The sequence below is a fragment of the Pantherophis guttatus genome, chromosome 5 (genome assembly GCF_059756535.1).
Source record: "Pantherophis guttatus breed Tessera chromosome 5, ASM5975653v1, whole genome shotgun sequence".
NCBI classification, from domain to species: Eukaryota; Metazoa; Chordata; class Lepidosauria; order Squamata; family Colubridae; genus Pantherophis; species Pantherophis guttatus.
In genome coordinates, this window is record NC_142067.1 from 105,564,054 (window position 1) to 105,799,588 (window position 235,535).

At 38.1% G+C, this 235,535-nt stretch overlaps 1 protein-coding gene across 2 annotated transcripts; it reads right to left on the bottom strand.

Moving 5' to 3' along the window:
* Window positions 1-4,362: 4,362 nt before the first annotated feature.
* On the bottom strand, window positions 4,363-234,124 carry NALCN (sodium leak channel, non-selective). Of its 2 annotated transcripts, XM_087871523.1 has the most exons (45): window positions 233,932-234,122; window positions 216,241-216,387; window positions 214,116-214,298; window positions 186,047-186,103; window positions 174,520-174,603; window positions 169,800-169,939; window positions 169,018-169,146; window positions 165,174-165,328; window positions 113,354-113,496; window positions 106,591-106,695; window positions 103,156-103,242; window positions 78,135-78,266; window positions 76,666-76,833; window positions 72,226-72,417; window positions 64,830-64,967; window positions 61,956-62,030; window positions 48,763-48,899; window positions 45,647-45,785; window positions 42,278-42,351; window positions 41,613-41,714; window positions 40,761-40,830; window positions 39,059-39,150; window positions 37,181-37,303; window positions 36,036-36,092; window positions 35,705-35,825; window positions 35,049-35,180; window positions 31,617-31,784; window positions 30,618-30,722; window positions 29,793-29,899; window positions 28,765-28,885; window positions 28,569-28,667; window positions 27,483-27,576; window positions 25,312-25,418; window positions 25,084-25,158; window positions 22,972-23,091; window positions 20,993-21,061; window positions 20,208-20,356; window positions 19,446-19,539; window positions 18,234-18,366; window positions 16,816-16,931; window positions 15,568-15,725; window positions 14,540-14,690; window positions 11,575-11,724; window positions 10,351-10,468; window positions 4,363-4,687 (listed from the first exon to the last, which is right to left on the bottom strand). In XM_087871523.1, the coding sequence occupies exons 2-45, from the start codon at window positions 216,346-216,348 to the stop codon at window positions 4,494-4,496; spliced, it is 5,271 nt and encodes a 1,756-aa protein (XP_087727649.1). In that variant the 5' UTR covers window positions 216,349-216,387; window positions 233,932-234,122; the 3' UTR covers window positions 4,363-4,493. The 2 variants fall into 2 exon arrangements, with proteins under 2 accessions (XP_087727649.1, XP_087727650.1); XM_087871524.1 differs by lacking the exon at window positions 186,047-186,103 and having other exon boundaries at window positions 233,932-234,124.
* Window positions 234,125-235,535: the final 1,411 nt, after the last annotated feature.

Sequence of the window (235,535 nt, forward strand, 5' to 3'; positions counted from 1 at the left end):
CAGAACGCTGTTACCTTCCCACCAAAGGTGGTCCCTATTTTTCTACTTGCATTTTTTATGTGCTTTTGAACTGCTAGGTTGGCAGAAGCTGGGACAAGTAACAGGAGCTCACCCCATTATGCTGCACTAGGGATCCGAACCACTTCCATATAGCCAATGACAATTGTGAGAACTATGCAAAGCTTTTCCGCCTTTTCCTGAAACTCACATGGGTCAAATCACTTGGAACAAAATCACAACCTCTGATCTATAGGGGTTTTTTTAGTAGAAAACCTTAGGGAATCAAATTATATAAAGACTTTTGCCTTCAACTAAGTGAACATTCACAACTTTTCCTGTTACAGAAACAGGAATTTGATTTGTTTTAGTTTCTGCTAGGGTTTTTTTTGCACATTTTAAAATTAAATAAATTGCAATTATTACTATAGTATATATAATAATAGGGTTGGAAGAGACCTTGGACGTCTTCTAATCCAACCTCCCATTCAGGCAGCAAATCCTATGCCATTCCAGACAAATGGCTCTTCTTGAAAATCTCCAGTGACGGAGCACCAACTTCTGGAAGTAAGCTGTTCTACTGATTAATTGTTCTCACTTTCAGGAAATTTCTTAGTTCTAAATTGGATCTCTCTTTAATGATCTTTCATCTGTTTCTAATTGTCCTGCCCTCAGTTGCTTTGGAGAATAGTCTGACCTCCTCTTCTCTGTTACAATCCCTCAATTACTGGAAGACTGCTATCGTATCATCCCTGGTCCTTCCCTTCGCTAGACCAGACATATTCTAGTTCCCTCAATCATTCTTCCTATGGTTTAGCCTCCAGACCCGTTATCATCTTTGTGGGTCTTTTCTGCACTCTTTTTAGAATCTGAACATCTTTTTTGTATTATGGTGACCAGAATTGGATGCAGTATTTCAAGTGTAGTCTCACCAGTGCAGTATAAAATGGTATTATTTCTTCATGTGATCTTGAAATGTCTCTCTCTTGATGCAATCTAAAATCTACTGTTTATCTATTAAGCTATTCTGAGTTACTACTGTTATTTGGTTGAGAAGTTTCCCAAATGTTTAAAATAAATGAGATGAAATATAGACATTGCATCAAATAAGGTAGCAAAACCACTGAGAATGAAATCCTAAGCAGGTAACCGCTGAAAGCAACTGCCTTTTATTGACATTATATGTCAAAGGATATTTGCTAGAGGTTTAAAAAGAATACTTGTAGTAATAACTAGGAAAGTTTCTGTAATTCAGCACAGTATTGAAAGTCCAAGAAAACGTATTTTATAAATCTGAATATCGCTCCTGTTTTTTATTTTTTTTCTAAAAAAATATTAAGTTAAAGTAGACATAAAAGAAAAGACAAATAACTATTTTTGACAATAGTAGGAATGATATTTTCTGATGGTTTTTGATGTAATCTAGTTTAAACAACAAAATGCACAGGTTTAGTAAACAGATTGTAGGAAGTTTCCATGTAAATGTTAACTCTAAACAGCAAAATGTACACATAGACAACTACATAAAGACAGTAATCTGTGACCAAAAATAATCAAATGCAATACAAGTCTGTGGATACATATCTTTTGGTTAAAATAAAACCTGCATTAAGAACAAAAGCGTGCATCAACCTAACACAAGATTGTTAGTTTTGCTGGGACTTTTATGTCCATAAGGCTCTTGGAGAACATGGACAATTTACAGTTTTTAGGTTTTTTTAAGGTGAACTCTTATGTTTCTGGTGCTTTCAAGCTGGACTTGTCATAGTAGTGCAACGTATTTTCCATAGGAAATGATGGTAGTGGCAAAGATCTCACCCCAAAGATGCCACTGTTGGAAAGCAGATACAAAACCCTACAAACACTATTGTTTATGTGTAGGCATCAGAATCCTTTCTCTTCCTCCCCATACATTTAATTGTTTGATAGAAATAGTAAGATGGCTGTCGTTTGGTCATACTACATATGACGTTCATCTATGGTTTGGAAACAAACATTCAAAATACTCAGAATGCCTCTGTTTATAGCTCAAAGAAAATTCCAAAATGCTCAGAACAGATTGTTTCGTATTTGAAACAGCAGTTTTACACCCAGAACAGGACATTTTGTGAAATTTCATACATTAAAGCTTCAAATATAAAATATTTTGCACACCATTAAAGCACAATGCAAAGACATAAAAAAAAAAGGTCACACTTTCTGGAGGAACCATTGCCTGATCTCATATTCTGATCAGTTATGATGCCTGCCAAACTTTATCCTTCACAGGCAAATTGAAGAAAATCTTAACTCTTCCATTTTTGTATTTAAAAACCACCTGGTTCAAGTTTTGAACGAGTGATTGTGGTGAAGGTAAAAGCACTTCAGAGGTAGTAAAGACATACTCTTCATTACTGTGGCCAATACAAAACTAAAATTAGGAGGATGGTCTATTTGTCCTTACTCTTGAGATGAGAGATAATGATCCCTGTCAGTTGCTGGATTTTCATTTCTATAGCCTATAATTGAGTAGTTGAAACAGAGCAGTGATTAGAGCCAAGTTTTTCTCCAGCCTTCATAATCTTTAATTTCTCCCAATGCTCATGTGTCTGGCTCATTTTTCTATGATACTTAGATGCATAATGAAGGTTCATAATTGTGTGCTCCTAAAACGTTCATTTGCTGTCATTCATTAAATATCTGGAATTCAGAATCTTTATAAGTAGAATCTTAGAATTGTCAACTATTTTCTTTTCTTAATGCATTATTTCATACTTACTTTAATAGTGATTGGTATCAAAGTATTGTTTTTTTAAAAAAGACATTTCAAGCATGACTAGAAAATAGATTACTTACAAGAGCATACTTTAGTTAATCTCACATAATATACTTAATGACTAAGTATATAATTACTTATATATAATAATATAATAATTTTTAAATACTGAGTTAGAAATAATCTCTGAGAAAAACAATTTCTAACAAGGAGAATGAAGCACAAAATCAGATTTCTTTCTAGGCCTGCCATGAGTCTTATACCCAATATCAAGTATGAACCTGTATGTATGTATGCATGTATGTATGTATGTATGTATGTATGGATGGATGGATATACATATGTATGTATGTACAGAATGTAGTTAAGTAGTTACATCTACATTGGTTATTTTTGTTTCATTTCTAATAGATGATAAGATATTAACAGAGATGAAAAAGCAGGGAACTTATTAAACAGGTGCACTGATAAAAATCAGTGAACTTCAATTAAGCACATTATAAATATGAACAATGAAACCCTAATTTTAAACCAACCACATTATGCTTGCATATTAAAATATAGATATTGTAAAAACAGAAAATAAATAATCACCTCTTTCTAATTCCAGATCATTAAACAACACTGATATTGATGGGTAGAATACTATAGGAAAAAAAAAATCAACGTTGTTGCCGTTTTGTTTAAATTATTATTTTAGGGCAAAGGGAATCCTGACAATATCAGAGAAAGTATTGTCACACTATCTCTGTATGTAAACTTTAACACAAATCAAATACATGAAATATTATTTGTTTTCAATGATCGAGTGATATACATAGACAAGGATACCTGTGAATTAACCTAGGAATACTATTTATCTCAATAAGAGAAGCACAACCTGAGGTCAGTGTATTGCATGGTATCCTCCGAAATTTTCAAAAAATTGCTACTAAAACTGCAATATTTAATTTGAAAAAAGGGAAAATTATAAAATACACACAGAGTAATCCTATTAACCATATGTAATAGGAAATAATTTAATTAAAATAAATATAATCAAATTAAAAGTATCTTAGTTTTTATCTTGGTTTATCTGTTTTTTTGGGATTACAGTCCAACCCAACCATTCAACATGTATCTTAGCTTGAAAGAAGTCACCTACCCTGACCTAAACAAAAATATTCAGTGATGTGAAACACTAGCAGCATGTCCATACCAATATTTTCTTTGGGGTGCTTTTACTTCCACAACAATTGTGTCCCAGTGTCTCTAAATAAAAATGTTGTGTCCTCATAACTTACCTATACTATTAAAATAGAATATCAACCTGGTACACATCATGACATGTTGTATTTTACTATTAGCCCTGTGTTGCTGTTTCCCAAATTTTAGCAAGCAACAATAATATACTTTCAGACAAACCTGACATTTCAAATATTCGCTGAGAAACAATATTGAAAGTCTGCTGGAAAGTAGGAAGTCCTGCCTGAGAGCCTGAGGCGTTTCTCATGATGTATGGGAACAAGGCCAAAACTTGTCTATTTTTTCTGAACATTTATGTTGCTCATTAATAATCATGGATGTTCAAAATAAACATTAAGTAGTAAATCTTGCCAAGTTGAAGGACAGTGAGTTCCAAAGCTTATCTTGATATAAACAATCAATTAGAACTGCTTATTAAAAAGCAGCAATGTCCAGAGATGCTATTCCTTCACAGTTATGTTGCATAAGTGTGTCTTTGACAGGAACTGTTTCCCAATCAGATCTCAAGCAGGTCTTCTCCACTCTCGTCACTCTCTACAGTAAGTTGCCTTGTCCACCACTTCTTAACTTCTGATCCACACGAAGCCACATCTGACATAGGATTCATTTTGCACACAACAGATTTCATAGTTGTCCGACCACCAATTCTTATGTTGACTGAAGACACTGAATGGCTTATTGGTTTTGGGGCTAGGAAATGAAAGAGAAAAATATTCACTGCAAACAAAGCGTCATCATGCTAAGCAATTCTGGTATGATGGAAAGTGGATTTGTGGCAAAATATTTGCCATCTCTAAAGCCTAATGAATTTTTTTTTAAAAAAAATAATTACTCAGTAACACCAACAAGAGGAAACACAATGTTAACTCCATGGATTATTTTCTTTGGTGAGAGAAATTAGAAACGTTTGATTCTATGAATGTAAGGCTTCCATTATGTATCCCTTGTTACCACACTTTCTCCTCTATTAAAGGCAAAACATTTCTCAGGATAAATCTACACAGAGTTCTCCAAGGACATAATTCCACCTCTCTGTGTTGTTCTGTACTGATAGGTGCTATATCTTGTTACTAGGTGCTGGATGTAAGCCGATAAACTATAGAACTTTATTGTATTTTCACATTTTTTTCTACAATAGTGAAACTGTTTTTATATATAACTGAAAATTTTCATATATTAAAACAACATTATTAACAATTGGAAACAAAATTTTAATAAGCCCATGCCCAGTCTATTTAGGGCAGTAGTGATTAAAGTATTGAACTAGGACAGGAAAGGCTGAATTCAAGTCCCATGTGGCTAAATTGGGCCACTTACTTTTTCTCAGACCATCATATTTCACACTCCTTTACTTGGAGAAAAAAAATTACCAGAGAAAGCTGAGAGTCCACAGGATACAATGTAAGAATAGTACAGGAGCAACTCAGTAATGATGGCAGTTGAGACTGGAATTTCCATTGCTAAGCAACGTGGTCATAAAGCATGACATCATGCGACAACGTTACTTAGTGATGGTAGTTTTGGCACTTTTGGTTGCTGTTGTTAAGTGATACTCGCAGTCTCGTTAACTGCAATGTTGACCTCAATGTCAGCTTGCCCACTGACTCTGCTTGTGGGAAGCCACCAGTGAAAGTCACAAATGGCAATCATATGACCATGGGATGGTGTGACCTTGTAATTATGAGTGTCTGGATCGTGATCATGTGATAGTGAAGAACTGTGACAGCTGCAAGTATGAGAACCAGCTGTAAGTACCACTTGTTCAATGGGGTTGTAAGTTTGAATGGTTGCTGAACATCATTAAACGAGGACTACATTTATTGGTAACAATAATGAGAATGCTAACAATGTAGACTTTTACCAATATATATTATAAATGTATACTGATACTAAAAAGATCTTATATAAAAATGGCATATTACAAGCTGGTTTTTCTTTAATCATTCCAAGTTTGAAGTTCTGCTCTTTTTAATTATAAGTTTACAGAAGTTATTTTTATGCATTTAAATCAGTACATAAAAACATAAGCAGTGCCTTACTGGATCAGACTCTGCAATCTATAACAACAGTAGCCAACCTACCTGAGAAGGAAGCCAATTAGACTCCAAGCAGACGGCCTTCATAAGTCTTGCCATCAAGGCTAATAGCCATTGATCCCCATGACTTCTATAAATTTGTCCAACTCTTTGTTGAAACCAATCAAGCTGGTACCCAACACTGCATCTCATGGTAGCCGTGGATCTTCAAGGTGAGACTTTTATGATATTAACTCTCTGAATCTATAAAGCTTAGTTTTTTGATAGCCCCAAGATCTTATAGCTGTTTTCACCTATTGCCATGTTATTCTGTGTAGGAATAATAATTATTCATTGTAGCCATTATTTGACTGTTGAACAGTTTGAGTGGCAGACATTCTGCCATAAACCCAGTTCAACAGAACATTCCCCATATTCTGTATTTAAAACATACAGTGTTTATTGATAGATTTCTATCCAGGCACTTAGAGCTAGGATTTTCCTCATTCCTTCTGGTGTCACCAAAGGCCTAACTGAATTAAAATTATAGATTCTACACAAATGCTATAATGTAAGAACTGCCATTCTGAGCTGCAGCTTTACTTTGCTAGATTACTTGGCATACCACATCTCCCATAAAGGGGTAGAGATGGGCACAGAGAAGGTATGAGATGTGCTTGAATGGGGAGTCCCCTACACCCAGAAGCAGCTGAAAAGCTTCCTGGGGTTCGTTAACTTCTACCGGCAGATCATTCTGGTGTTTCTGCAAATCATGCTGTCAATCACCAATCTACTCAAAACCAAAAGAGAGAGAAAATCCAGGCTGGGTCAACCACTCAAATGATCCATGGAATGCCAGGCAGCATTCGATAAACTGAAGCAACTGTTTGCGGCTGAGCCCATCCTTAAACACCTCAATCCTGACGAATCGTTCATTATCCAAGCAAACGCCAGTGATGTCACTGTTGTACCATCCTCCTCCGAAGAACCAACAAGGACTCCTACAATCATGTGGCTATACCTCCAAGAAACTCTCTAACACAGAAGTGCAGGTGGGCAATATGGGAAAAGGAAGCCTGTGTGATGCGATGGGCGTTACTCACCTGGAGACACTTCTTGCAGGGGAGTAAGGCTCCTTTAGAGATCTGGACAGATCACAAGAATCTGGAAGCACTGAAGACTCCTTAAAAACTGTCTCCTAAAGAAGTGAGGTGGGTGCAATACTTCAGTCAGTTCAATTTCACCCTGTGTTACTTCGCCGGAGGAAAAATTTCCTGGCACATGCGCTCTCAAGACTACCTCAGTATAACAGCATCAGAGAGGAGATTCTAAATTCCATCCTCCCTTCTAGTGAAATAGCAGCTCCTGTCATCACCAGGGCAACAAAGCAAAACTGAGTGCAAGGTAACCAACAATCTTGTTCAACCGCTAAGAGCAGCCCTGACCATGGTTGATTGGTTTGCATGTCACAAAGCCGATTTCACTCTACATGATGGCCTTGCCTGGATTGGGTCTAAATTCGATGTACCTGAAAGCCAGAGGACTTTAGTGCTGTAGCATAGCTATGATTCCAAACTGGCTGGACACTTTGGATTTGTCAAAACCTTACACCTGGTGAGGCACCAATTCTGGTGGCCAACATGAAATTAGAGTATTGAACTGGGATTGGGAAGGTCGAATTCAAGTACTATTTCGATAAATCTGGGCCACCTACTTTCTCTCAGACCATCCTATTTTACACTGCTTTATTTGGAGAAAAGCTACGTCACCAGTTGCCCTGTATGTTCATCCGTGAAGGGTCACCCCAGAAAGCCACCAGGTTTATTGCAACACGTAGCTAACCCTATGTCTCCTTGGAAGGAGATTTCTATGGAATTTATTGTGGAACTACTTGATAGCTACAGGAACATAGTAATATGTTGTGACATAGTAATATACTGACCACTTCTCCAAACAGGATCACTTCATGGCTTGTCCCAAAATCCCTTCAGCATGGATCCTAGCAAAACTCTTTGTGCAACATATCTACCAGCTCCATGGAGCTCTGACCAGAATAATTTTAGACCGGGGTGTGTACAATTCACTTTTCTATTTTGGCAAGAATTTTTAAACCTCTTGGGGACCTCCCAAGGTCTCAGTTTCTCTTATCATCCCCAAAGCAATGGAGCCTGTGAACACATGAATGGTGTGCTGGCGCAATACCTTCATTGTTAAGTCAATTACCACCAGGACAATTGGTCAGACTTTCTCCCCTTTGCAGAGGTCGCTTATAACAATTCTATGAACAGCAATACCGGTTTCATGCAATTCTGTGTGGCCACCGGCAAGGACTTTGTCGTTGTGCCGGAGCTTCCCTAACAATCTCCCCAAAGCATGTCGCTAGCTGAATGGGTAAAATCCCTGCAACTCACATGGCCAGTCATACACTGGGCACTCAAACATCTGAAAGACACCCAGAAAAAGTACACTCACAAAAAGAGATCACAGCAAAAGGAATTTAAAGTTAGAGACGAAGTATTTCTACAAAATTCCTGCAATCCAGACAACCCTTGAAGAAACTGAGACCAAAATACGCTGGACCTTTCCCCATCATTAGAATCATCAACCCAGCGACCATGGAAGTAAAGCTATCAAAAAACTTTCAACACATCCATCCTGTTTTCCACAGTAGCCTTTTAAAACCTGCAAACACATTGCCCTTGTGTCCCACAACAAAGCTGCCCCCACCCCCTATACTTATTGAAGGAGAACAATTTGATGTCAAGGAGATCCTTAACTCACAGACACACAGATACAAATTTCAGTAATTAATCCTCTGGAAAGATTTCCCACCTTCTGAAACTGGGTGGGTTGACACCAAACATGTGCGGTCCCCACACCTGCTCCGTAAATTTCATAACTGATACCCTGATAAACCCCACTAAAATCCTAATCTTTCATTTCTTTTCTTTCCCTAGGTTTAGCCCTTTTTCAAGGTAGAAAAGGTAGAATGTCAGAATTGCCATCCTGAGCTTTGCTTTGCTAAATGTCAGTCTGCCATAGACTATGAGAGGAGGAAGCTGCTGGGGAAATCGAAACTACCTGTCATGCCTTCCCGAGACATCTGCTCATCGTCTCACCACCTAGCCTGCCGATGCAGGGAACATTACCAAAACAATTCCTTTGAATGGGACTGGACAATAGGGAGATAATAAGGGGGAGGAATGGGAAAGGGAATGTTAACTAGGGAACCTTTGTGTGAAAACTTTTTACAGCTGCTTTACTATAATCCATTTGGCTTTTAGTAAAAGTATATCTTTCACTACATATGGAGTCAGGGGTCTTTCTTTGCTAAGGGACCGAGTCAGGATAGGCCTGACAATGAATTTAGGGGTCCATTTCTTATGGATAGGTAGATTTCAAACTATGGCTGTAAGAATAAGGTATTGATTCATTACTGATGATCTGAGAGGAGAGGTTATGGTGAGATACTTTTTCTGTCTGCATAAAGTAGACTAATATTAGAATAGTTTGGTGTACCAAGTAGATGGAAATGTGCCCCAAGTGATTCAGAATTCATTTTACTTTACTTTACTTTACTTTTATTAGATTTCTATACCGCCCTTCTCCCGAAGGACTCAGGGTGGTGTACAGCCATATTAAAACACATATAATTTACAAAATTTAAAAAACCATTAAAATCGGATATACAAAAATTTGGCCCGCAAGTTAAAACTAACATACACCAATTTAAAATTCATATTCATGTTAGGCCAGCCCGGCTTGTTGAAATAAAAGGTTCTTCAGGGCGCGGCGAAAGGTGCGCAGGTAGGGGATCATACGTACATCTAGGGGCAGCTCATTCCAGAGTGCTGGTGCCCCCACAGAGAAGGCTCTCCCCCTGGATGTCGCCAGTCGACATTGTTTGGCCGACGGCACCCTGAGGAGCCCCTCTCTGTGGGCTTTTTGTGCTTTTGTGCTCTCTATGTGCTTTTTTAAGCACATAGTTTCTTTTGAGGCATAGAAAGTTTAAAATTGGCTCATGTTAGGCTAGAATATGAATCAGAAATTTCATTTCCTTTCATTTCCTTTCCTTTTCTCTTGAGAATATATTTGACACATGTTGCCATAAAATGCCTAGGATTATCATGCATAAAATAGGTAGTCATGTAACTTTTCTAAATATAACTAAACATTCTTTTGATGATTTTCAGAGCTGTATCCGATAGATCTCCAAATTTAATTTTGTACTCTCTTTAATATATTTATTTTGTACTCTCTTTCACATGGAAAACTGCTATATCTATATTCTGAAACTGTATCAGTTTGGGAATGTGCTTTATACCTTTCTTCACTTACCAGATGGCAAACGCCATTGTCCAAACTTTCGCTGAGGTCTACCAGAATCACCAGAATCTTGTCGATATCCACCTCTGTCAGAAAGGGTGGGGCTAAGCAGCTGCTGTTCACTACTTGTCTGAATAGAAATGAGAGAGAAAAGGAATTAAAACCTGAAAAAAACAAAAAGGAACTTTGATTTCTGGCGCTTATTTCACAAATTATGTAGTTGAAATTTTGTATAGATCTTTCTGTTCAGCCCCCATGCTTTTTGTTAATTTTTTTTAAAAAAACATTTATTATTATTGGCAAATTTGAATGCAGATTTCTCAAATGTGTGTGTGTGTGTGTGTGTTAATGTTTTCTATACATGTTTTTTCATATGTAATTTTCCCAATCCATTTTGACAGATTCCATGCAATATAAACATCCATATTTTGACTCTAAATGTTGCTGTCTCATTTGGATACTAATAGAATCTGTTGTGGTAGATCAAGCCATTTCGTTCCCATTAATATGTGTATCAAATTTCTTTTACATCCCTAGGTACAACTTATCGATACTATTATTTATTGCAACATTTATTGCTAGAAACATTTTAGGAAAATGTATTCCACAGAATAAGGGTTGTTTATATCTGAGGGTTATAATATTCCCTTAGGCATAATGAATCACAGAAATTATGTTTTTTTAGGCCTCATAAAATTGAACATAAAAATTATATTAAGCACAGAAGAATGGAGAAGTAAAAGAAAGAAAAAGAAAAAGAAAGAAAGAAAAGCAAGTTTCCATGGCCTGCAAACAGTATGTGTCCTTTACACATATTTTTGGGGCAGGAATGAATGGAAAGGTCTGCTCTTTTACCAAAGTGCTTTAGATCTGGTGTGTATCTATCAAATAGGTCGTGGTCAGATGCAGTTGAATGTTTTCTCATATGTTGTGTTCTATTGCACAGACTCATGCTTTTTCCTAATGCTTCTAGGCCGTTTTTGGGTGGTGGCTTCAAAGTCAATGTTGACTCCAAGTTTCTGGACAAGTCCCTGCAGTTTTCTTGGCAATATTTCGGAAGTGTTTTACTTTGTGAGAGTGAGGTTTGAGAGAGAAATCATCCAGTGGGCTTCATGTGGGACTAGAATTCATGGCCTCTCAGTTTCTAGACTGATGCCTTAATCATACACCAAATTGGCTCTCTTTCTAGGCCACTGGCTGAGAATTTTGAGAACAACAATAGGGATGAACCCATACCTCAGGCTGTGCATTGTTATCCTGGTTATTAGCATTCATATCTTCACTTGGCTGTGTTGTCTCAATGCTTGGTGGATTTAGGAAACGGCTTAATTCCTGCTGTTGACTCTCTCGGAGGCTGTGGATGATACTGCATGATTGCTGTTGTTTCTAGGAAAATACGACACACATGATATATTTTGTTTTCTTTAAAATTTCTTTCCAAAAAGAAATATAGAAGGGTAATTAATGGTGATGGTAGATGAATGGGAGCTATGGCTTATCACTGGTGACAGACTGAGATGATAAGCATTTTCTTCACACAATCGCTAGGGACTGAACCTGAGTTGATGGTATAAAATCAACCAAAGTACTTTTCAAAAATTAGGATTCTCTTTAAAATGAAGTTTTTCTATAAGATACGTATACTTTAACTTTATTTCTGTTTTCAAGAGACTATCCAAAAAAGTTATTTAAATTAAAATAATAAAAAAAATGTTTTCCAAACATCATCTAGAACCATGATGGCGAACCTGTGGCACGTGTGCCACAGGTGGCATGCGGAGCCATATATGTGGGCACGCAAGCGTTGCCCTACCTGAGCTCCAGCACGCATGCGTGCACCGGCCATCTGATTTTCAGGCCTTCCAGGCCCACCGGAAGTTGGGAAACATGCTGTTTCCGGCCTCCAGAGGGCCTCCAGAGGGATGGGAAAGGCCGTTTTCACCCTCCCCAGGCTCCAAGAAAGCCTCTGGAGCCTGGGGAGGGCAAAGAACGGGCCTACCGGGCCCACCGGCCCTTCATGTTCCAAAAGCGGAGGGAGGACACGCACATGCGTGGGGGGGGGCATTGAATTATGGGTGTGGGCACATGCCCACGCAACCCCCCCACGCTCCCCCTGCTTTTGGCATGCGACGGCAAAAAGGTTAGCTATCACTGATCTAGAGGCTATTGAAGTATATTAGCTTCAATAATTTTTAAATTAGACAATGGATTAACAAAATAGCAATGGGAACTCTTACAAAATGATCTGTGAGGAGTGGAAATGGATCAAACACAGGAGACATTGCCTACAGACATCTCCTTTTGTGCTTGCTTGCTCTTCTCATAGAGAAAGAGATTGGAAATATTACTTCCAATAGAACATAGAGTAACAGAGTTGAAAGGGACCTTAGAGGTCTTCTAGTCCAATCCCCTGCTCAAGCATGAGACCCTATACTATTTCAGACAAATGGCTTTCCAGTCCCTTCTTAAAAGCCTCTAGCCACGGGAGATTCACAACTCCTGAAGGCAATGTAAAAGTATATTTTTTTTCTTACATTCTAGGAATCCAGAGGTTTATAGGAGCAAAATAAATTCCTGTGTGCAAAGTGCTCTATAATCATCATCAACATTGTCATCCTCTGTTTTTTTTTGTTATTTTTCTAAATTATTTCAATTGTCCAGGCAAAGCTGAGGGAAGAAATTGGCAAGAAAAGCTGGCAAGGCTCATATCATGTTTTCATATGGTTTGCACTGAAGATTCCATAGAATCTTATTGGTTATTAAGGCAAGTTTCCTGCAAAACGCAGCTGCTGGAGTAATAATAAGATTAATAAATATCTCATATTTATTTGAAATGTACATCAGCCATTTCCACTCACTTGTTCAAGCCCTAACTTCTGGAGTCATGGGAAACAGTTGTTTTATTTTGTATGATGCTACAATATATTCTCCTGACTTTCCCATCTCCAAGCTCAAAATAAAAACTTGGGAATTTTTGACTCGCTGGTTACACTGCATAATGGAATTTAATGTTCATAATCTGTATTACAGGTATGTTCAAAGATGTGATATTGCAACCCTTAAAATAATAAATGAATTTGTGTGCCTCTTTCATGAATAGAACTGATGATTTCATTGGGTTTAGGGTTGGGCAAGAAAAGACAAAAATAAACTTATTGTGTTTTTCATTATTATATTTAATTTATGTATCCCAAAGATTCTTAATTTTTGCAGTATTGTAACTGCCAGTTCCAAGGGACTTCCTCTCAAGATGGCACTGCATGATAAGGACTTTTTTCCCTTACCGATGATCTGCTGATTTCACTGCCAAAGTAGTTTTTTGGCTGTGCTGTTCCCTGATTTTGAATGGGAGCACTCAGGAATGACCAAGATGACTTTTGGATGATCGTGGACCTAATTGGAAAAGAGGGTTTTGAAGATTCCCATTCTCTTTGGAAGAGATTGCAGTCACTGGCCATATAAATCTTCCTGTTAGCAATTTCATTATCTTATGGAGGCCTGAGTTTTAATTTTCACTTTTGAATTTACTGTTTCATTTTGCTTCTGGCTTTAAAAGTCAACTAATGGCTGAATGTTGATTTATTTCAACCTCTTGTTGAATTGTTTTTTTTTGTGTGTGGTTTTTTTTGGGGGGGAGGATATATGTTGTTCTCAATAATCTGTTCCTTTTCCATATGGAAGCATGGCTGGTGTTGGGATGGTGGTAGAGTATTTTTAGTCTCTTACCATTGGAGTTCTGTGCTTTTTGAATCAGCAAAATATTTGGAGTTTATATCTATTGAATTTTTCTTATAACCCTGGATTGAAATATAGAGGAAAACATCTCTTCTTCATTCTTTATTCCCTGATTAAGCTTCATGGATTAAAATGGCTGAACAGTGGTTAAAACATAAATATGGAGGGTGGGGGGACGTGCAGCTCCTAGCTGAATTTCTTTTTAGAAAGCTTGATGAGACGATATTGATTTTCCAAAATAAGTTGGGGCAGGAAACTTTGGATGAAAACCTACAAAAGGACTCTGACCGAATTCCAAATAAAAAAAATAATAATGCTGGTTTTCTGAAATGAATGACAACTCTGTGGAATGAAAACCAAAAAGTTAAACCCCAAGCTATGAAAAACAGTCAACCCATGTTATTTCTGTTAGACTTTTAAAATAGCATTTAAAAGCATATTAATGACACAATAATGTTAAACTTACTGCTCTAATGCGCTTCAAGCATTTTTTCAACCACATGCGTATCGTCTGCTTGGCAACCTCTTCCTCTATGGTGTATTCCAGTTGTTCCCTCGCAAGGAGTTCTTCCAGCTGAAGACTTTTTCTGATGTCAACCGATCTATATGAGAGCATGCTAGAAGAAATGTATATTAATAAATATTCATTTTTTAAAAAGGAAAATGACTCTGTGTCAAAACTATACACTGTAGTTTTTTTAGAATGTTTATTTGGCTTGGAAAACAATGCTTAATGTCTCTGTGTCCACTGATAATTGCATAGTGAAAGGGTGAAGTAATTATACATTACAAGGAAATAGGTGATCAGAGCAGCTAAAGTTTGGTTGGTGAAGATGCACTTATGTCAACTGTTTAACTTTAACGATGAGTGCACTGACAAAAACTTTACTTCTGTTGAAGTTTTCATTCTTACCTCTATTGATAATATGAAAGTTGCACTTTTTACAGCATAGTAAAAAAAAACAGAGTAATAAGAAAAAACAATTTAGATATGTGTTTTATTAATAACTAAACAAATTTAGTTTTAGTTATTTAGAGCCCTGGTAGCGCAGCAGACTAAAGCAGACTAAATCACTGTTATTAACATCAGCTGCCTGCAATTACTGCAAGTTCAAATCTCACCAGGCTCAAGGTTGACTCAGCCTTCCATCCTTTCTAAGGTAGGTAAAATGAGGACCCAGATTGTGGGGGCAATAAGCTGACTTTGTATAAAATATACAAAAGTATGAAGGCTATTGCTTAACGCATTGTAAGCCGCCCTGAGTCTCCGGAGAAGGGCGGCATATAAATAAACAAATAAATTTTTTTTTTAACAGATTCCCTAAATGAAAAAAATGTAATTTTTATAAACTGTACTTATATCTTTAGTCTGTTTAGATGCAATAAAACCCTAACAGATATAGCCCTATGTCCTTGGTTAAGCTTTCCTGACCTGAAGCTTGTGAGTTAATTCTGAGATTCAGGTTTGCAGGCCAACTGTGCTGCTCAATATACCTCAGTACATCATGGAATGTTACATCTCCACCATTATGCAACCTCTCCATTTCATAGCACATATGCTTGAACAGAAGTTTGTCCTTATCCAGATCTACCTCCAGTCTTCCACGCAATAGCCTCAACAAAAACTTGACTCGGAAAGTAGGAATTACTCCCTGGGAAGAAAGTCACAATTAGAAAATACTCATACCAGTAAAGAGCTTTATATTTGTCTTTTATTATTTTCCAAATAAACGATTTAGTAACATTTTTGCCAGTCTTTTTGCTATTGTAATAGCAATATGAGGTGTTTTTGAGTTTCTGGGCAACAGGGTGGCTGAGCAGAGTTGCAGCAGGAGCAAGTCAGATGTTGAAGTAGATGCCAAGCTGAATTCTGCAGCTGTCATAGGGCCTGTCACTTGGGCAATTCTCTCCCTAAGGTAAAAGGTGTCTGGTTTCCTGGATGAGAGATAGAAGGGGCAGGAGTGACATTCAGAGTGGCTCAGTCTGTAGATGGGAGTTAGGGTGCTGTTTATGTTAGTGCAGGAGTTATGGTCTTCGTATACATGCTGAGGTAGAGTAGTGGCATCTGGCTGTCTAAAATTAAGCAGTGTGATATGCTATTGCAGAAGTGACCTGAAAGAGGCAGTTCAGGCAACTGGTTAAAAATTTATATTGTGACCTGGCTGTCAGATGGAGCTCTCTAAGCTGGGATAGTGATGGGCCAGGGAAAATAGGACTGTTGTGGGGGAGAGAGAAGGGGTAGCAATAACAGCATGTTGGTGATAGGCAGCAGGAGTGGGATGGGTTGTTCTCAAGGAAGACTGCCTTGATGTATCATATTGTGTTGTATTTCATATTATGGACCTGATCTGGATGGGTGGCAAGGGTGAAATGCAGCAGGTTCTAACAGATTCTAGAGAACCGGTAGCAGAAATTTTGAGTAGTTCGGAGAACCGGCAAATACCACCTCTGGCTGGCCCCAGAGTGGGGTGGGAATGGAGATTTTGCAATACCCTTCCCCTGCCATGCCCACCAAGCCACACTCACAGAACCGGTAGGGGAAAATTTTGAATTTCACCCCTGATGGGTGGGCTAACCTGGCATGAATAACAGAACTGGATGGGGAAGCAACAAAAGTTGACATCGATTTCTCCCAAGGATTTAACATTCCAATTTTACTTTAATAAATTGCTAGCAGTTTAGCAGTTGATTCACAGAACAATAAGCCAATGAAATTTACAGTATTCCAGAGAAATGTCTTACCTCCCTTTTGTCATCAACCATATTCCATATAATCTGAAAATGCCTAAGATCATTATAACTTAAGAGCTGGTCTTCTTCAGTAGAATAAAATAAAGAGAAGTTTTCCACAATTATAGCTGTATAAGACAGAAACATAAGAAAGTAAGAGCTTCCCAAGTTCATAAATCTTTATAATTGTAAATAACTTAGATTTGTAAAATCATGAAAGGATTTTGCTATGTGTAGGAGGAGAGAGGCAAAGCCTAGGACCAGAATCAAGAAAGGAATCAGGCTGGAGTCATTAGGTTCCCACAAGTGATACATGTCCATCCCCTCTTAATTCCATCCACTCTTATCTAGCACCAGTACAATACACAAGCAGGCAATACACAAACTTGATTCTTCAAATTTTTGCACATCTGATGTACAAATGTATCATTTTAATATCATAATAGACCCCCACTTTTAGCTGTACATATAAGATGTTTACATAAAGGAAATTACAAACCTTGAGCATAACAAAGGCAGCAAAAATAAATAAATAAATCCTACAATATTTTGAAAAATCTGACATTTATTAAAGCAAACATAGAAAAATTGTTTTTCCTCTGCTGGGTTGTATTTTCTCAAAATTAATCTGATCACCATGGAATATGAATGGGACTAAAGAAAGCAGTAAAAACAGAGCTAAAAATTGGTGAGAACACTTAATTTCTCTCTGGTAATTGCCTTTCTGGTCCACATTTAATTCATAAATAGGATTTTTTTGAGAAATCTGAACCAAACTTCTACATAGAATATTTGAGATTAGACGGATGGCAGCATGAAAAACTCAAAGACCATATATAGTCTGAAGTTGTTCATGCCGCTTTAAACATTCGTCTGAGCATTTTAGGTAACGTAGAGTATGGTAAAAGCCAGAAGTGAGACTCTGTTCCACTTGCTTCTTAGGTGAAGTAAGCGGTTCTGTGATAGCATCTTTCATTATGTTTCCTGAGATTCATCAGAACAGACACAAAATCTCAGATGTAGAACTCATTTATGTTTTGAAGGCTTTTGAAACTCTAGCAAGCCTTATGGGATATTTACTGATTTTATTTTGGATGGCATAATTGATTGCATTTATTAAGCCACAAGTAATAGTTTTTATGTTACAGTTTATAATCAGGTTATTTAATTATTGTTTCATTTTTTCACTAATAATTATGAGGGTTGACAGGATTGAACAGTGAATTATAAATATATAAAATTAATGCATGTGGGGGTTTGATCATACATAGAGAAGAACCAGTTAAATCAGCAGTATTTGTTAATTCTGACTGATTGAAACACTGATGTTAATGGCTATTTTAAAGTATGATTTGGTCTTGATCAAGTCCACAATATAATTAAAACACAGAGTGAAAACGTTATTGCTGTGTTTCATGAGTAAAACTTACCCACGAGCAAATTCAGCATTATGTATGCAATGATGACATAAAATGAACAGAAATACATAAGAGCACCGGCATAATTCCCACAATCTGTTTTCCAGTACGTTCTGTTATCTGGAGTACAAAAAGGAGGTTGAACCTGCATGAAACAAAAAGCTATATTACATGTAACAGGGGTACAAAAGTAGATAGGCCCCTCCCTCCCTCTCTCACACAGACATATTATGAACTTCATGTTTAACAGCAGAATGGATCAACTTCCTCCCTTCCCTGATGCTGTCCATTCCACATGTTTTTCTTCCAACCAAGCATTCTCTCAACATCTGAATCAAAAATATTGTGTGTGTGTGTGTGTGTGTGTGTGTGTGTGTGTGAGAGAGAGAGAGAGAGAGAGAGAGAGAGAGAGAGAGAGAGAGAGAGAGAGAGAGAGAGAGAGAGAGAGAGAGAGAGTCACCATGAAATGTAGCAAGTCAATCATTGTACAGCTTATACAACACATCCTCTCCTTTCTTTTGCTAAAGGACTACATCATTTCCCCCTATGACCAAAGACAAATATTATTCTGAATTGACAAGAGAGGAAGATGGATCATATCAATCAAAATGTTATTTCCAATAATGACCAAATATTCCTACAGAACTGCCAACTTGAATTGTTTGGACTGCATATTTCCATTTATATTTTTAGTTCTATTCAGCTAACCTTCATAAATAGATATATTCTTCCTAAACAGATATATTCTTTTGATGCAGAATGTAACATATTATTCTTTTTATACAACACCCACTGAAAATGCCTCCTAACTTAGAGTCCATTACCACATCATGGCAATATGATAATTTGGGGGACGAGAAGGGAGAATTATTTCACAGTATTTCTCACTAACTGCTTCAAAGATTTGGCAAAAAAGGAACAATTTTTTATCATTGTTAATACATTCCACCGAACAGAATTGTTAATATATTCTCTGGAACAGAAAACCTGTCACTTTTCATTTTAATAAATGCAATAAAGCTGCATGAACCTTGTTGGGCATATAGCACAAAATTTGCTAATAAAATTTGTCAAGTAGTTATGCATTTTTTTACAGTATTTTCAAAAGTCAATAAATCAAAATTTGGGTGAAAGATAACATTTTAAAAATAAAATGTAAGGTATTTTTAAGATGCAAAGCTTCTGCTGGCTAAAAAGATACATGATTTTAATCAGTCAATTTACCATGCAATCGTGCATTATCTTGTTCCAGTCTTCTCCAGTGACTATTCTGAAGAGTACCGTAATGGCCTTGCCAGCTGATGAAAAGTTGGCATGTCTGTTTTTAACAAATAAAAATTATTATTCAATATTTCATAACTAAAAACATGTGCAAACAATCCTTTAGGGTATTTGGGTAATTCCCCCCCCCCATACCCAGGCTAGCTTATACAAGTCTAGTCTGCTACCTGAGATGAATGGTAAAATAGTATATTTTCCCCAATCGGCACAGAAAAGAACTGGTTTGGTATCTGAATGAGACTCCCTAGTTGGAAGTAAGGTAGTGTTTACGACATTATTTTGAGTAGCAGGATAGCTTAGATTGTTCAGAACTAGCTGTGTTACATACACCTTTCTGTCACCTGACAGCGTAACCAGCACTGCCCTGAAAATTGCTTGAATATGTCTCTTTGTGGGGCTGTTTTGGATCTTAAGCTTGAACCTGGACTAGCTATTATTCATAATAAGAAGCCAAATGAAACCCCCTGTTGTTCCCCTGGCTTGCAGGTTCTGCAAATACTCAAGCAATCATTGCTGAGCTGATTCATGTATACCTGAAATGCTATATAAGCATTCCTTTGATATTTGATGCTGGATTTTCTGAGTCACAGATCAATAGGGCTGCCTCTCTAGTAATGTAACAATAGAGGCATCCATCAAAGCAAGGATGCTCTAAAACAAGATCATAGTATCAAATATTTTCAGATGAAGTGACAGAAATCATACCTGTTAATGTTCTCTCCATATTTCACAGTTCCAAACAAAACTACTCCAGCAAAAGCATAGCAAAGCAATAGTAGGAACATTCCTACAATGATGAAAAAACTTTTGTACATGCTGACAACTACTGTCAGCAGCAGCATCTTCAAAGTCACCTGGAAATCAGTGGGAAAAATAGGCTTGGTATAAGACATGGGTCAAAAGGGAAATGTGCTGAAGTTGAAGTGGACTGTGTTCCAACCTCATTGGGATTGTTCCAAGAATGCTCTAACTTTGCTAGAACCTCTGCAGAGAATCCAACACTGTTTCAAGCCAGCAAAATTGACACAGATTCAGAATGTTGTTTTGTGAATTTGGAACTGTTCATTTTAAACTGAAAACATTTTAAATTCAACAAAATAATTACTCCGAGGTGGATCTAGTGAAGTGGATTAGAATTTATTTGTGTCAGAACGTCATTGGTAAAGGTTTTGTTAATTTATTGCTGAAGATGTTTAAAAGTCTTGTGTTGATGTATATTTTTTAAGCTCTTACTATTGTGTGCAAACATTTATATACTCATTCATGCTATGGATGTTTTTTGTTGTAAGCTTCCATCTGTATGAAGTTAGCCACATGAAAACTAAACAATTTTGCATATTTCTAATTCTGATTCAGCTGTTCCTTTTCCATTATTCTTTACTTCTAGGTTATATAATAGAGTAATGGTTTAAACTAATAAAAGCCTAAATTCAGCAAAATAAATGTGTAATTACTGTAAGCATGGGGTAAAAACCCTCCTGTATACTTACGTGCTTTCCGCAGATTGAAAAAAACCTGAACACAATTACACATGCTCCCATCATATATGTATAGGCATTCTGAAACACAAAGTTATCGGCATTAGAAGAGTTACTGATTATTAATTACTCAGAGTTACTTAGGATTTACTGTTGCGACAACCAATATAGCTTTAATATAATATATTGAATGATTGAGTGCATAGTTCTTGATGTAAAAAGACCTCAACATTGCATTATTCAGGTGTTATTACACGGAAGTTTTAGAAAGAAATAGCTTCATATCATAAATGTGACCTCATATATATACTCATAAAATGAATGTACTAACAGTTCAATAGATCATCTGTTGAACCACAGATTCCTTATCCCAAGAGAACTATTTCAGTCAAAATCATGGAAACCTCTGACCCTGAGGCTGAAGAGAACTTGGCAAAGCCTCAGCCTGTGGCTGGAGATAATAAGCTGTCAGCTAACTGAGAATAATGACTCACTCAGAATGACTCAAAATCAGCACAGGTGGCTCCTGATTCAGAGTACAAGAAGTCAGTTCCTGAACTTAGGAGAAAACTAACCAAAGAAGGTTAGAGATACGGAAATCAACACTCCTTCTTAAGAGTGAAGGACACTGAATCCTCTAATTAGATAAGGATTCAAACTCCAATTATTTAAGAGTATCCTCCTTTTTGGAAACACTTCTCAATTGCTAGACCTTGTACTTGTGGCCCCTCATTCCTGACTCATTCCCAAAATTGATCTTTGGCTTACAATTCTGGACTGGGTATTGTAGACTGTAATGGGTCTGACTACTGGACTGCACCAAGACCTGTTGTTCTTGGGCATGACTAAGCCACAGCTATGTGCTTCAGGTAAGATATACTTAGTCTGCAAGTCTTCCTCTGCCTAATTTACAGCCTGCAGTTCTAGCTTTGTCTGTTACCTGATTTACAATTAAGCTAATAAAACCAAATGTGTCAATTACTGATCACATTCAGCCTAGTGTGGAGATGTAGGGTGACAACTAATTCTAAAAAGCAGAGAAATTAAGATAATAGCTCTCTCCCATTCTTTGTTCCCATTCTCTGGTATCCATATCCAAAAGCATATTGCTTCTGACTTATAGGTTCCATAGAAATTGACTGATTTGTTTTCCTGTAATTTAAGACAATTATTCTATGGGATGATAGGAAACATGTCTTGGCCTTCTTCTGATGAATAACTCTTCAGATACTTGAATAGTTCTATTGTATATTCCTCTTAGTTATCTTTGCTTTAACATAATCGAAACATAAATTAGACTTAATTTTCAGACTGCCAATAATCCTCCTTGATCTTCTTTGCCCTTTTTCTAATTTTTCTGAGTCTTTGATACCACTAAGTAGCTCTAGATACTTAGATAGTTGAGTGCAACTAGCATTCAGCACTAGTTGACCAATAGAAAATATAATGGCACTATTTCTAAAGTCATAATTTATCTTCTATGAATTTCTCAACATTACTTTTAAAATCATGTAAGCAGCCTTTGTAGGAATACATTTCATCAAGTTTATTTTTTTCCTTACCATTGCTAACATATAATATACATAGGACTAACAAACTTTTTTATAGCATTGTTAATAGACAGGAATACTTTAGCATGAAGGAATATTTAGTCAAGTAACATTCCATTCCATGTCTGACATGCTACAGTTTATAAACAGATGTACTACCACAATAACAACTAAGCCCAATGCAAATATTTAGTGAACTGTGTTTACTTTCTGGAAGAATTCTTTGAAAACTACATTCCACTAATTCTAGTTTAAATCATTTGTGGCTGCCTGAATGAGCTCAGTTATAATATTAATTGTAATTACAAAAAAATAGTCTTTTCAGGAATGACCATAACAAGGCAAGATCAAGCCTCAATTAATTGTACATTTTGCAGATTTGCAAAAAGAGGAAAAATATCCTGCATTCGTTGAATAGACAATAAGGTTCTTGAAACTTACCGTTATTGCAAAGTGGAGAATCACCCATATGACCCCTAATGATGTCACCAAAAGATCATAACGATTTCTTCTGCTCTGCCAAAATCCAGCAGGTGACATAGCAATAATTTTCATCGTAACCTTGCAAAAATAAATGTATATGTAATAGCTTCTCTTTGTATAATCATGAATGATTCCTCCAAGTTATGTTTCAATAATATTCAAATGGATAAGTACTGAAAATTAATTTGACTATTGAGATTAAAATATATATGAGCAAAAACAAACAAGAAAATGTTACAAGATATATATTTTACTAAACTTTGCTTACAATTGCTAGTGCAGAAAAAGATCAACCACTTTCTAAGGACAAAACAAATCTAAGGATAAATCAAATATTTCACAAGAACACAAGAAATTGACAAAACCTCTCCTCTTGCTGTTCATTATGACTTTAATTAACTTAACCCTATGGTGTTTTTGTCACCACCCATTAACATGGACCAAGCTGATACAGGAGCAGTGATGAGATCCCCATTTCTAGGTATTGTAGATAAACCTTATGAGTAAGGGACTAATACTTCTAAAATCCTTCATTCAAATCCAAAAACGTAGCCTTCATATGCTTCTAAAAGCACCTCCTTTTTCCTTGGATTGTGTGTCATGTGACAGCAGAATGATTATAGCTTCAGACAGACAATCCTGAAAATTATAGCTAACCTGTATACCTTTCAGATCTTCTGACAACCTAGCAGTTTGAAAGCACGTAAAAAATTCAAGTAGAAAAATAGGGACCCCCTTTGGTGGGAAGGTAACAGCGTTCTGTGCACCTTTGGCATTTAGTCATGCCGGCCACATGACCATGGAGACGTCTTCGGACAGCGCTGGCTCTTCAGTTTTGAAACGGAGATGAGCACCACCCCCTAGAGTCAGGAATGACTAGCACATATGTGCGAGGGGAACCTTTACCTTTGCCTTTTATACCTTTCAGATTAAGACATGGTATTGAGATGGTATTGGTGATGCTCGCAGGTGACCTCTGGTGGAGCTGGGATGGGGGTAGTGCATCTCCTTGATGTTAATGAGTTTTGATTCTCAAAGGTCAATGGCATCTTTTTGTACCACTCACAGGGATTATAGAGTGGGAGATATGGTGTTAAGGTGATGATTCTCCTTTCCCTGTGATCAGAAACAGCTTAAATTCAACTTTGACAAGCTGAATGCTATGGGTATTTGGACAACCTAGTCCAAAAATGCTCCATTTTTAGTTCTGAATGGGGTTGCACTTCTTTGAGAATTGGTGTGCAGTTTGAAAACTACTTGGATTCACAACTCTTGCTTGAGGAGCAGGTGGCAACTGTGGATAGGACCACTTTCATATATATTCTTCTAGGTAAGTTATCAATTGCACAAAAATGCCTTACAGTAACTTATCTGGATTACTGCAATGCACTCTACACGGGACTGCCCTTGAAGACTATTTAGAAGCTGTAGCTGGCCCTAGTAGGATCAGAAGCATGGGCAGTTATGGGAGTGCCACAGTATGGTCATATAACATAATGTGTCTGCTAAGAACATTACTAGTAGGCTCTGGTTAATCAATAGATTTCCGGATATAATTCAGGATGCTAATTATCACTTATAGAACTTTTCATGAGGTAGGGTTTGTTATCTGAGGGCCTGCTTGTCTTCTCTCCAGTGTGATCTGGCAGAGTGGACAGTGCCATTTGATGGGATCAAGGAATTGAGCCTTCCTTATTATAGTGCCTATCCTCTAGAATGATATTCCCTCAGAAATTCATACTGCATAACCCTCACTCTTACCTTATTTAAGACAGCCCCTAAAACCTGGCTTTTCCCTGGCCATGGGTTAGAGTAAAGGTTGATTCTTATGAAGACAACTGGATTAATCAAATCAGTGTTATGCTTCCAGATTTCTGCTTGTTTAAACTTTTTGCACTGTATTTTTTTAAATTTATATATGCCACTTGGAGTAATGATGGACTCAAGTGACTTATAAATGTAATTAATAAATAGTATCTATATTATCTTCTAATATTGTAATGTATAATAAGTGACACAAGACAAATCTAATCCGAACTTATTTATAGAAACATGATCAAAATGTATTACCTCTAGAACAAATATGAAGGTGAAGACCACTGACATTGCAGCTAATGGACCAGTTACTGGATCTTGATCATCCCACTTATGCAAAAGAGAAAAAATAGTTGATGAAAAAAAAATCCCATTTTCTTTTCTGTTTAAAATTCTTCCACAATTGTTCCTATTTATTATAAACAGTGATTTTCTCCTATTTATGCTTGTTTGTAAGTAGTTAATAAAGCTACTTAAAAGTACCTTAACAGATAATAGCACAGATTGGGCCAGTACAAGAACTGCAATGGTTCTCTTGAAAAATGGGTGTTGGGTTATGTCATACATTTTAGCTCGGAATCCATCATTATCTGAAAAAACAAAAACAAAATAAAAGCAAACGTTTATTTAGGGCACAATTTGCAATGGCTTCTAAGAATTTTTCCCCCTCAGTGTAACTGTTAGTTGTGGGCACATATTAGTCAACACACTATAATAGCCTTACTTTCACGTGTTAGCAAAGTAGACAGATTTGAGCCCTACAAAGCTGGCTTCAGAAAAAGTTGAGGAACATGAGACATTATTTCTGATGAATACTGGGTAATTAATAAAAAATACACCCCAAAAAAGAATTAATTGATCATAAAAAGCATTTGATTGTGTTGGCCATGCCAAGATGTGGAACATCCTTAGGAAAATAGGAATCTCAGAATAACTTTGTCATCATGAACAACTTACACACATGATGGGAAGTCACAGTCCAGGCAGAAAATGGCAAAACAGATTAGCTTCAGGATGACAACGGAGTGAGACAAGGCTGTATACTCTCTTATTTATTCCATCTATATGCTGAATATATATTGAAGCAGGCTTGAATGGAAGAAGATGAGTGTAGTTTTAAAACTGAAGGAAACCACATCCATAACTTGAGCTATACTGATAAAACTACTATGATACTTGAAAATGCAAAGAATCTGCAAGTTCTAGTTATGAAAGTCAAGGAGCACAATGAAAAAAGAGAAAGTAGGTTTCAGTGAAAAGAAAAATGATAATGATAACATATACCATTCTCAACCTTAAAACTGACAATGAAGATACTGAAGTGGTAGTAGATAATTTCTGCCTTTTAGGATTGACTATCAGTAAAACAACCAGCAGTCCAGAAATACTCTGCAGACTACCACTTGGTAGGATAGTAATGAAGGCCTTGGAAAAGATATTCAGATACTGTGATATGTCTATAGCTTTAAAGATCTGAAGTATGCAAGCAATAATTTTCTCTATGACATTCTATGGAAACGAAAGCTGGACCTGAAGAAGCAGGATAGAAAGAATATGGATGTTTTTGAACTCTGGAGTTAGAGAAGACTCCTGAGAATATCACAGAACATAGAACATAGAATAATAGGATGGAAGGGACCTTGGAGGTCTTCTAGTCCAACCTCCTTCCCATGGCAGGAGATCCTATACCATTCCAGACTTCCTTTGGGCTTAATGAGATGCATACACATGATCATAGAAAGAATAACAAACAAATAGAACAGAATGTCTATGGAGATGACAACCCAGGTCATGGTTGTCCCAAAGGTGCTTTTTCAAAAGGCAAATGGACATTTCCTTGAAGACATTTCACTTCTCATCAGTTCTGAAGAAGCTTCTTGGATGAGAAGTGAAATGTGTTCAAGGAAAAACGAAGTCCAGTTGCCTTTTGAAAAAGCATCTTTGGGAAACAGAACAGAATAATACAGTTGGAAGGGACCCCAGAAGTCCTCCAGTCCAACCCCCTGCTAAAACAGGAGATCCTATACCATTTCAGACAAATGGCTATCCAATTTCTTTCTTAAAAACCTCCAGTGATGGAGCACCCACAACTTCTGGAGGCCAGCCGTTCCAATGGTTAACTGTTCTCACAGTTAGGAAATTTCTCCTTAGTTCTAGGTTGCTTCTCTCCTTCAATAGCTTTCATCCATTGCTTCTTGTCCTGCCTTCAGGTGCTTTGGAGAATAGGTTGACCACCCTCTTCTTCGTAGCAGCCCCTCAAATATTGGAACAGTGATATCATGTCAACAAAAATGGATCATAGAACAAATTAATCTCACTCCTGACACAAATGATAAAACTCGAATTATAATATTTGGACATGTTACGTGAAGACCCAATTCCCTTGAAAAGTGTATTAATGGTGGGAAAGATGGAAGGAAAGAGAATAGGATGGCCAGCAACAATATGAATGACTCAGTTATAATGGTGATGAGTGCGCTGCTGGAAACGTGAAGGATCATTTTGGAGATGGATAATCCCGGAGGTCTATCTATATGGTTGCTAAGACTCAACTTTAAGTTGATGGCACATAATGACTCAAGCATTTGATCAGTATGCATTATCGCTTAGTGGTTTCATTATCTCTTGAATCTGAATTTTAAAAATCTAGATACCTGGGCGTGGTGGGAGGTGAAGAGGCTGTGCTATCTTTAATCTGCTCTTCAGATCTTCCCATCGCCTCTGGTCAACGGTTAGTAGAGCTGTTCCCTAAAAGAACAGGAACAATTATCACCAAAACATATTTGCTTCTTTCTTATCGTATTCATTATTGGAATGAATAATCATTAGGGAGTCTTTCACTAGGAACAGTGCTCTGTTTTACATCTGCTTTAGGGGTTGTTTTCTAATTCCAGTGTGTGTGTGTGTGTGTGTGTATGTGTGTGTGTGTGTTTTGTCCATTTTTTAAAATTAAGAATCTTACTGAAAATTTGTTAAATCAAATCCAGGTTGCCTTCCTGGTAAAAACAACCAGAGGAAAAAAAATGCTTACAGCAAGATTCAGAAATGTTATACTGAACTCCATTACTATAAATTAATCCTGGAAATACTTATGTATACTTAGGTATTCGCTATATTACATGTGATGCAAAAATATTTTCATAATTAAAACAATTTCTGGTGTTTAATATAAACACAACTACCAGTATATGTTAGCTCAACAATATTGTTTGATTACACATGAAAATAAAAGTAACACAATATAAACATGATATTTATGGGACCGCCTACTACCACCAATAGCCTCCCACCGGCCAGTACGCTCTCATAGAGAGGGACTCCTCCGGGTGCCGTCAGCCAAACAGTGTCGACTGGCGGCCCCTAGGGGGAGAGCCTTCTCTGTGGGGGCACCTACCATCTGGAATGAGCTCCCCCCGGAGATACGGAGGATCCCGGATCTGCGTTCCTTCCGCCGTGCTGTGAAGACCTTTTTATTCCATCAAGCGGGCTTGGCCTGATCTCTTCCCTTTTTAAAATATGTAAATTTTAATCTGTTTTTAAATTATTGGGGTATTTTAATTTGTCTGGGCCAAAAAGTTTAATTTGATTTTATCGGGTTTTTAAATTTTGTGTATTTATGTATTTTATTGTTGGCTGTTCACCGCCCTGAGTCCTTCGGGAGTAGGGCGGTATACAAATCAAATAAAACCTAAACCTAAACCTAAACCTACTACAGAAAAATAGAAAATCTGAAGTGTTACCTTATTTTCATTGAAATTAGCAATGACAACTCCAACAAAAAGGGTGAGTCCAATCATGCAGCCCAGGAATACAAAAACATGAATGTAGATGCCATGAATCTGCAACATAAAATTTGTATCAATGTTACAATTGTCTTATTAATAAGAAGTCATGGGAAAAATCTGACAAGTCTGACAAATTGAGGAATATACATACCGGACCCACACGATGAATGATAACATCTCTGACTTCTACCCACCCCTTTAATGACAGAACTTCAAATAATGCCAGCATTGCATTACCAACATTGTCAAAGTTAAAGTTTCGAGGATTAGCCCTGCAATACAACACAGAAATGAGGAGTAAAAACAATGTTGTTTGCCGACAATATATCCTAAAACATTGCCAGGTTAGTAACCTGTTACTCCCTGACATAAGTGACTCTCTTGTTCTAGCCCAGTGATGGCGAACCTTTTCGGCACCGAGTGCTGAAAAGGTTGCGTGGAAATGTCATGCGTGTGTGCGTGCACACTTGTTGGGACCGCACTCCAGAAAAGTTGAACTTCCAGGTTCTAGGGTGCATGTGCGCCCGACAATCAGCTGGCTGGTGCGCACGTGCAGGCCAGTTTTCAGCGCTGCCACGCGCGCGAAGGAATCGCGCTCCATAAAAGCCAAACTTCCGGGTTCTGGTGTGCATGCGCACCTGACAATCAGCTAGCCGGTGTACCCACCGGTTTTTGGCACTGCCATGGGCGCGAAGGACAGTTGATTGTCACGTGTGCATGTGCGCCAGAAACCCATAAGACAAACAGGTAAGGCCACGCATGCCGGGCGACATGTCTTTGTATGCCACTTTGGGCACACGTTCCGTAGGTTTGCCATCACAGTTTTAGCCTCTCCTGAAATTTCCTCTGTGCCATTGATCTTCTGTACTACTTAATTTTGAAAAAGAGTCCTTTTTCGGGGGGGGAGGGGAAGGGGGGTGTTTGATGGGAAGAAACTGACAAACGGCAACTCAAGAGAATTAAGCAATATGACTAATCTATTATTCTTTTGTTATTTACCCTACAATAATAATCTCTAGATATACTGTCTTTTGGATGATAGGCACATTCCAATGCGGTTGTTGAATTTAAAGAATTAGGATTGGAAATTATCATTCCATTGGATTAATCTATTGGAGTAATTCTATTCATCAACTCTAACAATAAATCTATATTTAAGGCCAAAAACACATTACTTACCAGACCCGAGGCACCCAAAATCCAGGCTTTTTTTCACCAGGTCTTAGCTTCAAATTCAAATTTTTGGAAACACTTACATTTATTCGAAATATACCATGACAATCTTCCTGTCAGAAATATAACATCACGTTTTGTATAGAAACCAAAATTTTAATATATCACAAAAGCATACTGTATACAGACAAGAGTTCATTTAGTTAAAATAACATAAACATGCTATTTATGTTCAGGAATGCAGAGAAGCTAATCTATGCATGAAGAAGACAGAACGTATGGTGAGAAACTCTTTGCCAGACTTTTAGCAATATTTTCTTTGACTGAGACCATATATGTATTGTGAGCAACAACAGTCCCAGTCATCTGCTTGGAGAGTTGGAAGAATAAGTCTGGACTCTGGAACTCTTTCAGCTAAACTGTTCCCTCTCAATGCTCGAATTCTTACATGCTGGGAAAGGCACAATTATTGGATTTTACTGTTCTCACTAAGTTAAATACTAAACCTCATCAGTTACATAGCTGATCCTTGCTTGTATTTATTGCATTTTGTGATAATTTATTATTATTTGAAAGTTGCATTGATGTATATATGTTTATGTTTAGATAAACCATTGTGTGAGGTTTCTCTAAAAGGGAGTCCAGAAATATTTTTAAACAAATGAAACAGAGAGAAGTGACTTGACTTTATAGAACATATACTTTCACTTCTATGCCTTTTTTTTTTTTTTGGTGTTTCTACATATCACCATAAATTAAACCTCATTGGTTGATGAAAATGTGCAAAAGAAGAAAGAGGAATTTATCTAAGTACATAAAAGTTGTTCTTACTCTTGCAATTATATGAGGATCATTGCACTTAGCCAGTTTCCCAGCAAAAAGTTGAACTCCAAAGCTTGCAAAAACAAGCATTAACGTCAATAAAAGGATTGAAACCTGGAAAAGAAAAACATGAAAAGGAATCAAACCTTCTCCAGCACACCTGTATTTTTCTCTTACATTTTCTATAACAACAATCGCTATGCAATGGATTTTATTACAGAACTGCAAGGAAGGAGAATGGGTTACTATAACAGTGTTTTGAGGATGGCAGCTAAGTGGTTTCCTTTACATGTTTTCTCATCCTTCTTTTCATAGGAAGTAAGCTTACTATAATCAAATTTACTCCTCATCCTGTTCAAATAACAAACTACTTGTTATATATTTCATGCATTCATACGATCTTCTCTTGAAGCATGTGCACAACCAAAAATGTCCTATTCTGCCAGCCGTAGGAATCAGATTGAACTATAATTCTTTAAAAGCAAGCCATATGCTTATATGAAACCATGTCCCCCATGCATAGCAAAGTGCAAAGTTTACTTTTAACACTTGCTAAAATTTAGTATTCAGAACTTGGGAGAACATGGAGCATAGCACCACAGCATTTCTTATTTCTTTGTGTAAACATGATAAAACAATGCATTCTCAAAGAAATGCAGCGTTTTTCCCAGTACAAAATATCACCTATTATTTTTTTTAAGAAAATGTAATACCTACACAGTAGTAATACTGCATTCTTAAAGAAACAAACTGCCTGCTTTAAATACATAGCTAAATAAATGATATGCTCAACACTAGAGCCAGCTGATGTATATTTCTACTAATCTATGGATGTGATCAGAGCTTATAACTGGATGGATTTAGAGGCAATTACAAGAGACAAGAACCAAAGAGATTTAATTCGTTAAATGTATTTGGAGAGTTATGAAATATATGTTTTGATGGTTTCCCTTCTAATATATATATATATATATATATTTGGAAAGAGAAACCATACATAGTACTCACTAGAAAGATTTCTTTGAAGCCACTAAATAGTTCCCGAACAACTTTTCTCATCTGAGGCACCAGTTTAAAAATCCGGAGGGGCCGAAGACACCGTAGAACCATTAGCAGCTGAGCTCCTGATTTAGCAGGAACATTTTGAGGCATCCAGCAAAGAAATATCAGGCTTACCTTTGGAAAGGGGGAAAATAACCTGAAATATAATGTGAGTTTTAAAATGTGTTTCATACATACACTACAGATAGTCCTTGACTTACGACCACAATTAAGCCCAACATTTTTGTTGTTAAGTGAGGCATTTGTTAAGTGAATTATGCCGCATTTTATGACTTTTCTTGCCTCAGTTGTTAAGTGAATCTCTGCAGTTGATCGGTTAGTAACTCAGATGTTAAGTGAATCTGGTTTCCCCATTGACTTTGCTTGTCAGAAGGTCACAAAAGTGGATCACATGACCTTGGGACACAGCAATGGTCATAAATATGAACTAGTTGCTAAGCATCTAAATTTTGATCACATGATCATGGGGATGCTGGAAAGGTCGTAACTGTGAAAAACGGTCATAAGTCACATTTTTCAGGGATGTTGTAACTTTGAACAGTCACTAAATGAACTGTTGTAAATTGAGGACTACCTGTATAGGAACTGACCCAATTTATTTCATTAAGACTTGAATAAAACCTATTCTTAGCAAAGGGTATACTATACGGATTAAAATATGTACAAATATACAGTATGTAAGTCAGTGGTGGGTTTCAAACTTTTTACTACCGGTTCTGTGGGTGTGGCTTGGTGGGCGTGGTATGGCTTGGTGGGCGTGGCTTGGTGGGTGTGGCAGGGGAAGGATACTGTAAAGTCTCCATTCTCACACCACTCCAGGGGAAGGATACTGTAAAATCTCCATTCCATCCCAATCCAGGGGAAGGTTACTTCAAAATCCCCATTGCCTCCTGATCAGCTGGGACTTGGGAGGCAGAGAATAGATGGGGGAGGGGCCAGTCAGAATTTTTACTACCGGTTCTCCGAACTACTCAAATTTTCCGCTACCGGTTCTCCAGAACTGGTCAGAACCTGCTGAAACCCACCTCTGATGTAAGTATGATATATTAATGTATGAGTATTATGATATATTAATGTATGAGTAAAGTCAAGAAATCCACCAATCTTGACAGCGCGTAAGTTGATGGCTGATCATCAGAACACCACACAAAAGTGGATGGAGGCGTGGAATAGCTGTTCCCCCCAAGATGTCTCCGAGCATATCAGTCCTAGTAGTATACCTCCAGGATTTAGCCTACCCCGACACATATGGGTGACATATAATAGAATTAGAACAACTCATGGGGTGTGTGCTGACTCCCTGTATAAATGGGGAAAGACACCTTCAGCACAATGTGATTGCAGGGCCCCCCGACAGACTATCCAGCATATAGTGAGGGAATGCCCTAACAGAAGATATCCAGGAGATTCTAGGGACTTCCTCTGCATAACAACAGCAGCTACTGACTGGATCTCCAAACTCGACATTAAACTTTGAAATGTTATTTCTGTTTTCCTTGTAGGTTTTCTTACTGTTTTTTTATTGTTTTAATTGTTTTTAACTTGTAAAAACTAAGTGTTTTATACTATGTGTGACCAGCCATACGCTAAATAAATGAGTATTAACATTACTGGTTCTAAAGGAGAGAAACACAAAATTATTGTGTATGCTGTATTTCCTTCTATTTTACTTTTTCTGGGGGATCATCTTAAATTCAGAGGTTACTTCCCTTTGAGTACGCCTAGTAATTTAACACAACCTGTTTTATTTAATAATATATGCATGCATTATATTTTATTTAAAATATTTATATAGTTCTCCCAATTTGGAAAAAAAACCCAATCAAAGCCAATTCAAAATATAATACAATACTCTAAAGCATGAAAGAAATTAGAAAATTGAACTCTTGGATCAAATGGATTGTCTTGGTCTGTTTCAGATCTAAATTTAGAGGGAAAACAACCTTAGAAATCCTGCTGGGTCATTTACATTGGAGAGAGAAAGATGGAGGATTGCCAGTCTGTATATTTTCCTAGAATATACTCACTCATAGCAATTTGTGACCTTTTTGATTATGTATGCTGCTGGAGCACTTGAATGAGTTGACAGTTGGAAATACTTCTTTGTAATGGCAACTCATCTACTCATTGGGTGCGATTCAATGCTTTGGGATATTGGGAAACCTCTGCTTGACTTTCTTGGAACTATCTTAAAGGATCTGCAAACTTCTATATAGTTTTCAATATTAGAAATATGCAATGATGTGTTACTCATATGCGAATGTTTCTCAGCCATGTTTCTTCTTTCGAATGAATTCAAGGTTGTCTTCGGGGCCTTAGGAATGCCTCCAGACCACAAAACTGTAATGTGGGAGAATAAGCTGAAACTCCATTTAGACAAAATGGAGTTTTTATTGATGCTCAGGGCTCAGAAGATATGTCTGTTTTAGGTGGAGAACAGGAACTTTTTTTTTTTTCAGGAGCAGAGTTGTAGCCTGGGAATCCTCCTGGATCCAGACAATAGAATAACAAGAGTTGGAAGGGACCTTGGAGACTATCTAGTCCAACCCCTTGCTTGAGCAGGAGAGTCTGTCATTTCAGACAAGTAACTGTCCAGTCTCTTCTTGAAAGTCCCCAGTGATGGGGCACCCATAACCTCCGAAGGCAAGCCGTTCCACTGGTTGATTGTTCTCACCATTAGGAAATTTCTCCTTAGTTCTAGGTTGCTTCTCTCCTTGATTACTTTCCATCCATTGCTTTTTGTCTTGCCTTCTAGTGCTTTGGAAAATAGTTTCTCCCCCTCATCTTTGTGGCAGCTCCTCAAATACTGTCCTTCTTTTCACTAGACTAGATATACCCAATTCCTGCACCTTTTGTGCCCTTCCGACGAGCAGTTAATAGGGAAACCAGATTCACTTAACAACCATTTTTCTAATTTAGAACTGTAGGATTCACTTAACAAATGTGGCAAGAAAAGTCGTAAAATGGGGCAAAACTCACGTAACAAATTTCTCACTTAGCAACATAAATTTTGGGCTCAATTGTGGTCATAAATTGAGGACTACCTGCACTTACTTCCCTCCATGTTGATTTAGTTCTGTTGAGGACTACATGTTGAGTACGATTTGTCAGCTGTAAAATAAAACCTTTAGCACCATGATGAAAATAACGTATTAATAAAACAATGGAACTTCTTTGTTTATTTTAAATATTCATAGTCTCCAGACAGTATATTTTTGCAAATATGTTAAGTCTAATTGTTTATATATTATAAATATTCAATTAAAGATACTCGGAATTGTATGAAACTGATGTCAATATGGATATAAATTATTTTTAACTCTTATCATAGGTCCTGCTTTTTATTGGTTTGAATTAACTTTAAGAACAAAAACTTACAAGGTATATAAAAATATCCATGACACCTCCAAAATCTCTGATGACTGCCGTTGGTGTAAAAAATAATCCATCAGCCATAATCTTCAAGTTAAGTTCAATACTCATAAATATTACAAAAACATATTCAGCAATCTGAAAAACAAAGAAAAAACATTGACAGAATAACTGTAAGGCAGTGTCAAACTCAAGATCTGTGGTCAGGGTGCTTAAATCCGGCCTGCGGGGCCAGCCTGGGAATATCAAAGGACCAGCCCATGGTGCCTCTGCCGCCAAAAATGGACTGAAAATGCACGTGCCCCCCTCACACCTCGTTTTCGTCCTCCACAGCCTCCAGCAATACTTTGCTGGCTGAAAAGGAGCCGCATGGGGGCCTCGGGAGGCCCATTTTTGGCCCATTTTCGGACGGCAGAGTGCTGCAGGAGGCCATGGAGGCTGAAAATGAGGCACAGGGGGGAGTTCAGCCCCCCCACCCCATTTTGGTTGGTAAAGTGCTGCAGTCCATCTCATCTCTCCACCCCCCCGCTCCCTGCCATCCCACTGCTAGCCCACGAAGGAGAACTACAATGCTGATCTAGCCCTTGAAGAAATCCAATTTGACACCCTGCAATAAAGTTTCCAAAATACTATATCCAAACCAATTATTTTGAGAAAATTACCTGTAAAGTAGGTGCATGCATTACTCTTCGAAAAGGGGATTCAAACATCATTGAAATACAGGAACAGATGGTGACAATGATCATTACCCAGTCTAGATAAGTAACCAATCCCAGCAAATCACTGCAAAATAAAATGGAACACACTTAGGGGCAATGAGACTTCAGAAATTATAAATATCAGTCAAATATAAGTTGGATAGAGAAAATAGAGAATCTTTCAAAATGTTGACATCTTAGAAATAATTATTCTAGAAAACATTTTCCAGAGAAATTTAAGTTTGGAAAAAAGTGTACATCAATATATAAAATGCATAAATTCATTTTTGCTTACTAAAGTTGATGATATTTTGTGTTTTTAACTGCTCCAGTAACAGGATCTGTTTTAGAGCTGTAACAGAGGGGAAAAAATGTTTAGAATATCATTTGATTTTTATTATACAAAGCTGTATTACAAATATACAAGACAATCTGCATTTGAAATGAAGCGTATTTTTTAAAAAATAAACAAGAACAAAACTACAAATTCATAGCCATTTGGGGATTGAGCATTTTCATTTATGACTCCACAATTCACAGAAATTGGCTAAAATATCATACTAGTTTCTTAAATCTAATGTTAATAGCTATAGTTTAGACTGAGACTTAATTTTAAAACAGACTTAATTTTAGGCACTGGGACCATATAAGGACAATTTTTATCTCTTTAATTAACAGCTACATTGGCTATTTGGCTATCCATTAATGGAAACAGAATTTGTGACTTAATATATCTTCTGAAATATCAAGACAATTTATATTGTATTTTATACTTGTAATTCAAATCCAAGTCCCTAAATAATTCCTCAACCTGGTGCTGTCCAATATATTGTTTTGTATCTCTGGGAATTGATATTCCAGTTCACCTGGAGAGGACTGGATGGCAGCAGGTACTCTCTCACAGTTCCAAAATATGTATGACTCTGGATTTGCACCACACCACTTCTGTTTAAATTGTCATGACTATCCCCAAAATAATCTTTGTTTTAGCCGAGCACATGCAGTTTCCTCCTTCAGGAATTTCTCAGGGAGGGCTTTGAAGTCCAGGCATACTGCTGGCTGACTTTTGGGAGAACTATAAAGTACAAACTGAGGTAATGTTCTCCTCTATCAGCTCTCACATTTGAAATCTTGCACAATATTCAAATGGGTATCAAGGGCAATCATGACATTCATATCCCTGAATTCATTTGCAAACTTTGAAAGAATTATTTTGTCACTTTATGTTTCAAAAGCAGTGCACACAGATCTCCCAGTTTCTGTTTATGGTTGAAAGAATAAAATAAATAATAAAACCAAGAAACATTTGCAAAATACATAATTGCTGGATAAGTTAAAATGTCTCTGATGACATTGATGTTATTTTGCAGAAGCTTTTTAATAACAGAATATAGTGAATCAAAACAAGGGAATCAAATCATAAGCTACACATATACTTACGCATTAAAGCGAGCTCTCACGACAACTCGGCAGAAATTCCTAAATCTGTGTTCCCGACCCACTATGAAAAGAGGCTTGTCAAAATAGGGGTGATTCTCCCGCAACTCTTCTTCCTGAACTTTTCTTTCAAGAACAACATGATTACAGAGTCAGCAATCAATATATACATTTTTTTTTCTAATTTCTTTTGGATAGCAGCAATATCACAGTATAGTATAATTGAGACCGTGTTAAATGAGGGCTTCAGAAAGCCTCTGGTCAGTTATGATTGATTATTCAACGGTTACTATCAAGTAGCTGGGAATTAAACAAACACAAAGAGCCCTATATGAAAGACTCAGAGGGTGAACCTACAAGATTTCAATGCATTTGAAATTTTTCTATGTGAAAAATTCACAGAATGATTGAGAAGCTGTAGCTGCTTCTCAATGAAAGGGCCACCTTGAAGGAAACATGGAGCAATATTAGAAAGTGCTCTTGAACAAGAAATGGATCTCTCTTGAGAAATGTTGAACAAGAGTTCTAAGAATCTCTCAAACCAGAACTTGTTTGTTTGCTTGCTAGTATCACACTGATGATGTTACCTAATGAAACGTCTGCAAGTGAACAACGAAGCTCAGAGAGCACCAAGACTCTGTATGTGGACTCAGTTACAGTGGTTATGGCTGCACTATTGGACCAGGTTTGTTTTGGGGACAATCTAGCAATGTGGTTACTAAGAGTTGATACTAACTGATGGTACATAATCAGTCAACTAACATTTGTGAGGCACATTGGAAAAGTACTGGAAAAGCAGCTATAAATATAGAAAAAGCAAACCCTTGTTTATTAAACTATTTGCTTGCTGTTTTTCCCCCCATTCAGATTCTCATAGCTTTCAGCCACCAGTTCAAAATCAAAACCAACAACAACCATCTTTTATCTTGAGATGGAGATTATACAATTGAGTATCATTCGGATATTAGTGATACCTCCATGCAGTGCTGACACATAACCTTTCCAAATAGTGGCTTCATGTAGACCACGGATCCCCAACCTTTGGATTCTGCAGAGTGGCAGCGGTGGTGGCTTTGCGATTTTGATGGCGGGGGGAATGTTTCACGTGCGCAACCTAAATCCTGTGCATGCACAAATGAAGCTTTGTGCACTTGCCCACCACTTTGGTGGCCCGGTGCCCAATGGTCAGCGGGATGGTAGCAGTCTGTGGCCTGGGGGGTTGGGAACCCCTGATATATACCTTAAGCGTTAGGGAGGGAAAGCATGGTTGTACTCCCACCGCCAGCTCTCTACTTTGGAGTTCTTGTAAAGTTGACCTATTTCCCAATCGCTGACTGAAACCAGTCCTCAAGGAGGAGAAGACAGTAAGACAGGCAACTTTCATGGTTCAGAAGGATACCGTGTTCAGTTGAACTGAAGGTTGTTGATAGATTCAGTAAGACTGGAAAAGCTGCACTCCCCCATTGTGGTTCCACCACAGATCATCTCTTGAAATGAGCAATGCAACTTCCATCCTGTAACTAGGCCTGAATCCTGACCAACAAACATCCAGATAATCTTTAGGATTTTCTGTGGCTAAGTACTATCCCAACCTCTTCTTCCCATAGAGAAGGTTGGACCCTTGATTAAAATGTCCTAAATATGCTACTAACTGTTATGATTGCAAGAAAATGTATGTCCAGCAAAGAATGTCCCTTTTAAAATGATGCTGGCCTTTGAGATTTATGCATTTATATAAAGAAAATATGCTTGATTCCACTCATAAGCAATTGGTTCAGATTTAATCAATCTATCAATGGAGTAACCATTTAAAATTCACTAAGTAATGACCGGGATTCAGATCAGTCTTATATACTGGCATAAAAGTTACATTTAAAATACCTTTTCATTTCTGCTTGTTCTTTCTTTTCTTGGATCATTTTTATTTCACTGTCTTCCCTTTGTGCATTTCTGTACCTCACTGTATTAGAATGCTGGAAGAAAAATGTTTTTTTTAATCTGTTTTCTATTTTTTACTGTAAAAATTAACAGTATGCAATTGCATAAAATGTTTAAAAGAGAAAAATAAAGTTTTTAATCTGGATTGGGAGAAAATAATAACTATCAGTAATCATGTTCAGCTATTTATTGTTAAACATTTTCTCTACCATTCTGCATTTTAATTATTGCATTGGTCCAGTTAAATTTAAACGTTTGAAGATATTACTGAGTTTAATATTAATTCAGCACTGAAATAGTTATTAGTGAGTTAGAAATTACATTTAATTTCTATGATTGATAATAATGGGTCTTAAGCAACAATTTATTATGATTAATGAGCAACAGTCAATCCAATAAAACAGAACAAATGGCCCTGACTTGGTAGAAACAAGAATGTAGCCATTCTGAATATTACAGAAAGCTGAATGTTTAGCTGGGATAGTAAAAAGGCATAGCAGTTTTCTGAAGTGAAATCACCGAAAAAGTAAGAAGCAGGACAATGATTTTGATAATATTTCCAATTGCACAACATCAGGCTATTTTATCCATGTCCCAAATACATTGTTTAAGAGATTATTTAACTTAAATGCCATAAAAGATGGTGAAAAGCCAGATATCCTAAGTTTCCAAAGTTGATCCACTTGGAAGGATGTTGATTATAGAAGGCTAAGGGAGCATTAGAATAGCTTCAGGCATGGCAAGTCTATTTTGTCACAATTGGGGTTCTAGAGAAATAAGGTTGGCTTCACTATGAAGCAGCACTTGGGATCCAATAGAGAGATCCAAAGATCACCCTCAAAAACTTGCATTGGTGTTTTCTCAAAATATATAAATATTTATAAGCACAGGACTTAACTATTTTGTCCTGATATCACCAAAGGGTTGAGGATATGAGGGCCAACAGTTAGATAGAAAAAAACCCACACACATTGTAGATAATTACCTTGGCTTTTTGTGTGTGTAACATAAAGGATTTGAGTGTTGTGAAATATGCCCAGACGATCTTATTTGTTCTGAACATGCTCACTAATGTTCCATTTACCATTAATATTTTTGACAGGAACTTAAGTTCAAGCTTTGATTTAACTTTTGGTATATCTTTCTTTCTCACAATTAGTTGTGAAGGACAATAACACTCATCTTAATCCCACCATTGGGAAGGAAAGAGTAGGCAGTATCATCTGCATAAAGTAAGACAAGGATTTGTCTGCTGGCCAAACATGATGACTGTCTGTATGCTATATGCAATTTTGCTAATGAGAAACAGCTGTCATCTTGCCCAAGTACCGTAGTATACCAGGAAAGATGTGATGGATTATTATGAATTCTGAACCAGCTGGAGATGTCTTTTATCCCAAATTATAATTCCCAGGAACAATTTACTTTGCTCATTTGTGAACTGAGATTCAGTAATTGTGTAATTTGAAATTACTGTGAATGCTGTTTTTGTACTTGAAAGAATCATTTCACAAAAGAATGCACTCAAATGTAATACCAGCATTACAGGGTTTAAAGAAATCTGTGTTAAAATAACCAAGGTATTTTGAATTTCATTGTTTTTAGTTTTACTTAGGTATGACTCAGACTATTCACTTAAACTTACATCTTGAGTTAATGTTTCAAGAGACTTTCCTCTGCTGATTCGCTGACTGTTGGAGCCATGCCTTAGTGACCTGAAATAATGACATTCATTTGGTGAAAAAACTGAGATCACTGAGTATGCATCAGTAGGACAACAGACTTCACAATTATGGATTTAATTTTGCATTACACTCAGCTGCATTTTGCTTTCTACAATTGGTGATTCACATCGGCTGGGAATCATGACAGCTGAAGGTCAACAGATATTAAAGGTGCTAAGTTAGGGAAGTAAGACGTTGTACCTGCAGTGCAGAATTCCTAGTTCTACTAATCCAGGAGTGTCAAACTCACATCGTCACGGCGGCTTCACGTGACGTATTGGGACTTTTTTCTCTTTCGCTAAACTGGGCATGGGCGTGGCCAGTGCATGATGCATCTGACCCATGGGCCCGGAGTTTGACAGCCCTGAACTAATCCAAAGAGATGGCGGAGCAGTTCATTTTTTTTCCTTTTTAATGGATTTTCTCAAAAGAGACAAATTATTTAAAAAGTGATGATGTGAAAGGTTAACTAAAAAAGTACATCACTGAACTAATTGATAAATCTGTGAGGGCAATTGAACAATAAAGGTCATGATTGGATCGCCCTGTTTACATAATTTTTTTCCTGACTGTTTACAACCAGAACTTGGATATTTTAAAAACAATTATATTTAAAATATAAGAGTTTTCTATTAAGATAATGTCATTATTATTGCAATAAAAATACAGCTGTCATTTGTTATGAACTAATTCTAATTTACTCATGTCTGCTGTGTAACTTACAAAGAATTTTATCTTCTATTTCTTAAAAGGCTTTATTGAGTTCTGCTTACCTGCGTTCTTGACGTATATGATGCTGAACACTAAGAATAGATCGTTCTTTTGCAGGCTGTCCCTCCAAAGATCCACTAAGCATACGCTGACGAGTACAGGCTCTAGGTAAACAGATACTATGATAAGTAATAATTAGGGATATACAGCATTTAGGAAATAACTTCGAACGTTTGAATGTAACATTGGTGTGCAACTTTTTAAAGAACCTACATAATTTTCTGGGATCATGGAAATGACACAGTTGTCTTAAAGAATTCCAGACTTACATCTGTACCATCATGATCCAAAGCATTGTTTTAAAATTGAACTTGAAACATGCATAGCCAGGAAACTGCAGATACTGTTATGCAGCTCTCGGGAAGGATAAGAGACAGCTTTCTCAAACATTGTCTATGCAAGGGATGGAAAGGTTTGAATAATAAATGCCATTTTTCAAGCTAGGATGAAAAGAGCTAGCTCAAGACTAATTCACTAAGTCAGCTGTCAGTAAGTCTCATCACTAAAATGGCAACCTTCTCTATTTGTCTCACTCTTGATTTAGACTTAGCCATTGTGTGGAACTTGGATCTCAAGCTGCAAATCGTCATGCATTGCATTTTAAATTGCTTTCATTTTACATGAAACCTACTCATAATGAAAGGACCCACAAATCCCTCTTTAATACCTAAGAATTTTATTGATTGCAGACTCCTTCTCCAGAAGATTTCTTGCCCTAATGCTGAAAACAGATTTGCGAAGCTGTAAAAGAAAAGGAAACCAACTTTATTGACAGTCTTAGTACTTAGAGCATGTTGCTTAAAACCTTAGCTATTGAAATCAAATGGAAGCAGACAAACACTATTATGGTGAACCAAGAATTATTTTTGTTTGTTTTGAATTTGGACTTCATCTGAAGATGATTTGGTGTACATGGTACCATATTTTCTACCATATACCTTAGTATACTGGCATACTATGCTCATCATTAGTGAAAAGGCAGGAAATAAAGACCATGTATAAATAAGTACAATTATTAATGGCCATCTATAAATTATCCAGGCAGTTTAATAACAAATTAATAAGATTTTTCTTTCAAAAATGAAAAGGACAGTCCTGAAATTATAAAATATGATATCAAAATCTCCCTCTGGTTTCCAATCTCTATATTCAATAATATGAAATCTCAACATGTGTGGCAAATTGTACGAGCTGCAGGCAATGAGTGGTAGGGGAGGATTAGCAGGGGAAGGGCAGATGGGGAGGAAGTGGGTGGGTTGGCTGGGGGAGAGGAGCTGAGGTGAAGTGGGCGGGACCAGGCAGCTGTGGCCAGTTGTCCCATTCCGGTCCCAGTGGTGGGGATTTGGCAGGGTTGTGGAAATTTTGTATCTAAAGAATTCAGAGCCTTATCTCCCACCATGTTCTTCAGTAAGAAAGACTCTGACATCTACTATCCTGGTATGTTGTGAATATGATGCTGGAGTTCTCCAATGAAACTTGGCCCATGGAATTATATTGCAGGCTCCTTTGAAAGAAAGATTCCATCTAGTTTATATGCATACTCTGAACATTCTGGGGATTTAGTATGTTAACATGTATATTGAAAGATACTTGAAAAATCTTCACAAAAATTACACCAGAAACTTTTATTGAAATGTAGATCAGCGGTTTAAAGTTCTTTTTTTTGTAATACACTAAATCCAGTTTTATGGATATAGAACATACCTGCCTTTAAAAAAAAATGCTGATTAAGAGAGAAAATCTGCCAGACCTTATAAGGATTATAAAATTGCTTCAAGGAAGACAGATGGTTTCAAAAGAAAGAAAAAGATAACTATACATTCGATATATGAATGGGAAGCTATCATATTTGACAACAACCCAGATGTCATAGAAAACAACAACAACAAAAAATTCTATATGAAAACATGAATGTAAAAAGCAGTGTTGTTGATAATGAGGATAATAATAATGCTACAAAGATGGTTTGCAAGAAAAATGCTTCAGAGAATGACAGGCCACACAAAGGCTGCTTGATTATCAAGCATGATTTAGCTTGATAAATCAATTTATCATCTAATATAAATTAAAGGATGGTTACCAAACTGAACGAAATGATACTTGGTGACCAGCAAGCACAATCAAAATATTAGGTGAGTTATCAGAACTGTCTGGACTGTATGGATTAGAATTTCTGTATGGAAATATTGTGCAAAGCCTCCTGAACAAGACTTCTCTCATTAACTGAGGTATTTACCATGGTATTTAGAGCTACGTCACTTCAATCTTGGAGGAGGAGGAGGAGGAGGAGGAGGAGGAGGAGGAGGAGGAGGAGGAGGAGGAGGAGGAAAGGTAGAATGTAATCTTTCCTATGCTTTAAAGATATATTCTCTTCTTACAGGAGAAAGTTAACCATATAGAGCAGGGGTCCCCAACTCCTGGGCCACTACCAGGCCATGGGCCATTTGGAACTGCTCCACAGAAGTGGTGGGTGCACGGTTCCACATATGTGAGTAGCAGGTGAGCATGTGTCTGCACAAAGCTCTATTTGTGCAAACGAGGTGTGCCCACCACTCATGCAAATGAAGCTGCGCATGCCTGCGGCTCATGCAGAACCAATCCCTTTCTTTTCCCTGCTGGTCCACAAGGCTGGAAAGGTAGCGGACCACTGATATCGAGCAGTATTTCTCAACACTGATAACTTTAAGCTGTGTGAACAGAATGATGGGAGTTGAAGCCACATAACTTAAAACTGCCAAGGTTGAGAAATATTGATACAGATTTTTATTTTCTATTTACTTGATTATGATTCCGTGTTCCCTGGGTTATTATTACACCTAGCTTCTTCCTTATGGAAAATCTTGCATTATTTTAGTATGTATTCTAAATAATCTCATTCTATCTCAGTTATGCCGAGTTGGTTGGTAAAACCTTCAGAGGTTTCAGTCAGATTCCTTTTAATAAAGGTCTTTTACCTAACAGGTGATAAATATTCTTAAAAATAGCTTACAGTAGAATTAAGTCTAACAATAAAGCTGAGATGAGTCAACATCCATTTTATTCGTTTTACAAAGAGAGGTGCCAGAATAAAGAGAGATTCTCAGAACGACTTCTGCAAGCCACAGTTGAAATCTGATTTCTGTTAAATGTTGTGATCTAATTCTCATAATTTTATCATTCTCATAATATCATTCAGTATTCTGAGTTATTTGATTCACACTACATGAACTACAGATAGCATACACACAAAGGAATCTGATAGCTGTCAGCAGATCATTTCTTTTGTTTTTGTTTTCACTGTTGTATGTTTAATTAACATTTTCTATAGGTTGTACTTTCTTTCTGTTCTGCTGTGCACACAGACAAATGTTCATTTTTAAAAATTGTTATTTCAAATGAATATTAGAGAGAAGACACTTTGGAGGATATACTTAAATGTCAGGTTGCTATGGTAATTGCCTCTGTAGAAAGCTATAATCATCTAACAAAATGCAACCTAATGTTCCAGTCACATAGATAAAATTCCTGCTGAGTACAGGAAACTAAGTCAATCCGTAAAGCCCAACATTATCTCACAGTAGCGTTCAAGACCTCAGAAAAGATCCTTCATAGATGACTGACATTTATTTTTATATCTTTCTGATCTTTAAAAAAAACCCAGATTCTAGAAGTTATGACTTTGTGTACAGAGCATTCATTGTTGGTTGACTGATATTGACTATTATAGAGCTTGGGTAAACAGAATAATATCGTCCCTCTTTGCCCTTCAACATTAGAGGTATCAATACTCAGAAAGACCATGAAATGTTAAAAAAATACATATACACACAAACTCACTTTCTGAAGACCTTTTCTATTATTCATAGCATCAATCATAAACCTTTCCAAGAAACTCTGTCTTCCACCAACCCCACACTGGTTAGTTTATATCCATTCCTGGCTAGAAAAATGATGAGTTCAATGTAATCACAACCACAGTGACATCCCACATACATTTAAGACGTCAGATCACAATATGAGTAGAGATCTTTATATACTGCTGTATCTAGTGACTTGCCTTCTGGTCAATGTATTTGTCTTCAGTTGCCAGCCTTTTAGAGTGATCGCAGGAGGAAGAAGAAGCTGATGGAAGCCTTCTCAATAAACAAGTTGTATCTTGCTGCTGTCGATCAATAAATTGCTTCATAAAGCTTTCCCTTTTGAGAGAGAGAGAGACAGACAGAGAAACTGCCTCTTATTTATATTTCCTTTATATATGTATAACGAATAAATGACAACCAAATTTGAATAAATATATCCTTTATATCATATATCATCCAAAGCTCTTTATTATATTATCTAATAGAACAATTTCCACACTTTGAAATACCAATAAAATGTATTTTATTTTTTCAATAGTTTATTATAATAAATGGGGCAGCAAGCAATAGGAACTGAATCAGTTTTTGCATGTTCTATCAATTGGGCTTTTGGAAAATAGTAGACCTGTGTAGGATTCATTGTAAAAGACTAATGAGATATTATTACCAGACAAGTATTTATAATCCCTCCAATATAATCCAGAAAAATTACTATTTAGTAAGTTTATTTTTAATAGAGTCAAATGCAATCTATGGATTATCATGGTCAATACTTCATAACTTATCAATTGATAAACCCATTTAAAAAGAATTTGATATAATAGTTCCAAGGATGGTTACCAAGTTCTAATACCAAATCATTCTCCGATATTTTTTTCAGACTTTCAAGATAAATTGACTAAAGAGATTCTCTTGTTTTCAACTAAAGAAAATGCATTTGAAGGTAATGTTCTAATTGTGAAGCAATCAATAATTGAGAATCAGTGACTGAACTCAATGTACTTGAATCCAAACTGGGATTTGTGACCATTTTTTGCAAATATATTCAGCAATAGTAGTGTTTCGATCAATACTTCTCTAACATATTTCTCACGTTTCTAGTTTGCCAAGAAGTCAATAGTGATCTACTTTATCAAATCTTCTTCTTCCTAGCGTATTCCCGCAGGTGCAGGGTCTGCTTTTCAGATCACTGAACGCTACTTTGCATGGTCAGCTGCGTTTCCAGGGCGCAGGCCCGTGGCTTGCATATCTTTGTTGATGGTACTTTACTGCTTTACTGAAATCTAAGTACTGTATACTACATCCACAGCATTTTGCTGATCCACTAATTTAGTCACTTTGTCAAAGAATGAAATAAGATTTGTTTGGCATGATCTGTCTTTTGACAAACTCAGGATGGCTATTGGTTATAACTTTGTTAACTTCTAGGTGTTCACAGATTTGTTGCTTGATTATCTTTTCCAAGTCCTTCTAGGTATTGATGTCAAGCTGATTGGTCTGTAATTTTCTGGATCTTTATTTTTTCTTTTTGGAAGATGTGGACTACATCAGCTCTTTTCCAGTCCTCAGGTAGTTCCTTGATGCTCCAAGAACTTTGAAATATATGTTTCAATGGTTCTGAGATGATGTCTCAAGACCAGTTCCTTCAGAACTCTGGGATGTAATCCATCAGGACCTAGTGATATGAATCCTAGAGCTGACAAGTGTTCTCTTACCTTATTTTTGCATATCTTAATTTGCATTTCTAACCTGTCATTTATGGTTCTGTTTCTGTTAAGTTGAGTACTGTTTTCTTTTTACTTGAAGACAGATGCAAAGTATGAATTAAGCAGTTCTGCTTTCTCTCTACTGCCCATTACTTCTTTGCCATTTCTCCCATGAGTGGACTGATTGTTTCTTTTTTTTTCTTGGTTTTTTTTTGTCAAAATAAACTTTTTAAAAATTGTTTTTGATATTTGACATTTGACTTATTTCATTCAAAGCCTTAGCTTTCCCAACTTCATCTTTGCAGGTTTGGGCTATTTGTTGGTATTCTGCCTTAGTTATGTGTCCCTGATTCCATTTTTTGTACTTATCCTTTTTTTCCTCTGTTGGTCTGAGAGTTCTTTGTGCAACCATGCTAGTTTTTTCTTGTTTTTCTTGTTTTTCTTTTTAGTGGTACTGAACTGGACTGGGCTTTTATAATAAGAAATTATGTTTTCCATAATTGGAATAATTGGAATTCCATAATTGGAATCTTCCATATTCTGTTCTTACAGTGGCTGCCTGATCAGAGAAGAATGACTGAATGAGCTAGATGGAGTATAGTGATAATTTCAGTTCTTTGAGGCCGTTCCAGAGTTTGTCATGGTCAACACAGTCAAAGGCTTTTGTGTAGTTAATGAAACACATGTAGCGGTCTTTTTGGAATTCCTTTGCTTTTTCTATCATACAATATAGATTGGTAATTTGATTTCCTATCCAAAATCCTGCTTGTACATCAGGCAGTTGGATTCAAATGTTGCTAGATTATCTTCAAGAGAATTTTACACACGTGTGGTATCAAGGCTATGGCTCGTGATTGGAGCAGTCTTTCTATCATCTTTCTTTGGTATTGGGATAAATATTGATCTTTTCCATTCTTTTGGCCACTGACCAGACTTCCATACACTTGGCAAAGTGCTGGTAATGCTTTTGTTGGCAGTGGTCTCAGCAATTTAAAATGAATTCCATCCACTCCTGGGGCTTTGTGGTTAAGCAATTGGCTTTCAACAGTGGAGAGACATGTTTTCACTAAGAGCTATGTCAATGGCTGCAAGAGCCATTAGGATTTACCCCATCTGCATCATGGATGCTCTTGTTACTATGATAGACTCTTTGCTCTTCCCATGAGCTTTATTGGTACTTCCCAGCCACGGGGGCTCTCTGCTCAGTACCATATCTTCCACATCTTTGAGTTGACCCATAAAGTTTTTAGTGGGGAAAATTGAAGTAGGTCACCAGGTTTTTCTCCTATATATGATAGTGTTAATTACCAAACTTATTTAATTTAAAGACAGACCCTATGAACACAGTTGGGGCTTATTTTTAAGAACATATTACTATGAGAACATTACTTTTAACAACAACAACAACAACAACAACAACAACTGCTGCCCAAGTGGCTCAGTGAGTTGTAAATTTTGGCACCGGAGACAGGAAAAAGAACTCTCCTGCACATTTAAAAACAAACTATTATAGACCCAAAAATATAAAAATTAAAAACAAAAAACCCTCTGCCTATGAAGTTCAAAAGAGTCAGCTTTGCAGTAAGGAGGCAGAAAAAGTTTACTACCTTATTTTGGGAACTGTGAAATCTGAAGGGAGCTTGGAGATTTTTACCATTTGAGGCCTGTTAGGGAATTTTTCAAATATCCGTAGGCGTAATGGGAGCTTTTCCTTGGTATCTGCATTTGCTTCACTTTGTTTCAGCTGAAAATTAAAAGAAAAAATAAAAATAAAAATGGGATAATCTAACATCTTGGGGATCAGGTTTTTGTTTTTGTTTGTCAGAACAAAATGTTTTCAGAACATTTTTTCAGAACAAATGCAAGCAGTTGAAAAGCCACTAGATGGCAGGAAAGAACTACAGAAGATTCTGACATCATTCTAATATCAGTTTCTCACTATTTTAAGAATACTGTTACAGTTGAAACTCAAGCAGTCTATTTCTTGAAATATATTAAATGCAAAGGGTGTTGTATAAATATTTGTTTTTTTCACAGTTCTCTAAATGCTATAAGAAAAATAAAGTCAATTTAAATTCATCTGTTATTAATTAATAGAATTATGTTTGGGACTTGGATTGCAAACAGAATCCCTGTTGACTTAGAAGTTATTAAATTCTTAGTAAACCAAGGAATCTTGTTTTGGAATGTATTGATAGGGAGTGGCACTGTAAGAAACTTGAAGGCTACATAACTTGGTTCAAGATTTTATTTTCTGTCCCTCAAAGACAAGCTAATTTCTCTTCTAGCTACTTTCAAAGAATAGCTAGATGCTGTCTTTTGAATGTTTGGTTTTTAAATTGTTTTTCATGCTGCATGTTTTAATTGTTGTTGCTGTGAACTGCCAAAATCTGGGTATATAAAATGGGCAGCCATGTAAGAATCCTAAAAAAATAAATAAATGGTCAACAGAAAGAAAATAGGAAGAAGAAAGCAGTAGAAAGAATATATGCAAAGGACTAAGGGAAAACATATTTCCCAGATAGTTAACAAGCTTAATGCTAGACATGCATTAGCCAATACTGCCTAGATATTCTTAGCCAAAGGAATGAACAAATTGTAATGAGAATTATATCCTCATTTCAATAGCTAATAGGCAAAGGTATTTCTTTTGCAGCAGTAATGGGAAGAAGATATTTTCTTAAATGAGAACAGCTACTAACACACCCATTAACTTGTACAAAAATTTGAAAGAAATAGTGTGGCAGACACAGAATGTAACCAATAAAGGAAAAAGGAACTTAAATTCTGACACCTTATTTCCTCAGAATAGAGGAACAATAATTTAAAACATAGACAACCAGATGCACTGCAGAGACCACCCCACCCATCCACATTCAACATAGATATTTGTTTATATCACAGAATCTGCATACTCCAGGTTGCCTACCTCATAAAGACTGACCAAATGAAGTGTCTCACTAAAGCAAACCAAGCATATAACTGAATTTAGCATGCTCTCTAGGAAATCTCGTGAAAAATAAATAATCATAGATAATTTGAAGGCAGATTCTCCTTTGGGCCTTTCATGTGGAAGGATAACTGCCTCCAAATAGCTCTTGCTGTAAGAAACTGCACGTACTTAGAAACACCTTGAGCTGAAGGATAAACAAGAGGTACAGATTTAATGATAGTATAGTGAAGGATAAGGAGATCTTTAAGGGCATTGGAAGGGCCACAATTATCTTCAATCTTATCGTTAATGAATTCTTAGGATGAAAGTACTAGTATACTAATTAACACAGTTTCAGAACAGATCAGGAGATGCGACAAGCATTTCAGAGAAACAAAGCTTCCTGGAAGGGATAGAAGTGCTTTTCCTTCCAGGTTGCTGACAGGGAATCTAGCCTGTGACGTGACCTCTTTTCCTTGGCCCTTCTTGGGACTTCGAGGGGGATGGGAGGTAATAAGGAGATCATTTCAGGTACAAATGCAGGGTTAACTGATGTGTATCTGCTTACACTTCTATAAAAAGAGACAGACTCCTCCACACAACCCCATTGTGAATCTGAAATATTGCACGTGAATTTGTTCTGATGGATTCAGAAACTGCTGATCACAGACTCAAAAGTCCATTAAGAACATGTTGTGACATGGTCCTAAATATTCTTTTTTTGGTGTCCTTTTTAAAAATTAAAGCCTGTCTGTTGTCCTTTAAAAAAAAAAGAGAGAGACAAATAAATCAATGACAAAGACTCTTCACCCAAATGGTAAACTAGTATTTCAGAAGGAAAGGAAAGGGGAAAACTGGCATCAGTGAAATATGGGAAAATAAAAGATAAATGGAGCTTAGAATCCACACCCCCAATGAAGAGTACAAAGTGAAGGAGAAAGGGAGGAGAGCAGAGGGCTTTTAATAAAACCGCACTGCCAAAAAAGCAAGAATGGCAGATAACTGTTCTACAGCATTCATGTTTTAAAAGAGCCCCTGGGCAACAGAAAAGAAATTAAGAGACATTTTCAGTCATAGCAACCTATCTACAGAATTTATCAAATTTATATCTCAAGTGGCACCCTTTGAGTTGAGGGCCATTTCTACTGTTTTCATGTAGTTTTCTTTGCAGCAATGCAGAATGGGTTTACTATTGTTTTCTTCTTGAAGTTTTTAGTTAGCCTATATCCCAGTAATTCTTGGTGATCTGTCATCCAAGTGCCCTGTTTAGCTTTTCCAGATCAGTTGGTTTTTCAAAGGGAAGGAATGAAATATCTCATCCATAATAAAGCCTTTAGGTACATATAAAGAAGCTTTTTGGGTGTATGGCATGACTAGTGTATGGAAGGTCACTTTATTTTAAAATACCAAAAACATGAAAAAAATTTATAGGACTAAAGTTACTTTTCATGTTGAACCAGAACTGTATTTTTGGGGTGTATGTCAGGGGTGGGTTTCAAATTTTTTTACTACTGGTTCTATGGGCGTGGCTTGGTGGGCGTGGCATGGTTTGGTGGGCATGGCAGGAGAAGGATACTGTAAAATCCCCATTTCCTCCCAATCAGCTGGGACTTGGGAGGCAGAGAATAGATGGGGGTGGGGGCCAGTCAGAATTTTTACTACTGGTTCTCCAAACTACTCAAAATTTCCTCTACCGGTTCTCCAGAACTGGTCAGAACCTGCTGAAACCCACCTCTGGGATGTGTATGTGTGTGTGTGAGTGTGTGTATCTGTGTGTGTGTTTGTGTGTGTGTGTGTTTGTTGACAGGGGGTCACAATTTTAATTCAAAGTTTGAGGGGGATGGCTTATGTAGAATTGCAGTGAATATGTTGGAGCCAATATCTGTTGCTGTTTTGATTCAAAGCTGCAAACATTTTGACATGCATTTCACTCATTAAAAACCTCATGACAAGTCCCTTCCCCCAAAATAGGCTAAAAACATTGGTCTGCCAACCAGGAGTTTGGAAATTCCTTCTACACTAAGCCATAGTAATGCAAACCTATCCTTTTAACCCATGCCACCTTTCTTGTGGCAGGTTCACATGTTTTGTTTTGGATACGTTTTGGATAAGCAAGTAAAGTAATTATCTTTGTACAAGGCAACACAAAGTGTGACCAATTTTAATATAGGCAAAACTGAGGAACAATAAAAATATTGATTTGTTGGGAAGTCTAGCAAAAGAGTATATAAGCAGTGGTAGGAAAAAAGGATCGTGCTGAAACAATATAATGATTAATAATATGCTTTAAAAATAATCTAAACTCAAAATCATTCTGCAGTGCCTCATAACATCTGTCGTGCTGAGATAATACTACCTATTGGGAAGTATAAGGCATTTAACTTCACTTAGTGCCTTTGAACACTTTTGGGTGTAATATTTGCTCAGCATGATGCATATCTTGTTCTTCCTCTGCATTGTTCAATTTATAGAAAGTGCTTGCATTATTTTAACCTCCTCCACCCAATGGCTTACAGCTCTATCCCAAAGGTTCAAAATCTGTAAAAGCTCTTGACAATAACTTTCCTAGCTTCAAATCCTGTATCTAAAGTTCATAGCTGAGTTTGTTTTTTTTAGCTTTAGTGCACTTTAGTTTAATCTGTAAGCGTTTGGTAAAAGTGTCTTGGAATTTTCAAGTAACATGTATTTATCAGTGATGCTCACTAAGTAAGTGGGGCTTTGAGAGAGCAGGTTCCATCAAACTTTAAACCTCCGTGTAAGATAAAAATGAAATATTAATGTGGGATGCCTAACATTAGCTGACAAAAATAAACTTTTCCATTCTCCTTCCCTCTGCAGTAACACATATGCCCCCAAATCTCTTTGGAGGATCAGACAGAAAATTTCGAAAATACACAGAGACAAAATATTTACTTTCCTACATTTTTTAAAGGCTACAATTCTACACTGAATTTCCAGAAACAGGACAAAAGGTTTTCTGACATATGTCAGATTGCATTATAAAATGAATTAGTTACCAATCCTTTTTCTGGAAACACAAAAAATTACAAGATGGAGAAGGAGGAGGAGGAGAAACAAAGTTTAGTCAATCAGTAAAGCTGGAGTGAACACTGCTTTTTAAAAAAATCCCAGCATTTTAAATAATATTTTGATATGACTAGAAAAAATTGTGGATTACATTTGAACAACTGAAAAATAATAATTTTACTAATAATCCTTATTGGAGTCTATTTAAGTCCAATCCAATGTTAATATTCTAAATTAATTTTGTACTAACTTTGTCAGGATTGTATATAACAATATCAACCAGAAATAAGCTAAGCCTGGAAAGTTTTTAACAAATTTGAATAGCCAACTAAATAATGGGTAACTTTTTTCACCGTCATCTTTTCTCCGATTTTATTTATGAGTCACTATCATGGGTTGAGGAGTTACATTTACACATTTCAAAGATGTATTTGTCATTTTGTTAAACAGCCAAATATATGAAAAAGGCACAAACATATTTGACAAATAAAATGTTCACAGGAACTCATGAATATGTTCTATTTTAATCCACATGATACAGTCTTTGAAAAGGTCAGATCTGTCTGAAATCAATGGTACATTTAGAATGAAGAGCTCTTACTAAGAGGTACAGTTTTCCTAAAACTGGCTAGCTACGCTGAGTGACTTCATGGTGCGGATGCCCAACACTTTGGAAACTTGTATCTTTTTTTGTTGAGAATCTTTCTGGCTGTGGTATGAGGTATAAACACAACAAAAATGAATCAGTAAACACACAAGCAGATAAAGAAATAAAACGTTTAGGAAATGAGAGGGCATTTCAAATGAATAGGGTTTGATGATGAAAGATGATGTATTTCAACAACTTAACATTAATTGGATTGCCACTTTCCAAAAGAGCGTTGGAATCAGGGTAGGACTTGAATTGATTTTGTAAACATATCAGTTGGGTACATTTCAATGCTGGAACACTGTTTAACATACAAACAGTACAGTGGGAGTTAATTTTCAGTTGTTCTCTTTCCTCCTATCTGTTTCATTGCCAGGTTCATAGAAATGTATTTCTAAAAACTCACAAAATGCTTGCAGCAATGGCTAATCCAACAATGAACGATTATGGGAACTGCAGCTAAATCACTAGAAAGCACAACATAACACGCAAGATCAGAATAGGCATAACACTCATACAATCTTCTCTTTTATGTTACAAACACATTGTGATTAAAAGCTTCCACAGCTACTTTTCAACTAGTTTAGAGGTTTTTTTTTCCTGATTACTGATAAGTGTTTCATGAAATCAGTATGGAATAATGTTAACATCATAAATTTATTCTTTACTGATCTTATATTAATTGGGAAACTGAGCCGTTCATATGCAAGTTGAAGAAAATACTATAGTTAGCCAAGGCTACAGAATCTAGCATCTGAAGTTTCTAGCATCTAGTATAATATTGGATAATCAAGAAATATGAACAACATATCCACAGTCAGGGTATTCTATATATTGTGAAAAGATGGCACGTGGGGGGAAAAGATACAATAGCAATAGCTATGCCAAGGACAAATTCATTCTTTGGGAAAGATCAATAAAAAGTTTCTCCTTTTCTAAATTTATCTTTAGTTGCAAGAAAAAGCAAATGGGTTGTTTGCATCTTCTTTGCTGATTGTTGTTTGCAACATCAGATACTTAAAAATGTAATAGTGTGGAAGAGAACTATCATAACCATGACACTGAATATGGAGTGATAGAGGAAGAAGAATTAGAAAAATTATTCAGAGAACCCTTCATAATGTTCTCAAGGCCTTTCCATTTTGATTGTTTACATACTTTTGACAGCATATACTCATAATTTGCTGAACTCAGTTGTTTCTTTGTTTAATCAGAACTTAAGAAGGTTATAGCACAAATCTTTCCTACAGTATTTATTTATATGATATTGACAGCATAAATAGAACGACAATCTTTCTTGGGACTGCCACTCAGTATGGGGAAATTACATATTATCATAATCTCACACCACCACAAACCTCCATGTCAGTTTCTTAAACAGTCTGCAGTCCAAGTGGTGGATTGTGTAGAAAAAAATAGCTTTTCTGCTTTAACTGGAAAATAATCTGGACTAAGCTTAGTATTAGGTAAAATAATAATATATTTATAATGCATCGAATGTTCATGGTAGAAAAAAAACAAAGTTCTGTAGTGCCTTGAAAAATGGTATCTGTTGTCAGCTCCTGTCTTATCAAATATCAGAATTAAATTGGACAGGAAAGGGGGAATAAAGAGTTACTTCTTGTGATATTTTCATTGGTGGTGTTTTGTCTGAAATATACTGTTTATGTTATAGCCTAGAGAGTATTTCGTTCTGTCAGGATCTACATATTATTTTTAGGACATAATAGAATGCAGAACCTTTCAGGAATTTTAAATTAACTTCTATGCAGTGCTAGAATTTCAAAGAAAGCTCATTTCCTTAAGTCAAGAACAATCAACAATAAAATAACTTCCCTGAGGTGGAAGTAAGTTTGCATTACATTATATATTAAGTTTTTAGCATGAGAGTTTTTAGGCTCACCTAACTATCAAAATGCTGTGATTTTTTAAAAGTCTATTCCCAACTCAAGAAACTGTTTTTGGCTTCCTTCTCTATAGTGTATTACATGAAACTAAGAATAATATTTCACTCAGTCTGAGTATTCAGGAAATATTCAGTTCAAACTTTGCAGTCTTGCATTCACACAGACAGGCAAGACATAAGAATATAAACTGAAAGCAAACAGCACTCCTTACTAGCACTGAGGATGTTACCTAGTTAGGGTAATAAAACATTTGTAGGATAACAAGCAAGCTCAGAGAGCACCAAGAACCCCTCAAAAAGACATCTGCTGGGTGAGACTAAGACTACCACAGATCTATACAAAATAGTAAAATGCAGACACATCAACCTGCCAACTAAATTAGTATTTTCAAAGGATGGCGTTTTCAAATTGTAATATACGAACTGGGAAAGCTCGACCATCAGAAAGATTGAATTAAAAGCTAAGGCCTTGAATTATGCTAATGGAAAGATTTTTTGAGAATACCGAACAGCTAAAAAATCAGGAGTATTGTAGAACCTTTGAATTAACGAAGTTTATAAACTTTCTATAGGCATATTTTCATAACTGGCCTCTATATAACCAACCTATCCTCTTCAGAATTTCTCAAAAGCTTATGCCTGTTAATGTGTTTGAAAAGCGATTACCAGGCTCAACTAGTCTGCCACCATATGCTAATATATTTCTCCTCCTACAATATCTTGAATGACAAGAAGAATAAATAATTCATACAATTTGAAGTAAAATCAGTCTGCTCAAGCATTAATAATGCACCCAACATTTAAATATTTTCTATGCACAATGATAAAAGACATTGAACAACACAATGACAGGAGACATTGGAAAGAGCCCAACCCATTTTATTAATTTTTTTGTCCTGAAAGTAATAGAAAAAAAAGCTGACCAAAGACAAGTGGCTAAATAGTATCCTGGAACACACAAGCATGGACTTACAAGAATGTAATGAAGCTATTATGGACAGGCAAACCTTGCTAAGTATTTCCATTGGTTAACAAAGGGTCAGAAGTGACTGAATGTCTGAGCCAAAACAATATCATTCATTTGATTTTGCCATGTAAATATAAATATATACTCACAAAATTGATTAATTTGAGATAAAGTGCCTTGCTAAGACTTGGAAAGTTTTAAAACTCTTTATGATAACTGGAGACACCAAATACATCCTGCACATACTCTGGTTTCTCTTCAAATTGTATAAATCTTTCACCTTTTTTCTTCCAATACTTGAGCTTGGCTATTGTATAACTAAAGTGACATTCATGCTTTGAAGCAATAAGATATTTCAACAGAAAAGAGAAATGCTGTTAGCATTAGAAAGTTTTTGTAGAAAATAGACAATGAATAAAAAATAAAAATGGAGAACAAGATGCCTGCTTTATCCAGTTATTCCTGGTTATTGGCTAAGCAAGAAAGTTCTACACTAAGAACTTGGAACATAGATATAGAACAGTGATGGCTAACCTTTTTGCTGTTGTGTGCCAAAAGCGGGAGCATGGGGGGGGGTGCATGTGTGTGCCCACACCCATAATTCAATGCCCCCCTACACCATGCCCCCCACATACATGTGCACGCGACACCCCCCCGTGCTTCCCCCGCTTTTGGCATGTGACGGCAAAAAGATTACCAGTGGGCCCGGTACATCCGTTTTTTGCCCTCTCCAGGTTCCAGAGGCTTTCTTGTAGCCTGGGGAGGGCGAAAATAGCTTCCCCCACACCCGAGGCCCTCCGGAGGCCAGAAATGGCCAGTTTCCCGACTTCCGGTGGGCTGGAAGACCTGAAAATCAGCTGGCTGGCGCGTGTATGCGTGCTGGAGCTGAGCTAGGGCAACGCTCACGTGCCCACAGATATGGCTCCACATGCCACCTCTGGCACGCGTGCCATAGGTTCGCCATCAGGGATATAGAATATTAGGGTTGGAAGGGTTTTGGAGATCTTCTAGTCCAAGCCCCTGCCCATGGCAGAAGATCCTATACCATTATGGATTTTCTTTGGGCTTGATGGGATGGATAGACATGATCACAGAAAGAATAACAAAATAGAATAATAGAGTTGGAAGGGACACCAAAGATCCTCCAGCCCAACCCCCCACCCAAGCAAGAGATGCTATACCATTTCAGTCAAATGGCTGTTTAATCTCTTCTTAAAAATCTCCAGTGATGGTGCAGATGCAACTTCTGGAGCCAAGTCATTCCAGTGGTTTATTATTCTAACTGTCAGGAAATTTCTCCTTAGTTCTAGGTTGCTTCTCTCCTTGATTAGTTCCCATCCATTGCTTCTTGTCTTTTCTTCAGGTGCTTTAGAGAATAGGTTCTTTGTTTCCATTTCAGTGTAATCATTCTTACTAAAAGTATTGGCTTGATTTTCATTACAAAACTATTTTGATACATGAAAGATCTAGGAGTTCACAAGGAAATATTCAAGGGGGGGGAAAAATCCCCAAAATTATGAACTCCTGGAGAATATTCATCTAAATTGTAGACAATCAAGTAAAAAATCCAGTGGCAGCAGTAGTGTCTGGCAGTATTTATAAAAATAGCATGTTCTTTCACTAGCTTTTTAAAAAAAAATCTGAGCTGAATGCTGTAACACTTTTACCTAAAGATATTAAAGCTTTTTTCTTTTTCTTTTCTTTTCTTGCAATGCCATCAGAAACACTAACCATCTTAACATATAGCAACATTTTAAAAAAACAAAGCAACAATAATCTACTTTTCATGCTGATCACTTTTATATATAAATGGAAATTAAATAATTTTTGTTAATACTGAAATAGGTAGTAGATTGATATTTGTGAAATTTTTAATGGATTTTTACAAAATGACAGTATTGCTGGAAGACTATTTACAACATCCTAAGTGATTAAAATAATTTAATTTGAAATTTATCCTTTATCAAACCATGAATTTCCCTTTTAAGTATGCACTTGAATTTAATTTCTGAAGGTTTATGTCAGGAATCAGGATATGTTCAGCACCCTTAAGTGATAAACTGTACTTCATAAAATTGTTTGTTTTTCTATTCATAAGCAAGAAAAGATTCCCCAAAGAAATACGTTAAGAATTCTGCTCCATGAGAATGAAATTATAATGTTCTAAAACCCATTAGGATGATGCTGGGAGCCTTTATTTTTTGCTGAAGAAAAAAAAAAAAACAGCAAAGCATCCTACAATCTCAGGTTTGCCACTGAAGTTAGCTATTCACTAAATAACTATTATCTAAAGCTCTCTTCCTTTTATCCCTGGAGATAGTGGAGAGGATGAGAGTTCTGCAAGGAGATACACTTACCACGCACTCAATTATTTTCTGAATCATTTAAGTTGCTTCAGTGATTTCACATTCTGGCAGCGTCTTTACACGCAGTAAGTGTTATTCAGTCCAATAGGACTGAAAATAATACAAAATCATATAACAGAGAAATATTATGGAATGTCCCTAAATTCTGGAAGGTTTGAGAATGGGGAAAAAAGTGAGTCTCTTCAGTATTTGTTAACAGAAGGAGACCATAAAAAGATCATAAAAATCTATCTATGTCACATCTGCTAATAAAACTTGAAAAGCTATGGTGATGGTATATTCTTTATTGCGCTTTCTCCCCATTCACTCAAAAGTATTTGGCATCTCCTTCAACAAAACCGTCACACACACACATCCTGACCAGCAGCCACCAACAGATAACCTTTCCTGTCACTTTATTTCCTTGTTCAGAGAGCGCTGCTTATTGATACCTATCTGTCATGACATAGCTGTGGCCTATTTGTTTATACAGGAAAGCTTCTGCATACCTGCAGTAGGCTAAAAGTCTACTTTTATTCTTAACTGACAATCAGACCCTGAATACATATAGGACACATCCCTGTTTGCATATAGGAATCAAAGCGAAGGAAACTTGACACTTTCTATGCTAACGGTATATAAATTCCAAAGGTGGCACTTATGTGTGATTAGCTAATTTTTGAACAAGAGATAGCTAAGACTTAAATTGTATTGGTTATATTTATATTCACCCACAGAGAAAGGAAGCGCAATAGAAAAACATAATATAACTGCCCCCCACTAGAAGTGAGGCTAGACCCCTCTATAAAGGACGTTGGAAGTTTTTATGGACCAAACTTCAGCTCAATTGTTTCCTAACTCTAATATCTAGAATACTTTAAGAAATGATGTCAAGTAGCATCATTGGGGAATTTATTCATGCAAACAATGTATTCTTGTACTGGCAGCTGTGCCTATGATCTGTTTCACTTTATTCTGAGCCATGTAGGGTGGAAGGAGTATTGGGTGTAATTTTACAAATTGTTGGGTATCAGGCAGAATCACTAAACAACTTGTGCATGTGTGTGTGTGTAGAAAATGATAACTATAAAACATGGAAAAGCTTAAAAGACAACGATACTGGGAAATATAAGATTACTGTATGTCAAATCTGTGCCCACTGTTATAAAAAGTTGAAAAAAATTATTTTGAAAAAAAAATATTGACTAAAATTACACACACACACACACACACAAATGATGGTGAAGTTGTTACACGTGATTGTAGGTACTGCAGCATAAAAATTGCAAAAATGTAGAAAAAAAATGTATTTGAGTCGTCCATATATAATACTAATAGGAAGAGAGGTATGAGAGGGTGTGTAAGAGGACAGATGTTTCCAAAAAGAATGTGAACTGCAGTGGTGGATTGCCCCCAGTTCGCATGGTTCTATAGAACTGGTAGTAAAACCGGCGGGAAGTTCCACCCACCGACCCCAACATCATCAAATCGCTTTTGTGCATGCGCAGAAGTTTCTGTGCTTGCGCAGAAGAGCATGCGCACGCGGCCACACTGTGAACCAGTAGTAAAGGTAAGTAGAACCCACCCCTGGTGAACTGGATATAAAAAAGTGGGTAAAGACTTCGACATAGGTGTCTTCAGGAGAGGGGTAAAGAGGGCAAATCTTGAAACATGCATTGTGACATCATGAAAAGATAAACTTGTGTCATGATGTTATAACGCACTTTGAACTTTGAAGATCATAAACCTTCAGAAAGCACTGAATAATGCTGTATGAAACAATGAATAACCACTGACATTTTTCTAGCCATACTGTTTGCTTTTTCATGTGGTATTACTTGAAAGTTATTTCACCAATAAAGATCAGCTATAAAAACTCACACTCTATGAAAAAAAGTATCATCTGATTGATCCTAGGATTTAAATATGGAATGGGAATTGGGGCCAGTCAAAAGAAAAAGCATGCAAACTTCAGATTTATTCTTACCATTCAATTTCTAAAAAGGCTCAACGCTGCTTAATGTCTGATATAAAATGTGGATGGAATGACTAAAAGTTCCAGTCTCATATCTATCTCACTATAAATATGTTAGGCATAACATAAAAATATCTGTTACTCTGGGATCATAATTGTCAGGGACAAGATAAGGCCAAAGTATAGATATGAAGATTTTTTTTTGTAGTATGCTATATTTTAGAGTGATTTGCTCAGTTGAAGCAAATTTCAACTAATTTATTTTCCTTAATGTTTAGGAAACTGCTCTTTCTTTAGTTTTTTGTTTTATTTTTATTCCTGGGCCTTGACTCTGCTCAAGCGATTCCTCATGCATCCGGTAGCTCTAGAGCTCCCAGGCAGCCATCTTGTCTTCTTCCCGCTTGCTGCACAGTGTTGCTGTTTGATTGGCAGTGTTGCATCATCAGTATCCTGATGATGAGGGAGGACCAAGAAGCGAGGGGGAGGAAGGAGTACCAGTATTTGCAATCTGTTCGGGCAGGTCTGTAGTCTATCTTTCCATATGCACCGTGCTTAATGTTCTCAGGAAATATGAGATGATACTCTCGCCTGGATTCTCAAGTAATTATTTTGATAAATATGATACAATATTGTGTTAAACCAGGGGTGTCAAACTTGTGTCATCACGGCATCATCATGTGACGTATCGGGACTTTTTTTCCTTTTGCTAAACTGGGCGTGGCGTGGCCAGTATGTGACACATCTGGCCCATGGGTTGTGAGTTTGACAGCCCTGTGCTAAACACTACTGAAAATGAGTTCCTGAATGCTCAACAAATATAATCATAGGATATCCTTTCCCTGCCTCTTCAATTGATCTTTAATATTTAGACATATCAAGTTTTAGTACACTATACACAGCTCTTTACTTTCTAAAGATGGCATCTACATTTTCAAGAGAGAAGTGAATGCATCACAGTACAGCTTTGGTATAAGTAACCTCCAACATGAACAACCTTACTTGTTTAAGTTTCTTTAGATCTTCATCAAGTTCCAGGTTGTCTAGAATAACTGCAACAAACAAGCTCAGCAGAATCTACAAAATTAAAAAAAAATGGAATTTAATATTTTTTTAAATAAATTAATATACTTTTAGTGAAGTAAATATGAAGAAAAAGTCCAAAATAGAAGAGAAATATAGTTGTAGTCTACCTGGATTTTTAGATAGGGATTTTATGGATTGCATATGTATAAAGAAACATTTGGAACACACAGTACATAAATACATGCATATATGTTGCTCAATAATAGTTCAACCCTCCTTCAGCCACTGCTCCAGCTAAAAACCTAATGAAAAGCTGTTCGAAGATTTGATCAAAGAATTCTACCTTGGGTGCAAAATACAGTGCAGTTTAGGGTGATTGTTTCCCATTTCTATGGCTGAGAATGACAGGCATAGAAGGAAGATTTTTACTGAATGTCAAAAACAAATCTAGAGCATTATCACAAAAGAACAGTTAAACCTCAGCTTATTATTTAACTTCACCATCCCCTTTTGAGTTTTAATAATAGACTTCACTCCTAACACAGTTTTTGCTTTTCAAATGTAACTTCTATCTTAGCCTCTGCTGTGAAAACTATTCATTTCTCTCAGTTGTCTACAGAATCTGTTTCCAAGTGCATACAATTAGCACTTTTGAACTTTACCCGCCTTCTCATTCTGAGTTCTGAAAGTTATCATTTGCTGCAATGTTTTCCTGCTGTTTTATTGCTTATGTCTCTGTCACTATTTCCTAGAGCTTTTTTTTGTCATGGTTACTGAAGTTATACAGGACTCCTAAATAACCATTAATCATGACAGGTGCAGCCTCAGGTTCTAGGGCTTTTGTTAAAAGGATAACAACATTGTCGGGCCATCTTGATGCAAGTTCTGTCCCTTTCACATGTACTTGTGATGGTAAAGGTAAAGGTAAAGGTTCCCCTCGCACATATGTGCTACTCGTTCCTGACTCTAGGGGGCAGTGCTCATCTCCGTTTCAAAGCCGAAGAGCCAGCGCTGTCCAAAAATGTCTCCATGGTCATGTGGCCGGTGTGACTAAACGCCAAAGGCGCATGGAACACTGTTACCTTCCCACCAAAGGTGGTCCCTATTTTTCTACTTGCATTTTTTACGTGCTTTCGAACTGCTAGGTTGGCAGAAGCTGGGACAAGTAACCGGAGCTCACCCTGTTATGCAGCACTAGGGATTCGAACCACTGAACACCTGACATTGCGATCGACAAGCTCGAGCGACCGCGTCCCATGTGATGTCACAATGTGCATGTAAATGGTTGAAGCTTGCATTAAGGTAGTTTTCAGCATTTGTTCCCTCTGATCCCCGGGCCAACAACCTCTGAATAGTGGTATTATTAAAGTATGCACAGACATTAATGTATGAATCTGAACATCCTGGGATAACATGTATGTTGGAAAGGGATGCAGGAAAATCTGCACTCCTTAGAAGTGTATGGATCTCAAAGATAGATGAGAATATAAACTCTAGAAAACTCAATTTCTGCCTAGTTCACGAATAACTATACATTAGGTCAAAAGGGAATAATCCTTCCCTTAATGAATTGGATAGTTGCTTGAATAGAAGTCGTTGCTGTAATTGCCAAATTTGCACCAGATAACACCATCAGTCCTTATGTTTCGTCTATTTAATGAGTTTGTTTTCACAGATGTTCCATTGGACACTTCCTTTCTTATAAAAAGCACCTGTTCCACATCCCAGAAGCGTAAAGCAATGAAGATCTGCTAAAATTGCATCCCTTCATTGTGTTCTATCTATATATGAAATTAATTGTTGGTTTGCTCTTATGTTAGAATGCCATACCATGACAATTCTTGTGTGCTTATTCGGACATCATAAAATAGGGAAGCACTGTATTAACTTCTAATTATCAGCTGTTGCCCCAAGTCTTTTATTAGTTTTCTGTTTAATTACAGCTATGGGAAGATTGCAATGCAATGAAACTATAGAAAACTTTGCTTAATAAACATACGTTCTTGCTTCATTATGATCCCTGTTTTGCTGTGTTTCAGGATGTTAATAAATACTCTATTAGGTTAAAGATCTTGTTTAAAAACACCTTGTATTTTTTGTAAACACGGGTCACCATATGTTACAGATCTGAACTCCAGATTCTTTCCAAGAATTAACATAGTTGCCTTTATTGACAAGTGAAAATCCATCAGTTAAAAAGCTAAATTGTTTCTGCTAAACAATTCTGCACAGATATTTGCCTCAATGGATATCCATTCCTGGGATCTAAGTAGCAATCTCTATTCAAAGTGAAAACAATCCTATTGAATAGTATTCAAATGCAAAACATTCATATAATAAAATTAAAAGTGATGACCAGACCCTAACTCAACAGCTGAGTATCTCTAAGCAGGCAAGGAAGAAGGATTCTGGCAATGCCCAAAAGTTGTAGGAAGGCAACACAAGGCAAAGCTAGAAGTTATCTTGGGAAATACTGACTTCCAATCTGTGATTCGTATAATATTCAAGAAATAGAGAAAAGCAAGTATCAATAAAAAGGAAGTTCCTCTTGTTCCTGGCAGTTCTCTCCCTGACAAATTTTTCTTCTGTAAAAGTAAACTTAAAATGCCCAGAAGCAATTGAATGGGAGAACTGATCAGTAGAGGAGTAGAGAAAAGAGCCATTCTTCCTTTGAATTGTTTCTGCCCTGCAAGTCCACCTACTTAGCGTGTAACCTAGTGATAGAACACATATTTGGTGTCCTTGGATGTCTGCTGACAATGTTACACTAGATGAGCTAGTTTTGCACTGATGAGTCAGCATGAAATATGTTTCAAAAATTGATATATGCAAATAGTGCATGCAACTTACCAGGGTAGCAAAAAGATGATATAAAATAAAGTAAATAGCAACGACTGGTGCCCACATGTGACCCACAGCATTGAGAGTCTGATCCATGACATCCACCCATCCTTCCTGTGTCAGAATTTGAAACATTGACATGAAAGCCTAAATCAAAACATAAACAAACAAGCCAGTTAGATATCCTTTACTGAAATAAGCAAATACTGTAAGCTCCATAATAACACCAGGCTTGTGATTGTAGGGACAATCTGGTTAATAACAAGTATTTGTACACTGCTCTGATGGTATTATTGGTAGAAACTGCATGCTTCTGTTTATTAGCAGGAGTTCCTCCAAATAACTCCCATCGTATCTTTAGCATGTTTTTAAATCCAAACCACATCACAGCAATAAACCTTTGTAAAATCACAGCAATAAACCTTTGTAAAATCCAAGGAGCACCACTGAATTTCAGTAGTACAGTTGTAAAAGCACAGTTTAGTGTCGTTCCTAAAGGTATCTATAGCTAGCAGACTATATTTCACCAGTGGGTTCCATGTACTATTTCTCAGATAGGGAAGTTTCTATTCTCCAGTTTCTATTCTCAGATTTATAGCTTCTAATATGTCACAGATACCATTTCCAGATGATCGTAAAACCTCCATTCAGATGTTAAACACTAAGTCTGAATTCAACTCTGCATCAACATTTGAATGCAGATCTTAATGTGATTCCTGGTCAAACCAACATACGATAGTCTGAACTCTTCTACAGATCTCAATATGTCACACAGTAAAACACAGAAAAGAAGACTAATATCGTTTACATTGTTTCTTGGTAGTAACTATCTGGTTCTGGTATTAAATGGAGCTGCATTTATTTTTGAAGTTTTTTTTTTAAAAGTATCTTTTTGTCTAAGAAAATCAAAACCACCATTTATAATATGATTCATTCTAACTGTGTTCCAAGACGTTTCCTGTAAGTGACAACCTCTGCATTGGGAAAACATTAGTTTTAAGATAATACGGCTGTATACAGTGATTTTAACTTTGGAAAGTAGCAATCTTTCTTTCAGAGCAAGATATTTTTAGTTGAAAGATATACTTCCCACCAGTTATGCTAAAAGGAATCAGAAATGTAGCTATCTTGCTGTCAGAACAACTAACAGCTGTGAAAATGAGACCTGGAGATTTATGCAAATAGAGGGTTTTTAAAAATTAAATTGTGTGTGTACAGTATATGTGTGTGAAGAACCCTTCAGATTTTTTCTAATTGTTTTTAAGTTTAATTCATGCTAACCTGTTTTCCCCAAAATAAGACATCCCCTGATAATAAGCCCAATCGGGCTTTTGAGCGCATGGCAATAAGGCCAAGCACTTATTTCAGGGTTCAAAAAAATATAAGACAGGGTCTTATTTTCGGGGAAACACAGTATTCATCCTGGCGGTTCAGCAGCAACTTTCTTTACTTTTAGCTGCAATGTATGACTTGTCAAATATCAGATCATGGAAAAGCTGGAACAGAATTTATTTCATGTCCTGGTATCTTCAGACTTCTTTCCTCAGTCTTTGGATCACTGTCTGAAGAATGGGGTCAAAAAAGTCAAGGATGTGGCCACAGCTATGTTATCAAATATGTTGTTTCTTGTAATGCATGCACAAAAGGGCCAGGCTTTGATTATATGGTTGTGACTACCACCTTGATGTTTTGACGTTCGTATTTGATCACATCGAACAGATTGAGAAAACATTAATATACAGGAAAGAAAAAAGGGGGAGAACAGAAAGAATACATTCCCATTATATTAAATATTATGCTGGTCTACAAGGAAAAAATAGCTTAATTTTACCATAATTGTGTCGCTAATAAAGAAAAATTAAGTCCTGAGTATTAATTGCCTCCAATTTCCAAGATAACAGCTTCAGGTCAAAATTGCATCAAAATAACTTACAAATTATAAGGGGGATCTGTGATTATGCTCCATAACATTTCTGCAAAATGTGATATAGCAACGAGAATGGTGCCACATGAATCACTATAAATTTATCTTTCTATTGATACCAATAACATAACTTTCCATTCATTTATTAGTTTTTCGTGTAACATTTTCATGCTTTTTGCATGAAAAACTGACAAGCTCTTAACATCAGATTAAACGACAAGGTTCCATCTTTATTCAGTATCCAAACTGCGCTTTTGGGCTTTTATCTTCTGAACTGCAGTAGGATCATCCCTGGGGAGATTCCAGCAGTAATTGGCAAGCATGAACAGACTCCATTTCCCTTGTTATCTTTTCTCCATGCCTGTGATATCCTGGTGGAATCTCTCCCCATGCTCGTCACACACTGGCCCACAGTTCAAAGGGAAATAGTCTAAATGTGATTGTAAGAAGTGAATTTTCAGTGACATATTTGCACCAAGTACTTTATAGGATCTAAACAAAATTTCCACCAGTTTTTCATAGTCATCTGCCTTGCTGGTCTCAAAGCAAAGATAAATTTATACACTTCCATATGGCACCATTTTCATTGTTCTACCATACTTTGTCAAGAAGTTACAAGGCATCATGATTATTAAATACCTCCCTCCTTTGTAGGCAAATATATTTACCTGTGTATGAATCTTTATTGTGAAATATCTTGAAAAGTTTACCAACCAGCCTTTATCACCTATTTCCTAATTCATCTGACCAAAATATGTAAAATTAACACATTTTATCTCGAAGGTCAATAATTTCCCAAATTTGTAGACCAGTCTAGTCAGTCTCATTTTTTGAATCTAAAGCACTGTCAAAAATTTCAATCTTGGATCCTGCATTTTTTATAATATTTTATAATTTTCATGAATTTCTGAAGAATGGATATTCTTGATCTCTGTGGTCTTTTTATATTTTGTATATATTTCGCACCTTTGTTTCATATTTTAATTTCTCATGTTTAAAGCAAGGATGTTAAAAATAGCTCTTTTTAACTATATTACTTCCATTTTCTAAAAAAAAAAAATGCCTCTGGAAAAAAATTCTCATTTTTTTAGTTTTTCACTCATCTTTGAGTGTGATATTAATCAGAATATTAACCTCTATTTCCTGAAGTAACTATGCCTCATAAAAAAATTCTTCCCCAACACAGAAAGCACAATGCACAAAAATATTAAGTTTCTAAGACAGTTTAAAAATGCAAGGCATGTTCCACATTTTTAGTTCAACCATAATTTCAAAAATTAAAAAACAAGGAAAAAGGAAAAGAAGAAATACTACCCATTACAAAATTGGATCTTAAAAGCCCCCATTCACCTGAAAACAAAATATAAGAGACCTTGCAATCTGAGAAAAATGGGCTAGAGAATGCTGTAGATGGTAGCCATGGCAACCATAAGCTTCTATTTATGTCGTGTTTGTCAGGATACCATGTGAAAGCATGGAATTTAGAGGCATTAGGAAATAAAAGTGGTCTGCCTTTTCTCTTTTTCTCCTAAAAACATATAATGTTCCTACAGGGCTTGTACTTCAGCAACATTAATGGATGTGATAATCAATTCTTCTTTCTGCTAAGTCTTTTGGCATCTAGAGCAAAAGATTTCATGTCAGAACATGCTGACCATTTTAAGTTTGCTTTTACTGTACTTAGAAGGGAATGGTACTGTGCCCAGCTAAAATGCCTATCTTTCTTTACACCAAAGAACCCAAAACATTTGTCCATAATGAGTGTTTGGATATGCAGTCTTCTGCTGCCATTGGTTTGATATGTCAAGACCCATAGGAACTTGCATTATTTGATTTAATATGGCTACCCATTCCAGAAGATTCTAGGTGGCAATTTTCTATTTCTACATTCCTGTGTTTCTCAATCTGGGTAATTTTAAGATGTGTGGACTTCAACTCGCTGAATTCCCCAGCCAGCCAAATTCTCCATGTTGGCTGGGAAATTCTGGGAGTTGAAATCCATACATCTTAAAGTTGTCCAGGCTGAAAAACAGTGCTGTAATCTGTTAAACAAGGAGGATGTTACTCTGAGCCGGGCCCAGAACTGAACTCAAAAGAAAAATCTGGAAAACCATTTTCCTGAGTTCTATTCCCAGCAGCTTTTTGGAAAAGTAAGGAAAGGCAGAAGGCATAGTGATACAGTATTGGCATTAGAATAATGTGATAGCCTGGAGGATATCAATAAAACACCACCATTTTAAAGTAATGATGGGATATATCATTTCTGAATTATTTCATATTTTGTTTTAGTATTCTGCTGGTAAAAAATGCAAAGTTCTGCCACACCTCATAGTTATTATGTTAATTTTCTATTCATTACATGGTTTAAATGTAATCCTCCTTATATTGCAAAAGGGGAAGGTGTGAATGAGATTAAAAAACAAACAAAAACTATACTCCAGCACATTTGCCAATCTGCCGCTGAAATACAAGCAAGGAAAGAAATTCTCATGTGACAATTTTCCAAACTAAAAGAAACATTAAGAAGTAAGAGACTTAAGAGTAAGTAGGAAATTCTAATCAGTAGGAATTTGTGACCTACAATGTTAGCCTCAAAAGCCTCAAATGTTAATTATTTTACCTTTCATATATGTAATGTATGTCAGGTCAATTGGGTTGCAAATAGATGTACAAGCTTATAAATTCTGGACTTGCTTTGCAAGGAGAGAAGCTATTATTCATGCAATAGATTTTTCAGAGCTCAACTAGAGGAGATAATATATGATTTTGTCTTCTGTGGCGTTTTTTTTTATTCACATTTTTTCAACATTTTTGTTTAGTTTTGTTCTGTTTCTGTTCAATTCTTTTCTTTTGGATTTTGGTTCTTAATCTTTTGAATAAAATAAAATAAAATAAAATAAAATAATTTTAAAAACCCTCAAATGTGATTTAAAAGTCTAAAGAATTTCCTAATTGATATATCAATATTAGGGACAATTCTGCAATGACAAAATTGTGTTCACATGGTTTATATCTTTAGGGGGAAAATGCTGTATTAATTATTTTGAAATTATCATTTGGAAGTTTCTTTGGTACGACCTTTCTTTCTATTTATATTTAGCTAGTAATTTGACTTGTACATTGATTTTAATAAATAATAAATTTTAATAAAGTTAGGTAATTTGTTGAAAACAATTAAACTTTTCAATCTAGAACTGATCATTTTCCTAGGGCAATAAAAGGGCAAACTTGCATTTTTAGGTTCAATTATACCAATATATTAGTTTTTAAATTGGAAAAGAAATTCTTTTTTATTCAGAAGTGTAAGAATTATAGACTTTGCTTATCTTTCTGCTCTAATTAAAAATAGGTACTATCAATTCTTACATGTATCTATCACATGCTTTTATTTATTCCAATTTAATTGACTTAATCAACAGTGTAGGAATAAGAAACAGCAATAATAGGAAGCTGACTTTGGCTCACTAAAACTATTACATTATTTGTGCCTTTAATTTACATAAATTTAGACTAGCAGATTAAGAAAATGGCATCATTTTCATTCAAACAAGTACATCAAATCAATTACCAAGTGATTTCCCATTTTTATTCTGCTGTGCACACATTATCTATTCTAAACCATATTTAGGCTCAGAGTCATCATTTTAAACAATGAAAGATATCAGCCTTACATTATCAACGAATGACCTTTTTTACATATTTATCAAATGACTTATGGAATATTAGTGGTTAGCATTTAGCATTGATATTGTTTGATTGAGATCTTTATGTGATTAGACACTACAAGTTTTAGCAGAAACAACATATCCATACTGTTTCCAACCAAGAAATCACAGATCTAAAAGGGAAAATCAATTATGTGCAATATAGGTATTCTCCTATAGGTATGAGGAAAATATGAAGCCCAGAGCACTCAATATGTGATAACAAAACTATTAATTTTTGGTGGCATAATTTTTTTTACGACATTTTTTTGTAGGCACAAAGAACAAAATTGGTGAACTATTTCCACAGGGCAACACAGCTACATAAAAACCAAAAACCAAAAACCAAAAACAAAAAAAAAACAACCCACCATAATAACGAAAACCTCCAGAAATAAAAAAGAAAAACAGGCAATGTTTAGTGTCTATGGAGATACTCAGTCATCCAGGTCATGGTTGTCCCAAAGGTGCTTTTTCAAGCGGCAACTGGACTTTCAGTTTTGTTTTTTTTAAGAACTGAAGAAGCTTCTTGGATGAGAAGTGAAATGTCTTCAAAGAAAAACCAGAAAGCCCAGCTGCCTCTTGAAAAAGCACCTTTGGGACAGGCAAGGTTTAGCTATGCCATATTCATAGCTCAATACTCTAGGAATGTAAAACATTACAAATGGTAAACCAAATGTAAAACCTATCTGGGCCACAGAAAAGCTATAGTGATCTGTTGCTACATTATGAATAAAGGCAAATATACATGTCCCAGGACAATGTTGCAAGATCAAATCTGAATTGGTCACCGGGACCAGATGTTTATTCTTCCGAGACTTGTGATGGAGCCCATCTTCAGGGAATTTCTCTTTACTGGAATATGTCCTTTTGGCTATTCTATCAGTTGTATTTATGTGGTACCTTCTTATTGGTTGATTGATGTGTTGATGACTGATGATTGGCTGTTGTTTCCTTGTACTGCCAAGCCCTTGGCTCCTAAACACCTGAATGATGGTAAAACAGCACTCCTGCTGACTGACAAAGACTTGTTTCCCAGGCTTCAATCATTTCCCTGGCTGTCTTTGTACCTGCATGGCCAACAATCTTAGTAGTTGCAAAACTGAATGTATGTCTTTGTTCATTGCAATATGAGGCTACCAATAAGTTCAGATCTCCTTGTCTGACCGCTCGCTCGTGTTCTTGCAGTCTGGTGGTTAACTTCCTCCCCATCTACATAATCACAGGGGCAATCCATGCAGGGGATCTGGTAGATTACATTAGAAGTATCTCCTACCTCCAAGAGATCTTTGCAATGCATGATTTGTCCTCGTATGGTAGCCTCTGGACGGTATGTGATGCCCACTTGCAGATCTTGAAAGCTACGTTCTATTGCTTCTGAAATGTTTTTGATGTATGCAAGGGTGTGCCATATAGTTGGTCTTTTACCTTCTTTCTTCCTTTCTCTCCTTTGTGTGTTGCTCAGGCATCTTGTAATAAATGCTTGTGGGTACCCATTCTGCCTGAGTTGTTCATGTAGGTACCTTCTCTCCAGTTGTTGTTTAGCTTGCTGGGCATTACAGTGGGTTTTCACCTTGCCATAATATATAGTGTTCTGATGCAGCTCTTTTTGTGTGACAATGGAGGGTTACTGTCGAAACTAATAATTCAGGCAGAATGATCTTGCAACAAAATCTTTTCTCACAGAAACCAGGGAACTGGCTTTAATAAGATTACAGTATAAAGCCATTTCTAAACAGCCACAATCTGATCGGTTGCAATGGAATTTTTAACTTACCCTTGGAAATGTGGTAAATCTGTCTAGTTCTTCCACGAAACAGAACATTTGCAAACTAATGGCTGACATTACAATTAATAGACTGGCAGTAAATACAACTAAACTCCCAAGCTTTTTTCCAGGTCCAAAAATCTTGTATACAAAATCTTCCAGGGCAGGAGAAATCTTGATAAGTCGAACAACTCTAAGCACCTGCAGAGAGAAAGGAAACGTTTTTTTTAATTGATGTAGCTGTAGGTTGACAAATGAAACAAATAGGTTCTTTTTCTAGTGACACCTATGGCATATAACTTGAAAAATATACAGTCGATGGAATGGTTACTACGGTGTTAGGGATGTCCAAAGAAGTTTGCTCTGCTGTTTTTCATTTCACTGGAATTCTTGAGAGTGACAACTGGACTTTGAAACAATTTTACGACGCTTCCAAAGATTGTGGCTGCTTTATTGCTTGGGGAAGGGATATTCTGTTCATACTATTAGGCTTTCCAAATCACCTAATTTAAACACTTTCCTAAGTCATAAGATATACATCCATTAAATGTATTATTTTATATAATTTCAAGCTGATGGCCAAACTTTCAGCATTTCCATATTCATAAAACTGAAATTTATGGTGAATTATAGTTCATTTCTCTCTTTCTTTGAGTTGTGTCTAAATATTATAGCTTAAAATCAATACAAACATGAAAGAAGGAACACCAAATTAAATAGCCAATAGTAATTTCCAGAAACAGACAGCAATTTCTACAAAAATCTAGGTCAGAGCTGTATATTAAACTGAAATATTTCAAGAGTTATTGTTACAAGAGGACTCTTAGTTTTTTCTGCAATTCCATCTTGATTCTAACTTGAAAGCTAAAGAGTTTGCAGGGTGGGACAATTTAATGTTTTCATCTTAAATTCCCTTCAGCCTTACTCAGCATAACCAAAAAAAAAAAAAAAAAAGAAAAAAGAAAAAAAGAAAAAAGAAAATAAAAGTCTAACATTCAGAGGACATCAGGTTGTCTATCCCTGAATATCAGTCATACTGAAATCTCTTCTAATTCCCGTATGTCTGTCTGTCTGTCTGTCTTTTGTGACTGGATCACTTACATTATCATTGGCTTTGAAGGAGTAGAGGGTATCCCTACAATATATCTGGCGATATCAGAGTAAGTAGAGCAGGTGGGGCCAAACATTCACTTTTTTTTCTTTAAAAAGAAACTAATAGAAAAATACATTACATATAGGAGATTCGGGAAAGGTTTACAATAGGAATGAAAAAATTCCTCTTAAAACATTCCTAAATCCCAACCCTTACCAAAGAAAGGAAGCTCTGTTGTTCCCCACTCTGAGAAAGTGAGGTATATAAAGGGATAATCTGCAGCCTGAAAATAATATCTCCACTTCACACTAAGTATCATGCCTCCTAAGCTAATTGACTTTTAATCAGTCACTCACTCAATATATGTGTATATATTTTAATCAAAATAGATGAAACTATCCAGTTTTTATTTAAATGTTAAAAACAAGTTACTTGTTTCATGCTTGACTAATGTTCTGCTAAATGTTTTATTGTGGGTGCTTCCATCCATACTTACATTACCTTAATTGACATTTAAGTATCCAATTAATCTTTCCAGAAACCAGCTTACAAGCCCATTTGTTTTCATCAAGAGAGAAACAGGACAGACTTCAAACAGTATCCTTTACAAGTCCATATTTTTATTTGAGCATGGTTTGAATTTTTTTTGAGGTTTAGAAGCAGGAAACTATAACCATTTCCGGAGATTTCTCCCTCTCCAACATATGATAAATGTTTCTTATTCCATATATAAGATCGTATATGAGTGCATCAGAGAAAAGCTACACACTTATATTATCATCAGTAATGTGAGATGATTGGCTCCTTCAATTTATACCGCATTATATAGAAAAAATGATTTTGTTTTGTTTTTGTGGTGTGTGTGTGTATGAATATATGAATATATGTACACACACACACACACACACACATTTTATTAGGAAGGATAATCCCAACATTATTCAAAACATTGATGATGATCATTGTGAAGGGAAACAGTTGTTTCAACTACTTTATTTTGTGATTTTGGCTGCAATACAGGTAGTTCTCCACTTAAGACCACAATCAGAACTGGAACCTCGATTGCTAAATGATGTGGTCATTAAGCGAGTTGCATGACCGTGTCTGATTTTATGACCTTTTTTTGCCATGGCCATTAAGCAAATCACTATGGTTTGTTAAGTGGCTTCACCCACTGATTTTCCTTGTCAGGAGTCATCTGGAAAAATGGCAATCACATGAACCAAGGACTTGTCTTCCATTGTAAATAAATGCCAGTTACCAAGCAACCAGATTGCAATCATGTGACTGTGGAGCCTTGTAATGTTTGTTAAGTGTGAAGCCTGTTCATAAGTCACTTTTTTCAGAATCACCATAAATTTGAATGGCTACTAAACAACTGTTTGTAAATTGAGGACTTTCTGTAATTATTTCTGATGTATTTATATTTCCATTTCCCTTGTTCTTCTATCATCCATAGACTTTTGAATATCCATAGGCTACTAGATAGCCTATCCATTGAATTAATTTGGCTCTTCTGTTCATCTTTAAAATTATCTCTTTCCAATAAGCCTTCAATTTTCTATAATTAAAATGTTAAAATTTTAATCAAAGCTAGATCTAACAGTCATCCATCACGGACAAGCTTGGATCTTCATTTGCATTTGCAGGGAAGATTTATGGCTATTTATTTGCTTGTGTGTGTGTGTAATTACAGTTTAAAATCTATCTGTGGGCTTTTGGGAAATGATGTTGGCCACAATGGACAGAAGGGGATAACTCATGTAGCACAGGCAATGCATTTTTCAAAGTCCTCCATCTATCATTTGAGGATAGAAAGCCTAGACTGCAGAAGGTAACTTAAAATTGTCAACGTGCTTAAAATATACTTTAAATATACTTTGCTTAAAAATCCTATGTAACTTTACACAGGAGAATTTAATAAAGATGACTGTGAAGCAAGTATTAGAAGATATGCGCTCTTCATTTTGTAGTGTCCTAAAATTTATATTTTGGCTGGTTTGAGAATACAGCACTTTCAGCCACTGATTTATGAAAAGTTCTTGATTTTCAAATCTTAAACAGTCATTTTAAAGATTGGTGAAGCTTAAAATAAAATACTGAATGGATTATAAATTATTTAAAAACCTATGTCTTAAATCAGAATATCTATTTAAATCTAAGGATCGTAATAGATGATTATGTTCCTGATCCAGTTGTGGTTTTTTGATTCATCACCCCTGGCTAGAAAGGTGAGCCCCTCTGCAGAGGGCCCACCAGAAGGAAATCAGCAAGATAGGGCAATTATCTTGATTAAAGCCTTACAAATCCCACAAGGCCGGTTGGTCATCTGAGAAGTGGGACCGAAAGAACTGATCATCATCAGCTCCTTCAGAAGTGAGTGCTACAAATGTGGGGTCATCTGGGACTGCTTCTGGTCCTTTTGCAATAGGGAAGTCCATGTCCAGAGAAATGACCCAGATGAACAAAATGGACCCTGCCACCGACACCAAGTGGTACAAGGAACAAAATGGCCGAGGGGAGTTGAACATAATGATTGATATTCCCAGAGACACCTGGACAAAACAACAAATCCTTCAACCAGTGATGGCGCTAATGTAGTTCTAGATCAGCAAGGGTTAGGAAAGAAATTACAGCCTGCTTCTGGATTGGCAGCCTTCAGCTGACAGGAGATGTCAAAGTGTGGTGGGTAACCCATCCAAACCATCCAGCCAGTAACCCAGAGAGCATGAGCCAGGCCACGCCTCCTGATAGAACTTCAGTTCCATGAGAAGAAACATCTGCACCTTCAACCTAAGTGTGGGGTCAGAGTACTTTTCCACCCTGAGGGACTTCATGGACTCTGTGCACTCAGGTCAGCACCTCCCATTCGGGAACCAGTTACAGAAAGCCTGAGAATCTTTTCTGGGAAGCAGCCTGTAACACCTTGGGAAGAAGAATACGAAACTTGGATGGAACAAGACATGCAAGCAGTGGAAGAATGAGAAGTTTCAGAAGCTCAAGAGGAACAGAAAAAAAAATGTTATTTAATGATTGTAATTATTGGCTTTTAGGTTAGATTATATTTTTGCTTAGCTATCTGAAAAGCTATGGTTGAAGTTTCAAGTGAGATTGAAAAGTGGCATATAAATTTTACAGTGCTTTGGATTAAATTATAAAAAAGTGTATTGCCACAACAAATACAATAATTCAATAAGAAATATCTACTCGACAGGTGACAGGTGAGCATCATGCTGAAAATGAAAATAATAAAGCCACAAAATAAATTAATAAACATCAATGATATCTGACACTTTTTGGAGTGATTTCAAATAATATTTTCCTCTGGTATACTGAAGTGGAAATTAGCATTCTACCTGAAAGTATGTAAACTGTGAATGGTAGAGGACTGGATAAATGTGAAGAGTAGTTCCAATAACCAGCAGCAGTTCAAATTTATGAAGAGATGAACTGATGTATCCAGTAAATCCCAGGCACCAGATCTTTAGGAGAGCTTCCAGATCAAAGAGGACTGTAAAGGCCACCTGTGAGAACAGAAAAGGACAAAAAGAGCCTAAGCAGAATTTCTTAGAATTACTATATGTCAGTAATCATGAAGCATGAGAAATTTCATGCTCATGGGCATACTAACTTTCCCAAGAAAAAGACCTCAGATTCAGATCAAATCTCTGAAACAAGGAAAAAGAAATATCTGCAAAGACTGTGCTTTGCATTGCAGCAAGCGGTAAATTGGCTAGGATGTATCTGCTTATCAAAAGCTGAGTAGTTGCAGCAAGAGAGTATTTCCCTTATTCCTGAAAATATTCATGCCTAGCTGTCAATTGCTCAGAATTTCAGAGCAGAAGAAAAATACCTGCTACATAGTTACCAATATCTGTCTTAAAACAAGGCATATTGTAAGTGAAATTTCTTTGTCCTGCGTACTTTCCCTTTTTGAAAGTTGCTTGACAGATTTTTGTCAATAGTAACATAAACATATATACCTAATGCAAAACATTTTCTTGAATGAAATATCAACATCTAAACAACACAAACCAATGTTGACCCTCCCTACACTCTTAAATACATATAATGTGGTGTATCCATATATGTGGCATTTGATGTTAATGGATATGCTTTGAACATTAATATTGAAGAAGATTAATGAGAATACTGTGGACAGCTAAGAAAACAAATTGATAGATTATCCAACAAATCAACCCAAAGTTATCAGTCAAGACACAAATGACCAGGTTTAAATTATCCTATTTTAGATACATTATGCAAAAACCAGGAGAACGCGCTAATGTTGGAAAAGGTAGAAGGAAAGAGAAGAAAAGGATAACCAGCAGCAAGGAGTCTTGAAAGGTTAGGGATAGATCATCATTCTATGTGGCCATTAGAAGTCAAAAATAACTTGATGGCAAATAATCAAATCAATATCAATTAAAAAGGTTTCTGGTTGCATATAAAGTTAAAAAGTAACTTGAAACAACCATCCCAGCCCCATCATCATTGTCCATCATCATTTAAATCATATTAAATCAGTCTTATCTTGGTCAAGGCATCTGCAATAATGTTGATTTGTTTTCACAGAACATAGAATAATAGAGTTGGAAGAGGCCTCAGAGGTCTTCTAGTCCAGCCCCTTGCTTGAACAGGAGACCCTGTATCATTTCAGACAAATGGGTGTCCAGTCTTTTTTAAAAGCCTCCAGTGATGGAGCACCCACAACTTCTGAAGGCAACTTGGTTAATTCCAATTAACCAATTCCATTGGTTAATTGCTCCCACAGTTAGGAAATTTCTTTGGTTCAATAAGAATCAATAATGAAAGGAAAACTCACCTCTGCAAGGTAGAACTCGTCATATTGGCTCTTGAAAGTTTCTCCCTTGTAATAATTGCTAGCAGCAACAATGACATCCACGGCTACCATGCTCAGGATGAACATATGGAAAATTGAGGACCTCATCATTCTCTGCAGAGTTAAAATATAGATGTGCTGAGAAATGTTTATCTTGGGGAAAAAAAGAGATGATTTTATTCTCTGAAAACTGTAGCAGCCAGAAGCATTGTATCTGATTTTTTTTAAAAAAATGCCGTTTATTCATAAGTTATAAATAGAATGTTTAATATTTACAAATGTATAAAAACAATTAAATATACAGATACATAGTATCTTTAGTCTCGGTGCATTGCTTTCCACACACACACAGAAACCTGGGTGTTATTCTGATTTTCTTCGTTGTAGTTTTCATCTACTTTTGCTTACCACTAAATATATTGTGTCTTTCTAATATATTTCAGGTTTTTCTGCTTCTGCCCTTTTTGTAGGTAGGAATTATGAATTAATGAACCAGAAACGGATTATATGACATAGTAAAGTAAAAGATCTCTTTCAAGACAAGCTCAGCTCTTAATGAGTTCATCAATATATCCATGCTGCTTTCTTGGAAACAATACCAAAATGATTTTCTACTGCCTTTACCTGAGATTTTACATATATACTGAGATTTTGCATATCTATCTATATCTGTACCTATATATATAGATATAAATACACACACACACACACACACACACACACACACACACACCCCTCCAACTGTAGCTTACAGTCTTCCACCCAAATATTAATACTAATAAGGGAAACAAACAAGCCACTCAGAATCGTTTGCTGAGATGGGCAGCTATAGAAATCAATATCAAATAAACAAACAAAAAACCCAAAACTGTTTTTATTTATGCAGGTTTTGACAAAAGATTTAAAAAAATCTATAAACTTTAAGATTTGAAAATACCGATAATACAAATATTAATCCTACAGCTGTTAATTGACCTGAATCAATGCACTGCAGGATGAAAGTCTCTTCACTGAAGGTTAAAGACTGTAACTGGAGATACTCAGTCATCCAGGTTGGGGTTGTCCCAAAAGTGTTTTTTCAAGAGGCAATTGGACTTTCTGGTTTTTCTTTGAAGATGTCTCACTTCTCCTTCAAGAAGCTTCTTCAGCTTCTTAATTCTTCAATTAAGAACAAGGCTGGAGGTGCTAATAGCAAACTAGAGGACCCTCATCATGTAAATACTGTGACTATATATTTATATCCCAATATCTGTAACTATATATCGAGGATCTACATAAATGATGCCATTGTGAATATTTTGTCATTTGCCTGCTCTGGTTCTTTAATCATTTTGGGACATTAAAAAAAGATGTCATTAGCTTCAACTTTTCAGACATCCTAAATTTAATGAATTCCTGCCCTTCCTGCTTTACACCACTTGCCAAATCAGTATTCCCCTGCTTTGTTGAATTGGGACAGTAACTCCAGATTTCAGAGTAAACAAACAAACAAACAACCTCCCCCCCAAGTAGACATCAAAGTTTAATTTTCTTTGTGGCCAGATTGGACTAATAAGGTGGCATTTCCCCTCCCACCCCCATGATAGAACCTTTGACTGAAATTGTCAAGGCCTTCAAATAACTTCTTTAACACCATAAGGGATAAGATGAAAGCAATATTAAAATGTAAATGCCAGGGAACTGTATGAAAAAAAAAATATTCAGCATAATAAAACTGAGCCCAATATCAGCTGCACTAATTTCCAGTATTTATTTTGGCTTTGCTAATCACCTAGAGAAAAAAAAAAGTTGCAATCATTGACATACTTACATCAAATAAATCGTTAATGCAATCAGTGTGGACTTACCCACATGCAGTTTCTTTATATTAGGAGAAATCATTTATTGAAAGCAGGGTGGGATTGTTTCCTGCCCAAAGGATATTTGGACAGCTGATTAAATATGCTGCATCCTTAAAAGTAAACTTCAAATTATAAAAAGCTATTTTTAATCATTAAAATGCTTTTGGAAATAAATAAAGGCATATGCAGTGTGATCAGACTAAAAATTCATTAATATTCAAGTTTTAATTTAAGCAGAAAGTGCAGGTAAAGCAACACATAAATGTGTGGGAACCATGATTTCAATTTTAAGCACAGCTGGAAAGAATGAAAGCGCTGGATCTAAAACATGGCCTGAATAATTTCTCTACGAAATAAATGAGAAACAGTGCTGGATTATTAGGGGAAATATATCTACTGTCTTCCGGTATCAATACTAGATGTAGATGATGATAACGAATAACAGCTTTTAAATACATTTGATGACCGAGTTCATCGGTCTTCCTGAGGCTTCCTGAGTCATTAAAACACACGAGTAGTCCCAGAAACCTCTTTTATTGCAACAGCTGTAAATTATGTTCATTCACAGCTGAGTCCCAATTACTTGCAAAAAGTCCTTTGGGAGAAGTCATTTGGGATAATCACCAACCTTTATCTCCCTTGACACTCTGCTAAAGACTTACTTGGCAAAGCCACACAGATTCCAGAATCAAACAGAGATGCCGACTGGGAATAGAATTAACAACATTGCTTCCCTGCAAAGTGCACACATGCCTTTGTTCCTCTTTTAAGCCTTATGGGAGGGGCCAATCATCTCCAGACCTTAATCCTGAGTCGTCCCTTTTGTTTTAATTGTTCGTGCCTTCTGGCAGTTCTGCGTATGCACGCACTAGGAACAGGTCCTCCTGTTCCTCTGCCTCTCTGGTGTCCGACTCTGGAGGGTCTGGAGTCCATGCATCATTCCCAGATGGCCCTGTCCCCATCTCTGCCTCTGACGCAGAGCCCTGGTCCGGGCCTTCCCCAGACTCCAGGACTGGCCCAAATTCCTCCCCAGCCTCCTCACTGTCCAACTCCACTGCCAGCTCCGCAGGCTGCTGGCGGACCACAACAGCTTGCACAAGTTCTGTTGAGAAGCATGACAGCAATGGCTGCATCAGAGTCTATTAATTAGACTCTGATTAAATAATTAAATAGCTCACTAATTAAATAGCAGGTTCCATTTTGTTAAAAAAAAGGTAAAATGCTACAAAAAGTACTACAATTAATAATAGAAATGTTGGATACAGCATAGTAAAGGAATTCACTGGTTCCTAACAATCATTTTTTTGTGTGATTATTGTGTGTTTCAAAAAACAATGGACATGGAATGAGTGTAAATGCTGGTTGCACACACAACCAATATGACTGCAAATAAGAAAATGGCAACTTCTGGAGCAATCTAATTCAGTTTTGTTTGTAAGTGTGGTGAAGTTCATGGCTTCATGAAAGCATCATAAATTAGATTCAGCATAGACTAATTTGCCTTCATGAACCCATTTTCTACGCATTTATTTTAAAGCAAACAAACCACAAACAAGCATGGATAACGTTGGACAAGTTTGGTTAAAGCTGAAAAAAGTATCAGTGAGAATCTAAAAAAAATTTTTTTTTTAATATAGGTAGTCCTTGATTTATAACAGTTCATTGAGTGATCATTTGAAGTTACAACAGCATTGAAAAAAAAATGACTTACGACTATTTTTCACACTTACCATCGCTGCAGCACCTCCATAGTCACATGATCAAAATTCAAATGCTTGGCAACTGGCTCATATTTATGACAGTTGCAGTGTTCTGGGGTCATGTGATCACCTTTTGTGACCTTCTGACAAGCAAAGCCAATGGGGAAACTGTGTTATTAACTTTTGCAATGATACTCTTAACTGTAGTGATGGGCTGTCTGCTAAAATAAAGCAAGGTCATGCACACACTTGAAAGTAAATCAGGAAGCTTGTAATTGTGGAGTCTGTCTGACAAGAACAAAGACTGCTTATTCACCAGCAATATGCATGTGTAAAACTTGTAACAATTCTAGGTAGTTAGAAAGCTGATAAAAGTAACCAAGAGTTAGGCAACTTGCAGACCTCAGCTGAAAGTTAGGAATAGAGATGGCCTGCAGCAAATAAAATGTGTATTAGATAACTCCTGGGGCATTCATTAGCCAAGGCCTGGGAATGCAGACAGCTAGAGACCAATAGAACAAATTGTAGAATTATTACTAAAAATTTTATTAGATATTTCTTATTATCCCGCCTTGTCCCACCTTCTTCTTTAGTGAAAATGTATAAAGCTTTCTTAATCCTTGGTTCTTGGCATTTTGGCCAGAAGCCCTTTTCCTTGGAGTACTCCAATAAAAAGCAATAAAAAAAACCTGCACCTGGCAAAACTATACTCGAGATGCCTTTTCTTGAGACGTTCTTGAGAAGAATGAACGTATTGGTTGGAAACATACAGAAGAGGCCTTCATCCTGCAGTGGATAGACAAATGACTAGAATGATGATGATAGAATAATATTGTTTCAATTCTGAAGTAATCCCTAGAACTTGCTGTCTCTTCATCTCCTTCAAAAAGTTATTTGTCAGCAATAACATGTTGTAGAAGAAAATACCCGAAGGCTGTTGATGTGAATTTTCCTTTCTTATGGATTACGCCTCTGGGATTTTAGGAGAGCAAAAGTCCACATCTGCATTGTAGGGAGATTTTTTAAAAAAGGAATGCTGAAGGCAATGTTGGTGTTTGTGGGAGAAAGAAGTGTGTGATGGAAGGCTACAGCAGCAAGTTGTATGTGGGCGAAGTGGAGTGAACGAAGAGATATGGAAGCTACTACAGTTGAGAAGGGAGTGGCAGAGTCTTCAAGCCTCCAAAGGCTTAGCCAGCAGGCCACAAGTAATTATCTTCTCTCTCCTATGAACTGAATAGGTCTTAGAGCCAGAGGAGTAACTCAGTAAAAAGGGAACAATTACCAGGTGACTTCAGCTGCATCTACTGAAGTGTAAGGGCTGGAAAGTACGGGGTCATACAGGGCTAAGTGTAAAGTAAAATGACATTAAAGCCTGAGTAAAAGGAATAAAGTTTCCAGTCCTTAAGCATGAGGGCTAGGAAAAGAATTGTGGTTATACTGCTTTATTGTTAAAAAAAGATGGGGAGTTCAGAAAAAAATACAGAATAAAAGGGAAACTTGTACAGTTGTTAAGTAAGTACTGTTACTTTTCACTTATAGTTGCAAGTGTCATATATTCTCACATATTCTTAAGCATACATTAGCTGTATGCTAGGTTTAACAAAAAAATATAATTGTGTGTGTATGTATGTATGATAAACTGACATTATGTAAATAAGAAAGCATTCAGCCTCCTGGATTGTGCTGGGTACCATATTTAACTGAAACCCTCAAATGAAGGAGGATAAATTACTCCCGTGGTGAAAATGTATATACAATGAAACGATTAACCATCAAAGCATCCACCATTGTGGGTGAGGGGTCCTTGGCGCTCTCTCTCTCTCTTGCTTGTTTTCTTGCAGATGTTTCATTACTCAAATGATCAGTGGCATTGATGATATACACCTACAGTAGTTTGAGTAATGAAATATCTGCAAGAAAACAACCAAGCTCGGAGAGCACCAAAGACCCTCATTTCAACTGTAAATTACAAATATTCTCCTTTGTTGGAATCATTGTGGGTCTTGCCTAGTAAACATTCTTCTTTAATCCACAATATTTACATGGATGACATCAAAGTGCTCAAAAAACTAGAAAATTTACACTTGACAGCCATCTATTACTAGAAGCCATTTACTGAACTCCATAACCCATAACAAAGAACCAGGAGCAGTAGCCATCCCCAATGATTCATATCCCAGGCAGATCTGGCCATTAGCACTGTGTGGCAACTAAATTTTGGCTTCCATAGAGAGATGAATAATATCAAGAGTTCGCTAAAGGAGATGCTGTTTTTGTATGTCCTGAGGAGAAGAAGTTGAACAATGCGCTTCCCTGTGCTTCAGAAAACAAAAAGGACCCAGATTGTGGGGGCAATAAGATGACTTTGTATAAATATACAAAAGTATGAAAGCTATTGCTCAGCGCATTGTAGGCCACCCTGAGTCTCTGGAGAAGGGCAGCATATAAATTAAAAAAGAAAAAAAAAAAGAAAAAAGAAAAAGTGGTACTGGACTCAGCTATCCTGCTGGGAGCGTCTTTTGGATATCAATTGCTTATGATTTTAAGAATTTTATAAGAACTAGTCAATTTCAGAGATCTTTTCTGTGGAGGGAACACAGAGGTAAGATTATTGCTAGGGATAATAATCCTGGTTCAAATATTTGCACTGCCTTTGGCAATTGGATCTCTTGTGGCCAAACGTTTAATATAATGCTAATCTTATATTTTATTTTATACCTCTATCCATTATTTACACAACACACTGCTAACTTTATGCAGCTTAGTTCATTGCTTGCAACTGAAACAAAAAGATGGCATTAGATGAGGCAAGCAAAATTACGCTGTTCTCTAATCCATTTTCCCACTCTACTATTCCAGAATACGTAAACGATCAGCTGAACTAATGAAACATTTAGGCACAAGAATGATGATGAGAGCACTAAGAGTCAATAGTGCTGAGAATGAAGACCAGTTGAGAAGATAAATACCTAGAGAAAGTAACACATCAATAGCAACTTTATTTAAAAAATATAGCCTTTGTCTAACTTAAGGGGCCATTGTCTTGGCCACTTCACCTTATACTTATCACATGTTATAACCAGTCAATCATGGTATGTATTCAATGGTGTATGTACATTCTAATTTGCATAGTTCCATCTAGAGGGCTTGGCGCATCCCTATCTCATTTTAGGCTTTTGCTTTGGTCATTTCCAGTTTGCTGTAATAAACAATGTGTGCTTCAGTAAAAGAGTGTATTCTGATCCATGTTATTGTAAGGAGAAATTTAGGGGGGAAATTCTATAACACAACCTCAGTTACCAAAGTCTGTATCTCTCCTCTATGATCCCAGCTGGATAATGGAAGAAACTATTGTTCAATCCTATGTTACTCAAGAATAGGTAAGTACTTTGATGGTTTGAAAATCAATAGTTCATATTTGCATTAAACAAAGTGAATCATTGGCCTGGTAAGACTGTTTCCCAAATTTTGCCATTTTATCACTTTAAAAAAAATGCTTAATTACTCTAACATTTTGTAAAAATCAGGACAAACTCTGCATATGAAACAGGGAATACTTTGAGATAATCAAATGCAACAACGGTAGAAAGAAAATGATTAATTTGTATTAGAAGATTCTGTGAAGTGAGATTCACAGTCTATCTCAAGCAGAACAGCTGCTGTGCAAATAAATAAGCAGAATATGATAGATATTCTGATCTCCACATCACTGACAGAATCTAAAATAAACAGAAGGTGGCTGCCTGGGAGAGTGCGGCCACCGGGGCTTTGTGGCCTCTGACCCGATGCCAACCTCAATTGGCTCCTTGGTTCTCCGAGGAGCTGAGAGAGATGAAGCGTCGGAAAAGACGCCTAGAGAGCATTTGGAGGACTAGTCAATCCGATTCCGACCAGACACTGGTGAGGTCTTATATCAAAACCTACCTAGTGGTGATAAAAGCGGCAAAATCTAACTATTTTTCAGCTCTTATCGTATCTGAAGAGAACCGCCCAGCTGCTCTGTTTAGGGTGGCCCACTCCCTTCTTCGGGGGGGAGGGAGTGTGGGAAGATCCCTTGCAGGGTCGAGCTGAGGATTTTGTGCAATTCCTGCATGATTCGGGAAGGCTTGGACTCCGACTGGGTGAGTCCGGGGGAGGAGACGAGGGTAGGTCTTGAGAACATTATCTGGGAGGAGTTTGATCCTGTGGCTCCCAAGGATGTGGACAGGGTTCTGGGTAAGATTAGTGCCAACACATGTTTATTGGACCTGTGTTCCTCCTGGCTGGTACTGGCCTCCCGGGAGGTTACACGAGGCTGGCTCCAGGGGATTATAAGTGCTTCTCTGAGTGAAGGTGCCTTTCCCGCAGCCTTGAAAGAGGCGGTGGTGAGGCCCCTCCTCAAGAAGCCTTCCCTGACCCAGCTGAATTAGCCAACTACCGTCCGGTCTCCAACCTTCGTTTTGTGGCGAAGGTTGTTGAGAGTGTGGTGGCATGACAACTGCCCAGGCACCTGGATGAAGCTATCTATCTGGACCCATACCAGTCAGGCTTCAGGCAGGGGTACAGCACAGAAACGGCATTGTTCGTGTTGGTGGATGATCTCTAGAGGGCTCGGGACAGGGGTTGTTCCTCTGTCCTGGTCTTGTTAGATCTCTCAGCGGCTTTTGATACCATCGACCATGGTATCATGCTGCAGCGGTTGAGGGGGTTAGGAATAGAGGGCACCGTTTTACAGTGGTTCTCCTCCTTCCTCTCCGACCGCTCGCAGTTCGTGTTGACAGGGGGCAGAGGTCGACTTCAAGGCGCCTCGCATGGGGAGTGCCACAAGGGTCGGTCCTCTCGCCCCTTCTGTTCAACATTTATGTGAAGCTGCTGGGTGAGATCATCTGTGGTTTTGGGGTGAGAGTCCACTTGTACGCTGATGATACTCAGCTGTACATCTTCACTCCAGACCACCCCAATGATGCCCTTGATGTGATGTCTCGCTGCCTGGAGGTCATGCGGGTCTGGATGGGGAGAAATAGGCTCAGACTCAACCCTTCCAAGACTGAGTGGCTGTGGTTCCCGGCGTCACGATATAATCAGCTGGTGCCATCGCTGACTATTGGGGGTGAGTCTTTACCCCCCACAGAGAGGGCTCGCAATCTGGGCGTCCTCCTGGACACACGGCTGTCTTTAGAAGAACATATGACGGCTGTGGCCAGGGAGGCTTTTTATCAGGTTCACCTGATTCACCAGTTGCAGCCCTTCCTGGATCGTGATGCCTTGCGCACAGTCACTCACACCCTTGTCACCTCCCAACTGGACTACTGTAATGCTCTCTACATGGCGCTCCCCTTGAAAAGCACTTGGAAGCTCCAACTGGTCCAGAATGCAGCTGCGCGGGTGGTTATGGGTGCAACTCGTTGTGCCCACGTGACACCCCTCCTGCGCAAGCTGCACTGGCTCCCAGTGGTCTTCCGGGTGCGATTCAAGGTGTTGGTTACCACCTTTAAAGCGCTCCATGGCATTGGACCTGGGTACCTTCGAGACCGTCTTCTGCCACCAGTAGCCTCCCACCGGCCAGTCTGCTCCCACAGAGAGGGTCTCCTCAGGGTACCATCAGCCAAATTATGTTGGCTGGTGACACCCAGGGGGAGGGCCTTCTCTGTGGGAGCCCTTGCCCTTTGGAATGAACTGCCCCCAGAAATGCGTAGGATCTCCGATCTCTGTGTATTTCGCTGTGCCCTCAAAACCTTGTTGTTCTGCCAGGCCGGGCTATCAATGTAAAGATTTTAATTGGTTTTAAATATGGGATTTTAAATTTGGAGGTTTTATAATTGAGCCAATTATTTAATAATTTTAATTATTTTTAAATTTTGTCTGTCTTTGTGTTTTTAATCAGGCTGTACACCGCCCTGAGTCCTTCGGGAGAAGGGCGGTATAGAAATAAAATAAATAAATAAATAAATAAATAAATAAATAAATAAAATCCCTTGCTAATTGTAACTACTTTCTTTTGAAATATAGAATAATAGGAGATTTCCTCCCTAGATGGCTGCTGTAAGGTAAGGGTTTGGTTTTTTCCTCTTACCAATGATCTCCTGATTTTACTGCTAAAGCTGCTTCTTTGGCAATGTTGCTCTCTGGTTTTGAATGGAAGCACTTCGGAGTGATCCAAGACAACTTTCGGATGATTGTAGACCCAGGAAGGATCTTGAGGATTCCAATACCCTCTGGAAGCAATTGAAAAGTCACTGGGCATATCCACCTTCCTATCAAGCAGTTTCGTTTTCTAAGCACATCGGAGAATTTTTTTTTTTATTTGATTTATATGCCTCCCTTCTCTGGAGACTCAGGGCGGCTTACAATGCTCTAAGCATTGTAAGTATTAAGTTCACTTTCTGAATTTATTGCTTTGATTTTTTGCTTTAAAAGTTGACTCTCAGTTGAAAGGGAAAGGGAAGAGAAATATTCCAGAATAAATCCTGTCCTGATCCCAGCATAAAATAGATTTAAATCACTTTCACACTAAGAGATGTTATACTTAATGCTATTTAGGTTGAGTTGAATGAGCTAATGCTATGATACAATTGTCATGGCATGAGGTCTAAATCTATGTCACTGTAGCATTATAAAATATAATTCCACAGAGTAATACTAGAAAAAGATACAATTATTTGGATACAGTTGACCTATCCACAAAATCCGTAATCGGTGAGTTACTGCAGTATTGAATTTCAATTCTGCAGTCTGCCATCAGCATTCTGATTGGAAAGGGACTGAATATTTATATAGTAAGCTACTATTTTCTCTTCTGCGAAGGCAACTGTCTGTGACTCTTCCTTCACCAATTCATTGACCTCTTGATAGCAATTATTACATTAACCACTAAAGCATATTAGTCAATTACCAAGAAACTGTTGTGATAGGAAGAATGGATGGATTTATTTTACCATAATCTCCCAAGTATTTCCTGCTTATATTCATCAAGAGGGGCAGCTGAATGTCCAGGAAGCCACTACCAGTATAGCAGAAGGAAACAGGAGAGATTTTGACTACAGGGTATTAACTGGTTGCCTTAAGTAACAAAAGCCACTTCCCATCAGATTATCAAGGAGGGCAGGGAAGAATCCTTCTCATCTCCCTTGGCTTTCTGAGTGCTGTAGTTAGGAAGATAAGAACAGGAAAAATTTCTACTAACCTTACTAGGGCATTGCTGTCAAACAGATTTGGAAGAAAACGGAAAGTTTTAGAAATTCCAATTTTGTTAATCAAAAGTTCAAAACTGCTACAAAGAACATTAACTGTGAATTGTAAAACAAAGATTTAGAAGCTAAATGTATTCTCCATTTAATATTAAATGCCTGCTTTTATTTATTTAGGATATACCACTTTAGGAAATGATGTTTCCAGCAAATTTTTAAAGTTAATCTTATATTTTAAAAAAAGATGAAGGAGGCTCATGAATCCTCACAGAATTCAAAGAAAGCAGGCGATGTTGTGGTATGGAGGCCAGAAATGGCAGATCAGAAGACAATGATTTCATCATTGTACTTACCTTTCTGCTATAATAATTCTCATTTCTGTTCTGCAGTTCCTTTGGGTCTGAATATAACAGGGTTGGAAGGGACATTGGAGGTCTGCTAGTCCAATCTCTTGCACAAGCAGAAGACTCTATATCAGTGAGTGTAAACCTATGGCACGTGTGCCAAAGGTGGCACACAGAGTCCTCTCTGTGGGCACGCGTGGCATTGCCAGTTGCTCTTCTGCTCTTCTCAGCTGCTCTTTGTGGGTGCTAGAGTGCCAGAAAATGGCCTGAAAATGGCTTGAAAACAGCCTGAAAAACAGCCAAAAAACAGGCATGCGCACCAGCCAGCTGGTGTTTGAGTTTCTAGCTCTCCGGCACGCACACATGCACCTGCATGCACACACGTTCCAGTTTGGTGCCGAAAAGGTTCGCCATCACTGTTTTATATCATTCTGAACAAATGGCTGTCCAATCTCTTCTTAAAAATCTCCAGTAATGAAGTAGCCTGACTAGATGGCTCAGTGGCTAAGACACTGAGCTTGTCGATCAGAAAGGTCGGCGGTTCGAATCCCTAATACAGGTCTCCTGCGTGAGCCTAGGGGGTTGGACTAGATGACCTCCAAGGTCCCTTCCAACTCTGTTACTGTTACAACTTCTGAAGGCAAACCATTTCACTGGTTATTATTCTGTCAGTAAATTTCTCCTAATTCTAGGTTGAATTGCATTTTGTTAGATAGAGACCAGTATTCAAGTCTGTCAAGATCCTTCTGGAGTTTGAAACCATCTTCTGAGGTGTTCGCTGTTCCTGCCAGCTTGGTATCATCTCCAAATTTGATGAGCTCCCTTTCTATTCCCTCATCTAAATTGTTTATGAAGATATTGAAGAGTATTGGGCCTAAGACAGAACCTTGGGGTAACCCATTGCTTACTTCCCTCCAGGTAGATGTAGTGCCATTAAGGACTACATGTTGAGTACGATTGTCCACCAGCACAATCGTACTCAATATATTTTTATAACTTACTAAGAAGTATGTTGTGGTCTACTTTGTCAAATGCTTTACTGAAATCCAAGTATATAATATCCAGAGCATTTCACTGGTCCACTAATTTAGTCATTCTGTCAAAGAATGCAATAAGATTTATTTGACATGATCTTTGAAAAATCCATGTTGGCTTCTGGTTATAACTTTGCTTGCTTCTAGGTGTTTGCAGACCTGATGCTTAACTATCTTTTCCAGGATCTTCCCAAGTATTGATCTGCTCATTGGTCTCTATACATTTTTTTCCCTTTTTTGAAGATGGGAACAACATCAGCTCTTTTGCAGTTTTCTGGTAGTTCCCTGGTGCTCCAGGATCTTTGAAAGATATGGTTTGACGGTTCTGAGATCATGTCTGCCAGTTCCCTCAAACTCTGGGATGTAATCCATCAGGTCTTTGATTTTAACTTGTCTGGACAGATGTTTCTCTTACCAATTTCTTGCCTAATTTAATTTGTACTACCAGTCTGTCTTTTCCAGTTCTGTTTTTGGTAGGTTAGGCTATTTCTTCCTTTTATGTGAAGACAGATGCAAAGAATAAATTAAGCAGCTCTGCTTTCTCCCTGCTGCCCATCATTTCCTTGCCACCTTCTCCTATTAGTGGATGGACTGGGTTTTTTTTCATGATAAACTTTTTATTATTATTTTTGACATTTGTTGCAAGTCTTAGTTCATTCTGAGCCTTAGCTTTCCTGACTTCATCTCTGCAGATTTGGGCTATATGCTGGTGTTTTGCCTTAGTTATGTGTCCTTTCCATTTGTTTATACTTATCCTTTTGGCCTTTCAGTTTATCAGAGAGTTCTTATGCAACCAGGCTGATTTCTTTTTGAATTTCTTATTTTTCTTTTTCTGTGGTATTGTGGTAGACTGGGCTTTTATAATTCTTGCTTGTGAAAGGCAGGTAACTTAAAATGAAGATTATTTTACAATCAATTTTATTCATGATTAACACTAGTGGTGATCTCAGAAATGGCATTAAAATTCCACAGTCTGATTTTAGATTATTTCAAGATCAACACTCTGTCTTGTGTAATATGATTTCATGGTTATGATGATAATGAGTCTTTCTCAAATAATACTGATCCCAATAGTTATGACAGGCTTTTACCTTGTTTAGTTGAGGATTAGAAGATAATCATTTGTATATAAATGAGATGGGGCCAGAACTGTTTAATTGTTTATAAACAAATGTTCATCCAATCATCTTATTGTTTGGCTCTTCACAATCTGGACAGGAATGTCGTACAAAAAATATGAACACTCATCACCTAGCAGGTGACTTTGTTTGTTGGCACAATTAATCACAAATGTAATTGAGCAAGTCTGTAGAATAGATTTAATTCCTTAGTTTCTGAGGGGATGAAGATGATGAAGCACTTACCGGTAAGTAGAAATAGAAATATGGCCTTTACCTTTTGGCTGTTCACCGCCCTGAGTCCTTCGGGAGTAGGGCGGTATATAAATTTAAACAATAAACAATAATAATAATACCTAAGGAACCTAGATTTTAAAAAAGAAATCTAGATAGATACTACTCAATTTTTAAACTTCTGTTCCTGACAAAAATATTAGAGGGAGCAGCACTTCATTTTTCCTGGTATAAATGTATCTAATAAAATTAACGCATTTTTAAAACAATTATATTGACCCAAATATATTTCATGCTATGCATTAAAATTCTTCAATGCGAAAGCTTTGGTTTGCATTTTTTCTGCAAAATTCTTAATTATAAATTTCAATTAGAGGTCTAATTCCTGTGGGATAATTTTGAAGAGTACAGTACAGTAGAGTACAGTACAAATTACGATACAGTAATTTGCAGTAACTAAATAAATGCCCTTCTTAACATTTTAAATATCTATTCATTTTTAAATTTCACTCAAGATACTTTTCTTTTCCTAACAAATGTCAGAAGTAGCAAAATTATCTCATATCCAGCACCAAGAAAAATGTATGGCACCTTAAAGACTAACACATTTATTGTTAATTATTAAGGTGCCACGTTGTCAGCAAATTGCATCTGAAAAAGAACTGAATCTAAACAAGGTCTAACTTGCTTTGGAAGCAAGACTAGCTGAACAGAACCAAAGCAAATAGAAATGGTTTCAAGGCCAGAGCCTAAGATAGGCTTGGTAAGAAGGAAAGTAGCCTATTGCTCATTTAAACAGAATATTAGGTACACAAGTAACCAAGCATGGATTTCTGCAGTTCTATTTTGTTATTGAACAGCCTGAAGCTGGCCAGGGATCCTATTCTGGATGACATTTGAAGTGACTCTGTTGATACAATTCTTAGGGTCCTAAGGAAAAACTATTATTAGAGTTTGTGGCACAGTCAATCAAATGTTCAGGCTGGATTTGCATCTATAGCAGCTTTTCCAAGGACCTGGGATACATAGTTGTTGATTTTTGCTAGTGTTAAAGTTATTGTTGCAGAATATAAGCTGTTTCAAGTACAGCTGCCTTTTGCAATTGACTGATGGTGATTTTGTCAATGCCAATGGTGATGTTATTATTTATTTGTATCCCACCTTGATACTTTTTACAAATAACTCAGGCAGTAAGCATATACATCACACCTTCCTCCTCTTATTTTCCCCACAACAATAATCCTGCGAGGTGGGTTGGGCTGAGAGAGTGTGACTGAGCCAAAATCACCCACCCAGCTTTCACGGCTAAGGAGGAACTTCAACTCATGGTCTCCTATTTTCTACCCCAGTACTTTAACCACCAGACCAAATTAATCTTTGTTTACTTCTTGGTCAAATTGCCTGGCAAAAGTCTTCCAACATTATTCTTCGATAGCACTGCTGCAACAGTCTTATTTTTTTGCGCAATTATAACTATTCTGGACATAACATAATTATTTTGTACATTTCTCAATCGAACTGCCTTATTCATGCAGCAGATTCAGATCTACTGGTGGAGTTATTGCATGCTGGTAGAAATAGCATTCAATTTTGCAGCAGTCACATGTTCCCTTTAAGCATAGTAATCAGGAGCTGAATAGTATGCATGGATATATATAGATTACATTTCAATATAATCATAGTAATCTAAATACACTTAATTGTACAAAATTGGAACAAAACAATTACAGTTGGATAGATATGCTATGGAAACTTCCTTTTTTTCCTAAGGTAATGCCAATTAAAATATCCCTGCAATCCTTGACTAAGGATAATTAATCTTCTATGAAAGGAGAGTACTTGTGAAACAACTTTGCCACCTAAGCTCAACTTTAGGCTGTTGAGGGACATTTTTCTCTTCCTTTACACACCTCAGTAAACTGGCTCAGCTGGGTACTCCAACAATGTTCCATCAAATTCTGTGCTCTGTTACTGCTTAAAGGTGCCAATTTGGTGGACCTGTCTGATAACCATGGATGACTGATTCTTAAGAGAGAGACTATGAATCAGGAAAACTATCTTTTAACTTGGAAGGAAAAAAATCTAAATCCTCAGAGTGAAGAAAATGGAGAGAGAAAGAGAGAGATGTACACTCAGAGAAAACTGTCACTTGCAAGTAAAGAAAGGAAAGTGCTAGAGAGTAGCTGAATGTGCATCTGAATTTTAGCATGAAAGTTTTTGGAGAGTAGGAAGATTGGGAGAAAATATTTTCCCAATAATTCAAGGACTTTTGAGATTGAAACTCAGATTATCCTCACTCCACCTCCTTTTTAGTTTCAAGTAGCAATTCTGATCAGTAATTTGAGGTTGCTATGGTGTCACTTTAAATAACTCATTCTTTTCTACGAAAAATTCTTAGCATTGTCTTGAAATAAAAACAGGCCCACATATAAAAGGTTATTATTTCAAAGAAATCAAGGCAATTTAGCTGCCTCTTCCAATGTGGGATTCAAAGCAATAAAATATGTAAGGGAGGAGTGGTTCTGAACAAGGATACTATATGATTCCCCAAATCAGACAATTTTACAGAATGCAGTTTATACAAACTTAAAGTAATCAAAATCACTTTTGTTCAGCTGCAAATAAATGGAAGGATTACTTATTCTGCTAGGGTGGCAGAGTTTCACTGCAGGGAAATAACTGTTTTTCCAATTGTTAAAAACTTCAGAGGTCATATAATATACATATTTTAAAAGGACAATACATTAAAGAATTTCAACATATACGCATATAATTCACTCTGTGCAGTACAAAAGACTGAAAATCTAAGGTTTTTTCCCTCCTACTTTTTGAGTTAGATATTTGGCAGTTTGCTTGGTGATCCAATTATCTTCACATAAAGGTCCTATCTATTCTGAGAATCACTAGTTGCTGCCTTGTCAAATTTAGCTTTTACATTTTAGAGTTGTCAAAATCACGTAACTCACAAGTATGAAAGGATAGGGAGAATTTATGATCTTCTAAATATTTTTTTCTTAAAAATTTGGGAATGAAAAAGAATCTTCACGTCTTCTTAATGCAGACAATTATTTCATGTTTTTAAAAATATATCCATTACTATGAGAATTAAGTAGACATATTCAGAGAAAATACCGATACCAAACAGCCCCTGTTCAATTAGAACAACACAAAAATCTTTGACCACACTACCATCTGCCACGCTCGTGAGTTCATTGATGCCTGGCTCGCCAGAAGCAATTTCATCAACAGACACCTTGACCTACAACGAGCCTACGAACCTCTCAGAATCCAAATCAACCACACAGACAACCAGAGATAGCACTGACCTTCAACCAACCCACGCAAGCCAACCAGCAGTTCACCTCCCAATGATCCTGACCTGATGTAACCTCCCTATCACAAGACCCATCACAAGACTCACTGATGACTTACACAAGACCCATTACAAGATCCTCACTTGACACACCTATACCTGAAACCCTTATAAACAAAAGAACACTGACACTGACATCCCCTAAACTCCACTGAAGATGTTACCTAACCTGGTAATGAAACCAACCCACAAGCTTGGGGAATGAACCTTCACCCTCAAAACAAAAGCAGCAAGGAGTATGAAAGCTGCAGTGAATTGTGCTTTGCCGTGAGCACTTGATAAGCAAGAGAATATAATTTATAGTTTTAAATAAATAAATAAAGCTTATTTATTCATCGGGTTATAGCTGCTCAGAGCTGGTGGCCTGGAGTGGGCTCTAAGCTCTGTAAAAGTAAACACATACATAATGCAGACTAATTAGAATAAACATTCTTAATTTTAGAATTCTTTTCAATGCTGAGATAATCTTCTGGTTTACCCGGTGGTCATTTGTAGTTTTAAACTATTTTTGAGTCATGCTGGATTTTAGGAGAATTCAGCAGCACCATTAGAATTAAATGTTAATTTCATCTACAAAGCTTGATCTGTAGGTTAACTACATCCAATATTTCAAACCTCATCAAGCTGAAAACAGGCATTTCAATCACACTGTAGAGTCCCCTTGACTTTTAATACAATTATAGCAATCAAGGTGTGCTGCTGACAAAATTGGTTGCATTTGTTAGACACGATAGAAGATGGGTTTGGATAAAATGGAAAGTTGAGTGTGTACACAAAGAAAAATTAGAATGCAGTAAGCGAAAATGAAAATCTTAATAAGGATATGTACTACATGCCTGTTACATCCATTTTTCCGGTTTAAGAAAATAATCCCAAATAGCTACAAGACAGTGTTATACCAAAATAAGCTAAATTAGTTGATTAAGGATGGCTAATTAAAGATGGCTACCACCAAGTAATAGATGGTTAAATTGTCATCCTGTCCATTCATCCATTCACACAGACATCTTGGAACAAGCTCTACCAAACTCAATGGTCTATGTTTAATATATATGCACAGTATGAGACTGTTCTGTTAGTTCTACCGAAGACCAGCAGTGTTGTAAAAGTAACAAAGCACAGATCCATCCATCCTTCAGGAGAAATGGAAAAATGTGTTTAATATATAGTTTATATATGTATATAGGACAGGACAGGATTTTCGTATAGGCTAACTAGGCTTCAGCCTAGGGCCTCAAGATCAAGAGGGGCCTACATTCAAATTGTTAGCAAAATTAAAATTACACTTTCACTATAGGTGAAAGGGCCTCATAAGTGGAATAGCCTAGGGCCTCTTTTCATCTAAATCTGGCCCTGATATAGGAAGATGAAGCTTATGGCTGCAGATGTCTGCAGTTTCATTTTTGCCCAACACCTGCAAAGCAGATTGTTGCTTTGGATAGAGTCAGTCATACCATTAAGGAGACTGAGGAAACTGCCTCCAGCAACGGTAAGAATTGCTTTTGGCTGTTCCTCAAATGCCCCTCACAGAATCAGTCTACTCATCTGCTGGAGTTCAGTCTTTCCTAGCTCAGGTGAGCACACTGTGTTCAGGTTTAAAAATATTTTTTTTAAATGAGCATTGTAACTTTTATCCCTCTTGTCTCATAACTGTGACAGTGTACAATAAAAATGTAAGAACTATTTCTCCAATACTGGTTTTGCTTTGCTTTGCTTGTGTCTTTTTAAGAAAACGAGTTTGCCTACACTTCAAAGGGTTGGGTTATAAACTGGGCAATATCTCTATAACTCTCCCACAAATGAACTCAAAGTCATTTAGGGTTGCTCCAGGACTGTTCCTAATCTGAGAAAAGTATAGATATATCAGTACTGTAATGGATAACACAAGGGTGGTCCCCCTTTAGCATGGCAATGTCATTGAGCCTCTTACATTTCTGGAGCAAGTATGTATGTAAGTAAGTATGTATGTATGTATGTATGTATGTATGTATGTATGTATGTATCTATCTATCTATCTATCTATCTATCTATCTATCTATCTATCTATCTATCTACTTACTTATTTGTAACACATCTGCTGATTTAACAAAAAATGATCTCTCCTTCAAAGTGTACATTCTGAAAGTGTACATTCTGAATTTTAACTCATGGGAATCTGAATTTTGTCTAAATTTCAGCTGCCTCTAATTTTTGAAAGACACCAATGACTTGATCTTGAAATGACTTATGCAGTTCACTGTCATGAAAGTTTGCAGCTCAATACATAAGCAGCTAGACTGGTAAAACATAAATTTTCCCTTTCTATGCTCAAAATTTGAATTCTTCATTACTCATTGTATGATTTGTTGGAGATAGATAGAAGGTGTCTCAATAAAGATTTTCCAAAAAAAAAAAAAAAAAAGAAGGTGTCTGAAAGGCATTGTCATCAACTCAGATGACAAATCATATTGTTGGTTATTACAAGAGAATAGAATTTTGGATAGATATCTGCTTTTCACACTAAGAATGTTCTACCCATGTTATCAAAAATACATTTGGCAGCAGAAACAAAAAAGGAAGAAGAAATAGTAGTAAAACAAGGCTTTTTCTCTTCCCTTTACTAAGAGTGGAAATAATAACAGTAGCTAATCATACAAGATAAAAAATACATTATTTCCAACCGAGTCAGGAAAAGAAATTCTTTGAAGCATGGAGTTCAAATTAACTACTTTCCTGAGACACAGAACTGCAGCAGTAATTTATGGTACATATATGTGTTCCAGTGATAATATCAAAAGCAAATAATATTTCCATAAGAAATATTATTACACACACACACATATCTATACAGAAATATATGTGTTTATAGATCTCTGTATGAATGATATGTTCTTAATAAAGGGCAATTTTTAACCAGGTTCAGTCTTCAGAATGAAATATGCCAACCTGTAAAATAACCAGGAGCATCCATTGAGTTCAAAGCACAGAAGAGTTTATTATTGCTACCTGGATCAGTGGCTAAGACACTGAGCTTGTTGATCAGAAAGGTTGGCAGTTCGGCGGTTTGAATCCCTAGCGCCGCATAACGGTGTGGCTCCCATTACTTGCCCCAGCTTCTGCCAACCTAGTAGTTTGAAAGCATGTAAAAATGCAAGTAGAAAAATAGGGATCACTTTGGTAGGAAGGTAACAGCGTTCCGTGCACCTTCGGCGTTTAGTCATACCAGCCACATGACCATGGAAATGTCTTTGGACAGCGCTGGCTCTTTGGCTTTGAAACTGTGATGAGCACCACCCCGTAGAGTTGGGAATGACTAGCACATATGTGCCAGGGGAACCTTTACCTTTACCTTTTATACACAGGAATCTAGTCAATTGATGGTCCAGGCTAAATTGGTGCTAAATTAGGGTCAACAGAATTCATCAGAAGCTGGACCTGGGTCTCTTGTAATGACTCTAAATCAATGTCACATTTAAATCTGATTTGCAGTTCAGCTTGTTCTTCTCATACACAACCTTATACAGTACATGGCATTAAGCTAAGAGTTTGTAAGTCATATTGTCAAATTATTCATAGAAAAAAACCAAGGTGAGATACACCTCACTTGACCTCTGCCGGGATTCACTGTATAAATGGGGCACAGTATCCTCCCCTTAGTGTGACTGTGGGGCCCCACGCTGAACTGTAGATCACATCGTGACCGTCTGTAAGTTTCTGATTTTTTTTCAAATAAACAATACTGCGCTTCAATAGATGGCCTAGACCATGGGGGTTAAACTCATGATGTGATGTTGTTGTCCTGTGATGCTTTGTGACATTTTTCCCCCTTGCGGAACTGGGGTTGGGGGTGACCTGTGCAGGCTGGCTAAAAATGAATGATTTTTTTAAAAAAGTTTTTTAAAAATCAGGTTTTTTAAAATTTAAATCGGATTTTATTTTATTTTTATCAAATTTATTTTAATAATTTTAAATATCTATTTTAATATCTATTTAAGATACCTTAATAATTTAACTTATTCAGCATGAAATGGAGCTTAGTTATATAGCATGAGGCTGTATATTCTGGAAGAGTGGGACTGTTGGTGAGTCAACAGCGGGTCAGAGGAGGAGCTGCTGCGGGAGAGAAATGACAGTTGCTCTTTAAAAATTATGATTCAAGTCAAGTTGATTTCAATCAAGCCTTTTTACTAGTGATTTAAATCGTGATTTAAATTGACTTGATTTAAATCAAATTCACCCTGGGCCTGCGCCTGATGCATCTGGTCCGTGGGCCGCCAGTTTGACACCTCTGGCCTAGACTTTGGGATCTGAATATAGATCCTTTTAATATTCATATTTTATTGTGTTTTTTTAAAATCTAGGCAAAATGTTAATATATATTGCAAGTCCATGTATGATATGCCATATGCTAAATCAATCAATCAATCGAGGTGAGATATGTTCAGGAAATGAAAAATGTATCTTCTAAAGAACAAGAAATTCTAAACAAGTTACAAGTTATGGAATATTTCACTGAAGTGTTCCAAGTTAGTGATGTTCCAATGAAACAAAAGTGCTAGAATGTTCTGTATCCAGAAGAACAACACTTGAGATGTTTCTAATATTCTAGCCAGAGAATATTCTAGTCTTGTTTTTCATCAAAAGAAAGACAGCTAACAGTTCCTGATGAAAATCACCAGTCAGTCAATTTATAAAAATTCATTCATCCATCTGTTTCTCTATCCCTTCCCAACATTCTGGCATTTTTTTCTTTGTCATGTAGCAGTGTTAACAGGTGGGAAAGTGAAATTGAGACTTGTATTCTTTTTAAAAGAACAGGCTAATGTACATTTATTTCAATTACATGATTACATGCCTGATACTAGGCAGGGTAGGATAACCTGCCTGAAGGTCAAAGAGAAAAATGAATGCCAGTCTATGCATGGTGATATTTTTAATCTTTTTATACTGTTAATGTAGGTTGCCTAAGTCTTGTAACAGTCAGATTTAGCATGGTTTATTTAGAGGAAAGTGGGTTGAACAGAGAGTGCTGGGTTCTGTCTGGCTGCCTCAAAGCAAAGAGAGTTCAGATCCTACTTTCTGGAATGAAAACAAGCAAAAGAAAGATAGTTAATTCCTGCTCATAGGAAACCTCACCAACTCTCCTGCCTGCTTGCTTCAGCATATCTTAATATACTCAGCAACCCAGAACAAAACAGAGTTTTCAGCAAACAGAATAGAGTAGAGTAAAGTAGAGTAGAGTAGAGTAGCAGTGGTAGGTTGCAGTGGCGGTGGGAGGCTCTCCCCACCCACCCGGACGTCATCAAATACACTCTGCGATGCGCAGAAGCAAGGTGTGTGTGCGAGCGAAGCGAGAGCGCGATCCCGTTGCGAACCGGTAGTAAAGGTAAGTAGAACCCACCCCTGATCCCCCCACCTTTTAAAGAACTGAAGAGGCTTCTTGGATAAGAAAAGAAACGTTTTAAAAAAAACAACTAAAGAAAATCCAATTGCCTTTTGGAAAAAACACCTTTAGGTTTAGAGTATAGTCCCTCATCAACCGCCATTTTTGACATGGGACTTCCCTCCGTCAATACTGAATATATGAGCTCCTTATTCCAGCTACATTTTCTATTACAGAGTTCTCAGGCAAAATAGACATTGCATTTTTATTTGGTCCGGGCTTTCCCCCTACTGATTTCACCTGAACATCCAACGCAGAACAAAATCAAGCATTATCAAAGCTATTTGCTGGAAGACATATACCTGGTAATTTGATTACTACAGTCTTGCTACGTTTGTGCTTTGAAGTACTATGGCTTCATTAAGCATCTTTTCCTACATATCTATGAAGCAAGGCATACCTTTCTTTTCAGAAATGTTCTCTTCAGGTACATGATGCTTACCTTTGATAAATGTTTGTATAAGGGTTGGCTAAAGAAACCATATAAAAGTAAATATAAAAATTCTGGGCATGCATTATTCATGATTTAAGATAAGACTACACTCATTTTCTAAAGTCTTTTTATTTCAAATTGAGTCAAAATAAAATACAAATTACATATGTCTTTAGTCTTTAGATGTTTTGAAGTCACCAAAAATCTTGTAACCAGCGAAGGCCTAATGAAAACATTAATAGCAAATTCTCTTCCCTTCTGCCATTCATTGCAATGTGTTCTATAAGTACTGATTCCAAGATATGACACTGATTGTACAAACTTATTTTAACAGCTGTTCTGATGTAATCTGCATGACTGCGTGGCTGAATTTTTTACAGTACTTGTAACCCAGCATCTCAAAGTACTTGTAATCCAGCATCTCAAAGAAATCAGCTATTTTAACCCAGATTGGATCTATTCTTTTAGTATTAAAAATGTTCTGAAGAAGAGATATAACAAAAATCTGTTATGCAATTCTTTGACATTACAGTGCCATAGTGTGTCAAATTTGTGTAAGTTAGCACAGACTTGGGAAAGTTGTATAAAAACACCATAGAGCTGGCTGCATTAAAAAAAATCCTAATAAATTGAATTTACCATACATTGTAGGAGATAATGTAAATACTTTTGTCTAGCAATCTAAATGACTCTTTTAGATGTGGACTTCACCAAACAGGCATCAATATTAACCTGACTATTTACTTTGCAATAAAAGCTGGAGGAACTCTGTTGCATCCAACAAATTAAGATCTGATACTGACAGAGACATAGATCATGAACTTATTGTTAATTTCTAATTTAAGGAAGAAGAAAGCAAACAGTATTATAAGAACTCAGTGAAGGAGTTACTAGCAGACAGAACTGACAGGTGAAGGAGTAAAACATCATAAGATGTCATTTATTGGGACATAAAAAGTTAGCAGTGACTGAAGAATAAAAACAGATAATACTGTGTAGAAAGAATATATCAAGGCAGGTAGTTTAATTTTTAACAAGTTTAACAGGGCTAGATATATAAATTGTAAAGAAAACCAAATGATTTTTTAAAAAAATCTATATTTAAAAAAGTAGGGGAAAGGGACATTTAAAAAAAATAAAACCATCTGCTTTATAATGTAATGGAATAAAATAATAAATAAGTATTACACTTTCATGAAGCTAACCCAGGTATCTCTGTCCAAAGATTATTGCTGCAGCCAGCAGCAGCTTCATCTATGTTACTAAGTCAAATCAAGGTATTTTATTACTATCATAGATCAGATCTACAATCCCAAAGGTCTACTGACATAGGTGAGGAATTACAAAAGGCATTAAATATGAGACAAGCTCTAGCACATGCAAAAAGGTGACTTTCATGAATTTGAAATGATTGTAGTTGAATTTATGTTGAATTTCTGGATGTTACTCTTCCCATTGTTCATTTACACCAGTATATTCAAGTTTACGTTAGCTTTTAGCTAGATCTAAGTCTCCACAATTCACATATGGTAAGAAGTACATCAGAGTTGAGGCAGTGTAAGAGAATTGTGCATGATATCTTCGAGATGAAGACAAAAACTCACAATGCGTGTCCAAGGATCTACTTGATTATACATATCTTGAGTTCTAGTCTCCATACTTAGATGACATGATTTTTTTCTGTTTTCTTGTTTATATTTTTTTACTTCATATATCCGACAATGGCAAGATGCTTCTAAAATGGGCATCTTCTGTTCACATGTTGTATGCCCTGAGTCTCCGGAGAGGGGAGGCATATAAATTTAATAAATCAATAAATAAAAGTAATATAATCTTTGTTGTCCTTTATATTGTTTTCAGAACAGGGGAAAGCATACACTCTAAATCAGGGGTGTCAAACTCACGTGGTCATGGCAGTGTCACATGACATATCGGGACTTTCCCCCCCTTCGCTAAACTGGGTGGGGGCGTGGCCAGCGCTAGATGCACCCAGCCCGCAGGCCGGGAGTTTGACAGCCCTGCTCTAAATCAACTACGTTTTAAGAAACTGATTTTTCTCTAACATGCCAATCGTAATTATATCTATATGTCTAACATAATAAGAATTGGGTAGAGGTCTCTATGGAAACTTGGAGACAGATTTAGAGAAAGGGAAAGAATTTGTTTATAGCATGCAAAAAATAAAATGCTCAAAAATCCACACGAATGTACATTAAACTTCGACCAATTTCTAACTTTATATTGTGACTATGGGGAATTTTAAATTACTGTCAATTTCAAACAGCAAGATCACCACTTGGTTTGCTACATTGGTAGCTTTATTTAGAAATCAACGTACCTGCAGACATGCTGGTGCTCTTCCTTGAGGCTTATTCACATCAACATCTACCAGCTGCCATCCTCCTGTAGCATCTTCATGAAACATCTGGAGGGGGAAAACACTTGTCAGAATCTATTTATGTGCTCAGATCTACAAACAAAACGGGTGATGTTTATTTTGTGACCATCCTCTTCTCTACATTGCATTCTTTTCTTCTCAGAAATCTCTTGTTATTACAGAGAATGCAGTGCAGACTCCATTGATTTCATACTATATTATTCCACCGCCTTTGTCCTTGAATTGTCACTGATTTCTAGTTACAGATTTTATGGCTGGGGCTGAACATAGGACCTGCAAACAGGAATCAGTTCAATTTCTTGCACGAGGAATTCTTCCATGCAGAAAACTGCACACAATGCACATGAAATAGCCATGTCTGGCAACAGAACACAGATTATTACAGAATACTAAAAATGTGCACTTTTTGCAGTAATGTACTGCAATGAAACATAGAGTGCTTAAGAAATAATGTCATGGCTTCATATAAGCCATGTTTCCTTGCTTATTCTCCTCTCCAGCACGATGTTAAGGTGGCTAAAAATGCATCCTTCCTTCTCTAATTTGCTTAAAACCAACTATTTTGTTGGAAAAGGGCCAGAATGAGAAGGAAGCAGGCTGTCTCGGGCCTTTTTCATAACCACTCTTGCTATTATCATCAATTACTCCTAGAAGTTTGTTGCTTTTGAAATAATCTAGTATTTTTTTTGAAGAGTCAACAAATAAATAAATGAATAAATAAAAAAAGATTTGTATGGCTGCCCATGTAAAAACACAACACTGCGTGGCTCAAATATTGGTACTGCTTGTGAGGCTTGTTAGCCTGAGAGGGGGATAGAAATAATTCAAATGAATGAATGAATGAATGAATGAATGAATGAATGAATGAATGAATCTATGTAAATGTTAAGGGTTATCCGCTGAATTATGAATATTAGTTATTGTATAATTACTACCCATAACAAGATAAATTGCATACTGCAACTTAATTGGAAGAATGTGTAGGGTAGAAACATTACATAATGTTTATTTATTTATTTATTTATTATTATTTATTTATTGAATTTCTATACCGCCCTACTCCCGAAGGACTCAGGGCGGTGAACAGCCATGAAATAAAACACATAAATATACAAAATTTAAAATCGAATAAAATGAATTAAATAAATTTGGCTGAATTGATACCCATAATTTAAAATACCCATATTTTAAAATACAGTAAAAATTTAAAATTTACACTTAAAAGGGAGAAGATTTAGGCGAGGCCGGCTTGATGAAATAAAAGAGTCTTCAGCTCGCGGTGGAAGGTGCGCAGATCCGGAATCCTCCGTCATCTCTGGGGGGAGCTCATTCCAGATCGTCGGTGCCCCCACAGAGAAGGCTCTCCCCCTAGGGGCCGACAGCTGACATTGTTTGGCCGACGGCACCTGGAGGAGCCCCTCTCTGTGGGAGCGTACTGGTCGGTGGGAGGCTATTGATGGTAGTAGGCGGTCCTGTAAGTAACCAGGTCCTAAGCCATGGAGCGCTTTAAAGGTGGTAACCAGAACCTTGAAGCGCACCCGGAAGACCACCGGGAGCCAGTGCAGCTCGCGCAGAAGAGGTGTTACATGGGAGCTCCACGCTGCTCCCATAACCACCTGCGCGGCCGCACTCTGTGCCAGTTGGAGCCTCCGGGTGCACCTCAAGGGGAGCCCCATGTAGAGAGCGTTACAATAGTCCAGACGAGAGGTGACGAGGGCATGAGTGACTGTGCGTAACGAGTCCCGATCTAGAAAGGGACGTAACTGGTGAATCAGGCGAACCTGATGAAAAATCCTCCCGGTCACGGCCGTCAAGTGCTCTTCTAAAGACAGCCGTGAATCCAGGAGGACGCCCAAGTTACAAGCCCTTTCCGTGGGGGCCAATGATTCGCCCCCAATAGCCAGCGATGGCGCCAGCTTACTATATCGGGATGTCGGAAACCACAGCCACTCGGTCTTGGATGGGTTGAGCCTGAGCCTGTTTCTCCCCATCCAGATCCGTACGGCCTCCAGGCACTGGGACATCACTTCAAGGGCATCGTTGGGGTGGTCCGGGGTGGAGATGTACAGCTGGGTGTCATCAGCGTACAGATGGTACTTCACCCCGAAACCACGGATGATCTCGCCCAGCGGCTTTACATAAGTGTTGAACAAAAGGGGCGAGAGAACCGATCCCTGCGGCACCCCACATATAAGGGGCCTCGGGGTCGATCTCTGCCCCCCTGTCAACACAGACTGCGACCGGTCAGAGAGAAAGGAGGAGAACCACCGTAAAACGGTGCCTCCCACCCCCAACCCTTCCAGCCGGTGCAGCATGATACCATGGTCGATGGTATCAAAAGCCGCTGAGAGGTCTAACAGGACCAGGACAGAGGAACAACCCCTGTCCCGAGCCCTCCAGAGATCATCAACCAACACGACCAATGCCGTTTCCGTGCTGTACCCAGGCCTGAAGCCCGACTGGAACGGATCTAGATACGACGCTTCATCCAGGTACTGGGGAAGCTGTCACGCAACCACACTCTCAACAACCTTGAAACAAAGTTTACATGATAAAATTTGATAAAACTTTGTTTGAAACAAAGTTTACATGATAAAATATAGGCTATTCAATATGTGAAAATCAATTAGGAGGGAAGCTGCCCACAAACCCACAAAAGCACTACCAAAAAAGCAAAACAAAACCACCCCACCCCCAAAACCCAGCGAAAACCAAAAGATACCTCACTATGAAAGAAAGATAATTTACAGAGTCAACTGCAAGATTGCAGCCGACACTACATTGGACAAACAGGATTAATCAATTACAGCAAGGATGAAGATACACAGAATGCAATGAAGAACAAACACCAAAAATACCCTTTAACTATTTACCCTCTCAAAATGAACCACAAATTTGAGTGGGAAAATAGAAGAAAAATTGACCAGATAAATTGCAGAAGAGCCAGATAACACAATGAGGTTTCAAAGCCCATTCGTTATTAATACTGATGATGTTACCTAGTTTGGTAATGAAACGTCTGCCAGAAAACAACCAAGCTCAGAGAACAACAAGAACCTCTTATTTTAAACCTGAACTACAAATATTCTCCTTTATTGGAGCCAGATAATTCCTGAAAGTGCCAATAAGAGAACAAGACATGATTTATCACCAAGGTATGTAATCCAAACCATTCACAATACATTAATAATCAGGATAGAATTAACATTAGGTCAGGTCACCAATCAAAACACACTTTCCAAGAAGCCTCAAATCATCAGCCAAACCCAGAGAAATTAAACACACACACACACACTATTAGTGGCTTTAGACAAATAAAAGCTAATGTTTACCACACACATTCCTTTGTCTATATAAACATTTAGCCATGTTTACCTGAGTAGTTGCAGTTGAAGTTGTACTGCTTCTGGAACCCCACATCTGTTGAAACTGCACACGGATTTCAGCAAATGTTTCAATGATGACAGCAATAAATACGTTCTATAAAAGAAGGAACATATATGTAAGGAGGCAGACAAGGATTATTTTCAAAGCCTGCTTAATTGGATCCATCACCACAACAGCACTCAACAAGGCCATTACTCTAGGTGCCTAGGAGAATCTCTTTTTGTTTTAAATAATAAATAATATTTATTGTGCTACTCGCTATTCTGCTTCCTCCGTCGCTATGCAAGACACCATATTTCATTTATTTTCAATATAACAACACAATATTTTCCACTAGAATGAAGATGAAGAATATGAATAGCATCAGCACAAGAAAGAAAAATAATATTAAACATGGGGCAAAATCAAACCCAGGAGGAAGCACTGAAAGAGGTCAGAACTTTAGAAAAACAATAGAAGTTCTAGAAAAACTAAAAGGAAGGAAGGAAGGAAGGAAAGGGTGCTGGATGAAGTACAAATGAGTGAGGTACAGACTTTCTTCTGTTCTAATGAATATGTTCAATTGGGAAAGTGAAAAGCTTTCTTGCTTGGAAGTTGGGGAACAACTAGAAGCAAGATGAGTACAGACCAACAATAGCCCTTGTCTATCTTTCAATAAGAGGGGACGCAGTGGCTCAGTGGCTAAGATACTGAGCTTGTCAATCAGAAGGTTGGCAGTTCAGCGGTTCAAATCTCTAGTGCTGCGTAATGGAGTGAGCTTCCGTTACTTGTCCCAGCTTTTGCCAACCTAGTAGTTTGAAAGCACGTAAAAAATGAAACTAGAAAAATAGGGACCACTTTGGTGGGAAGGTAACAACTTTCTGTGCACCTTTGGCATCGAGTCATGCTGGCCTCATGACCACAGAGACATCTTTGGACAGCACTGGCTCTTCAGCGTAGAAACGGAGATGAGTACCGCCCCTAGAGCCGGAAATGACTAGCATGCATGTGTGGGGAACCTGTTGTGGTCCGCCAGCAGCCGGCGGAGCTGACAGCGAAGTCGGACAGCGATGAGGCTGAGGAAGAACAGGGGCCAGTCTTGGAGGCTGGGGAAGGCCCGGATGAGGGTTCTGCGTTGGAGGCAGAGATGGGGCCAGGGCCATCGGGGAATGAGGTGCGGACTCTGGAGCCTCCAGAGGCTGACAGTAGAGAGGCAGAGGAACAGGAGGAGCCTGTTCCTAGTGCACGTATGAGAAGAGCTGCCAGAAGGCAAGAGCAGCTACAGCAAAGAGAATGACTCGGGAGTAGGGCTAAGAGATGATTGGCTCCTCCCATAAGGCTTAAAAGGCCAGCAATGGCTCTTGGGCTCTTTCTCAGAAAACAACATTGATAGACTTGATCTTGTCTTGCTGCACTTATCTCTTGTCGGTGTCTTCTCCTTCTGAACTTTTGCCAAGAGAAGCCTTTGGCAGTTTGCCTAATTATACCAAGGTTGGTGATTAGACTGAAAAATTTGATTTAGTTTGGACTACGCTGAGAATGAGTTAATTCTCAGCTGTTCTAATAAAGTCTGTTTGTTTTGGAACTGTTTGCATCTAATACTACCTACTTGGGCCTGGGTCACAACAGAACCTTTACCTTTAGTTTACATTTCAATAACTGTGCTTGACTTGATTAAAACTTTGGTTGATTGAAATTTCTGACCAATTAATTACTGCTAATAGTGCTATTTGATTTACTTTGATGTGTTTTATTGGAGTGCTGAACATTACCAGCAGTGGTGAAATTTTCCGCGGATTGCCACTGGTTTGCTGCCCGCACATGCGCAGTGCACGCCAAATGCGTGCTTCGCACGGAAAAAAGAGGCTTAACAAGGTAGGTAGAACAGTGAGGGGGGGAACAGCAGTGCCACGTGATTTAGATTCACTAGAAAGCAAGATTTCATGCTTTCTGGCAAATATAAATCATTTAGGCACTGCTGATTGTCGGAAATACCGGTTCGGATAAACTAGTAGCTTTTTTTTTTACTACCGGTTTGCCTGAACTGGTAGCTTTTATCACTACCGATTTGCCCAAACTGGTGCGAACTGGTAGCATTTCACCCCTGACCACCAGTCACTTTCCATCAAATGGGTGGCTATATAAACAAACAAACATATACAATATAAACACATTATAGTAAAATGAATGAGTTAATAGTCTCCCTTGAAAAATAGTGATATGCTCTCAGGAATTCATTTTTTGCAGAGTAGCTAAAGGCTGCGAAGCTCAAAAAGAAAACCCGAATGAAAAGAAGTAAAAACTTTATTGCTGTAATAATAAATTGGGCTGAGGAAATGTAATTGCTAAAGAGAATGAAAAGGCAGAGCAGTCTACAATAAAAAATGGAGAAAAATCTGCCCCTAAGTGATTTTCTGCTTCAGAGCAGGCATTTCATTTTCTCAGATGGGTTTACAATTACCTAAATATAGTGCTAACTCCGGCATGCTACAACCTAGTTGATAGTTAAAAATGAGATGCACAAGGCAAGATGGTACAAAGGATGAGTGATAATGCGGCCTCTTATCCAGCTTACACTGCCAGGTTTATGATAGTGGCTTGAAAGTTATCTCCTGGCCTTACGGTTACTGTGAATATAAGAGAATCACACCGGATTGTAAATGTTCCACTTTGTTATTGATGATTATCAGAATAAAAGAATTTCTTAGGATATTTCAAATGGTCTCTCTCCCTCTGGATTTTTGGTGAAGAATATATTCATCCCCTGTTGAAGCTTGGGAAGAAAATTATGGCTTATGTGAGAGAATATGCCTAGTCTCAGATAAGATGCTGCGTATGTCATTCACAAGGTCAATTGCTAATACAGTTAATCCTCCCAAGGATTGGGAAGAGAGGAGAGGGAAGAGCTGAAGCAGAAAATGACATGGAAGAAGTAGATGGTGTAAAAACACCCCCTGACTCCATCGTTTTAAATTATTCCCCAAGTTGAAAAAGATTCTCCAAAGACTTAAAATATTAAAAGCAATGTTAACGGCAGGTACAACAGTTATCAATTAAAAAGTTCACACTAGCAAAGAAGGAAAATAAATAATGAAGATACTTTTGGTATGTAAAAATACAGAGACTGGGTGGGGTTGGTTCAAGAAATGAATAGTTCAATAGAACTTAATTAAGAAACTGGAATGAGGCCAGCTGGACAAGTACAAGTCTAAGAACTGGAAAAAAAATGGATTAATTCGAGTTTTCAGCACCATCACCTGACACTTCAAATAGTCTACCTTCAATGATAGCAGTGCATCAATGATAGCAGCATCTTCAATGGTAACAAAAATTAAGAGCTGGGAAACATATAACAATTGGTGCTCTCTGAGCCTGGTTGTTTTTCCTGCTAGTAAAGGTTTGTTCTCAATTTATATTCTGGTGTCTTGTTATCAGTGCTGGTGGAAGGGATCTTGGAGGTTCTTTGGTTGGGCTGTTTACGGTTAGCTTGTTTGAGGTAACTTGTAATCAGTTCCTTGATTGGGATAACTTGTTTAGCTGTGGTGCTGGAGAAGGCTCCTGCCTATTCCTCGAACAGCAAAGTTGACTAACAAGCAGGTACTGGAGAGCATAACCATTATCATCGGCAAGCAAAATCACGAAACTGCGTCTCACTTACTTGGGCCATGTCATGCGGGGGAATTCAGTAAAGGCCACCAGGCCACCAAAGAACATGGTGGCTGGACACCATCAAAGCTGACACTAGTCGGAGCATAGAAAAACTCGAAGAATTACTGCGAGATCGGAAGATGTGGAGAGACCTGGCCCACAGAATCGCCAAGGGTTATTACTTTGATAGTGAAGCACTCGCTTGGTATGGGTGGTTTTTCAGTACATTTGTGTTTCCAGTTTGCCATCATGGTCTCTGCTGATCAGGATGTCCAGGAAAGATAGTGAGTTGTTGTTTTCCTCTTCTTCTCTAGTTAACTGGATTCCTCTGAAGATGTTGATGTTTCTGTGGGTGTTCTCTAATTGGTCCTTTTTTATTATGATGAAGGTGTCATCTACATATCTGATCCATATTTTGGGTTGTATCTGTTCTGTCCCCATACCACGCACACACCCAACCAGCCAGCCAAGGGTTAAATAAACTCTTCAAACACTCAACGTCAGTGATAAGGAACTTGGCAGCAACTCTGTGGCTGCCTGCCAAGAACTTTTACTCCGATAACACAGACAAAAATACACACAGTTTGAATAGTCCAGTTTGTAATTAAATCCACAGCAAAATAGACGTTGTGTCCAAAGGTGCAAAGTGCCTCGCCAGAGATTAGCTTTGTCCATCACAGAGTCCGAATGGCCACCACACTCCCTTTTATAGCCTGTGGGGTGTGGTCCAGTGACTCAGCTTAATCTCTGGCATGCCTCCTTTTCTGCTGCAACCGCTTGTCTCTCCGACGCTGGCTTGGGTCCAACCACAATGTTTCTTTGTCACTATCCGACGACTCGGAAACACCTGGCTCCTGGCCAATCTCTTCTCCTTCGGGAGACACCTGAGGCATTGCCAGAGAGGAGGGTCCTGGAGAGGGAGGCCTGGCCATCTCCTCTCCTTCATGTTTGGAGCCTTCTTCCTCCGATAAGATAGGCTCGGAGGACGGAGCCACAACAGTATTTCTGGAAGTGCTATGGCTTCCAGACCTTGTGTAACGACCTCCGCTATAAGTCCTGAAAGAGATGATCCCACAGATGTACCTTTAATTTGTTGGTAAGTTTGTCCACCAAACTGGAAGCATGTGGTTAGGCATAGGTTTTATGAAATCCATAATTCTGGGTGTTTCAATCTTCATGTATTTGGTTAAGTCAGGTGTGCTATGGATCAATGTGGTCATAGATTCTTTGGCTAATTCCAGATCTATCTATGGTGGTAAAAAGGGCTGTGACATCAAATGAGACCATGATTTCATCATCATCTATAGTCATGTCTCTGAATGTTTGAAGGCACTGTAGTGGGGAGTTGATGGAGTGTTTGCTTCCACTTGTAAGGTGCCCAAGCTTTTTTGTTAATTATTTTGCAACATTGTAGGTAGGGGGTCCCCGGTAATGATACAATTGGATGGAGAGCTTTTTTAGGTTTGTGTATTTTGGGGCAGCTATACACATGCAATCAGTGTTGTGTGCCTAATTATGAAGTGGTTGTATTCCTCTTGCATGATTTTTGGATATTGAACATTTGAATTATATAGTGTTTTGATTAGCTTTTATGGTTAATCGGTATATGAATAGACCAGGGATGGGTTCCACTTACTTTCGCTACTGGTTTGCAACTGGAGCAGGAGCGCTTCGATCATACGTGGCACTTCTGTACATGTGCAGAAGCTTTTGCACATGTGCAGAGTGTCCGTAATGATGTCCGGGCGGGTGGGCAGAGCATCCTGCTGCCATTACTACTGGTTCGCAAGATCCGGACCAAACCGGTAGCAACCCACCACTGGAATAGACATAATGGAAAAGACATAATGGAACTAACATTTTGGTTTAGGGGCCAAAATAAGTATAATAGTTTATATAATTGTTTCTATAAAATTCTCCATTCAGTAGAGGTTATTTCCTAGTCTTTGTACATTTGGAATCATTTGATTATCACCTTCATATTAAAGTCTCCTACCAATTCCAAATCGTCCTTATGAAAATATATTACCACTTGGATAAAATAGCAGAATCTCTTGCCACAGAACATTCCCAGTGTTTTCCTGGTCTCTTTGAAGAGTCTTCTCCCTCTTTATAATAAGATAATTCATGAATCACAGTAGTATCTAACTTATGCAAACACTGGCAACCAACACTGACATTGGCATCATTCCAAATGGTAGTTTGACTGAATGTGCCAGGAGGGGGCAGGGGGAAATGACAGTTACAAAGCTTAGAATGTGAATGCAAGGAAAATGACAGCATGGAACATTCTCAGATTAAAAAGGCAGTTTGAACAACTACTTCAGTGTAGGAGAAAAGATGCTATAGCATGTGTTACCCAGGCAGCCAGGATAAAGAACTCAATTGCATTCCTTCTACAATATGGCCATATGCCGAGTATATATCTGTATTCCACCAGACCAGTGAAATACTGTATATTCTACTGAAATTCTGGAGATCGTAGAAATTCTGAAAGCCTTGAGCTGGATATAGAAAGTTTGCCAAAGACTAATCTAGCAGTGATGGCAACTGAAATTAGCAATTTGATTTTCCAGTTAAGACCTGGGAAAGTTCCTGGGAAACATTTAAACACATTACCCTTCTGGACCATTAACATTCTTCCAATGATGACCTAGTACAGTGATCCCCAACCCCTGGTTCATGGACCAGCAATGGTTCACGGCATGCCAGATATTGTGCCGCACAAAGAAGTGAAGTCCCATCCATGGGATGCAGGCAGCACATGAAATCACGCCTCCTACAGTTCGCGGAAAAACCTCTCTGCACGGAACCGGACTCTGGTGCCCAAAAGGTTGGGGGCTACTGGCCTAGTGTAATAAGTACGATTGCTAATAGCAGCAATATACTTTTGAGAGGGTCTGTTTTATAAACAAGATATTATCTTAGCTTTCAGGATAATAACTATCTCAAAATAATGAAATCAACATTCTCCCTCCATTAACTTTCAGGATAGCAGTGTGGCCAATGCACACCTGAATTCATGCCAGAGCATCTTTTATGTCATTATTCAGATTGCTTTCTAATCTGAACCTTTCTTCTGTTTCCCCTTATTACCATTTTTATAAGGTTCTTGTTTATGTACCTTAACAAGCCAGGCAAGGAAAAAAATTAAGGTGATGAAATAGAAATAAGAGCGCCATCGGGGAAAACTGTCGATTGCTCGGTACATCAGAAAGACCCAACCTTCCTGGGATGCAGCTTCATAAACAGTAAATATGCTTGTTCCTGTAAATGATAAAAGGGGAAAAAAATGTTCTATGCAAATTAAATGAATCATTTAAAAATAAGCATCATCTCCCCTTAACATCATTTGCCTATTTATGAAACACATTTCTGTGCCCCAGAAAAGCGAATGCATTTTCCTTCTTCAATTCTTTTGATAAGCTTTCATCTGGTGTGCAAGAACAATGGTCACTATATGATTTTATGGATATATTAAATTATCTGATATTATATTAAAATATCTGCGGGTACGCTGAATTAAAAATGGTTGTTATTTATACTCATTTGTCTTTTTCTACAATTCGGGTATTTAAGCATGAATAATAATAATAATAATAATAATAATAATGATAATAATAATAATAATAAAAAATTCTAGAAAAAATAACAATATGGTTTGCCAATTGAAGTTGAATAATTACAGAGGAAGAAACCAATGGTTGTACTAATATTATAGGATCCCTGGGAGCAATACCCAAAGGACTGCCCAAATACATGGAAATTTTGAACTTATTAGACCTGAATATCCTGAGTTGGCAAAAAAAACCCATCCTACTTGGAACTGCCTGTATATTCAGATGCTACCTTAACAGCTCTTAGGTCCTTATGACTTGAACTGTTACATTTTTACCAGCTCCAGACTGTGAATCAAATTGAAGATTAACCATAATAATAAATTCTGAAATTCTGCCTACATACTCAGACATTTGACCTTAACAATTCTCAGGTCATTGGTTAGGACTTGAACTGTTAAGTTTTTACCAGTCCCAGACTGTGAATCAAATTGAAGATTAAAGCAATAATAATAATAATAATAATAATAATAATAATAATAATAATAATAATAATAATAATAACAACAACAACAACAACAACAACAACAACAACAACAACAACAACTGAGACAGTGAATATCTTGTGGGACTTTCAAATAAAGACGGATCATCATTTGGAACATAACATGCCAAATATCACGGTTGTTGAGGGCCGAAGTGTAGAGTTTATTGATATCACTATACCAGGAGATGCCAGAATCGAAGAAAAAGAACTGGAAAAAAATCACGAAATATTGTGATCTGGCCATCGAAACTACATGGCTGTGGATGAAACATGTAACAGTGATACCCATTGTCATCGGGGCACTTAGTACCATGTCCAAGAATTTTACAAAACACATCAAGAAATTGCAGCTTCCTGCAATAACACCAGCGGAACTGCAAAAAACTGCGCTACTTGAAACATCATATATTTTAAGAAGAGTCTTGGTTGATACCTAGGATGTTGGCAGCAACCTGTATCAACCATTAGCACCAGTCAATTGTATTTGTGACACATTTTTAAATGTTCAGTTGACTGAGTTTCATGTTTAATGAATAAGAGAGATAATAATAATAATTGCTCTTTGTTTCTCTCCTGCTTGCTTGCATTCCCAAAGAAAACACCAGTTCTGACATTCTAAAATTAAGGCAGTTATTAAGTTTAAGTATGAAAAGCAAAGGAGAAATAATTTAAGAGGGAAAAAAATGTAAAGTGTAAAAAAAGGTGAAGCTGTATGTCCATGAAGTTTTATCTGCAAGGATATGGAAATGCATTCCATTTTCTCTGGAGTTTTTAAAAAAACTATCCAGTCCAAATGAGATAATTAATATTGTCTGGTGATTTTTCATCCAAGTATTAACCAGGCCCGATTCTTCTGAATGTTTCAAAACTAGTCAAATATGGCTAAGTGTAGCTGTCTAGCTGGGCACAATTAACCTGATGCTTTTTGTTCTGCTGTCGCAAAGGTTTAATGACCATTTGTTTTATTTTTTATTCTGTAAAAAAAATGAGCTAATAGTTTTACTTTAATAACATCATAACTCCATTATACGTTAATTCAGAATATTCAACAGAACAATGTGGATTTCTTCAATAATTCTATACTCTATATGGCAAAGGAGGTCTATGATTCAAAGTGGACGGGAAGCAACTGAAAAATACAAACCCAATGTTATCCTGCCTTCTCTGAAACATTAGTACCAGGGGTGTCAAATTGGCAGCCTGCGGGCCAGATGCATCATGCGCAGGCCATGCCCACCCCAGCTCTGCGAAGGGGGAAAATGTCACGATACATCACGTGACGGCAACACCTATGCATTAAACCAATGCCTCTTTGATTTGCCATATAGTTAAGTTGCATCTTATTCTTCCAGTAATGAATTCAACTGTTGTACACAATATACTCATTTTATCCACCCAGTTTTTCTACAATAGCAATAGCATTTAGACTTATATACCGCTTCACAGTGCTTTACAGCCTCCTCTAAGCGGTTTACAGAGTCAGTTGAGCATATTGCCCCCAACAAGCTGGCTCCTCATTTTACCGACCTCAGATGGATGGAAGGCTGAGTCAAGCTTAAGCCAGTGAGATTCGAACTGCCAAATTTCTGGCAGCTGGCAATCAGCAGAAGTAGCCTACAGTACTGCATTCTAACCATTGCGCCATCATGGCTCAATATAATATAAATAAACAGCATGATTCAGCCTTAGCTGTAGAGTTTTCTTTCATTTTTTTATTTATCACATTTCTACACTGCCCATCTCAACTAAGAGACTCTGTTTACAATAAAAAGATAAAAAGTGTTATGAAAGCTTAAATACAACCAAGGGAAAAAAGAAAGTTACAATTAAATGCAAGTTTAAAAAAGGCAAAAGGTGCATCCTTGCTCATCACCAGCCACTCCCATGTTCCATAACACCCACGATCTCTACGTTTAGTTGTAGGCAATGACCCTCATCTAAGGCATAAATGTATTGACTATTTGTATTCTCTTTTAGTTTGGGGAAATTTGTATAGGGAAAATAAACTATTTCTGGTTTAAAAAGTGGCAAACCATACATGCTTTTCCAAAAGAACTCAAGTCTTTCTTAGATGATTGATAAACTGCCTGCCAACTCTTTGAACTGAACACAGAAATGGCTTAAAATGCCTTTAAAGCATTTTAAAGACAACTCATGTAATATGCCATATTTATTAGATTGTGATTACCATATTAATGTATGTTTTTTTAATTGCATCTGGAAGCTACAGTCTAAGAAGCATCTTTTCCAGTATTTCTTTTCAATTATATTGCGCTATGTAACTTTCTGCCTACAAATTAACACATAAGGGTTTTTTTTCCCCCTGTGATACCACCAGCCTCTTTAAAATTCTGCTAAAAATAAATGTCATTAGATTGACATTCGGAACATGAATGAACACTTCAGAATGAGATATATAATCTGAGTTGCTGGGATATTTAAAAAACAATTTGCTTGAGGGGCTGAATCGCTTACATATCAGAATGTCAAATCAAAAGCATCTAAAACAGACTATTCTGACATTCTGGAATATATATATATTTTAATGTTGACATTTGCAAAACAGCATTCGCTGTTTTGAAGCAGGATTACTTGTAAATTAAGACTTTCTGCTTTCTCTTTTATTTTCATTCTGCCCCTGTATCTCCTTAGGGAAACTGATTCGTGCTAAAACAGAAGCAAACATCTGACAAATACCGATGGTGAAGGGGAAATAATACCTTATATATTGCAATCTGTCCATCTTTTTTTTTGCTTGGAATCCCGACGATGGGATGTACGTCCCTCAACTATTCCACAGGACTATCATTATATAAGCATAATTAATTATGGGAGGTTTTATTTCTGGATATGTAGGCAGACTTGAAGTGTCAAGGTTTTAATTATGATGTCAGAGAAATCAGGAGGGACTTTACTGAGGCCTGCAATTCTCCTCTGAGATGAAATTCAACAGCTGTTACATTACAAAAAAAGAAGCAACAAAAATGTGGTGAGTGATTACACACACACACACACACACACACACACACACACACACACGTGGTGGGATTCAATTTTTTTTACTACCGGTTCTGTGGGCGTGGCTTGGTGGGCGTGGCAGGGGAAGGATACTGTAAAATCTCCATTCCCACCCCACTCCAGTGGAAGGTTACTGCAAAATCCCCATTTCCTCCTGATCAGCTGGGACTCAGGAGTAAGAGAATAGATGGGGGCGGGGCCAGTTAGTGGGGGAGAGGTGGTATTTACTGGTTTTCCGAGCTACTCAAAATTTCCGCTACCAGTTCTCCAGAACTGGTCAGAACCTGCTGAATACCACACCTTCATCTCTATCTCTCTCTCTCTCTCTCTCTCTCTCTCTCTCCCTCTCTCTCTCTCCCTCTCTCTCTCTCTCTCACACACACACACACACGCACACACACACACACCTATATAGTATACAGATACATAGTTACATTTATAGATAGATAAATATAGACAGACATATAGATATATGGTGTATGTAGGGGGAGGGGGGAGGGAGGGAGGAAGGAAGGAAGGAAGGAAGGGGGAGTGGAGGGCAGTTGGTTTTTTTCTGCATTTAAATTAATGTCTTGTACTGATAGGAAAGTCATTTTCAGATATAAACAAGGGTTACTGCTACTTCTATTAAGGATTCTTTAGCACTGTTGGAGGCTAGAAAATACAGAGAAGCTTTGCTAAATCTATAATTAACTCCATCTTCCTGAAATCAGCCTACTGATTTCACTACTCCAAGCACTGGCATTGCATGGCACACTGCTTTTTTTAAAAGAAAGTTTCTTTAAAAAAAACAACACAGTTACTCACAGAACCTGTAATGACCTCTTATAAAGCCCTAGGGTTCTAAGAACCTCAGTTAAGAAAGTCTGTTGTATACTAACGTTGCTAGTGTGTTGAGGTTGTACATGCAAAAATGACGCAACCAACAGCATAAATAAATTCAGTTAGGTATCTATACAAAATTACCATTAATGTTCTAGTATTGATAGTGACACTTAAGAATCTAACATAGCAATATGAGTATCACATTCCTAAAAAAATGCGGCAGTGGTGGGAGAAGTCAAAAAGATAGATTTTTTTTTTATTTTTTTATTTTTAATTTGATTTATATGCCGCCCTTCTCCGGAGACTCAGGGCGGCTTACAATGCATTAAGCAATAATGGATTAATGGATTATAGCTCTTTTCCATGAGTAAGTAAATGAATCAATAATAGTTAAGTACACCAATGAATTTCAAGCTTCACCAATGAGATGGAAGTACTTAATTTGAGGCAGAATCATATAGCAGGGCACCAAGCCAGACTAGTCAAGTAGCTCAAAATTCCCTTATCCCACACATTTAGGAAAATCCAAATGCCACATAAAATGTTGCTTGTAGCAACCAAAAAAGAAAACTGTAGAAGGAATCCATAATGCTGTTATATAGAGAATTGAAAAACTGGATTTATATATTTATTCTTTGCCTTAAATACCAGCACAGGCAAATTTGCCATCTGAGCGACAACAAAAAAAGAACAATGGCTTCATAATAATACTAAACAAAACACCAAATATATAGCAGCAAGTGTACAATTTTTCATATTGCCTGATCTGCCCTTGAGTGGCTGTTCTGCTGGTAATTGCTAATGTAAGTGTTCATGAAAAGAACATTTGTGGGAGATCATTTTTCTTTCCTCTCTCAATGTGTGTTGGCTGAGCACCTTGGGAGGTTAATTTAACAAGCTAAAACACTGTTCAACAGGGAGGAGCTTAATTCTGATCAGATTCAAGCAGTGCTTCAATTTTGTGCTATGTAATTTTCAAAAATACTTCACCCCTCTGGCCAATTTTCTTGCAAGTTGGGTATCCAGTAGCAATTGGCATACATTGTCACACCATCTACAATTTGTGAATCTGTGGTGAAAGTAAAAGAACGAGAGGCTTATTCCTATTTCTCATTTCTCAAAACGGCAAGAATTCTTGAAACGTTTAGTGTAGAGCTGAAATATAAACCACGTTTATATTTAAACGCCTATGGAGATTCAAAACATGTTTATATTTGTATTATGTATCCTTACTTAAGGAATTAAACTAAGTGTTATCCAACTGGCTCATCAAAGTGAAAAAGAAGATAAAACAGGATCAAAATAAAAAATAATGTACTGTGGGACAACACAAAGAAATACAACAAAACGCTCTTTGTTGTCATCTAATTTTATCTAGCTGAAATACTGCATGACATCAATACAAAACAGCTCAGAGAGACATCATTAGTAATTTGAATCTCATCCTTATCAATTCTAGTCACAGGTTTTGATTGATAGATCTATACGACAAGATACAAAGATCCTTCAATGAAATTTACTCCAAGTTAAACACATTTCAGACAATCTTTCTTCAGAGGAGAATTTCTAACAGTAGTTCACAGTTACAAGAGGCATTGTTGTGACTTCCATTTCCAACCTAACACCACTACTTACCACTAAGCACACCACAGAGCATATTACAAGGATAGACTTAGAAACTAAGTCTATTCAGGTAATACCATTATAAGCAATGGTGGGCTGCTGCTGGTTCAGACGAACTGATAATTGAGGCCTGCGGGTGGGGATGGGCCCGCCCATCCGCCCATCCGCCCCGGTGCTATGCCATCCTATTTAGACATATTTTTTAAGCTGCGCACACTCACATTTTCTGTGCTGGGTGAACCGGTTGTTAATTCATGTGCCACCCACCTCTGATTATAAGATCTAAGAGTGTTGTCTTTAATATCAAGATTCACGTCACAATTGTCTCAAAGACTGTTTTAGATACAACTAACATGTCTACATAAATGATGGACTCACAACAAGCGTGGCTGTTTTTGAAATGGTTGATTTGCTTTCATGGAACAAAATTTAAACATACTTATGGAAAATAAAGCCTATCTTCAGCTAGACTTAAGAAAGGAAATATAAAATAAGCACAAAAAGACTGCTGTTATCTTAATTGAAAATTATTTTAGGCATTCATCAGTGAAAATTTAGACATCTATATAGGTAGTCTTTGACTTTGATGGCCACAACTGAACCCCAAATTTCTGTTGTTAAGTGAGGGAATTGTTAAGTGAATTTTGCCTCATTTTATGACCTTTCTTGTCACAGTTGTTAAGTGAATCTGGCTTCCCCATTGACATTGCTTGTCAGAAGGTTGCAAATTGATCACATGACCTCCAAACACTGCAACCGTCATAAATATGAGTCAGTTGCCAAGTGTTTGAATTTTGATCATGTGATCATGGAGATGCTGCAATGGCTGTGTGAAAAATTAAACCTGAATTTAGGGTGTTCATTTATGAGCAGACAATGAAACCAATATCAATTGACTGTTTTCATTAGAATTAGTTTTGACAAAAATAATTTTAACATATTATTTCCCCAGTCATGGGTAACTACAACTTCTGGTACAAACCAACTTCCTGACATTTCCCTCTTTCTCAAAATAACTTCTTTGCTGGGACATTCAACCTTACTCAGTCTGTACAACTTACTGGTTACAAAACTACTCCATGTTATTTGTATAGTAACATTTGGCTATTTGGCTATTGTGGTTATTGTCTCTGCTGATAATGCCTGAAGCTGTTCTAGGTTTTCATTTCTGGATGGAACTACAAAGGATCTTTGCTTACATCAAAGAACATTTTCTGTTTCAACCCAATAGGATTATGACAATATCACTTTGGCTTGAGGATCCCAGTTGTTTGAATATTTAAGAATGGGCAGTGAGCCATCTCTCTGTGTATACTTGATGCACAAGAAAATTGAACAAAACCTCAGCTGGTGTTGTGGCTCTGTTGCCTGAGCCTGGGCTATTGACAGATGCAGACTCTGAGAGTGAGGAAGAGGAGTTGGCAAGGCCTCCCTCTCCAGGAACCTCCTCTCTGGCAATGCCTTCGGTGTCTGCCGAAGGGCAAGAGATAGGGCCGGGGCCAAGCACGTCCACGCAGCCAGAGATGGACAGTGATGAGGGTAATTAGTCTTGGCTGGATCCACGCCAGCGTCGCAGAGATAAGCGCGCGCAACAGAAGAAAAGGCGTGCCCGAGATTAGGCTGAGTCATTGGACCACACCCCACAGGGTATAAAAGGGAGCGTGGTGGCCAGTCAAACCTTGTAATGAACAAAGCTGAAAGCTTCCACGCCATTCTGCATTGCCGGACTTTTTGCTATAGACTTTGCTGGATTATCTCTGGACTTGATTGACTCCGTAATTATTGAGCTGTTTTTTTTGATGTACCAGGAGTGGGGAGAAGTTATCTCTCCTCTTCGTAAATAATAAACTCTTGGCAGGCAGCCACTAGGTTGTTGCCAAGTTCCGTTATCATAAGGAAAAGGATTTTGCCGGCTGGTTTGGTCTTTAACTCTTTAACGTCTGTTGATGTGTGTGCGTGTGGTTGGGGACAGAACAGCTGGGGACTTCCTACACCACAGAAGAGATGCTATGTAATTCCTAAGAAGACAACATTTTCAGGGTCTCATTACAATCTTCACAACTTCTGCAACTATTTGGTTGTGGTAGTGTTACATGATCAAATTTATATGCAAAAAAGCATAGTACCTGTAAATTCTGATCTATCATTAATCTTTACCACTTGCCGTATGCTACATCGAATAATCCAATTTCATGTGCTTAACAATTGCACAAACCGGTTCTCTAGCACAGCTACTGCTAGATAATTGTAACCCACTATCATAACACATACACAAACAGCACCAAGGACCCCCCTCATTTTCTGTGATAATTCTATATTGAGTATATCAACATGAGTGACTATATCCCATATCCTAGAACCTGAATAAGGATGCCCCTCACTAGGATGAGGGCAATAAAAGGTAACTTTAGCTGCTTCCTTTGGATTTCCTCGATACTAATCTTGTTGCATGTGATTAAAAGAATAAAACGAGGCACAAATTTGATGTAGCCTGAAAATGGGGCTAGACATAACAGCAGCTAAGGGCATAATTATAAGTCACACTTATAGATTTCCTAGTTTGCCTAGGAAATATCAATATATGCCTGCAGAGTAGGGATGGTATAATACAGAATAAATCCAATTACTATTAAATGTATAAATCATGTTGACACAGTGCGGTTCATATCTTTATATTATCTAACATTAACAGAGTTTGAAAGGACTTTGTAGGTCTTCTATTCCAACCCACACACCCAAAGCAGAAGACGTTACACAAGTGGTGGGTTGCCCCCGGTTTGGACCAGTTCGCAAGAACCGGTAGTAAAACCGGCGGGAGACCCTGCCCACTGCCCCAGATGTCGTCATTGGCGATCTGCACATGCACAGAAGCAAGGCGCGCATGAGCGATCCCGTTGCGAACCGGTAGTAAAGGTAAGTAGAACCCACCCCTGTGTTACACCATTTCTGACAAATGGCAGTCCAGGTGAGTACATTCCTGCTTTGAAAGTAACATTTAAACTTTAAAATTGGTTTTCAAAGACTTCAATATACACAGCACATCTATATACTAATAAAACTCTCATTGCGTCTACTTCTCTGTTTGTCCCCTCAAGTTAGTCCAAATTGCGCATTATGTCACAACATTTTTTAATCAAAGTACCTAAAATATGCTATTAAAAAATATGGTCAGCTTGAAATTTAACATTGATTCTGATCACATCAGGCTGAACTACCTTTCTCTCAAAGGACGACCTAACTGATCACACAATTGTCTAGTTTTCTTTAAACGTTAGCTTTTTCTCTAGAACTGTCTATTTTAAGTGCATCAAGACCTCGGAGCCTTCCGCCGTGCCCTTAAAACTTTCTTTTTTCAGCAAGCCGGGCTGGCTTAACACTTTTAAATGTTTTTAATTGGTTTGTCATTGTTTTTTAATTAGGGGGTCAAATTTATATATATCTTTTTAATAGTATTTTAATGTTTGTAGTCTATGTTTTTATTTGGCTGTACACCGCCCTGAGTCCTCAGGGAGAAGGGCGGTATATGAATTTGATATAAAATAAATAAAATAAAATAAATAAATCAGTCCCACTAGGTGGCGATCGTGTTCTTTCTGCAAATAGGAGACAATAGCTATGCCAGCTTCTAAAGAAAGAAAATAACTGGTTGAGCTCTTCATTCTTTCCCAATTTCTTCTGGGAAAAAATGTACTGTAAAAGAGAACCAAGGAACTTCTTCACCAGACAGTCAATAATGCCTAACTTGTGAGAAGTGCGCCTTTACAAAGCACCTGTTTTAAATGACACTTGGACTCCATTCAGAGAAAACTGACAACGCACACAATCACTATCGTTCTGAAAAGAGTGGCTGGTCTAGGAATCCACATTACTGCCATAGGACATATGGCTGATGGAGATTTCCAAATGTCATTTATGTTATTATTAGAAATTATGCTGGGGCTGCACAGTTTTTTATATACAGGATATAATGAGACACACTGGGATGAGAGAAGATAGGGCAAGGGGGTGATTTCTGACGCCTGCCTTATCCATCTTCAGGAACAATGAGTCCACTTTCAAGGACTATTTCTCCTCTCTATGTGTCTATAATTACTTCTTTCTTATGAAGCAGTATGTTTAACTGCAAAATCCAGACTCCAAATAAGACACCAAAGACCATTCTAGCAATAAAATACACCATAAAATCTGTTCCTTCTGGAAGTTTTGTTTTTGATAGTGTACCAACAGAGCACAGTGACCATTGTGGAGGCAGAACTTAGTTTAAAATTCAAACTCTTCCTCCATTTGATCCATTTCAAACTGGACATGGCTCTACAATCAGGCTTGTCAAACTGGTGGACCGCGGGCTGGATATGTCATGCACAGGCCACACCCACCCCAGCTCTGCAAGGCAAAAAAAGATCACGATATGTCACGATCTGGCCTGTGATGCGACCGAGTTTGACACCCGTGGCTCTACATAGAGCTTGCCCCTGCGTCTTTGCTAAGCCTAATACCTGCAATTACTTTCCTAAGCTTCCATTTCTTATCAGACCACAATAGGTGAGGGAGCAAGAGATTGCAAGAATGGCTGGGAAACTGTCATGGAATATTCAAAATGAGCATTATGTGACTACAGCAGCAGACCTGAAGTAGCAGCTGCAGCTAATGGGAACTAATGCACATCCTTTAACTAGTCTATAACCTAATTAACTTTAATTGGGTGAAATGGTGCATTATAGGTACTCAAATGGGGTAAACTTATAGAATGCATCCAAAATCTGGGACCCATGAATTCTGAGGGAATAAAATTTGGGAAAGTTATAGCCGGTTGAATGCTGCTGGGCTGTGGCTGGTACTTCAGGTCTGCTGCTGTAGTCACATAATGCTCATTTTGAATATTCCATGACAGTTTCCCAGCCATTCTTGCAATCTCTTGCTCCCTCACCCACACAACAGTAGCCACTTACCTGTCTGCTGGGAGGGAGGGAAGGAAGGAAAGAGAGAGGAAGGATGGGTCAAACAAGGAGGAAGGAACCCTGACACAGCCTTCCAGACCCACGATGACCCCCTCATGTGACCCCGATTTGTGCTGCAGCCCCTGCACATTCCACCAACCCATGCGACTTCTGTTACGCACCCCAAACACTCTCCCCAATCTGGCCTGCTCAAGCACATTCCCTGATTAATGTGGCCTCTCTTGCGTATCTCCATGCACCCTCTCCAATTTGCCCCACCCTCCCCAGGCACAATTCCCTACCCATGCAGTACCTCTTGCGCACCCCCATTTCCCCCATTCTGTGTGGCACCTTCTACACACCCACACATTCTCCCCAATCCATGTGGCACTTCTTGCACACCTCCATAAACCTTCCCTGACCTACATTGCCCCCTATTCTTCTCTCTCCATCTCTTGGGCATCCCTATGAGCCCTTCCTGACCCATGCCACTCCTCTCACTGTGCACCATCGCTGACCTGCATGGCACACTTCCAAGCACTTCCAGGTACTGTTTCCGACCTGCACCACAGCCCTATGCAACTTCTCTGACTTATGTAGCATCTCTCACACACCGTTCTGACCCCCATACAGCCTAATTCACCTGTGTATCGTTCCCAACCTACACCACCTACACCACATTCCCAACCCACACAGCATCTTTTGCGTACCCATGTACCCTTCCTGACCTGTGCGGCACCTCTTACACAACCACACAAACCACACAAACCTTCTTCCACCCATAGTAGCCACTTAACGTGCCTGCTGGCTTTGAACTTTTAACTTCCTGCTGGCTTCTCTATTGACTTTCCCATTAGCAAAGTAAATGAGAAAGCTGGCAGGAATTTTAGGAAGGAAGGGAGGGAGGTCGAGAGGAAGGGAATACGTTGCTCCCTGCCAACTTTCCACAAGGAAACTCAATGGGGAAACTGGCAGGAAGTTGCTTCTACTCCCAGTGCTTTACTTGTCCATTCTTAATCATTCTGTTTCTCTACTTAGGTAAGGAAATATCTCCGAAACCATAACCAATGGGGCATGGGTTGTCTAGTACATTATAATGGGATGGCTTACAAGATAGTCTCAATCTACATAAAGGTAAAGGTAAAGGTTCCCCTTGCACATAAGTACTAGTCGTTCCCGACTTTAGGGGGCGGTACTCATCTCCGTTTCTAAGCCAAAGAGCCAGCGCTGTCCGAAGACGTCTCCGTGGTCATGTGGCCGGCATGACTAAACGCTGAAGGTACATGGAACACTGTTACCTTCCCACCAAAGGTGGTCCCTATTTTTCTACTTGCATTTTTTACATGCTTTCGAACTGCTAGGCTGGCAGAAGCTGGGACAAGTAACGGGAGCTCACTCCGTTACACGGCACTAGGGATTCGAACCACCGATGTGGTGATCGACAAGCTCAGCCTCTTAGCCACTGAGCCACCACGTCCTACATACATAGCACTAAGTAAATTTAGTAGCAGGTAGTAGAAATGCAAAACACCACTCAGAACCCTTCTTTGAGGGAGATGGGCAGTTAAGTGTGAAAAATAAATAGTAAATAATAAATAAAATACAAATATAAATATAAATAAAATAAAAATAAAAATGACAGCTCATTCCATTTTCCTGTAAAACAGCTTATTTGTTTAACCATGGCTTTGAAAGTTCAGGGCTTCCAAATAAGCTGTGTAGCAAGGCTGTTACTTACAAGTAATGAAGAGAGACCCGAGAACCAAGACACTGCAACCATCAAGCAGTTGAAAAGCTGAAATATCCTTGCTAGATCTTCATTTTTTAAGAGAAGCCATCCTCAACATATCAAGCTTGCCCGGGGGTGGGGGGTGGGGGACTGCTTAAAAGGGCAAACTTGACATAATGCTATCTCCAAAGTAGCTTGTGGGTCTTAAAAAAATGGTTCTGATTTGGAACATGATGTGGCAGTGGGAAGGAAAGGGCAACATGTATTGATTTATAAATGCAAATCCCAGGCTCCCTCAGGCTACTCTAGAGTCTGGAAAGGAAAATAAGATGTACCTGTAACAACTGCTCCAAAGAGTTTAAAATCTACATTTAAAAAGAGCCATGAAAGGAAAGAGTTATATCTTCCAGCCAGTGGTGAAATGCAAATTTTTTTTTGCTACCGGTTCTGTGGGTGTGGCTTGATGTGTGGGGGGGTGTCATGTGACTGTGTGGGCGTGGCCAACTTTTAAAAGCATTTTCTACTACCTATTCGCCCGAACTGGTAGTAAAAAAATGCTTTAAAAAAGTTAAAAAAAAGGTTCCGATGATCGCGCAGCACAGCTGTGATTATCGGAACCTTTTTAAAAAAACTTTTTAAAGCATTTTTTACTACTGGTTCCCCTGAACCGGAGCGAACTGGTAGCATTTCACCCCTGCTTCCAGCACAGCACAATATTAATTAATTTTCCACAACCAATGACAGCTTCTTATGATTTCTAAAAATAAATGTATATCTAATTTGCACTAGGGGTAGACAATTTGATGCCTCCAGATGTTTTGGGCCACAGCTTTCCAACATCTTTTGTAAGTGCTATATACTGCTTTGATAAGACCACACCCGGAATACTGTGTTCCATACCACGATACAAAAAGGATGTTAAAACTCTAGAAATAGTGCAGAGAAGAGCAACAAAGATGATTAGAAGGCTGGAAGCTAAAACATATGATTAACGGTTGCAGGAATTGGGTACGTCTAATCTAGCAAAGAAAAGGACTAGGGGTGACGATAGCATTCTTTGAATATTTGAGTGGATATCACAGAGAAGAGGGGATCAACCTATTTTCCAAAGCACGTGAATACAGGATAATGTCAGCTGCCACTTTATGCTTGCTTATGCTTCACTACTATGCGATGACAGACTGCCATGAACTGTGGGGAGGCGTAATGAAGGGGGGAATGGTTCGGGAAAATGAAATTAAGTGTTGTATCTCCTCGACATGCTGCCTCAAGGTCACCCAGCTGGAAGAAGGAGGGGGCCGCATACCAAACTATGTTTACACTATCCGTTAGGAAACCATCTTGTCTGAATTGGATTGGTTGCACTTGGAGGAGCAATGAGAGACAGTTAAGGGAGGGGGAAAATAGAATTTGGGGATTTTGGCATGCGATTTTCAGTTCTGGCTTTGCACTACTGCAATACATTGATCTCTAATAAACTATACTTTTCTCAGCAAATGGAGTCAAGGATCATTTTTATTTAGAGGTTTAAGTTGTGGCAGGTCTGATAGACAAGAAGTAAGAGACGGAAACTTATCAAAGAGAGATCCAACTTAGAATAAGGATAAATTTCCTGACAGCAAGAACAATTAATCAGTAGAACAGCTTGCCTCCAAAAGTTGCGGGTGCTCTATCTCTGGAGGTTTTTAAAAAGGGACTGGACAGCCATTTGTCTGGAATGGTATAGGGCCGTAATGGCAAACCTATGGCACGCGTGCCACCTGTGGCACACGGAGCCATATCTATGGGCACGCAAGCTCAGCTCCAGCATGCATGATTTTCTGCCCTTCTGAGCCCACCAGAAATCAGGAAACGGGCTGTTTCCAGCCTCCGGAGGGCCTCCGGGGAGGTGGGGAAGGCAGTTTTCACTCTCCCCAGGCTCCTAGAAAGCCTCTGGAGCATGGGGAGGGTGAAAAATGGGCCTTCTGGGCCACCAGAAGTCGGGAAATGGGTCGTTTCCAGCCTCTGGAGGGCCTCCGGGAGGGTGGGGAAGCCGTTTTCATACTCCCCAGGCTTCAAGAAAACTTCTGGAGCCTGGGGAGGGCAAAAAACAGGCCTACTGGGCCCACCGTACCATCGTGTTTCAAAAGCGGGGGGAGCACGGGGAGGGGGGTCACATGCACATGTGCGGGGTGCATTGAATTATGGGTGTGGGCACGGACATGTGCAAACCCCCCGTGATGCCCCCGCTTTTGGCACGCAACAGCAAAAAGGTTAGCCATCACTGGTATAGGGTCTTCTGTTTGAGCAGGGGATTGGACTAGAAAATTGCCAGGGTCCCTTCCAATTCTGTTATTCTGCATTTTGATAATGGCATGGTGGAGATGCAATGTTATTACTTTGAGAAAGTGTTAATGGTATCAAGACGTTATTTATAGTATTCTTATTGCATTGATTCATGCTGATTGTTGTTTTTACATTAACTGAATATGAATAAAATCCTGTGAAATAAATGCAAATATTCATAGGTTAAAATATTTATTTATTTATTTATTTATTTATTTTATTATTTAAATTTGTATACCACCCTTTATTTATTTATTGTCCAATTACCAAATTAGATGCAAATATTTGCAGTATTTTATTCCCTCTATTTTCTTATTGTTTGAGCAACATGGTGCAAGTTATCACTGGACTTTTATTCTCATTCATATTTTGTGTCAGTGTATATTCTTTCTTTTTTTAAAATAGTATTTTAACAGGAGTTGGGGGAAAAATAGAGTAAAAAGAGGTGAAAATATGATTGTGGATGGGAGAGGTTTTCTTTCAATAAAGAGATAAAATAATCAATAAAATTTTGCTCATGCTAATATTCCTTTGTGCATTATATCTAATCTGGCAGTTTAGAAAAGAAAAGTATTCAGTGAACTGAAGAACTGCTCACACCTTTCATACTGCACCATCTGGGTCTTTCACATAGAATACTAGGGAATGCAAAATATGAGGGCATTTTTCTCTAACTACTGTGCACAGCACATATGCTACATGGAGAGAGAGGAAAAATGCTCCAAACCATAAATTGCTTATTTTGTACCACCCGCTACTCAAGGGATTAAAAACGGAAGAAAAAGAATAATGAATGTAATAATAAAAAAAACCCCAACATTTTTCAAGTGACAGAGGGAGACAAGACAAAACCAGTGCTGTACAATGTAGGAAAAAATGGTTATAAGTAGTTTTCATAACAGAAAAAGCCCCTTTGTTTTTATTTTAATAAACATTTATAGAATAACAGAATAAGAGAGTTGGAAGGGACATTCGAGGTCTTCTAGTCTAACCCTCTGCTCAAGCAGATCAGACAAATGGCTGTTCAATCTCCTCTTAAAAGTCTCCAGTGATGGAGCATCCACAACTTCTGAAGGCAAGCAGTTCCGCTGGCTAATTGTTTTCACTGTCAGGAAATTTCTCCTTAAATTCAGGTTGCTTCCCTCCTTGAATAATTTTCATCCATTGCTTCTTGTCTTGTGTTCTGATGCTTTGGATACAATCTTTTTTGTGGCAGCTGTTCAAATATTGGAACACTGCTATCATGTTGCCCCTAACCCATCTTTTCACTAGATTAGACATACCTAATTCCTGCAAATGTTCTTCATATGTTTTAGCCTTCAGCCCCCTAATTATCTTTGCTGTTCTTTTCTGCACTCTTTCCTGAGTCACAACGTCTTTTTTATATTGTAGTGACCAAAACTGGATGCAGTATTCCAAGTGTGGTCTTACTCTGCCAGTCGTTTTCCAAATACATTCTTCCCAGTTCGTGGGAGATGCAGCCTGTCCCTTGACAGAAGCCATTCATGTAGGTAATGCAGGCCATGGTCTAAGAATCGGAAGTTATTTTGGTGACACCAATCCTTAAGCCAGTGGTTCATTTCTAAAATCTTCTGTTCCCTCATTGGATGTTGACCTTTTGTTGGAAATGCAGGTGAAAACACCACTTGTGCTCCTAACTCCTTAACTTTCTTCCCAAGCTGCTTCTAGTCTTTTGATATTATTTTCAGATTCATTGTCTTTGTCGTTCGTCCCCACATGAAGGAAAAGAAAGGGAGAGTAATCTGTGGGTTTGATTATTTTAGTAAAGTTCTCAGCCACATCTTTAATTTTTGTTCCAGGTAGACAACATACCACCAAAAATTGACTGTCCAGTACACAGATGACTGATTATGTTTCCCTAAGAAGTGAATCTCCTATCACTAACACTCACTTTTTTTTCTTGGTGAAGTCTAGGCTGCTTTTTTCCCATCACAGGAACACTTGATGATGCCCTTTCTCCAGGTGTCTGCATGCTTTCTTCCATGGGGAGGCTATGAAATTGATTGTTCAGCTCCAGTGGGACTGCACTGGACTGGGTTGAAGTAGACAGCATGGACATTGCTCTTGATTGTTGTTTTCTTCTATCAGTGACATGTTTCTATTGGTCTTTCTCTAAAGGTTGATGTACAGGTTCATTTCTTGTAGTAGCTGTTGTTCCTTATTATGTTAAGTTTGGATAGAGTCTTCTCACTTAGGTTGGAGTTTCTCATTTTGTAAGTTGAGTCTCAGAGTGGCTAGAGTTGCCTCTAGGCTCTTTACATTTACTTCCAGTAATTCATTTAGTCTACATTTGGTATATGAGTAATTTGGGTCTTCTGTGGCCGTAAGCACATACATGGAACATATTTTGCAAATCACAATAGTGTCAGTCTCTTTTTCCATTACTATGTTTCTTTTTGCTAGTTCATTTAAGGATTAAAATTTTGAAAAGTTTACAAAATGTTCAAAAAGATGTACAAGATTTTTTCCAGTTTTTTTTTTAAATAAAATTTAAAAAATTTAGAAGTTAATTTAAAAATGTAACATTTCTAAAGGATTTCCCCCTAAAATTTTGGAGGTTCTTCTAAAAATTAAAATATTCAAACATTTTCAAAATTCCCAAAAAATTAATAAGCGCTTAAATAACTGCTACTACTTAGCTCTGCAGTGCTGCTGCTCAGCTGATCTACCATACTACTCCTAGCCGCTGGTCCACTGACATCCAGCTCCATTCTCCTGCGTCTCAACTGGCTACCAGGTTCACATAGCTCTATTCCACTGTTACTCAGCTCTGTTTCGCCGCTGCTCAACTGGCCTCCGGCTGCCTCAATGACCATCCCAGAATCTCCGGGCTTTTGGGCTAGGTTGGTGAGCTGCCTCTCAGCTGGGCCACTAGGCCACCTCTCAGCTGGGCAACTGCTTGGGTGGATAGCTGGCTTCCTCTCAGCCTCTCGGCATGCAGCCTCTCAGATGCTGCGCCACTGTTTTGGTGGCATTTTCCTCCTTCCTTCCCCCTTACTTTTATTTATATCAGCTATGAATAATTTCCAAGGCTGTCAACAATTAAACAAGATTCATTGTGACTAAATGTAAAGGTATAAACACTAGCAGGCAGAAAAATAGTCAGAAGATTAAAATAATCAGCAGAAAGCTTGGCAAATTCATCTTGTTCCCCAGATGAAAACAAATGCCAGGCCAATTTCTATTATAGGGAACATCAAAGTGCCACCAGATGTGTACAAGAGGACGTGTCATAACATAACGTTTACATATTGCATATATTACTTTACAAGCACTTAAAAGATGTGTGTGTGTGTGTGTGTGTGTGTGTGTGTGTGTGTATGTATGTATGTATGTATGTATATATGTATGTATGTATTCTAATAGATGATTTCCTGAAATATTGTTGGGTGCTAGGATTTGCATAATTCTTAAAGCTAATGCCATCTAAAATGCAAAAGTCCATGACTTCAATTCCCAATATATGATTTGACTCCATAGAATAAGATCCGACTACCTATGTCTGATGATACCTAATATGGATGAAATTGGTCATATGCTATCTTCTAGTGGTTAATATAACTAAAAATACCACACAGAATATACATTGTGTAAAACTAGGGAAATTCCTTCTCTCTCTCTCTCTCTCTCTCTCTCTCTCTCTCGTTTTAGATTAGTTTTATTAAATTTTTCTTTTACATACATATTTTATGAACAGAGTACTGACCGGGTCACATCTTTTACAATTTATAACATAATTATATATTGATTTTTATAACCTATTCCAATCTTTTTTGTTTTTTCCAGATACAATTTACATATTTCATTTTCTGCCATGATATTCTTTTTCTCTACTTTTTTATCTTATCTTAATCTCTTCTTATACATAATATATGAACAGTATCACCATTCGCCCTTTAAATCCTGATTTCTTGGCTTTACTTCAATTATTTATCTTATTTCTCCATTTATAAAGTATATTTCTTATAATCCCCATCACATTTTTGGTTATAAACAATAAACTTCATCTTATTCAATTTTTACATTGAAACTCTTTAACTTAATTGATCTTCCACATCATATCTTATCTCTTAATACATAACAAGCAATATCACTATCCGCCCTTAATTCCTAATTTCTACTATAGCATCAATTATTTTGTTTCATCATTTACAACATATTATTTAAAAATCCCCATCACACTTTTTTTACATTTCCATTTTGTATCTTAATTTCAATTATTTTCATAATTAAATCTAATTACCACTTCATATTTCATCTGCTGTTCCATTTTACAATACACAGTATACATCATCATATTTACTTTTTGCATTCACAATTACTAATATTAATACAGTTGCCTTAGATCTACTAATATGTACCTTATTTCTTTTCCTCCTTTCCACTATTCTTCCCCTTTTAACCATTTTCTCTTGGTCTCTCCAGAATTCCATTTTTTAATAATTTTCTCCCTTCATCCCATTTTCTTATCTTCTTCTTCTTCTTTTTTTAAAATATATTTTTATATTTATTGTGTCTTTTCTCCTGAATCCTTTCTCTGGCTTTTGAGTCCATCTCTCACTTAATTCGCCCCCCGCTGTTACCTAATCTTTTCCCATTTCCTTCTCTTCCCTTAGATTGCTTTTTTTTGGGGAAAATATTCCTCCTTATCCATTCTTTTTTTGCCGCTGTAAATCCCAGTGTAATTATCTAACTTTTTGCTTTCAATTCTTTTTTCAACATTGTTTTCTTGTTTCTCATTTATGTTATCTTTTTCCTGTTTTATATGCTCTAACAAAATTTCTGACTTTTTATTGCTCTTTATTGATTCATGCACATTTTTAAGCATCTCAATTAATTTCTCACACATCCAAGCCTCCATATTGTTAGTTTAAAAAATTATTGGTATTTCAACTTATGTTAATTAAGATTTAGGTCCATATAGTCTCTTTTTCCTTTCCAGGTAATATCCAGTACAAATGTTTGTCCAATCCAATCCACTCCAATTTAATGCTTTATTATTGTCCATCTCCTTTAGAAGTTGAGGCCAAGCAGCTTAAGACAAAACAAATACTCCTTAAAGTTTCTCACAGCTCTTATCATGATCAAGGTCACTGTAATTATTTCCTTGAATTTTAAGGCCAATCATTGTAGTGCTTTCTTTCCACCAGCAGATGTCTCTCTCCAATCCACAATTCTCAAAACAACAAAGTATCCAGTTTACACAAGTACTTTAAATCCACATTAAAAATACTTTCTCTCAAATTGCTTTTCCTTTTATTGTTTTTAATTTCTCCAAATTCAGTTTTAAATCCAGTTGTAAAATTTTCTTTCTTGGGCTTTAATATGTTGACCTCCTCTTTGTTCTTCCTTCAAACTTCAAAACTATCAATATTATTTCAAATTTTCATTAAAAAATACTTTCTCTTGGGTTTCCTTTTCTTTTATTAGTTTTAATTTCTCCAAATCCAATTTTAGATCCAAATTTAAAGTTTTCTTTTCTGGGCTTTAATACTTTAACTTCCTCTTTGTTCTTCCTCCACTAAAATTCCCAAGTGCCAATTATAGAGGTTGGGGTTTTTTTGAAAAAAATTCCTTTTTTACCTGTGAGTTGGCCAATCACTCACCTGGTATCAGTACTCCGTCCAAACACCGCTCCTGCACAAAATCTTATTCCAGTTGCCCCAACTTCATTTTAAATGGCCGCTGCTGGATCAAAGAGCTGCCTATGACCTTCTGAGGAACTTGCCTGTTCCTCTTGGTCATCTGAGGCTCCTCTCCTTCTTCACCGTCCCTACAAGATGGTTCCGGTCCAAAGACCCCCCGACAGCGGTTTGTCTGGCTGGATTTTTGCTGGGCTCATCAGAGCCCGCTAATTTCCAGCCAGTCTCACCATGACACTTCCAGTTTCTCTAAATTCTCAAGGGGGAGTGGGGAGCTGGATGGAAATCATGTAAAATATGATACCCAGAGCATGACATAATAACATAATTTACCTCTCTCCATTTCTCTTTCATTTGAGAATGAAAGGAATGGTGCAATGTATACCATTCTGATAGATTCAGAATATTACAATGTCCAAATAGGCTCATATAAGACCCTACTTCAGAGTATAATTCCTTACTTTGTCTAATTTGCCTATAATATTTGCCTGAGCAGATAAAATTCTCATCTAGTTCAGAAGTCTTCTGATCAGTCTAGAAGGATGTCCCAAAGGATTATTTCATTATCCGAGTTCTACAAATGTAACTATCACTAGAACACTTGCATTCTGAAATATTGATTATTATTTTATTGAATATTTTATGTTTTTATGTAAGCCAAGACATTACAATATATAAATAACCATGGAATGACTAAAGGAAAGAAATATCTCAAATGAAAGACACTTATCTTGAAAGGATCAAGATTCATTAGCCAAGGCAGAAAAAGCTTGCTTAACACTATAAAAAAATGGAACAGGCAGTATTGATTAATGTGTGAATCAACAGGATGTTTGTGAGAGGAATTTAAGAGTATCAAGTATGTTTCCAAGATTTCGCAGTGGTGGTCATTAGAGAGGCCTAAAGAAAATGGCAGTTTTTCAGTGAATTATTTTCACTCCCTTTATTATTATTATTATTTATTAATCAAATTTCTATACCGCCCTACTCCCGAAGGACTCAGGGTGGTGAACAGCCAAGATAAAATACAGATAATACAAATATTAAAAAAAATCCCTTAAAATTATTAAATATTTCGGCCGAAACACAGATTAAAACACCCAATTTATAAAATCACAAATTAAAAAATTTAAAAAATTTAAAAGATGGGAGTTAGGCCAGGCCAGCTTGCTGAAATAGAAAAGTTTTGAGAGCACGGTGAAACGTGCACAGGTCCGGGATCTTCCGTATCTCTGGGGGGAGCTCGTTCCATATGGTAGGTGCCCCCACAGAGAAGGCTCTCCCCCTGGGGGCCGCCAGTCGACACTGTTTGGCCGATGGCACCCTGAGGAGCCCCTCTCTATGGGAGCGTACTGGTCGGTGAGAGGCTATTGGTAGCAGAAGGGGGTCTCGTAGATACCCCGGTCCGATGCCATGGAGCGCTCTAAAGGTGGTAACCAAAACCTTGAAGCGCACCCGGAAGACCACCAGGAGCCAGTGCAGCTCGCGCAGGAGGGGGGTCACATGGGAGCGCCACGTCGCTCCCATAACCACCCGCGCGGCCGCATTCTGGACCAGCTGGAGCCTCCGGGTGCTCCTCAAGGGGAGCCCCATGTAGAGAGCATTGCAGTAGTCCAAGCGGGAAGTAACGAGAGCATGAGTGACTGTATTTAACGAGTCCCGATCCAGAAAGGGACGCAACTGGCGAATCAGGCGGACCTGATAAAAAGTCCCCCTGGCCACAGCTGTCATGTGCTCTTCTAAAGACAGCTGTGAGTCCAGGAGGACACCCAAGTTGCAAACCCTCTCCGTGGGGGCCAGTGACTCGCCCCCAATAGTCAGTGATGGCACCAACTGACTATATCGGGATGTCGGAAACCACAGCCACTCGGTCTTGGATGGGTTGAGCCTGAGTCTGTTTCTCCCCATCCAGATCCGCACGGCCTCCAGGCACCAGGACATCACTTCAAGGGCATCATTGGGGTGGTCCGGGGTGGAGATGTACAGCTGAGTATCATCAGCGTACTGGTGGTACTTCACCCCGAAACCACGGATGATCTCACCCAGCGGCTTCACATAAATGTTGAACAGAAGGGGCAAGGGGACCGACCCTTTTGGCACCCCACATACAAGGGGCCTCGGGGTCGACCTCTGCCCCCCTGTCAACACAGACTGTCAACACAGACTGTCTCACAATAGAAAAAAAACTTTTATTATCCAATAAATGAGGCAATCCTACTATTCCCATACCTACAGCTTCATTTTATTATTACAAAGAGCTTTAATGTTTGTTTCTCTGAGAAAATTAAAATACAGCATGCTTCTCGATTGTTCTTTTAAAACTGTAGTATAGTGTATTTTTAGTCAGCTCATCTGTAATACCTCTCAATCCAAAAAGTCTGATCATTCCCCTTTGCTTTACACAAAGAACCCAGCATAATTAAGTCTTCTAATACATTCACCATTTCATCAGTAAAGTTAATTAAGAGTCTGAGCATAAAAGTGCACTTGTTTCACATTTTTATGTAACTGATATTATGATTCCTCATAATTTCTGGCCCTCCCACAACCAAGTTAATTATGTGGAGAGCCATACAGTGCTCAGTCACTGTTTCACACATCTGCTTAGAAGCTAGCTTTTTTATGACAAGGATCTTTGTTTAACAATTCTTCTTAATTGGTACTGGTGATAGCTATGGTCCTGTGAACCCCGTTATTCTGGAAGTAAACTAGTGCTTTATTTCCAAATATAATCCAAAACTTTATTTTTTATTTAAAATATTGTATACACTTGCTGACATTAACATCCTGAGCTCTAATGGCAGGGCAGGTCAGGTTTCAAGGTAAGATTTACACTTAAGAATCTAGAAATAAAACAGAACCAAACTTCTGTTCTGCAACCACTGTATTGTAAAATTTATTGAGGATCTTTGGATCAGGAAATAAATTTGTTACATTTATTTTGTGCATATACATTCATACTCATACAGCCATATATACTCATACTTTGAAATGCACTAAGAATAGAGTAGAGTAGAGTAGAGTAGAGTAGAGTAGAGTAGAGTAGAGTAGAGTAGAGTAGAATCGAATCGAATCGAATCGAATCGAATCGAATCGAATCGAATAGAATAGAATAGAATAGAATTCTTTATTGGCCAACTATGATTAGATACAGGGAATTTGTTCCAGTGTGTAAGCTCTCAATGTACATACAATCATACTTATTTAATCATACTTGAATTAATTTTATTTATTTATATCCCACATTTACTATTTTAAAAATAACTCAAGGCAACAAAAACATCCAACATACCTTCCTCCTTCTATTTTTCCCACAACAACAACCCTGTGAGGTGGGTTGGGCTGAGAGGGAATGATTGGCCCAAAATCACCCAGCTGGCTTTCATGGCTAAGGTGGGACTTGAACTCACAGTCTCCCACTTTCCAGCAAGGTGCCTTAACCCAGTAGTGAGTTCTGAAATTCCGGCGTTACCGGTTCGCTATTGGTAGCGCATGGGCGCACACACTCCCTTCGCGAGCACACGGCGCTTATGCACATGTGCAGTGTTTTTGATGACGTCTGGTTGGGTGGGCGGAGCCTCCCGCCACCACTACCGGTTCGCCCGAACTGGGGCGACCTGGGAGCAACCCACCACTGCCTTAACCACTAGACCAAACTGGCTCTACTCCAATAATCTATATGGTATTACTCATCCAAGCTTTAACTTGTATGATATCTAGTATTCTCTAATCGAACTGAGTTTGTGCCTGTTCCCCAGGGTTCATGTATGGGGTTACTATGGCAGGGACTGTTTGGTTTGGTTTGGTGGTTGTGTGAATTTGGCCATTGGGATTGCAAACCATACATTATGTTGTAGTATATATATAAACCCTTCCAATTATTTATTTTAAAAAGTCTATATCTTAGTAAAATTTTACTAGGAGGTATCTTTGATAATTCTAATAACTGAAGCCTTGATCACATCAGGGATTCCATAAATTATACAAATGCGTTCTTTGTCCTAACTATACATTCCTTTAGGATAGTTTTCCTAGTCTGATGTCCTAATATCTGATATAGGAATTCTACAAATCCTTTTCATAGTGTGAGTGGAAAGAGTTGCCCAGGAAGCTAGTATTTATTTAAGGAAAGTACTGTATGGAGAAAGACACTGAAAACATTCACTACGCTATTTACCATAGTCAGGCATCAAAGTTTGTATTTTTAAAAATAATTCAGTTTGGCTGTTGGTTTGGCAATTTGGTTGCAAATGTTTCATCACCATTTGAGGAGGCATCATCGGTACAATTCAAACGCACTGATGATGTCTCCTCGAATGGTGATGAAAAGTTTGCAACCAAATTGCCAAGCTCGGAGCTCAAACCAACAGCCTAACTACCAACCAGAGCTACTAATATTCAAACACATTTCAATAATTCAGTTCATTTTTTGTCAATTTCAATAAAGGGATATACTGTTAAGTCTATTAGGATAAAAATATTTACCCATTTGCATGTATATATTGCCTTCCAAGTGAGAGGTTCTGTTAGGCCTGACTCCTACCAAAATTATTTTAACCTCAGGTTTACGTTGCTAAACACAGAATTTGAACATATCTGATGTAAATTAAATACATTTGTCTTCATCTATAAGATAAAATCTACATGCAATTGAAACTGATAACCATCTATTCATGTCAATGTTAATAAAAGGTTATTCTTCAACTAGACTACAGAAGCAAACTATTTGCTATACTAAGCAGGAAAATGTGAAGGATGTTTAATCTGGGGACATTATACATTTTGACACCCCAATTTCAACAATATTAAAATACTGGCAATATGTTGAACTTAAAATCAATAGGTATAGTGATGGATGTCACTATCAAAGAGAAACCTGAATGCAAAAGAACTTTAGAAAAATTCATGTAATTCACTGTTGTGTTTCATTATATGTCAATCAGAAACATTCAGTGACTGCATTCATACATATTTTAAAAGCCTGATAGAGTTGAGCTGATGCTATTCACTGTAAATAGAGGTAGTCCTTAAGTTAAGACCATAACTGAGTCCAAAATTTATGTTGCTATGTGAAACATTTATTAAGTGAATGTTGCTCCATTTTATGATTTTTCTTGCCATACTTGTTAGATGAATCATTGCATTTATTAAATTAGTAATATGGTTGTTAAGTGAACTTGGATTCCGCATTGACTTTTCTTGTCAGAAGGTCACAAAATCTGATCACCTGACCACAGGACACAGCAACCGTCATAAATATGAACCAGTTGCCAAGCATCTGAATTTTGATCATGTGACCATGCGGATGTCACAATGTGAAAAATGGTCATAAGTCACTTTTTTCAGTGCCTTTGTAACTTTGAACGGTCACTAAATGAATTGTTGTAAGTCGAGGACTACCTGTACAAAGGAAGTGAACTTTATGTTCAAATGTGAAGAATCTATAAAAGAAAAGTAAATATCCAATATTGATAGCAACTCTTAAGCCTTTCAATATTTAAGATGAATGGGGTATTATGATAATTTCCTTGACTCTAACAAGAATGACAGTATGGACAAATTAAGCATATATGGTAAAGTTTGTGAAGACCAGTATCATTCTTACATAATACAAGGCAGTATTTACATTTGATTTAACAGACAGCTTATCCAAATATACAGTGAAGCCCAACAAGAAGAAAACAAAGAAAGAAACAAAATACTTTCCATGTATATTCTCAACTGAACAATCAAATCATTAACAATCAAATATACTGCATTAATGTGCAAATGGGAAAAAGCCATAGATGACTCATAATCATTTTAAAATGTAGAGTCCCGTCCCCCTGCGAGGAAGTTGGGCAGTTCTTAAATATTACAAATAAATAAGAGGGAATATGGAATTTCTAACATGCAACATAAAAAGATGTGCTTCTATGAAACAATTTTTATCTTTAGCTATTAAACTATAACATTCTTGGAACATCAGTTTCCCCCAATTTTTGTAAGAATGTTTCTCATATTTAAGAGACATAAATTACTAACACAGTTCTATAAAGACCAGAAAAATAGGTTTACCAGTTAGTTCTTACTATAAAAATTCAAAACTTTTGACAGGTTGTTCCTTTATACTGTAAAATAAAATGGGGTAGATATTGTAAAATAAATATGGGAAACATTACATGAAAATCAAAATAATGTAATAAAACATAATGTAATAAAAAGAGAGAGGGAGAGAGGGAGAGAGGGAGGGAGAGAGCGAGAATGTTTGATTTTGGTTGCTGAGACGCAAGTTATTCAAACTAATGCTATCAAGAGCAGGATTGGAAAAAAAAAATCATCAAATGATTCAAAATGCAGATTGTGCAAAGAACCAGAAGAAACAGTACATTATATATTCAGTTTGTGCAACAAGATCGCACCCTTTTGATTATAAACAAACAATGACATAACACAGTTACCAAAATGATTGTCATGTGCCAGTAATAAAAAAAAATTGGTGGGAACATACATTTTAAAAGTAATCAAAAATGAAGAGGTTGAAATATTATAGAATTTCCATATATAAATAGGTAAAGTCTTGGTTCATATCACACCAGATTTGCGCGGTTGAAAAGAAGAAAATGTAATTGATGTGGCAATACCAGGGGAAAGTAGAAGACAGAGAATTGGAAAAGATCACAAAATACCAAAATCTGAAAACTGAAGTTGAAAGTTTATGACATAAACCAGCCCTGGTAATCCCAGTGGGTATACTGGATGCCATACCAAAAGATCTTCGAGGGCACTTAAAAAAAATCTGGGCATTGACAAAATTTCTACCTGTCAATTACAAAAGGCTGCACTGCTTGGATCTGCATACACCACTACATTATGGCCATCCGAGGTTCTTGGAAAAAACTCAATACATATGAAAGTCAATACAAGCTAAATAACTGGCAGCTGTAATTTCATATTGTTGTGAACAGATACTAATAATAATATATGGGTTTTTTCCCCCAAAGTATCATCCATAAGGAACCTATAGATAAGACAGAGGTCTTGAACACAATGTGGGACATTGTGTTCATATTTTTATTAGTGCTCTCTCTCTCTCGCTCTCTGTCTCTCCTGGCTTCTCTTGTTAATTGTAGCTAATATCTTGCCCAGCTGGAATCTTTGTACAGAACAAGACTCAATTAATCAAGGAAAATGGGTAATTTTCACACAGAATTTCGTGTGCTCACACTTAAAATGGAAATCTGAAGAACAATTTTTAACAGAGGTACCAGAATCTACAGATATAAAACAGCTGCTCAGACATTGCCAGATGCTTCTTGTACTGGATTTATTTCTATACTATAGGGAAGACTTGAGTGAAGATGGATGAGAATTTTGGAGTATATTTCTCAACACATCTGGTGTATGTGTGTGTGTGAGAGGGGGGGAACATATGTTGCTAGTGCTGAAGAGTATCAAGATGTTTATTTCAAAGGTTGATCATCAGGGAAATGGGAATACATTTCTCTTTTCAAAAAAATATGTACTACATTTCAAAAAATACTGCTAGTTTTTAAAATTGTGGCAATGTAAAAGAATGCTACCCTTCGCATTCATGCCACAGGGGTGTGTGTGTGTGTGTGTGTGTGTGTGTACACACAAACACACACATATTCGACATACAAGGGATGATTATTCTCCCACATAATATGAGTGAAAATAGGGATGTCTGAAATATGTTGATTCATGGTTTCCCCCCTAAAGTGTGTTAACCAATCCAATCCAGCTGTTGCATATTACATTCATTTATTCTGCAATAATTTCCTTAATTAATTTTTTTATGACAGGCACTGACCCCAACCAACAAGTTAACAAAGCTGCTTTTTCAAGTAAAATAAAAACAAAACAAATATATTGTAAGTCATTAAGGCAATCAACAGATGCCAGGTTTTATGAACTAGATTTTTTTTTACCACATGCAAAGAAATGGAATCGTATTGCTCTGAAAAGAACACCTGTACATAAAATAAATCAGAACTATCTTGGTATTAAACCAGATAGTTATGAAACAGGTCACTGTGTCCTTAAAGTGTAATGTTACAAAACGCAGTCTATAGATTTAATAATTTATTATATACCACAAGCTTACCTAAAGATATTGGATGGATAGTAAAATGTGCTGTTGGGCAGGTTGGGTTAAACATACTAATGCTGCTTGGAGTTAATTGAAACAATTATTGCACTGGATGGGTATTAAAGTGTGCTAATACTCTTTGGAGTTTAGGAACATTTATTGGATTGAAACAATTTGCTGGCTCAAAACAAGAAATCTGATTCCTCAGAAACACAAGAATTTGTCTTGCAAACTGTAGGGTATTGTTTAAGTGCAGTGAGAGCTTGATTGTAGCCCATCATCAAAATAACCACTTTTGAGGATCCAGACAGTTGTACTTTTAGGAGGATGATAGTTTCCATGTTGTTGATACATAATTATCTGCCACGTGGACAGCCACAAAGATGACCTCGGAGAAACTATGTGGCAACAATTATAGAAAACATATTTTCAGCTGGGAAAATGAAGAAACCATTGAAAAGAAATTCAAATTCAAACTGTCTCTGCCTTAACTCCCTGGGATATGAGGGATGGGAGGGAAAATCCAACAGACTTTAAGAGTCTGTCACTTTATATCTATAAAGTGAAATTCTAGAATTGTTATGTAACCAGTTTCCTGATTCTGTCTACCTTGATCTGATAAGCAATATCAAATAAACTAGATCTTTTAAAAAAAAAAATCAGTAGGCAATAACACAGTCATAAATCCATAAATTTGTCATATCAGCTTCTCTCCTTCACATGGGATCATTTTCCTGCCGTGCTTCTAAAATCCAAGCAATCATCCAATTTGCATTTAATGATAAGACATGGTTTAATCTTACATGGTTTAATATTACTTGCAGAAAGTCTTAGGCTCACACGTCCCCTTTTCCTTCTCTACAACAGTCAATAGAAGAAACTAAGTTTTAAACAAAGTAATTTGATATTATGACTAAAAAGAACAAAATGTAATGGTTAAAGCAAGCCAAAATTAACAAGCCTTGTTTCTGTTTCTAGACTGTTTCAAGTTTATTAAGTTTCAGTTGATACTAATAAACAATTGTCTTCTTGCTGAAGCCATGCCCTACTGAAATCTCAAAATGCTCCTTTACACTATGCAAATTATACTTTAGCATTATATCAGAATCAGACTACAATCAATGTTTGGTTTAAAATATAATAAAGATTTCCTCTAAGCCAGGGGTATCAAACTCGATTTCATTGAGGGCCACATCAGGGTTGTCTTTGACCTTGGGGGGGGGCATGGTGGGTGTGGCCAGAGTGGGTATGACCAGCTCCACATCACTCGTGTCAGGGGCGCCTGTGAAGGCGCGAGCACTCTGCCAAGCTCTGTTTTCGGCTGCCACGGCCTCCTGCAACCCTCTGCCAGTGAAAAGGAGCTCCTTTTTCACTGGCAGAGGATTGCAGGAGCCCGTAGCAGCCAAAAACGGAGCTCAGGAGCCCATTTTCACTGGCAAAAGCACCATGGGCAGGTCCAGGGCGGCCCTGTGGGCCAGATCTAAGTACCCCACAGGTTGAATCTGGCCCTTGAGTTTGACACTCCTGCTCTAAGCAAACTCATCTCTTGGTGACTACGTGAATATATCTATATCGCTTTCTTGGCAGCTATGAAAATTATTAATCCTCATCTTTTTTTCTAAGTGCTATCTTCTCTTTTTCTTGTAACTTCTCAATCTAAGTGCTCCATTTAAGTGTTTACCAGGTTCAGTCTTCTTCAGGTTTTTCAAGATCAGGCAGGATCAGGTAATGCTGCTACATGTGGAAGACTAAAAATACACCAACAGTACTTAAGGGTTTTAGAGATGAATAGCAGCTTAATACTGTCAACATTTTAATAAATTCCTAAAACTAGTTAGCTGGCTAAATAAACAAAGCAGGACAAAGTAGGGGCAATAACTTGGGGGAATAGGTTTCACAAAACATACGATTTCAAGGATTCCTTGGTTTTATGCAATATATATTACCAAAGCCTATACACATCTGTTTGTGTACATGAAGGGTCTAAGCATATATTCTCTGTAGCTAGAAAATGTATGATAAGAATGACCAACCAAACAGGCTGGCTTAAAAACTGGAACATATTCAATTTTCTTCCTAGATGAGAAAAATGCACAAGACTCATTTCACTTGGAAATATATTTTCTTTGGTTATGATGTCAATGTATGGCTAGATTGACTTGAAACTCTAAACATTTGGAAATGACAGTATCATAAAATAGCATTTCAGAGAAAACAGTTTGACAATATAGTAAGTAAAGCTTACCATTAAAAAATAATAATTAAGAAATACACATTAGTCTCCAAATAGTTCTCCCTCTACAAAATCCTTAAGATCATTAGGAATGGAAGTTTGGGGTCTAAGCAGGTATTAAAGTCTAAATTATCTAACTGCAACCCTAGCTGAGAATAGAGAAAGGGTAGGTATGAATCCATCAAGAACATTACTGAACTGAAACTATGTTATGTTTCCTCTGCTTAGTAGATTACAAGGTCAGTTCGCACAAGGGCAATTGTGTAGGGTTTTCCCCTGACCTGATTGCTAGTATCATTCTTTGCCTGAGGCCTGTTAAACTCAATTTACAAAGTCTGACACGTCAACTATTGTATGTGAAAGAAGTTGAGAGGGACAATTTGTTCTCAGTTAGTGCATGTTTGTCACTGAAGAACAATATCCAATAATCTATATAAAAGAAATATGTCACAACCTAGCTAGGGTCTTTAAAAAGTGAAAAAGAAAAAAAAAAGCTGAAAACCACGTTGTTTCCTTTTCATTACCTGACTATGATAATTGAGCATTTAATTAGTTGTATACATTTTTTTATACTGACTCTTTCTTTGAAACACTTTTACCACCAACTGTGTGCTAATATTTTTGCTCAAATTGATTTTATTCCTGCTGCTTTCTTATTTTATTTAATATTTATTTATTATTCTTATATTATGGTCTGAATTTAAGCATAGAGTTCAGAGGGCAGCTGCAGCATCATAATCAACAAAATAAACATGGCATCCAAGCCATTCTAATTGTGTGTTTTTTAAACTCTCTTTTCACAAGAACAAAATTCATGTGTTTCTTCATTTAAGAAAACTGGCAAAATATATCTGTGCAGTTCACCTTCATCTATAGCACAGGTGTCAAACTCGCAGTGTCACGTTGCCGTCACATGACATTTCCCCCCTTCGCCAGAGCTGGGTGGGTGTGGCCTGCACATGACACTTCTGGCCCCTAGGCCACCAATTTGACACCCCTGATCTAGAGGTTTTATTCTGCTTTTCAGAATCTAACTACCTTACATAGTACATTTTGCATCAGCTGATTCAGGTTGAAGAGGTACATTATGATTACTGACCTAAATGGACAATAAAAAAGTAGCTACTATTGTAGCATTGTTAAGTGAATAATGTATTTTGCACCTAGCCTCTGCTAATATTCATCCATGGTCAATAACAAGATAAGATATTTCATTTATTTATTTATTGGTTCGATTTATATGCCGCCCTTCTCCGGAGACTCTTGCAAACCTTGTACAATAGTCAACAGGGTGAACAACAGTGGACTTAGGACACAGCTCTGAGGAGAACTTGTGCTCAAGAAAATGGTGTTAGAAATATTAGTCCCAACTAGCACATATCAGGACTATCAGTGAGAAAATCAAGAATCCAGTTACAGAAAGCAGTATTAAATCCTAAAAGGCCCAGTTTGTCTACTAAATGCTGAGGAAAGATTGTATTAAATGCCAAATTGTAATCGACAAACAGCATTCACACATGAGAATTTCTTTCCTCTAAGACCATCAAGCTCAGATGGAGAGCAGAGGAAATAGCATATTCTGTGGAGCGATTTGTATGGTAAGCAGACTGAAGTGAGTCAAATGCTGAAGGGAAGTTGGATACAATAAAATCCTTTAACAGCCTTTCAATACATTTCATAATGACGGACATACGTAAGTGCAGCCAGAAAATAATCATTAAAACCCGTGATTGAAGACTTTTTTGGCATTGGCAAAATAATAGTGGTCTTAAAACACGATGGAACCACCGCCTGCTGCAATGAAAGATTGAAAATATCTGTAAAAACACAAGCTAACTCATCTGCATACTTCCAAAGAACTCACCCAGAGATATTATCTGGGCCTGCCACTTTCCAAATATTAACTTTCCACAATATCCTCCAAACAGAGGTAACATCAAAGCTAAGCACTTGCTTATCAGGATGGGGCACAGCTTTCCTTGCAGGAGTGCTCTTTGATGCATCAAATCTTCAAAAAAATGTGTTCAGTTCAGTGGTGGGTTTGAAATTTTTTTACTACCGGTTCTGTGGGTGTGGCTTGGTGGGAGTCGCATGGCTTGGTGGGCGTGGCAGGGGAAGGATACTGTAAAATCTCCATTCCCTCCCCAATCCAGGGGAAGGTTACTGCAAAATCCCAATTTCCTCCCAATCAGCTGGGACTTGGGAGGCAGAGAATAGATGGGGGCAGGGCAGCTGTGATATAGCTGTAATGCTGTAATATTAGCCTTATTATATTTATATTTTCAGGTAAGGAGAGGCTGGAGATGAAGATTAGTGGCTTAGTTTAGCCACTTAGTGAGCATGTAGCTAAATTAACATTGAAGACAAAAATACAGCTCAGATATTATATATACCATTGCTTAATATCAGGGGTCCCCAACCAGTGGTGAAATCCAAATATTTTTACTACTGGTTCTGTGGGCGTGGCTTGGTGGGTGTGGTGTGGTGTGGCTTGGTGGGCATGGCAGGCGAAGGATATTGCAAAATCTTCATTCCCACCCCACTCTGGAGCCAGCCAGAGGTGGCATTTGCCAGTTCTCTGAACTACTCAAAATTTCCGCTACCAGTTCTCCAAACTATTCAAAATGTCCGCTACCAGTTCTCCAGAACCTGTCAGAACCTGCTGGATTTCACCCTTGTCCCCAACCCTCAAATTGTGGACCAGTATCGATCCATGGACCATTGGGAATTGGGCTGCACAATTGGCAGGCAACTATGCAAAGCTTCATTTGCATGTGTACAGGATCTAGTTTGTGTGTGAAACCATCCCTTTCACCCTGCTGCTGCTGTTGCTGGTCCATGAAGCTACAAATATTGGGGGCCACTGCTCTATACTGACCTTCACCATTGTGATGTACAGGACTGTTGCTGGCATAAAAGGCATCCTTGTGCAGAATTCACAGAAATTCTACAGAATTTCCTCCGAAAATGGCCTCTTGTGATTTTTTTTTTTTAAAAACTTGCAAGTGAGGCCTCTCTTTAGAAGAAAAGCCTTTCAGTGGTCAGCATGAGCTTTTCCTTTCTCTTGTTTTCTCCCGAGACTTCAAGGCACTGAAAGTATCAGAGTTTGAGTGGGTAGGTGTACTTGGAGGAAGATTTGTGTTGTGTGGGAGAGCAGAAAGCAGGACTTTGTAGTTGAGGGAGTGGAGCAGCTGTCAGCTCAACAGCCAACTGATGGTAAAGGAGCAGCAGTCTTGGACTTCATTAAACCTGACTAGTAAAGCTGAAAGGAGGAATAAAGACCACTGCTCTAGAAGCCATTGTAGGATATGACCAGGCTGAGCTTTTGAAGAAAATGATGCCTCTCTTTACTAAATTATGTGCCTTATGCTACACGAATATCCAGATATATCAGAAATAGGAACTGATTGCTTATTCCGTTAATAAAGATTGTAAGAATCAATATGATGAAACTGTAATATAAATATATTACTCTTTTATATTCCACACGATCATTTAATTAATCTGAATATGCAGATAATTTTTCTGTAAACTCTTTCAAACATCGTATAAGTCTTCTCTAGTAAGATCTTGTTCAGAATCATTGATCTACATTTCCCATGATTGACAACCAGCGCTGCTATTTGAAGTTGGATAATTCAGTTTGAGAAACAGATCCTAACTGTAGAATTTGAGGGAGTACTTTTCTGATAATGACTGACTCAGATATTCTTCACTTCGGGGTAATTTCCCCTTAATTTTGTAATACTTTGTATTTCACATGATGATTTTTAAGTATTCTAATAAAAAAAAAGTATCTAACATTTACAAGATTGTAGAAATCATAGGAAATCCATTCCTATAGGATCTTTTTGATTTAGCTGAGAAAAGCATTGTTCAATCAGTTTATTGATCTTCACTGCAAAGACTTACTGAATACGAAAAACTGTTACCATTGTTGATTAAAATTTATTCTCTTGAGAAGAAGGTACAATGTGGTCTCAGAAGTCTCAAACTTTTCCCTTTCCAGCTGAGAAACTTTAGATGAGATAATAAAAACCAGTATTTGGACTGGGTTAGTAGCTAGCCTACCTCTGATCAGATCATTATATTGTTCAGAAACTTCAGTGCATGTAATCTGATCATTTTACAAATCAAGCTTATGCTATGATTTATTTCATTTGTTGTTGTTGTTGTTAGTTGCGAAGACCCATCGTGACCCCATGGACAACATTCCTCCAGGCCTTCCTGTCTTCTACGATCCCCCAGAGTCCATTTAAGCTCACGCCTACTGTTTCAGTAACTTCATCCAGCCACCTCATTCTCTGTCGTCCCTTTCTTCTTTTGCCCTCAATCGTTCCCAGCATTAGGCTCTTCTCCAGTGAGTCCTTCCTTCTCATTAGGTGGCCAAAGTATTTCAGTTTCATCTTCAGGAACTGGCTTTCTAAAGAGCAGTCAGGGTTGATCTCCTCTAGGACTTTATTTCACTACCATGATTTAAATAAGTCAACTTTGAGAAAGTTTAAATTCCATTTCTGAAATTCATGAATAATAGACTTGACAGCTGTAAACATTTTACAGCACATTCTGACAAAGAGTCATTTATTTTATGAACAGTGATGAAGTATAGCAATTTAAAAAAAATTAATACATCAAAACTTTTCACAATATGCAATCAGCATTTTGTACATGCTCATCTAAGAGAGCTGAGTTAGACATAGCAAACAGAAATGACTTGTCTCAGCATTCTTTGGATTAGAAATAACCCACAAAGAAAAACTGTATCAAATGCAGTGAGTATAGCTTGAACCAGAAGTCTCCGAATAAAGCATCAGATAAAAAATTATGATTATTCTTCCAGATCTTTTTCTTAAACCCTCTGTCAACCCTGAAGTGAGCCCTGCTGAAGCCATCTTGGAGCCTCCTGGGTCTAAGATATAAAAACTTCTATATCTAAGATATAAAAACTTCCCTGAATAAGCCTATACTTTTCAAATCACTTGTTTGGATTTGGAGATTTACTCTTTTACTTTTAAATCCACAAACGCAAGTAAGAACCAAAACAATGGCAATTTCCTCTTTTTATACCACTCTTTTATGTGGACATATACCATGGGGGGGAGTATAAAAATTTAGGGGAGAACAACTGCATAAACAAGGAAGGGAGGGAGGAAGGGAGAGGAAGAGAAAGAGGACACACACACACACACACACACTCTTTAAGATTCTTCACTTTCTGAATAATTTGAAGCTAAAGAACAAGCTTTCAGTTTATAATCTGGTAATCTTCATTCCACAATGAAAGTATTTCAGGTGTAATATTAAAATATTAATGGAAATAATTATAAAATAAATTGTACAAAGAACAATGAAAATGAAGCCTAGAGATTTTTTTTTAATTGCATACTGTGATTGAGATTCTATTATCTAGTGGATGAAATTAATGCCAAATGGCCAAAATACCAAGAGAAGTAGCAGAATTCTCTTTTGAATGTTACTACAAAGCAGCTGTACTAATCTATTCATATTAGTTTCACCTGATTGCCTCTTTTAATGTAGGTTACCAATTGCTCTGAAATGAACAGACCAAATGCTTAATACTCTGAAAGTCTGTCTGATATTTTTAACTTTTCAAGCCGCCTACATTTCTAATTCCTATTTGCCAGAAAACATGAAAGGAGACTCTTTGACTTACTTTAACAAACAAAGAAAAACCAATTTATTTTGCATCAACAGTGGCCACCTTCTTGAACAATTAGATTAAACCAGTCCCCTGTTTTAGGAGACTGTTAATATATAATATATATATTTATATAGATAGAGAGAGGGGGGAGGGAGGGAGGGAGGGAGGGAGGGAGAGGGAGACCTCTAAAAAGGAATCTAGTAGAAGTTAGAATTCCACTCTGAATAGTGTTTCGATGTTTTTCTGGGTGGATTTAATCCCTTTCTAAATTTAGTTATTATCTGCTAATGTTATTTTTCAATATATTACACCTTTTTATATTTTAATTCTTCTATTAATAGGACTATAGCCTTCTCAGATTTCTGCTGGATTGGAGGACATATAAGTTCCCTGTATAATAAATAAATATACTGTATTATTTTTTTAAAAAATGAATTGCAACTACAAATATGGCCAATCCTCCCCCCTCCACACACATGAATTCCAGCCTTACTGCTACAGAGAGCCTTTCTGCCCTCAACTTAAAGATGTTCTCCTGTCAGACTCTGTAGGAAAGGACTAAATTTCATTATGGCTCCTCCACGGCAGGGTCTGATCCATCCACACCACAGTTTACAACCTAAGATTGCAGAGATCAAATGGAATGGAATGGTTGGCAGGCAGCATCCAGGCAGACATGCAGAAGCTGGGCTCTCCTGAATAATCTATTTAAAAGCCCCCCCCCCAAAAAACCCTAAACATGCACAGAATTGCACCCACAGGAAAAAAATAAAGTGAACAGGGGAAAAAACTGGACTTGGAGAGAAGAGAAAACTTGGAAATCAGACATTTAGTTGGATAAGTTATTCTGGTGAGTTCTGCTGAGTAGCATAGGATATCTGCAGGTTCCTTTGTTAGGCTGATGGGTTATGCTGAAGAGAAGGGACAAAGCACACCATAGCATTTCAGCATTGAGATAATTTTCTCTATATAGACTGTACTGTTTTTCTTTAAAATTGACTGTATAGTTCTTTTTACCATTAACAGTGCATATTTACACAGACATAATTGCAAAATGAATTAGGTACAGATCTGTATGCAGGAGAGTTCTTCCTCCCCCTCTCTCTAATGAATTGGGACAGATCTGTTTGCAAGGTTTTTTCTTCTTCTTTTTCTCTCTCTGCATATTTATAAGGATTTATAAGGATTACGGCCTTTATTAACTAAATAATTATGAATGAACTGAATATGAATTTTATATATGTTGAACTGATCCTGAGAAAACTGAGTCATCATTTATTCACAGCTGTTTACAACTATCACTGGGAGGATTATCAACTTTTATGACCTGGATGGTAAACTTCTATTGCCTGGATAGTACACCTTTATTATATTGCGCTGCAACTATCTCTCTACTTTCTTTTGTGGATTACAAATTGTCAGAGACTGCAATATTTTTATAGTTATGAACCTCTTCACTGTTATGAAGACTACTATCTCTGTATAATCTCAAATATATATATATATTTGTTTTCTGAGGTTTTCGCGGGTATTTGTATGTAAGCCTTTGGTTATTCGGGTTTTTTCCCGCGTAAAATTGGAAGTGTCTTGGCGACGTTTTGACAAAATCTCATTTGTCATCTTCAGGCTGGTGTTTTCGGCTTCGTGCTTCTAGGAGCAATGTGAGATCGCAGCTGTTTCTTCCTTTTAACTGCTAGCGGGGGTGTGAACTGATTGGGTGGGAGCTTGGCTGTATTCTGATTGGGTGGAGGTGTGTTCTGATTGGTTGGGGGTTTGGCTGTGCTCTGATTGGATGGAGGGTTGGCTGTGCTCTGATTGGATGGGGGTATGTTCTGTTTAGGTGGGGGTTTGGTTGTGCAACAGCAATGCAACAACAACAAACAGTAAACAGCAACAACAGCAATGCAGCTCACCAGCTCAAATCCCCCTGCAACTCAGACTAACACGAGCACAACCAAACCCCCAAGTGAACAAGTTTGCTAGTAGACAACATGGGTTTGTAAAAAACAGATTATGCCAAACAAATCTTATTTCATTCTTCTACAAAGTGACCAAATTAGTAGATTAGGGAAGTGCTTTGGACATAGTATACTTAGATTTCAGTAAAGAATTTGATAAAGTAGACCACAAGCTACTTCTTGGCCAACTAGTAAAATGTAGACTAGACACCGCCACCATTAGGTGGGTTTATAACTGACTGACAAATTGTACTCAATGTGTAGTTCTCAATGGAATTACATCCAAAGGGAGGGAAGTAAGCAGTGTGGTACCCCAAGGTTGGTTTTAGACCCAGTAATCTTCATAAACAATCTAGACGAAGAAACTGAAGAGGAACTCAGCAGATTTGCAGATGACACTAAGCTGGCAGAAAAAACCAACATCCCAAAAGACAAGCTCAAGACCCAAAGAGATCTTGAGAGACTTGAATACTGGGCCCTATTTAATAAAATGAAATTCAATGTAGATAAAAGTAAGTTTAAAAGTAAGGTTTCACACTTAGGTAAGAAAAACCATATTGAATCCCTAGTGCCGCGTAACAGGGTGAGCTCCTGTTACTTGTCCCAGCTTCTGCCAACCCAGCAGTTCAAAAGCATGTAAAAAATGCAAGTAGAAAAATAGGGGCCACCTTTGGTGGGAAGGTAACAGCATTCTGTGCAACTATGGCATTTAGTCATGCCGGCCACATAACCATGGAGACATTTTAGGACAGCGCTGGCTCTTTGGCTTTGAATGGAGATGAGCACCACCCCCTAGAGTCAGAAACAACTAGCACATATGTGTGAGGGGAACCTTTACCTTTACCTTTATATTCCACACAATCAGAATCATAAGGAAAAAACCCACATTTAATTAATCTGAATATGCAGATAAATTTTCTGTAAACTCTTTCAAACACCGTATAAGTCTTCTCTAATAAGATCTTCTTCAGAATCATTGATCTATATTTCCCATGATTCACAACCAGCGCAGCCATTTGATGTTGGATTTTTGATGTTGGATCCAGTTGTACGACTAGCACATATGTGCAAGGGGAACATATGTTCCCCTTTATGAACCTTTAAGAAAAACCAACTGTATAGGTATAGACTAGGTAAAACTTGGTTTCATGCCAGTAACTGCTAGAGGGATCTTGGCGTTGTAATGGACAACCACTTAACTATGAGCCAACAGTGTGTGGCAGCAGGCAAAAAAAGCCAATGCAATCCTAGGCAGCATTAATAGAGGGATAGACTTCAGATCATATGAAGTTCTAGTACCATTTTACAAAGTCCACACTTGGAATAGTGCATCCACTTCTGGTCAACACAATATGAAAAAGATGTTGAGACTGTGGAAAAAATGCAGAGAAGAGCAGCAAAAATGATGAGGAGGCTGGAGGCTAAAAGATATGAAGAACGGTTGCAGCAATTGGGCATGTCTAGTCTAATGAAAAGAAGGACTAGGGGTGACATGGTAGCACTGTTCCAATATTTGAGCAGCTCCTACAAAGACGAGGGGGTCAAACTATTTTCCAAAGCATCGAAAGGCAAGGTAAGAAACAATGGATGGAAGCTAAGCAAAGAGAGAAGCAACCTAGAACTAAGAAGAAATAGAAATTTTCAATCTTAACAGCTTTGAGAGATCAATGTTTTGCATACATCCGTTGAGAATTTATCACTTTCCTTTATGATATGCAATAGTGATTATAATTCTGCTTAGTGAGTATAAAAGTGAGTATAATTCAGTAACAGAGTGGTCAATGCCTGGAATGCACTACCTGACTCTGTAGTTTCTTCCCCAAACCCCCAAAACTTTAACCTTAAACTGTCTACTGTTGACCTCACCCCATTCCTAAGAGGTCAGGAAGGGGCGTGCATAAGTGCACCAGCATGCCTACCGTCCCTGTCCTAATATTCCTTTTTACTTACTCTTTTCATGTATTCAAATTATGTTTATACTTTTATCTGTTATCTTATATATGTTTGACAAATAAACTTATGATTATGATAATAGTGAGTACATTCTACTTAGATTAAGGTAATTCTTTTAATATTCAGTCCTTGGTAGGCAATCTTATTATGATAAGAATTCATCTCTCCCCTTGGTCTGAGAAGAGCTGAAGATAAAAGAATGGGCCTGGAAAGGAGATAGTTGGAAAGCCATAATAGGAAGAAGTTTCAGCAGGAAAAGAAGCAAAACCGATTAAAGTGAGTGATCCTTTTTATAACTGCTCTTGTTTTGCAATTATGAGGATTGGCAGGAAACAAGTCAGGGATGTGCCAGGATACAGGACTGATAGAGCCCCCCAACCCCCACCCTCCATAAAACACACAGAAATGAATAGGACGTAAGTAATGAATATGGAATCTAACCGAAAGGAGTAAATTAATGCCAGTTTGCCTCTGGGATCCCACCATCCAAACTAATTTCTGCTACAGTGTTTGAAAGCAACCTAATACAGAATAGCATTTGTATTAGTGCTTCCAATTTCAGAGACTATAGTTACACCAGCAGCAGCAAGGAAATAATGATCAGTCCTGTTATAACTTCAACTCATAGCAAATTAAGATTAAGATTGCTTGAACAGGAAAGGAACCCAAAGGCACTTCAACACAGCCCTTTTTCTGCCCTTCGCCTCCTGCAAAGCATTTTTAAGTTGGTTGCAAAATGTGTTCACCCCTGAAAAGAGGCAGGGGACAGCATAAGGTTACCACAGTGGTTTCTTCCAGATGACTAAACAGGGCGTGTAAAAATCACAATTCACTTAATATCCGCATTCCAAGCTAAGGAAGGTCCAGGAATAACAAAATATTACCATCCGTTCCTACAGAGAAAAATATTTTTTTCCCCTTCTGATTAAGCTGTGCACAACTTCATCAGCAAGACTGATCTTAATCCCTCAAGTCAACTTCCAGTAGGCATTTTCAACTGGGGCTCCTTGAGAGATCTCTGGGGAGTCTGAAAATGTAGGGATTGAAAGTTGCCCATGAAATCTATTACAGAACTCCAAATTCAGATGGGGGAGGGGAATCAGATTAAGAGGAGTTTCAAGCCCCATGAAGGTGTGGGTTGCATGACAGATGGAGTTGATCATAAGGAAAGATTGTTGTACATTATGAGCTAAGCCATCACTGGACCATTCTGGAGAGGATGATACAGTTCCAACAATACATGAAGGTAGAATTCTGATTTAGAATAACAAAACATGACCAAATAAGATCATTTGGTGCCTTCCCTGTATTGTGTATCAGTTTTTGATTTATGAGAAATGTACCCAGTTTTTCTGGAGTCATCAGCCCTCTGAATTTGACAAATAAATAAATAATATGCTGGCCAAATGTAGGTTGCATGCTATGACTACCCTCAACTAATATGGGAACATAATTTCATTTCATTTCATTTCATTTTATTTCTATACCACCCTTCTCCTGCAGGACTCAGGGCGGTGTACAGCCAAGATAAAACATAGCATATAAAATTTAAAAAACACTTTAAAAAACAATTAAATAATTTTGGCCCAAGTTTAAAACAACTCAGTTAAAACCGAATTCAATTAAAAACTGAGAGGATGGGATCAAGCCAGCCCGGCTAGATGGAATAAGTGTGTTTTCAGGGCCTGACAAAAAGTCTGGAGGTCTGATATTGTGCGTATCTCAGGGGGCAGATCATTCCAGAGGGCAGGTGCTGCCACAGAGAAGGCTCTCCCCCTGGGGGTCGCCAGTCGGCACTGTCTGGCCGACGGCACCCTGAGGAGGCCCTCTCTGTGCGAGTGAACCGGTCGGTGGGAGGCTATTGGCGGCAGAAGGCGGTCTTGCAAATACCCCAGCCCTATGCCATGGAGCGCTTTAAAGGTGGTCACCAACACCTTGAAGCGCACCTGGAAGACCACAGGAAGCCAGTGCAGCTTGTGCAGGAGAGGTGTTATATGTGAGCGCCCCGTCGCTCCCATAATCCCCCACGCGGCCGCATTCTGGACCAACTGCAGCCTCCGGGTGCACCCCAAGGGGAGCCCCATGTAGAGAGCATTGCAGTAGTCCAGGCGGGAAGTGACGAGTGCTTGAGTGACCGTGCATAGGGAGTCCCGATCCAGAAAGGGACGCAACTGGCATATCAGGCAAACCTGATAAAAAGCCCCCCTGGCCACAGCCTTCATATGCTCTTCTAAAGACAGCCGTGCATCCAGGAGGATGCCTAAGTTGCAAGCCCTCTCCGTGGGAGCCAGTGATTCACCCCCAATAGCCAGCGATGGCGCCAGCTGGCTATATCGGGATGGCCAAAGCCACAGCCACTCGGTCTTGGAAGGGTTGAGTCGGAGCCTGTTTCTCCCCATCCAGGCCCGCACGGCCTTCAGGCACTGGGACATCACTTCAAGGGCATCGTTGGGGTGGCCTAGGGTGGAGATGTACAGCTGAGTGTCATCAGCGTACTGATGGAACTCCACCCCAAAGCCACGGATGATCTCACCCAGCGGCTTTAGATAAATGTTGAACAGAAGGGGCGAGAGGACCGACCCTTGTGGCACCCCACAAACAAGGCGCCTCAGGGTTGATAGCTGCCTCCCTGTCAACACGGATTGCGACCGGTCAGAGAGGTAGGAGGAGAACCACCGCAGAACGGTGCCCCCCACTCCCAACCCCTCCAACCGGTAACATAATGCCATTTTTTTCTGGAAAGTTGAGACTGGAAATGGCAGGGGTCCTGGATTTGAAAACTTCCAGCAACAACTGTTCCATAGTGACAATAATCTGGTATGTTGGGGACAGATGCCATTGAGAAAGAAAAGCAGAACTTCATATTTAACCACTAGCTGAAGCATGATGTGCAAACTGGCCCAAATGTAACAAGGTAACCCACAGAATGTAATAGACGTCAACTAAAAAAATAAGATATTCAGACCATATCAGAGTTGTATTATTTATCCTGGTATAAATAAGTGTAAATCAGAGTCCTAAACTGTCAAGATTCTTCAAGTCAAAATCATCCTCCATTCCCTGATGAATGAATTGGAATTTAAATAAACCATCATAAAGATGGCTGTATTTATTTATTTATCATATATTATATATTTGTGCAAAACCTAAATCTTACAAAACCAACAAGCAACAGGCAAAGGATGATTGTATCTCCTCTCAACTATACACTTAACTGTGTCACATCCTGTTAGGGTGCGTGTAAAAGTATTTGTTGCTTGTGCAACGAGCAGAGCAGAAACACACAGGGAAGGAGATAAACGTGCAGCTCGTGTGAGAAAAATACTTTATATACAAGATAATAAGCAGTCTCGGTGTAAGTAAAACAGTCCAAGGTCATAAACTGTAATATCAGTCCAGTAAGTATCGTCCCTTACCAAAGCAAACAGACTTTAGTAACTCTCGGTATATAGTACCATATAACAATTCAGTCTAACACCAATCAGCAGAAAGACGCAGGAAGCAACAGGAAAAGGATCAATCAGGAACAAGGAACGCTTCTCTGCGCTGCTTATTTATGCACTGTAGCCTAATTACAGGGTTCAGCAAACCCTGATTACGTGGCTCAGTTGTTTCTTAAAGAAACAGATATATTGCCTGACCAACAAGTTAGGAGTAAGCTACAAGCTGAACCTAACACATCCAAAATAACTATAGCTTGTAAATCCAAGCCATGTGGTCAAGAATTTATAGCTTAATCTTTTCTATCCTTTAGATGAGTTTATTTCATATGATTTTTCTATCCTGGTGTTTTAGAACAAGTCTGAATAAAGAGGCTTGCTATTCAGACATTTAAGGCATGGCACAATAGCAACACTGCATTAAGATATATATTTTAGAAGTAACAATAAAATCCATTAAACCTTGACAGAATTAAAGTATCAGGCAATACCAGTTCTTACAAGAAGTATGGATTATGATAACCTCCTCTTGTTTATAGTAATGGACAAGCAAGGCAGTCTTCTAAAGCCTAGCTGGGTACATAGTGGTATAAACAGTTTCTTAATTACTGCTCCAAAACAAAGTTACTGACTCTGAAAAGAAATTGTTAACCAATATGTTTTCAAGAGAAAAAAAAAAGGCCATTAGCTCCCAAATGGGTTCTAGCAATAAAATCCTGAAAAAATGAAGTTTTCAAATTACGAATGAAGATGAATATATGTGTCCCATGATAATGTTGCGGGATCCAATCTGAGTCAGTCATCGAGACCAGAGGTTTAGTCTTCCGAGCATTCAGACTCGTGTTGGAGCCCATTCTCAGGGAACTTCTCTGTATGTTTTGGGCTGTTCTGTGCATGGTACTTATATGGTGGCTGTTGTATGTAGCTTTTTAGATGTAGATTGGGGTGTTTCCAAATTACCTTTAAAGGCAGACCTACATGGAAATTCTATCAGTAGTCTGAGTGTAGCAATGTATGTGAACTTAATCCCTAACTTCAAAGGATAGTTAGGACTGCAGAAAAAAACAATTGTAACCAGCCTGCCTTCCATTGGGAACTTGTATACTGCATGAGCCAAAAAAAAAGGGCTGGGAAAATATCTACACATCCTGAACATAAACTGTTTCAACTTCTCCCCTCGTTGCATGCCAAAACAACTAGACACAAAGAGTTTTCCCCCATGCTATCACTCTGCTAAATCTCTAATTCCCACTGCACTGTTAGATATTTACCCATGTAGTAGGGCTGTATGATATTACCCTTCTCATCTTTCACACCTTCTCATCTGTCTCATCTTTTCTACTACCTTCTCCTATTGGTATCTTATGATTTATCACTTGTTGTTTGTATCTCATGATTTATGATTGTATCTTATGATTTATGATCTATGACTTATCATTTTGTTGTTTGTATGTACACTGAGAGCTTATGCACCGGAGACAAATTCCTTGTGTGTCCAAACACACTTGGCCAATAAAGAATATTCCAATTTCAATCCCAATAGTCCAGTTCAGATTTCTGCAGATAGGGCTGCAGTTAGTTAATTCATCTAACTCTGTAAAATGCATTCCAGGAACAACGGACATGCCTTCTGCTCCATAGAAAGCTCAAGAGTGTTCCTGAACCTTGAAACTCCATTAAATCTCTGCAGACGACAAGGGATTAGGGACGTCTTTTGTCCCTGATAGGCAACCACTCCATTTTTCAACAGCAAGGAAAAGAGCAATCAAAATGAGTGAACAATTTTTTTTTTAAAAAAGAAGCTACTTATAACTTGTGAAAATGGAAAAAGTAAATTTCCTTTAATTAGGACTACCATACCTGAAGCAACAATCTTCCAAGATTGCTCTTTGTCATAAATAGGAAATTGCAAAGTTATCACCTTGCCAGGCAAATATTTCATGATTAAAAAAACCACAACCATTAGAAATTTTATCACTTAGACATGGCATACAAGGTCTCTGAAGAAGACTACCAGGCACATAATGTTCAGTCTTTATATTTTCTCCAAGATTTCCAATACTGGACTCAGTATGTTTAAGTTTTCCTTATACTCCAAGGATCACTCACAAAATTTGAAGAAAAAAAATCCTAAGGTAAAAAATATATGTGTTCCTTGTGTTTTTTCTAGTGACAAATTAAAAAGAAGGGATGCATTTTGGGGGTGGGGGTGGGGCAGAAAGAGATCAACTTACAAAAAGCAGATTCACTTCCATATTTTACAATTCTGTAGTATAAACTTATAGAGCAAAAATATAATACTGTTCTTTGGTCACTGCAATAATGGAATCCCTAGAGAAGGAATTAATTTTTAATAATATCAAAGTTAAAAGACTAGCAAATTCACTTCCACTTAGTTTTACACTTCTGTATACCAAAATGTGGTTTTCAAACAGTAAAAATACTGTTTTGTTGAAAAAGATCTTCTGAATTCTGGTTATTTTCATAGGCATAGTTATATATAATTAAATCATAATTCTGAAAAATGTAATCACACAATCATTCTTTCTCATTCGCTAATCATTTCAAATCTATTCAGACAAGTGAAAATGTTATTGTTGTTGCATATAAAACAACATAATTAAGATGTTCAGTTAATAAGTTGGAATACAATGAACATAACAATGTCTTTCTGAGTAGATAACTTTATAATGTATACAGTAATCAAAACAGCTGGCTCACAGTATTTGACTAAAAAGGTATTTATAATGGACCAAAGGCTAGGCCTGGCTAGATATAAGGCTAGGCTATATAGTATATACTGAAATGTCAGAGCATGTCAGTTATTACTTTCTTTAGGATGCTGCCTTTATAGAAAGTAGAGGGATGCAGTGCTACAGATTGGAAGGCAAAATATACTTTGGAGTGTGCAAGAGTGCTCACATACTGTAGCTCAGTGATGGGATTCAAAACTTTTTACTACCGGTTCTGTGGGTGTGGCTTGGTGGGCATGGCATGACTTGATGGGCATGGCTTGGTGAGCATGGCAGGGGAAGGTTATTGCAAAATCCCCATTTCCTCCCGATCAGCTGGGACTCAAGAGGCAGAGAATAGATGTGGGCGGGGTCAGTCAGAGGTATTGGTAGTTCTTTGAACTACTCAAAATTTCTGCTACCAGTTCTCCAGAACTGGTCAGAACCTGCTGAATACCATCTCTGCTGTAGCTCCTATCCTTAAAGCAGGTGAATCTTTTTCCAGTACTGTCTGGCTGTCCTCTACCAGACTTTCCCAAGTCTATATCATGCACGTAGTTAAGGTATTTTTGTGCCTTGCAATCCCAAAAGCTGTGCCAAACTAGAAAGCACAGGACCTCTGAAAGGAGAATCCAATTTTTAAAAAAATAACAAATAATATACAATGGTTAAATTAGAAAACTTTGTTGTTGTTTTTTTAAAAAATAAAAATTTAAAATTAGAACATCTTATATGAAATGAGGTTTTGGAAGAAAAAATCTTAACTTATCTTTTCTCCTTTATGCACATGTCTACATTCTTTTGCCTCTTATTCGGGTGCTCCAAAAGTTAGAAGCGTTATTGTTCTTTGAAGGAGTGGACAGGGAAAGTCGCAACATTCAGGAGAAGTTTTTAATTTCTTTGTCTGCTATATACAAAGAACCAGATTTTTCTGCCTCCTAGGGTTAGGGTTTCTTCGATATTTTTGATGCTGTTGGGACCACTCTGCCAGAGACAATGGTTGGTAAAAAGTACAGATGGGGGTTCTTTGCTGGGAAAGTGTCAAAATGTGAGTTTTGTTAAAAAAGTGTTTTCTCTCCCTTGTGCAAATCCATATGCTTTTCTTTCTCTTGCTCAGATGTCCTGGGAGACATCAGGATCAGTACAGTGTGAAAGAACAGCTGAGAAATTGTCAAGATGAGGCCTGAGGAGAAGAGCATATATTTCTCTCTCATCTCTATGCAAGTGAGCATTATTCTGTCTCCTGGAAAAGCACCTTTGGAACAACCATGACCTGAATGACTGAAAATCTCCATAGACGTCTCTTGCAGAGGTCGTTTAGAAAACAGTGGGGTCACTGTCTAGATCAGGGGTATCCAACCTTGGCAACTTTAAGACTTGTGGACTTCAACTCCCAGAATTCCTCAGCCAGCAAAGCCCACATTTCCATGGTATGGAACGGACACCCTTTAAATGGTATTTAAAGGGTGTCTGTGGTGAAGAAAAGGTTGAGAAAGTCCACAAGTCTTAAAGTTGCCAAGGTTGAAGACCGCTGGTCTAAATGGCAAGAATGGAATGTAGGAGGAGAAAACTAGGAACTCCACCGCTTCCAGAGAAATGGCTGAGAGAAGCTGAGAGGAGGGCTGTGAAAAGTCTTGAAGGGAAGCTTTGATCAGATGATCCCAATTAAAGCTTATTTGGAAACTGAAAGAAGGACCTGCTTTGAAACAGTAAATTCATTCAGATGGCTTTTCCGCTGTTTTGGCTGGAATTTTTGCACACAACATATGTGCTGCACTTTCACTTCCATATATATTGCATGCGGGGGCTCTGATATAAGTACAGTAGTGGCCAAAATTGTGGAAACCTTTTGGGAAAAGTGTATTTTTGAGGTTTGAGGGCTAATAACACTACTTTTTTTTTTTTTTGAGTTTCAAGATAATCATATTCCACTGCTGGAATGGCCCAAACCTTAACCCGACTGAAAATCTATGGAGCTGACTAAAGAAACTTGTTAGTCAGAAGCGACCCAGCAATAAAACCCAGTTAATGGAAGCAATCATTCAATCTTGGTTTCACATTATAACAGCTGTAGAACTAAAAAACTTGGTTCACTCCATGGGAAGACGTTGTAAGGCCGTATTTCATGCTAAAGATTACCCAACTAAGAATTAACTGACATGATAATTTTTGTATATCTCGTTTTTTCTACGTGTTTCACTTTTCTTCTTTATACTGTAACTGCTATTCTAATAGCAAATCCTTCATAACAGTTATTGCATTATATTCTTGATTAAATTATCTTTCCATTGATATATGATTTTATGGTACTACTCTAACAAAAATGGTGTTATTAGCTAGTTTTAGAAAATACACTTTTCCCAAAAGGTTTCCACAATTTTGGCCTCCACTGTAGCTAGCCAAAGGCCAGCTTTTTTGACATGGGCAGCCACAAGCTTTCACTTTGCCTGTCCTATATAGTAATTGAGAGCTATATTTCTAGGTTAGCCTATCAACGCAACTGGGAACTCTGTTCCCAGTTGATCAGTTCTTTCTATGAAAAGTGAAGGCCTTAATGTTTACTGCTTTTAAGACGTGTAATGGCATGGATACAAATTTTGTTTATTCTTTCTTATTCAAACTTTTTTTTTAACTGCAGCCTACCTGCCCTAGCTCTATGGCAGTGGTTCTCAACCTTTTCTTCATCACGGACACCCTTTAATTATCTTTTGTAGCCATGGAAATGGCCACGGACTCTCAAGACTTAAATCATAACATTTCTTCAAGCCTTCGCGGTCCCCCTGTGATGACTTTGCAGCCCCACCAGGGGTCCGTGGACCACAGGTTGAAAATCACTACTCTATGGCATTGTAGTTCACTATACTAATCTGCTTAAGTTGCCTCCACCAGTTCACTAAGAATATTGCCAATAAGCCACAACTCCAGCACAACTGAAGTCTTGCTGCCACATTTGTCAACTGATTGTATTAATCCTCCTGACATCCTCAAAGTCCTAAGCCATCAGGGGCAACAAACTATACACCCACACGGAAACAAACAATGGTTCTACTTCCAAATCTAGGCCAGAAAAGCAGTGGTGGGTTGCTCCTGGTTTGGTCCGGTTCTTGCGAACCAGTAGTAATGGCGGCAGGAGGCTCCGCCCACCCGCCCGGATGTCATCATGGACGAGCATGTGTGCTCCTGTTGCGAACCGGTAGTAAAGGTAAGCGGAACCCACCCCTGCAGAAAAAGCCACATTTTGCCAGTAAGTCAAACTAAGAGCTCTTACCTGCCACCCACAAATAGGTTTGCTAAGCAGCTATGCCAACCCCCAGTATACAAGAAAAGTCAGAGATCAGTAATCAGAAATAACAACATACAACACTTTAGTACAACAAAGACAAATCAATTAACATTCTTCACAGTAATTCAGAAAAACAAGTGGAAATTTTTTTTTTAAAAAAAAAGATTGTATTTTTAAACTGGAATCAGATATATTCATTGGTCCGGCCAACATTTGGATTAGATAATTTGGATACTGAATGATATAGTCATTTCTTCATCTTTGCTATCTCTGCCTTCAGAAAGCTACAGGGAGAACATCTTAAAATTATTGTGGAATATAGTTGAAGCCTGACAAAATTAATTTCTTCTAGACAATTTACAGTCCCTGAGATTTTCATTCTACTCTAGCAAAATAAGGAGTTCCTTTAGGAGCTTTGAATTTTCCTCATTATAATTTATAGACACATTTTTTTTAAATTGAAGCTCAAAGCTCAAACAGCTGAAATGAATAGATTTGCCCTCAAATCTCAAATCAAAATCTCACAGCAAATCATACCATCTTTAAATATTGAATCTCAATCAGATCATAACAATTCTGATTTACACAGGTCATACATAATATTGGTCACTGTCTCTGTAATCTGATCTGACTTCATCGTGGACAGTACTTGTATTTTCTTGTATGTTCTGCTTTCTGTCCACCAATTTTGGTTGTGTTTTAAAGGAAAATGTTAATGTAATGCTCATGACAGTGTCACTAGAATGTATTTTAAGGGCTGAATTAGACATGACATCTCCAAACTGCAATAGAACATTGCAGTCACCTAGAATAGCTTTTGTCACCTTCATATAAGGTGAAATAAAGCCAGGAGGGAAACGATTAAGAATCAACCACCAATGCTCTCCATTCCTGGACAGTGCTGCACTCTAGAGCTGCTATTGGCTTTACTTTGAGAGAAGGTAACATCAGTGAAAAATTTCTACCACTAAGATCACCTGGAATTTGGAAATTAGAGTTGAATTGCACAGAATTAACTATGCATTCAATAATCAATTTTCATTTTGAATAATTTATTTATTTATTTATTAATTAATCAAATTTCTATACCGCCCTACTCCCGGAAGACTCAGGGCAGTGAACAGCCAAGATAAAATACAGATAATACAAATATTAAAAGTCCTTTAAAATTATTAAATATTTTGGCCAAAACACAGATTAAAATAATGATTAGAATAATGAGGAAGAATATACTAAAGACGGGGGAAATACCAAATCTGTGCTCCTTCCTAGTACATCAACACCCTATCTGCTCAGAGTAGCTTCTACAAACTTCATAAGCATTTTTAAATAGGCATTGGAAATAGATTGTAATCAGATAGACATACCTATCTCATTAAAACCGCTGTAGCCCAGCTCCTGCCTGCTTAACCCCAGTTCTTCAAGGTCCAAACACTCAAATCCTGGTGGACACTGGTAACCTTCTTCTGATGCTTTTGAACAATGTGTGTCTGGGATTGCCAAATTATTCCAGGTTATGTTTCTATTGGGATGACAAGAAAATCAGTTAGTCAAATTGAATGCCATCTGGGCAGTGTACAAAGAGAAGGAAAAACTATCTGGTTAGCTTCCACCTTTACCTCCTTGAGTATCCAAATCGTTGCCTGCACAGAAATGACAGTCCTGTATAAAAATTAGGTGCCAGGGAGTAACTGAGGAATAATGGATAGCGACAGAGTTATCAACTGAAGAGCTTTCTGATCTTCTGGGAACAGAAAACAATATGAACACTCTTTTATCAAATTCACACATCATCATCTTTAAATGGAATAATGGCTCAAGAGAATAGAAAAAGGATTTGAAATGATCAAAAGGATGTATCCCTCAGCAAATTGAGATCTACTGTAGGGCAATCCACTGAAGGAGAGTGAGGAAAAAGGGGAAAAAACTATTAATATAAGTTATGTATACATTCAAATGCCAAAATGACAGAAAGGGACAAGTGATTTACTTGAAAAAATACCCAGGGATTCAGCCGGTTCCGTATGGATTGCATAAACCGGTAGTGGCGACTGTGGGAGGCTCCGCCCACCCACCCGTAACACGCGACTACTGCACATGCACAGAGGTGGCGCATGCGCTCACATTTGCAAACCAGTAGGGAAGGTAAATGAATCCCTTAAAGTCATTTATTTGGGAGTAATCCTATTTATTTTCCCTCTCCATCTGAGGACTAAGAGTGACTGGACTAAGTTAATCAGCCTTGAGAAAATAATATTAGATTTAGGACAATTCACTTAAGACTATGGAGGAAGACTACAGAATAAAAAGAGATCTTATAGAATTGTAGTGCCTTGGCCATCATTTATTGTAACCTCATTCTTTGTTTAATATGTGGATTGTAGAAAATAATATAGGCTTGGTTTTAAATACTTAAGGGAAAGAACAGCAGGTAGAAAGAACAGTAGGAATTTTGGGAAGTGCTTGTTCCATTGCTTCTGCAGGGCACCAAATTAGGGAAAGCTGGAATAAAGTGTTGGATTGAGACTTCCTAATTCAAATTCCTATTTGCAGTGAAATTCTTGGCACATCCATTCACTCCCAGTTTATTGTATAAATAAAACAAAAGAAAAGAGCCTAACATGTTCTGGAGCTGAAATTCTGTCAATATGGATATGATAAAGGAACTAAGATAGAAAACCAAAAGTCCAGCTCGCTCTGGCATTAGTTATTAAATACATTATTATGCTACTTTTAAAAGTCTTTCTTCCTTAACATGCATTGCTCCTTCAGAGAGATTAAACAAATATGAACAAGCAAGCAGCTAATAAAAATAAATCATGGCAAAGCCCTCAAAACAGCAACAAAATATTGCATATTAGAAAGTGAGAAAGAGGAGCCAGAGAGACAACAGTATAATGCAGATAGACAAATAACTGCCTCAGAAGAAAAGTAGTGAGCCTAGTGATAAGCAAAAGGATGAGTATGAGTATTGGCTAGCAAGATTTGGAATTCTCTTTGAGGGAAAGGAAGGAGCCTAAAAACAACGAAGTAAAATTAAGAGAAGAATCACAGAAAATGTAATACTTAGTTGTATAGCAATAGCACTTAGACTTATATACCGCTTCACAATGCTTTACAGCCCTCTGTAAGTGGTTTATAGAGGCAGCATATAGCCCAACAATCTGGGTCCTCATTTTACCCAACTCGGAAAGATGGAAGGCTAAGTTAACCTTGAGCCTGGTGAGATTGAATTGCCAAATTGCAGTTGGCCGGCAGTCAGCAGAAGTAACCTGCATGTTTGCTTTTGAAAATCTTGTTGTAAAACAATGGATTCAACTGTGCTGAATTTATTCAAACATACAGTTAAACTAATGCAACCTATTTAAGTTTATTTTAACACTGAACATTTCACCACTGCAAGTATCTTGCCACACTTGGGAAATCCAAGAGGAAGAATAGCTGACTTGGAGTCAAAACTATAGAAGCTGAATAAAGCAGTGTGAACTTTCATACAAGTAGTGCTCAATTTACAGCCACAACTGAAACCAGAATTTCTGTTGCTAAGCAAGGCAGTGGTTAAGTGACTCATGCTGGATTTTGCCACAGTTGTTAAGCAAATCACTGTAGTTCTTAACTGAATCACATGGTTGTTAAGTGAATCTGGCTTCTCCCATTTGATTCTGCTTGTCAGCTGGGAAGATCCCAAATGGTGATCATATGATCCCGGGATGCTGCAACCATTGTAAATACAAACCATTGCCAAGTGCACAAATTTTGATCATGTGATTATGATGAAGTGGGAGGACTGGTTGTAAGTCATTTTTTTCCCAGTGACATGATAGTTTTGAATGGTCAATAAATGAATGGCTGTAAGTCAAGGACTACTTGTATGTATCTCCTGTTTATTCATTTCAGATAATGTATCAGTGATGGGTTGCCCCCGGTTAGGACCGGTTCGCAAGAACCGGTAGTAAAACCGGCGGGAGGCCCTGCCCACTGCCCCGGAGGGTCAAGGACTTTTTGCCTCGGTCTCTTTGCCTTGCCTGTTTCACCTTAAGGTTTTCGCCTCTGCAATATTAACCACAAACTTTTCTCCTCGGCTGACCTGCCCCCAGTCTTTCACCACGGCACATTGGCCACAGCCCCTACGCCCCAGTCCCTTTGCCGGGGCCCATTCGTTGAAGTACATTTCGCGTCAGGATTTTGGCCTCCCAGGACAATTTGCAGCCAGCCAATCGGTGCAGGGACTCTGGGGCTTTGGGAGTGGAAGAGCGGGGGCTGCAGTTCAGAGGGAGGTGCAGGAGGGCCAACAACACCCCCCTTTGTCCAAAGGGTCTGAGACAAGGGCTGGTTCGCAGTGCCACGAGCTGCTCGCCTGTCAGTTCGGAGCCTCCTGAGGCTGCTGAGAGCAGCGCGGGGGTGGGTGGGGGCTGTAAAGGATGAGGGATCCATCACCCTGAATGGGAAGAGAAGAGTGGGGGGCTTCACTCACGTGCGTGATCCCATTGCCAACCAGTAGTAAAGGTAAGTAGAACCCACCCCTGTAATGTATGCACTACTTTCTTAACAGAACAGTTCAATCAATCAAATTACAGACTTCGTAACAGATATTTCAGGCTGTTTTTAAGCTTGAAACAGTAAAGTACAATAAAATGCTAAAGAAATACAGATACCAAAAAGAAAGAATCACACCTTTTTATTAGCAGTACTTAAAAACATCATTAGAAACAGCTGCATTTAAGATGTAAGGTGTAATTAACTAAAATGAAGAATATTGTTTCTGTTTCTGTTTCTCTCCTAGCCCTTTCTAATTTAGTTGACCCCTTTCTCATTTCTGTACGAATTTTCTAGGAATCCCACCACAACACCTCCCGTCTGGCTACAACACTGTGTTTGATAAAATTATTCATGCAGAATACATTTCCTAAGGGCCCTAGAAACCTAATGGCAACACTGTCAGACACTGTTGCATATGCTTACAGCAATCTGACAACTATGTTTCATGAGAAATTAGAACTTATTGTTCCCAGGTTCCCTGTTAAAAGATTACATAGCGCCAAAAGGTCTTAAAAACTGTGTGTTGCTAAAGTATCAAATCTCACTGAAACACTTTCACATTTCAAGGTCTCATCGTCAAGACCAATTCTCAAATACAAAATAAGACAGCGAATAATCTTTTAGAAAGAGAGATAAAGGGAGACACACAGAAAAATCCTGGTTGAGACTTACCCTGGTTTTGTATCATTTGTTACACAATGATATGTGAAAGGTCCAAACATCTGGACCCCCAAAATTCCATACAGAAGCAGAAAGAACAGAAGGAAAATGGAAACACTCCAAATTTGTTCACCTGAACGCCTAGTTAAAAAAAAAAAAAAAAAAAGGAAGTGAGAATGAAAGTGATATGCATTAAATGTATATACAATAAGAAAAAAGTAGGACAAAGTTTCCAAGACTTCAGATCCATCAGAAAAGGCTTTGCAGGTGTAGATTAATCACCTGTTTTATCAAGTGAGAATGAGAGAATTATGGTTGTTGTTGTTGTTTTTTGTTCTAAATACTGCATTGAATTCAGATGCTGAACTACACTGGACTGTAATTTAGAACAATTTGTATACTGTCAGATGTGAATCTCCCTAACCTATTTTTAAAATCTTAAGTATGTATATAAAAAAAATGTGTGCCCAAGGAATTAATAGCGATGACTCTGTAAACTAAGATATTTATTGAAAACCGGAAAACTGATGATATACAGTATGTTGAGAAACCAATCCGGCCTTTGGCAATTTTTTTTTAAAAAAATGCTTGGTTTTCCTTCTCGGAGTACTTGCATAAGCCTGGAAATTCCCCAATCATTCACCCATACTGCAAAGATAAATAAAGTAAGCAAAGACATATGGAATAATAGGAAATTGAAGGCAAGTCTCCCACTCACGATATATTTTTATACAGCTGTGCCTAAAAAGTTACCAAAGCTACACTTTAAAATCAAAGACAAAGAACAGACTTACTTTAAAATGTTGGTTATCCTCGTTCTTGGTAATTCAAAGCGGAAATAAATTCGGAATGCTCGAATCATAATAAGCGGTCGTGGGATCCTTAGCATGCCCCAAGGAGACATTTGATCCACTATATCGGCGATTTCAAAAACCTAGGAAGAAAAGGAATGCCTTTTTCTCTCAGATGTTTCCTAATCATGCCAGTCTCCTTCTGCTAGTTTTAAATTATTATTTCTGCAAAACACCATAATTTCCAGGAACAACACACTTCCATGGTTGACTTTCAGTGTTTTTGTTCAATTGAGGATTCCCATGCTTGTTAAAAAGTTCCCTTTGCAACTGATTATCCTGCAGGCTTAAACATCAATGGTCTCATTCAACAATATGAATGAACCTTGAATATATTGATCTAAGACAATCTCATGCTGGTTTATTGGAGTCGTCAAACAGAAGGTACAGGATGTCTTTGCTGATATACAGTGCTCACATGATAGAATTGCTCTAGGCTAAACTGAAGAGGAAGAGTTCTATGTGGAGAGCAAGCTATGTTAGGCTGCAAAATCAAATAATCGTAACAAGCTCTAGTACACATACCTACTGGTAAAATTCAATTTCTTTTTAAATACTGACAAGAGAATGAGTCATTTAAATCTGGAATGCAATGTGTAACGCATAACACATCTCAGTGCTGTTATCAATTATTCTGATGGGAGCATTTCATTAGTTGGATGTATTTATATACAGATAAATCTTTTTTTTTTTTTGAACTATGTAAGGTTTTGTCTGATAAGAATTTTTTATCTGAAAGCCTTATGCAGACCAATAGTAGAACTTTTCTCTTTTAGTTCCAGATAGTGTCTAAGCAAGAGTACTCAAAAGTACACAATTTATCTAACTGGTACATATCTCAAAATGTTAGGTAATTAACACTGATCTAGGTTGTTTTTAAAAAAGCATTACATTTTAGTTTAGTAGTAGCTTGATTGCCCAACTAATTTCACTCTAATAGGTTTCAGTAGTGCAGTGAAAGGAGATGGGGGATGGAAAAACAGTGTGTGTTTTCCTCCAGAAAGACCCACGTGCCAAGCTTTGCACCACTTCATATGCTGCACCAGTTATGCTTCTCCTAGATCAAATGGCCCTTCAGACCATTCAGATTTATGGTGTGGGCACCTTGCAGCTTAATTACTATTAAGATGCTCTACATGGGGCTGCCCTTAAAGACCACCCAGAACCTTCAAGTGTTCCAGAACGCAGTGGTGTGAACAGTGATGAGCATGCCTTGCTACGTCCATGTAGCACTTCTACTTTGGGAGCTGCACTAGCAATAGCACTTAGACATATACCACTTTAAAGTCCTCTCTAATCGGTTTACAGAGTCAGCATGTTGTTCCCAACAACAATCTGGGTCCTCATTTTACTGACCTTGGAAGGATGGAAGGCTGAGCTACTCAACCTTGAGCTGCTGAACTGCTGAACTGCTGGCAATCAGCACAATTAGCCTGCAATACTGCATTCTAACCACTACGCCACCGTGGCTCTCAGGTTGCCAATTTGCTTCCGAGTATGTTCAAAGTGATGATCATGGCCAGAGTGAGGATTTCTATGACATGTCATATTTTTTCTGGAACCTTTGTTTGAATTTATAAAGTTACAACATGAGACTTAGATGCTTTTTATTTTGCTGGAAAAGTCATACTTTGACTTTTTAAAGATATCTCAAAATTTCTGCTTAATTTTGTAAGAAATGCTGTATTTTGGTTATATTTTGATCATTGGCAACCCTCCTGATAACTCATAATGCACAGGTACAGTATATGTGGTACTTTGCTCAATAGTAGTAACTGTGAGAGGGATCTTGGAGTCCTAGTGGACAACCATTTAAATATGAGCCAGCAGTGTTGCAGCAGCTGCCAAAAAGCCAACACAGTTCTAGGCTGCATAAACAGAGGGATAGAATCAAGATCACGTGAAGTGTTAATACCACTTTATAATGCCTTGGTAAAGCCACACTTGGAATACTGCATCCAGTTTTGGTCGCCATGATGTAAAAAAGATGTTGAGACTCTAGAAAGAGTGCAGAGAAGAGCAACAAAGATGATTAGGGGACTGGAGGCTAAAACATATGAAGAACGGTTGCAGGAACTGGGTATGTCTAGTTTAATGAAGAGAATGACTAGGGGAGACATGATAGCAGTGTTCCAATATCTCAGGGGCTGCCACAAAGAAGAGGGAGTCAAACTATTCTCCAAAGCACCTGAGGGTAGGACAAGAAGCAATGAGTGGAAACTAATCAAGGAGAGAAGCAACTTAGAACTAGGGAGAAATTTCCTGACAGTCAGAACAATTAATCAGTGGAACAACTTGCCTCTAGAAGTTGTGAATGCTCCAACACTGGAAGTTTTTAAGAAGATGTTGGATAACCATTTGTCTGAAGTCATGTAGGGTTTCCTGCCTAAGCAGAGGGTTAGACTAGAACACCTCCAAGGTCCCTTCCAACTCTGTTCTGTTCTGTTCTGTTCTGTTCTGTTCTGTTCTATTCTATTCTATTCTATTCTATTCTATTCTATTCTATTCTATTCTATTCTATTCTATTCTATTCTATTCTATTCTATTCTATTCTAAATACCCAGTCAGAATTTTGTAAGGATCTCTGTGTAATGATGGTTACTTCAAATATTCCCTTAAGGAAATTAGGTAGTGGTAGCTCCAGACATTTTTTTTTTTTGAGAACTACAACAGTCATTCGATTCCAAATGAATCAACTCTAAGGAAAAATTATATCTCTGCCTGCCTTGAAGATATGGTAGGAAAGATAAGATTTGCTGTTGACAACAATAAGATCAGGGTTTCAACAGATGAAACAAGTGCTGAAAACAGAAGATATATAGCCAGTGTTATTATTGGCACTCTGAAATGTGACAAGCCTGGTGAGATATTTCTTCTAACATCTGAAATTCTGCAAAACGTACACAATTCACTATTGCTGTGCCCTTTGACAATTCTATGAAACTACTCTGGCTGGTGTAAAAAGGTGAAATATCCTTCTCTTTGTAACATTTTGATGCCACTCCATACATGACTGAAGCAGCCAAAAACTTAAATTTCTTTATCCAAAAATGATCCATATCACATGCCGTGCACATGGTTTACGAGAGTGGCCGAAGATATTCAAAGCAACTATCATGATGTAGATAATGGGGGGAAAAATCATTGAAGCTCCACGTTGAACAAAAGTTCAAAGAAATTGCTCTTATTTTGGCTCTACCTCCCCAACCTGTTGTGACACATTGGGGGATTTGGCTGGATGTGGCTCTGTATTATTTCACTAATTATGCTTCTTTGCAATCGGATAGTTAAACAATTTGATTGTTGTGAATCTCCCTCCATCAAAATTGTGCAAAATTCCCTTTATGAAACCTTGGCTGAAAACCTAGCCTATATAGGATTTAACTTCAGTGGATTATCAAGAGCAATCATCCGCTTGGAATTTTAGTAATAGATTTAGTGATCCACTGAGCATTGTAAAATAAATTGACAATGATCTAAAGCAAGTAAAGAGAAAATTAGTGATACACTGCAGAGGGTGCAGCAATCCAATCTGGGTTATTCAACACTTTGCAAAATAAGTAGTGTTCTAAATGAACTTGAAGCAAGAGGTGAAGACTTTGGGCCAGAATTTTCTCCAGATGAGTTTGTTTTTTTCAAATTTGCTCCTATAACCTCTTGTGATGTGGAACCGAGTTTTTCTAGATATAAGAACATACTGATGGACAACAGAAGGAATTTTTTAAATTTGATAACCTCAAGATGCACATAGTCAATTAACAGCAATTCTGCTGCTAATGAAAACTAATCCAGAGACGATTGTTTTATTCTCAAAATGTTCATTTGATTCCTTCAATCATAGCACTTGAAGTGAAAAACAATAAACCTTTTAATTTATATTTTGTGTGTAGGTGTAAGCAGATTTTCAAAAATCTAGTGCTAATTTCAGAAAAATTATAAAGACATATTTTTGCTTTATAAGTCACACTTTTGGTTTAATTGGTCATATTTAAATAATTTTAAAGCAATAAACTGCATATTTCTAAAATTTTAGGTCATAGAAATCCTCACCCTAATCATGACCTATAAACCCTACATATCCTAGGCCTAGGGCCTATTTATTTGAGGGGCCACCAGTCTTTCATGATATCTGTCCAGGTGATTCAGTCTTACAGGATTGATGAATTCTGGGTCCCCTTTGAGTAAGCAATGTTATCTACCAGAACTTTCTATGCGTTCTATGTAGGAACGTTCTATGTAGGAACCCCTGCCCTCCAGAATTAGGTTCCCTCTGAGCTCTGAATGTCCTCCAATTTTCTATTGTCCAGAAGAGCAGTGAAGACCTAATGCGGGAGAGTAGGACTCCTAACTTTATTCCATTCTGTCTTTTTGTCATTTTTATCATCTTTTTATCTCTTTTCTCCTTTTTAATTGGATTTAATGTAATTTCTTTGTTTGGATTGTTGTAAACCACTCAGAGACATTGGGGGTCAGGCAGCATACAAGTTTAATAATAACAGGAAAAATAAAACAGATCCTATTAGGTACACTCTGTGGCATTCAAATACCAAGTTTCAGACAATTGAGTTTGCTTAAGAAGAAAAGCCAATCAGAGGATTTTTAAATTAAACTCAATACTCAGTACTTGGGCAGAGATGCCCTTATTATAATGAAATATAATTACCTGTAAAACTAAGGACACCCACAGACAAAATACCATGAATCCATCAAATACACACCAGCGGTCCTTCACATAGGAGCTATCCCCCTACAGAAAAAGAATTAAATTGGATCATATTGTGTGTTCATTGTGTTATTTTATAACAATAATTAAACAAAAATGATCAGATAGCATTAAAAAATGTTTCTCCAAAACGATATACTGTATATCTTCAGGTGTGCAACAACTATTAATTCAATGGCTCAAGAGGGCCATAGAGAATGTTGCAATAACTATATAAACAACCAAGCCCCCACCTAAACAGAACACATCCCCAGCCAATCAAAGCACAGCCAACCCCCCATCCAATCAGAGCACAGCCAAACCCTCAACCAATCTGAACACACCTCCACCCAATCAAAACACAGCCAAGCACCCACCCAATCAGTTCACACCCCCACTGGCAGTTAAAAGGAAGAAACAGCTGCGATCACACATTGCCCCTAGAAGCACGAAGCCGAAAACACCAGCCTGAAGATGACGAATGAGACTTCGTCGAAATGTCGCCAAGACACTTCCAATTTTACGCGGGAGAAAACCCGAATAACCAAAGACCAACTATATAAACATTTATATATAAATAAATAACCCAAACGGAGTGAAATAGGTTTAGTGTCTTAGAAGAATCATTTGCTTACAATGTGTAACTTAGAACATATCCTCCAATTTACCTCATAGATTTCAACAGCTGTCAGTTTTACTCTGACAGCTGTTGAAAACACCATGCAACTATTTGGTACAAATGTCAGTGCGAAGTATTTAAAAGAACCTCTTTTATCTCTGTACTATAGTGAATAGCTTAAGTTTGTAAGCAATGCATCTGGAATAAGAGAAGTGAATTAGATAAACTAAACATAGTAAGACTACTTTCCCCAAATGTAACCCAACATTACAAAGTGCTCTTATATAGTAACTGATTTTTGTTATTTGTGGATAGTTTAAAATATTTTTTCCTTGACTTGTTAACTTTTAGGTTCAACCTGGGACATCAGTAATGTATTAGTTACAAGCGCTGTTTGCAGATGCATCTTGAGCCTTTCATCTTTTTGCTGACCAAGAAAAGGTTCTAATGATTTGCAGCTGTAGCAAACAGAAACAAAGTGATATGCTATGGAATCTCTTTCTCAGGCAGGTCTTTGAATGTACCTTTAAGCTAAGAATTTAAGCTCATTCATCCACTGCTCCACATATCATTAAAATGAGTACAGCTATAGTGTACCTAAGTATTTATATTACGGTAACGCCTATATTTGCTTTAAATAAAAATATATAAATTTTGCCCAAGCTTTTTAGCATGTATTTAATTCAAAAGTAGACACAGTCAAGAATTATTTCTATACAGTATCATGTTTTGCAGCATTCAAGAGAATGCTAGAAGCAGGTAAAGATTAATCCCCAGCAGCATTATTATCCTAATATCTAATTACTGCTATTGGAGATGGAAACATAAGGATTGTTGTTGACAAAAAAACCCCTCAACTGCTTCCTTCTCCCCATAGTGACAACTGCTGTGAAATTACTGAGAAAGACATTATAATCTCGCAGAGATGTGCACGGACATAAAAATTATTCATCATTCTGTTAGCATGGGAGCATGAGCTTAGATGCTACTGATGTCATTTGAGAAATCACAAGAAGTACATAAATGTGGCCACAACAGAATTATTAAAGGCTACAAAGGGCCCAAGTAATATACTTCAACTCAGAGTTTCACTGCTCCAATTTCTAGAATTTTAAGACAAGAATATCTGTCTGTTTTCTTATGGAAGCCTTAATAACTGAATTACTTCTGCCAGGTTTTTTTTTTTAAATCTGTTAGATATTAAGGCCCATCCTATGACAGCCTTTCTTTTTTTGCACAGATGATAAACTTCAGTCACTGATCAAGTCAGCTGAGAAAATACAGTGCTAAAGTAGAAAGAAAATTAAGAGCTATATTATTATTTCTAAGTGATGATGCTAGAGAAGTGCAAGACAGGGTTTTGTGTACTGAAAATCATGATTCACTAGAGGGATTTTTAATATTTCTCCAGATTTCTTGCCATACTTGCTATAACAACATATGACACATCCGAAGCTGATCTAACCAGAGCAGAAAAATCTCTCACTTCTCTAGGGTTTTATGACTGGAATTCCTTCAGAGGGTTGAAAGTATTCTATGTTCTGCTACTGTTCTCCCTTCCAATCTTGTAATTTCTAATTAGGCAGTTTGTTTTATATATTGATCTCAGATGCTATAAGGAGAAGAAATGTGTTCTCCTTTGTAGTGTGATTTATTCTTCAACCTCCTCACACTTGGCGTTTCATAATAACACTGATGATAGCACCTTATTAATGTGTGCAGGGATGTTTGCAACATGCCTTGACTAATGTTAAGTTGAGAATACAATTTTATCACTTTTTTATTTTGGTGTGTGTGATATAGAATATCCCTTTTTTCTGGTCATCTGTTTCTAATGTTATTACTTATGACTTTCCTTATAACATGAAATACTAAGCATTGGGCATATACTAAGGACCAATTGACAAAATAAATACTGGGCTCTTACCTTCTATTTTACTGGAATTTATGCTGAAGTTCTAATAGATCTATAGATCAAATCCTGTTGTATGAATGCAACTTAATGCTTCCCAAGGAAAGCACGGATCCTATTACAAATCCTAATTATAGTTCTATTTCACACATCAATAGGAATGCTAGCCTTGCCAATAAATTATTATTATTTTCTTTCAATTACTGTATATTTAACCCAGGCTGGATTTATATAAGACCATTCAGAGGTAGATGACATTAGATTTGTTGTAGTTGTTTAATAAAAACCAGCAACCATAATATATTTGGATGCAGGAAAGGCTTTTGATAGGGTTTTTTTGCATGGTTCTGAAATGAATATGGAAGAGAGTCAATTTGCTCCAGAGGTTAAGGCTCCAGGTTAGAAAATGGAAGATCATGAGTTCAAGTCCCACTTTGCCATGAAAGCCATCTGGTGGGGGGCTTCGGGCCAGTCACTCTCTTTCAGCCCAAATAACCTTACAGGGTTGTTGTTGTAGGGAAAATAGGAGACGGAAGGTATGTTGGATTTGTTTGCTACCTTGAATTATTTGTGAAAATAATAAAGTTGGGATATAGATAAATACATTTTGACTGCCTCCAACTTTCTGGGTAGACATATTTTATTTAATTCCTACTTCATAACTGATTAACAATAGCAATATAGCAAGAAACAATATTTCTTCTTAAAATATGTGTCATAGTAAACATCAAGAATGTCCTGTTTCTGTATTTAATTTGTTTCTATAAATATAAGGTTATGGAATTATATTTTTAAAAAAGCATTAAGGAAATTGGCAAGAGTAAAGCAGAATATAAGATTATGTGGATGATGTGCTACAATTTAATGTTGTTAATCTATGTTATCATTATGCCATTGTCCCAATGATACAATTATAAATTTTCATCACTATGCTGGACACAAGCATACAATTTGCATGATTTATATGATGTAATAATAAAATCATCATCATTCCCCCCTGCCATTAATCTACTATTTTTCTATGATCCTTTGGTAGGATGATTTATTGCTTAACAACTGTTATCAAGAGGAAATGTTTCCTCACGTTTCTTTTAAAACTCGTTTAACTTCATCCTTGTTTCTTGCTCTGCTCTTTGTTTCAACTACGAACAAACCTACCTCCGCCCCCCCCTTTTTTTCCTTTCTAGCATCTTCCTTCAAGTGCAGGATCTGCTTTTTTCAATTCTATTGGTTATGATAGGAATTGTCGCTTGAGCCTGACCTTGTGGGCTGAGAGAGAATGATTGGCCCAAAGGCACCCAACTGGCTTTCATAGCTAAGGCAGAACTCGAACTCATAATCTCCAGGTTTCTAGCCTGGTGCCTTAACAACTAAGCCAGACTGACTCTCTAAAGTGAAAAGTCTCTATACTAGCTCTCTTTAAAGGGCCTTGCTGCCTCTTCTTAGATAACACAGTCTTTATATGCAGTATTTATTAACCACTATAAACATTGCTCCTTAGTTTCTCCCATGCAAACAAAATGGACCTAACACTCTTAACCTTTTCTCGTACGTTTTGTTTCCAAAGCCCCATCATCTGGGTAACTCTTCCTCTGACATTGCTCCAGTTTCTCCATGCTCTTTTTAAATGCGTGGATGCCCCAAACTGGGTACAAAACACAAAGGATGATCTATACAGAGTAGAACATAATAGAATGAAGGGAAACAATAATAAGGATATAATAATACTAGAATATGATATACTGGTATACTAGATTCTGTAACCATTAGGTTCCTGTAATACATATATGCCTTTGTATTTGTATCACACATATTATGTATATTTGTATCTCCTGTAGCAAACATATTCTGTTATTAAGCCTCTGTAATGTATCTGGTATTTGTCAAACGTATGTCCCTGCTATTTGACCTGAACTCATATCAATCTATCTAAAAGCATGGTCCGTTATCTCAGTTGAAACTACAGCCATCAACAAAGGGATAATTTACACCTCAGCCCTAATTTATGTTTGATCTGGATAAACTCCTGCTTTCCAGAGCCAGGGGGCAAAGTGGCCAATTGAGTAAACAAAGAAATGCTCAAGATGACTAATTGGGAAGTTTCTATTCCCCCTTGCAGGGCAACAAGGAATACACAAACCTAAATTAGGAGGCCAGAATTGGGTACTAAGCTGATGTCTCTGAGGGTATAAAAGGACGCCATACCTTCCCCAAGGTGTGGCTATTTCCTCGCATGCATTGTATCTGTATGTTCTGGATATAGTTCCACCCAGTATTTTGTTTTTGGCCATAAATAAAATCTGCTTTTTTGCAAGCCTCGTCTTGAGTCTCTCTCATTGGCATTCTGGTGACTCAAGTGTATTTTGGGACCTTACAAGAATGATCACTTGCTATATTCCAGATGCAGTGCTTCAGTTAATGCATATCAAAATTGCACTGGCATTTTTAGTTTGATGCTTATGTTCAACAGACAGTTAGATCCTTCATATGCATTGCCATCAAGTCAAACCCTGCAGCAAAATATATTGTATTTATAGATACAGGATCTTATATTAAACACCACTGAACATCATTTTCTGGGCTCTCTCAAACGATGATTTTTGCTTTGTCTGCTAGCATATTTTCTTCCAAGCTTGATAAAAATTCATTTCATTTCATCCATATGCTTTTTAGCAATATCATCAATAATTGTAGTCTACCAAAACATCAAGAACATGAACTCTTCATGCATGAGTAAAGCAACAGAATGGTAGTATAAGTATAGACATGATTTGCAGAAGCGTATTGCTGATATTACTGGCATTTAGATTATAAATAATTATTCTACAACGAGATAAGGAAGAATTGTAAGCAGCAGCTATCTTTTTGGAGTTATTTTGGCTTACCTACAATACATGGGAATGTATTCCCATGCCCCGCCCCACCCCCTCTCTAACACTGGTATATTACTTGTGCAGAAATGTTGTTGGTTTGTTGGAGATCACATTAAAAATGATTTGCAGAAAATGACATTTAGAACTTAATAGTTTGAAATGACAAAATATACACACTGTAGCATCTGTTGTGAAAGGCAAACTTATGTTTAAATATCCTGATTGCCTCAGCATAAACACCAGAGAGATTATGGTACAGAAACCCATCATTTAAATATGAATGTGCTATTGACAATAAATAGCATATTCTGTTCAGAGCAGCACTACATGTCAGCAAAGAGGTACAGAAATCTCATCTTCTAGTGTTCTGGACCTCTGCAGTATGGATAGTGATGGTCCTGTATCTGTCCTGCTTTTGAAACCTGATGATCCCAATTAAACTAGTCCTGTGCAATAAACAGGCCTCTGACCAGCAGTGTGTCTCATTTCATGCATGTACTGAAAGATGCAGCCTTCCATTGAAGCTGAATAGGCAACGGATACAATGAGCGGGAGACTAAGGCGCATGTTCTGTTCCTGATCTAGGCACATTAATTGAAATTTCTGAAGTGAGCATCTGTGCATTTATTTATATACGTAAGGGATTTTTTTTCCAGTTATCCATGAATACTTACAGCTTGTCATGATGTTACTTCCCTCCCATATGCATATTTCTTACACATACTTTGAATATTGATAAAGAGCAGATAATGAAACTGTGGTTCCCGAGCTATTCTTTCTGTTAAGTGGAGAGCTTTGGGGAAAGTCATTTTTTTTTTTTTTTGTAATTTCATAGAAATATTCCTTAGAAATGTTTTAAATAGAGTTATATTCTACTAACTTATTCAATATCTGACACATTGTTTAGCAGGAGGATGGAGGAAAAAAAAATACCCAGATACTTGATGGATGTTTTTCCTCCTGAGAACATTCTCCCCTTACCGGGAAGTAGGCCAAAAACTACAATGTCAGAGCCAAATGACTCACTATATAACCAGATAATATCTCTCTTAACAGCTCCAATTATGGATTTTACTTAACATTATAAGATACGACTCTTTAAAGCCTTTAATTGTCCAGTTAATATCAGTGAATCCATGGACAAGTTGATTAAGAAAATGGCAGGTTCACACATCATGCTGGGACCTAATTTATTGGCTTTGGCTTAGTTCGGCAATCCTTTCCCTAAGTAACAAGAGGAATAAGAAACAAACCAAAGCAAGTGATTAGATTGTCATGTCTTCTTTAATAAATTGGGATAGAAATGCAGTTGCTTCATTTTTCCTTTTGTGCAAGCAAACAAAAGTTTCAATGACTATAGCTTGATATTTCATCAAAACAAGTAAACTATAGTTAATGGCTTTGAAATAGCCATTATAACATTATAATGACCCAGAAATCTTAATGACTGATTACACAAATTAGAGCTATTTAGTACACATATAGCATTAAGCCTTAAAGCTGGATTCAGACTACCCTAACCAAGAAAGTCATCTGATGGTTCAGCATTGGATATGGGATAATGGCTTGAAATTGATTAAATACTCTTAATATTTCCTGCAAATTAGACAAATGGTTGTCGAATCTCTTCTTAAAAACCTCCAGTGTTGGAGCACCCACAACTTCTCAAAACAAGTTGTTCCACTGATTAATTGTTCTGTCAGGAAATTTCTCCTTAGCTCTAGGTTGTTTCTCTCCTTGATTAGTTTCCATCCGTTGCTCCATGTCCTGACTTCAGGTGCTTTAGAAAAAAGGTTGACCCCCTCCTCTTTGTGGCAGCCTCTTCTTTGTGGATATTGGAACACTGCTATCATGTTAGCCCTAGTTCTTCTTTTCACTAGACTAGACATCCCAATTCCTGCAACCATTCTTTGTATGTTTTAGCCTCCAGTCTCCTATCATTTTTTTTTTTGCTCTTCGCACTCTTTCTAGAGTCTCAACATCTTTTTATATTGTGGTGATCAAAACTGGATGTACTATGCCAAGTGTGGTCTTACGAAGGCATTATAAAGTGATATTAACACTTCACATGATCTTAATTCTATCCCTCTCTTAATGCAGCCTAGGACTGTGCTGGCTTTTTTGGCAGTTGCAGCACACTGCTGGCTCATATTTAAGCAATTGTCCACTAGGACTCCAAGATCCCTCTCACAATTACTACTATTACCCAGGTATCACCCATTCTATACCTGTGCATTTGTTGTTGTTGTTTTTGCATACCTGTAGAACTTTACTTTTTTCACCATTCAATTTCATTTTGTTAGATAGAGCCCAATGTTCAAGTCTGTCAAGGCCCTTTTGCTACATTATGTATAAGCTTCCCCCACAAATGATTGCTCATAGTTCTTGCTGTTAGGGAATAGTTTTAAATTCATTTTATTAATTGTATTTTTATTGGTCAATAACTAAAAGAAAGTTCTGTTTGTATAAGTAAATGTCAGGCTTTTTAAAAAGTAAAATGTGCTTCTTCTAGCCATTGTGGCTATAGACAAATTAAATAAAATTTGTTTAACATCAATATAAATTTTTTACTAACTTAGAAGGTCACTCCCTTCCTTGGTGCATAACAAATTTGTCACTTTTGTTGCCCTGAAGCCAATTATTATTCCCATCTGATCCAACCCAAAGGTATCCTGATCTGGGAGTGTATCAGGGCAACAGGAAAAAATACTAGCCAGTGGAGAAGACATCCACCAGTGGGACAAAGCAGATACAATAGATGGCCCTGATATTATTGCACAATTCCACAATTTATGCCTGGGCTTCTATACGTACTTGGGTTTAACCCCTCCTCCCAACTCCATTGGGATGCCAACTCACAAGTTCAAAAGAATGTGATGCAAAAAAGCACATGGGAACGCAACAGGTCACAAATTGCAGGGAGAAAGGAGACAGATCCTGGCCTCACTGTGCAACCAGCTAAATCCTATATAGAGCACGGGTGTCAAATTCACGATGTCACGTTGTCACCATGTGATACATCGTGACGTTCCCCCCCTTCGCTAAACCAGGGGTGGGCGTGGCCAGCAAAGGATGCATCTGACCTGCGGGCCGTGAGTGTGACACCTCTGCTATAGAGTATAACTGAAACTGACTAAGGGTGATCAAAATGGACAAATAAAGGAAAGTGGCAAATAAACAACAAAAGCCTAGATCAACATCCCTCATTATTTCCAGGACAATCCAAGAGATGCTGTATCTAAAGGCAAGGATCTCCACTAGTAAATGGTTGACTTGTGCTAACACAGATATTGTTGGATATATATCCCTGTTCTTTTCCCAATAGTAAGTTTTTCCTCTCCTCTCCTCTCCTCTTTTCTTGGAAGCCTTGAAAATAAACTTTCTGCAAAAACGGGGAGGGTGGCTAGTAAGAGTTAGAGGAAGAACTCTGCAAACGTAGTGGTAATAGAACAACTACTGGGGGAGAAATGGTGGCAATGGAGGTTGGCTAATTTATTTTTATTTTTATTATTTTAATTTTATTAGATTTATATACCACCCTACTCCCGAAGGACTCAGGGCGGTGAACAGCCAAAAAGATAAAACACACAGATTATAAAATTTAAAACAGTATAAAAACGTATTAAACAATTTGGCCCAAGACGAATTAAAAAACATCCCCATATTTAAAACAAATCTCTAAGCGATTTACAGACTCAGCATATTTTCCCCAACAATTTGGGTCCTCATTTTACCGATCTCACAAGGATGGAAGGCTGAGTCAACTGTTAGCTGTCGAGGATCAAACTCCTGGCAGTGAGCTGAATTAGCCTGCAAAACTGCATTCTAACCACTGCACCATTATCTCCTTATGGTTGGTAAAGTGTTATAGATTTAGCATGTTCAGCCATTTTAGTAACATAGTCTTGGCTGAACGGGGGAGGCACTATTGATATTGTGATAGAGCAGATGACAATTTGAAACTGTACTCATGGGTTGAAGTCAATGTTGTGTGATCAAGATGGGAAACTGGGGTTCACAGGGCATGATAATTCTGTGCTTAAAAAAAAGCATTTCAAATTTAATTCTTGCTTGCAGAGGAAAAAGTCTGACATGCTGGTTAATCTATGTGATTACTGTGTTAATTCCTATCGATAAATCATGGTTTCCTTTCTGCGGCCAAAAAACAGTGCTGGCCAATTATTTTGACATGTCATCTTTAGATCAATAAATCTGGTCAATATCGCTTATATCATTGCTCAATTTTTTTTTTTGAATGTGGCTGCATTCTTTGTCATCTTGATGGCTGAAGCCAACCACAAAAGTAATTAATTTTCTAAGCCATTCAGTCTAGATGAGTATTATGCTTTTTCATTCCATACCACTTTCTTACACATATGTATTTTTCTTACATCAGAAAATGCAGGGTAATCTACATTTACACAAAAATGGATGAAGCTGGAAGGCATTCCAAATTCATTGGAATTGCACTTTACTAGTAAACGTAATATAAAGTACCTTCAGTGCATTTTTCACAACACTCTTTTTTTTTTTTAATCGTGTGCCAGGCTCCTGAAGTAGTGGAAGCCTTCAGCAGAGTTAAATCTCTTGACAGTGCTATTTTAATCAAGAGTGATGTCTCCTTTTCCCCCGATGCTTGAATCCCTTAGATACAGTATTTCTGTCCCAAGGGAAGAAGCTATATCCAAAATAAAATGATGCTATCTGTATAAAAAGATGGCACATTGGTGTCCATGATATTATCCCACCTGATTTGTCCATGTTTTATGGAACCTTCATGGCATAGGGCAGGGGTGGGCAAATGTGGCTCTTTTACAACCTGTGGACTTCAACTCCCAGAATTCCTGAGCTGCTCAGGAATTCTGGGAGTTGAAGTCCACAGGTTGTAAAAGAGCCACATTTGCCCACCCCTGGCATAGGGGATCCATGAGTAATAATGGTCTTCATCATTCATGCAGGACAGCAGGGATTGTAGAATTGAACTCCTCAATGACATTCAGTAACAAATTTTTAAAAGCCTTATCCTGTCCCCATACTTCACAGTAACACAACTAGTATGACCATCATCAACAATTTTAAGTTATGCAACTGAATCCTGGAAAGATTATTAACAAAAGATTACTGAAATAATGAATGTAATATAGCAAAAGCAACATCTGCATTGTTTGCTTATATGTAGCTAACTATGAAATCCAGAATCTGTTGCATAATTCAGTATTACCATTAATCTTACACATTTGGTTTGAAAATTATCTAGATTTGGAAAAAAAACATATACATGTGGGAATGGGTGAGACTCATAAAATGTAACTCTTCAGTTTTAGGTCCTCCTTACACAACAGTCATTTCATCCCAATTTGTTCTCCATTTAACTTCGCTAAGCCCTACAATATCTATCCATTATGTTTTGAGTGAAGAATCATGTTTTCATGCAAAGTTGAACTGTTTCGGCAAAGCACATTCCTCTATTATCAAAACAGCATGCATCCCCCCATCCAGTCCTCCATTTCAAAGTAGAAACTTGGAAAAGAAACAAATGGTCAAACTAAGCAAATGAATTCAAAAGTGTGGATACTGATTTTGGATTTATTGGTATCCAATGTAAATGGGGATAGTGTTTGTGAGTGCAGAATAAGACAACGCATTCCGCGGTCACATTTTCAAATAAATCTGTGATGGCCGTCGGTCCCTAATGAAACATTGTGCATGCAACGTTTATACATACCACAGAATCTAAAAAAAAAAAAAATATTTCCTAAGTAATTATAACTTCAAATAGATTGAAAAAAATCAGAGCAGAAATGCCTTGAAAATGGAATATGAAATTAAGCATATGTCCTTAGCAAGATAACTAGTGCTAGCTTTCAGTATCCATGAGAAGCCATTATAGCCATAGATGAAGATGAAAGAGGTTAGTGTGATTACTGTTTACAGCACAGAAATTATGCAATAACATATGATCCACTTTAGCTTCCATAGCCTTATGTATGCAATTCATTTTCAGCTTGGACAGGCAAGCATTTTTCTAGTTTTACCTTTGATAAGGGAAATATCCCCAAGCAAGGTGAATTTCTTCCATCTTACCTTGAACATCTGAAATGGCTGTGGTGTGGTTAACCTCCAACCTTTTCCCAACTCCATCTACAGAAAAAAGGAGATTACCTCCATTCATGAGCTTTGTACAGTGGCAGTGTAGTCTATCAATGTTCTGAGTGAATCTCATGCCATGCTATATATCTGGTTCTGCAGATGCTCAACCTCCCTTCAATAATACCTTTGTCATGTTCTCAACCTATGAAATGAAACACTGTGGTCTTTCTAATCCAGGCTGAATTTAGTTATGGTGCACTTAAGAAGACAAATTTGTTTAATTCTTGTTCTTTTCATATTTTAGGAAGTTTGTCCAGCCAAATCAAGACTTGGATGATATTGCCAAATTTCAACTATTAGTGCTAGCTAATGCTGACAAATGATGAAAGTTGCAGCCCAACAATATGAAGGGAGACAGACAGAGCCAGATGATGCTCCAAGTTAACCCCGGAGAGCACATGTCCTTGGTCAGTTATCAAGGCTCAAGCAAATTTGTTTTTGGGTTTAGGTCAATGTTTCTCAATCTCAGCAACATTTAAATATATAGATATCAATGCCCAGAATTCTCCAGCCAGCATGGCTAGCTGAGGAATTCTGGGAATTGAAGTCAATTCATCATAAAGCTGCTGAGATTGAGAAATATTGTTTTATACTACAGGTAGTCCTCGATTTACGATCACAATAGAGCCCAAAATTTATGTTGTTAAGTGAGACATTTGTTCAAGTTAATTTTGTTCCATTTTACAACCATTCTTGCTTCAGTTGTTAAGAGTATGACAGCAGTTGATGGGTAAGTAACCTGGTCATTAAGTGAATTTGGCTTTTCATTGACTTTGCTTTTCAGCAAAGAGGGGAATCACATGATCTTGGGACATAGCAAAGGTCATAAATATGAACCACTTGCCAAGCATCTGGAGTTTGATCACATGATCATGGGGCTGCTGCAAAGGTTATAACTGTGAAAAATGGTCATAAGTCACTTTTTTCAGTGCCGTTGTAACTTTGAAAGGTCACTAAATGAACTGTTGTAAGTTGAGGAGTACCTGTATTCTGTTCCATACTAATTACAGAACTTTCTTGGTTCCATGAAGTGTTTTGAATAGTACTAAATAAGGTGCTATCTTTTTCTTTTATTTCCCCAGAAATATATGTTCTCCCATGATGACAAAGAATAGGGAAAACACATATCCTTTGCAGATATTCTTTCCCTTCTCAAATATGCACAGTAAAACAATCCTGCTATTTCCCTCGCATGTGATTGAAATAAGAGCATTCCTAATACCATAAGGTGTCATATTTATAAATAGTGATTAGGGGTCTAGAGTTAGGCAGCTAAGGGTTAATTCCTCCAATTTCCTCAAGGAGGGAAAGTAAGGAAAAGCGTCATTCAGATGATTAGGAACAAACAAACAGCTGCATTAAAAGCTTGCATTTTTAGATTTAAAAATAATAATCCTAAAAGGAACAAGTATAGTTCGCATTAGTTAAGGATCTAAAGTCAAAAATTCACAAATGGATTCCAGTACGTCATGTGGTTCATTATATACAATACATCTGTATACAGTTCATCAAATCACAAAAGGTTATGAATGATTATTCCGTGTGAAATACCTGGTATTTAACACCAGATAAGTTATCTAGAATGTATAAAGGTATCTCAAATGAATGTTGGAAATGTAAAAGTAAAGAAGCCTTTTATCATTTATGGTAAACATGTGAAGCAAAGAAATTTTGAAGTAAGATTCATATTTTAATACAGAAAATTCTTAAAATGAAGACAAAGATGAAACCAGAAACTTTCTTTCTGGGTTTAATGGAAAAAGACTTAGGAAAAAAAATGTGGAACCTTGATTTTATATATGTTGACGGCAGCAAGACTACTGTATGTGCAAAAATGGAAGGACATTTCAATTCTCACCATGGATGAATGGCTACAGAAGTTTATGGAGCTGGCAGAAATGGCTAAATTGACTGTTTTTTATTAAGGAAAAGAATATAAGTACTTTTGTTGTTACATGGAGACGGCTTCTGGACTTTGTGTTTGAGGTGCAAAAAAGTGAAACTTTGATTTGTTGTCATAGAAATGGCTATTTTATATTGTTTTGGAAAAGTAAAAAGTTGAGGTTCAATGCAGTGGTTAAATCTAAAATTTGTTACTACTGGTTCTGTGGGTGCGGCTTGGGGGACTGGGTGGGCGTGGCCAACTTTTTTTTTTTTTACTTTTAAACCATTTTTTCTACCACCTCTTCAGCCAAAGAGGTTGTAAAAAAATGCTTTTAAAAGCCTCTGACGATCCCAGCTGAGTTGCCTGATCAGCAGAGGCTTTTTTTCTTTTAAAAGCCTCTGACGATCTCAGCTGAGTTGTCTGATCAGCGGAGGCTTTTTTTTTCTTTTAAAAGCCTCTGATGATCGGGCAACTCAGCTGGTATCGTCGGAGGCTTTTAAAAGCATTTTTTAACAACCTCTTCGGCTGAAGAGGTTGTAGAAAAAATGCTTTTAAAAATAAATTAAAAAAGTCTGTGATGATCGCGTGGCTCAGCTGGGCATGGGGGGGGAGAGATTTTTGCTACTGGTTCTCCGAACCACCCACCTCCATCGCTACCGGATCGGGCGATCTGGTCCAAACCGGGAACATTTCACCCCTGGTTCAATGTTAATGCTCTATTCTACTGCAACAGAGAAAGTCGGAAGTAACACTTTTTTTTTCTTTTCTCCCTCCCCACCTCACTTTTCTTTCTCCTTTTCCTCCCTACTATGACCTATTATTTGCTTTCATATTTTTGTATTTTATTCGATTTTATTCTATAATCTAATAAAAAATATTTTTTAAAAAACAAAGGGTTGTGAATGATTGTCCATCTATAGATTGGAGTTTTATCATACCCCCAAATCATTTTAAAAGGTGTAGTTAAATATCCATTCTATATGAACAAGCGGCAATGTTTCTACACATCTCTCAAGAGGATTCACAATAATTAGGCCTTCTGATAAAATTAAGCTTCTTCTTCTTCTTTTTTTTTGGCCAAGAGGGAAAAAAAAGCATGGCGAAATATCATATACAAACATGATGCAAATTTCTGAAGACTGGCGGAGAGGTTTCAGAAGGGGGTAATGACGTCTTCCAATAGAGAGCAGGAACAAAGAGCTCCCCCCAATACAACTTCACCATGTCAAGATTTGATCAGAAAGGTGAGATAAAAATTGAATAAATTAATGAATTAAATGAGTGAAGGATTCCTGCAAATGCTACTTCTGGAAGGGATACAGAGATGGTATTCAGCAGGTTCTGACCAGTTCTGGAGAATCGGTAGCGGAAATTTTGAGTAATTCAGAAAACCGGTAAATATCACCTCTGACTGGCCCTGCACCCATCAATTCTCTGCCTCCCGAGTCCCAGCTGATCGGGAGAAAATGGGGATTTTGCAGTAACCTTCCCCTGCCACGTCCACCAAGCCACGTCCACAGAACTGGTAGTAAAAAAATTTCAATCCCACCACTGAAGGGATACACTATGAAATGTGAAGTGTTGATATGGACTCAACTTCCCTCCTTCCAGCTCTCATAGATCTATCAACACCCAACCCTGATGCTGGCACAGGTATTTCAACCCTACTGAGGCCATATTGGTTCCTCAACAGAAGAGTAAAAAATTGTCTTCCCCACTTTTTTCCTGGTGTCAGAGTAAGACCACAGGGTTTGGTACCCAGTGGATTATCTTTTATTTCAATCTGCATTTCATTCAATTTAGGATTAATCTTGTACTGCTGCAAGATGCTCAGCTGACATCTGAAGCGCTATATGCACCTAGTAAAATAAAATAAATAAAAATAAAAGAGATAAAATAAAATAATAAAGTAGGGCAAAACACGGGAGTGTGTGGCATGATTAGAAGTTTCATGTGATACGCTGAGAAATGATGACTTTGTTTAATTTAAGACCAATGTATTTAATTAGAGCTGCCCCAGATAAAAGCAATCTTAGTTAATTAATCCAGAAAGCTATAAACCTGGATGGATTTAGATGAACAAAACAATAATTCAGAAGGGAAAAACATTATTTTCACTGTTCTTATGCATACATGAGCTTCAGCAAGTAAGAAGAATTCCCTAGAAATGAGAAAACAGAAAATGTTCCCATGGAGAGTTTGGCTGTCATTCACTGACTTGTAAATGGTTTGCATTCAATATAATTATATACAGCCTAACTGGTAACTTCTTTTAAATTAAAAAAATAATTTAAAATCAATGGAAAATGGCTGACCTGGTTCTAATTGTTACTGAGCCAATTAGTATGCAGATTTGCTCATGAGATATGATTTATAACACAGGAAGCTTTGTTTGAACCAAGGAATTATTGTCAAATAAACATTTTAAATTAATTTAAACCACATTTGAAGAGTTGAACTCAATTTACACTATAGCTCCTACTGATTTTAGAAGGATTTCCTAGCAATATTTAATAAATATATATTTTAATCACTATGTTTAAACATTCTAATTTATAGTGTGATTGGTCTGGGCTACAGTGATGTGGAATCAGTAAATAAACTGTAGTTTATTCTGAGGTGATAAAGTAGTGGTTGAAGCCATGGTTTATTATATGTTCAAATAGGCCCACGGGAACCTCTTTTTTGGCATCAGAAGTCCTCCTGATCTAAGTGATTTCTTAAAAAGATAGTTTTAATTAAAAAAAGGAAATAATGTGCTAGAATGCAAAATCTTAGACTGTAACATATTTATTTACAACAATGGTTTGCATCCCATAAGGATCTCGCACATCTGTGCTAATCGTTCCGACTCTAGAGGGCAGTGCTCATCTGTTTCAAAGCCAAAGAGCCAGTGCTGTCTGAAGATGTCTCCATAGTCATGTTGCCAGCCAAAGGCGCATGGAATGCTGTTAACTTCACACCAAAGGTGATCCCTATTTTTCTACTTGCATTTTTTACATGCTTCCGAACTGCTAGGTTGGCAGAAGCTGGGACAACTAATGGGAGCTCACCCTATTATGCAGTACTAGGGATTCAAATTGCTGAACTGCCGACTTTTCGATCAACAAGCTCAGTGTCTTAGCCACTGAGCCACCGCTTCCCATAGATACTTCTACAATATAACAATATGTTAAATTAGGATTGCAGATAGTGTACTGACTGAGGTGAAAACAATGGTGGAGAAATACCATTATGACTTTTTCTAAAAGTTTGTCCTGTAATCAGCCACATTCATCATGACTGCCATTTTATGAGCAGGAAAGCCCCCAAATCGGGGTGAAATGCTCCCGATCCGGTAGCGATGGCAGCGGGTGGTTCGGAGAACTGGTAGCAAAACTCCCTGCGGACCCCCCCCATGCCCAGCTGAGCCACATGATCATCAGAGGCTTTTTTTTTACTTTTAAAAGCATTTTTTCTATAACCTCTTCGGCCGAAAAAATGCTTTTAAAAGTTAAAAAAAAAAGCCTCTGATGATCGCGTGGCTCAGCTGGGATCATCAGAGGCTTTTAAAAGCATTTTTTTTCCTGCAACCTCTTCGGCTGAGCAGGTTGTAGAAAAAATGCTTTGACGATCCCAGCTGAGTTGCCTGATTGTCAGAGACTTTTTAAAGCATTTTTTTCTACAACCTCTTCGGCTGAGGAGGTTGTAGAAAAAATGCTTTAAAAAAAAAAAAAGTTGGCCATGCCCACCCAGTCACATTAACCCCCCACACACACCAAGCCATGCCCACAGAACTGGTAGTAACAAATTTTACATTTCACCACTGCCCCAAAGGGAACTTCTGTGAGAGGATTACTTCTATTTTGTGAGAGGAATCGCAACATACTTTTATTGCACCCTATTTCCTTACACCCAATGTACTTTTTACCCATACATCCAAGCAGTTAACAAATACAGAGAGCTCCCGCAAAAGCTAAAACTTAAACAAAAAGGAGAAGGAGGAAGAGAAATTGGCTGTAAGATTCAGATTTGCTCAGGCTGTCTGAACAAAGATGGATTTTGTCTTACTCAGTAGGCTACGGTTGACATGAAGCATAACTAGCACAGCAAGTGTGTCACAAAAATAGCTTGGAAGTGATTGTCAGGCAGGCTGATTGGTACTCTCACTGTCTTGCACTTTTGTATCAGTGCTTTTAATGTTCCAGTGTTATGTCTAGCTTAAACCACTTGTGAAGAGAGGCTATAAAGGAATAAGGTACATGTAATATTTTTTATTGTTCAAAGAAATATACATAAATTGGTATGTTAATGGATTATTTTCAAACAGGATTTCTTTTAAATAGCAAGGTACTCTTTTAAATTGCCCCCTGAATTGCCCCCCGAGATGCGGAGGATTCCCGACTTACGTACCTTCCGCCAGGCCCTCAAGACACTTTTATTTCAACAAGCCGGGCTGGCCTAATTTTAATTTTTTAATCGTTAATTCTTAATTTAAATGTCTAAATTGGGTACTTTTATTTTAATTAGATATGGGCCAAACTATTTAATATTTTTTAAACTGCTTTTAAATTTTATATTTGTGTGTTTTATGCTGGCTGTACACCGCCCTGAGTCCCTTTGGGAGAAGGGCGGTATATAAATTAAATAAATAAATAAATAAATAAATAAATAAATAAATAAATAAATAAATAAATAAATAAATAAAATAAATACTAATAGTATTCATTGGTCCAAGTATATTTTACATGCTATTTAAAAATTAATGAGATTTTACATAAATTTAGACAAGCACAAGAAACCTTCTAAAATCAGCATTTGTGAGTATACCATTTCCCTATATAAAAAGAAGCTGCACTAATCTTGCCCCTTTATCTGTTGTGGGTCAGCACAACACAAGACAAGAATGACTACACACACACTACACACACACAATAGAAGTATAGAAGGAATGAATAGTTCTGCTGAGAATTAATACTGGAAACAGCGTGAATGCCCTCCTGTAGTAGAAGATTCCCTTCAATTTTCCCCCCTCTATTCAAAAGTTAAAATTGGCTACAGAAAATCTAAACAACAATAGCAAAACAAAAAACAAAACAGAACAAAATCAACCAGTAATTTTGGTTTTTATTTTTTAAAAAATAATAGTTTGTAGAATTCTCCAATTCCCTCAAGATTCAAGAAGGTGTCAGAGTTCAAGAACAGAAGACACACTTTTTGAATGTACAAGGCAGAAAACAAGACTGGTCACTAATCATTCATCAGTTTTATTTCAATGATTCTTAGCAAATTCATGCCAAAGTCACTATGCTCATTTGATAAAAGAAATCAAGAAGGTTTGCACCTGGGAAGTGTCAAATATCTCATGTTCTGCCTTGTCCTTCTAAACATAACTGGTGTGTTTCCCATCCTTCTCTTCCCTCGCTCCTCCATATTTTTCCTCATCCAAACCTTAGCTGGCCAGCTGTCTTTATCTTTACATCCTGATCTCATAACTTCAAATAATATCATACACAATCTAACCAGTGTGTTTATGTATCGCCATGTGGAATCAGCAGGTTTTCAATATTCATCACTGCTTTAAGTGTTATAAGTTATTTGACAGACTTGAACACTGAGCACTATTTAACAAAATGAAATTAAATGGTGAAAAAAAGTAAAGGCAAGGAAAATCAAATGCACAGGTATAGTATAGTCCAGTGTTGGTGAACCTTTTCGGCACCAAGTGCCAAAACGGGAGCACGTGCGCACGGGGGAGCACTGGAAACTGGAAGAGCAGCTCCCCGGCACGCACGTGCAGGAGCACCGGAAACCAGAGGAACAGTTCCCTGGTGCATATGTGAGCGCCGGAAAGCTGACCTTCCGGTTTCTGGCGCACACATGTGTGCCGGTCACCTGGTCTTCTGGTTTCAAAGACCAGCTGGTTGGCGCACATGTGCGCGTCAGAAACCAGAAGCTCAGCTGGTCTTCGCGCATGCGTGCCAGAAACCAGAACACCAGGTGACCAGCGCATATGCACATGACAGAAACCGGAAGGTCAGATTCTATTCTATTCTATTCTATTCTATTCTATTCTATTCTATTCTATTCTATTCTATTCTATTCTATTCTATTCTATTCTATTCTATTCTATTCCATTCCATTCCATTCCATTCCATTCCATTCCATTCCATTCCATTCTTTAGCATATGATGAGAACATGACAGAAGAGAAGTGAACATATACACACAGTTCACATAATTATATAGAAAACGCCTACAGGGATATGGCAGTGGCCTCATAACTGCATGTCCAATTCAGCTATCCAGGCAATTGACTCTGGCATTGCTTCATGCAGATCTTCTAGGAAACCACAGAAGGGTTGTCCTGGGCAATCTTGCATAATATGTTAATTGCTTGCATATCAGTACCACAGTTGCAACAAGGGGAATCTGATACAAGGCAGAGGCACTTCTTTTAGTATCACACCTAATTCTGTTCAATTTTTTCCAGACAGAGCAAGGCAGGTCAAAATCAGGTGGTTTGGTAAGGGGATCATTAATGGTCAGGCCATAAGACAGTACCATGGACCATTTGTCTGTCCAAGTAGCCTCAGGGTTAAACTGGGAAGATGGTAAGTGAATATCTGTTTTTCAAGATGGCTTAAGGCATTTCAATCTTGTGATGAGCTGTGCATTGTCCTGGTGAATAGGGAGAGGCTTATTATTCAGCATCCTTGACCATAGTTGAATGAGAGCTTGTGGTCTTCTAATGTGCGGTGGTATGATATTGCTAAGTACTGGTAACCAGTGCACAGGAGTGGGATGCAATGTGTCAGAGATGATACGCATTGTCTGGCGGAATTGGACATTGACCATTTGGATGTGGGGGCTGTTAAACCACACACTGGCACAACATTCAGCTGTGAAATAAACCAAAGCCAAGGCTGTTGCTCAAAGAGTATCAGCATCAGCGTTACCGTTTTGTAGAGAATTCAGACCCCTCTGCACTTCTTCTGGTGTAAATGGGAATGAGTGTAAAGCATGTGGTGGAAGACATTGTACTATAGAAAATATTAAAAGGATATTTCAAACTATAGTACAGTTTGGTTTATAATTCTTAAGGATTTAGCTCAGGGCTGTCAAACTTGTAGCCTGCGGGCCGGATGTGTCACATGCTGGCCATGCCCATGCCCGGTTTAGTGAAGGGGGGGAAAAATTCCCGATATGTCACGTGATGCCACTGTGATGACATGAATTTGACACCCCTGGTTTAGCTCAAAGGAAAAAATAGATCTACTTTAAAATGTTGCCACCTATGCTTATAATCTGTATCTATATTAATGCCTATAATCTATAATCTATATAATCTATAATTTATATAATCTATAACCTATATTTCTGTTGTTTCAGTCTGTTAATCAGGATGGGCGAGAGGACTACATCTTAGTCAAGATGTAGTCTACACAATCCTCACTACCAACTGTTCTGTCCCCGTCCCACACACGCACCCCCACAGACGGCCTGGAGTTAATAAGCCACACGACAAAGTCTTTGAAGATAAAGCTGGCAGCAACCCAGTGGCTAGCTGCCAATTCAGACTTTACTCACACAAAACAAAGGTTAGACTGCAAGCATTCCGATAAAGCAGGCAAAGTTTCAGCAATACAAGGATTAGTCCAAATGCAGTCCAACAAGGCAGGCAGAAGTCCAGTAACGCAGAGAACATGGATTATTTCTAGTTTTTGCTCGTCACAAACTGAACCGGCCACCACACCCACATTTATACCCTGTGGGGTGTGGTCCAGTGACTCAGCTAATCTCTGGCACGCCTTCCCCTCTGCTGTGCACGCTTCTCCCTGCGCCGCTGTCGAGGATCCAGCCAGCACTTATCTCCTTCATTGCTGTCCACCTGTGGCTGCGGGGACGTGCTTGGCTCTGGGCCTATGTCCTCCGGAGGCATTGCCAGAGAGGAGGGTCCTGGAGAGGGAGGCCTTGCCAACTCCTCTCCCTCACTCTCAGAGTCTGCATCTGTCAATAGCCCAGGCTCAGGCAACGGAGCCACAACACCAACAAAATACCTCTCCCTCATAAATTTACCCTAAAAGTAATCAGGAATAGTGTCAGCATTCCAGAAACCCCCCGACTGCCAGTAAAGACGCAGAAACAGGCATTTTCCAAAGTTCTCTTTACTAGCAATAGGTAAACTGGCATTGGTAAACTGGAAGCCATATTAAGCCAAATGCTGCCAAATAGTTTGATTACTGTATAAGGGTAGTCCTAGACTTACGACAGTTATGGAGCCTGCCCATTACTGTCAGAAGTCGAGGTCTATGTTACATGAACTCTGTCATTAATGACCTTCCCATCTCTGCTTTGCCTAATGCAGGGGTGTCAAACTCAAGGCCTGCGAGCTGGATCAGGCCCGCAGGGTGCTTAAATCTGGCCCACAGGGCCAGCCTGGAAAGAGCAAAGGACCAGCCTGCAGAGCCTCTGGCAGCCAAAACGGGGTGCAGGGAGGCTGTACACAGCCCCCCACATTCTGTTTTGGCCGGCTTGGTGCTGCAGGAGGCGTCCGTCCCATCTTTCCCCCCAGCCGGCCCGCGGAGAATTACAATGCTGATCCAGCTCTTAAAGAAATCCAGTTTGACACCCCTAGCCTAATGCCTTCATTAAATGAATGCATAGGTCGTTAAGAAGAGCATGGGGTGACTCAGGAGTGGAGGAGACCATAGGAGGCCTAGTGTACCCACATTGGGTGTTTCAAGGCCTCTCCCCACCCTCTGAGATATCCCATGTTCTGCTTTCTACCCCTTGGGTTCCCCACAGCCCTATGGGCCTCCTACTTATCCCAACCCGGTAACAATCGCACTTACCTTTCAAAGATATCCAGAGTTAATGAAGTTGGAGTAGAGAAGGCTGCTCCATTGCTGGGTCATGTGACACTATCAAGGAGGAGAAACCCTGCTAGTTTTGTTTTCCTTGCTGTGCTTTACTTCCCTAGGTCTATTGTAAAGCTAGCATTGCTGGTGCTGGGGGAATCAAAGCATAACAAGGAAAGCAAAGCCTACAGGATTTCTTCTCAATTGTAACATGTGGTCAACAATATCCCAACAAGGAAACGTCCTTCCCTACTTCCTAAGCTCTAGATATCTTCTAAAGGTAAGTAACTGAACGACGGACTGGGGTGGGGAGGAATGTGTGGAACCTGGTAGGGTGGCAAAGTAGGCCCAGTGCTTAGGGGTCTGGTGGGGCAGAATCAGTGGTAGGTTCCTCCCGGTTCAGCCAAGCGGTAGCGGTGACGATATGACATCACTGAACCAGTTATCTTTGTTCGGGAGCTGGGCCCCCCTGCCCCTCCACGGCCCCCCGCAGCCCCACCCCACGCTATTCTTACCTTTTATTTGGCCCCACCCCCAATCTATTGCTGCCTCCCAAGTCCCAGCTGATCGGCTAGAAGGAAAAAAACTGTTTAAACTCTTGCCGTGGGGCTTCAAAGGGCCGCCCTACAGCTGATCAGTGTTAAAAGGCAGTGTGGCGGTAGACTGGTGCCTCCGAAAATGAATGAGTAGACCGGGGCCTCCAAAAACGAATAAGTAGACCGGTGCCTCCAAAAACGAATGAGTAGACCGGTGCCTCCAAAAACGAATGAGTAGAACGGTGCCTCCAAAAACAAATGAGTAGACTGGTACAGCTCTGCAAGCAGTTAAAAGCCTGGTAGACCAGTACCTCTGCTAAATCCTAAAGAATTGTCACATGACCATCAAGCCACACCCACAAAATAAGCCACGCCCACAGAACCGGTAGTAAAAAATTTTAGAGCCCACCCCTGGTTCCCTGATTCGGGAAACGCCGAAGCTGCTCAGCGCCGATATATTGTATCACTTTGAATCCACAACTCTCCGAACAAAAAACCAAGTAAAAAACCCTGCTATTGAAACAATTTAACCTAAGAACGAAAGGCACACCAGTCTAGTCACCTGTGACTGAGTGAAAAGACTGGACATGAGCAGAAGAAAGGGGCGTGACCAGGCTGTAGAGGAAGTTTGAATGGCACTCAGTCAGTCCAATGACAGTGGAGCTTAACCCAATCGGTGGAATATCTGAGCAGCGAGGGAGGAAAAGGGCGAATGACTGTGGGGGTGCTGCAGGGATTGTAACTTTGAAATGGGGTTGTCTGTAGTTTGGGTGTGTGTGTGTTGTAACTTTGAATGGTTGTTAAATGGCCTGTTATACTTTGAGGACTAGCTGTACACACGAACATAATTATGCACATCACACACATGGAGATGTGTGTAATTCCAAGCACCAATATAGTACAAGCTATCTGCATTCTAACAAATTGGCTAATGTTCCTTATCTGCTGTAAAGAAAAATGAAAGTCATATTAAAAGGACTGTGAATCAGAAAAAACAACAACAGACTCCCTAAACTAAACTAGGTCATAAATTGATTAGAAAGGCTCACAAAACACATATTTTTTGCAAAGTTCATAAAAGGAACAATATTAGCTACTGAATAAAGGCACTTCTATGGAGTACACTGAGTTTTTGCAACTGGCACAACTGTGTAAAATTCAGGCATTTTACACCTACAACATAGAGTCTCATGCTGTTATAACTCCAGTAATCAGCAAAAATGTTCTAATCCATTGCAGAGATGTGGGATTAGTAAAACAAGAGAAGACAAAAGGAATGGGAAAAGCATGTGCTGAAATAATTAATAGGAAAGAAGGGGCAGGAAATTAAGATCTGTAGGCTAAGCATGTTGTTTGACTAAGATCAAAATCATATTTGCTGTGAAAGACATCACAGCATGAGGCTGTCAATCATTCTGAAATTACCATTCAAGCTTTTGATCGGAATAACCCCAAATTCCCTTGCAGCTAAATACAAAGCCACCTCCACATCAAACTAATTAGATGATTCGGCTAGGGATTTTTGAAATAGTCAAGCCAGGGACTATAAGCAGCCAGCTGAGAGCAAATAGAATAAATTAGTGTAAATAGACATTGTCCTTCAAAGGCAGGCAGTAAGACAATAATATTCTACAGCTGTCCTAAGTTTTATTCTGTTAGCACGTTCTGTGAATGATGCCAAGGATACTAGCAGGGTTAAGGGTGCCAACGTTGGATGGGCAATTCATTCTGAAATTTATCTCTATGACCCCAAAAATGGGGGACCCAGTTCCCTGTCCAGTGCAGATAACTGAGTAAGAGATCCATTGCATTTGGCATTAGAGACAATTACAGAGTTTTGTTCTAAGGAAGTAATAATAAGGAATACTAACTTGAACGTAGCTGGGAATCAATTATAAGAAGGCATTCTACTTCCTTCCACAGGACAGGACAGGATTCTTTATTGGCCAAGTGTGATTGATACACGAGGAATTTAATTTTGGTGCATACCTGCTCAGTGTATATGCAAAACAATAAAGTAATAATAATCATAACACAGATAATAGTCATAATAATGATACCAGTATCAATACAGAAGGTAGTGGAACAGATGAGAAGATTAAAAGTGATATAGCCATACTACCAATACATGGGTAATATACTTAGACATAAAATAGAACTGTGGAAATTAAGTATTCAGCAGAGTAATGGCACAAGGAAAAAAAAACTTGGTGTCTGGTTATTTTGGCATGCAGTGTGCCCTATAGCGGCATCCTGAGGGGAGGAGCTGAAATAGTTTATGTCCAGGATGTGAGGAGTCTGCAGATATTTTCTCAGCCCTCTTTCTGATCCGTGCAGTATACAGATCCTCAATGGAAGGTAGGCTGGTTGCAGTAGGGTTTTTTTTTTCTGCAGACCTAACTATCTGTAGCTGTCTGTACAGCTGACAAGTCTGTATCTATCTTGTTTGGTCGCTGTATCAAACCAGACAGATATAGAAGAACAAATCACAGCCTCAATAATTCTTCTGTAGAACTGCATCAGCAATTCCTTGGGCAGTCTGAACTGTCTTGAGCTGACGCAGGAAAAATATTCTTTGTGGTGCCTTTTAATGATGCTTCTAATGTTAGGTGTTCATTTCAAATCCTGGGAGATTATAGAACTCAAAAACTTGAAGGACTCTACCGTTGATGCTGTGTTGTCTAATACAGTAAAAGTTGGTAGAATAGAAGGGCTCCTCCTAAAGTCCACTTTCATCTCTACACCGGGCCACGGTATGCCAGCAACCGGGCCATGCAAACAAGCAAAGCCCTATTAGTGGGATGCAGGCAGCATGCAAAATCACACACCCTCTGGTCCATAGAAAAACCTTTCTCCGTGGGACCAGTCCCCAGTGCCCAAAAGGTTGGAAACCACTATATCAGTGATGGCTAATCTTTTTGCTGTCGCATGCCAAAAGCGGGGGGAGTGCAGGGGGATCACGCACACGTGTGCCCACACCCATAATTCAATGCGTCCTGCCCCCCCATGCATGCGCACCAACCCTCCCTGTGCTCCCCCCATTTTTGGCACGTGATGGCATGGTAGGCCTGTTTTTCGCCCTCCCCAGGTTCCAGAGGCTTTCTAGGAACCTGGGGAGGGCGAAAATGGCCTTCCCCACCCTCCTGGAGGCCCTCCGGAGGCTGGAAACTGCCTGATTACCAACTTCTGGTGGGCCCGAAAATCAGCTGGCGTGCCCACCGATATGGCTCTGCATGCCACCTGTGGCACACGTGCCATAGGTTTGCCATCATGGCACTATATTAATGTCTCTCCTACAAAAAAAAATAACCTTCTGAAAGATCCAATTGGCTTCATCCATAAAATTCAATACACATCAGGAAGAAGGTATAGAATACCAATTGCAGTGAGGGGTCCTTGGTGCTCCCTGAGCTTGCTTGTTTTCTTGCATATGTTTCATTACCCAGAATAGGTAACATCATCAGTGCTAATAAGGTGCACAGTTTGCTGTCAGTTTATATATAGTGGTTTGCCTGTCAGTGTTGGTCTGATGTTAACCTTGGAGTTAATCTACCGGTATGTTGATCTGGGTGCTGATTGCTGATGGAGAGATGCTTGGGTCTTTTTGTTCCTTTTGGGGCTGGCTGATAGTCTATAGATGTTGTTAGTGTCTGTGTGTCTATTGATGGCTGATTTGTCCTTCATAACATCCTAAGCAAACCAAAAGACCCAACAACCCCAGAAGAAAAAAACGGGAGTCATTTACAGCACACAATGTAAGGACTGCAACAACCACTATGTAGGAGAAACAGGCAGAAGACTGGCAGAACGCATCCAAAACACCAACTAGCTAGTCAGAAGACACAATGAAAATTCTTTAATTTCACAGATTTAACCATAGTTTCAATTGGGAAAATGTGACCATCCTAGACCAAGCTAAGTCCAAAAATGCCAGGGAATTTCTAGGATATTTAGGCACCAACTCTTGACCATGCCACTTTCACGCCCAGCCACCTGCCTCAGATGATTTACAGCCAGCTTTCCTCCTCCGCTGGCCCTCTCCTGCCATTCTCCATGGCCAATGGGCCCCTGGCCCTCTACCCTGGCCCTTTGTCCCTGCCCATTCGCCCAGACATCGTTTAATCTGGGCCTTTGGCTGCATGGGACAAATAGCTCCAAGCCAATCAGATGGTAGGCAGCAGCAATGGCACTGGGGGAAGTGACTGAGGGGGCTGGGGTGGGGGCCCAGCATGCAATATGATCGGTGGCAGGCTGGGGAAGAGAGCAAGAGATGCAGTGGGGCGCAGCTGCTGGCGTTGCGGGGGGAAAGGGTGATGGTGCACAACTGCTGGCGTTGCGAGGAGGGGAAGGGTGATGGCGTGAAGCTGCTGTCGTTGCGGGGAGGGGAAAGGTGATGGAACTGGTGAGGGTGCAGCCAAACTGCCTGTTTGGTGTCAGGCTGGCAGGATCAGGTGCAGGGAGGGAGACAGCAGTCAAAAACTGCCTATTGGGCATCGGGTCAGAGTCCAGGCACAGAGGCAACAGTGTGGGGGGTGGTCAAAATGGAAATTCGCACCTGATCCTGCAACACCAGCAGCTGCATGCCATCACCCTTCCCCCTGCAATGCTACCAGATGCATGCTGTCACTGTTCACGCCCCCGCAACGCCAGCTGTGCACCACCACAGCTCTTGCTCTTTCCCCCAGCCTGCCACCGATCATACTGCATGCTGCCCCCCCAACCCGCTCACTCACACACACACCCCAGCACCATCGCTGCCACCCACCACCCGATTGGCTGGGGGCTATTTGTCCCATGCAGCCAAAGGTCCAGGTCAAACAGTGTTTGGGCGAATGAACAGCAATGAAAGGCCAGAGTCGGAGGGCCAGGGGCCTATTGGCCGTGGAGAACATTCCATTCTATTTCTAGAAGCCTGGCACCAGGGTGGATAAAAATCAATGATTTTTTTTAAAAAATCAAAAAAAATCAGATTTTTTAAATTTAAATTGGATTTTTTTTATTTAAATCGGATTTTTTTGATTTTTATCGAATTTATTTTAATAAAAAAACTTTTGGGCTAAAAATCTATTGTAAGATAGTTTTCTATTTAAGATACATAAATAATTTAGTTTATTCAGCATGAAATGGAGCTTAGTTATGTAGCATGAGGCTGTATATTCTGCAACACTGGGACTATCGGTGAGTCAACAGTGGGTCAAAGGAGTAGCAGAGATGACAGTTGCTCTTTAAAAATTATGATTTAAATCGAGTTGATTTAAATCAAGCCTTTTTACTAGTGATTTAAATTGTGATTTAATTCAACTCGATTTAAATCAAATCCACCCTGCCTGGCATGCTGACAAATCAGCTATCAATGGACAGATCGACACTAACTACAACTTGTTACTTGCAAAGAATTATATTTTTATATTATTTAAACTGTTCCCTTTCAATATCTTTCAAACAGAAAGACAACCATTAGGAAAAGGCACAGCTGAGTTCTAAAATGGTACTGACTGCACAATCGACTTTTAGAGCACAAGTTTTGGAGGACCTACAAAATTTTCCACTTAGAATTTCAGGGTTCAAGGAAGGTTACTCCTTAAGTCTAATTCAGGGGTGAGAACATGTGACCCTCCAGATGTTGGAGAACTACAATAGCCATGATGCCTGGAAATCACAACAGGACAACACTTTTATTTTCCCGTTGGCAAAACAAGCTTCTCAGTCCTGCGCTCGGAGACACTGGAATAGCAATCAGAAAGATTAATCTTGCAGCAGACAAGAGATTGTGGTGGAGCATAGGGTTAAACTTTAAGACTTGTGGACTTCAACTCCCAGAGCTTTGCTGGCTGAGGAACTCTGGGACTTGAAGTCCACAAGTCTTAAAGTTGCCAAGGTTGGAGACCCCTGGGTTAGAGAAATCTACTGTAGAAAGTGGCTCCAGTAGTGACAGATGGCTGGAACTGCCTCCATTGATATGCATCCAGGTGAGCTGAAATAATCTTTTGGGGGTCCAAGAAGAAGTGATAGTTGGTACAGAGGCTGTAACAGAGGAGGCTGATGTCAGAAGGCAATGATTATATAAAGAAGGGTTGTGTATGAGTCAGGGGTATCTGTTACAGGACCTCCTGAGTGGCTGAAAAGGTTTCTTCTGGCTGGTGATCAGGAGGGTAGATGTAGAAAGGTTGAGTAAAATATACAAAAGAGGGTGAGAGTTAACAGAGTGAAAAGAATGACATTAGTAATGGGTTGACAGAAATATAGCGGAAGACTAAGGTCAGGAGTTAGACCACAGTAGGGGAACCATACTGGAATTTTGCAGCCAATATCTTGTTCTGCCCTCTGGAACTCAAATTCAAGAACCAGGGAGCCACATCACTGGAATTTTTGGGCTCTGGCTGATACTACTGAACTCCAGGTCTGTCTGTAATAATATAAAGCCAACCTCATTCACAACTTAATCATAGACAGTAGCATCCTAGCGTGTATTCCTGAGTCTTGGTGGACAAAGGCAGCGGTGGGGGGGGGGAGTGACTTGCAGAGATCAGTCCAAACAGGTTTCCTGTAGTGACTAAGCTCTGAGATCAAGGAAGGTGGTTGATATCTCCTTGGGAGATAAAGCAACTGAAGAGATGCCTAAACAGGGTGGATTTGATTTAAATCGAGTTGATTTAAATCACAATTTAAATCATGATTTAAATCACTAGTAAAAAGGCTTGATTTAAATCAACTCGATTTAAATCATAATTTTTAAAGAGCAACTGTCATCTCTGCTACTCCTTTGACCCACTGTTGACTCACCGATAGTCCCAATGTTGCAGAATATACAGCCTCATGCTACATAACTAAGCTCCATTTCATGCTGAATAAACTAAATTATTTATGTATCTTAAATAGAAAACTATCTTATGATAGATTTTTACCCCAAAAGTTTTTTATTAAAATAAATTCGATAAAAATAAAAAAAATCCGATTTAAATAAAAAAATCTGATTTTTTTGATTTTTTTAAAAAAATCATTGATTTTTATCCACCCTGTGCCTAAAACAAAGCTAGTAGCATTGCAAAAAAAATACAATTCAAAGAAAAAAACTAATACAAATTAAAAAGAATGAAAGACTGAAAAGAAAAAAATAGAATGTGCAGTAAAGAAAAAATAGTAAGAAAAACTAATACAATAAACAAAAAGAAATATATAAAGAAATGATTTCTCCCTTTATCATAACAAATATAAACAATACCAGTAACTTATTGTCTTCTGTTAAAAATACAATGAATTATCTCTTCTTCCCACATCCAATCCATCAAATATAAACAAATCCTTAACTCTCATCATTTTAGTCCTGATAGTCCAGTAACAATGTATCTATTGTAATCAAACAAACCAACTTTACATTCCTTTTTTTTTTTTTTACTTCTAATAACTTTTTTTTTTTTTTATTGAAAAGGTTTTCAAATACAAATTTTTCCCCCTTTTTCCCCCCCCTCCCCCCCCTCCCTAACCCCCCCTCCCCACCCTTCCCCCCCTGTGACTTCTTCGGAACAAAAAAAAACCCTAATTCATAACAGATTACTTACTCCCTCCTCAAAATACTGACCTTTACTTACTAAAAGTATTATAAATCCCCCTTTATCCATACATTTCAGAAAAGAAGAAGAGAAAAAAAAAACAAAACAAAAAAAAACAAACACATTATACTATAACTATTATAAAATAACTCTAATTTAGCATAATAGTGTTTTATATCTATGCATTATTGCAACAATTCAAAACCACCTTCCACTTTAAAACTATACAATAAGTCCTACTTTAATAACATTTCAAAGCGGGCTCCCCATAAAATCTAATTTAACATTTATTCCACTCTATCCATTTCCTCCACTCCCCTAAATGTATCACTTAAAAATCCCTTTTCTTAAACTAATCAGTCTGTAGCTAGCTTATTCACCCACTGTCTTACAAATTTACCATACACAACAATTCTTGATATCTTTAATTCACTGCCCACACTACTTAAAAATATATATATATATATATTCCATTATATCTAAATAAAAAAAAGAAAAGACAATAACTTTAAATTTATAGTCCATATAATATCTTCTTGAAGTCTTTCCACTGGATTGTTAAAACCAACATCCATAATAGGGTGACATAGCTTACGGATGCAACAGTTTATTCAAGATCTCCAATCATATCTGCCCCCATCAGTAGTAAACATCTTCTTATATATATAAAAGTAAAAACAACCACCCGAGTGACATTATAATTGTATTCCATATAATAATAATTGTGGGTTTCATCAGGATTATTAATTTCCATCATCGTATTGGGTAACAACCCGATCTTCTGCATGTCCCAATGTGATTCTCTTGCCTTATAATTCAAGATAATTATAATATATTTATCAACACAAAAAGAAGTTTCAAAATAGATAATTCAAAACCATCAATTTGAGGCTCTTTCCATGTCCCAAAATTACGGCAATGCAGAGATCTGCCACTATCCTCAGGATGATATTGACCAATATGTCGCCTCCTCTATGTTTTCACATAATCATTCATATTTTAAAATCACTGGCTTCACTGTTGCTTGGGTTAGAAATTTCTATTTTTGTACAACCTATTTCTTTTTTTGTTTTCTTTTTGTGGGTTTGACCTCCATCCTAATTTTTTGTGTCTCGCATTTCTTTTTTATCCCTTGTATATCCTCTAATTGGTTTCCATGCTTGTCCTTGCCTTGATAAGTCATCACATTAAAATCAGATGGCACTTCTCTCAAATTTGTAGATAATCCAGCTGGGGTATCCGATAAATCCAAAGGCAATTTATCTGGTACAGTCTCTGTCTTTAGTTCCAGCTCCTTCTGCTTATCCTGTATTATATCTGAAGACGTTAAATTCATTTTCAACCTATTTTGATAAAATTCTTCCGCCCTTTCAACAGTATTTAACTGGTATCTTTCTCCTTGATATCTCAATATAATACCAACTGGGACGTCCCACCGGAATTGAATATTTCTCCTTTTTAACTCAGACACCAGAAAGCCAAATTTCTTCCTTTCCATTAATATCTTAGGTGGGAGTTCCTTGTAAATCCAAATCTTTCTTCCATACAATTGCAAATTAGAATTGAAGGAATTTTGCACAATTTTATTCCTAATTTCTTTATCTGAAAAATAGATTACCACATCTCTAGGCAATTGCCTTTGCTTGGCAGTCCAAGAGTTTATTCGATAAGCTCTGTCAATCCTACAAAACACTTCCTCAGGTTGAATCTTTAAAATCCCAGCTAGAAATTCAGAAGATATTTTCCTTAAGTCATCTCTGTTATTTTCCTGCAAACCTCTAAGTCTTATTGCATATTCTGTGAAATTATATTGTATCTTTAGAACCTCTTTTTGAATCCTCTGTTCCAGATATTCTACATTACCAGACTTTTGGTCAGCATCCATTTTAAATTTTTCTTCTGAACTATAATCCTGAATATTTAACAAATCATTTTCAATTTTTTGAAATCTATTGTCCAATTTATCTTGAATTTCATCCATTTTTGACTCTAGTAAATTAGTATTTGTATCCAACCGAATCATGAATTCTGGCAATTTTAAAATTTTTTGCTGCAAAAAGTCAAACTTGGATTTCACCAATTCCTTAGTTTCCTGCTTAAATTTTTCAAGTTGCTGATTCACAATCTCATCCCTTCTTTCAATCTCCTCTAAGAGAAATTCTATTATATTAAAATCAGGTTTCTGGGACTGAAGAGTTAAAACATATTGCTTTAAATTCTTGGTGGGGGAATCCCCCCCACCTATTTGTTTGTCTGACTTCACAAGCCTCAGTGCCATGTTTCCGCCTAAGCAGGCTTTGTTAGAAGAAAAAAAAAAAAAAAAACAAGACAAAAGACTTCCAGCCAGCAACACTCAAGCCTCCAGGGAAAAAAGAGAAAAACAAAAACAGGAGCGGAGTTTTGTCTACAAATGTAGCCAGTGGTATTTATTCCGCTACATTGTAATAATAAAAAACGGAAGAACTTTCCCTCTCAAACTCTTCTCCAGCCGCGGCAGACGCCATTTTAAAAAGAAACTTTTTTCCTCTTTCTCTTCCTCTATTCTCTTAAGTAATTTTTAAAAGATAAGTAAAATACTTGCGCTTCAGTATTACAGGTCCAGCTCACATTTTCTTTGAGTAATCTGTCAAATTCGCAAGCTTGCTTTTGACGCCTGGCTCTGCATTAGCAGAGGTCTCCCAAAGCCCGGAGCAACGGCTGGGGATATGGGGCATCTCATCCGCTCCATCCCAAAAGTAAAAGAAAAACTTTTGGGACTCTGCAGAGAGTTCTACCCACCCCTGCCGGCTCTATCTCCGTTTCCTCATGGGAACGGAGTTTTTTCGAGCCGCCGTTCCGTTGTGAAGGCGGCTCTAACAGGCAGTGGAAGCTGACGATCCCTAAGGAACGTCTGGCGGCGGCCAGCAGCAAACAGGAAGTCTCCCTTCTAATAACTTTGAACTTCGCAGGATTCTCTTCAAATTATGTCCTAGAACTTGATTTCTTTTCTTTTCTTTTTTTCCCCCTATGCCCCGTCTGATAAAATACTTCAAATATTTAAGGTTCCATCTGGTTCCCTCAAATGCTCAACCTTCAAAGTCTCATCCGAATGCAGGGGTGGGCAATTAATTTTTTGAAGGGGCCACATGAGAAACTGGGACTTTTGTAGAGGACTGCTGCTGATGCTGCCTCCCACCGCCCACCTCCCCCACTGCTGCGCCAATGCCTTGCCTTCCGCCACTGCCACCCCATCCCTACTACAGATGTTCCGCTCCCACCAATGCCCACCATTGATACTGCCAATGCTGAAATCCGGATTAGGACCACCGTAGGCAAGAATGGCCCATGAACCATAAAATGCCCATGTCTGTCCTAATGTGTGTTTTTAAGAGAATTCAAAATAAAAGCATTTTCCCATGGGAAGGATTCTTATTCAAAAACCTTACTTCAAATCTATCTGGACCCTTGGTCCATTTGTAATCTCTCTTTTGCTTCTCATTCAAAAAAGAAAATTACCGTAAGTCCTTCAACTTTAAAACTTCCTTTGCTAAGGATTATAATTCATACCTTTCTCTTTCTTCTCTATTGCCAATATTCCAAATTATCTGCACAATAGAATGTTAATAACTTTAATTAATACTGTACAAATATAACTGTACTTAATGTAATGTATTAAGATTTTAATAAAGTAATACAAAGGGAGAAAAATACCACTCTGAGAGCTAAGTGGATCAGGATGATAGCAGATGATACTCAATTATTTATATCTACCCCAGGGAGTCTGGGGTGGAAACCTTCCCTGGAGTACTTGGATGGGGAGAAGCATGCTCAGTCTCATCTGTAGGAAGACAGAATGGCTGATAATTCAGAAATGTACAACTTTGGAGAGAGTTAGTCTTAACCGGATTTGTTAGATTATTATATTGATATTATGTTATGATTACTATTTGTTTTGGACTGTTGATTTTTATAGTGTATATTCCAAATTAGAGTTCTTTATACCTGGTAAAAAGTTACATAAGTATGTAAGTACATAACTAATTGATCTGCTTAATGGATCAGTAATACAAACAGCATACAGCTACTGTATATTATGCCTTTACAAGTTTACAGGGTGTTTTTTTTTTAACAGGTACAGAAAAAGACCTTATATTTCTGCAAACCAAAGTTTGACCAAACTGTATTTTTCTGCAACCATTTATAGGCATGCCTTCTTTTATTTATTAAATATCACCCTCTTTTTCTTAAATGGAAAGAAATAGAAAAGAAACAATGCTGCAGTTGAACCAACCATGTTGGCATCTTTAAGCAAATAAGCCAGTGGGAGGAAAAGTATGTTCTTATTCTGAAAGAATTTGTTTTTAACAGATGGTTAAACTGAATAATCTTCCCATGGGAATAGCAAAGGAAAAGAGAATATTTCCAGGTTGTGAAGTGTTTAGGACACTTTATTCCTTAATATGTAGCTACTTATGGCCAGATTTAATGCTATTTTAAGCTTGCTTCATCTTTTTTTCCTCCCAGTCTCTGCAATGATTTCATATAGTCTTTGATATCTTGGCCTTCCTTATTACCTATGTAGCTGGGGAAAATAAGCATTAAGGAAGCAGCAAGCTTTGGAAAGGGAATCTCCGGAGAGGCCACTTTTGCAAGTGGAATTAGAATAAGACAGAGAGGAAAGGGGAGGGGAAATAGAAATAGACTCAACTGGAAGAACTGTCGGGCCCCTTAGTCAGAACAGAACTGCCAGCACTAGCTATAGGAACAGAAGCTGTCCAAGTTTATTAACTCTCTTACCAGTTAGTCTTTGCTATGTGATTCCTGGAATCCACAGAGGATTCAAGTGTCTGCACAGACTCCTATAAAAATGGATGCATTTATTTGTTTGTTTTTTTCTTGCAAAGGAAGAGTATTCATGGGATTGCCCCTCTTGCCTGCCCTGACTTTCCCATTTTTATCCTCAGGCAGCCTCAGGCAGCTTGCCTAAATCTGAAAATGCAATACAGATGTTGAAAACATAAAGGCCTGTGTGTTTGCCAGGGTTTTCCTGTAAAACAAAACAGAATTCTATTGCCCTACCCTTCCCTTTCCCATAATTTTCTATTATGTCTGCATTTAGACCAGGTTGTCTGTTTTTCTATAGCCAAATGAAGTTCTCCCACCCAATCAGACCAACTTTCAAATAACTCCGAGTTCTTATTGCCCTAGGGATTGCAGGATAGCCCAGGAACCAGTAAATCCTAATGTTAATGCACATATTAAAGACTTGATCGATGAAGGACTAAGTACCAACCGTATCATTCTATAGCAGGGTGTCCTATAGTTTCCTCCAACACCCTGAATTTATGAAACTGCAATCTGACTGCAGAATGGATGGTTTTTTGGTGGCACAGTTGTGTTGATTCTTCCTCCCTTCAATATAAGGGTGGAAATGGGAAGAAATCTATAGGAGGCAAATGAAAATGACTTTTCAGCTATAAGCCCATCCCCAAGACTCCAATAACCTGAAAAATGAATGCTGAAATCTTGCCATTTTACTATCAAATGTCAATGGGTGATTTTACTAATGGAGGAGAGGGTGGGAGTTAACAGTAGAAATGGGAATGCTTTCTTCCCCAGAGATTATATGCACAGTTAAAAATCTATTCCCCTCCATTAAATGGTCTCACCCCAATCATCTCACTTCCTTCTCATGACTGGCTTCTTCAACTATCCCAGGTCTGAGAGATCCAGGTCTAGGTTTAAGAAACTTTTAATCTCTGGTTTATTAGGTCCAGGCTCTTTATGCCCTAAAATTCAAAATGTTCATGTGAGCTATATTACAGAGACATTAGTCTGTGCAAGTTTTCCTTGCCTCCTTTGAAAATAACCCACAATCATTTCTTTTGACTTCTCATTCATTTAATTTTTTGCATTTCACCTTGTATACCAAATTGCAATCCTTCCCCCCCTCCCCCATGGCACCTTCTGGAGATGTTGGGCTGCAATTCCAATCATGAACCATCCTAGCTAGGGCCAACTGTGACAGTGCTGGATCCTTTTCCTTCGAAAACAAATCCCTTAGCTGAATTCTGACTATGTTTTAGCCGGTTTATTTAGGATGGGAAAGAAAAGATCAGTGCTGAAAAAAATCTTACATAGCTAACAAGTGGGAGGAAGAGCTGTGAGTGAAAACAAGAAGCATTTTCAAGTGAAAGGGAAATAAGAAATTCATTTTGCACATGGGAGAAAAGAAGCTATCCATTTTAACCCTGAACACCCTTAAAAAATACACTTTGGAGACACCCACTCTAAGAATGCTCTGGAGGTTCAATATAAAAGAAGATATATACTTATTTATGCATGTAATGTAAAGGTGTTGCTGAACTATTTTCAATGGTAGTCCAAGGACAAACTCAAATGGATCTCCTTAAAAATAAAAGTGTTGAGTTTATATATAAGCTTTTACTCTTTTTAGTTCCACAATAAATTTTGTGAAAGGCTTGGTTTATTTTTATTATAAATGTTAAATGCCCATCAATAAGTTAAGTGGGCCTCTTCATTTCTTTTATATTGCAGGGAAGAACTTGGCAATGCAAAGGGCTCAAATAGCCAAGTCTTTTTTCCATAGTTTTAGTATGTTACGGGTTAAAATGAGTTGTTTGTCCCCAGAGATGAAGCTCCTACCTATAAAAGCTCTTATTTATCTCCAGTTTATTCTATTTTTTTTAAAAAAAATATTGACTCACAACTACTGTATTTCAGTAAGTTACAGTTATAAAACATATACATTCTCTTCTCCCATGTATGTTTTTATATGAAAGATATAATAAGAAAAATAGCAAATAGTAGAAAAAGAAACAAAAACACTATCCTCTGACTGGATAATTTTTAATTGCAACATAGTTCTTTTCCACAATGGTAACAGTATTCATAATGAAAACATAAGGAAACATAAATAAAGGCCCAGCTTCACATTTTCCTTTCATCTGTAAGTGGTGGGAAACTCCTTCAGGAAGCCAAAATATTACATCTCTGACTGTTGAAAGTTACTGTCATAAAGTGATCTGATTTGAGATCCACAAAAGCATGTTGATGTTTATAACAAGAAGAAATATCCAGATACTTGAGATCTTTTATCCCATCGCCCTTTTGTGCTAATGTATAGCTATATCCAGTTTTATCTGAAAGCTGAATTATTGCTGGGGATTCCAAAGGGTACATAGCTAAAGGCTTCAACATGCATCCTACTTTATGGGAAACCACAACCGAGCAATAGATTTAGATTTGCACATTAACATTTACATCACTTGTCTCCCTAGAAGCCTACTTCTGCATTCGGATTCATTGTGATGGGATAAGAATAGGTTATGCCTAATATATAGCTGTGTAATCTTGATTAAGCCAACTGACATAGTTACAGTATGTTATACTTTTTGGTACAGCTGAGAACCTATGACAGCAATTGTGTTAAAAATCCAATGCATCAAGATCTAAATCAATAATGTTTCGTGACAGCAGCAAGAGCAAAAAGAAAAAGAAAGTCATGTTAAAAAAAACGAGGTTACACAACTTTATGGTTGGTTCAAAACATACTCCAAATACTAAGCAATGAATTCATTTGACTGAATTGCAATGAATTCATTAAACAGGATAATCACAATCACAATGTATTTTCGTACCACTCACAACTTATGGAATTCCACCCCAAGAGGACTAGAAGTATTGTCTCGCTGAGGAAAAAAAATAAGGCTGAAATCTGCATGATTTACATAGGTTAGAGTATCAACCTTTTACTGATGCAAAATTTGGGGTATCTTACAGATTTTCTTTATCTGAGGCACACAGACCTTTGATAAGGAAAAAATAGTGTTTATCCATGTTAAAGTCTAACAAGGCTTCTATAATTTTCACAGCAGTATTTAAAACTTTTCAAGGCTTATATTGATTCCAAAGTCATCAGCTATAATCAACTACGCTGATGTATCTTTACAATTACAGATAATGCAAAATAGCATCTGAAGACATCTGTTATGGAGTTCTTCCAGATTCTGGTGCAGTCCCAACTCTGGTACAACATAAACACACTCCATCCCACCTGCCCTATCAAATGACAAGTAGGGCATTTACAATCTATATTTTGTACCACTGCCATTTTATCCTTAACAGGGAAATCCATTTCAGCTCAGCAAATGCCATCTCAAAAACTGTAACATATCATTACTTTGTGATTCAAGAGATGGCCTCTGCTGTCACCGGTGGGGCTTTTTAACTTGCCCCTAGCTCAGGGCTGCCATTGTACATGGTAGTGTGATGAAGAAGTTGGAACGCAAAATTGCTGGTTTGTCAGCATATAAAATCCCGAGAGTTTCTAAGAAAGGATGTCTTCTGCCATGCTGGCTGTAAACCTTTTAAAAGTTTCAGTGCATTTATTTGTTTTGGTTTTTTTTAAATAACTGACCTCCTCATTGCATAACTTCCTTTCAAGCTACTGGTGTGTGTGTGTGTGTGTGTGTGTGTGTGTGTTTAAAACAGACATGGACATTTGTTCACAAAAAGCTGATTGGAACAGAATAGAGTGGAATATCACCAATTTCTCTTCAATGTAGGAACAACACAAAAGAAAGTTTGTTCAGGGACAGAGTCAGCAGAACTTGAGGTAGAGGAACAAGGCACCCAATTTGGGGCCTATCGAGAATTACAGCAGGAAAGCACGGACTGCTGGACGATTATGCTCAGCTATTGGTCACAAAATAGATAAAGCACAAAAAAAAATGCCATCTTGATATTCAAAATCTGCAAACAGCCCGTGCTAAATGTGGATTTAATTTAAATTTAATTTAAATTTGGATTCGGTGAGGAAGAATTGGGAGATCAAAAGCCTGGCCGTTTGCAAGACCACAGTTGATGCTCATATACCCGTTCACACACATACAGGCTCCTTCATGTAAAAAAAATAAAATAAGGCTAAACAATGTAATGAAAGAAATGTCTTTTGAGAAGAAGCAAAAAAAGTAAACATAATAAGATGGTCCCGAAGACTAATTTTACAAACAATGAGTATTATGTGTAATAGACATCTTCAGAAGAGGAACATAACATGATTTGGAGAGTTCATTTAGAGCACAGCAAAGTTTACTTCAGTTAATGGGTCCAGTATCTGAGTATAAAAGATATGTAGGTCTTTTTTTTTTTTTTTGGTTTCTGTTAAAAAAACAAATTAAAAATGACTTACCTTGACTATGCCACGGATGTGCATTTTTGCTATCATCTCTGCCGTGTAGAGAAACATCAGCAACGTATCAAGAGCAAATGTCACATACTGAAGGGGAGGATAATGCTCAAAGGTCTTTGGGGTATTCATGCACACCGAAATGACACTGATAATGGCACAGATGCGGAGTAAAGAATGCACCCACTGAGGAATACAAAACAGCAATAAAGTTTTTTATCAACCCGTACAACTATACTTTTCAATGTTGTTTCATGTCTAACAGTTTAAAATAACATCTTGAATGCAAAAAAAAAAAAAAGTTTAGATATTCAAGGCTAAAAACATCTACTATTATAACATATGCTGTAAGAGGAATTAAAATAGTTACTCTTGCTCATTTTGTGTTTCTAGCACTTTTTTTTTTTTGGTTTGTGTATTTTGCTAAGTTCCATTTACATAAAGGGTACCATGTAGATGAGACAGTTTCCCCTTTCCCTCTGCATAAAATTTAGAATAATTTGCATTGCAAATTATTAGGATTTTTGCAGGATTATTAGGACAATCAGCATTTCATTCCATTTTTCATTTGTTTAAAGTCTTGAAATTGCTGCCTGCTTGCCCAGCCTCATGGCTCTCAGTCCAGGCAGGAAATTTTGGGTCCTCCAATAAAAATACAAACGTTTGGTTTTGTTTTGTTTTTTTAAAAAAAACCATTTAATTGTATTATTCTGTTTTTTGAACAGTTGTATTATTTGATTTTCTTTTTAAAACAACCCTTTCAAATATGGTGTGTGGCTACAATAATCCATGTTTCTTGTTGGTTTCTATATTCTCACTAGTGAATTTCATAGTGAGCTTGTATTCTTGTTTTTTCCCTTTTAACAGAATATGACATTTCCGTTTTAACAGAAAGCTTTAGTACTCCTCAGAACTCAGAATTTTTTTCAGATTAATTTTTAAATTTAACAGAATACCTTTGTCCTGTTAGACTGGATTTATGCAAAGTATAAAAAAAGGAAAGGAACTGAAAAAAAATAAAAATAAATAGTAAAATTGAATTGGCCACTGAAGGGATGTGGATAGGATGGTTTATTCATACCAGAAATGAAGGAAAAGTTCAAAAAGCAATTCATGAAGGCCTTATTTAGAGCTGTGCAAAGACAAGGTTTAAAGTGGCCCTTTCAATCCCTAATTCTTCTTCTTCAATTCTATTTATATATTAATTTCCCTAGATAAACAGCAGTTCTAAGAGAAGAAACTGATATCATTTATCACATATGTATGTTTGTATATATATATATATACATAAGATTCTGTAAGATAATATATACATACATACACAGTATGTATGTATACATATATGCGTGTATGTGTGTGTGTATATGTATATGTATATGTGTATATGTACATACATATATACACATACACACATATATACATATACATACATACATACATACCATACATACATACATACATACATACCCTGTTTCCCGAAAATAAGATATCCCCTGATAATAAGCCCAATCGGGCTTTTGAGCGCATGTGCTAAAATAACCCACCCCCCAAAAAATAATCCCTCCCCAAAAATATTTAAATGCATGGGCAGTCTGTCCATGCCATTCCTCTGGTTAGGGTTAGGGGGACAGAGCTGGACATCAAGTAAGACAGCAAGAGGAGCCCTGTCTTGCTCCACGCACCCCAAAATAAGACCTCCCCGGAAATAAGGCCAAGCGCTTATTTCGGGGTTCAAAAAAGTATAAGACAGGGTCTTATTTTCGGGGAAACATGGTACACACATATATACACACACATGGTATATACACGATATATATGGTGTGTGCGTATATATATATGTGTGTGTGTTTGTATGTTTGTACTTCATTTAGTCATCATTTACTATTGATTCATTCTGTCATATTATGGATTAGAAACTCTTATTTAGCTGTTCCCAATAACAAAGTATGTTTTCAAAATCCACTGAATTCAAATAACAGACATGTAAGCACATACTTTTGTTTACCCATGAGAGAAATTTAAGTACATAATTTCCATTGATTGTAGCAACATCAATGGAACTTAACAACGCTTAATTACAGCTTAATCATACAAAGGTAAGAAAGTTAAGGTAGTATATCATACTTACTGGTTTGTTAATCCACAGGATATCTGCATTGTCTGATAAGGATTCATCAGGACCAAAATCTGTTACAGGCTGGGCTTCTACCCTAGAACTCTGTTTCCTTTTCAGCATACTGAAATTAGTTTTGTTTATATAAAACTGTGAAATGTCCTAAAAAAAGGAAAGGGGGGAAAAATCATGCTGCAATCTGTTTGAGAAGATTGAAGTTTATGACATTTGTCCAGATCCCCGACGTATAAATTATGGAAATAAACACAGAAACAAGGCCATTACAGATTTGACTTTACTAGATTAGGCAGGTAATCAGGCAGGTACATTGCAGCCAATTTATTTTACATTATCCCGGTCTTTTTTTTCTTCATTTAGTCATCATTTAGTACTGATTCATTCTGTCATATTATGGAATAGAAACTCATTCCGTTTTTCGCACTGACAAAAAAAAAAAAAAAAAAAAAGGTAGGAATAATTTGTTACCAGAAGTTTGCATGTCACTCCTTTTAAGAGATCTAAATTCCTAGTTTATGAATCCTAGATTACTTGGGAAGAAACAAAGAATACCTTGAGCCTAAGTATGAACAACATGCTAAGGAAATCATTTATTGTTTTGCCACATGGTTTCACTGGGAGCTGGTGCAGATCTTTAAAAAGCTGTATTAATATGCATGCATGTTTAAAACAGACATGTATACATAGATACACATACAATCGAAATATTGCTGTGTTTTGCTATCCATTTGATTACCAAAAGTGGCCACTGAGCAGCTGTTTGCCACTGCCACCAAAATTACTGTAAGTGGCATATTTTAAAGAACAGCTACACACAGCCCAAAATCTGCAAATTAAGTGTGAGCAGACAGCTTATTGATAATAAGCCAAAATTTCCATCCAGCAGAGAGCTATGATAGAAGATAATTGATGTTTCACGATGCTTTCTTCACATTTCAGCCATATCATTGTACAGTATTATTAATTATTGCTTTAACATTTACTAATCATTACTGTAGTTTATTTGAAAAGCTGAAGGAAAGTGGAATTATAGATTTGTGTAAGATCTTTTGTTGCTTGTATATAAAATTTGTTGTACAAAAATATTAAAAGTGATTCTCTTTGCTATATTTGGCTTCTTCTGAGCAGATTTTTAGCTATTACACAAACCATGATTTATATTATCACCTGCGTGTGAAAAAAAAGTTGAATGAAAAGCATTTTACCCTTTAGCAAAAGTAAATAGTGCTGTGTTGAAAAATGCAAAACCATTTATTCATATGTTACAGCAGTTTTCAATAGAAAACACCTGGATACAAGCTGAACTGAACTGGCCGACAGGAAGTCTAATATTAATTCTGCTGATGTGGTCAGGAGAACAGAAATACCAAAAGGTTTGGATTAGCAGAAATAGGTAGATTTGTGAAAGAAGTTTTAAATATTATAAGAATGAATGTGTGAAAGTAGAAAAGATAATAAAAATACTTCCAAATAACTGTGATGAATATAAGTTTTCTTGTAGGAATACATAATGCTAATTAAGCTAAAAGTGAATCATACTATGCTAATATGAATAATGAACAGGAACTCAGTCTTTTTCTATAGATTTGACAATCTAAAAAGTGTAAACGGCTTTCTAGATGGCTTCTTCCTATATCTTAATTTCTTTCATTTAAAACTGGAAAACTGTAGCATAATGTTGGTTAACTGATAACAATTTTAAACCAACCTCTGACAGGTAGAATTGTGGTTGGTAAAATCCACATTAAACTGCAAGTCCCATTTTAGATATAATCATATTAAATTATGATGTACACTTGAAAAGAGGCAAGAAAAGAACATGAGGTACTATTATTCATTCTCCCCAAAGTTTATGAAACTAGAAACTGGGTCCAAAAACTGAATTACTTGAATTTTAAACTTATGAGTGCTTAAAATCTGAAATGATTTTTATAACTGTCTTAAACAAGCATAAGTGTTTTTTTATTTTAAAAGTATTAGTCCTACATAACATTTATGTATATAAACATACACCATATTTTACATTTTCCTGCAAACTTCTCAATTTAGCTATCTTCGAAAATAGTAGGCTCTTGGCACTCTTAGAATTTCTACCCGTGATAGTTGTGAACTCTGGAAATTATAAATTCAACCTATTAAAGAAATACTAGTTAGAGAAGAATTATTTAACTCATTAAATAATGATTAGGTTGATGGTTTGTAATGTCCTGGATCTATCTTTTCCCCTTTTTTGAAGATGGGAATCACATTAGCTCTTTTCCAAACCTCAGATAATTCCCAGGTGCTCCAGGATCCTTGAAATATATGGTTTAATGATTCTGAGATAACATCTGCCAGCTCCTTCAGAACTCTGGGATGTAATCCATCAGGTCCTGGTGATTTGAACTCCTCAAGATCAGACAGGTGTTCTCTTACTATTTTCTTCCTTAGTTTAATTTTTATTTCTAGCCTGACTTTTACTGTTATGTTTCTGGTAGGTTAGGCAATAGTTTCTTTTTACATGATGATTGATGCAAAGAATGAGTTAAGCAGCTCTGTTTTCTCAGGAACATTTGATGCTATTTGTGGAAATGTAAGTCAGAATTCCTATAATACTTGGCAGCAAACCTGACTGTTTACTTAACAGAACACAACCGAAAGTCATGGATTACGCTGTGCAATAAAATTATTGATCAGTCTCTCTCTTGTGGTTTCTGAATATGTGTGAGATACATGTGCATATAAACATATTATTTCCCTATCCCTTGATAACTACAAATGAACATTAAAAAGATAATTTCAGTGTTAACTATCATGGCGCTCCCATGTGACACCTCTCCTGCGTGAGCTGCACTGGCTCCCGGTGGTCTTCCGGGTGCGCTTCAAGGTTTTGGTTACCACCTTCAAAGCGCTCCATGACTTAGGACCTGGTTATCTACGGGACCGCCTACTACCACCAATAGCCTCCCACCGGCCAGTACGCTCTCATAGAGAGGGACTCCTCCGGGTGCCGTCAGCCAAACAGTGTCGGCTGGCGACCCCTAGGGGGAGACCCTTCTCTGTGGGGGCACCTACCGTCTGGAATGAGCTCCCCCCAGAGATACGGAGGATTCCGGATCTGCGCACCTTCCGCCGCGCTGTGAAGACTTTTTTATTCCATCAAGCGGGCTTGGCCTAATCTCCTCCCTCTTTTAATATGTAAATTTTAATCTGTTTTTAAATTATTGGGGTGTTTTAATCTGTCTGGGCCAAAATGATTTAATTTGATTTTATCTGGTTTTAAATTTTGTGTATTTATGTATTTTATTGCTTGGCTGTTCACCGCTCTGAGTCCTTCGGGAGTAGGGCGGTATACAAATCAAATAAACTAACTAAACTAACTAACTAACGTAGGTCTACTTCTTTTATCTTGTTCTGTAAATCAATTAGAGTATCACACTATGTTGTTCAGATACAGCTTACCCTTAACAGATAAAACCCCGAAATATTATCACCAGCTTTTCCAAGAAATTACAGCTTTCCATAAACCTACAACTTCTTGAAACTTTTTGAAACTCATAACAGCAATGGTAGGCAAGTGAAGGCTATGGTCTGTTTGCATATTATGCCATAATATTCAAGAACTGAATGTTAATATACACAATCTGGGTAAATAAGGTAAACAAAACAGATTCTAATACTTATTTTGACCAATGAGCTTGATGATAATTTATTAGAGATTAACAATGTTACAGATCTACCCACTGAGATTTTGAGAGGGAGGGCAAGGGGTTAAAGCACCAAGCTAGAAACCAAGAGGTCATGAGTTCAACTCCTGCTTTAGCCACGAAAACCAGCTGAGTGACTAATTCTGATCTAAATATGTAGATAGACTAGCAATTCATTGAGTAGAACCTAAACTGCAAATTAATCTCACTATTTTTCCAACACCTAGAACTCTAGAGATCAGACAACAATTACCTTCACAGCATCTTTTAATGTAATAGATATCCATGGAACTTCATAAAATCCCCATTCCATGCAGCCATGTAGAATATAACTACCACAACAATGGGAAAAAAAATAATTTCCCAGTACATTAAAATGTCTTAGAAATCACCAGCAGATTACGTCAACCACCAGGCACGATAGCAGCCATAAACCAACAAAATGCCATCTTAAACAAACCCAAAGACACAACTAAAGAAAGAACAAGAATCATATACAACATACAAAGCAAAGATTGTGAAAGCCATTGAGTAGAAAAACTAGGCAGAAAAATTAGCAGAACACATACATGAATAGACAGAGGATGATAGTTCTTCAATTTCACACCACGTAGGCAAATTTAATACTGCCCTTGTTGTTCTATAGTAGTAAAAAATCTGGAGAAATCTTGCAGCACTGTTTCCAGCTAACAAATATTATTAAGGGCAAGAAAGGGACATCTATTGCAATTTTTATTAAGTACAATGGAAAGTGCAGAGCTTTTCAGCTAACATTTAGAAGCCTCGCCCCGTTAATCAAGGCTTCCAAGATTTTTTGTTCGTTTGTTTTAAACAAACAGATTCTGCAGCGTGAAATCATTTGAAAGCCACCGTAATAATCAAAACAAATCCATTTCTTATTATAATCATAGGCAGCCGAAGGAGGTAGTGGTGGGGTGTACAGTCGTTAAAAAGTATACAGAATAAAAATCTAAATGTAAAAAAAGTTACGAAACTCACAAACTGTGTATTGATTCACTATGAGTTTATAGCAAAGTCCTGGGTGGTTTTCCAGATTATATCCCTGTTTAAAACAAAAAGACTTCTAATTCTAAACTTGCATTTGCAAAAAATCTCACTAAGCCTTAAAGAAATCAGGAAGAAGTTTCCTCTTTGAAACCACATTCAGATTGTTTCTGGATTTTGTGAAAATATATGGAGCTCCCTGACTTCATGAGAACAGGCATGACACACAATTTCCAATGTTCAGTTTCCATGGAAGCAACAGTGTAATTTGGAATGCAGAGGGGAGAGGAAAAAAAGAAACAACAGAAATTATACATATCTTGATATACTTTTGATAATGAGAAATGTCTGAATAACACTGTTTAGTGATTGAAGAATTCAGAACTTGGCAATTAGGATAATGAATGAATCAAAGATAATTACACTGAAAGGGCATGTTCTGGTTTTGGTCTTTGTGATCTTAAATCTCATTTTAATCTAGTGAGAGTACAAGGAAGGAAGAACCATACGGCAGCCTAATTCAATTCCCTTTCCAGCATACTCGAAATATTAACATGATGACATGAATATCTGAACTATGCAATGTTAATACAGTAAATAATAGTGAAAACTGATCAACTGATCTTATGTTTAAATACGTTGACTCTTTTCTAAAAACATGGGATATAACATGTACACTATTACGTCTCATTCATTTCAACATGTTTTGACATACTTCACTTAAGAATTTCTGCAATTTAACTCGGCTTTACTTTTGTTAATGAACCATTTAATGAACCATTTCAACAACTCGATGACAATCCCTGAACTTTTTTTTTTTTTACTTCAGTTTTGTCCTACAATATTGGTTCAATGACACAGCTCCACATAGGCTCAATTTGGGTGACTTTGGATCAGTCATTCTCTCTTAGTCCTACCCACCTCACAGAGTTGTTCTTGTGGGGAAAATAGGAGGAAAAAGGAGTCTTAGATATGCTTGATTTATTTAAAGAAAGTAAAGGTGGGATATAAATAAACAATTAAATAAATAAAAATAAAAAATAAACACTCTCCCAATAGATAAATATTCCATTTGAATTAATAGTCGGTGAGAAAACATGTATTAAATTTCTTATTGACTGATCACTTCAGAACAACTAGTTCACACATTCAGTGTGCTTTATTTCTAAATAAATACAATAAATACATACAATATATAAAAGATCTAAATAAAAAGGTAAAATATTTTAAAATATTAACCACTGATGTATCTTGCCCATCTTCTTGGAATTCAAGATGACTTTTGTGTGGATCTGTCATTATTTTATCTCCACAGTGATTCTATTGGATAACTAACTAAAAGAGGGAATAACTGTAGCAGAGAAACCAACAAATTCTACATAAAACATTTTACACAAACTTAAATGAAGACCGTGAAACCATGTCATAGGACAAATAGGCAGAAAACCAGCAGATGGTATCCACAAAGACTGCAACTGCAGCTGAATATACCACTTTCTCCCTCAAAGAGGCTGCCAATGCATGGGCCCAGCTGGAAATCATGAATTAAGACAAATATGCAGTTCTCAGTATAATGTTGCAGGATCCAATCTGGGTTTGTACTAGGACCAGAGGTTTAGTCTTCCGAGCTTTTGGGCTCATGCTGGAACCCATCCTTTACTTTACTTTACTTTACTTTTATTTGATTTGTATACCGCCCTACTCCCGAAGGACTCAGGGCGGTGAACAGCCAATAATAAAATACATACATACAAAATTTAAAAAGCAGAAATAAAATCGAATTAAATAGTTGGCCCAGACAAATTAAAACCCCAATCAATTTAAAACAAATTTAAACTTTGAGTATTAAAGATATTAAAAATATTAAAATATTAAAATTGTTTAAAAAGAGGGAGAAAATTAGGCCAGGCCTGCCTGGTGAAATAAAAAGGTCTTTAGAGTGCGGTGGAAAGTGCCAGATCCGGGATCCTCCGTATCTCCGGGGGGAGCTTGTTCCAGATAGTAGGTGCCCCCACAGAGAAGGCTCTCCTCCTGGGGGCCGCCAGTCGACATTGTTTGGCTGATGGCACCCGGAGGAGCCCCTCTCTATGACAGTGTACTGGCCGGTGGGAGGCTATTGGTGGTAGTAGGCGGTCCCGCAAGTACCCAGGTCCTAAGCCATGGAGTGCTTTAAAAGTGGTAACCAAAACCTTGAAGCGCACCCGGAAGACCACCGGGAGCCAGTGCAGCTCGTGCAGGAGGGGTGTTACATAGGAGCGCCATGTCGCTCCCATTACCACCCACACGGCCGCACTCTGCGCCAGTTGGAGCCTCTGGGTGCTCCTCAAGGGGAGCCCCATGTAGAGAGTGTTACAATAGTCCAGGCGGGAGGTGACAAGGGCATGAGTGACCGTGCGTAAGGAGTCCCGATCCAGAAAGGGACGCAACTGGCGAATCAGGCGAACCTGATGAAAAATCCTCCCGGTCACGGCCATCAAGTGATCTTCTAAAGACAGCCGTGAATCCAGGAGGATGCCCAAGTTGCACTCCCTCTCCATGGTAGCCAATGATTCACCCCCAATAGTCTGTGATGGCACCAACTGACTATATCGGGACGTCGGAAACCACAGCCACTCGGTCTTGGATGGGTTGAGCCTGAGCCTTTTCCTCCCCATCCAGATCCGCACGGCCTCCGGGCACCGGGACATCACTTCAAGGGCATCGTTGGGGTGGTCTGGGGTGGAGATGTACAGCTAGGCGTCATCAGCATACTGGTGGTACTTCACCCCGAAACGACAGATGATCTCGCCCAGCGGCTTCACATAAATGTTGAACAGGAGGGGCGAGAAGACCGACCCTTGTGGCACCCCGCATATGAGGGGCCTCGGGGTCGACCTCTGCCCCCCTGTCAACACAGACTGCGACCGGTCAGAGAGAAAGGTGGAGAACCACTGCAACACAGTGCCTCCCACCCGTAACTCTTTCAACCAGTGCAGCATGATACCATGGTCGATGGTATCAAAAGCCGCTGAGAGATCTAACAGGACCAGGACAGAGGAACACCCCCTGTCCCAAGCTCTCCAGAGATCATCTACCAATGTGACCAATGCTGTTTCCGTGCTGTACCCGGGCCTGAAGCCTGACTGGAATGGATCCAGATACGTCGTTTCATCCAGGTGCTGGGGGAGCTGTTGCCCAACCACACTCTCAACAACCTTCGCCACAAAGCGAAGGTTGAAGACCGGACGATAGTTTACCAACATTGCCGGGTCCAGGGAAGGCTTCTTGAGGAGAGGCCTCACCACCGCCTCTTTCAAGGCGGCAGGAAAGTCACCCTCACCCAACGAAGCTTTTATAATTCCCTGGAGCCAACCTCGTGTCACTTCCCAGGAAGCCAGCACTAACCAGGAAGGACATGGGTCCAATAAACAAGTGGTCGCGTTCAGTGTGCCCAGAATCCTGTCCATGTCCTCAGGGGTCACAGGATCAAACTCATCCCAGATAACATTCTCAAGACCTGCCCCAGTCCCTCCCCCTGAGACTACTCAGTGGGAGTCCAGATCTTCCCGAATCTTAGTGATTTTGTCATACAGATACTGAGCAAAATCCTCGGCTCTACCCTCCAAGGGGTCCTCCTGCGCTTCCTGGTGGAGCAGGGAGCGGGTCACCCTAAAGAGGGCAGCCGGGCAGTTATCTGATGATGCAATAAGAGCAGCAAAATAACTACATTTCGCTGCTTTTATCGCCACTAGGTAATTCCTAATATGGGATCCTCACCAGAATGTGCCATTAAGTCTAGGACTCCCAGGTCCTAGTCCAGTATCTCCATCCACACTGTCTCATTGGTAACTCATTATCAAATATTTCTTAATGATCACTTGCACTGGTAACAGGCCAGTTGTGGCTACTAGATACTTGAGCCCACTTCAGAAATTCAAGAATACGATTCAATTTAATTTAATTATGATAAGCTTTTATCTAGTGTCTATGGAGATTCTCAGTCATCCAGGTGAGGATTGTCCCAAAGGTGCTTTTTTCCCATCTGAAGAGCTGAAGAAGCTTCTTAGATGAGAAGCAAAATGTCTTCAAAGGAACACCAGAAAGTCCAGTGGAAAAAAGCACAATTGGGACTTTTATCTAGTGTTCTTATTTCAAATGTTTTCCCAAATGTCTTTGGTCAAGGCTGGGCCATAAGTAATTGCACTATTAAAAAATCATTATTTTGCTATTAAAGAACCACAGGATTGTGTCCAGATGTGATGACATCAACTTGGGTCAGGTTTAAAATTATATTGGCTTGGGGGTTTGGATTTTTTAAAAAAAAATAACTGTGAAAACATTCAGAGGTTTGATGCACCTATCTTGAAGAAAATTACAGCAGATTTATTGCTGAATTTTAATGGCATAAGTAAGGGTTCTGAGAGAGTTATAGAATCACATGCTGTTATAGATTGTCCACTCCTGGTATAAATGCATCATGTCACTCTTCTTCATGCACTTGGACCATCAAGAACTGGCACTGCCATTGACCCCTTTCTGAACATAAATCACAGCATCTATAAATGTTCTTGTGAACTGCCTGTGACTCAAGCAAATGAAGAAGCCTATGCCTCAAAAATGTTTTAAGCGGCACGTATGGTATAGATCCATTTATTTGAAATTGGTATTTATATCACTTCTCCATAAATAAAAAACATTAACGATACAGTATGCAAAATGACATTTGTTTTGCACGTAACATTTTACAAAGCTTTCCATTTCAAGTACTATACAAAAATTACTCCCAGACCTCAAGATGTACTGTTTTGATCATTTCAGAAGTCTTTCAAGCTCAAAACAGCACTGTTTCATGCACTGGGTACTCAAAACAGCTCACAAAGCAGCCTATTTTCAAATCTAAACTTATAAGCTTTGAGCTATTTCACGCTTGAAACATTTTGCACACCCATACCACATATAAGTGTTTCATGCTTGAAACATTTTGCATTTTGAAATATTTTTGCATACCCCAAGAGACACAAGAGGAAAGATGAGAAGGAATAGCAGTTTGATAACAAATAAGCAATAGCATTTTGGCTAAACTTACATTTCAAAATAATAGATTTTTTTTATTACAGGATGTTACAACCTAGAATAAGAGCTAGAAAAGGGACAATTAACCAAGGAAGAATACCTAGAGATAGTAAATAATTATAGAAAGGACATTGGAAAGCTAAAGGTCAGAATCAATTAAAATTGGTGAAAGAGGCTAAAAACAGCAAACATGGCTTCTTTGGTAGGTTTAAATAAAGAGAAAGAAAATATCTCTCTATCAGCTGTTCAATCAAGATGACTAGGAAAGAAAAGGTAATTGACAGCAAAGAAAAGACAGAACTGTTCAAAACTATTATGGTTCAGTGTTCTACTGAATGTGTGGGAATGTGTTCTACTGGGTAATTGTGAACAGTAGGATGGAGGAACAAACTGAAAAGTTACCAAGAAAAATGAAACGGCTATTTATGTTCAATGACTTTAAATTTTAAGATGAACTTCATCCTTGTGTACTGAATGGCCTTTTTGATATACTGGCCGAACCTTTATGATCTTTGAAAAAAAGATCTGCAGAAAGATAAGAGGACCATACACCTGGAGGAAAGCAAATATCCCTATCTTCAAAAAAGGGGAAGAAGATTCAGCAATAGCAATAGCACTTAGACTTATATACCGCTTCATGGTGCTTTACATGGTGCTCTAAGCAGTTTACAGAGTCAGCATATTGCCCCCAACAATCTGGGTCCTCATTTTACCCACCTCGGAAAGATGGAAGGCTGAGTCAACCTTGAGCCTGGTGAGATTCGATCTGCCAAACTGCTGCAGCCGGTGATCAGCAGTACTGCAGTACTGCACTCTAACCATTGTGCCACCGCAGCTCATCTGAAGAACAATCCTCTTCAGTTGGATATCAACACATGGGAAGATTCTAAAGCAGGTCATACACTGATGGATCTATGAGCACTTTGAAAATAATGTAGTCGAAAACAGCACTGACAGGTTTTTGCCATAATTTGTTGATTGAATAGTTTTCTTAGTATAATGGAAGAATGCTGCGGACTCATCTTGATTTCATCTAACACCATGACATGGGATAGCATTATAACCAATGAGGAGCAAAGCAGGATTAATAATTGTACTGAAAGAATAAATTTCTGTTTTTAACTTTGTGGTACATCACCTGTACAACACTTGACTGTGAGATGGAGGGCTATATAAATATGACAAATAAATGAATAAAATCAACTGAATGATGATATTAAATAGAGAGACATGAAGTTCACTCCAGAGTCTTGGATTGAACATTTTTATTTTTCATTTGAATGAAGAAATACTTGTCAAACTTGTAGATAACACAATATTGGGTAATTAGTTATGATCATTACAAACAGAAATAAAATTGAAAACAATTTTGAACAGTTAGGCAAATGGGCTGAAATATCAGTATGAAATTGTGTTCTTAGGAAACCATCTAATGTGAAACACAGAATATGGGATATTTGGGTTGGCAAAAATACTTATGAAAATGATCTTGGCATAGTAATTGATTTCACACTGAATATGTGTCAGCAGTGATACAGCTTGCAAAACAAGCAAAAACTGTTTTAGACTCCATTAACTACAATTTCTAAAACACGAGCAATAATTATTCTGAATTGTTCTTATTTTATCTTGAACAATAGGTTCTGTTCTGGGCATTACAATTTAAGAATTTAGAAAAGCGGTAATAGGACAAAAAGAGAAGGATGGCAAGGATGAGCAAGGGATTAGAAACAAGTTTTAGAAAAGAAAGATGAAAAGAACTGAAAAGTGTTTTTAGTCTTGAGAAGACTGAGACAGCAGATGACAGCATTCTTCAAAAATGTCACCTTGAAAAACTCAAAAATCTATCTTCTCAGAAGGCAGGAATCAAAATACAGATATCCTTGACTTACAATGATTGTTCATCAACTTAGGGCCTCCTTCTCTGCCAGAGGCACCATATACTCTAAATAACAACTGTAACAGGGAGAGCAGAGATTGCGTGGGCAGCACACTTAATGGCCACAATGTCATATTATCATAATTCTGGGCTCAGCTGTGGTCTTAAGTCAAGGACTACTTGTAAAGAGCATACTATAAAAAAGATAGATTCCACTTATATTGGCAAAAGCTCCCAGACAATGAGAGCATTTTAACTACAACAGAGAAGACTCTTCTCCTGGATCCCGCCAGTCAGAGATCCTCAAGAGGCCTTCTCTGTCAGCAATACTAGGGCAGGCTTGTCTTAGCGGGATGAGAGGGTTCATCAGGTTGTTTGGACCAATGCCATGGAGGGCTTTAAAGGTCATAACCAACACCTTGAACTGCATCCAAAAGCAAACTGGCATCCAGTGCTGCTTGCAAAGCAATAGTGTAACATGGGATATTTTACAGCCCACCCACCCCAAAACACTGCTTGTGCTGACATATTTTGCACCAGCTGAAACTTCCAAATGCATTTTCAAGGGTAGCCCCAGGTAAAGCACACTGCAGTAATCCAGACAAGAGATGACTAGGGCTAGAGTGACCAAGTGCAGGGAGTCCTGATCAAGGAAAGGCCGCATGTGGTGCATAAACCAAAGCTGTGCAAAGGTTCTCCTAGGCATGACCGCCACCTGATCTTCAAGCAGGAGCTGTGAGTCCGGAGAGCCCCTAAGTTGCAAACTGGATCTCAATGAGGCAGTGCAACCCCATTCAGAACTAAAGATGTCAAAGACCAAGATCTCGAAGTTCCAAGCACCCAAAGCTACTCAGTCTTGCTAGGGTTCAGTTGTAGCCCACTGTCCCTCATCCAGGCCCCTTCAGCCTCCAGGCCCCCTGAAAGGGTAGTGACAGCATCACTCAGTCACCAGATGTGGAGATGTAAAATTGAGTACCATCAGCATATTAATATTTCAACCCATAGTGACGAATGATTTCATCCAGTGGCTTCATGTAGATCAGGGGTATCAAACTCAAGGCCCGCAGGCCGAATGTGGTCAGATCTGGAAAATGTAAGGGGCCGGCCCGCATTGCTTTGGCCCAGTTTACCAGCATAGCTTCAGCCCAGTCTACCTGCGTCGCTTCGGCCTGGTCTACCCGATGTGAAGAGGAAGCATCGGGCCAGTGTGGCTTCGGCCTGGTCTACCCAATGCAAAGAGGAGTTTGGGGAATGGTGTCAACCTGGCTATGCCAACCCAGTCAGCCATGCCTAGTGAGTGGCATCAACCTGGCCACGCCCACCCAGTCTCCCCGAGGTCAACCACAGCCCTTATGCGGCCCTCAATGAAATTGAGTTTGACACCCCTGATGTAGATATTAAAAAGCGGAGAGAATACCAAGCTCTGTGGTACACTGTTAGAGAGCACGACTCTCTATCAACATTGATTGAGCCTTTGCATCTAATTTCCATTAAATACCACTTTATAATACCTTGGTAAGACCCCCCCCTTGGAATACTGCATCCAGTTTTGGATGTTTGGATGTTAGATGTTTAGACTCTAGAAAGAGTGCAGAGAAGAGCAACAAAGATGATTAGGCGACTGGAGGCTAAAACATATAAAGAACAGTTGCTGGAATTGGGTAGGTCTAGTTTAGTGAAAAGAAGGACTAGGGGTGACATGATACAGTGTTCCAATATTTGAGGGACTGCCACAAAGAAGAGGAGGTCAACCTATTCTCCAAAGCACCTGAAGGCAGGACAAGAAGCAATAGATGGAAACTAATCAAGGAGAGACCCAACTTAGAAATAAGGAGAAATTTCCTGACAGAATAATTGATCAGTGGAACAACTTGCCTCCAGAACACTGGAGCTTTTAAACAAGAGATTAGACAACCATTTGTCTGAAATGGTATAGAGCAGTGGTTCTCAACCTTCCTAATGCCGCAACCCTTTAATACAGTTCCTCATCTTGTGGTGACCCCCAACCATAAAATTATTCCTAAAACCATTGAAAATATGTGTTTTCTGATGGTCTTAGGCAGTGTTTCCCAAACTTGGGAACTTTAAGAAGTGTGGACTTCAACTCCCAGAATTCCCCATCCAGCATGACTGGCTGTGGGATTTTGGGAGTTGAAGTCCATACATCTTGAAGTTCCCAAGTTTGGGAAACACTGGTCTTAGGTGACCCCTGTGAAAGGGTCATTCGACCCCCAAAGGGGTCACGACCCACAGGTTGAGAACCACTGGTATAGAGCTTCCTGCCTGAGCAGGAGGATAGACTAGAAGACTTCCAAGGTCCCTTCCAACTCTGTCATTCTGTTATTCTGTTTAGTGACCGTTTGAGGTTACAACGGCACTGAAGAAAGTGACTTATGGCCATTTTTCACACTTATGACCATTGTATCATCCCCATAGTCACATGATTTACATTTGGATGCTTGACAACCGGTTCATATTTATGACTGTTGCAGGGTCCCAGGATCATGGGACCATCTTTTGCGACCTTCTGACAACCAAAGTCAATGGGGGAGCCAGATTCACTTAACAACCGCGCTACTAATTTAACAACTGCAGTGATTCGCTTAACAAACATGGCAAGAAAAGTCGTAAAATGGGACAAAGCTCACTTAGCAAATTTCTCACTCAGCAACATAAATTTTGGGCTTAATTGTGGTCTTAAGTCAAGGACTATCTGTATCTCTGTTCTCAACATCACACTATAGCAAACTACAATTGCTGATGTACTCTAAAGAAAATATTGCTAGTTAATGGGTATGAAATGGGTATGAAACAAGAACCCTGGTGGCGCAGTAGACTAAAGCACTGTTATTAACATCAGCTGCCTGCAATTACTGCAAGTTCAAATCTCACCAGGCTCAAGGTTGACTCAGCCTTCCATCCTTTCAAAGGTAGGTAAAATGAGGACCCAGATTGTGGGGGCAATAAGCTGACTTTGTATAAATATATACAAAAGTATGAAGGCTATTGCTTAACGTATTGTAAGCCGCCCTGAGTCTCCGGAGAAGCGTGGCATATAAATCAAATAAAAAAAAAAAATCCAACATAGTTTGAAGCATACTTAACCATCAAAGTTCTTAACCAAAAGCTTCACTCAAGTCTGTAATGCAATTATAAACTATCCCATGTCTAAATTACATTAAATTTAATTTAATTTTTAAAAACTTTTTCCTTTTCTTAATCATGCTTTTATTGTTACATTATGCAGAAATGCTCTGATATTTTGCAGCACAACCTCATTCAAAAGCTAATCTTGAGTTTATTACCAAATTGTTGTACTTAAGATTTCAACATATTGGCGAGTAATTAACACAAATATTTACTCTACACTGAATGTATTTGTAAACCATTGGGCGTATAAATTGGCATGGGGATATTGATTGATTTCATGCACCGCTTAACTGTGATTTATTGAATAAGTAATAATTGATCAGATTTGTTCAGCACACAACCCCATAGACAACAGTTTAAAAATGTAAACATCTAAGCTTTGAGTTTGCACACCACAGTTAGTTAAAACCAAGCAAGTTTCATATGATTTAATGTGATTAAAGGATTCTGTTATTGAAAATTAATATTCAGAAGCCTTAGGCCTTCTAAAAGTATAGTTTGAAGGCAGAAGTGAAATCCAGCAGGTTCTGACAGGTTCTGGAGAACCGGTAGCGGAAATTTTGAGTAGTTTGAAGAACCAGCAAACACCTCACCAGAGTGTGGTGAGAATGGGGATTTTGCAATATCCTTCCCCCTGGAGTGGGGTGGGAATGGAGATTTTGCAGTATCCTTCCCCTACTACGCCCACAAAACCACACCCACAAAGCCACACCATGCCCACCAAGCCATACTCACAGAACTGGTGGTAAAAAAAATTGGATTTCACCACTGTTTGAAGGACTCAATGAATAGAGGTATGATTTCAGTCTGAAATAGGAATAAGAGCTGAGTTGTTGACTGATGGTCATCTACTACCACCACCAATCAATGGGGGTCACCCCAGGTGACACTTCATCTAAGAATCTCATGGCAGCCCATAAAACCTAATTAAGCCCTTGCCTAACAGGGCAGGGCTCTAAAATGTTAAGGTGCATCTGTTCAAAACAGACTAGCGCACCACAAGAGTTGTGGTAGCACAGTGGTTAAAATGCAGTACATGTAGTCCTTGACTTACAACAGTTCATTTAGTGACCATTCAAAGTTATAATGGCACTGAAAAAAGTGACCTGTGACTGTTTTTCGCCGTTATGACCTTTCCAGCATCATCTTAATCATGTAATCAAAATTCAGATGCTTGGCAACTAGTTCATATATTTATGGCCGTTGCTGAGTCCCAAGGTCATCTAATCACCTTTGGTGACCTTCTGACACGCAAAGTCAATGGAGAAACCAGATTCACTTAACAACTCGGTTACTAACTTATCAACTGCAACGGTTCACTTAACAACTGTGCAAGAAAGGTCGTAACATGGGGCAAAACTCACTTAACAAATGTCCCACTTAACAACAGAAATTGGGGGCTCCATTGTGGTCGTAAATCAAGGACTATCTGTACTGCAGGCTAATTCTGCTGACTGCCAGCAGTTCGAGCCTCACCAGGCTCAAGGTTGACTCAGCCTTCCATCCTTTCAAGGTGGGTAAAATGAGGACCCAGATTGCTGGGGGCAATATGCTGACTCTGTAAACCTCTTAGTGAGGGCTGTAAAAGCACTATGAAGTGGTATATAAGTCTCAGTGCCATTATATATTGCTATCTGTTATGCCTCAAACTGGCCTGTGATCAGATCCCAATAAAACAGTGGTTTTAACTAAGGGGTGACCTGCAAACTCAAACCTTAGAGGTCAATCATTCACACTTCTCAATCAAGCAGTACTGCAAACTACTTCTACTGACTGCAGTTCGACAGTTCAAATCCCACCACCTCAAGGTTGACTCAGCCTTCCATCCTTCCGAGCGGGTTAAATGAGGACCCAGATTGTTGCGGGGGCAATAGGCTGACTCTATAAACTTCTTAGAGAGGGCTGTGAAGCGGTATATAAGTCTAAATGCTATTGCTATTGTTTGTGGGGCTGTGAACCAATTTCCTTCCCCCACCATCATACATCACCCTTTAGATTCTGAAACTGGGGCTTCAGGAAGACCTAGCATTATTTTGCCCCTGAACAGAATATCTATCTATCATCTATCTATCTATCTATCTATCTATCTATCTATCTATCTATCTATCTATCTATCTATCATCTATCTATCTATCTATCTATCTATCTATCTACCTACCTACCTACCTACCTACCTACCTACCTATCATCTATCTATCTATCTATCTATCTATCTATCTATCATCTATCTATCTATCTATCTATCTATCTATCTATCTATCTATCTACCTACCTACCTACCTACCTACCTACCTACCTATCATCTATCTATCTATCTATCTATCTATCTATCTATCTATCTATCTATCTATCTATCTATCTACCTACCTACCTACCTACCTACCTACCTACCTACTTATCATCTATCTATCTATCTATCTATCTATCTATCTATCTATCTATCTATCTATCTATCTATCTATCTATCTATCTATCTATCTATGTATGAGGGAGAGCTGGCAGCTTCCTTATTTTCTCCACGGAAGGTGCAGAGAAGCTTGCATCATTCCAGTCCCAGGTAAGGAGCCCATCCGGGATCTCCCGTGACCAAACCGGAGGACAACGAGGCCTCTTCAACGGGGGAGAGGGGAGAGGGGAGAGGGGAGGGGGCGCCACTGCACCAGCATTTCTCCACCCCTCCAAGCTTCCTCCTCCTCCCCCCTTCCTCCCCCCCCCAAAAAAGCACCTCTTCGCCTTTCTCCAGCAACCGCACGGCGCCCCACCGTCAAGGAAGCGGCCGCCTCCCCCGTCGAGCAGCCTGCGTCGCATCCTTATCTTTGCGGGAAGAGAAGCGGCGGGGGGGGGGCAGATGCAGCAGGGGAAGCGGATCCCACCAACAACCCCCAAAGCCCGAAAAGCCCGCAGACGGCAACCTACCCGCCTGCCTTTCCCTTCATGGCGTTAAGGGACCAGGATGCTTATTTGGTGATGTCTTCGCCGGGAGAGCATTTGGCGTTATTATTATTATTATTATTATTAATATTATTTTTTTTAAAGCCGGTCTCCCGAGGCGTCGGCAACCGGAGAGGGCGTGACCCGCGGGGCGGCCGAGGAAGGCGCCGCACCCGGCAGGCAGGCAGGCAAGGGGGGCGAGCTTGGTAGCAGGTTTCTCCTCGCTGGCTGGCTGGCCGCAGCCTTGCGGTCGCCCGGCAACCGCGCTTCCCTGCGAGCATCTACCGGCGGCCGGCGGGAGCGCGAGAGGACACGCGCAGACGGCGCCTCCTGCCACGAGCGGGCGCGGGGCTGGGCTGGGCTGGGCGCCGGCGGCCTGGCTGTCGTCCCCTCACCTTGGGGTCGGGTTCCCGTGGGGCTCGTCCCCGACCTCCCCGCAGGAGAGAGCGAGCGAGGGAGCGAGCGGCGGAGGGAAGCCCTGCCGCCTGGGAATGAAATGAAGGTGTTGGCTTTGGTAATAATGCCGCAGCCGGAGGAACTGCGCAGGGTTCCGTTCGGGAAGTGGAGAGAGCGTGGATGGGGGGGCTTCTTCGGCCAGGCAGGGAATCTGTGGCCTACTCGCTGGGACCGAGCTGCAGAGCTGGGAGTGGCAGGCCAATTGCAAATCGCAGGCCACCTGATTCACTGCTCCTGCCTTGAAAGGAAAGCGAATTACTTTCCTCTGTTTGTCTACCTATCCTACCTATCTCTCTATCATCTCTCTCTTCTACATCTGTCTGACTTTATCTATCTATCTGTTTATCTATCTATCTATCATCTATCTATCTATCATCTCTCTCTGTCATCTCTCTTATACATCTGTCAATCTATCTATATCTATCTATCTGCTATCTAGGTATCTAGCTATCATCTATCTATCAATCTATCTATCATCTCCCTCTGTGTGTGTGTCATCTCTCTCTTATACTTCTGTCTGTCTGTCTGTCTGTCTATCTTCTATCTATCTATCATTTATCTATCATCATCTCTCTCTCTGTCATCTCTCTTATACGTCTATCTATCCTCTATCTATCTATCTATCTATCTATCTATCTATCTATCTATCTATCTATCTATCTATCTATCTATCATCTCTCTCTCTGTCATCTCTCTTATACATCCGTCTATCTATCTATATCTATCTGCTATCTAGCTATCTAGCTATCATCTATCTATCAATCTATCATCTATCTCTGTGTGTGTGTCATCTCTTATACGTCTGTCTGTCTGTCTGTCTGTCTGCCTATCTATCTTCTATCTATCTATCATTTATCTATCATCTATCTATCATCTCTGTTATCTCTCTTATACGTCTATCTATCCTCTATCTATCTATCTATCTATCTATCTATGTAGTTTTATCATAAAAGGTAAAACACAAAACAGATAAGCAAACAAAACAAAACAAAAACATACAACAAAAGAGAAAAATCGGTGTACAAAAAAGAGAGAAAAACGTAATCCAAATACCATATAACATTTAACATATAAGATCCAACCCAGCTGAACGCTGAAACACCCTCCACAGTAATTTCTCATATTCTTTTTAC

Coding starts and splice junctions, on each gene's coding strand:
- NALCN (XM_087871523.1), bottom strand. CDS start 216,348: ATGCTGAAAAGGAAACAGAGTTCTAGGGTAGAAGCCCAGCCTGTAACA. Junction 48,900..61,955: donor ATCTAAAGAAACTTAAACAA/GTAAGGTTGTTC, acceptor TTTAATTTTCAG/CTGAAACAAAGTGAAGCAAA. Junction 42,352..45,646: donor ACAAATACATTGACCAGAAG/GCAAGTCACTAG, acceptor TTTCTTTTACAG/CTTCGCAAATCTGTTTTCAG.